At 40.0% G+C, this 288,358-nt stretch overlaps 1 protein-coding gene across 3 annotated transcripts; it reads left to right on the forward strand.

Moving 5' to 3' along the window:
* Positions 1 to 53,608: 53,608 nt before the first annotated feature.
* On the forward strand, positions 53,609 to 201,944 carry CHRM2 (cholinergic receptor muscarinic 2). 3 transcript variants are annotated; one of them, XM_080666663.1, is made up of 3 exons: positions 53,609 to 53,934; positions 54,248 to 54,408; positions 196,329 to 201,419. In XM_080666663.1, the coding sequence occupies exon 3, from the start codon at positions 196,376 to 196,378 to the stop codon at positions 197,774 to 197,776; it is 1,401 nt and encodes a 466-aa protein (XP_080522789.1). In that variant the 5' UTR covers positions 53,609 to 53,934; positions 54,248 to 54,408; positions 196,329 to 196,375; the 3' UTR covers positions 197,777 to 201,419. The 3 variants fall into 3 exon arrangements, with proteins under 3 accessions (XP_080522789.1, XP_080522790.1, XP_080522788.1); XM_080666664.1 differs by having other exon boundaries at positions 53,609 to 53,983; positions 196,329 to 201,412; XM_080666662.1 differs by lacking the exons at positions 53,609 to 53,934; positions 54,248 to 54,408 and adding an exon at positions 56,669 to 56,831 and having other exon boundaries at positions 196,329 to 201,944.
* Positions 201,945 to 288,358: the final 86,414 nt, after the last annotated feature.

The raw sequence follows: 288,358 nt of genomic DNA on the forward strand, positions 1-288,358 counted from the left end.
TAATAAAAAATGTACTCAATTTTTATAACTTTATAAAATGTAGAATTTGTATTAATTTTAAAACATAATTTAACAATGTATCATTATAATTACATAATCCTATATAATAAAAGCCTAATATGCTAAGTGTCTGGTCATCTGGTTGGCCATTCAACCAGTCAAAGCGTAATATGCTAATGATATGCTAAGGCTGTTCAACCGCTTGCTATGACATGCACTGACTACCATGGGGCAGACACTCCAACTGGTAGGTTAGCTTCCTGCTGGGGTCCAGCTGATCGGGACTGAGCGAGACTGGCCGGACATGCCCTGGAGCCCTCCCGCAGTCCCTCCTCAGCTGACCAAACTTCCGCGTCCCTCCCTGGCCCAGCAATCGTGCACCAGTGGGGTCCCTCGGCCTGGCCTACACCCTCTTGCAATCCGGGACCCCTCGAGGGATGTCAGAGAGCCTGTTTCACCAGATTCCACTCAATGCAGGAGCTTCCCCCTGGTGGTCAGTGTGGTCCCACAGGGGGAGCACCACTCAGCCAAAAACCAGGCTCACAGCTGGTGAGCACAGCGGCAGTGGCGGGAGCCTCTCCTGCCTCGACGGCAGCGCTAAGGATCCGACTGATGGCTTAGGCCCACTCCCCACGAGGAGAGCCCGATGTCAGTCAGACATTCCCTGAGGGCTCCTGGACTGTGAGAGGGCACAGGCCAGGCTGAGGGACACCCCACTCTCCCCTGAGTGCACAAATTCCGTGCACCAGGCCTCTAGTTATAAAATAATTATACTGCTCCATTAAATTATACATTTAATTATAAATGATTAATAAATTTCAAGTGTTCATTTTTATTTATGTATTATACTACATATGTGTATATATTTTTAGAACACTGTAACTTAAAATATTAAAAACCTTGAGAATTAAAGTGTTTTATTTCTTTGTAAAAAAATTTATCAAGAGTAATTTGAATGGTGCTTGCTTTTTTCTTTTCATCATATAACTTACAATTTAGAGAGAGTATCTTTTTTTAATGCCTTGGCAAATTGTCATACTCCATTCTAAGTTTGTATCAACATCTAATATTTTATCCCTTATGCTTTCAATGTGATAAAATATGTCTGCGAGATATTTTAATGTGAAGTTTTTCACTGATCTCACTTCCTCTGGGACATCATCATCCTTTTGGTCGCAACCACTTTCCTCCTTCATGACTAGAAGTTGCCCTTCACTGAGTCCCCCCCAATGGCTGCACAGTCAACATTCCCACAGTCAGCTATTTCTTCTATAACCTGGTTTATATAGGATTCTAGCACCACTTCTAGCATCGTTCCTGTTCACTTCTTTGCTGAACTTTTACCTTTGTTGACTTATTCCTTCTTTCAATTACCCATTTTTGTATAATGTCATATGGGTTTATTGCAGGGGGACAAGAAGACAACACAGCCGCATGCTTTGTTGTCTGTATGTGAATTGAATTACAATTGTGCAGTGACCAGTCAGTAACAGATTTTGAAGACAATGACATGACTGGTCATGGATGATAATGTACATTTGTGATTTACACAGTGATTTCTGGACTAAAGAGCTAGCAGGGTGGTTAGTATTTTATACAACCACTTACAGTTGATATACTGTGTGACTTAAATTTGAATCATGCTGTTGGGAGGCTAGTGTTTAAACCATGAAAACAGCTACATAAATATCCTGGTTGTGTACCTTCTATATCTCTGTTCAAAGTAAACACATTTGCAGCTGTTTCAGGCTTCAATGGGTTTCCCTTCCTTTTAAGTGACGTTTCTTCTCTAATTCATTTCTTTTGTGGAGAAATGATTGAGGAGACACAAAGGAGGGAAGCTATTTTCTTCAATATTTACAAAATGAATGAAGTTCCCATGCTGGGTCAAAGAAGAATTTCTGGTAGAAAATGTTCTCTCCTAGAGTTTAGTTGGAGTTCATGCTCCATGGTTGTACATGCTATTAAATAGTAGTTTTCTGGAAGAAAAAAAAATCCCTCTCCCTAAACTCAATTAAATCTTTCTGATAATGGGAATATCAGGTCAGGTGTCAAAAGGATGTTGGGATAAGGGAGTAGTAGTGGGTAGCCTTTGGGAGTGGTGGATCCTAGAATTAACTTTCAAAATCATGCATCTACCTCTTACAGAGACTGACAGAATAATACTTATACTGAGAACATGCTAATGTTGACCGTGTATGTCTAATATAATGTCTCATGCTCCACATAAAACTGATTTTTCTTATTGTCTATGTAGATTTCTCATACTTTGATTTATATTCCCTCTCTCTCTCTCTCTCTCTCTCTCTCTCTCTTTCTCTCTTTTGTAAGCTCAGCAGCAAATATTTGCACTTTGGTATTTCTTTAATTTCCAAAGAGCTATTTGTGTGAAAATGGGCTGGATCTATGATTCTGGTCTCTAATATGACAACAATGTGTCATTTCCTGATTCAACTTAGAGGGGACATAAGAATGGAGCACATAAACAATAATATGAACTTCAGAATCTATTTCACCTCTAGATCCACTTACACATTTTGAACAAGCAGATTAAAAACGGCAGAGTATACTGCAGGTGAAAAGAAGTGTAGCAGTTCTCTTGTTCAGTTCTCTCATTTTACTGATGAGAAAAATGTATTCACAGCAATTATGAACTTTGCTTAAAATTAGAAGATTAGGCAGGACTGCAACCCTAGTCATTTGATATCAAGACATTATCTTTCTGCCACAATGTGCTTCTATAGGCTTGCAATAATATAAATAAGTCCAAAGATTGTTTTAAAATATAAGGCACAGTAGTACAGTATTAAAAAAAAAAAATCTCCAAATTGATTTCCTCTAACAAGAGACAATTCATGCCAAATAGGACCACAGTAACTTACAAGCTCTTAAAATATGCCTTGTGCAGCTTCCAGACATTTCAGATTATTTACTTAGTTAAAACACATCAAATTGAAATCCAGTTGAACTGGTCCCTTGGCTAACTACAATTACTGCACAGTTTAGTTTGCCTGGTCAGTTGAGTGAAGATGAATTGCTGAAGAGATCCAGATAATTTGTTTGGAAAATAGGTTCACTTGTAGATGTTATCATGATGAAAAGACAGTAGCTTTTAAAAGTATATTGTGAGTTACCAGAAACTGAAATCAAGGCCAATCATCTATAATAATCTATAATAGTAAAAGCATAATATGCTAATTAGACTGGACAGCTAAACGACCTTCCTTATGTCATCCCAGACATCCTTCAGGACGACCTTACGGATGAAGCCATGGGAGCCAAGGCAGAGGCAGCCACCACAGCAGGTGGGGGCTGAGGCAGAGGTGATTAAGGGCAATCAGGCAGGCAGGCAGAGGCAGTTAGGGGCGATTAGGCAAGCAGGTGAGTGGTTAGGGGCGATGAGGCAGGGAGGCAGAGGGGTTAGGAGTGATCAGGCAGGCTGGTGAGTGGTTAGGGATGATCAGGCAGGCAGGCAGGCGAGCAGTTAGGAGACAGTGGTCCCAGATTGCGAGAGGGATGTCCGACTGCCAGTTCAGGCCCAATCCCACAGGGATTCCTGTGGGATTGGGCCTAAACTGGCAGTCCGACATCCCCAAGGGGTCCTGAATTGCAAGAGTGTGCAGGCCGGGCTGAGTGACCCTCTGAATTTCATGCACTGGGCCTCTAGTCCTATCTAATAAAAGAGTAATATGCAAATTGACTGTACCTCTACTACACCTACAAGCCATGCCCACAAGCCATGCCCACCAGCCAATCAGGAGCAAATATGCAAATAAACCCAACCAAGATGGCTACAGCCATACAGAGCAGGAGGGAGACTTGGGTTTCCCCAGCAATGGAGGAAGCCAAGCTTTCCACCTGCCCTTGCCAGCTTAGGCCTCCACTCAAGGCTACAAAGTTTCAATGATAGAAGATACATAAATCCAAACAGAAATGGCGGCGCCACGGAGCTGGAAAGAGCAGGAGGCTAGGGTTGCCTGCGGCAATGGAGGAAGCCAAGCTTCTGCAGCCCTGGCCGGCCCAGGCCTCTGCTTAAGGCTACAAAGTTTCAGTTATAGAAGATAGATAAGTCCCAACAGAAATGACTTCTGCCTCGGAGCAAGCAGAAGGCTTGGCTCCGCTCCAGGCTACAAAGTTTCAATTGTAGAAGATAAATAAACCCCAGATACCAGGGCCTCCGCTTGGGTAGCCAGGGGGCATGGCCGGCCTGCAAACCACCACAGGCCCCTCACCCAGGCCGCCCCACGCCCCAAGGGAACCCCCACCCTGATCTGGGACACCCTTCAGGGCAAACCAGCTGGCCCCCACCTGTGCACCAGGCCTCTAGCCTATCTAATAAAAGAGTAATATGCAGATTGACCATCATTCCAACACACAAGATGGCTGCCCCAATGTGGTCAAAGATCCTGCCCCCATGTGGACACAGATGGCCGCCACAAGATGGCCAGCAGGGGAGGGCATTTGGGAGGGACCAGGCCTGCAAGGGAGGGCAGTTGTGGGCGATCAGGCCAGGAGGGGAGGGTAGCTGAGAGGGATCAGGCCTGCAAGGGAGGGCAGTTGGGGGCAATCAAGCCTGCAGGGGAGGGCAGTTAGGGGTGACCAAGCCGGCAGAGGAGGGAAGTTGGGGGCAACCAGGCCTGCAGGGAAAGGCAGTTGGGAGGGACTCAGGCCTGCAGGGGAGTTGCAGTTGGGGGGGACCAGGCCTGCAGGGGAGGGCAGTTAGGGGTGACCAGGCCTGCAGGGGAGGGCAGTTGGGGGGGACCCAGGCCTGCAGGGGAGGGCAGTTAGGGGAAAACAGGCTGGCAGGGAGCAGTTAGGCATCAATCAGGCTGGCAGGGGAGTGGTAGGGGGTGATCAGGCTGGCAGGCAGAAGCGGTTAGGGGCAATCAGGAAGGCAGGCAGGCGAGCAGTTGGGAGCCAGCAGTCCTGGATTGTGAGAGGGATGTCTGACTGCCCGTTTAGGCCCACCGGGATCCCACCGGGATTGGGCCTAAATGGGCAGTTGGACATCCCTCGAGGGGTCCCATATTGGAGAGGGTGCAGGCTGGGCTGAGGGACAACCCCCCCCCCCCGTGCACGAATTTTGTGCACCAGGCCTCTAGTTTATATATATTATCCTAACTCCTTTGGAAAATGAAGATTATATCATGATTGATTGCCAATTTATAATTAATCTCATACATTTTCTCATGACTTATTTGTGTTTGGGAGTGGTGAAGTCATAAGGCCAGACAAATACACATTCTGTACATTTTTTTTTATCTTATACTTAAAATAAGATAGAATCTTAGCAAGTTAGAGCCAGAAAGAATTTTGTTCTTTCTAAGCCCAGACTATAACTCATCTCTTCATTCACAAATAAGTACTCTTTCCACTTCTTTCTACAAATTGTTGGTTGTTTTATGATTATCCTCATTGATCAGACAAGAAAACAATTAATCTATTGGTCTGTCTCAACATGGTGTTTTATTCAGAAGAAATTGCAATCTAAAATGCAAGAATGACTGAACAGCTATTTAAGTTTTAAATGGAGTTTAAATGAAAATCCTCTCCAGAGTTCCATTCACACACAGTGCAATACTTCTTAATTCTTCTTTTTATCCATCTATCTCCCCAAAGCTCCCCTCATTAGAGCTTAATTGCCAATTGCTCCATCTCTCACTTAAACCACCCCCCACTTTAAATCCAGCACTCAAAGACTTTTGAGTTTCTCGTCACTTCCCTCTGACTTTATGGTCCTTTCTTTTACAAAGAGCTACCATGTCCTTCCCAATGTAAATCTGTCTACTCTTGTGTCACTTTGCACCGGTTTGGGAACCAGGCACAGTGACAGAGGCCCTTTTTGTGCTGTTTTGCTTTTGCAAAAGGCAGAGATAAGACTGTTAAGTGTTCAACATTGATGCCTTTTCCTTTCACATATCTTTTGACCATTCAAGGCCTTTTCTTGGAATGAGGCAATGTATACATCCACATGTGTGGATATATACATTTTTTGTATCTCTATGTCTCTTCTTTCACCTGTTTATTCATCTGTATCTACACCTACATTCAGAACCTTGTGTAAAGGAAGATTTGAATGAGTTCTATAGAACAGGAGGGACATAAATTCATACATAAATAAATACAGTTGAATAGTTGAGTTTTTGTATCTTTTTTCTCAGTTCTGTTTATCCCAGTGTATCTAATTCTGTGCTCAGAAAACCTGATTGATAAATGTAACAGGGTAGATGAAGACTGTAAAAATATGCACATGTTTATTTATACAAATGACAATACTAAAGTCAGTTTGTGATACTGCTGAGTATAGCAAAGACAAATATAATTTTTTCAACAAGTACATGAAAAGCTGCTCAACATTATTAGTCATTAAAGAATGCAAATCAAATGAGTTACACTTCACAATCTACTAAGATGCTTATAAGTAGAAACAAAATAACAAGCATTGAGGGGGATATGGAAAAACGGAAACATTTGTACATTACTGGTGGGAATGTAAAATGGTACACTATTGTGGAAGACAGTTTGACAGCTTTTCAGGAAGCTAAACATGACCATGCAGTTCTAATCCTTGATATATACCCAAAGGAATTAAAATAGAAACTCAGACACTTGTACATTAATGTTCATTGCAGCATTACTTATAATAGAAAAAATAGTGGAAATAATGCAAGTGTCTATCAATAGAGGGATGGATATACTAAATGTGATATATACACATCCTATCTAATAAAAGGGTAATATGCAAATTGACCATCACTCCAACACACAAGATGGCTGCCCCCATGTGGACACAAGATGGCTGCCACAAGATGGCCAGCAGGGGAGGGCAGTTGTGGGCGATCAGGCCTGAAGGGGAGGGCAGTTGGGGGGACCAGGCCTGCAGGGGAGGGCAATTAGGGGCAATCAGGCCTGCAGGGAAGGGCAGTTAGTGGTGACCAGGCTGGCAGAGGAAGGCAGTTGGGGTGACCAGGCTTCCAGGGGAGAACAGTTGGGGGGGACCAGGCCTGCAGGGGAGGACAGTTGGGGGGGACCAGGCCTGCAGGGGAGGACAGTTGGGGGGGACCAGGCCTGCAGGGGAGGACAGTTGGGGGGGACCAGGCCTGCAGGGGAGGGTAGTTGGGTGGGGACCAGGCTTCCAGGCAAGGGCAGTTGGGAGTGACCATGCCTGCAGGGGAGTACCATTGGGGGTTACCAGGCCAGCAGGGGAGGGCAGTTAGGGGAAATAGGGCCAGCAGGGGAGCAGTTAGGCATTGATCAGGCTGGCAGGGAAGTGGTTAGGGGGTGATCAGGCTGGCAGGCAGAAGCAGTTAGGGGCAATCAGGCAGGCAGGCAGGCGAGAGGTTGGGAGCCAGCAGTCCTGGATTGTGAGAGGGATGTCTGACTGCCCATTTATTTATCTAGGGGTCCCAGATTGGAGAGGGTGCAGGCTGGGCTGAGGGACACCCCCCACCCCCTGCCATGCACTATTTTCATGCACCGGGCCTCTAGTAATAAAATAAAAAGGAGAGGAGTTCTGATACATGCTACAACATGGATGAATCTTGAAAAAATTATAAGTATATAAGTTAGCTCAAAAGGACAGATATATGGTTTCACTTATATGAATAATCTAGAATAGGTAAGTTCATAGAGACAAAATGTAGATTAGAAATTACCAGGGATTGGGTAGGATGGGAATGGAGAATTTTTCTTAATGAGCACAAAGTTTCTGTTTGAGAAGAGCTTTAGAAATAGATAGTGGTAATGGTTGTCCAACATTTGGACTGTAATTAATGCCACTGAATCATACAATAAAAATGGTTAAAATAGCTTATTTTATGTTATATATATTTTACCACAGTAAAATGAAAAAAAGTTTAATTATATGTGGAATGTGGTTAGCATAGCCTCCTCTACACTAGAAAATAGTAGTAATTCTTCTTTTCCCTTACAGGTTATCAGGATAGTGGTGAAAATTTTTTCATAATAAAAAGCATATTTACACATAAAAATCAAGGTGCTTGGAGAAAATTAAATATGCAAGAAAGTAGACAAAACGGTCACAGAAGAATAAGGTGAGACAAGAATCAAAGTGAATTCCTTCACCTTTACCCAAAAAGATGAACATCTCCTTGAGTCAAAAGTAAGGACTGAGAAATTGGGAAGAAATATGGAGTAATTACCAAAGGATAGAAAAGAGAAGTTGCCTGAAATTCTTTGATGCACCAAGAAAAGTACAAACTAGAGCCATTTCTAAAGTCTGATGAATAGATTGAGTGATTGAATTGAATGGAAAGTTTGGAACAATGGGAAGTCAATGAGCAATAAATATAATTGGTGAGCGTCAGTAAGAGTCCAGTTAAGGTTGGATAACATGACTTGTGACCCGTATTTAATTGACAAATTAATTTTTAAAAATGCTAGGATTCTCTATCAGAAAACTAAGCACACAGTATTCAGTTAAATACGATAATCTTTACCTTTAAGGTGAAGAGAGATGAGGAGCTATTTATGGATTTCTCTACACCAGTGTTTATCAAAATTTAATGAGCATTGGAAATTACCTAGAAGCCTTATTAGACATGAATAGCTAGGTCTCACCCTCAGAGTTCCTGATTCTTGGTCTGTAGAATAACCCAAGAATTTGCATTTCTAACAAAGACCCCAATGTTATTGCTTGGAACCACACTTTGAGAACCATTGCTCTCCAAAAACTGAGAGATGCTCAGACTCTTCTTCCCTCTATATTCTCTGTTATGTTCCTATGCTATTCATTACTCTCCCCTACTCTACCATCACTTGTCTTACCTGCTTGAGATATAGCATCAGCTCCTCCTCACCAAATACCTCCACGTGGACTTAATTGCAACTGCTTGAAGCAGGAAAGGCAAGTGCTTTACTCACTGAGCGTTGACCTATGAACCAGGAGGTCATGGTTCGATTCCCAGTCAGGGCACATTCCCAGGTTTCCAGCTTGATCCCCAGTAGGAGGCATGTAGGAGGCAGCGGATCAATGGTTCTCTCTCATCATTGATGTTTCTATCTCTCTCCCCCTGTCCTTTCCTCTCTTAAATCAATTAAAATATATGTATTTTTTAAAAAAGGAAAGACTGAAAGTAAAAGACATTACTGATAGGATCTGAGAGGATTTAATTTATGGTTGATATTGACAACAATGCTGCTCAGAAATAATCTTCTGAGCGGCATCAAGGTCTGCATGGAGATACTGTTTTCACACATATAAGGTATTCCATCTAGATTAGAAGTCATGCCAACCAAAAGTCCCAACAGTGACCCTGATCCTGCTATTGCCTTATTTGCTTACTAAGTTAATTTCCCCCCCCCCATACACACACCATATATGCTCCCATCATTCTCTCTTCCCACATGCATTCTATTATGAAAACTTCCAGTATTGGAACACAGATGAGTGTCAACATGAGCAAGTGTTGCCTTGCATGAAAACATTGAAGTCAGCATCAAAAGGGCAAAAAGGGAATGAACTAGAGAAACTGAGCAAGCAATGTCCCTTTGGAGGTTGTGACAAAACAATAGTTTCTAGAAAGTGAAAAGCCACAAATAGCTTTAGATAATTATGGGTAAATTCTTTTCTTTACAATAACATGTGCCATGTGATGCTTCATTTTATTTGTCAACTTGATTGGAATAAGTGATGCCCAGATAGCTAGTAAAACATTATTTCTGGGGGTTATTGTGAGGGTGTGTTTTGGAAGAGATAAGCATTTCAATCAGAAGACTAAATCGGAAAGAAAAAAAAAAATCCCCCATCCCCCAATGCAGGAGGGCATCATCCAATCCACTGAGGGGCCAAATAGAAAAATAAAAAAGGTGAAGGAAGGGTGACTAATTATTTCTCTCTTCTTGAGATATCCATCTTCTCCTGGCCTGGGACATTGGAGCTCCTGGTTCCTGGGCCTTTGGACTCTGGAACTTAAGCCATTGCCACCCCTTCTTTTCGTTTTCAGGCCTCAGACTGGAAGTTACCCCATAGGCTCACCTGGTTTTTAACTCTTTGGACTTGCACTGAATTATACCACTGGCTTTCCTGGTTCTCAAGATTGCAAATGACATGTCAGCAGGTAGTGGGACTTCTCAGCCTCCATAATCATGTGAGCCGATTCCCATAATGAATCTCCTATGGGAAACTCTAAGAGACACCAGGTCCAGGGTATTCTCTTTCTGATAATGTTCACCCCAGTAAATTCTGACCAGGCAGTATATTTATCATCTACTAGTGCTCTAGTTGAATATCTGCCGAGAGGATTCTACGTAGCAATAATGGAAGTACAGTGATAAGAATAAGCTTTATCTTTATCTTCATCTTTATCTCTCTCAGAAAACATTATGCTTTGCTAGAACATAGCTCTTATTTCTAGAATTCTAATAAGTGGATAACTATGATAATATCTGCAGCATAAGAGGAAAATAGTATGCAGGCATAAGATACCTTTGAGAAAGTATTTCAAGAAACAGACATAAAATTTAGAATGCATCAGTAATGGGGTTCTCTATAAAATTTAAGAAAATGTGACCTCTAAGAAATGATAAATGAATAATGAATTGATAAGACTAGAGTCTGAGAAAAAAGCTATGAGAGGCAGATATAAATTAAAAATCTGATTAAAAATAACATACTAGCTCATAATAAAATTAAAAATAAAAGGGCAGAAGTAAAATATGTATGAGAACAAATAAGGACAGGGAAGCACTACAGAAAATTAGATTAGTGATGAGCAAGATGAAATTGAGATACTCCTTAAGGAAATGGAGGAGATGAAACATATTATATAAAAGTTGAAATACTTTCATCTTTGACAGTCTGACCAACTAGGTACTCACAGAACCTCTCTCCATGGCTTCCCCCCAAAATAATTACATTTTGGATAGGACACATTTAAAAAACTATTTCTGGGTTCACAATTCTACTCAGCTCTTCAAAAAAGTAAGGGAATTCTGTTGGGAATGATAAGTAACAGAAAGTGCAAGAGTCAGGTTTGAGCTGGTATCCTCTCCTGCAGCTGCATTACCGTTGGGATGCTGAGCCCTGAGCCAGCTGAAATGCACAGGTAGGAGCCATCAGTCCTATTCTAAGCCCAAACTTATCATGTGGTAGCCTCTGGCTCCTGACAGAAACCAAAGCTAACTTTCCCTAGGGGAAAAGCATCCTGAATATAGACCCTCAGGAATCCCACCGATTAGAATCAAACAGTGATATCCAATCAATGATCTAAAACACTCAGAGATAGCAAAACCAAGAAACAATGCCAAGAACTGAAGATACTGTAATTGTCAGATATAAATTATAGGTTAGTGATATATGAAACATTTCAAGAAATAAAGGGCAAAAAACAAAAATGCAGAAGTAACAAGAGACTAAGAAGGCAGCTCTTTAAGAAAATGGCACTTTAGAACATGAACTGTAATTATGAAATCTAAAACTCAATTGATGGTTTGAACATCAGATACATACACAAAACATGCACATGAACACACACCTGAGAGGTTAAATATATTTTAATCTTTTATATATCATGATAAAATAAATAGCAGTAAAGGCAGGGAGAAGATCTTTAAAGCAGGCAAAGATAAATAATAGACTTAAAAGAATGCCGTTACACAAACAGCAGACTCAAAAGCAGCAACAGATGCCAGGTGACAGTGAATTAATAGGTTCATAGTGTTTAAAGAAAATGACTGTCAAGTATAATTGCGTACCTAGCAAAACAACTTTTCAAGAACAAAGGAGAAAGAAAGGCATTTTAAGTGAAACAAAATGAGAATGTTTGCTAAGTAATAAAACTTCTGCAAAAGAACTACATATTGATAAGAAAACAATCCAACAGAAAAATGGGCCCAAACACAAGCAGACCTTTTACAGACAAGGACACACAAATAATACATAAACATGCAAAAATGTACTCAAAATTACTATCAGAGATGTATATACATTCAGAGCATGAGGAGATATAATTTTAAACCAATTAAGTTGACAAAAATGACAACCTCTGAAAATGTTAAAAGAGGCTTAGATCAGCTTGAATTTTTATAAACTGATAGCAGGAATATAAATCTGCTATTACTTTGTAAACATGAGTATTCACATTACTCTGACACAGATATTACACTCTCAGACAAAACTCTAGAGAAGCACTTGAAAGTGCACCAGAATACATACACAAATGTTCATTGAAACCCTAGTTTTAAAAACAAGACTGGAGCCCCAGCGGGGTGGCTCAGTAGGTTGGGCATTGTCCTGTGCACAAAAGGTTTCAAGTTTGATTCCTGGTCAGGGCACATACCTAGACTGAGGTTTCGATCCCTAGGCAGGGCAACTGATTGATATTTCTTTCTCACATTAATGTTTCTTTCTCTCTCAAAAAAATCAATAAACATATCCTTGGGTGAGGATAAAAAACAAAACAAAACTGGAAGCAATACACTTTTTCCATTGTCACAATGGATAAATAAAAATAAAAATAGTATACCACACAATGGGTTCGTATAATGCAATTAAAACAACTGAACTTGAGCTACAATTAACATGAAGAATAAAAACATTATATTAGATGGTTAGGGAAAAATAAAGATTCCAGAAATCTATATGCAGCTTGATACCATTTTTGTAAACCTTAAAATTAAGCAAAAATAATCAATGAACATGAATGTATATACATATATGTATATATTTTTTGAAAATCTATTTTAAAATGCAGAGGAATGACAAAGAGAAAATGAGACTGGCTCCTCCTGGGAGAGAGATACAGAATGGGATAAGGGGGAGCACACAAGGAGAGCCATTGGGATGGAAGCTTTCATAATGTTCTAATTGTGGAGTCGCAGGATTTTGCATTATATTTTCTACATGTTCTCTATGTTTTTCACATTTCAACTTTTACCTTAAAATGTAACAAAAATAAATATTTTTAAAAAACAACAGTTGACAAATCTGTTAAAGTCAGAGAGAAGAGAGAGAAAAAAATAGAAAACTTGCCTCTCTAGCAGAGCCAGTCAGAATAAAAGATGCCTTCCAGGCACATAAGGAAATTAGTGAAAACAAATTTGCATTTAAAAAAAAAGTTGACAAATCTGTTTCATTTTGGATATAAATTACTAATAGTTTGACTTTCTAAAGAACAGAAAATAACAAATGGGAGCAAAGTAATAACCACAATAGAAAAGGGGGAAAAAATCAGAGCTGAAGAAAACTTGAGTCAGTTAAAATCATTGAAACTAAAAGATAGTATTTTTTTCTCTTAAAATGTGAACCAGTAAACTATCAAAGAAATACTGAGACCAAAAAAAGTAAAACGTAACAGAAAAAGACAAAACAAAAGTAATAAGTTGCTTACAAAGAAAGAAGAATTAGATTCTGGGTAGAATTTAATTTTTATTTCTGAGTTCACATAAAGTGAGGGAGAGAGGGTTCCATGTCTAGCCTAACACTCCAAGGCAGGAAAATGAGTGAGTAAGGAGTGTAACAGGTTACTAACAGAAAGAGCAGGCTGACTTCAGAAATATCCTCTGTAATAATAAAATCAGAAAGAAAATGAAACATTTTAAAAAATAGAATTAAAATTTTAATAGTGAAAAATGGAAGCAATTCAAACAATCAATAACAGGAGAATTGTTAGATTTGGCTATATCCATAACAGAAAAAATAAGATTGCAACCTAACCAATAACTCCTCAAAACTGTCAGGGTGTTCAAGAACAAAGAATGTTGGAGAAACTGATATGGTAAAAAGAAAGAGCCTTAATCCCAAGCAATAATTTAAAAATCGTGAAAAGAGATCTTCAAACACTATTATTTATTCCATACTGGTGAGACTAAGAAAGCAATCTAAATATTTAGTAATAAGAAAATAGTTTTAAAAATTCTAATACTTGCATGCTTGAGGCACTATTCAGCCATCATTAATCCAGTTTTGAATATGAAACTTGACATTATGAATTAAATGATATAATTTTATATGAAATAAATGACATTATGAATTAAATGAGATAATCATATATCAATCTAAAAGCCACATTCCCGAATAACACACAGTGTAACTTCTGTACCAGTATGGCCTCAGAATAGCTGACACATGTATTTAAAGGCTTTCCCCCCAAGTTCCCATAATGACCTGGGTATAGCAGATAAGACTGTAGTGGTCATTTAATCTAACCAAGCTCTATGCTACCCTGTGGCCTAGAGTACAAATTTTGGCCACTTACGGATGCTGGAGACTATTTGGAACAATTGGATTTACTCTGTTAGGTAGCTCGAATTTTTAAATAGAGAGAGTTGAACAGTTTTAAATAGGCATGTCAGTAAACAATAACAAAAAGAACACAAACAAAAACACCTGGAAAACATCTTAGAGGTGGAAAACACCCAAGTCATAGTAGTGATAAGCTCTAGATCATGAAGCCACAATATTTTTTTACTGAAACCTGCTAAGTAGACTAGGATGACTTTGTCTGGGTTCCTGTCCCCATAAAGACAAATTGCATGAATATTCCTGAGTACCTGCAAGCTGTTGCTTTTTCCATATATATCCTTATGCTAAATCCTGCATTACCAAAATCATTCTGTTCTTTGTAACTACAAAGCCCAACAGATGCAGTACTATCCTGCCCCAATTTTGTAATTGCCTATTTATGGATGACAAGTCTATGTACACATATCCACTCACACACTGAAGATAAATTAGAATGAGATATACCCAAATTTTAACACGTGTTTATTCAAGTATGTATGGAGAGCTTGCTATGTACCACACACTGTCCCAAGCACGGGAACACAGCTATGTGGACCACACACCCACCTTCCTAGTGCTTACATTATGGTTGGATTCTGATAGTAATTGTACTCTAAATGTTGTGATTTGGGGAGACTTTTGTTTATACTTTTTTATATATTTCCAAATTTTCTGCAATACACATTTTCTTTTTTTACCATAAATCAGTGTTAATATAAGAAATAAGTCTCTGATTTCTACCTCTTAATGAAAATGCACTAAGTGACTAAGGAGCAACAAAAACCAGAGAACTAAAGTTTTTTTCTTGGATGAATCCAACAGAGAGAATAGCATCCTGTGAAGAAAAGGCCATGGAAATAGTTGAAGAACGACAGCATGGCTTCCGAACTGTACGCCACACTCAAGTCCTGTGATCCTCACTGGAACGCTATACAGTTAGAGAACGTCATTGTCTTTCAAAGCATCTTCTTCTCCCCTTCTCCCCACCACTCTGGGAGGCGGGCAGGGCAAATGTCACTATTTCTAGTTGGCAGAGACATCCTAGGTTAAGAGAAGTTAGGTTACTCTCCCCCAGTCGCACACTTTAAAAATGGCACAGCCCAGATTTGAGCCTTTGTTTCTCCCTACGGTTCTCTTTCCACCACACAGCATGTGCCTTATAGTGCAACTGGCCTTTGTTATCACTCATTGTGATTATGCTACTTTGGGGAAAATTACAGGTACAGTGTTAGGAATTATATTCTAATGGGCTTTTAGACTTCAAACGGGCTCTCAGAATCACTGGTGGGATAGAACTGCTAGTCCATTGAAAGACCAGGTTATAACAGGGTGAAGCAAAATATAACTTTGTTCTTCTAAACCCACTACTTGGGCTCAGGTTTTTGTTTTGGCTGCCCCTAGGCAGATCTAGCAATTCTTTGCTCCCTCTCTTGGATATTCCCAACAGTCCTCGAGTCCCATAAATCACAAGAAAAGTCTCTATTATCACAATTAAAGAGAGCAGCCCAAGAGACCCACTTGAATGTGTGTTGTTTTTTGTTTTTCTTTTCTGAAAAGATGTAAATGTCAGCAGGGCCTTGGACAAAGCTCTTGTAACCAGCCCTACAGCCCAGAAGATGCAGGTGGACACATGGGACAATGTGGCCATGATGCTCTCCTTCTTGCTTGTACTAATGACCGCTGGAAACAGGTGGGAGAATTTCCCTGCGAGCTGGTGTTTCCCATCAGTGGCTCCATGTTTCACTGCACTTCGTTAAGAGACGGGAGGGCTGACATGACTGGATATTGGTGCCCACGTAAGGCAGGCACCAGGAGCACTGTCCTTTCCATCGAAGGGTGTTTAGGTCTTGTGACGAAAGGTTGGTTGATGACTCCCTGTCTGTATGTCATAGACGCCAATTAAAATTGGGATACACTGAAGTCCACAAGGGAAGATCCCCTCACAGGGAATATCATGTTAACAGAACCTTTATATACTGATAAGTTGTCTAACTCCTGACTGGAGGTACAAGCGGGACAGTACAAAGTAAAATGGGGACAGAAAATAGCTTAATGTGTCAAGCTATGGTCTGCTGTGGTGTTCTCTGGGTTTAGTGAGTTTTTAAAGCTGACTTTCCTGCCCAGCCAGTGTGGCTCAGTGGTTGAGTGTTGACCTATGAACCAGGAGATCAGGGTTTGATTCCCAGTCAGGGCACATGCCCGGGTTGTGGGCCCAATCCTCAGTGTGGGACTGGGGCATGCAGGAGGCAGCTGATCAATGATTCGTTCTCATCATTGATGTTTCTATCTTTCCCTCCCCTTTCGTCTCTGAAATCAATAAAAATGTATTTAAAGCTGACTTTCCTGCATGGTACATCATGAATACCTTAGAGATTCTCTATTAGAAATATCTTATTTATCTCTCAATATGGGCTATCCCCTTCTGCAGCATACACTGACATGGCCACCGAGACAGCCTCCTTGCCTCTCTGCCTGTGACTCTCTTCAGCTGCTTTCTGCTGGGATAGCTTCTCCCCAGAAGGAAGCCCTCTTGGATGAGGTCCCTTTAAAATGACCTGCAGACCAGGTCCCCCTGCAAGGCTCTTACCTTATCCAAAGCAAAGACATGTTCTGTCTTAATGCTAGTGGAAGCTTTGCTGACACCCATGGAGACTTCTCTTTGCCTCTCCCATCAGCTCCAGCTGTAATTTTTGCCTTTAAAGTTATGAAATGTAGGTCAAAAAATCTGTCCTTTGTGTTTCTCCAAGTTGCAAGGGATATATCTCAAGGTATCCATGTGTATCCCTTAGAACCCCTCTCACTTGACGTGAAGTGAGAATGAAATAACCCTTACCCTTTTTCCATGGGGGCAGGGATGTGGGGAAATACCACAACTCTCTCAAAGTTTGACACCTAAAAACTATCCCTGAGAAGAATCATAGGCAGCCTAACACTTTGGAATGGCGTAATTAATTGGTTTTTATTGATTTCTTTCTGACTTTGGGGTCATCATAAAACATAGAAAAAGTCCTGGTTATATCTATCTATATCTATATCTATATCTATATCTATATCTATATCTATATCTATCATCTATCATCTATCTATCATCTAACTAGAAGTTCAAGTGAAAACTTAAAGATGTAGCACCTCTGGGGTTCTAACGCAGAGTTTTTAGAAACTGTTCCAAGAAAAGCAAATCAACTCAAAGTCTACTCTCAACAAAACTGAAATATGTTAACCTGGTTAATTTTACATCAATTTGACAAAATGAGCCTATTTAATTTTAGTATGTGTTTCAATAAAATAATGTGAATAACTTCTTATATCATAAATATACATCTTCAACCATTCACACATCACCAACTGCTTCTCCACACATTTGCTTCAGCTCATTACCATCTATCGAGAAACAACTATAAACAACCTCTAAACCAGTGGTTCTCAAACCTGGGTGTATTACCTGGGGAGCACTGAAAATATGCCAGTGCCCAGGCCCCGCGCTAGACCAATTAGAGCGGGCTCTCTGGGGACTGCAGTGTGAAAGCTCCCTGGCTGATTCTAACTTGCATTCAGGGGTGAGAGCCACTGCTGTAAGCTCTCCAAGCTGGGATGCCACTTAGGGCTGGTCTGCATTCAATCACTTTACATCCATCCATATAGAAGGAAGGATAAACTACTTCTTTCTTAAGTGACTCTGGTTCTTCTCTTGACCTCCCCAACTCAGATGGGGTCATGGTTCAGTAAAATACATAAATGTGGACTGATAAAGAAGGAAGGAGCCTAGCTACCTGGCTCCGGGTGCGTCTCTTTTCTCCTGGAGACTTTGCTTTTGAGAAAGGGTGGAAACTAGATTAATCTTTCACAGTTTTTGCTAATGGAATACAAATGCCCTTCAAGACTGAGCCATAAAAAGCAGACATATGCTGGATCCAGGTCATAACAGCTCAAGAGAGGCAACTGTTAACTTTTCAGGAATTTGGGGAGACAGTTGATGTCACATTGAAATTAGCCGTGATGGGAATATTTACACCATAGGAACCAACAGAAGCTAAAATCAGGGCTCCTTACTTTTCCCCCAGGGAACCAGCTGTCAGACAGTTACCAGCAAAACACTGGATGGATGTCAATACTCAAAAGTTGCTTCTCAAGCATGTCCTTCCTTTTGAAGTTTGAAGCAAAGACTAGAGAGCTTTGCTACTGAATGTTCCTTTCCTCAACAATCTTGATAGAAATGACTTTACAGAAGCGGGGAAGAGGGAGACATGAACCAAAGTTCATCCTAATAAACTGTATGCTTGCTCATGGAAGTCTACTGAAGTGTATTCATCATGATGAAGATAAAAAATGTCAGGCAGGTGTTTCTCCAGTTATTAGAGTTAATTGGGGCCCTGGTAACAGTTCACCTTTGCTAATTAGCATTCAGCGTCTATGTTTTTCCAACCTATGAGTGCAGAAGCGGTGTTTTGTTTTGTTTTGCTTTCAGTTGTTGATGTGGATGTTTAGGTAATTTAAAAAATCGTTTCAGTAAATTATAGATAAATGCCATCTGTCTTCCTGTGTAGAGTCGAGATTCATTTTCAGAGGAAACTACTTTATGCTGGATTGTATTCCTTTGCAAGAATGTATCACTGTTACGAACAAAAGCTGATAGACAATGAAGACTGTGGTGGCAGCATCCTGAGGTAGCTGATCTTTGTTACCATCTCATTCAGTGTTTTCCCTTCCATCACATAAATGAACAATTATCTTCAACATGAAAATTTATCTTAAATAATACAAATATTCACTAAGATGAAAGAGCAAGGTAGTGTCGGCTGCTTAATATGTAAGTAATGATAATTTTGATATGCATGAGTGGCAAATAAATAAACAGGTAGATAAATATTCTGACCTTGACTTTATTAAACTTCCTAACTCCTATGGTTTTCCACGCCCAGCAAACTTCAAGCAGCTGCTACCTCCAAATTTTCCTGCCTACATCTTCCTCTCTGCATGACGTACCTACTCCTCTCTCATATGTTCAGTTTCCAAAGGGCTATGGGGTGACCACCACTTCGTTGGTGCCCACTTTGTGGCGAGGGCTCAGTGATTCAGAACTCCATTATGCACTGTAGCTCCACATCTGTTACTCCACCTTCCCTTCCCCATAGAAATGGGTCATTCCTTCCCTTCAAGGACTTAGGCTGTGCTACTGACATTCATTACAAGGAAGTCCAGGAACAGTCACTGTCTAATCCAAAACATCCATGTAAAGACTGGGAATCTCAAACAAAATTGTAGGAAAATGTTAGAGCAATTTGAGGGCAAACATTCACTTGGCAGCGCCCATAAAATCACATCCAAAGTGGAGAAAGGCCTCTTCACCTTTCTCTAAAAGAAATTCTTGGTGAAGCCACAGCTGGAATGGCGGAATCTTTGGTAAGATTAACTCTTGACCATAGATATTTTTGCCAGTTTATATAAGCTGCACTGATGGCAATATATTCAGCTCTTGAGCTTGGCATATGATATGAGACACCTCATCCACTCTCTACTCAGCATATGTTTTAGACTGTGCTTAGAGATCTCCTAGAACTTTGAGTCTTGTGTTTTTTTGTTGGTGGTGTTTTTCTTTTTTCTTTTTTTGGTATATTCTGCTGATTTAGAAGACATTTATTATATGAGAAATTTAAGAATTAAATAAATGAATTAATAAAGCATAGTGCGGATAATTGTTCTTTGTGATTATAACTTAAAAATGATGCAGGGGGAGCAGGCATTATGTCTGGATAGTGTGATTATGGGTGAGTGATGATCATTCTCCTTACTTTTTTTCTAAACATTAACAGAGAATGCATGCATCAACATATTTTTTTTTGTTTAAAAATATGTTTATTGCAGAGAAATCCCTAATCATGGGCTTTTCATAATCTATTTTACTAACAGGACTTATAAAATGAGCCAAAATTAGTCATACAAGGAATACGTTGAACTTTACAATTCAGGGGAACACTTGGATCTGAAATTCTTCCTATTAGCTCATTAAAACAAGATAGTCTTTTAAAAAAAACACACAGTTATTTTGTTCTCTATTTAGAGCAGCTAGTGTGTAGTAACAATTCCATAGAGAATCAAGTAATAAGTACCTCATGAATATGGAGGTCTACAGGGTCTATTCCAAGTGCCAGAAGGAATTGAGTTCCTCTTCTTCCTCCCCAGTCCCCCAAAAGGAATGTGAGATAGTACAAGAAATTAAGTCACCATAGCGGATTCCCATTCCATCACAAGCAGTACTTCAAAAACCGTCAAGAAAGAGTTAACATTCTCTTCTCTCACATTCCCCCATCTCCCAGTTCCCTGGATGCCGGTTTAGTTCCAAACAGCAATCCTTCTCATTTCTTGTATTTTATTATTTATTTATTTTTGCCGGTGCAACTGCTGCCTTGCTATCTTTGTGGAACTCATTTCATTGTCTCTCTTTTAAAAATGTTAACTATGATGTTCCATCTGCTGTCACTGAACTGGAATGCCCACAACAATGTAAAAAGCGAGTCCCACTGGGCATGCCTTAAAGAATCCTTTACCTGATGAACAGCAACTCACTGGCAAAATGGGTTTTAACTTCTTTCAATTAACAACAAAGAAGAAGAAAACAAAGACATACGGTGTTCAGCTTGCAGTAGGCCTGTCTGAATCCCCTATTCTTGATCCATTGAGGGAAAGTAGCTGTCGGGGGAGCCCTAGATTTCATAGTAGAGGAGCTTAAAGTTTTTCTGGGGTGAGGACTGAACAGAGAGGAACATAGGGGAGCTGTCACATTTCTGCTTATTTATGAAGGATCTCTGAGGACTTAAAAGCTCTCCCCTTCAAAGTATGTCTTCATACAATATGTATAACTAGGTTGTCTTACCTCCTGACATGCTTGATGGAAAGAGAAGCATTCCCTCCCCCTTTTGTGGGAAAGCAGTAGTACAATTTTGGATGCTTCAAATATGTAAGAGACTAGATCATTTATTCCATGAGTATATGCTGAGTACCTACTATGTGCCTATGCTAAGCACTGGGTAAATTAAAGTACTTATACTTTACTGACAATGACAATTAAGCTTACTGTGTGGGGGAAGGCATAAATATGTATTAATAAATAATTGTACAGATGAACACACAGTTACAGCTGTGGATAGGGCTGTGAAGAAGTGGCAGGTGATATATGAGAGCCTGTAAAAGGATTTGTTCATGTGAGGGGTGCCAAAGTGAGGCAAAGATGTTCGATCTGAGATCTGAAAGGTGAGGACTGATCACTACACTCAAAGGGGAGGTAAGACCTTTAATGAAAGTCAGAGGAGAACCTTCCGTGCCCTGTGCAAACACCTGTCCTGGGAGGGAGCACCAGGGATTGGGGCTGAGGCAGGAGGAGTAAGGTAACAGGTCTAGGTGGAGGTCCACATTTTGCTCCATAGACAAATATTAAAAATTTTTGTTTTGGCATTTTTTTATTTTGAAATAATTGTAGATTTATAAAAGAGTTTTAAAGATACTAAAGAGTCCCCATATTCCTTTGCCTTAGGCTCCCATAATATTACCATCTTCATTTGGCATGGTATATTTATCAAAACTAAGAAATTAACATACATACAATAGAATTAAGTAAACAACAGACTGGATTCAGATTTTACCAATTTTTCCACTAATGCCCTCTGTCTGTTTTAGGACCCAAATCAAGAGCCATGTTGCTTTTAATCTTCATGGATTCTTAGTATTGTCCAGTCTGTGACAGTTTCTTAGTTTTTTCCTTTTCTTTCATGATCTTGACACCTTTAAAGAGTGCAGTCAGGTATGTTGTAATGTGTTCCCTCCATTTAGTTCTGTCCGATGTTTTCTTATAATTGGAATTAGGTTATGGATTTGGGGGAAGCACCCCACAGAGCTGTAGTGTCCTTATCATCATAGCAGGAGGTACATAATACATATAATTTTTAATCCTCACCCAAGGGGTTTTTTTCCATCGATTTTCAGAGTGGGAAGGAGGAGGGAGAGGAGAGAGAAAAGAAAATGAGAAAGAGAGAGAGAGAAAGATCAATGTGAGAGAGACTGGTTGCCACCCAGACACATAGAACCTGCAACCCAGATGTGCGCCCTTGACCAGAATCAAACACAAGACCTTTTGGTATGCAGGCTGATGCTCTAACCATTGAGAATACTGGCCAGGGCAAAGTACAGGATATTAACAGGACTTAATATTGATGGTATTAACTTGGATCATTTTCTTAAGGTAGTATTGGTGAGGTTTCTCCTCTGCAAAGTTACTACTTTTCCCTTTCATACTCTACTCATTAGAAATCAGTAACCAAATCCAGCCAAAAAGAAAAAAATTAACCTCTCTCTATCTCTTGGAGACAGGTATATCAAATAACTGTGGACATTGGTTGTTAAAACCACCCCAGCAATTAATATATACAGGGTGTCCCAAAAAAAATGTATAGACACAACAGTTCAATTGATGTTTCTTTCTTTTCAGATTTAACCCACTGGAATTAATACTTACTCAAAGTGTGTATACATTTTGGGGGATATCCTATATTTGGGGGAGATACTTTGAAGCTGTCCAACTATGCTGCTCCAACTTGAAGCTTTTCACCCATAAATTTTAGCATGCATTAATGGATCATGCCAGTAGCAATTATTACTGATGTTAACTTTTATTTCCCTCATTCTTTCTATATTTAATATTTGGAATTCTTTTGGAAGGAAGATCTGTCTCTCTTACATTTATTTACTTTTCAATCATTTACTTATATCAGTATGGACTCATGGGTATTATTTATGCTGTCTGGGGATTATAACCCAATAATATCATTACTTACTTTATTATTCAAATTGTTCTAGCTCTTAACCATAGAGAGCTCTTTCAGATAGATTCCTATGCCTGTGGACATGCTCTCCCATTGTTTTTGAGTAATTCCTTGCTGTATTGCACCAGAAAATTGAACCAATTTTGCATTTCTGAAAGGAACTCTACTTGTTTGTGACACATTAGCCTTCTTATATATTGCTGGTTTTGACTTGCTAATATGATGTGGGAGGTGGGTGTAGCTATGAAAGGCCAACATGGGGTATCCTTGTGGTGATAAATTGTTCTGACCTTTAACTGTGTCAACATTAATGATGTGGAGGTGATATTGTACTAACTATACTGTTGCAAGACATTGCCATTTGGGAGAACTGGGTAAATTTTACACAGGATCTCTGTAGTATTTCTTATAATGACATATAAATTCATAGGTAACAAAATAAAACTTTATATATATATATTGTGCAATTGTACAATGACAGATGAAAGAGCAATAGAAATATACTATTGTAGGATCTTTGCACTATACCTGAGGTGGTACTATAACCTTAAAAGATCCACTAACATTTATATAGCATATAAATATTTATAAAAATATAAAGCCAGTAAAAGCTATGGAATGAAATAAAAGAATATAAAAAAGAGAGCATGAAAAGAGAAAAATGAAATGGAAATAGGAACAGATGGCAAAATAGAAATCAACTATCAAGTTGGTAGAATTGAACCTTAAAAAATACATTAATATGAATTATCTAAACTCACCAATCAAAAGTCAAAGATTTTCAGACTGGACAAATAAGCTGCACTTCACCATAATCTATAAACAGTCTACTTAAGTATGTATGTATAAAATACAATTTTAAATAAATGTAAATATAATATTCTATTAAAAATAAAAGGAAGAAAATATATGTTATGCTAATATTAACTTCAGAACAGTTAGTCTAGTTATGTAAATTTCAAAAAAAGTAACTTAGAGCAAGGAATGTTACCAGTGATAAAGGATATCATTTCATAATAATAAAACCATTAATTTATCAGGAGGAATAACAATTTCAATGTTTGTTCACCTGACAACAAACTTTCAAAACACACAAAGCAAAATGAGCAGATGTGTTGAAGAAATGGACATATCCATATCTATATTTGGAGATTTCAACAGCTCTCTCTCAAAAAATGACAATCAAGAAAATAGACAATTATTAAAGATAAAGTTATGGGGAACAATAATAGAGTATTGTATTCAAGTACATTGTAAAATAGTACACCAATATTACTGAAAAGACTTGTTGCATACCAGAGATATGTTCAAAGTTGTCCACTCCTAACATCAAATATGCCACTAAGATATGTTATATTCTCATTTATCTGGCTACTTTTGCTCAGAAATGTATTTGGGAGATTCAATAAGTTAATTTTTTCTTATTAATGACTGGGAGTCCATTGTTGATTATTTCCACAATTTTCTATCTTCCATTTAATATTTTAATAAACATATTGAAAAATGAAGAGGAAGGTGGAAGAAAAGTCATTGCTATTCATTGGGCATTCATTTGTCAAGCAAATGAATAGCTATTTATATTCATTATGTAAATTAATTATCACAAGGAACCTATGAAAAGGCACTATTGCTATCTCATATTTACAAGTAAAAGAAATGAGGCACAGAACATATAAAATACCTAGACAACTTCATATTGCTAATAAGTGACTAATCCTGGATTTGAACATTTACTGTATTTATTCAATACCCTAAATCTTGACAACCATGAAATATTGCTTCTTCACTCACCTCATTCCTTCTTCACTCATTCCTTCTTCACTATATTAACCATCACTGTAGAAACAAATGATTTTAAATATTTTAACTACTATATTTGTGATATCAAAGGTTATGTTGATAGCAAAAATCATAATTTCATTCTATAAAGTAAAGACACATTTTTTTGGTATATTCAGAAACCATTTTAAAATTATTGGTGTAATTTCCATAATATTTTAGTCTCCCTTCTCTTTTCCTTTTCTCTTTTAAATGTTTGTATAGGAGCTCCCTGATTCTTATAGCGTTGGACTTCTATAAAATTTCAGAGGAAAAATAATCCACATTTGATTTAATACTGATATCTAAAAAGGGGTTGCCAGAGCTAGTGAATACAAATACAAGGACACCCAATTAAATTGGAGCTTCAGATAAACAACGAAGTCTTATTTAAAATGTTCTTATGCCTCTGTGAAAATTTAAAGACAATTTATACTTAAAAATTACATGTTGCTTTTTTTTAATTCAAATTTAACTGGTGTTCTGCATTTTATTTGGCAATCTACTCTAAACTAAAGCAATATAGTTTCTGAGATTTCCTCCAATGAGAGATCACCTTGTGTGTCCCAGACAAATAAAAAATATACATTTTCACAAATGTTGCTTACTGAATTTTTATAAAAAGAGCATCTAATATCTACAGTTTAAAATGCTTCCTTCTTTTCCCCAGAAACCTTCTATACTAAACCCAAATATTTTGAGGGGACAGAAAAACAAGGCACCAAGTTACCTTAAATTAACAGGGTCTACTTTTTGTCTAAGGAAGGTACCCTCGTGGAAGTAAGCAGTCATAACTATGGGCCAACATTTCTGAAATGGATGTAATTAGTTGTGATGGCATGCCCCCTTCCCACTCTTTTGAAATCTTGAAAGAAATCTGAAAACAGAAGCTTTGCAAGTCCAATGAAACTGCTTGCAAGCAGCTATCATGAACTACCCAGAGCAGCAAGTACTTCTCCTCTTTTCAAGCATAACACTGGAAAAGATATTAAATGAAGGCAATTCTTCCTCTTTGGTTGAGTTGGTCATCAGCTCCATTCTGGCATTGGCCACAATCCCTTGTCTGCCAGAATGACGATGAGGCTCTCCTGGATGGCACAGTTATTCAAAGTTAGTATGCCATTCCATGCAGTCTATTTAAAACTTCATTAGGAGCTTGGATTTTTCCTCCCCTATAATTTAGAAGGCAGAACAGAGAGGCAGTTTGCTCTTAAAACAATGCAATTGTGAGCTCCTGAGCTGTTGTCAGAGTGACTTCCCTTCCATGGAAAGTAACTCCCTTGACGTGCACGAGATCTGTGTACCCCTAGATTAATGAGAGAGGATTCGCATCGTTTGTGTTTAATGCTGGACCTTGAAAAATAGTTAAGTGACTATAATGGAAGTAATTGAGGAAGGGACCTAAGTGGCAAGCAGGAAAATTTGGGTCTAGTTACTTTTTTTTCTCAGTTCAGCCACCCCATTAGTAGTGTGATATTAGGTAAGTTACTTATAGTCTTTGAGCTGCAGTATCTTCTTATAAAAAATACTGAGGCTTGACTAGATTACTGTAAATATCCTTTTGAAATCAGAGGTTTATGTTATTTTATACTCGCTTCTTGTTTCCCTTGAGATTCTTGTGTTGTGTTCAGTTTCCCAGCTATGTGACTGCTTGAGCAATAGTCATAAATCACAGAGCTTACTGGCTCTCTAACAACTCTTTTAGAGACCTTTACATAACAAACCAGCAGAGGAAATATTAAGGGCTGCCACCTAAAGGGCCTCTGGGAAGAAAGGGAAAGATATATAAATTCTTAAGAAAAAACAACTGAAGCACTGAAGTATAAGTGAGAAACAAGAGGAGAATTATATCAGAGGGGAATATTTAGATAATTGGATGAGTAGGAAGAAAACAGGGAAGGAAATAAACTGATGAGCAAAAATAGATCCAGAGACATAGAAGCATGGAACGGACTGTCAAACCTCAGTGGGAAGGCAGAGGAGAGTGGGTGGGTGGGAAGAGATCAACCAATGAACTTGCATGCATATATGCATAACCCAGGGACACAAACGATAGGGCCATCAAGGCCTGGGGTGTGGGTCAGGGGCAGGCTATAAGAGGTCAATGGGGAGAAAAGGGGGTATAAGTAATACTTTCAAAAGTAAAGATTTTTAAAAAAGGAAACACAGAAGAGCGTTAGAGTAATACATGGTTAGAATGAGTTGCTATTGTGTCAAGGGGGTGGTCAAGATGTTACAACGGAAAAGAGTGAAAAAGATTATAACACAAAGGAAGGAGTTCAGCTGCAGAAGTAGCATTGTGTTTATTCTTCTGATGAGCAGAAGTGCTGTAAACCTTTTCTAAATATTCTTGAGAAATAAATAAACATGTGGAATCACAGATGCAACTACCAATGTCTATCCTTGGGTTGTCGGCCTATATGACAGAAAGGAGACAGAGAGTCAAGACCATGAGTGGGGCGGGGTAACTGGGGAGCAGTTGGAATCATGGAATGGAAGGAATTAGTCATGTGGGAATGGGGATGCAGAGGAAATGATGGGGAAGAAGAGCAGTAATGTGTGTCTGTGCTCCCGGGAACACTGAGAAACGGCAACCCACTCAGGAACTCTTGACAGTGTCAGAGACAGAGCTCTGGATATGGAACATTAAGGAAAGATAGGCATTTCTCAAAATTGTTCCTATACTTTTCATTGAAAACTGTGTAATTCAGTGACAGAATAGAAAGAACATTCAATTTGACAGACACTTGAGTTCGATTTCCAGGATTTCTTTCCTTGGGCAGCTGATGGCTCGCTACTTCATCAAGTGATATAAAGAAGTAGGTTTGCGGGGGAGATAGGGAAAGAAAGAGACTTTACTGTGGGCAATGGGCGCACGATGCTGTGCAGATCGTGTCTTATTGAGTTGGACACTTGAAACCTGCATGATTTTGTGAACCAATGTCACCCCTGTAATTCAATTACAAACAAATAAACAAAAAGAAGTAGGTTTGCTCTGAGCTGCACAGGCTCAATGAGCCTGTCTTTTCCTTTCTTTCTTTCTTTTTTTTTTTTTTTTTGGTAAAGACTAGTTTATTGATTTTTAGAGAGGAAGGGAAAGGAAGAGAGAGAGAGAGATCTGTGTGAGAGCCTTACATCAATTGACTGCCTCCTACATGCTCCTACTGGGGATGGAGCTGCAACCCTGGCATGTGTCCTGATGGGGAACCAAGCTGGCAACTTTTCAGTGCACAGGACGATGCTCCAACCAACTGAGCCACACTGGCCAGGGCCTAAGTCTTTTCTTGAGATATACACAAGTGTCACAGCAAAAGGATGAAGATTTTATTTTCCCCTATTTTCCCACCCATTATGCCTATTTATTTTATTCAACTGCATTAAAAGAACAGGGTATTTTATCATCTGACTAAGAGAAAGGAAATGGATCATACGTATGTCTTTTACTCATGATTTCAAGTGTGGTTTGTTTCTCCAAAAACATAATATGAATTTAAAACATTAAGGCAAAGAAGAGGAAGGAGCTTTAAATTGTGCATGATTACGTGTGGAGAGGGATATAGGCAGTGGAATAAATAATGAAGAAGGTGATTGTTGTTTTCTAAGCAGCATGGTCTGATAGGTCAGTAAAGGAGGTGAATGTCCCTAACTCCATTGTTTATACAAACTTAGTATCTGGTCAGTAGGCTCTGAAAACCTGGTGGTCAATGCTCTCAACCCCACAATTTGCAGTTATCTCTTACTAGAGGCCCGGTGCATGAAATTCATGCACGGGGGCGGGGGGAGACCCTCAGCCCAACCTGCACCCTCTCCAATCCGGGACCCCTCGGGGGATGTCCGACTGTCCCCAGGATCAGGCCTAAACCGGCAGTCAGACATCCTTTCACAATCCTGGACCACTGGCTCCTAATCGCTCACTGCCTGCCTGCCTAGTTGCCCCCCGCTGCCAGCCAGGTTTCCCCCAACTGCCCCCTCCTGCCAGCCTTGTCACTCCTAACTGCCCTCCTCCCCACCAGCCTGTTCACCCCTAACTGCTCCCCTCTGCTGGCCTGGTTGCCCCCAACTGCCCCCCCTGACAGCCTAGTCACCCCTCACTGTGCCCCCTGCCAGCCTAATTGCCCCTAACTTTCCCCCCTGCCAGCCTGATCATCCCCAACTGCACCCCACCACTGGCCTGGTCACCCCCAACTGCCTTCCTTGTTGGCCTGGTCGCCCCTCACGGCCCCCCACCAGCCTGGTCACCCCATGCAGCCTGCTGTTCAGTCATTTGGTCGTCCCTCACTACCCCCCCTGCCATCCTGGTCATAGGCAGCCATCTTGTGAGGGTGTGAGGGTTAATTTGCATATTACTTCTTTATTATATAGGATTTCTGACTAACTCAGCTTTCAAAATTGACAGTCTGTCAAAAAAAGGTGAATGGGGAACATTTACTGAATACCTACTGTATGCAAGTTCAGTATGAAAAACTCCAGAGAAAACAAAGGTGGAAAGAAAATCTCTACCTGAAGTTCTCATTCTAACTATAATAAGGAAAAATCATTTTAACAAAGCCAATTCATAGCAAAATATGTAAAAAGAAAACTCCAGGGGAAAATGAAAGAAATGTTGAAAATGAGGGAAAGATAGGAACTATACACAGAAAAAAATGTTTAAAAACAGCTGAAAAGATCAGTAAATACTAGTAAATACATCAGGAAATACTAGTAAATGCATATTACAATAACATGTTAGCTTTTTTGTCAGTTTAGTAAAAACTGGAAATATCAAATTGGTGAGTATAAGGAAAAAATGAATCCTCCTATGTGCTGATGATGAATTTTTTGCTGAGGGATCCCACCGGTACATGAATCTATGCACCAGGCTTCTAGTTCTATATATAATGTGATCATTTGATTGTTAAATGATCACATTAAATGTGTGCTTGTGAGTACACATGTGCATATGTGCTCTTGGGAGAGAGAATCAAAGAGAGCTAATGCAAGCATAAGATTAAATGTGAGCTCTGTAAAGAACAGACTGGCTCTTTTCCTAGGTACCTAACTACATACATTGGTAGATGCATAGAAAAATAATGCTAAACAATAATACATTCTTAGTAATTATTACTGTGGGTGGAGAACTTATAGGGTAGTAGTTAGTCACCTTCCCATTTGTTCTTTGTACATCTCCATGCAGTTTCAATATATTATAGCAAGTGGTTAGTACTTTTGTAATATAAAAATCAATAGGAAAAATGAAGAGATATCACAAAGCACCACAGTGGTTAATATTCATGTGAATTATAGAGACAGTAAAAGTGATATAGGGATTCAGAAAAGATAGAGCAAATTCCCAACTGGCTTAATCATGAAGGATTGATGACAGGGTCACATTTAAATTGGTTCTCAGAGAATACTGCATTAGAACCCACAGGATCTGGGTATTAGCCTCATTTAAGTTGCCAACTCACTGCAAGCTATTGGGCGCAGTCATCAGGGTCTGCCTAATCTTTCTGTATCTTGGTTTAAGGTGAAGGGCTTTAGATATCTCTCAAGGCTGTTCAAATAGTGATATTTGAGGGAGAATGAGCATTTGGGGTGGGGGAAGAAACATGAAGGTGGAAAAATACAACCTTGGTTCTGAAATTCGTGAGTTAACTCCCCCCGCTCCCCCCACACACACACAGAGAGAGAGGGAGAGAGAGAGAGAGAGAGAGAGAGAGAGAGAGAGAGAGAGAGAGAGAGAGAGAGAGAGAGGACAAAATGAATAGAGAAGTATAATGACAAATATTGCTGAAAAGCTTTGAATCAGATTGTAGATGGCTTTGAATGTCAGGCTAAACAGTATGGCCTTTATCTAATAGGAAGTCACTGATTTCAGAGTAAGAGACCTACACTTCTAAGCTAATGCATTAAGAGCTGTAATTTGCAGTGAAATGAAGGAATAAGGAACTAGAAATATGGGGAGGATTCCTTGGAGGTCCTGTCAATACACAAAGGTGATATAAGAATACTTGCATTGCATATTGCCCACGGGTAAAGAAAAAAGGAGACATTTTGGACCTGATGTTAGAATTTATAATGGAGGCCTGGGGTTGGAAGATGTAATTTTGTTGCTGATATTTTAATTGGAAGAATAAAATATGAAACAGAAATGTAAATGTCACTACAGGATGCTACTGTGGGAGAAAGAAAAGTAATTCAAATTTAAACTCCAGGTCTTATTTATTAGTGCTTTGGTCACTGGTTTATAAATTATAGGGGATACATTTAAAAATCTATATTCTTGCCTGTAGAAGGAAGTGAGATGATCTACCCAGCATTAGCCAACACAAACACAGTGCATTAAGAGCTGAAAACCACAAAGGACATGTGCAACATACAGGAAAGGTCACAATAACAACCCCCCCCCCAATATTCAAATTGTGCAATTTTTGTTCTAAAAAGTGAAACAATGGGAGGTTTAAATTTTGCTAATTTTATGGCATAGAGTTTTTTTGTGAAGAGAAAAATTTTATTATTCTTGTCCAACCTTTCTAATTTATATAACCCTTGTAAAAACTTCACCTCCATTGACTATGCATAATGTTTTAAGCTAAGGATCCTGGGTATTAAAACATGTGAGGACTTGAACTCAGAGAGCCTATGATGATTTACTCAAAGGTGGGTGGCTGATTGCTGGTGGAGCTGATATAAGTGCCCATGTCTTTTTCAATGTACTTACTCTGATAATGTTATGTCCCAAGATGCAATGACTATCAATGAGTATTCCCTCATACATCTTTTTTTAAATTTTTAAATGTATTGGTTTCATAGAGGAAATGAGAGGGGGATAAAGATAGAAACATCAATGATGAGAGAGAATTATTGATTGGCTGCCTCCTGCATACCCCACACTGGAGATCGTGCTACAACCCGGGCATATGCCCTGACCAGGAATCGAACCATGACCTCCTGGTTCATAGGTCAATGCTCAACCACTGAGCCATGCTGATAGGGCTCTCATACATCTTTATATAGGACATCAGAATAAACACAAATGCTTTCCAGAAAAAAAAATTGGTTTATTTACGATTGCATCATAAGGTTTATAGTGTAACTAGCTATATATCAAGGAATAAAACAGTTGCCATGAGTCCATCCCTGCTGATGAAGATTGTCACTCAGAAGAAACTTTCCACCCTCCTTTAAGGGCAACAGGGACAGTTGCCTGGCCTTGTGACAGTTCTTGTATCTTCTTTTACTTATCTAGAGCTCCATATCGTGTATCCCTCTTAAGCTGAGAAAGATGTTATCGCGTTTCTCCATTTGAACCTATAACATGCAACAATTTCTAAAAATCTCAGCCATGGTTGTTTTTTCAATCATAACCACCCCCAAAATTAACCATGATGAACTGCAACGTTAAGAAAAATATCCTTTTTGCACATTCTTGGGTTGTGGCTTGTGAAATTCCACTAGACTAGAGTGATTTCTGCATGTCTCGTGGACACTTAATGATGAATAGTCAAAAGTTGGGTTATTTTAAATAATGCTGCAAGGAACATAGGGATGCATATACCATTTTGAAGTAATGTTTTGGACTATTATGTGGTCATAAAAAGAATGAAATCGTATCATTTGTGACAGTATGCATGGACCTAGAGTGTATTATGCTAAGTGAAATAGCTCAGATAGAGAAAGACAAATACTATACGATTTCACTTATATGTTGAATCTAAAAAAAAAAACACAAAATAAACACACAAACAAAACAGAAACAAACTCATAGACCCAGAAAACAAACTGAGGGTTGCCAGATGGGAGGGGTTTTGGGAGGCTGGTTGAATGAGGTATTGGAATTAAGTAGTACCAATTGGCAATTATAAAATAGTCACGGGCTGTAAATTACAGCATAGGCAATATAGTCAATAATATTGTAATAACCATATATAGTGCCAGGTGAGTACTGGAACAATCAGGGGAATCACTTCATAAGTTATATAAATATCTAACCATTCTGCTGTGCACCTGAATCTAATATTTAACGTCAACTGTAACTGAAAGAAAAACTTGGGTTACTTTGAATGTTATGTTGAATCTTGCGTGTGAGTATAAGTGTGAAGGTGGAGGTGGAGGTGGGACACTCTGTCCTACATGAAGTCTTTATCGTTTGCATTTATTAGGATCCACCGAGAAGCAGATGCTGATGTGGGTTTAGGTGTGCATGCAAGAGATGTATCCATGGGGGGAAGAAGCAGGAGAGCCTTTAGACAGCAATACATATCTAACATTTCTGGAAGGTGAGAGGCAAGGAAGGAGGATTGGTTGAAAATAATCTTAGACTATAGCACAATTCTAAAAAAGATGCAGCCACGTCAATGACTAGCCCTTGAGCCAAAGCCATTAGCTGGAGTAGTCCCACTTCTCACCATCTTGGCCTGCCTGGCACCTCTGGCAGGTTTACCTGCGCTCACTGGAGCAGGAGAGCTGAGCAATGCCTTCTCATGGCTGCTACATGTTGGCATGGCTCATTCCTCTAATGTTTCTCTAAAACAGCTTTGGTGTCTTCATATTGTTCAGATGTTCTCGGTGATTTTCCATGAGATTCAAATGGCCTATTATGAGGTCAAAAATACGGATGTAATTACATACTACTTAGCTAGAATTATTATACATGTCTTGATTACATTTATTTCTTGTTTTGTGTGTACACATGAGTGTATAAAGACAGATTTCTGTATCAATATAAGATATGTCCTTTGTAAGTTAAATACTTCGTGCATATCTTCTATTCAAACTTAGACTTTATGTAAGAACGTTATATTGACAGGCCTAATAGGTGGCTCTTGGAAGAAAGACTTGTGAAGATCAATGGCATAATGATTACTATTCCCTGCAGTATGTATTAAGAACTTCACAAATGAATCTTAAAAGCAATAGAATCTCTTTGTTTAATTTTCAAGTTGTTTCAACTCTACAGAGGAATTTGAGAATCTTAATCAAAGAGGGATGCCTGGTTACTTAAACAAGGATATTAAGTTTTAAATAAAGCTTGAGCAAGTCAGATGTGTGTGTGCATTGTGGAGGGGTGGTTGCAAGTATTTATATGAAATCAACACAGTCATTAATAGATGGGTTTATCCTTAACAAAATAATACAAAGGAACATGGCACAAAAATTCAGAAGACTAGAGTTTCAGTATTAGTCCTGGAATGTGCTAATCACAAATGGCTTTAGATGAGTCAATTTAAACTTTCTAATCTTCTGTTTCATCACTTAAAAAAAATAGAGATAACTGCTCATATGTCTTCTTCATTTAGTTTCTAGGAAGGTCAAATGAGCTATAAGATCACATTAGAGTGACTCTGGATGTTTTGGTGGAAGCACTAAAAACTGGAATTGTGATATGCAAGATAAATGATCCAGAGGGGTTTTCATAGTGTGTCAGCATTCTTTCTTCAAAGGAGTTGAACACATCTCTTGAAAGCAGCTGTGCATTGTCTCCCAGTAAAAACATGTAGAATCCAGCCAAGTCCATAAATTCCTTTTTGGGAGGAGAGGTACTGTTTTTTCATTCGCTTCTTTGTTCAACAGATATTAATCCAGCACCTTGTGTTCTAGACACTGGGTGATGCAACGGTGAATAAGAGTGAATCAGACAGACAAAGACATGTTCTCATGCAGCTTATACTCCAGGTAAGAACTATCTTCTGTTTCCGGGAAAACAGTCTCTGTAATGGAGATTTGTTAACAGGAAGTTTAATAGGGATCAATACATGTCAGAGAGAGAAGGAAGCAAGTTTGAACAGAGGGAAAAGCTAAACTGAGACTTAGTTTAACAAGGACCTCAGAAAACCCCAGAGATGGCCTGGAGTCGGAATGGCATTTTCACTGACCATACACTTGATATTGTTGCCCCTAAGGAAGGACAGAATCTTGAGTGAGGCAGATTCTTTTAGCCAAAGACAATGTCAAAGGGGAGTGGGTTTATTGCCTGTGATTTGTGAGCAGACAACATGCTCAGTAGCAAAGGCAACAGGATATATTGAGAAGAGACCTAAAAGAAGTGAGAGCATGAAGCATGTGGATTTTGGTGGTCAGAACTTTCCAACTCAAGGGGAAGGTAATGCAAAGGCTTTGAGACAGGAAGTGGTGTTTGTGGTATTTGAAAAATAGCAAGAAAACCACTGTAGCTCCAGTGGTATGAATAGCAGGGGGGATTGGTAAGACATGAGTCAGAGAACTGGTCTAGGGGAGAACAGAGGGGGTTCTAGAGTCACATTGGTCAAATCTTGCGTGTCGACCATAGTTGGGCCTGATGAGCAAGATATCAATAAGCAAGAATGAAGGGAGCATAGAACAATAGATAGTAAACAAAAATGTAAAAGATTATATTCAATAGTGGTCAGCACACTAAAAGGAAATTCCTAAATGTATAAAGTGGTAGGAAATGAATGAAGTAGAGAAGTATCTTTAGATCAGGAGGGTAATGTTAGAACTGAGACCTGAATCACTTAAAATGACATCAGAACCTATATGTAAATTAGTGAACAGTGTAGAGACTATGTACAATTTACATGTATTTAACCTTTTTCTTTCATTTCAATTAATCGCATATGGCCTTTGAGGAAATTCTATCAGGTATGGTTAACCTTAATTGTTCCAACCTCCCTAGCCAGGTACAAGATGCTATTGAACTACTCTTGAAGGCAGTACAACCACCAATCCTTGGGTTCATTGTTTTAGGGATGTGATCAGAGTCCTGATTCATTTCAACCCATTGGTGAATGAGACTAAGGCCATCTCCTCTGTGAGTCAGTTAACTTTGTATAGCCACTTAGCAAATTTATTTATTTATTTTATTGATTTTTTTTTACAGAGAGGAAGGGAGAGAGATAGAAAGTTAGAAACATCCATGAGAGAGAAACATCGATCAGCTGCCTCCTACACAACCCCTACTGGGGATGTGCCCATAACCAAGGTACATGCCCTTGACCAGAATTGAACCTGGGAACCTTCAGTCTGCAGGCCGATGCTCTACCCACTAAGCCAAACCGGTTAGGGCGCAAATTTATTATCTCAACTAACATTTCAATTCAATCCGCCTCAAAAATAAGCTTGTTAATGACTAATTGTGTACAAAGCACAATCCTAAATGCAACAAATATACTTAGATGATCTATATATGTTCCATATCCCAAAGATTACAAGAGAACTAGAGGAGGTTATATTTATGGAAGAATAGAACACCAGACTGATTGTGATAAATAAAATGGAAGAATAGTGGCTATCATTAATTATTCAACATTGTTTTTGATCATGAAGCACATAAGGCAAGTGAATTTAAGGCAACCCATCAGCAGTACTAAAATAAAATTTAAAGCCCTAGCTGGTTTGGTTCAATGGGTAGAGCGTCAGCCTGAGAACTGAGGGGTCCCAGGTTCGATTCCGGTCAAGGGCACATGCCTGTAGAGGGTGTGCAGGAGGCAGTCAATCAATGATTCTCTCTTATCATTGATGTTTCTATCTCTCTCTCCCTCTCCCTTCTTCTCTAAAATCAATAAAATATATTTTAAAAAAATAAAATAAAATACACTTTAAAGATCATGCCTTTGACTGACATTAACAGCAGGTACAAAATATATTATTTATTAATTTACTCACATTCATTTTGCACAGTTGTCAAGTTCTATGGATTATATTGTGTCTCCCCAAAATTCATGATGTTGAAACCCTTACCCCAGTACATCAAACTGTGACCTTTTTTAGAGAGAGGCTCTTTACAAGTTAAAATTAGGTCATTGGGGTGAGCCCGAACTCAATATGACTGGTGTCCTTACAGAAAGGGTGAATTTGGAGAGAGTCTGTCCAAATTTGGAGAATGCTGTGTGAACATGAAGATAGCTTTTTACAAGCCAAGGAGAGAAGCCTGGAACAGATCCTTCTCTTGTAACCTTCAGAGGAAATGAACCCTGCCGACACCTTGATTTCAGACTTCTAGCCTCCAGAACCATGACACAATATTTTCTGTTGTATAAGCCACCCAGTTCATGGCACTTTGTTTTGGCAGCCCTAGCAAACTAAGTTAAGACACTAAACTTAATACACTAAGTTTGAATATGCTCCCAGCTAATGTCTAAAGTCAAGAAAGACTATGATCGCCAAAACCGGTTTGGCTCAGTGGATAGAGCGTCGGCCTGCGGACTGAAGGGTCCAGGGTTCGATTCCGGTCAAGGGCATGTACCTTGGCTGCGGGCACATCCCCAGTGGGGGGTGTGCAGGAGGCAGCTGATCGATGTTTCTCTCTCATCGATGTTTCTAGCTTTCTATCCCTCTCCCTTCCTCTCTGTAAAAATATCAATAAAATATATATATATAAAAAAAGAAAGACTATGATCTAATGCACTGATTAATCCATCTACACTAATAAAAGAGAAACATGCAAATTGACCGTACTTCCCCTATGCCCACAAGCCACGCCCACCGGCCAATCAGGAGCAAGTATGCCAATTAACCCAACCAAGATGGCTGCAGCCACGGAGCAAGCAGGAGGCTTGGGATTCCCCAGCAATAGAGGAAGCCAAGCTTCCTGCCCGCTCTGGCCAGCCCTGGCCTCCATTTGAGGCTACAAAGTTTCAATTATAGAAGATAAATAAATCCCAGATACCAGGGCCTCTGCTTGGGTCGCCGGGGGGCATGGCTGGCCTGCAAACCACCACAGGCCCCTCGCCCAGGCCACCCCACGCCCCAAGGAAACCCGCACCCTGATCCAGGACACCCTTCAGGGCAAACCAGCTTGCCCCCACCCGTGCACCAGGCCTCTATCCTAACTAATAAAAGAGTAATATGCAAATTGACTGTCACTCCAACACACAAGATGGCTGCCCCCATGTGGTCAAAGATGGCTTCCCCCATGTGGACACAAGATGGCCACCACAAGATGGCCAGCAGGGGAGGGCAGTTGGGAGGGATCAAGCCTGCAAGGGAGGGCAGTTGGGGGTGATCAAGCCTGCAGGGGAGGGCAGTTAGGGGTGACCAGGCCATCAGAGGAGGGAAGTTGGGGGCGACTGGGCCTGCAGGGAAGGGCAGTTGGGGGGGACCCAGGCCTGCAGGGGAGGGCAGTTAGGGGTGACCAGGACTGCAGGGGAGGGCGGTTAGGGGCAATCAGGCTGGCAGGGGAGCAGTTAGGCATCAATCAGGCTGGCAGGGGAGTGGTTAGGGGGTGATCAGGCTGGCAGGCAGAAGCAGTTAGGGGCAATCAGGAAGGCAGGCAGGTGAGCAGTTGGGAGCCAGCAGTCCTGGATTGTGAGAGGGATCCCAGATTGGAGAGGGTGCAGGCTGGGCTGAGGGACACACACACACACACACACCCGTGCACGAATTTTGTGCACCGGGCCTCTAGTACTTTATATATTTATCTAGTTCACATGTTAATGAGAAGTTTGGAAAAGTTTAACTTTCAAGTTTACTTCATCAAGAGATATCATTTGTTTTTTCTTTAAAGAAGTTAATCTAAGATATCTATGGGCCTGTCTGCCATTTTAAAGAATAGAGTTAATACAGTTCAACCAAAGGGTCATCAGGATGACTCAAAAGTATTTAGCCAACTTGTAATACAGAAAATATGTCAAGGGACATTGGGGTGAGAGAGGTTGTGTGTTCTGGCTGTGGCTCCAGAGAGTACTGCTTTTTGAGGCTTTGGGACAATCTTTTCTTGCCCCCCTCCCTTTACTGGTTTCTAGTTATCACTGTTCTTAGTGTCTGTATGCCTATTCCTTAATTTTTATAATTGGGTGCAGTGAATCCTCTATTGGTTGGGAAATCAGAAAAGAGAGTCTATGAGAGTTCCATATATTTTTTAGAATGGAACTGTGTAAGTATCCAAGAAATCTCCCCACAAAACAAATCTTATTGTCTTTTTTTAACATTATTTTTTAAAGCAAAGGAGATGTCTGTATGCTTGGAACATAGGTGTGTTTCAAGTACTGCATTTGGTAGACTGCACTGGGAAAAACAGAAGTAGCCCATTTTGAAGACAAGAACTGTCTTTAATCTCTAACACAAATAATATGAATGATTAATTTGTGAAGCAAATTCTGTTATGAAGAATTTGTCCTTTAAAGCCTTATCCCTGGATCATGGAAGACAGAACCCAGGGTGTCTGATATTTGTCCTGGTCCAGCTCTAATCCCAGCTCCACATCTTCTGCTCCTTCTCTGCTTGCTCTAATAACCTCCCATTAGTCCCCCAGCTTCCCGCCCTTACTCTTCCTCATTCTACAATCTCAACCTCGCCCATGGCTTCAGTTACCACCTAGGAGCAAATAGCTCACAAGGTTATGTGTCTAACTTAGACCTTTGAGTTCCAGATCTGCATTTTCAACTCTTTGTCACCTGCTCTTGTTTGTCTGGAACATTCTTCAGATTCAATATGTCCAACATGAAACCTCCCCTTTGTTCCGTTCCAGTGTTTCCAGTTCCAGTCAATGTCATCACCACCTCGGATTACATGGTATAATTCTCATTATCTCCCTCATCTTCCTCCCTATCCACACTTCACCAAATTTCATAAAATTTACCTCATATAACACGTTGGAATTCATCACTTTTCTGGATTCCCCCCATAATTTCCCAATTAAAGATGCCATCATCTGTTCCTTGGTCTTAGGCAATGGCCATGTCAACCTATCCACAGTTGCTCTTAACTTCCTCCAACCTATTCTCCTCACTGTAGCTGGAACATTTGTTTTAAACATATTTGATTGTAGTCATCTTTCCCCATGCCCACTAAAATCTGCCAATGGCTTCCCAGTACTTTGATTATAAAGATAGTGTTCCTAATGGCAATATTTCCATGCAGCGTTTCCCTCCTCCATGCCCGCCTGACCCATCTCCTCTCATCCTTACTATACCTTGTTTAGGTTTTTCTACCTTCCAAAAAAGATTTGACCTATGGCTCCCTTTTCCTAGCAAATATTTCCTTCTACTCTTCACCTGATTAATTTGTCCTTATCTATAAGTTGTCACCTTGGGCTTCACTTCCTTATGCAACCCTTCTCTGACCTCCCTGGCAGATTTAAATCCTCCTATGATGTATTCTCAGAGCAACATGACCTTTTCTTTCATTACATTTATCATAGTTGTCATTTTCATTGAATTTGTGCAATTGTTGGGAGAAAATGTGGCTTTAGCTCCAACTGGCTTTGTCAAAACTCAGGTGATGGAATATGATAGCGAGACCAGAGCTACCCCAAAATGAGGTGCCTTTGTGTTTCCTTTTTAGGTTATGATAATCTCAATCACTCTCCAAATTTCAGAGATCTTGACAGAGAATGACACCACAGAATAATTGACCATATTTGCCTCTCTTGATACTCTTCTATGAAAGAATAGGCCCTGTTCTCTCTCCAAGGTACTGATTCAAAACTGGTAAATATTGCTGAACTGTCCTAAGTGCTGAACATTTAGTATCAATAAGCTGCTTCCTTGACCCACCCCCACCCTAGGAATATTATTATAGCCATTCTACTTGACTGAGACTTTTAGGCACAATACTTGGCACAATTATATTGCAACTAACATAAGCCTGGAAATTTTGACAAGCTAAATTAATGTTAAGCCTACATCACTTTCTATGACACTAGTGAAATTTGGTATATTAGTTTCCTAAGACTGCTCTAGCAAGTTAACACAAACTTGGTATGCTTAAAACAATTCAAGTCTATTATCTCAAAATTCAACAGTTCAGAAGTCCAATATGAATTTCACTGGGCTCAAATTCCTCCTGGAGGATCTGGGAGAGACGCTGTTCTCTAACATTTTCCAGGTTCTACAGACTGCCTACATCTTAGCCCATGGCCCTTGCAAACTACAAAGCCATCACTGGCAAGTAAAGTGATTTTCTCATCACATTACTCTCACATAAGTCTTCTGCTCAGTCGTCCATTTTTAAGGACCCTGGTGTTGCATTGGGCCCAACTGAATAATACAGGATAGATAATCCCCTTATTATATGGTCAGCTGGTTAGCAACTTTAATTCCATTTGCTAAGTTCTTTTTTGCCATGTTTGGTAACATATTCAGAAGTTACAGTTGGACATCTTTGGAGGGGGGGCATTGTTCTGCCTATCATCCTTAGTATATATTTATTGATTTGGGGGTGGGTTTTTGTTTGTTTTGTTTTTAGCAGGATGCAAAGGTGCAAGGGTGATTTCTTCCCCAGGTTCCTGTCCAGACAGATTCAAAGAATTAAGCCATGAACAAAAGGTGGTAAGTGAGAAGTACAGAAACTTTATTACAAGCAGATACTATCTCCAAAACTCTAATTCTAATTCTAAGGCTCTGTCTCTCCTGGCACAGAGAGACAGAGGGGTTCCCTAAAGAGGGTGGCCACTGCTCTTTTGTCTTGAGGTATTATATATTCTAGAGACCACCCTTTTCCTTATTGTGCCTTTCTTACTGTGGGACTTCAGCCTTGTAATCTGTTTCTATGGCCCCTAAATCCACACTTCTCCTTTTTGGTCATCCTATCTCTTCAGGTTGAAGTTGCTTTTTATCTTCCCATATGGCTTTCCTAGTTGCTTAGGTCAGGGCTGCTTTTGATCTAACTTATGGTCAATTTAATTGCTTAGACCATAGATACCTCTGTCTCTGTCCTTGGTTTATGGCTGTTTTAATAGCTCAGGCCAGAGATACCTCTATCCTCTTTGGACCCTCCCTTCCTGTCTGCCTAATTAAGCTAGCTAGCTAACCCTTATCAATATTAACATTGAAGATTATAAAAATCATCATAAAATTGACTAGCTGAATTTCTCAAAACATAATACATTTTGAGATACCAAAATGTTTTTAAAGTAATCACTTAGGATCGACACATTGACAATTTTTAGATAAAGAGAGTAAAGCATGGATGAATTAAATTACATATCCAAGGCCATATGAATTGGAAGAATTGGGATTAAGATTCAGGGCACTTTCTACTAAGATATCACTGTTGAATTCCATTTAGGAAGCCAAGCTATTTTGCAGTTTATTTCAGAACAAATTTATCAAGTGGTTAACATTTGTTTTAAACTAATGAAGCCTAATGTCATAAATTTGCAATACTAGGGTAGTTCAGAAATATAAAATGAGTTCAAAGTATAAAATGGCCAAAGTGATCATTCCTCAGAGCACATGATTTTAATGCTTCAAGTGACCTAGTTACAAGAGGCTGATATTTCCAGATGTGGCGAGGTGCATATTCACCCAATTCATCCCACTTCAATAAGATGATATTGTGTATAAGGTACATTCTTTCTCCAAGAAGCTGAACTTGATCACTTACTGATTTCATCACACAGAAGTGTGCACAAAAAAAGACAAATGTTTGGCAAATTATTTTTAAGTAAGTCAAGATGGTCACTATTAAGGAAAAATATAAACATTAACAATGATGGGAGCAGACTTAAGAGAAGGTGGATGGAGACTTGAGATCTGCTCCAAAAGAACCATTCATATATAAATTTATGTTGTTTGGAATTGTATTATGAAGTATTATCTATACTAAAAAGTCACTCTTATTTGTCAGGACTAGCTGAAAGCAAAATAAATTACTCTGCATATTTACACATTCACATATAAATGCTTAAAAAATGCTGTCTCCCTAGCACTGCTGTGCTTTGTAACACTGGCAATGAAGATGCTATTTATGTATTTAATAAAACATTTAAATTAAATTTTCTGGTTCACCATGGATCCATTCTGAGAAACACTGTGGCATGCTGGTTTGGGGTATTAGACTCTGACCCTTATCCTTAGCAACTAGATTGCTACCCATTTCAATTCTCTCCTCCTACCTGTCATCACACTCCCCCTCCCCACCCACCCCCACCTCCCGCCCCAGTCTCTCTTGAATAAGTTCTTTTTGTCTCTGCCACCAGGTTTCTAAAGAGGCTCACAGAGAGAACTGTTACCACACAAGGGAGAATGCGAGCAAAATGAAAAAAAAATGGAAGCTTCTTTATAACTATTTTTGTTTTTACCACTTATTTACCCCTAAGAAGATCTCCATGGAATGGGTTTATAAGTTGCATTGGAGGCACTCATGTCTTTAGCATCAGGGCCATACTGTAACAGTTTTGCAAAGGAGCACAAACAATGTCCTTGCCTTGTCCTGACTGTGCTTGTTTTAGTGTTCATCCTCCCATGGACGTATTTTGTGGTGGACACGGGGAGCTGGTTCCCAGTTGACTCTGTTAAGATCATGAGAACTGGCTCCACTAAGACATCAAATTTCGTTTGGTAAGTGCCTTAGTTCTTTTAAATTAAATGTATTGGAGTGACATTGGTTAATACGATTACATGGGTCTTGGCCCTTGATGGGTAGTTTGGTACGTTAGGGCATCTCCCTGATATGCCAAGGTTGTGGGTTCAATTCCTGGTCAGGGCACATATGACCAATGAATGCATAAATAAGTGGAACAACAAATCTCTCTTTCTCCCTCTCTCTCTTTCTAAAATGAATCAATAAATAAAAATTTTTAAAAGATTTTATACATATCTATGATATATCATCTGTATATTGCATTGTGTGCCCACCACCCAAAGTCAAATCTCCATCTGTCATCATACATTCGACCTCCTTCACCCTTCTCTATTGTCCCACCCCTTCCCTATGCTAATCACCATACTGTTATCTGTGTCTGAGTTTTTGTTTGTTTGTCTTTGTCATTTTCAGTTTTATATCCCACATATGAGTGAAATTATATGGTTCTTGACTTTTTTGCCTGACTTATTTTGCTTAGCATGATATTCCCAAGATCCATCCATGTTGTCCCAAATGGCAGTATTTTATATTTTCTTATGGCTGAGTAGTATTTCTATCCAAGGACACTTTAGTTGTTTTCGTGTCTTGGCCCTGGTGAATAAGGCTGCAATGAACATAGCAGGGCATATATCTTTGCAAATAAATGTTTTTTTAATTTTTTGTGTTGATACCCAGAAGATAGATTGCTGGGTCATATGGTTGCTCTAGTCATAATTTTTTAAGGAACCTCCAGACTGTTTCCCATAGTGGCTGTACCAGTTTACATTCCCACCAGCAGTGAATAGAAGGTTCATTTTTCTCCATCACCTCTCCAACACTTATTACCTGACTTACTGATGATAGCCCCTCTAACAGGTGTGAGTTGGTATCACATTGGAGTTTTGATTTGCATTTCTCCAATAGCTAGTGAAGTTAGCATCTTTTCAAATCTCTCTTGGCCACTTATATATCTTCTTGGGAGAAGTGTCTGTTCAGATCCTCTGCTAATTCTTTAATTGGATTGTTTTTTGTTGAGTTGTATGAATTCTTTATATACTTTGGATATTAACCCCTTATTGGAGCTGTTGATTGCAAATATCTTCTTCTATTCAGTTAGTTGCCCTTTTGTTTCATTGACAGTTTCTTTTGCTGTGCAGAGCTTGTTGTTTGATATAGTCCCATTCATTTTTGCTTTTACTTCCCTTATCTTTGGGGTCAAATTTATAAAATCCCTCTAAGGCCAAGGCCTATAAGTTTAGTACCTATGTTTTCTTCTATGTAATTTATTGTTTCATGTTATATATTTAAGCCTTTGATCCATTTTGAGTTAATTTTTTGTACAGTTTTATTCATTTGCATGCACCTTTCCAATTTTCTCCATTGTATGTTTTTGGCTCCTTTGTCAAAATGTATTTGCCCATATACATGTGGATTTATTTCTGGGCTCTCAATTCTGTTCTTTTGGTCTGTGTGTCTCTTCCCACATTCCCTTTCTCTACCCTGATATCTTTCCATCCACTGCAATGATGTTTAGAGTTTAGTCCTATTTTTCTGTCTTCATTAGTCTGTTGCTTCAATACTTCCCTTTTAGGTCACAAATTAAATTTAGTGATATCTTCAGATGAGAGCCAAAAACAAGAATCAAAAATTCTGGAAGAGAGAGAATAAAATAAGAAATTTTGCCCATTGTAACACTGCTAAATAAGTCATTGTCACTAAGTAGCCATAGTAAAAATGTTTTTAACGTGTTGGGATTATTTTGAATGATATACAAATAATGCATTTATGTTAATATGTGTATTAGTGTTCTGGCCAAGGTAACAAGCCCAGAGCCAAAGACAACTCAGATTGGGATATGAGTTTAAAAATCCTTTATGAGGATTATCATCATCTTCATATAATAGTATCCTAAGTAATGTTCTCTATGGTTGTTCAAGTTGTGAGCAATTAACTGCATCAAACTAAATTTGAGATTGAATATACTTAAACAAAACTGACTTGGTGATTGAGGAAAGGGTTTACTATGCTTACAGTCCAGCTACAGTGATCATACCCAGATATATAAGAAATGCTGTTAGGTTAAAAGAGACAACAGGAGCTTGGTTCAGCCCAGAAAAAACAATATTTAATTTAAGAAGGAGTCCAAGTCTAAACTTTCACAGAAGCACTAGGAAGGGGAGAGTTGAGGTCAATATTATCTCAAGAATCTCAAGCCAGTTGGTAGGATGCATAATGACAGAGTAGCAATTGGGCCTGAGAGAATGTTTAAGAGCTAAAAGACTGGAAGGAGGGAACATTTGTAAATTTACCTGGTTCAGAAAGAAAATATGAGTTTCTTGTATAAATGTGTAGATTCACTTCTATATAATTTTACTATCAGAGAGCACTTATGTTCTGAGGATAGATGCTGTTTCCTATAGTTAAGAGGTATCACTGCTCATAGTTTTAGAAACCAGAGCAAAGCAACTGTTAGGAGTCCTATGTTTGACACAGGGAAGAACAGGCATCTTTGTTTTAGAGGAGAAATTTCACCTTTCTTTATTGACAGCCATATAAGGACAAGGGTACCTGGATCTGATATTCCGTACCAGGAGCATATGAGATTAAGAAAGTAAAGGAGACATCAATGATTCCTTCATCTTTCTGCTAAGAATACACACATATTTTTTCTGGTGTGATCTGAATGAATAAGATTAACACTCTGACTCAAACTTTCCCTGTCCCCAGCCATATATTGCCTAATATTCTATTTAATATATTATTAGATATTTTATTTAATCATCATAGCGACTCTGGGGCAGAATCTGCATATTATTTTACATGAGGGAACTAAGTTGTAAAGAGATGAGGCATTTTCCAAGGTCATATGTCTAATAAGTGGCAAAGTTTGAATGTGAACCTTGTTTTGAGAGTTTTAGATCCCATCTTTCTCAAGTATTGGCCCTACAAGCAAGTCTACTATTCATACCTTAGCAATTTTCCTTCTTCTTGACTCTCCTACTATTGTCCATGTAGTCCTGCTTCAGAGATGATGGTAAAGAAGCTTTCTACAAAGACTTGTTCTTCTTAGATGCTGAGTGGCATAGCCCCACTTTTATCTAGAAAATTTACATCTTTCCCCCATTTTCATTCTCTCACTCATCACTCTGGGCCAGCTCTATGGCAAGACATATAAGAACAATCCCAGAGATAAGCCCAGTATTATCCTGCAAACTGAAACAGGTTTTCATTCCTTTAAGTCCATTCCATGAACAAGGACTGCATTCCAGTTCTTAATAACATTATCCTTATCCCCACTGCCATTATATAATTAGAATGAGCTGTAAACGCCTTGACCAAGAGTTTTTTTCTCAAGAAATTATGTAAGTGTCCATGTACCAGAGATACTGTTTTGTTCTGGGAGGCAAAATTATGCTCAGAGACTGAGATTGTCTTTGTCAATAATTTATTTAACACAGGTTCACTGCGGGAAGTATACTAACTTCATAAGCAAATAGCATACAGGATAATGCCTCTTAAGAAGCCAAAAAGAAATAACAAACTCCAAAGCAATGAACGATTAATTACACTATTGGTCCAGGCAAGGGAAATGAAAGGAATAGAGTCCACACTTTATTGTGGTGAACTTTTCTAAGAGTTGGTACTAGGGAGAGACTGCTAAATTAGCTGAAAGCTGAAGTCTTAGCTGAAAGCTGAAGTCCAGCTTCAAGCGCAAAGTAAAAGTCTCTTGTTGCCAGAGCCTGTTGCTATGGAACTACGGAGTCTGTGTTGCCAAGCAAGTTGTTCTCCTTCATGGGACTCCTGCATGATTTTCACCACTGCTGGCCAAAGAGTCACTTTTAATGCAGCAAAAGCTAATGCCCCTAACTGTTTTTGGTTCAGTGGATAGAGCGTCGGCCTGCGGACTCAAGGGTCCCAGGTTCGATTCTGGTCAAGGGCATGTACCTTGGTTGCGGACACATCCCCAGTAGGGGGTGTGCGGGAGGCAGCTGATCGATGTTTCTAACTCTCTATACCTCTCCCTTCTTCTCTGTAAAAAATCAATAAAATATGTTTAAAAAAAAAAAAAAAAAAAAGCTAATGCCCCCAAAGGTCTTGGGAGAGCTATTTAGATCAGCAAAGGGTAGTTTTGCCCAGACCAAAAAGATAACTTCTGCTTCCTTTTCAGAACTTCTCCTGTATCTGCTGTTTCTTTAAAATAACCAGCTCAAAATAATCCCTATGCCAAAGAGGCATATTATGGGATGGTACATTCTGCTTCTCTTCCATGGTCATTAATATATCTTCAGTTTTAACAGTGCCTTTCTGGTGATTGCTTTAAATATTTTAAGTATTATTTCATCATCCAGAGTATCTTACTCCTAAGATCTAACTTATAGCTTCCAAATCCCAGGTAGAGTATACCTTAGGTGGAATCCACTTCTGGAATCTCCACCCTGATAGAGAAGTGTCAAGGCTGTTTCCTGTGCGTCCCCTTGGTAATGACATCAAAGGTTTTATCACAGGTGCCTAAGAACAACAACTCTGTTCATGTTATTCTCTCCAACTGGGTTAAGCTGTTGGAGGGCAGGAATCTCCTCTCATTCCTTGTTGTTATTGCCATGATATCTAAGAGAATATTGAATGATATATAGATATGTGTTGACTCAATAGCAATAGTTCAATTCAGCTTATGGTAGCCTTCTGAGAAACACTCAATTCTCACAGATGCAATGTGGCATTGTCAGAAGTGTCCCTGCAGAAGGAAGCAAGGCAATGGCAGCGTGTTTACTTGAGACTTACTCCAGAAGAAACATTTCCAGGGGGTTCTCATCAAGCAGGCGAATCTGTACTCCATATCCTGACATCAATAAAAGGAGAAGACATCGTGTGGGCTGTGGCACTCTATGTATAGGTTTTGAGTGGTTGTTATTGAAGACCTTCAATAATTACCAATACATGCTCACTGGGCATTCTTGCAAATAACTCACTTTCTAGGAACATGTTTGTCAATAAAAACCTTGCAGGAATGCAGCAGGTACATTGATTTGCCTGGGGCCTGGCCTCATTCCTTTCTGCAGGGATTTATAGAAGACTGCCCATGAGGTCTTGTAAATGAGGTCCTTAAGCCAAAACCAGTCACCTTGCTGAGTAAATGAGGAAGAAAGGACAAAGTCTCCAGGAGCCATCTTATTAGGCACAGTAACATAAGGAATGCTTTAGGAAATGCTTCTTTGGGCTCACTAGTTGAAGGAAGGATTTGTTTTTAAAGTGAAAAGGTCTATACGGAGTGATATTATCAGACTTGCTCAGCTGAGTCTTGTTTGGCAAAAACACTGCTTTCTGCATCACAATGATCTCAGTCACTCTCAGACAACAGTGTGGTGATTGCAGGGTGGGGGAAGGTAGAGGAGGGTATAGGGGGGATAGATGCTGATGGAAGGAGACTTGACTTGGGGTGGTGGACACACAATACAATGTTCAGATGGTGTATTGTGGAACTGTGCACCTGAAACCTGTATAATTTTGTTAACCAGTGTTACCCCAATAAATTCAATACAAAGGATAAAAAGAAATAAAGGGTAGATCAAATTTAATGAGGAGGCTGTCCTATGTTGTGGTGTCTCCCAGTATGTTTTCCTGAAGTGTGTTAGAATTTCCACCTTGAAGGGCAAGTTTTAGTTAGCTTCAGAACTAAGTAAATTCAGGATCTGAGAAATTATGTGAATTCCCATGAGCAGCTACTGAGTTCACTCTAAAATCTAAGAAATTAGGCTTCCTTACAGACTAAAAATATTTTGAGTATTCCTAGAAACTACACCTTCCTTCATGAAGAGCTATTGATTCAAATAATTTGGGGTTCTATCCACCGGGAAGAGTCTGATAAGACCTTCACTTTGAAGGTGCTACAATCGCATCTCCATCTGAGAGTCCAGCATCTGACTTAAGCTGTGAAAATGGGAAGTTTAAGCTGTACCTCAAAGTCTAAGGTGAGGTGGATGTGGCTGACTTTGTCAGTTCCCCTGTCTTTGAAGAGGAACTCAGCACTACCTTCAGTCTGAGGAATACACACACACACACACACACACACACACACACACACACACACACACTACTTCTCTAAGTCAACTCACTCCCAAAAGGCTTTTTTCTTCGTTCTTAACATGGATTTACCACCCTTGCAGCTGCTTAACATTTTGCAGGGTGGTGTTTCACTTTATCCCCCTCCTTCCCATTCCCGGTTTGAAAAATAACTCTGTATTTTAAATATTTTAGACTCGGCAGCAGTAAATGTTTTCAGGCTTTGGATCACACTGCCACTGCTAGGAGAGAAAGAGTTGAAGACAGCTGTGATGCCAAATTTCAAGAAAAAAGGAAAAGAAAAAAAAATAGCAAATCCTTGTTTGTTAGGCTGTCACCAAACATCACTGGGAATCCGTCCCATTTGTACATGGAAACTCCTATTGTGGAGTCTGAAAAAGGAAAGCTTAGGATTTTCTAGGAGAAAAAGAGATCTTATTTTCTAGCTAGAGCATAGAAGCATTTAAATTTCTTTCTGAGAAGGTTTGTAGGGGGAAATAAATAACTCCAAGAAGAAAGGTGTGTTTATTATGCTGTTATTAACAAGATTTCAGAACAGGCCTGGCTCGAGTTGCTCAGTTGGTTGGGTGCCGTCCCATGCACCAAAAGGTTGCTGGTTCAATTCCTGATCAGGGCACATGCCCAGGTTTGGGGGCTCAGTCCCCAGTAGGGGTTGTGCAGGAGGCAGCTGATTGGATTGATATTTCTCTCTCAAATCAATGTTTCTCTCTCTCCCACTTCTCTCTCTCTAAAAGTCATTAAAACATCTTTAAAAAAGATTTCAAAACAGTGAGGGAGACTGAAGAACTCATTTTAGGCAGCAATTGTCATTTAGTGGATGTTTACTTTAAACCCAGAATTGTTATTTTTCAAACCGAGATCAAAGAAGAGAAAGGTGCCCCTGGTATATGTTGGGGAGGAAATTTTTCCTATGCCTCACAGAGGTTCTTTGTCTGGTCTAATCAAATAGACATGAGGCAAACTAACAGGGGAAAATTCAATTTAATTTCATACATACAAGAACCACCCCCCAGACACACACACACACACACACACACACACACACACACACACACACACGAGAGGTTACAAGACAGAACGTTAAAATAAGGTACACTTGCTATCATCTTGAGCCAAGGAATGGGATAGGGGCCTAGAGCTGCAGGGCGTAGAGGGGTAGGATAATTTACAGGATGGTAAGGAAAGCAGATGTTCAGTAATTAGGTATTCTCCCTGCCATACAGATAGGACATAAAATTTTATTTCTGATAATAGCTCCTTATGGACAAGGCTCACAATTTAAATTCTTTAAGGGAAATGTAAAAGCAGTTTCTTGAGCCTGTATGGTCTTCATTGCCTTTAGTTTGAATAATCCACATGTCAAAGCGATACATCTTGGGGAGGCCTGTTCTGAGCCCCTTCATATACATGAGATAAGTCAGCCTGTCTTCCCCAAACCTCCTACTGGCAAATGTTGTGCTTCCCTCACTCAACTCTTAAACAGGTTGTGAGAGTGGGAAATGAAGAACAAGGTAAGATCTCCGCCTGTTTTCGGCTCATTTTCCCTGAATAGGCAAAATTCTTACCTTCATTTTCTTGGTTCTTTGAAAGCACAAAATTAAGAAAATGTTATGGCCACCATACCTAGTGGGAAATCACTCGAGTTGAACTTGTCACCCTCTTATCCACTTATAATGATAGAGCGCTGATTTGTACATGTAATTACTAAAGCCTAATTATTGCTGCACTGAAATCAACGTGGCACCTTCAAATATGCACCACCTTCCCAGGAATGAGACCCGCCAGTCATGCCCCCTTGCCTGACCTTAGTGCTGAGCTCATTTCCAGTCTTACCCAGAAGTGAGCTCTGTCAAAGATTCAAAGCCATCCTTTCAGGCACCTGCACTTTTCAGCGCATGCCTAAAACCAGCTCTGTGAGGCTGTAGGTAATGAAGCTTGGCTTCACAAGTGGAAATTACTAATTTATTCATGTTCTTTGAGGTGGAAAACAGGCATGTGGATAAAGGGAAACCCATAGATGCATTCTACGAAGTCTTTACAAAAAGCACTTTTGAAAATGTTCCACACCATGGGTCACTAATAAACGTAAAATCTGTATTCTTGGGAGGGGGAGTACTCTTTAATCTGAGAAAATGAACTGGCTTAAGAGATAAAAAATAAAATGCTCAGAATTTATATGATTTTTGTTTGTATAGAAAAAAACTAGAAGGGGAAAATAATTGGGTTTCTTGGGATTAGTATTATGATGGGTAATGTTTAACATGCTTATTGCATGATATTGATCATTTTGACTCTTAAATGTTTGACCCAGTAGGTCAGACACATGATCCAGAAATCTGTGCTTTAAATTCCTGACTCACAGTCTTATAATTATGGCTAATTTGCTATATGCCATACACTACTGCAAACTTTTCATGAAGTAACCTTATTAATCCTAATAACAACCCCAGGAAATATTACAATTTCCCTTTTACAGAGTAAGAAACTGAGGCATAGAAAAGTTGAATGATTTCTCTAACATCACAGTGAGTGGCTCAGCTACAAGTATAGATAAAAAGGTGTTTTCATTGATGACCTAGAAGAAGAAAATGGACATCATTGTTGATAGTTTGCTAAAAATGCTGCTTCTAGTTGCAGCTCCTCTTCAAAAGGACATAAGTATAGTGACTCCTATTGGACATAATAGTTCACTTACTCACAGACTTAGTTTTATTCTAGTTTAAGAAAGTATTTCTTAGCTTTCATTGACTTTTTGCTTTATTTCTCTTTTTGGAATGTATAGTCCTATAGGTAAGAAGGCATTAATGGTATGAAAGGACAAAATAGCAACAGATCACTGAGTTTTCCTCTTCTCTATTCCTGGTCAGAGATCTGTGCCCCTTTTCTTTTCGGCTTTTTGTGTGTGTGTTCAAAGAGAGCCAAGCAACTCCATGGATTTATAAAGGCTTAACAGACAGAAATAATGGAGTATGGACAGAAAATGTGGATTCATTTTTTTTAAAGAGCACCTAAAGGAGAAGAAATGCCAAAATCAGATATTTAATGCAAGGGACCAAACTCTGGGGGAGGCTGAGATCAAGACTAAACAGAGCTGTCTTGATTTTCTAACAAGTATCTTAACATCTCCCAGTGAAGGCGGGATGCGAGAGTGGAGGCTGAAGGTAGAGCCACAGCATTATAATGCATGATTTCAGGGTGACTTCAATCGAGCAAAATCAAATTTGTGCTAAGTCCTGCTTGTTGTTGGCTGTGAGTTATCAGAACGGGCAGAAACTCTGAACTACAAGATTTCCATTTATTAATGAATTTATATTGCTGGGTAATTAATTGTCTTGATTGTCAACTGTTATATAGGTATTTCATATGAGTGTCTTTCCTTAGCAGTAAGATTGGAAGCTTATAAAAACAAAGAGTAACATTTGCTATTCTCTATGCTGTTTTGACACTTAGCAAAGGACTGGGCATTGAGAATTTAATTTAATTAACTATATTAAACCAATGCATCTTCAAGCTGCTCCTTGTTTGTCTTTGTGATCAAAAAGGGATGCATCTAATATTGTGTTATTCAATTTAAGGTTTCAACTTTTTTTTCATTTGCTTGACTAAGTTAGGAGAGAAAATGCATCCTGTATAACATATCATACGTTGATGGTGTCTTCACATACACATTCACTTTCATAAAAGCAAGTCTTGTACTTCAGAACTGTCATTATGCCTTTATTAAATGGGTTAATACCTAAAACAATAAATACTCTTTGAAAGAATTTCTCATTAAAGTAAACAAATAAAAACCTAAGGCTGATGTGAGCACAAAAAGCTTGCATCATAATTTTTTATGGAGATCCCAAATTCCATGAATACTTTGTAACCGAATGCCTATTAGTTGAAAACATGGGCATTGATCTGTGTTTAAAACAAGAAAAAATATCTCTAGAGAAAAAATATCTCTAGCGTCTAGCACATTTATCAATGTCCCAAAGAAATAAACAATCCGTGAATAGTTTAGCACTATTATGTGTCTATATAGCATAGCGGACTTATTCTAACATTTTCCCACCTGGAAAAACTGGGTTCAAGTGTCTTCGGCAATCACAAAGCAACATTTCATCTTCGCAGACAATGCCACTCTCAGAGCAAGCCTATACTTGTAGGAATGGGGCTGGGTGGTGGTGGTGGTGGTGGTAGTGATTGCAAAGGTTCTGGTGTAGAAACTGCAGATGGAGAGCAGGGCTCTGTGCATGGTAGTGGAGAGGAGCGGAAAGGAGCCTGGAGAAAAGGCTGTCATATTTGCTCAGAAGAACCGCCAAATCAGAGAGCAGAGAAGATTTCATTGGAGGAACGCTTTCACCAGCAATTAATCCTGTCATAGTGCAAGAAAATTGTAAATGTTCTCTCCAGAAACTGTCCGCCCATTGCAGCTAATGGAACACACACGCACGAAGGGCCCCGCTCTTCTGCTCTATACCAAAGGCGCCTGGTGCAGAGACCCGCTCCAGCGAGCGCGCGCGCGCACACACACACACACACACACACACACACACAGACACACACACGCGCGCACACACACACACGCACACGCACACGCGCCAGCCTGAGGGTTGGCCAGAGTCTTGCAACCGCAGATCCCGCTAGGAAATAGCCACAGGCACCCTGAAGTAGGTGTCGCTACTCTGATTACTACTTTCCAAAGCACTTTGGCGAAGAAATGCATCCCGCCCAGCTCGCAGGTCCATGCAGGTCTCGGTTCTATTTTATTCTCCAGACTCGTCTTCTCCCTGAAAGCCAGGTTCCAAAGTCCTTTTTGCTTCTCCTTGGGTGGTTTGGTGTGGAGGGCGGGGGCAGCGTCAGTTTCACTTCAAGCTAAGCCGCCAAGGGGTTCCTGACTGGCCGAGGGAGCGGGACCCCTGTGATGTGCGTCGGGACTCTGGGGGCACGCGCCGGAGTCCCGCAGCTCTCGCCTGAACCACTGGGTCCGCTCTCTCCCCGCCTCCCCCGCCCCACCCCTCCGGGTGTCGCGGCACCAACTAATCTTTTTCTTTTCTCTCCTAAGATCAAGGGAGAAAGCGAGCGGGCTGCTGGCTTAGGAATCTGAGCCCTGCGCAGCTCGCGCCAGAGCCGGTCCGCCGGAACCCGCGAAGGGCTCATCGCTCCTGCCAGCTGCACCGAGGAAGTCGCACTCCGGGGAGGTAGCTGGAGCCAAAGCCGCAGCAGGTAAGAGCGCCACGCCGCCCTGCTCCCAGCCTGCCTGCGCCCGGGGCCCTGGCACAGCGGGGTCCCTCCCGATCTCCAGAACCAGATGTGGAGGGGTTGGGGTTGGGAAACTGGACGAGGGTCCCCCACAAGTGCACATTCTCAAACGGAAACTTTGGCGCCTGGGGCTTGGAGGGCTGAAGGGAGCGATGGCGGGTCTGGCAGGCAGGGACAGACGAGGCACCTCGCGGGGCAGGGCTGTGATTCCGCGGGTCACTGAGTCCCGCAGAAGGTAGAAGGCAGCCTGGGAGCCGCGCCTGCCAGGGCACCGCTCCCTCTTCCAGCCCGACACCCCTCCACTGTCACCCGACTCCCTCCCGCTCCCCGAGATGCCATCACTGAAAAGACAGGGAGATCTTCGCCCTCTCCTACCCCTCAGGGTCCTTCCTGCCTGGATTGCCAAGTCTTCCAGGCGTTTGGGGTGGAGGCCCCGCTCGCCAAGGCTATGCACCGTACCCAGGTTCCGCCCTTTGGTGCCGCGGTTCGTGGACCATGGCCAAGGGGCAGGAGGATAAACATGAGCGAATGGTCCCAGGACCGAGGAGGGGGAAGCCTTGTGCAACCCCGTCCCATTTCAGCTCCGCATAGGACTTAGGCTTTCCGCCCAGGCTTGGGGACAGGGTCTCAGCCCAGAGCTCCAGAGCTCCAAGACCCTGCTGGGCATCACCAACAGCCCCCTCACCATGGGCCCTTGGCACCCAGGCGGGGCTGGGGTCCTAAATAGGGGTTACTCCACCCCTGATGTCCCTGGCGGTCCGCTCCTGCGGACCTGAGCGGTCGGGTGTATCTTATAGCTCTCGGAACTCGCCAGGTGCGGTCCGAGCCCTCGCGGGGTGGATCGCGCACAAATTCCACCTGTGAGCCCGGCCCGCAGCCCCTGGGGCGCCGGGGGAGGGGGAAGCTCGCCTAGGGGAGCTCTCAAGACGTGACGATCCCCCTGAATTAAGGACACAGAGACAGAGAGCGGCACACACCCACACACCCCTGCCTCGGTTCCCCTCCAGTGTCCCCATCTCTCTCTCTCTCCCCTCCTGCCGTCGCCAGTCCTCCGGGCTGTCTTGAGCCACAAAATCGCCCAACCGAACTCACCAACCCCAGGTCTTGAGACCAGGCTGTTGCCTGTATGGAAATAGAGAAATAGAGGTAGACGCCTAGAGCAAGAAGACCTGCCTGCAGACATCTCACCCGAGCTGCCCTCAGGTGTCCTTAAGTTAGTTCACCGCCCGGCACCTCTGTGACTGAGGCCGCCTGGGGTTACACGTCTGCCCGCCCAGGCGTAGCCAGCCCAGCAAAAGCACGGTGCTTCCCAGTCCTCCAGCTCCGGAATCTCCCACACTGACTTTCTAGTTCCCGTTCATCTTCTCTCTGCGTCCGTTTGGTTTGTTTTGCTTTCTTGCTCTTTTTCTTAGCGCTGGGTGGCGGTGGGTACCTGGCAGCCAGCCTTGTGGTGTGTCCGTCCCCTGGCACACGCAGCCACCAACACAGACACACGTCCCCACGCTCTACCGCACACCGCCCGCGCTCCAGCGGGCAGCGCAGTCTGGGCTCCACAGACCCTCGCGCCAGTGTCCAGGGCCAAGGTCAGGGTCATGGCCACGACCTCAGTTCCGCAGAGGACGGGGCCGGAGGAGAACCGAGACAACTCAGACTCCAAAACAAACAAACAAACAAACAAAAAACCGTAGGACCAAAGGAAAGGCCTGAGAAAAACTCGAATTTGGGTTGGCCGTGGGATGGGGGGAGGTTCTAGGGGAGAAAGGCCAGCCCCCAGCTGCATGGAGCAGCTTTAAGAGACTGGGGCTGTGGTGCCCTGCCTCTGCCCCTGCTCCCCTTACACCAGGCCTCAGACCAGAGCCCACCCTTGGTGGGCAGCCTCTCTCCAGCCACTCAGGGGAGTCCAGATGGCTAGTTCCTAGGGCGGACCAGCAGCTCACTTCATTCCTGGCCATTCTGCTTTACCTGAATGGAGAGTTTCTGAAGGTGAGGAAGTTCTAAACTCTCTCAACCTGGCAAAGGCCATGCATTGTTATTTTGTTGGCAATCTGGTTGTATGTATACATAGTACTGAGAAGCATGGTACATTTTCATTGATAAGCAAATAATAAGGGTGATGATACAGTTTGAAACTACAGTTAGGAGTGTGTGTGTGTGTGTGTGTGTGTGTGTGTGTGTGTGTGTTTGATCTGTGGGGCCTTAGCAACAAGGGCACTGATAATCATATAAGTAAACCAGTTGTTTTGGCCAGTGACGGTTTCACATTGGGAACTGCATTCGGCTGCAATTCAGAGAGTGGACTTTGAGACTCTTGTCAAATGAGTGGAAGAATTTTATGCTGAATGTGTCACAGCTCTGCAGGCTTTGGCAGCTAAGAACCTCAAGAAGCAGTAAGTTCATACCAGATGAATTTTTATTGTTATTGCTATTATTAGTAATGTGTTCAGGTTGTGGCAGAGATAAGGAAATTCTATGGACTCTACACGCTTTACTGGGTTAAACAATTATGACCGTGAAAACTGAAAAATGAAACTTGACCCTGAAAAGGCATAACAATTTTAGCCAAGTCCACTTACCGTTTTAAAACTCTGAATGAGGTGGGAGTGGGGAGAGTCCTAGGACCCCCAAATTCAGAGTGTGCTTCCTGACAGATGCTTGGTTTTCTTTCAAATGTAATAGATGCATGGTTATGTAAGTGTGCCTGGGGGTGTCTGGAGGGGGTTTGGAGTGAGGAAATAGGTGGATTGTTATATCCCTGTCATAGTTCAAGAGAACCCAAAGGGCCTGCTTGTAGTTCTCAAGTGACTTCAGGGGTGGAGGTGGAAGAGACTGGCAGTCACACATAGGTACAGGTCCCTTTGGCATGGTCCCCACAGTCTCTCAACTTGGGGGGCCAGCTATTGCTATTTTCACATTAAAAAATTACATTGCTTTGAATGTGACTCTATGCCCTTCTTTGCCCAGATAACCCCCAACTGCAAGCAGGTATATGTAAATTTAGTGGGAATTTTCTAATTTCAGTTCCAGGGTAGCCAACTCTCAGGTTCAAGGACACAGAAGGGAGAGGGGCGGCTCCAGAGGTGAGAAGAAAACGGCAGTCTGCAGCCTGCTGGCGGGCAGGGGAGGCCTGGAGGGCAGGTCAGGGGAGGAGGAGAGGTGGACTGATCAGGGAGCACATGCCTTTCTGACTCACAGCCCCGAAAAAGGTAAAATCAAGTAGAAAAGATGAAGAGAGGACAGTAGAATAAAAGGAAATGAAGAGGAAATGGAGAAAGAAAGAAAAAAATAAAGAAGGGTAGGAACCTGTGGGTATACTATTAACAGCCACAAGTGTTGAGTTCAGCCTCCATCACCGGAGTTAGTCCTTGTTTGGGGTATGCCTGGGAGAAAATGTCTATAATTGTCTAAACCTGACCACTCTAGCCCCACTCTTAATCTTACCTTCATCTTTCTTCCCTTTACTCCATAGGATCAAGAGCCTGAGAGAAACATTTTGTTATCCAGTTCCTCTAAAGAACTGGTTTTCTTTACTTAAACTGATATTGGAAGTGGTTGCCCATTTTATGATGTGGACTCCTTGTGTGATTTTCCTCAGTGGACACCCATATATCAAACACTGTCAGTATCCTCTTTGTGGCTGTCAACATCTGGCTGTCAGTCCCTATCACCTGCCCCCACTTTACCTATCTTTGGTTCATGGAGCAAGTGTTGGGACTGCTTTCATTAGAGGGCATTGGGGCAAGGCCACTGATTATATACACCGAAGCTCAGCTGGGTCACGTGGTGGTGATGGCGGTGGTAATTTTAGGAGTTTGTGTTTTGTGTGGTGCAAAGGAAACAGGTCATTCCCCTTAGAAATGCATTTTCAAAGAGTGTGTTCGAAGTCCCCGGCGCTGTCCTAAGTACCTTACATGTATTATGTTAATCTCTTCTGTCCCCATCCTTTACAACAGTATCTGGCACACCTTAGGTTAAGTATTTATTTGTTCAATGTGTGAATGGGTGAATTTTATCATCTCAACAAACTATGAAATAGATGTTATTTTTCCCATTTTACAAATGAGGAAACCAGAGTTCAGAGGTAATGACCCCAAATCATACAGCTAGTAACTTGCAGCCCCTGGATGCAAACACAAGTGGGTTGGACTTTACGCTTTCTCCTGCTGTGCTGCTTGGCTCCATGAATTCTTGTAGCACTGTTTGCCCTGCGTTTGGGAAATCAAAACTGCTCAGAGTTCGACAATGTTCTCTCCCTCCTTTTAATTCAATTGTGCATATTTGTGTTGAATCCCCTCCACCCTGAGAAAGATTCAGAGCCAACTAGATTCTTCGTTGGCATAATATGCTTGTTCGGATTAAACAGTGTTTGAGAGGAAAATGAGGGCATCAAAATTGCCTTAAATTTTGGCAGATGCTATTTCTACCTATAGCCATACTGAGATTTTTTTGTCTGGTGCAAAAGGATGAAAGAGAATTTTTATATCTTCCAGTTGTTAACGTATAAACATCCAAACCTGTAAAGAATTTTTGTGAATTTATTTGAGCCAAACTGTAGACAATTGCCAGGAAGCAGAATCTCAACGGATTGAGATAATGCTCCAGAGAATGGCAGTTCTTCACCTTGTTTTATACATTACCATCAAAGGAGGAGACTTAAGTGGGTTACATGAAATCCACTGGTGATAGATTAGGGAGGCAGAAGAAAGCAAAGGCGGGGGTGGGGGTGGGGCTCTGGGATTGGGTAAAAAGTAAAATGATAGATACAAGCTCCTTTACTTAGGTGGGTGCAGGATAGTTAACAGTCAACAATGAACTTGATAACAATCACAATGAAGGAGTTTATGGTATTTGGTTGTGCCCCAAGGGGTCCAGAAAAAGGGAAGTTGCAAGTTACCCTGACATTTCATGAGGATGTTATCTTAGGTGCAAAAAGACAATAGGCTCAGTTAAGGTAAATATTGACCTTTATCAGGGAAGATGCTGGCCTAGGACATGACTACCCACTATAACCTGCTTTTAGTTAAAGCTTTAATTTTAGACCATCCTTTGTAGTTACTTTAGGTCTTTGAGTTTGTAAAACTGCCACGCAGGCCTTCCCTGAGCTAGTCAGGTTAGCGTGTGGCCTTTTTTGCAGTCCACGCAGTTTAACTCATAATTTGTGTTGTTGAAGTGGATGGAGAAGCTTTTCAACGTGATGGCTAACCAAGAACTGCATACTCCCAACCTCCAGTCTAGCCCTGTATTCATTTTGCCTTGCTGAAGGAGTGCTTCTTTCTTAATTCAGATTGCTGGTACTTAAGGGTCTGAACTTCAAGGGCAGCTTTTCGTTTTAGTTAGAGTTTTTATCTACCTTTGCTTTGAAAGACATAATGTGACTTTGGGAAACTGCTATTAGCAAAGGTTGAGATAGGTTCTGGCTGATTTGCCTGCTTCCACACTTTATATATTCTTGTCTTACTTTACTTCGTTTCCAGTCTCCCTCCCTCTCCCCTACATGTACAAGATCCTTCATTAATACTGTGACCTAAATATACAATCATCTTAACTGGTGCTGTTACCATGGTAATGTTTTATGGTAGATAAGGGTACACACTAAAAAGTCCGTTTCTTTCAGTAGCAATGGAATTCCTTCGCTCTTTCCCTCTCCCAAATCCAGGCTTTCACGAAATGATGCCCTCTGGTGTTCAGTAACAGGAAGCACATAACTTTGGATAGGGCAAGACCTGTTTTTAAAACTGTGAATTTAAATTAAAATTTGAAACAGACAAAAGCAAGAAGACTTTTAATTAGTATATTTTAAACAGAGAGCTTAGTAGAAGACATTCCTTGCCTGGGCATATTAAGAGTGGTTTTCTGTGTAGAATTCTAGAAAGTTATGGGAAAGGAGAGACTTTTATACCCTTAGGTATTTAACATTGTTGTGAAAATATTTCTATAGCAGACAAAGATATTCTATTGAGATATTTCTGGAAGAAGACACTTATAAAAATTTTTTATGTTTAAATATTTAAAACTTTAAGGTGGAAGTATTTTGTCTTAAAATGGGAATGTTTTTTTCCTGTCTCCTACCAGTATATATTATATATTTTATGTATAATATAATTTTATATTATGTAGCATATATATAATTTGTTGCTGCTTTGTTATAGAAGAAACTTGTGAGTTTACTTTATATTATTGAGTGAACAGTAATATCAATTTGTACATTATTATTGATCACAAATTACATGACAAATTGGAAGTGAGGTTGACCCACTATAAACATGTCTTCCTTCTTCCTCACTCCAAGTCTACTGTCTCTGTCTGAGATATCACTGATGCAAACCTGTCTCTGAGACTCCATCTAGAATTCATTCCCATCTCCATCCGCACACCTTTTTCAGACGGTAGCATCTCTCACATGAACTGCCACCAGTACCTTGTAGCGTCTTTCACATGAACTGCCATCAGAACCTTGTGTTTTGAACTGGTCTCCCTTCCAAAATGCAAATCTGAACACACCATTCTCTCATTAAAAGTTCTTCACTTTTTCTCAACTGTCTAAGATAAACTCTAAATTCAAGCCCACATGAGATCTTCCATGACGGACCAAAGCCTTTTTGCCAAGCCATATCTTCACCCCCCTACTGCATAAGGAGATAATACACATAAATAGCTTAGGGCAGTGGTCGGCAAACTCATTAGTCAACAGAGCCAAATATCAACAGTACAACGATTGAAATTTCTTTTGAGAGCTGAAAGCTGACTTCTGCGCATGGGCCACGAAGTTTCAATTGCACTGTACATGCACGCCCGCAAGTGGTATTTTGTGGAAGAGCCACACTCAAGGAGCCAAAGAGCCGCATGTGGCTCGCGAGCCACAGTTTGCTGACCATTGGCTTAGGGGAATCACTGGCACAGAGTAAATGCTAAATAAATATTGGCCAATAAATTTCTTTTTTATCTTTATTCTTCTCCTCTTCCTCACCCTGCTCGTCATCTAACTTATTGCTAGTATAATACTAATAAGCAATGATAAACATCACACTTGTACTAGCCATCCCCCTGATATATTTCTGGGAAACTATCAGCATGATTACGAAGTTCCCTGTGTTCTCTCCTATCTAGTGTTCTGTCTAGGACCTAGGTTCTCATTACTAATCTAGCTGGACCAAGCACCTGACACTCTTCCTCTTTCTCTTTCCCAGCCCTGGTGGAGGGCTTTGTGAGAGTGAGGGAACTGTCTGAAATGTGAATGGGGATATATTTTGCTGTTATTGTTGCAAAATGTTGGTGCTCTGTGATGATCCCCAGTACCTGATATAGCATAATATCTCCTCTAGGAATGGGAAAGTGATAATGATGTTTCCCGATGTTATTGCTCACTCTTGGTCATGAAGATAACCCTTCCCCTTTAATAAAGCAAAGAAGCTTTCCCTTGCCTCCCCAGCCATGCCAAGCCAATAAACAAGACAGACTAATCTAGGAAGACGTGCCCATTATTTCTTGATTATTTAATTAACTACTAGGAGCTCTTTAGGAAGAGTGAGATGGGGAGTTAAAGAATCACCTTTACACTAATTTCCCCACTCTTTATAAAAGCTAAGCATGACATACTTTGATGGCTGGAGGGAAGAACATATATTTCACACACAATTTCATATTGTTGAACCCGATGATGGTTTTCTAATATTTGGTGCCTTCCTTGGCACTGCTCCACAGGGAAGAGGCTTGGACCATATAAACATCATGGAAGTGGAAAATGATAGGGAAACTCTACTTAAAGGTGTTCTTTGGAGAGCTTCAGGGCATTTGCTTTCATAGGGGCTTAATCACAAGGAACAACAACAGCCTGTAATTATTGGAATCCAGAGGGGAGAAGATAAAGGGTAGCCCCAGACCTGCCTGCAGTTTCTTGTTTCATCCTCAAAATTAGTTTTCCACCAGATTTTATCAGAGGAGTGGGCATATATATCTTCGTGTGTAAACCTAATATCACAGAATCTTTTTCCCTTTGCTTTGTGTGCTGGGGGTACCAAAGTCAGGGAGCGGTGGGTGGCATAGGGTTAATTTCTGTTGTCTCTGGACAATGGGTGTCATTCACAGGTAAACAAGGAGTCACAGTTGTGCTTTTATTTTAAAGTGAGTATGGCTGGACTTTGTCCATGACTGGATATTTCCACGTTAGGGAAGATTTCAGAATTTTGGATGAAATCCTCTGTGACAATAATGACAACAAAAGCAATGAAATGGCCACCGCTCTTTCTTGAGTGTCTACCAAAGTTTAGGATCTGTGTCATTTCTTTATATATATATATATATATATATATATATATATATATATATATATATATATATATTAGTCCTATACCTCAAGCCAGCCCTACGTGGTAGATGTTTGTTCTTCCTACTCATAAGTGTAGAAATTGGTGCTTGTTGACACTAAATGGCTTGTTCTGGGTCTAAGAGTGAGTTTGATGCTTTGGGCATCAGCCTCAAGTCTAACCTCAAAGGTATCTTTAAAAAAATGGGGGTTTTGTTAGTTTTGTTTTACTATTCCATAAGCAGTTTCTTTAAAAGAATTTCCGATCATATTATTTGACATCTAATTCTGATAAAGTCAGGGAAAAAGAGAGAGGGAAGAAAGAGAAATAGAAGCACGTCACGCTTTGAGTCCGTGTTCTGAAAATGAAATCATGAAAACAGAGTTTATGGTCGAGGAGTCAGTCTCAGGTGAGACGGAGAATCTGTCTGTATTACTCACCTCCTGGCTTAGTCTAATTATAGTCTTCACATTGGAAGATGTTTGCTCCTTGTAAAACCTGGGGAGCTCTTTCTAGGCACAGAGGAGGAAAGAGTCTGAGTAAGGCTTCCAGCTATGGGAAATCTAAGGCCTAAAGTAAGGTTTTACAGAACGTATATATGCTGCAACATTTCTATTAACTATAAAAAACACTATGTGTTAGTACAAATATTTATTTGCTATCCTCTATTTTATATTGTCCTAGCTATTCCCTGCAAAAGAGTTGCTATTACTTAACATTAACTTCTTCATTGAAGATATAAAACAAAAGGCCAAAGGAGCGAATCATTCTGAGGGATGAACCATCAGTGGATTAATTCCATTCCTGTTTACATGTCCTCTGTCAACTCTGTTTGTGTCCCAAGTCACCCAAGAATCATTAGTGTCTATTGGTAAATGATAATACCAGCTAATTTTTTTTACCACTAATTGAAATTTCACACTCTTACATTTCAATATCAGTCAATATTTTTACATTCTGGCACTTTTAATCAGGACTATTTTTCACAAGGGAGTTACAATGAGGCCCTAATTAATTAAGCTGGTAATTGCTCCTCTCCCTCGCAGTTTGCTAGTTACATAACACATTCTTTAGAAAATTTGCATCCTTAGCATTCCTCTTTAAAATCTCCCCCTTTATAAGGAGATTCCTTGGCTTCTATCTCTGTAAGAATTTACTGAAAATTCAAATTGTTTTCATTTTCAAGCAGGGGTATGGAAAGGAGGTCATGTTTATTTCCCAGCAAGCTTCCATATTCAGACAAAATAACATGACACCTCTCTATCATTGAGATGTTCAGAGAGAATCCCTGGGGTCCTCTTCATGGAAGAGAGGTTGTCAAATGCCTCTCCTTTGATGTTCACTGGCTTATTTCAGCTTCTTGATCACAATGCAAGTTTTCATGGTCCCTTCCTCTTGTATCTTTCTCCCATTTCTCAATCCTCAGCTACTTAATTGCTCCTGCCTCTCTGTGGCTGTTTCAGTGCCTATGGTTTGTTATATTTCCACCCTGTTTAGTCCTATTATTGTAGTAGACATTGAATTTAGAGAGTTGGCTATAATTGGCAGCCCTGCTCTCTTCTCCCTTAATCGACATTGCCCTAATTCCTATATTTCAGCACCTCTTGGTGTAAGATGCATTTTCAGAAAAAAAAAAAAATTGATAGTGACTAAATCTACTTGCTGATTTCCGTTAGATTTAGGAATTCCAGATTATTGAAATCACTACACCACATATTGGTCAGATTTTCTAAAGGTTGTTATTGTTGTTTGCCTTTTTACATGGATATGTGTGACTTATTTATTCCATTTGCAGCAAATATTTGACTACTTTTAAAAATTATTTTTTTCCAACTCCCATGTGCTCTTCTTCTGCTTTTCCAAATATAATTGAAAATGAAGCCATATCAATTGCTTAATTATCTAAAATTCAAAATGCCTTTTTCATTATATGTATAATTATTGAATGATAACTTTTTTTGCAGCATTCTTCTTTTTTTTAATAGATCAGTCTTCAGAGCAGTTTATGTTCACAGCAAAATTGTGTAGAAAGAACAGAAAATTTCCATATACTAACAACCCTCTTCCCCCCTCAAGATCCTGCACCACAGTGGAACATTTGTTACAATGAATGAACCTACATTGACCCATCATGATCCTCTGAAGTTCACAGTTGACATTAGTGTTCACTCTTTGTGTTGTATGTCCTATGGGTTTTGACAAATGTGTAGACATGTATCCACCATTATAATATCACAAAGAATAGTTTCTTTGCTCTAAATATTCTCTGTGCTATCCTATTTATCTCCCCTTCCCTCTTTTCTAACATTTGGCAACAACTCATCTTTTTTCTGTCTTCACAATTTTGCATTTTCCAGAACGTCATATAGTTGGAATCATACTTTATTCAGCCTTTTCAGATTGGCTTCTTTCACTTAACAATATGCATTTAAGTTTCCTCCATGTATTTTCATGGCTTGAGAGCTCGTCTCTTTTTAGTGCTGAATAATATTTCACGGCATTAGTTTTTCTTTGGTATTTTCATTAAGTCAGCAAATGGTTTTTTTTCTTGAAGATAAATTTTAGCTATTCATTAGAGAAATACTTTTTTGTTTCATCATGTATACCATATCATTTTATTCTTGTACAGTATTTGATTTTCTCTAATCTTAATTTCCATTTTCTTAAGTTTTAGCACTTTCCAAAAATAGCCACAGAATTTGTTATTATTCTGAATATTTTAATTCTATCTCTTTTCTTTTAACCCACCCTGCCCCTATTTCAACACTTAGTGAGATGATAACATTGTTACTTGGCATTTTGTGTGTTTTATTTCACTGTTTTTATTTTCTCACTAGAGGCCCAGTTCACGAAACTCATGCACTGGGTGTGTGTGTGTATGGGGGGGTGTCCCTCAGCCCAGCCTGCACCCTCTCCAATATGGGACATCCCTCTCACAATCTGGGACTGCTGGCTCCCACTGCTTGACTGCCTGCCAGCCTGATCACCCCCTAACCGCTCCCCTGCTGGCCTGATTAACACCTAACTGCTCCCCTGCTGGCCCAATTGCCCCCAACTGCCCTCCCCTGCCAGCCTGATCTCATCCCCAATTGCTCTCCCCTGCCTGCCTGATCTCGCCCCCAACTGCCTTCCCCTGCCAGCCTGATCTCGCCCCCAACTGCCCTCCCCTGCAGGCCTGGTCCCCCCCACCTGCCCTCCCCTACTAGTCTGATCTCGCCCCAACTGCCCTCCTCTGCCAGCCACTTTGGTTCTGATTGGGTCGGTTTCTATGCCAGTCAGCGTCAAAAGCTCCACCTCCTAGGCAGCCATTGGCTCCTCACAGTTGACCCAGATTTGGTTCTGATTGGTCGGTTTCTATGCCAGTCAGCATCTCTGGGCCTATCAACGGGGCCTGATCAGAAAGGTGGGGATGATCAGCAGCCCCGGTGGAGGCCTGGAGAGAAATGGAGGCCCAGCTGCTGGCCAGGAGAGAAAGAGAGAGGCAAGTGCTGATCAACAGCTGCCACAGAGGCTACAGATCAGACCCTGCTTCTCTCTTCAGACCTCTCTCCGGGCCTGATTCACAGCCCCCTCAGCAGTCAGTGCTGGGTCACTGGGCCTGCTGCCGTAGCAGTCAGCGCTGACTGCAGGGCCTGCTGTTGTGGCAACCCAGCGCTGACTGCAGGACTGACTTCTATTTGGTTGAGCCTCTGGTCCTGACAGACCCAGGGTTTTTATATATTAGGATTACTGTATTTTTCACAAGATGGATTGATTGATTTTTGGAATTCAGGTAATAAAAATCACCTCTCTGCTGAAAGACTTAAATGGATAGTTTATCAGTTTTGGCAACTCTTCTGCTCCCTTGAGTGTGTAAATACAAGAAAAGGGAAGAAAGGACAGCACAGAGCTGTTTCTTTTCCATTTCTCTTTCCCAATTGAGCTTCCAAGCCCCAGCAGTCATGCTCATGATGAAGCCAAAAACTTACCCAAGGTACTTCTGACCTCTAAATGGAGCAACATAAATCTTACTCTGTTTTACCAACAGCAGACAGAGTATTCTTGATTGTATATGAGAGGTAAGAGACGTCGTAAGATGTCGTTCAGGACTTCTCTGAATTGTGCCCTGTCCTCTGTTCTCTGCCTTTAGGAAGACTGATGCTGTTTGATATATTGGTCTAATCATTCCAGCTATTTAGACATAGCCTTTGCACTGGGCATTTAATGATATCTGCTTTTGAAATTGACTTTCAATATCTTTGCTTGGGCCCATTCTTCAACTTAGGTACTTTATCGTATTCAATTCCTTTATACAATGATATCATTGTTGATATCCTCTTATTTCATTATAAGAAACTTGCTCTATATGGGCAAGATTTATATACTTAATTTTATTTTATTGATGAGAGAGAGAGAAAGAGAGAGACATCCATTTGTTGTTTCACTTATTTATGCCTTCATTGTTTGATTCTTGTATGTGCCCTGTCTGGCTATCTATTGACCCTGCAACCTTGGTGTATGCGGGATGACACTCTAACCAACTGAGCTACCTGGCCAGGGCCAAGATGTGTATTTTAAAAATTCTTCTTGCCCTGGCTGGTTTTGCTCAGTGGATAGAGCATTGGCCTGTGGACTGAAGGGTCCTGGGTTCGAATCTGGCCAAGAGCACATGCCTAGGTTGTGGGCTCGATCCCCAGTGGGGTGTGTGCAGAAGGCAGCAGATCAGTGATTCTCTCTCATCATTGATGTTTCTATCTCTCTCTCCCTCTCTCTTCCTCTCTGAAATCAATAAAGAAATATATTTATAAAAAAATTCTTCTCAACATTGAATCTGTGCCTGGCTCTATTCTTGACACATTGCAGATAAATGTGTTTTTTTAAATGATGGTTTTATGCCACTAGTCTGCTAGAAGTTTGAAGTTTCTTGCTATCCTAATCTGCTCTTCTATTAGTTTCATAATAGCAAGTCATCATTTTCTGAAATAGCTCAAAGAAATTATCTTTCCAGGTAAACTTTTCCTTTCAGAATAAATCTGCCCTTCTGACAAATTTTTGTTTCATCTAACTCTGGCCAAAATTTTCTGTGGGCTACCTTTATAGGTATATAACAATGTTTTTACTTTGTTTAAGTTGAATTAAATTAATATCTAGGACATAAACTTTTAAACTTGTTTGTTTTTATGTGTAACACATCTTGAAACAAAAGTTTAGCTAGCTCAGATCACAGACGACTTTTTCCCCACACTAGGACGAAGTCACAGTACCACTGACTCTTCTTACTTGATTCCACCTACAGTGACCAAAGATGAGGAACCTAAGTGCCATTCTGGATAATGGGCCATACTCTAGCTTTGGTCTTATGCATAGAATCCGAGTATTCATTTATTTGTTCTTTTGTTTACTTATCCAATAGATATTTACTGAACATTTATTTTGTGCACAACACTGCGTTTGTGCCCCCATTTTCACCCTTTCTTACACAGGCGGCTTAACACGCCCTCACCACAGTGCTGCTGCAACATGGGCAGTTGGAGTGGAACTGTGTTCTCTGGTGCTGTCACCTCCTGAGAGCTTACAAAGACAAGGCTTTGACCTCTTTTCCTGACTTGAGGGTCTGTAGAAAGTAGTGGGAAAAGGTGGGAGGATTAAGCTATACAAACTGGTAGTTGCAGAATAAACACAGAGATGCAGTTTCCTGTATAGGGAATATAGTCAATAATAGCGAGATAAATATATATGGGACAAAATGGGTACTGGAAGCAGTGGGGGGACCACTCTGTCAAGTACATAATTTTCTAATCACTTTGAGGTACCTCTGAAACTACTACAGAATAATATTAGATGTGAAGTTTAATTGAAAAATTTATTTATTATTATTATTATTTTAATCTTTATTGTTAAAAGTATTACATATGTCCCCCTCTCCCTCCCTCCCCACTGACCTTTTCTAGCTGAAAACTTTAAAAAAATAATATGTACTTTGGAGATAAGGAGACTGTGACCAAGAAATAGTAGTGAGTTGTCTTATGAGCGACAATGCCTTCAGGTGATATAGCCAGGAAATGGGGATGAACATCCTGACACCACTGTTAATTTTATAATCCCAATATGACTGCCATTCTGAAATGTTCCACATGATTATTGTTAATCTTAGCTTAATTCCTTCTAAGAAAGATCTGAGCTAAAAAAAACTAATAAACAAAAATAAGAAACAGGCAAACATTCCTATTCTTTCTTCCCTATTTGTGTAGGAAGATTCTTTTTCCATCTCCCCTCTCCTATTTCCCGGTTGTTTCTCCATGGGGTCTCATGGTTTAGTGGTAAGACTTGGTTGGAAATGCTGAGGTCCAAACATGGGTGATGGTCAGAACATGCATCACCATTATGTCATTCTTCTGGGTCCCTGCTAAGAATCCACCCGGGTTCAACGAGCTACTCCAATCATGAGAGTATCTACTTCCCAGAAGTTTTGGAGACCTCATCCATTCATTTTTTGCTGAATTGCATATAAATAATTAGGGTTTATATTCATCCTTGCAGTTCCTATTTAGACCAATTTTTTAAAAAATAATGTTGATACTTATGAAAAGATATCAACTCAGTCTTTTAACTTGACATAATAAAAGAGTAATGGAAAACAAATTACACAACGTCTTTTTCCCTGAAGATGTATTACAATTTTTTAAAAAAGCTGAGTGAAGTATGATGGATGCAGCCTTTTAGAAAACAACATTAAAGTCCACTTCTTTCTTCTGCTCCCCTAACTCATGAGGTCATTAAGACACTGTTGTCAAATATCCTGCCAAATTGCCAAAAGTTGTCCATGCAGTATCTTTAAGAAAAAGGGACAAGTTGGAAAGCTGTAGTTTGATGTCATCTTTCCCAATATTGCCAATGTACTTTTCTCCCAAATAGCAGATGACTTCATCTTGAAGTCCTAAAAACCATAAATGTAATCAGCCTTGCCACAAATATTTTCAAAATGAAATGCCCATTTTTTTAGTTGTCTTTTTGCTTTGTTTTATATCAGAAGAAAGTGAACAGGAGAGGCAATCAGTAGTGAGTTGATGAATTGGTGTTGTCTGGGACCCTGGGCACTTCATGGTCCAGAGAAAGTCACAGTGAGGTGACAGAATGCTCCCTCAGACCACTGTCACTCACACGGGAACGTGATGTGCTCTGGGGGAATGCTGGGAAGGCATTTGCAAAGCTATTTTAAGAGGTGTTTGTAACTGTGAGAGGACAAGGAAGCATAGGAGAACATGCCAGAAGCCTTGTTTGTAAATACTGTATTCTCTTTAGGGTCTATTCAGTTGCAGAATCAAAGGGTGTTTTGCCAGGAAATAAAGCTGCTTATCTTGCCTCACTAGAGGAGAATTTCACACTAAATGAAAACCCCAAATTAAAATGGAATCATTTCACCCTAAAATCGCAGCAGGTTGTTTTGTTTGTTTTGTGTTTCTCCAACACTAGCTCCCCAAGCCATCAAGAAGCTGGTGCCTTTAGTTGGTACCAGTAAGCAGTTATCAGAGGACAGATGGGACTTGGTGTCCAGAGAAACTGTGTTTGAGGAGACTAGAGAGAAGTTGCCACCACACTCATCCTCACATAAGCGCAAAAAAAAAAATATTTGGAGGAGAGTGACAATCCTTCTGTGAAAGATTGTATCCTTAAGGATGGAGAAAACAGAGAAAGAAATCCTACTCCAGTGTTTCTTAATTTTTGTCTATGGGACCTTCTTAGAGATTCCCAAGGGAGCTGGAGCAGTCTTGCTCACAAGATGAGCAGGACTGGGAACTCCCTTCAACTTCATCCTGTCTGAAAAAGAACCCACATTCTAGAGGTATCAGCATATATACATGTGAAGGGGACATTGTTCATATTGAAAACTGAGGAAAAACACACAGTACTCATGGCAGCATCATTCTCACCTTACCATTCTGTCTTCCCGCAGCATTCAGTCAGCTTGTATGGGAAGCACATGTAAGCGCTTCAGAAGGGAGGGATACAGATACTGATACTTGTTTACTTATTTACTCATCAACATTTATTGCTGCAAAATTAGGTACAGCCAGGGACTCTGCTGGACAAAGGTGCTGATGTTAATTAATTGTAATCCCAGCCCTTACCGTCTGTTCTGGGAGATAAGGTGAGGAATAAACAATGATGCATGATGTATAGGTGCTGTGATAGAAGTACTTGGGACTCCTGCAACCACAGAGGAGAAGGAGGCTAACTCAGCTGAACCCTGGTTTATAGAGCATTTAGAGAGTAAGTCAGGTTTCACTGGACAGATGGGAATGTCTTAGTCAGCTTGGGGTCCTCTAGCAAATATACCATAGACTAGATGGCTTCAACAACAAACTAATTGTGTGTTGGATATGAAGAGAATAACTACTATAATGTATCAAGCAGTGACTATCCCAAAAGAGTAAAGACAAAGTATCAAAATATGTAGAGTGCACACTGGGAGATCAGAAATAGAGTAGCGTGGGTTTGAGCAAATAATCCTTTATATTTGCATGTGGCTTTAAAATTCCCAAAGCTCATCACTGCATTGTTGTAGAGCAGGGTTTGAGGCCAAGTACATAAAGCTTTGACCTGTTTCTATATAGCCTCTAGCCAAGAATGTTTTTTGCACTATTAAAAAGTTGTTAAAAAAATTAAAAGGCCCAGGGTAATGTGCTGGTAGAACAGACTAGAAAACCCACCTGCTTATTCTTATAGGTTCTGACTCTGGTTTTGCATTCCTCTGGTTTCCTAGATTTATGTATTTTTTTTCTTTTTTATTACATATCATATAAGCCATCTCAACCTCTTGAGACACAGATGTATTAATACTGAAAATGAAAAAAAAAATAGAAAAAGAATGAACAACAGAGACTAAATGTGGCTTTCACTGTCAATAATATTTACTATCTGCCCTGGCTCAGTAGATAGAGTGTCAGCCTGCAGACCCAAGGGTCCCAGGTTCAATTCCGGTCAAGGGCACATGCCTGGGTTGCAGGCTTGGTCCAATGTGCAGGAGGCAGCCAATCAATGGTTCCCTCTCATCATTGATGTTTCTATCTCTCTCTTCCTCTCCCTTCCACTCTGAAATAAATAAAATATATTTTAAAAATAATAATAATATTTACTTTCTGGTGCTTTATAGACAAGTTATCTGACCCCTCTTTTAGAAGAAGCTTCATCGAGGCTTGCAGTTCTTCTGCAAGTGTAACTAGTTCTACTTAGTTCTGAATGAAACTAAGGCAAGATGGGAGAAGCACTGTGGCCTGATCACTTGTGGTTTGGGTTAGGGTAACTTGATTTGTTGAGGTGTCTCTGACAAGTTCTGTATTCCATTATCCATACATGTATAATGCCAGACGTTGGGCGCCATTTAATACCGGGGGTCTTGATCCGGCATCTAGAAGGGCTCTGGAAACCTGAGGAAGGGGCTGTGCATAAATTAAATAAGAGTTCAGAGACAAAACATAATTTTGAAAGGCATATGCGGGGTTGGGGGGGGGGGGGCAGGTGGCGCAGAGGAGCTTGGCTGAAGAAACCAAGTTCTCCTTGTCTCAGGGCCCCTTGCTTTTTATTAACACAATTTGTCCTACGGCAAGGTGGAGATATACACTTCAAAGGCCAGGGTTTCGTGCACAAATCCATTGTCAGATTGGAAGAGTTACTTCTGGCTGTTCAGGTGTTTGGCCAGGAGGAGGCAATAGCATCAATAGCATGTAGATTAAGATGCCCTGAGCTATCTAGCAGCAAGCAATCATCCTTTTCAGGTTTGGGGAAATGCCTTTCAGCCATCCCAGATGATCCAGCCCTGCTGACATGCTGGAATTGGCTTCCGGCACATGTACCTAGTGGATCAGGAGTCTCAGTTTGGATTTCAGAACACAGCTCCAGCTCTTCATTTGTGCTTGATTACCACTTTCTTGAAGTCATATTTGTGGGTTGGCTAATAATGACTTAAAATAAACAATACTTTGTTAAAGAAAAAAACCTTTACAATTTTTAATATATTATCAGATCCATCACCTCATTTTATTTTAACAAAAACCCCAAAGCTTGATAATAACAAGTTGAGGACATTCAGGATTAGTAGTCTCAGGTGCCTTGCCTAGGTGATACAGCTTGAATGAGAACTCAGAATGCCCAACTCCTATCCCGTTGTGTTTTCCACCCTTCCTCATAAGAAAACCCACTGTGTGCTTGCCAGAAGTGCCTTTGAGTGTGTAACAAAAGTCAACTGCAAACTCATCTGTAATAAATCCTCTAGGTGGTTACAGAGAAGTCAATTAAAAAATGATGGGTCCACATTTTTCTTTTGAATCAACTCACCCTCAAAGAACAGGGACTTCACTGTAGAACTCAAAACCTCACTGACCCATAGGAAGAAGCCTGTCTCCCTCCCAGGGAAACCCCATATTCACTCAGGGGAGGCAAAGAAGAAGTCTCCAATGCTTGTTCTCTGTGAAGCCCCCTCTTCGCCCCTCCCCCCCCCCGACACACAGACACTTAGTGGGACACATATCCTATATAATAAAGAGGTAATATGCAAATTGACCATCACTCCAACACATAAGATGGCTGCCCCCATGTGGACACAAGATGGCCACCACAAGATGGCCAGCAGGGGAGGGCAGCTGTGGGCAATCAGGCCAGCAGGGGAGGGCAGTTGGGGGGGACCAGCCCTGCAGGGGAGGGCAGTTGGGGGGGACCAGCCCTGCAGGGGAGAGCAGTTAGGGGTGACCAGTCTGGCAGGGGAGGGCAGTTAGGGGCAATTGGGCCAGCAGGGGAGGGCAGTTGGGGGTGACCAGGACAGCAGGGAAGGGCAGTTAGGGGCAATTGGGCCGGCATGGGAGAGCAGTTGGGGGGGACCAGTCCTTCAGGGGAGGTAGTTGGGGGCAACCAGACCAGCAGGGGAGGGCAGTTAGGGGCAATTGGGCTGGCAAGGGAGGGCAGTTAGGGGCAATCAGGCCAGCAGGGGAGCAGTTAGGCATCAGTCAGGCTGGCAGGGGAGTGGTTAGGGGATGATCAGACTGGCAGGCAGAAGTGGTTAGGGGCAATCAGGCAGGCAGGCGAGTGGTTGGGAGCCAGGAATCCTGGATTGTGAGAGGAGAGGGATGTCTGACTGCCCGTTTAGGCCCGATCCCCTAAATGGGCAGTCAGACATCCCTCGAGGGGTCCCAGATTGGAGAGGGTGCAGGCTGAGCTGAGGGACACAATCCCCCCTCCTGTGCACGAATTTCCTGCACCGGGCCTCTAGTATTTTAAATAATTGTTTATTGTTAAAAGTATTACATATGTCTCCTCCCCCCCTCCCATTGACCCCCTCTGGCCCGCCCCCAGCCCCAGGCCCTCACCACCCCATTGTGTGTGGCCATGGGCCATGCATAGATGCATATAAGGTCCTTGGTTGATTACCTCCCACCCATCTACCCTCCCCCACCTTCCCTCCAAGATTCCCCACTCTGTTCCATGCTTCTGTGTTTCTGGATTCACTCCATTCATCAGTTTATTTTGTTACTTAGATTCCACAAGAGTGAAATCATGTGATAAGGATATATACTTTTAATTTTACTTGGAGCTATCTTGTGATCTGACTGTGGCCCCATTTTACATTTGAAGAAGCAGAGTGGAGAGGAAAATGCCCTGCTTTGATGTTTGGGGGGAAGTAGATCTGCAGGACAGTTATCTATAGGATTTGAACATCCTCTGGGGGGAGGGGGAGCATAAAGTATCCCCGGGGAGCTTTGAGGAGAGCTCTCTGGGACTGATAGCTGCCATTCCCTCCGGGCTGCATTAAGAGGATCTCCATTCCCCTTTCTTCCTTGCTTTGGCTCTGCCAGTCATACTGCTTTGTTCTGTTGTCTTTAAACAGTTGAACTTGACCCTTGTGCTGCCATCCCCCACAGAGGACTAGAGCATCAAGTCATAGCTTAGTCCGTGGGTCCCTAGTACGGAACCTCTCTTAAAATGGATAGGAACTGAATGCCCCACTTCCCTGTGATGTCCTATGAATGTGCACAGTCCTGCTTATGCCTGCACTGGGGAGAGCAGAGATGTGAAACCTCTGAGAACCTTCCTGATTTAATCCTTGCTTCAGCCTAAAGTGAAATGTTGACTTGTGGTGTTGGAAGGTATGGGAATTCAGTGCAAAATATTTTAGCAGGTTTTCAGAAAGGAATTACATACATGAATAGGAATAATATTTTTCAAGTCACACCAATCATCAGTTCTCAATCTCCAGGGCCAAAGCTCTCTGCTAGGGAATACAATTTGAGATAAAAGGGGTAAGAATTTTCTCTTCAGACTGTTTGTTGATGAGTCCTGTGCTCACAGTTTCTCTTAATTTAAAGTGGGGCTATGATGTGTTTTATTTCCTCCAATGGGAAAATTGTAAGAAGTTATTCTGGTTAATAAAGTGACTTGGGAGTTTCAAAAAATGTTGATGTGATTATTCCAATAAAAACTGATCATCTATCCAAGAAAAGGACTTCTTTGTCTCACAGCCCAATTTGTGTCGTCCTCATTTCCTTAAGAATTAATTGTTGCTCTTGTTACGATACTCAAAACTGATGGGTAGATGATGTTCTGAGGAGAAAGGGTGGCAATATGCTCAGTTATTATGGAATTCTAGCCCTTTGCAGGTAGCTTTGCTTCTTGAGCTAAGGAAGACAATGACCATTTTATACCCACTGAATATTTATTGCTTTCACGCTTATTTTTTCATCTATTGCTCCCTGTGCAATCCTGTGAGGTAGGTGTTATTACTGATGTCCAGGTGGGGAATATGAGTATTTAAGAGTTTGTCCAATATCAGCTGTACGTGTATGACTGAATTAGGAAACAAGTCAGTTTTTACATTCAAGTGCACTGCACCTTTCTCCAAAAGGCGGCCCTCAGGACCTCACCTAACCCGGTAGCTTCTTCCTTTCTATAATAGATGTTACCAATAGCTATACTCTAACTTCATAAACTTATTCAAGAATCAAGAGAAATACATTTGGAAACATTTTGGAAACACTTAAAATGCTATGCAAATGAGTATGCTAAAATTATGATTACCATTCATAAAAACTTAGATTCAGATAAAACCTCCAACTCTTTAATTGGTTTGTTTAGCTATATAATACTGTTACAGGGATGCTATTTTTTTGTAAGTTGACTGGATCTTTTTGTTTGTTTGCTTTGTTATCCTCACCTGAGGACATTTTCTCCATTACTTTTCTAAGAGAGTGGGTGGGGAGCTAACTTGAAATCCAGATACCTGCCCTAGGTCAGGAATCAAGGATAAGACCTTTCTGTGCTCAGTCTGATACTCTAAGGGCAACCCTGGTCAGGGCTGTTGACTGTATCTTTAAATTATGTTGCTTGTTATGTTTATTGTTAGACTGACTGACTTATTCCTGTTGGGCCCAGTCATCTTTCACAAACAAGAAGCAGACATGGCACTTTGGCCACCTCCTCGGTTGGCTAGGATCACCCGTGAGGAATAAGGAATTCTCTCTGTCCAACACACCCTTATATCCAGATGTTCCTAATTGTTTTCCTCCAAACTCCAGCATGAACCTTACAATTAATATTCCTGCAGGTATATTTTTCTAACCTGAGCTCATAGGTTAAAGTTATTGCCAAATTTTCAAGGAAATTCCTTTAAAACTGAGATGATATAGTACTAATCTTGGGAAGAATTAAGAAATGTCTAGTTTGCACTTAAATATAATTTCTGGAAGCTCTGATGTGTATCTTGCTGAGATGGTCGGGGAAGAAGGTGACAGAAATGTAATCTAAGGAAAGATACAGGCCCGTGGAATCAGAACCGTGATGTCACCTCTGCTCTTCATGTCGCTGCCTCTGACACCAGGCAAGGTACTGCTGTGTGTGCACAACTAAGAATAACTAACGGAGATTGAGCAGACTATTCTGAGAAAAAAGAAGGTTCTGAACAGCATATTTTGTGAGCATTAGCTACCTTTCAAATTAAGCAATTTTTCTTTGCAGAATCCCCGGAGGATGTCCAGTCTCAAAAAAAGAAATTGCCATGTTGTGCAGTAGTGAGAACTTGTGACTCAGAAGCAGAAGGAAACACTGTTGACCAGGGTGCTCTAGGGAGAAGCCCAGAGGACCGCCTTCTTCCTGATAGCCAGAAACCACAGGTGTGGCTCTATTGAGTAACAATGGAACCTTCCAGCTACAGAGGTTGCAGGTGCAGGCTTTTCACCTCTGCCTTCACTCACCTGGAGAGCCAATGGCAGATGTCTCCATCCAAAGACACTGTTTATGGTAATTAAAGCTGCCCTTCATTGAGTATATCTTAAGGCCCAACTGTTCTATGTATAATTTACCTTAATCAGTCTTCACCAAACCTGCAAGATAAATATTATCTCCATTTTAAAGATAAGGAAAACAGTCACAGAAAGGTTGAGTAAAGTGAATAAGATCACAGAGCCAGTAAGAGCTGGAGCCAAGATTCAAATGCAAGTTAGTGTCTTTGTCTCTCTGCTGCATTGTCATCCTTGGGAGTAATCATAGAAGGCATCAGGGGTGTTTAAAGAAAAGACATTCTGGGAAATGACACTTAGAAAAAGTCAAGCAACTGCAAGTCATTACTTCAGGGAGACATTCATTGTAGACCAGCTGTCCCTCTCGACCTTCATTGTTCTCTTCGGCACTTCTCGTGTGTGTGTGTGTGTGTGTGTGTGTGTGTGTGTGTGTGTGTGTGGACTTTGTTATTACATTTATGATACTGAAAGGGATACTAGAAAATGAGTGCATGTGTTCCAGCTACCCAGAACTATTCACTCTTTTTACTGAAGTGAAAAATACGTAACCTAGAATGTACTATTTTAAAATGCACAGTTCAGTGGCATTAGATACATCCACATTGCTGTGTAACCATTATCATCATCCATCTCCCACACTTCCATCATCTCAAACTGAAACTCTGTACCCATTAATCAGTAACACCCCATTTCTCCTTCACCAGCTCCTGCAATCACCATTCTACTTTCTTGTTGTTTATTTATTTATTTTGTAAAATTTTGCTTTATTTATTTTTCAATTACAGTTGAAATTCAATATTATATTAGTTTCAGGTGTACAGCATAGTAGTTTGACAAGTATATAATTTATGAAGTGATTCCCCCTGATAATTCTTTTTTTTAATATATTTTATTGATTTTTTTACAGAGAGGAGGGGAGAGGGATAGAGAGTTAGAAACATCGATAAGAGAGGAACATCGATCAGCTGCCTCCTGCACACTCCCTACTGGGGATGTGCCCGCAACCAAGGTACATGCCCTTGACCGGAATCGAACCAAGGACCCTTCAGTCCACAGGCCATCGCTTTATCCACTGAGCCAAACCGGCCAGGGCCCCCCTGATAATTCTGATACCCACCTGGCACCATACATAATTGTTACAACATTATTGACTATATTCTGTATATTGTAACTTGACATCACCGGGACTATTTTGTAACTACCAATTTGTATTTCTTAATCCCTTCACCTTTTACATCTAAGCCCCAAACCCCCTCCCATCTGACAATCTACCATTTGTTCTCTGTATCTATGAATCTGTTTCTGTTTTGTTTATTTTGTTCTTTTCAACATAGAGGTGAAATCATATGGCATTTGTCTTTCTCTGTCTGACTTATTTCACTTAGCCTATTACCATCTAGGTCCGTCCATGTTGTAGTAATGGTGAGAATTTTTTTTTGTTTGTAGCCAAGTAATACTCCATTGTATATATGTACCACGTCTTCGTTACCCAGTCATCTATTGAGCACTTGGGTTGCTTTTATATCTTGGCTGTGGTAAATAATGGTGCAGTGCCATTCCTCCCTGTCTGGCTTCCCTCTTTGGATGTTTCACCATATCTCTGACGTAAAGTGGTCTGGAGTAAAATTTTGCTGCCTCTTGAAACCTGTTTCCTCGCATTATGTATCCATCCCTCCTCTGTTTCCTTGCCTTTCTCATTTCAGGAAATGGCACCACTATAAGTCTGGAAACTTTAGGACTCATTTTTTGAAATAAATGTTTTAATTTTAGCATAATTTTCGAGTTCACAGAAAAGTTACAGAGATAGTATAGAGAGTTCCCATATACCCCTCACCTAGTTTCTCTGTTGTTAAATACATTAGTGTGATACATTTGACACAACTAATGAACCAATATTGATACATTATTATTAACAAAAGCCCATACTCTATTGGGGTTTCCTTCGTTTTTACCCAATATCTTTTTTCTGAGATTCCTTCCAGATACCACAGTAAATGTACATGTGATTTCTTTCTCTGTAGGCTCCTGATACTGTGACAGTTTCTCAGACTTTCCTTGTTTTTAAATGACTTTAACAGCTTTGAGGAGTCCTGGTCAGGTATTTTGTAGAATACTCCTCAATTTTGATTTGTCTGATGTCTCATGGTTAGACTAAGGCTATGGTTTTCTGGGAAGGAAGATCACAGAAGATTAGGGTAAAGGCTATTGGTGGAAAGGGGGACACTCACCCCTCTACCCCTCCTGACTTCTTATGATGGACTAATAAAATCAAAACAAGACCAAATTAATGGGAGAAAAACCAGTTTGAGATATGCACACAGGAGATCATAAATGATGCTCAAAGAAAGGATGGAAGCAGAAAGCTATTTATAACTTAGACAAAGAAACAAGAAATTCATGAAGAACTGACAGAAGAAAAAACTTATGTTTGAGTGCTCATTAGTGAGTAATATAAACAGAATGAGTTTGGGGTAGTAAATTAGTAAGAAGTAACAAGTTTGTTTATGCGGGCTTTGGCCCTGAATTCCTTAACTCATGGTAAGAATGCCTCTCTCAGCCCCCTTGCAGCAAAAAGGGCACCTTGCACAGGGGAAATTTACTTCCTGCTCCAAGGAGACAATGGAAGATCAACCAGCCCTTCCATCACTGGTTACTTTTCAAGAACTTTCATTCAAAATAATCAATATGCCATGTAGGATGTTTGGGGGCAGCCTGCCTTGGACTCCAACACTGTCAACATGACTTATTGATGATGGTAATTAAAGCTTGATCACCAGGCTGAGGGAGTGTTTGTGATGACAAATTTTTATTCTCCCCTTTCTTTCTTTATTAAACTCCTATCATGGCTGTCAGTGCATGATCTGATTCTAGAACTTCCCACCTCTCTTCTCTTGTCTTGAGCTGCTTCAATCAGGTTCTAGCCCACACTTATTTGCTTTTCAGTGTTTGTTGTTGTTGTTGTTTAACATATGCCCTTTTCTGGCTTGAGGCTTCTGCATGGAGAGTATGCCATATACTACTGTTCCCTGCAGAAAACCTTCTCATGCTCAGCATGGAAAGCACCTTCCTGTTATTCAGTCTGATTATCTGCCACTTCACAAAAAGCCTTTCGGGGTGAATCCAGTCTAAAAGAATGGCTTGGCTTATAAGCCATTTTACCACCTTGTCTATTGCCTTCCTATAATTTAATGCAGTCGTTCATGTAACTTTTACTTTATGTTTTTAATATCCCACTAGAAGGTAGGGACAAGAGCTCCCTAATTTACCACTGAATCACGGGTGTCTAAAATGGTATCTGGTATACAGTAGAGCTTAACTCTTGTTGAATGAATGAATAAATCAGATTGTCTTAGATAAACGCCAAGCTTAATTGTGAAAGATGAGGGGAAAGGCGCATGCATTGAACAGTCCTTTTGTTTTTAGAGAATTCCTTTTTCTTAAATTATTGGTAGTTGGTAAGTTGTGCTTCATTTAATTTAGTTAATGTCAATTCTCTTCCTTTCTTTGTTATATGAATCAGGAATATACTTTAAGAAGATAGAATGAACAAGATTTATTTTCTGTGACTAATAAAGGGAAACTATCATCTAACTCTTCAGTGAGATGATATTGGTCTTATGAGACCCTACCCGGGGTATCATACTTGATGGTCTCTGAATATTAAGATGGTGCAAACCAATATACAAATCTCAAGAGAAACAAAAAAAGATCCACAGCATGAGCAGAATAAAAAATTATGGCCTAAACGTTAAAGCAAGCAAGCAAACAAATGGGTGTCAGTAAGTTAATCTGGGCCCCAAAATGAAAAGGGCTAAATGGAGAAAATTTGCAAATATTTGAAGATGTCTAAGGAACGTTATTCTTACTAAAGTTCCTTTACAGTGAAATTAAACCAAGGGGTCATGTCTCTTCTATCCTCTGTCCTAGGAAACAAAGAAAAGCCCTTTTATCCCACTCTTCTCTCTTTTTAAGGCTGCCATTCACCTGACCTCCTTGACATTGACATCAGACTTCCGGGAACAGTCCTCCACTCTGCTCACCCCCCCTTATTATCCAACCTCTATCTTCCTACACTTTACTGACAGTGGCACCCATGTTTTTCTTAATCCTGTGGTGAACTTTTACTTTATATATTTTGGAGTTCTATTTTAATTTTTATAGTATACTAGAGGCTTGGTGCACAAAATTTATGCATGGGTTTTGGGGGGGGTCCCTCAGCCCAACCTGCACCCTCTTCAATTCAGGATCCCTCGGGGGATGTCTGACTACTGGTTTAGACCAGATCTCACAGGGATCTGGCCTAAACCGGCAGTCGGACATTCCTCTCATAAACCGGGACAGCTAGCTCCTAACCACTCACCTGCCTGCCTGCCCTAACCACTCTGCCTGCCTGCCTGATCCCCCTAACTGCTCTCCCCTGCAGGCCTTATCGCCCTAACTGCTCTCCCCTGATGGCCCCTAACTGCCTCTGCCTCAGCCACGCCCCGCCACCATGGCTTTGTCCGGAAGGACGTCCAGAAGACGTCTGGTCTAATTAGCATATAACCCTTTTATTAGTATAGATATGCATTTACTTTTCAATCAGAAAAATATTCTTAATGTTTTAAAACTATAAACAATATGTAAGCTATTATCCTATATATTAAAAGCCTAATATGCAAATGGACCAAACGGGGAAATAACTGGTGGAACGACCGGTTGCTATGATGCACACTGACCACCAGGAGGCAGACACTTAATGCAGGAGCTTCCCCCAGCCCGCAGGCCCCAAGCCAGCCAAGGCGGGTGCCAGCAGGGCCCCCAGATTGCCCTGATGGTCACCCCACATAGGGAGATGACCGGCAACTGTGGCAGGGGCCAGGACTGGCTAGCGGGTGGCGCCAAGCTGGCCAAGGCAGGTGCCAGTGGGGGGCCCTCCTGATCTCCCTGCCGGCTGCCCCACAGATCGGCCCTGATCACTGGCCAGGCCTAGGGACCCTACCCATGCATGAATTTTGTGCACCAGGCCTCTTGTGTTTTATAAGCATCCAACACTTCACTCTGACCATCCATTAATCCCCAGGAATTCTTCAGAAAGGACAGTATTTCTTCAACAGGACCTGGTTGTCTTTGCTGTCAATTATGGACATAAGGAAACTAACAAACTGAAGTCTATCATTGAATGAGCTTTACATTTGTACTGCATCTTGATTCCATTATTTTTTTTCCTGATTCAGGATTAACTCACAGTACTTTGGAATATCTAGGCATCACTTTGCATCCTAGAGTTGGAAACTTTTTCTAGAATCAGCAAAGGAAATTAGAGCAGACTTTTATCAGTAAGGATTCAAATATTCCTAGAAATAATAATAGTATAGTTTCACAAGGTTATTTAATTATATAAAATTATTTTCACAATATTATTCTTTATTTGATCTTCAATTTGGGGCTATGGGTAGAAATATAAAACTGTGTGCTTACAATTGGTCTCGTTTCCAGTTTGATAAAGTTTACATGTCCTATAATGAATAATGAATATTTTGAACATGTATAATGAGAATCTTCATCCTACCAACTTTGCAGAAGCCTCTTAAAATAAAATGTAATTTGTAAGCCTCCAGATTTTAGCAGTTTAATCCTCCAATTTTTCTTCTTGATGTGAGCTTGGAGCTACTGCTCTTCTTTCCTCATTCCATTCCCATCCCTCCATTAGTGCAGGAGTGATATTTAAAATGCAGATCTGATAGTTGGGTTCTGTGAATCTTTTCTGATGTTTCTGTTCTTCTGGCCATGTTGCTTCTATCTATGACTCAGTTTATTCTTCTTAGATGGATTCTCAAATTAAATTTAATAGCTCCATTAGTAAACAATTGTGAGTTTAGGTCTTAATTTGTCCATTACCCTGTATCTTCTTTGGCTGCAAGACTGACTCAGTTTAAATTTTTCTGTTACTATACCCTCCTCACCTTACCCCCAAGCCCCTAAAATGATATCACTTTGGTAAATCACTTTTCCATTTTATGGCAGAGGGCTCAAATGCCAAATTATGTTGGATGGATTGATAGGCCCTTTTGCTAATACATACTATTATTGACAAGATTCTGGTTTGTTGCAGTTTTGCTTTGCTTATTGAAACACACTTGTAAAACCACTTTTGCACCTTTAAAAAGTACAGAATCCAGTGGGATGCTCAAGCACCCGTAAGCAGTATTCTCAATCAAATTGATGTTCAATTAAATAAGTAAATGAAAAAAAAGGCACAGTCACCATCATGTAAAACATGGATTGGATTCCAATAATTTTAGGAATATAAAGTTTTGCTTCTGGCCATGAAAATCTTGAAGCTACAGATCATGAGTGAGAACAATTAATTTGATACAACTTCCAGGGGGCTAGGGAATGGGTGGTTTGTGTCTGGTTGAGGGAACTTCTTGGGTTGACTGTTTCCTTGATCATAAAATTTCTGTTACCTTTTCATGCTTCATATAATCTAGGGCTTCAAAAGATAAGTCCAGGACTTATCTTTCTATCTCTTCACAGATAATGCAAAAGGGAAATGAAAACATTTGAGCTATGGGGAAATAACCTCTAAGATATTTTGAAAGAAAATTAAAACAATAATAGTAGATATGTTCAGAGAGAATGTCCCGTTCATCTGGGCTTCAGTCTCCTCACATTGAAATTAGAGGATTGAACTACACGACCTCTAGATCTATGAGATGATATTTGTTGAAAGCAGTTGGAAAGTCAGCCTCAGTTTTCTATTACAAAGAAAAGCCCTGTGTCACAATTCTCTCAGAGATAGAACATGATTTCCCCATGCTGATGAAAGGTTAAAGTAAATGTTGATTTTCTGAATTCTCAGGAATTCCCTGAATTCCCTAATCTAAACAAGAGGTAGGAAAACATTATAATGAAATCTTCCAGAGCCTCTAAAGGCAATGTTAATTTTCTCATTAGGATGGGTTATTTTTCTAGGTAGAATGTGGTACTCCCCAGGCTAGATGATTATTCAGTGAATAGTAAGTCCATACAACCCAGAAAGATATAAGGCTGAATGCTTTTAGCGTTAGTATTTCTGCCTTTTGTGTGCAGGTACACTCATATTTGTGAATTTAGAGTGGTTCTGGCTAAAAATAAAAACTACACAAGGATATCTTTATTGTTATAAAATATCAGATGAGGCTGAAGAATTGCCAGAGAGGAGAACATGACATGTGCTAAATGAAAGTATTTCAGAACAACTCAACTAAATTGATGGGGGAGATGTAGCTTCATAAGCTAGCAATGACAGACATCAAGGTTCACATTGCCTTAACAAGGTTGAGTTTAGGAAAGTGAAATATCTTTAAAGGGTTAATCAAGGAGTAGAAATGATTGATTTGTGTTTAAAAGAAATGACTATGATTGAAGAATACAAAATGATTTTAGCAAGAAGATTGAAAAGATGAAGGCCAGATAAATAAATGAGATAAGAGAGGAAGATGGTTTCTAAATGAAGTCAATATTGAGGCTGGAGGTGACGGACTGGAAAACTATTAAAGAGATAGGGTAAAGAAGTCAAAATATACTTATTCCAAGATGCATCAATATACATACATAGAAAAACAGCAAGATAAGAAATAAGGAATCTGTGAAACAACTAGAAATTTTTTTTTAAATTTTCAATAATAAATGATTATGTGTCAATAATTACTTTAAATGTAAATGGATTAAATTCTTCAGTTAAAAAAAAAAAGTAAAATAAAGAGACAGGATAGATTGACCTGAGTGATGGGGTAAGTGTGGTGGTGGTGATGGCAGTGATGATAGGTTAGCCAAAATATATGAGACCAGAATGTTTCTGGGTTACCCAACTGGACTATGAGGATGGGGCCAGTCTCCTAAACTTAGTTCAGTTTTGAACATTTGAGTTTGAGAAACACAGTGCAGGTTAGAGGAGCATTAGGGTATGCTATTGGGTCTACAAGTCTTAGTAGAGAGATCTAGACTGCAGAATTTACCAGCATATTCATGGTAAAACTGCTATTGCATTTATATATTCATATAAAACCATATTATTTTAACTCATATTTGCTTCCAGCTCAATAGCCTTCATGCTGTATCCCTTTAGGAAGTAAAATTGCCAAATGGTGCCAAAAAAAGAGAGCAGATTTGTAATAAATGAGTGCCTGAGCTGAAAAGCAGTGCTAGGGCATTTTTCTTAATTGAAAACAGTTTATCTTTTATTCATTTCCCTGCTTTTGTTTCCTGTGTTTGCCTGCTGAATATCTAGGTGCAACTCAGAGTATAATGAAAGAGTTGGGGTGGCACCACTGTTAGAGCCATTTTTAGCATTCATTAATACTAGTCATGAAAAGTAAAAGCAGGTATAGCTTTTGTGATATTTTATAAGGGAGAGCTGTTTGCTTATCTGCATGTCATCATTTTGACTTTCCTATAAATCTAATCATAATTTCTCCCCTTTTTGTCCTTCATTTATATCTCTCCTCAATGTGTTCTTAGTAGTTTGTTTGTTTCTTTTTAAATAAGAACGCTGGACAAAAGAAAATAAAATTCTGAATGTCACCTCTATCCAAATCAACATCCTAACTTATTTTGTGCTCCCTTCTATAGTGGAAAGACAAAGGCCGGCTTATACTGGGATATATGGTCTTCTCTTAAATACCTCGGGATTGTTAATGATGTCAGCAATGGTTACATTGTGATGACAGTAAATAAATTCCACGTGATCTTATTTCTGGTCATTAGATATTTCCCCAAAGAGTTGAAAATGAATTTAGCAGAAACAGAATGTTAGAATTAACATTGAAGAGTGTGAAATATTTTTCTCAAGGTTTATGTATTTCTCATAATCCATACAAATGGTGGGGGTTTTTTTGTTTGTTTGTTTTTGGAATACTAATTTGAGAATCTCACCTTAGCTTCATGCACTTGTAGAATTAAAAATAAAAATTCATTAGTTGTTAAATGTTCTAAGCACAGTGTTAAATTTAGAAAATACTCTTGAATTGATGACAAGAACTATCTCCACTGACCAGCAGAAGAGATTGTTTAGTTCATATCAATAACCATTTTTTTTGGTATATTCATTTTATCATTCATGAAGTTAGTTATTTCACTAAGACTATGTGTTGGTGTGTGTGTTAATATATTATGTGAAGGCCTTTCTGTGATTCTGATAGAGAAAGGATCAGTTCCAGTGACTAATTTACTTTCAAGGTTAGAGAAAGAAGTAACTGACCAGAAAGGACAAGACATAGCTTGACACATAATAAAGAGAAAGAAAGATAAAGGATTTATTCAGTGTATATTGAATGCAGTAGATTCTAAACTTAGACAAATTGATGGTATGACATGGGTACACAAAGTGGTATATTAATCTGTTTTTATTTGTTAAAGAAACAGCACTATTAACTATCTAGATGGACACAGTAGTGAAAGATTTCAAAGAGCTTTTAAATCTGGTTGCTAACATAAGAATACATAAAACAGTTATGGAAGAATAGAATATTCTAAAAAGTTACATAGAGAGAAAATTTTAGGTGATGAAGTGGTGTTGGCTGATTTATGGTTTATTGTGAATTTGTTGTGCTACACCAATTAAAAACATCACAATTACTATTTTCATGAACATTACCAAGGAACATTATGCGATTCTGAATTTCAATATTTCTATTATATTCTTAGTAATCTCTCATACTTTATAATTTGTGTAATTTTAATACTAGGCTTGAGGGCATAGGCCATTGCTCTCAAAAGATGAACAATTTCAAGGGGCTCTACACAAATGTTGGTATTTATTACTTAAAAAGAAAAGGTGATTCTGTTTTGAAATTCCATCATTTGGCAAACTGCAAAGTCAGCATATGAAAGTCAGCAGCAGGACACTGGAAGACATGAGTGTCGCGGGTGGGTATGGAGAATGTCCGTTACACCTGAGAGAACTTTGTGCCAAATGACCACTCATTGACTTTTTAATGTGAATGAGCAGCTTTACTCCAAGAGGAATCTTAAGCACTGATTCTAAACTCAGTGGGTTTTGTAGTGGGGCTATCAGAGGATTCTTACTAACCTGTCTGATCTGCACCTATTACAGACGTAAGATAAACAATATGAAAAATTTTCTAAGATATGTCACATCTTTGCATACTGTTGGTTAAGAAGTGTAACTTATATGCATCTAATTCATGTCACTGAGAGCCAGAATATGTGTCCTTCAAATTAAGCAATTAAGAAGGCATTAATTTAAAATAGTTGAGAAGTATTCCACTACTCCCTTTAGAAACAACGCAGCAAATGTATGTAGAGAATATACAGTTTTTCATCCTTCTTCCTAATGTGTTCATGTGCGTTATAAATATAAAGTGTAGGGCTCCATCTCCCATATTACAGTTCCTTGAACTCAAAAGCCTATTTTTAAGGACATCATAACCTTCTTCAGAGTTAATATTTGGAAGGAAAGATTCAAAGACAGTACATTGGAATAGGTGATAAATATTAGAATTGGATGCACTCTTGCAAATTCCCAAGGGAAGATACATACTGAAAAGTATCTGATTCAAGGAGAATCATCTCTCATCGGGAGTGCTTAGTTTTTATTATAGTCACTATTTTTCCTTTCATTTTCCAGGAAGCATTGAAGTCTGTTTAAATAAACAAAATAAACACAGCAACCTGGCGAGCCACGATTTTGTTTGCATGAATTAATGGGAGAAAAAACAATTCCAGCAAAACAAAAGCAGGGTTATTTCTGATACTATCATCACCACCATGTCCTTCTACACAGAACCTAAGAGCAGCCCAGGGTGGACTTTAGAGACACCGGTGAAAGGGGAAAAAAGGACCCTTAAACCAGTCTGGGGACAGGCCTAAAGTTTTTCTGCCAAGTTTTCTTGCCTGTTTCTTTGCTATTCTACCACACTGCAACTACACTGTGCCATAGAGACGTAAAACTGGGCTGGTTTTGCTTGGTCAGTGATTGTGAGCACATTGTCTTGATCATCAATAAAACAGGGCCGTGTTTGGAGCAGTTGCATCTGAACGGTTGTGACTTCACACCTGTTTTGGTTTGGAGTTCCCTCAGAAAAAAGACCCTACTTCTGCTTGGGAAGTAAGTGCCAGGAACTATATAGAGACAAGGAGACATGAAACAGGGAAGGAGAGGCAGCAAATGAAAGGTTTTCTATTAAGCTGGGCACCTCAGAGGGTGACTGGAGCTCAAACATGTAGAAAATTCTGTGAAATGGTGCAATATCACAAGCCTCGTAATTATCTTGCCTGAGGATTGCAGGAGGTGGGGTATTTATATACCATTGGCTGAAATATTCATCATTTGAAGCTGTTTCTAGGGGCTAGAGATTCCTAGGGTATTTCTAGCTTTCACAAGAGGTGGGAAGAGCAGACTTCCAAGGTTCCTGAAATAGCTCTCAAACACAGAGAAGCCAAGTAGGCATATGACAGTCAGCAGGAGGATGCTGGAAGACATGAGTGTCACTGGTGGGTATGGAGAATGTCCATTACGTACCTCTAATCACAATAATATTTTGAGCCCTGATCAATAAATGTATATTTATTTATAAATTATATAGGTGGTTGGGATATCATTTGATTAAGTATATAATAGTCTATATGCACATTTTTTAAAAGGACATGATAATAATAAATTCTTCCTGCAAACCATTAGGTTATCTTTCATCACCCCTGGACTGTAGGAACCCCAATACGGAGACCACTGCATTGGGAAAGTAAAAACATCTTTTCAAGACCCAAACCATTCTGAATTGCATATAGGACATAGAGCAATGGCCTCTGGTTCTTGGAAAAGTGGCAAGGTACAGTGAGCTTGCATCTGTATTCAGGTGAAATGTAGTGAGGCAATTCAGTTGCTTGAATGGCAGGTTTCCAATGTCACTGTGGTTTTGCTTTCTAGGCAGATATGAAAATAGACACCCTGATTACTGACCAACAGGGAAGAAAAGCCTGTATTTCTTCACCCATCAGATATTTATGTAGCATCTATCACGGGCTGTGCTTGAGTGAAGCAAGCAAACCAGTAGCAGCTGCTCACATGAGCCTGTAGGGTAAGGACACAAATGTCAATGATCTTTGGATGTTAATGAACCCACTGTGGGCTTTCCCACCTGTCACTCTTCCTCCTTTCCATTACTATTGTTAGAAACATACAGATGCTGTTCAATCCTATTTGTGGTAAGGACACAACCCTTTGGCTTCTTGATCAGTTGCATTTATTAAAACAACAATATTAAAAATTTCTTAAATGTGTAAGCTTTACAAAGAACTTGCATGCACATTCTCTTATTCACAAAACTCTTATTATTTTCAAACTAGTGACCTGGTGCACAAAATTCGTGCACATTAAAAGGGGATTAATTAGAGGAAATAATTTAATATTGCTATTTGCCCTTTCTCTATAATAGAAGTGTCAGAGATTAAAGAAAATTAGTAAAATGTATATGAAAACCTTCCTCCTGTCAGAATCTGGGGCTCACCACGGGATGCAGAGTCAAGTCCACGCCCACCCACATGCACCTCAAAATCACATGAGACCCAGACCCAGCCACCCTCCCCCCCCCCCCATTGAGCTAGATCCAGACCCAGCCAGTCCCACCCTTGTCAAGCCCTGCCAGGCAGGGGGCGTAGCTTCAGGTCCCCTGGCCCGGCACCAGGACGGGAGGGGGGTGGCCTGAGGTCCCTCAGCCCAGACCGGGGCGGGGGCCATGCCTTGAGGTCCTCTGTCAAGCCCTGCCAGGTGGGAGACATGGCCTGAGATCCCCTGTCAAGCCCCGCTGGGTGGGGGGCATGGCCTGAGGTCCCCCTTAAAGCACCACCAGGCAGGGGGGGGGGGGGCACAGCCTCAGGTCCCCCGGCCCAGCACCAGGAGCGTAGTGCAGCCTCAGGTCCCTCATCAAGCCCCGCTGGGCGGGGGCGCAGCCTGAGTTCCCCCGACCCAGCACTGGGGGTGCACCTTGAGGTCCCACGTCAAGCCCCGCTGGGTGGGGGGCATGGCCTGAGGTCCCCTGTCAAGCCCAGCCAGGCAGGGGGGCACAGCCTCAGGTCCCCTGGCCTGTTGCTGGGGTAGGGGGAGTAGCCTGAGGTCCCCTAGTCCAGCACCAGGACAGAAAGCGCACCTTGAGTTCCCCTGTCAAGCCCTGCTGGGTGGGGGGGGGGGGGGGGCACGGCCTGAGGTCCCCTGTCAAGCCCTGCTGGTGGGGGGCATGGCCTGAGGCCCCCGGCCTGGTGCTGGGGCGGGGAGAGCAGCCTGAGGCCCCCTAGCCCAGCACCAAGACAGGAAGCGCACCTTGAGGTCCCCCGTCAAGCCCCGCTGGGTGGGGGGCATGGCCTCAGGTCCCCTGGCCTGGCACTGGGGTGGGGAGTGCAGCCTGTGGTTTCCCAGCCTGACACCAGGGTCGGGGGCGGGGGGGGGGGAGGGGGCGCGCGCACCCTGAGGTCCCCTGTCAAGCCCCACAGGGGCGGGGGAGGGTGGAGCCTCAGGTCCCTGCTGATTGCTTGTTAAGGCTCCTTATGGGAACTTGGCCTCAGCTGTGGGTTCAGCCATCTTTGTGATGGAGTGATGGTCAATTAGCATATTCCCTCTTTATTAGATAGGATATTACAGAGAAGCATGAACCCAGGGGCTAAGTGACTTGCCAAGATGCTGCTGCTTATAAATTGTTAGAGTCCCATGGTGAGAGTGAAATCCAGGTTTTCTTACACAAGAGTGTGTGTGCCTTCCTCTGAATATGCTAATCTAATGCATGGCCAGATAGGAAGAACTGTCAGTACATAATGGAATGGGATTCTTAAGTTAAACTAGATTAGATAAAGGAAGAGCTGTCTTTAACACTTCAGCCTCCTCTTACCAGATCATTGTTCTTTCCACCTTCAACAGGCTCCCGGGTCATTATTGCACAATCAAAGCCTACTCTGGGATCAAAATATGAAAATAATTATTTACTATTAACACTCATAGTATGATCTTTTTTTAAAAACTCAACTGTCTATTTATCTATCTGTTTTTGCAGTCAGCAGCTAGTAATTGATAATTAGGATTATTTTGAGAATTAATAATTGGTATACATTTCAGAGGAGTGTGGATTTAGCTAGTAACTTCATAAAAAGTGATCAGTTAGCCTATTGTGTCTTCCAAAGGTATATACGTTTTAATTTTTATCTCTCTCTCATTGAAAAATAATACACATAGCCCCAGTTAACATCTAAAAATCGGAAGCAGATGGGTTACACTTATTTGTTTATTTACTTACTTAGTTATTTGGTATAGTTATTATACCATATTATCTTGGTTATATTAGTTTCATGTATACAATATGGTGATTCAACATTTTTACACCTTACAATGTGATCATCCCAATAATCCTAATAAACCTCTGTCACCATGCAAACTAATCACAATTTTATTGGCTGATTCCCCTTCACCTTTTCAGTCCTCCTTATGATAGTCATCCCTTTGGTCTCTGTTTCTGTGAACCTGTTTTTGTTTTGTTTGTTTTGTTTTTAGGTTCCACATGTAAGTGAAACCATACAGTGTTTATCTTTCTCTGACTTTTTGCACTTAGCATAATACCCTGTAGTCCATCATGTTGCCCCAAATGGTAAGATTTCATTTTCTTTTCATTGTGTGTGTGTGTGTGTGTGTGTGTGTGTGTATGTGTTTATGTGTCTGCATAATTGTAAATAATGCTATAATAATTATGTGGGTGCATATATCTTTTTTAATTCATGTTTTTATTTTTGTTGGATAAATACACAGAAGTGGAATTTCTGGGTCATATGGTGGATTTATTTTTAGTTTTCTGAGGAATCTTTACACTGTTTTTCATAGTAGTTACACCAGTTTGCAGTCCCACCAATAGTGCACAAGGGTTCCCATTTCTCCACATCCTTACCAACACGTTATTTGTTGACTTCAATAATAGCTATTCTGACAGTTGTCAGGTGATATCTCCTTGAGTCTTTGATTTGCAATTGCCTCATGATTAGTAATGCTGAGCATCTTTTCATATGTCTGTTGGCCATCTTTGGAGAAATGTCTTTTTCGTGTCCTCTGCCCATATATTTTTTATTTGTTGTTGTTCAATAGTGCCTTTTGACTTTTTTTCCTCTTTATTGTTGAAAGTATTACATAAGTCCCCCATTTTCTCCCATTGACCTTTTCCAACTTACCCCTGCCCCTCCCCGACAGGCCCTCACCACTCCAATGTCTGTGTCCATGGGTTATGCATATATGCATACAAGTTCATTGATTGATCTCTTCCCACCCACTCTCCCCTGCCTTCCCTCTGAGGTTCCACAGTCTGTTCATTCTTCTATGTTTCTGGGTCTATTTTTGTACATCAATTTATTTTGTTCTTTAGATTCCACATATGAGTGAGATCATGGATACTTTCTCTGACTGGCTTATTTCACTTAATACTCTGCCCATTTTTTGATCAGATTGTTCATTTTTTTATTGAGTTTCTTATGTATTTTGGATAGCAACACCTTATCGAATATCTTCTCCAATTCAGTAGGTTGTCTTTTGTTTTCTTGATGGTTACCTTTGCTAAGAAGCTTTTTAGTTTTAGGAAGTGCCATTTGTTTACTTTTGTTTCCATTGCTTAAAGGGACTATCCAAAAATATATTACTTAGATTGATAATCAAATAGTTTACTGACTATGTTTTCTTCTTGGAGTTTCATGGTTTCAGGTCAAATCCATTTTGAGTTTATTTTTGTGTATGGTGTAAGAAAGTGGTCCAGAGTACCCCCTTTTTTAGCACGTATCTGCAGTTTTCCTAACACTATATGTTGCAGAGACTTATTTCTTCATTATATGTTCTTGCTTTCTTTGTATTAGATTAATTGACCAAGCGAGGGTCTATTTCTGGGCTCTCTATCTGTTCCATTGACTTATGGGTCTGCTTTTGTGCTAGTACCTTAGTGTTTTGATTATTGTAACTTCATAGTATACTTTGAATCAGAGATGATGATGCCTCCAACCTTGTTTTTCTTTCTCAAGGTTGCTTTGCCTATTGGTGATCTTTTGTTGTGACATTTATTTAAACACACTACTTTCTTGGTCCTTGGAACTCATGCCCTATATGCAGGCACTTTGTCTCCCTACACCTTAGTCCAGCCAAGGGACAGTGGCATTGTTTGTGGGAGATATAACTGCAGGGCTCTGGGGCAGCTGGTGTGCCCATCTGTGAGGAGCAGAGGAACACAGCAGGAGCAAGCAGAGCAAAAATAGATTCCACAAATCCCAGGAAATGCAGCTCCAGGGGCACCAGGAACAGACTACAGCAAGGATGGAACAGCTTTAAGACAACCCTGAACATAAAAGGGCAAATCGTAAGCAAGCAGGTCTTTAAAAGTTGGTTGCAGTTCCAGCCCTAGGTCAGTTTTTACACAGGACAGTTAGCAGGTCATCCTTTCTTCGCTGTGTAAATAGAAACCCGCTATAATCAAAGATAGTAGTTGAACTTTGAAATTCCAAAGCAAGATGTAAATAGTTGGTCACCAAGTACAGTTCACCATATTTGTTATACCACAGCCACACTTTGGTACTTTCTGGATCTTCATGATAAGGTAGACACAACCTGTAATTTCTTGCTAGTTTCCTTGTTCATTTTTCTTTATCAGAGGTAAAAATTTCAGGCCTAGGATTAATCTGGAGTCTGGGAAACATACATCAGAGCCAGGAGCTTAAAAATGGGCCAGAAATAGAGAATGGATGGAGGAAATTCTAACAGAGAAGATAAAGGACAGAAACTGATTTGGGGTAGTGTAGACATAGGTTGTGTGTTCTCCAACCAACGATGGTGAAGAGGAGCTCCCCTCACTTTATGGAGACCTTGCTGGTTTGGAAAGTTCATTGTTCGACACCATGGATCTCCAGGTGGGTCACGTTTTGAGATACACCAACCTGGAGGACTCCATGCTGTTGAGCTGTTCACAATCAGCAGACACTTCTAATCCCATCTTCCCAGGAATTAAATTGGTGTCTTTCATAATGTATATGCAAATATTATTCTTAAAAAAAATCTTACTCATTTTTTTCTTTCAAAAATAAGGACAAATTTCTCATTTTTGCATCAAAATATATGTATTTTTGTGAATATTATTAAAGCTGGTGTCACATTCTATTAGGATGGAAATACTATAAAATGATTTATCTTTATAAAAGCTAATTAAAAATGATAAGGGTATAACTAAAATATTTATTTGTGGATTTTCGTTATGTATAGCAGGAGTTCTACTAATAGGTGAGTCTGTCATATAAAGCAATGCATTTTTTTCTAAAATTTGAATTTATTTGCCTTAGTTGATATAAAAGTATATAATTCATAACTAATGAAACAATGTTCCTTGCTTTGCAATACATACCTTGTTTTTATTTAACATTTTTTGAATTGGGCAGATGTTTATATTGCTATAAAACTGTTAATATAGCTATATTATTGTTATAAAATAATAATAATGTTGAAACAATCATTCTTATAGTTTAACAAGAAATCTATTAGTTTTTGTGTGTGTGTGTTTTTTTTACTACTAAGATGGACTGGGGGTTGATCTAAGGTAGGTGTTATATATGATATTAAAAATTGACTTTTATAAAATATTTTGTTTTTAGTTGCATTGGGATTTGTATATGTAATACTCTTATTGGAACTGTTACATGATGTATCAAATTTTAGTTTCCTTCTATTAACACATTTCCAAATTCAATGGCTTTAATTGTCATGATATGTTACTCTAGTAAATATATTGTTGAATTCCATTTGCTAGTATTTTACTAAAGTTGTGTGCATTTACATTCATAACTGAGATTAATTTTAAGTTTAAAATATTTTTTGAGTTTTATTTGGCTCATGTTTATATCAATAACTGATTATATGAAATTAATTAGTGGTTTCCTCTTTTTCCTTATGCTCTTGAAGAGTTTATAGAGCATGAGAATTATCAGTTCTTTAAATGTTTAAATGACCCAACACTTTTGGTAAAAAGCTCAAATTCTTTTCTATAAAGTTTTTATAAGTATAACATTTTTCTAAGCCATTTGCTTATTCATATCTTATATACCGTCATTCATGAATTTTGGTAAATTATGAATTCCCTATTGATTTTTTATTTAATGAAAATGCTTACAATTTTATCACATAATTGTACATATGATTCTGTTAAATTTAATTATTCTACAAATCTGTTACTATTTTTCTTTTTCTAATTTTAGTTACATTTTTATCATGCATTTTTGGTTAGCCTTACCAGAATTATGTGAATTTTAATAATTCTATTGCTTTTGATTTTATAATTTATTACTTATTTTTTGTAGTTACTTCTTCCTAATTTAATGGGATTTTTGTTTCCTTTCTTTTTGTAATTTCTTGAGTTAAATGCTAAGCTCCTTCTTTTTAAAAAATCCTTCTTGTTTGATATTGAGAACATTTGTAACTATGAATTTGTCTCTAATAACTGCTTTGGTCTCATCTAAAAATTTAAAATATAGCATGATTAATAAGAACCTGGGTCTAGAATGAAGCAGGCTTAGGTTTGATTTCTGCACATATTGTGAAAGGAACGCCAACTCATAATATTCACTTGTAATTTATAGTAAAATTACTTACCTTATATGCTTTGCAAAATTAAATGAGATAGTATACTTGTAAGACTATAGTACAATGACAGAAAAATCAAATGTTCAACAAATAGTAGTATTTGTTGAAAATTATAGTTTGGTTTTCCTCTTAACTCAATGATCACTTTACTTTTTAAGATCTAAAGTGCTGAATATTTGTTGGTTTTGTTCTTGTTTAAAATTTTCTTATAAATTTCAAATTTTATTGCATTTTGGCCAGAAATGTGGCCTTGTAGTTATATTTTTTAAAATTGTCTCACTTTTTTTTAGTTTTTGAATTATTTGGGTAATTGAGAAAAAGATTCTATTCTTTATTGAAGAGGGCCAGTTACACACACAAACACACACACACACACACACACACATAAACATACACACACGTTTCATTTATATTCATTCCCCATATTGATTATATTATCATTTCCTTTTATTTATTTATTTTTTTTTTTTACTACCTGATCTGTTGCTGTATTTGCATGTTTGTTTGTTTTTTGTTTGTTTTGTTTTGTTTTGTTTTTCACCAATTTTGTTTTGGACAAATTCTAACAGTTTTTTAAAAACACATTTTGAATTTTATACATAATTAATTATTAATATACTAGAGGCCCAGTGCATGAAATTCGTGTGTGTGGGGGGGTGTCCCTCAGCCCAGTTTGCACCCTCTCCAATCTGGAACCCCTCAAGGGATGTCTGACTGCCCATTTAGGCCCAATCCCGGTGGGCAGTCAGACATCCCTCTCACAATCCAGGACTGCTGACTCCCAACCGCTCGCCTGCCTGCCTGCCTGCCTGCCTGATTGTCCCTAACCACTTCTGCCTGCCAGCCTGATCACCCCCTAACTACTCCCTTGCCAGCCTGATTGATGCCTAACTGCTCCCCTGCTGGCCTGATTGCCCCTAACTGCCCTCCCCTGCCAGCCTGGTCACCCCTAACTGTGCTCCCCTGCCAGGCTGGTCGCCCCTACCTGTCCTCCCCTACAGGCCTGGTCGCCCCCAACTGCCCTCTTTTGCCAGCCCAGTCACCCCTAACTGCCCTCCCCTGCAGGCCCAGACACCCCTAACTGCCCTCCCCTGCTGGCCTGGTCACCCCCAACTGCTCTCCCCTGCAGGCCTGGTTCTCCCCAACTGCCCTCCCCTGCAGGCCTGGGTCCCCCCCAAACTTCCCTCCTCTGCCAGCCTGGTAACCCCTAATAGCCCTCCCTTGCAGGCCTGGTCCCTCACAACTGCCCTCTGCTGCTGGTCTGGTAACCCCCAACTGCCCTCCTCTGCTGGTCTGGTCACCCCTAACTGCCCTCCCCTGCAGGCTTGATTGCCCCTAACTGCCCTCCCCTGAAGGCCTGGTCTATCCCAACTGCCCGCCCACTTCTGCCTGCCAGCCTGATCACCCCTAACCACTCCCCTGCTGGTCCAATTGCCCTTAACTGCCCTGCCCTGCCAGCCTGGTCCCCCCCCAACTGCCCTCCCCTGAAGGCCTGGTCCCTCCCAACTGCCCTCCCCTGCTGGCCCGGTAGCCCCCAACTGCCCTCCCCTGCAGGCCTGGTCACCCTAACTGCCCTCCCCTGCTGGCCTGGTCGCCACCAAATGCCCTCCCCTGCAGGCCTGGTCCCCCCCAACTGCCCTCCTGTGCTGGCCTGGTCACCCTTAACTGCCCTCCCCTGCCCGCTATCTTGTGGCGGCTATCTTGTGTCCACATGGAGGCAGAATCTTTGACCACATGGGGGCGGCCATCTTGTGTGTTGGAGTGACAGTCAATTTGCATATCACTCTTTTATTAGATAGGATTCTCTATTCCGTTTAAAATGTTTTGCTTGTAATTCTAATTTTTATGAAATTCATGATGCTCCTATTTCTTCTCTTTTACTTTGTCTGAGAGTTGTTTGCTACACTTTTATTTTTAATTATTTTGTGCCATTTGTTCAGTCAGTTTTTTAAAATATATAATTGGATTTTATTTATTTATTTTTTGATTCTTGAGTATTCACTTTTATTTAATTTTTTGTTTTCCTTTTGTCTATTTATTTATTTATTTATTTATTTTTAAAATTTAATAAATCTTTATTGTTCAGATTATTACAATTGTTCCTCTTTTTTCCCCCATAGCTCCCCTCCACCCAGTTCCCATGCCACCCTCTGCCCTTACCCACCCCCCTGTCCTCATCCATAGGTGTATGATTTTTGTCCAGTCTCTTCCCGCACCCCCACACACCTTTCCCCCTGAGAATTGTCAGTCCACTCCCTTTCTATGACCCTGATTCTATTATATTCACCAGTTTATTCTGTTCATCAGATTTTTTTATTCACTTCATTTTTAGATTCACTTGTTGATAGATATGTATTTGTTGTTCGTAATTTTTATCTTTACCTTTTTCTTCTTCCTCCTCTTCTTAAAGAATACCTTTCAGTATTTCATATAATACTGGTTTGGTGGTGATGAACTCCTTTAGCTTTTTCTTATCTATGAAGCTCTTTATCTGCCCTTCAATTCTGAATGATAGCTTTGCTGGGTAGAGTAATCTTGGTTGTAGGTTCTTGCTATTCAACACTTTGAATATTTCTTGCCACTCCCATCTGGCCTGCATAGTTTCTGTTGAGAAATCAGCTGACAATCGTATGGGTGCTCCCTTGTAGGTAACTAACTGTTTTTCTCTTGCTGCTTTTAATATTCTCTCTTTGTCTTTTGCTCTTGGCATTTTAATTATGATGTGTCTTGGTGTGGTCCTCTTTGGATTCCTTTTGTTTGGGGTTCTGTGTGCTTCCTGGACTTGTAAGTCTATTTCTTTCACCAGGTAGGGGAAGTTTTCTGTCATTATTTCTTCAAATAGGTTTTCAGTATCTTGCTCTCTCTCTTCTTCTGGCACCCCGATAATTCTGATGTTGGTATGCTTGAAGTTGTCCCAGAGGCTCCTTACATGATATTCATATTTTTGGATTCTTTTTTCTTTTTGCTTTTCTGGTTGAGTGTTTTTTGCTTCTTGGTATTTCAAATCTTTGACTTGATTCTTGCGATCCTCTAGTCTGCTGTTAGATCTCTGTATAATATTTTTTATTTCAGTCAGTGTATGCTTAATTTCTAGTTGGTCCTTTTTCATATCCTCGAGGGTCTCGCTAAATTTATTGGCCATTTCTAGAAAATTCTTGAAAAACCTTATAACCGTGGTTTTGAACTCTATATCCAGTCGTTTGCTTTCCTCCATTTCTTTCATTTGTGATCTGTTTCTTTGTCTCTGCATTTTGGCTGCTTCCCTGAGTTGATAGAGTGGCTTTGTGTGCTAGGTGTCCTGTAGGGCCCAGTGGCTCAGCCTCCCCAGTTACCTGAGGTGGATACTCTTGGTGCACCCCTTTGTGGGCTGTGTGCACAGTTTTGTTGTAGTTAAGCCTTGATTGTTGTTGGTATCACTGGGAGGAATTGACCTCCAGACCAATTGGCTATAAGGATCAGCTGTGTCTACACTGGGAGAACTTCTGTGCTGGAGACATCTTATGAGACAAGACTTGCAAAAAGCCTCTGTGCTCAGCTTGAATGGGGTGGAGTCTCAGGGTGGAGCAGACAGCATTGGTTTCCCGTCAGCCCTGCCCTAATAGGCCCCTGTGTCTCGGCGTCCCATGGTAATTGCTGCAAGCACCTCTGAAAGAAAGCCACCCTCGAGTTCCACCCACTGCCAGACTGTCCAGTTTCTCCCCGAATGAGTCTGGGTCCCCAGAGTCTCACCCGGAACTGGAATTCAGTGCAGTCAGGAGCTTTTGTCTCCCTCCCATTTGAGAAAGCCAGCTGCGAACTCAGTTGCCAGTCCTCTCCGAGCATGTGTCTCAGTACCTCTGCCTCCTGCAGCTCCTCTGAGTCTCAGTGTGCTTTTCTCTTTCCTTCTAGTTGTAGAATTTCTACTCAGCCAGCCTTCCTGTGGTTCTGGATGATGTCCATTTTGTCTTTTAGTTGTAGTTTTGAAATTGTTGTACGAGACAGCAGTTTAGGTGTTTACCTATGCCGCCATCTTGGTTTCTCCTTGAGTATTCACTTTTAAATGTGAGGCTTAAACATCTCATATTTTCTTTTCTCTCAATTTTCTATTTTCATTTTATACTTTTTTATTTTTTCTTCATCTTTAACTTAATGAGCTATCTCTCTCAAATAGTGATTTGGAGAATATATATGTTTTCAAATTTAAATTTGCTTTTAGTTTTACTTTGAAAAACTATATTTTATCATTATTTTATAGTAATTATCAAAGCTAAGAATAAAGATGTACTACTTTTTTGAATTAGCATTTGCTTATTTAACACTCAGTTTCAGATCTTTTTTGATGTAACATGAGGATTAGAGTGAAATTATTGCTATTAAATTTTGTATTTTCATCATGTATGCCTATATATTTGTACCTGTTTTATTCCATTTCAATATTCTCAGTTGCCTTGTACTGTATAACATTCATTTGCTACCTCTTATTTCACTGGTTTCTCTGATTACAAGGCCTTGTATAGCAGGATCTCGCCATTTCAAAATTCTTTGTTCTGATTCATTCTCTTGCAAATGATTTAAATACTTAATTTTGTTTTAATGAACTTATATTTCTTGAGCCAATACACAGGCATGCTTCCAACTATTCTATTTTCACTTCATTTAATGATACAGAAGGTGCCAACATTTATGGGGAGAGAAAGAAGAACATCATAAATACACGCATGCCATAGACAGTGTTGCTCTCTGACACATATACAGTAAGCACAATTCTATTTCTTAGAGCATGTATCCTTTCTTTTCGGTAGAGATAATAATAACAAACATTTACTGATTACTATGCACCAGGGCTATGCCTTTTAAAAGGTTCCTTTATTTAGTCTTTATTACAATTCCAAAAGGTAGATAAAAATCTTATGATTACTTTATAGATGAGAAAACTCTGGCAAAGAGTGTGCACATAACTTACTCAAGGTCACACAGCTTATAAATGTTGGTCCTAGAATTTGAATACAAAAAATTAAGCTGTAGAGTTCAGGTTTATCATTATGCTAAATTGCATCCTAAGAAGAACTATATGTATATCTATGCACGTACATACATGTAGGAAAAACACATTCTTGAAACCCATGCTCTTCAAGCATTGTCTATATCTCATTCACAAACCTACCTGAGTGTACAGCTTTAGGTACACTCTCTTCTTCAATTCACACACATTTATACCTGTTTATTGCATAGCTGTCCTTCCTTTATATAAATATGCATGGATAAGCAACCGTTTGTTTTTTTCAGAGAAGCACTGACTTTAAATTTAAAAAATATATATGTTTTTATTGATTTTTAGAGAGAGAGGAAAGGAGAGGGATATAGAGATAGAAAGATCGATGAGAGAGAAACATCATCGCTCAGCTGCTCCTGCACAACTCCTACTGGGGAATTGAGCCTGAAATCTGGGAACTGAACCTTTGACCTCTTGGTTCATTGGTTGATGCTCAACCAATGAGTCATACCAGTCGGGCAAAGAAGCACTGGCTTTAATATTGTGAAATCATCTTGTACTAGGTCATTTGCAGAGTATAACTAACAATGGGTAAAAGAAGTGTTATTGGTAGAATAAAATTTTCCTCCAAGATAAAATTGCACACACACACACACACACACACACACACCAAGAACCATTTATATAGTTGGGTGAGTAATGGTAAGTGTGATTTTTAGCCAAGTTAAGGGGTTGGGTTAAGGCTAGGGGAGAAGGTATGTAAGAAAGAGCAAAGACAACATTGCATTCAGATTATTTAGGTAATTCAAGCTGACAAAGAGCTACATCTCTAATCATTTTGTTCTCACTATTTAAAGTACTGCTCAATTCTCCATACAGTGTCATAACTTTATAAATACTGAGCAGCTATTAATTAGCTATGATTTTGATTAGTATAGCAAACAAATACATATTGATTCTTTCAGTAACATTCTATGTCCCTATGACTTTAACGCTGCCTTATTTCCAGGGAGTTTGAATTGAAGCCAAGTAATTATCTATAATAATAAAAGGGTAATATGCTAATTAGACCAGACGTCATTTCTGACCTCATTCCAGACGTCCTTTCAGACGAAGCTGGGGCCAGAGGGAAGCCAGGTCCTGGGTGACTGCTGGCGGCTGGAGCAAAGCAATAGTACATAATTACTATTATGTACAAAAGAAGCTCCCGGGTGCCAGAGGGAAGCTGGTGCCGACAGCCAGGGGAAGGAAGGTCTACTCTTGCACGAATTTTGTGTATCGGGCTTCTAGTTGTTGCAATAAAATAGATCCTCCGACAGGATTTTGATTCCTCTTCTAGAATTTAAGGTCCTTATATGAAAGCACCAAATGATCTATTGGCTTCGCTACTACACCTGTCACCTTTGTGAATATGTAAAGTCTGCAAATCTCTTTTAATCCCTGAGATTTCCAGAATAAAGCCTTCTGTGTTTACTAAGGAAGAACATGAAAAGGAATGTGATTGAAAGTGTGCTGGTACTTCTGCACAGCTAGACCTGCCATCACCCCTTCTCTCTCACTTCTCAACGGCAGGTTGCCATCTTCAAAAACTTGAATCCTTGACTCTGGCTTTTGATTTTTGTTACTATTTTTCAGTGTTACTGATGTTTTGTTAGTGATGAGTAGTTCATAACTCCTGGCTGTCGGTATAATTCTTAGGTTTTGTTATTTAAAATTAAGTGGTGTGTGTGTGTGTGTGTGTGTGTGTGTGTGTGTGTGTGTGTGTTTGAGAGATAGAGAGGATGCTCAATTAAATCATTCAAATTATAGTCACTAAGTTGTCATTCCAAATTGTGTGTTTTTAATTTAGTTTTTGCTTAGTCATTTAGTTGTTTCAATAAACAGATTCTATACCTGATTAGTGGGGCTGATCATGGTTTCTGTAACTTCCAGAGAAAACTAACCATTTCTGGCCAATCTCATTCAAATAGCTTTAGTTTAAGAAAACTAAGTGATGCTAAATTATTCATTTGCAAAGAAAATGGTTTTATTCAGCAAACAAAATGTTGGGTTCCAGCAATGATATGGATTAAAAATTTAACATTTTGTCACTTCATATAACTAGCATAATAGTTAAACATGCAATACCTAATAATATATCTAATATACATCTTAAGTTGATAACTTCCTAAATATAACAACAGCAAAGTTAACAACAAAAAAGGCAAAGGTAGCATTTATTTAGTGTTTACCGTACATTAAGTATTTGCCCAAGTATTCTACATTTACAACCACTCTGTAAATTAGATGCCATTATTTTCCCCCAATTTACATTTAGGGAAGCTAAGGATCACAATACTTACTAAGTAACTTGCCCAATGTCATACAACTAGTTTCTGGCAGGGCTGGCTGGGACCCAAAACCATTTTTCCTCCCCACCGTACTGTGCTGAGGCTCATTTTTTTGGATCCTCAGGCTGTATCTAGTTTGAAGGAAGGAGGGAGGGAGTGGAACAATTGTATTTGGTTACAAATAACACAGCAACTAATTACAACTCAGCTATAAAATGTCTCAGTTCAATCAATTTCCATTTCATAACCCAGTTCATATACTGAGTTTTATTATCCTCTTTATGCAATATTTATGATTCAAGTGAATCTGATATATATACACATATATATTATCCTCTGTACATATGACATTCTTATAAATATGAATTAGAACAAGTCTGAAACAGCTTTTTAGATATTTTCTGAAAAGGGGGTCTGCTTTTTCAGTAGATTCCACTGAAATCTCAAATGGCCACCCATAAAATTCTTCATATCTTTTTCACACATTACAGCCATATTAAATATCTTTCCCTATAGACAACAGTTTTAAAAAATAAAATAAGTGGAGAATAATGGGCTAATGATGATTTCCCATTTTCTTTATATTAATTACTTTGTTACAATTTTGTCTTTGCAATAAAAATGTGATTAAAATCTAGATCTTAATTTTTATAATTTCCTATCAGAAGCTTTTTATAGGAAGAGGAATTTTTTAATGTCAGAAAAAAGATAATTAAATGTTTCTGACTCCTCCTCCCTCAGTAACATTATGGTGGTGTTGTTTTTTTAACCGAAATATGCTTAAATATTTATTTCTTTAATATTGGATGCTGTCAAATAATAAAATAGTTATTTGACTTCTTTCCTCCTTTTAAATATATTTAATTGAACAAATATCTATTGAACACACACTATAAGTTATCTTAGATTCCTTGTTGTGTTTCCATCAATTTTTGGCAGGTTTTACAAGTAATTTATTGACAATTATATTTAAGGGGCAAAAGTATGTAAATGGTTTCCTTCCTTAGCAAATTAGAGCAGATCACTTGCAATTGAATGCACTCTGTTGATTGAAAGAAAAGAACTGGAATTATATTTATTGCTTGTAAATTTGTGAGTATGCCCAAGGGAATGTCTCTTCCGGGATGCAGGCGTATCATGGTAGGAAAAACAGTATTGCTTTGAGAGCTACAAAGTAATAAATCCAGCTTTTTGTCATGACAGAACACAGACACCATGGTCTCTTCCCATCCTTCCAATGCATTCTCTTAGCCACATGTAGCCGTGCCCTCATTCTCTGTGGGCAGGAAGAACTCTTAAGTATAGATAGGTAGAAGGTCTCTGCTTTCTCATCAATGAGCAGCAAAGCCAAGACTTGAGCCCAGAACCTCTGACTCTTGGAATAGCTAATTACGTGGTAAAAACTTTACCATCTAAAGTATTGTTATTTTAAATGATAAAGAGCACTAGAGTCTACATTATCCCATGGAAATATCATGTTACTGTGCTTCTAAAAGGATAAAAGGTAAAGATTTGTCATTGTACCAGGAAACTGCTAATTGACTTTAAATAAATTTAATACCAGCACACATAACATTAATTTATCTATGCCTGAGTTGTATCCTCTGTAAAATTTGGTAATAAGGATATCTATTGCATAGGATGGCTGGGCAGGATACGTGAGAAAGTCTGCCAAATAGCTTGCTGTGATGTTTGACACACAGTGAGCATCAATAAGCATGTTATTGCTATTATTCTTTTATTTATCTTATTACTATTATGTACAAAAGAAGCTGAAAGTGAGCAGTTAACTGTAATGGGAAAAGAAAGGCATTTGCAGTCAGAATCCCAGAACCTACAATGCATGTGAACAACCAATTTAAAATATTAATTCATAATAAATAAATTTATAATTAATACATTTTAATACATTAAGCTCATGATAAAATATTTAACTTCATGAGTATTCAGTAACCATCCAAATACTTTCATGACATAAAACAGACTATTGTTAATTTACATGATACATGTTTTTGAGCATCTTCTTCATGACTGACATTTTCTTATTGAAAGATCTAGAATGAAAATAAGATAAATTATGGATTAGTTTATTTATTATTCAAGATGGGAGAATATGTTTTCTATTTTTACCAGGGATTCTTTAAAGGAGTTATTTTTCAGAAGCAAAAAAATATTTGGATATCTTTTGGAAGTAATGTCAGTTCCTCAAGGAGGTCTCTAGAGCACATTTGTCTATTTTTGAGGAGATGTTTCTTCTTAGCTTCTGCCCACAGCAAGTAGAGCTGACCTGTCTCTGCCCTCCGAGACTGGAGGCCTAGGACCCAACTACTGGTTCTGATGCATAGTAAGTACCCATCACTTCAGTGACATTTAATTTTCAAAACAATACTATGAGATGGTATTATTTTTTAAAGATAATGAAGCTGAAAAACAGAGAAATGACAAGACATGTAGATGGCAGATCTGGGATTCTGATTGCAAATGCCTTTCTTTTCCCGTTACAGTTAACTGCCCACTTTCAGCTTATTTTCCAAAACTCATTTCCGAATGCAGGAACTTTATCTATCTGGATTGGTAGCATGTTGTGCCAAGAACAGTGCTATTACCATCTGGTCAATCATTTACATCATTTTAATATATTGAATGAAAAGTCTGGATCATATAGCTGGACAATACTGGTAAAACCTGACTGTAACTCCTTTTCTCTCATGACTGACGCAATCTACTATCTTACATCAGAATTCCAAAAATTCACATGCAATTGCTTATCCCTCCTTCCTTTTAGTTCATTATTGTTCCAATTATTCATCTCTTTTTCTGGTTCATGCAATTTTTCTCAATTGATTATGCAATCATTGAATTAGCAACCTCAGACTGAGCTACCCTCCAGTGATTGCAAAGGATTCGCACAAAGAAAGGATAAAACAAGTGGAAGAAAACAATTAGAGCTTTCATTTGTTATTGCATATTGTAGTGGTTGGTAAAAGAATAAACACTGTCACCCTGATTCTTTCAGAAAGACAGAATTTGGAAGGTGCTGCAGGGCATTCTCAATGCGTCCCCATTCAAATAACTCCACCTCTTCCACTTCTGAAAGGAGGAGCATGTAGGAGCAGCCCATGAGAGGTATTAGAATAAGCCCCTTTAAAACACATAAGGAAAACAAGGCAGAATTATACAGAAGAAACACGCTGTTGGCTGCTTCAACTGCTATCTTAATGGTATGTTGAATAGCTCTAATAAGCAGTGGGATTTTGAGCCTCCATTTCCTCATCTGTAAAATACAAATATTAATAAAGTCTATCTTATCTCTCATATAGAACTATTATAAGGGAACAAATGAGATAATGCAAATGTTAGGTTTGGGGAAGTGGCAAGTTACGTCTGAATGTTTGTTAGTATAATGACGTTGACTGTGCTGAGTAAAGCACAAATTAAGTCCTTGGGTACCTTTAGGGCTTTTAGATGATTGTTTGTATCTTTCTCTAATAGAAGGGATTGAGATCCTAAGTGATACTCTAGTGGATTAGAGGGGTGGATTAATGTACCCACCAACGTGTCCACTCTATATTCAGAGTAAGACTTGTGACCTTTTAAGAGTTAGCATCATTAACTTACAGACTACTACCATAATGCTCAAGTCATCCCTGTAAGAAATGTACATTGGGAGAAAAGAGTTGTATCTGGGAAGAGAGATGTATAGCTACTGCCAGGCTCATTTTGATGGTTCAGGGAAAGCAAAATACAAGGAGAAATTCCTCAGTAAAGTTATACTACTTGCTTAAAGTCACAGAGTACATCCATGCATCATCTGTCGCAGGTTCAGCAGGATTAATTAATTAAGGCTGTGCATGCACACCGTAAGATTAATTTACTGAATAATTCACTAAGAAGAGTCTGTTCAATTCTAAAGCGTGAAGACTATAATGAATCATCGACGTGACTAATTTACCTTCCCTGAATTGAGTGATAGGTTTTAAATTGAAGTGATCAGTAATTTGGGCATATTGATCCAACTCCTGGTCCCCTATATTATTAAGAAATTCCAGGAATTTTGAAAGACTGGAAAATGTTTTTCTTTAAGGGAGATTGAGGCATCTCATAATTTTCAACTGGAATTTCTTCTTTAAATCCACATACATTAACAAGTTCCAACTCCTGGTCATAATTGATGAATTAAGAGAGAGGATTATGTTGGTAGTGATATGCAAAATTCTCAGGAACGCAGGGAGAAAGGCTGACAGAGAAATGCCTACTATTATTCTTTGTGACAGAATTCTCTTGCACACTGCCAATGACCAGCCCCGGTGAATTCAGTACAGCATGACACCAAACAGTAAAAAACATGGCAACACAATTATGTTTTCCAACTTGGAAGGCATTTGGAAAGAAGAATCTCTCTCTCTCTCTCTCTCTCTCTCTCTCTCTCTCTCTCTCTCTCTCTCTCTCCCTCTCTCTCTCCCTCTCTCTCTCTCTTCCTTGCTCTCTCTCTCTCTCTCCCTGTGGGGTTCCTGCGATTAGTCTAAAATGCATTGGAAAATCACACTTTTCAGGAGGAATTAGATATATCTTAATGACTGTGCCACATTCTTCTTTATATAATCTGTCTCCAAGCCTGGCCCATTGTAGGTGCTTATACTGTATATTGTTGTTGAATTAATAGAGTAATGATTTAAAAAAAAGTAGAGTAGTGGTGATCTAACTCAATGGACTCAATGGTAGGGCCTATTTACAGGAAGCAGTACTGCATAATTCTCACTACTTCATCCAGACTAGGGACCTTTCATTAGTACCTATGTTGTTCTAACTTTCCTTTTACACCCTCGCTACTGCTGCCATCTTGGTTTCATATTAGAATTCTTATTATTGGGAGCTGTGTAAACATGTAAGTTAAATCTGCTCTACCTTTGTTAGTATCACAAATTGAGAAATAGCTGCATCACTTTAAAATCAAATTTTTTCTTAGAGAGAAAATAACACATTTTACCAGGCTTCTGCTTGTATTTCTTCATCTGTTTCCTTTTTTTTTTCCAGAGACAAAGGACTTTATTTATTTTTAATTTCTTTATTGATTAAGGTATTACCTATGTGTCCTTATCCTCCCATTGCTCCCCCCCACAACCCGCTTATGCCCTCACCCTGATAGAGTCTATGTCCATTGGTTATGCTTATATGCATGCATACAAGTCCTTTGGTTGATCTCTCCCCATCCCCCCCCCCCCCCCCCCGCCTTCCCTCTGAGGTTTGATGGTCTGATCGATGCTTCTCTGTCTCTGGTTTTCTAATCCTCACTTTAGAGACTATACTATTCTCTACAGATAAGTATTCATCCTTTAACCAGTCTGCCTTGGAGTTCATAGATGGAAGTCTTTTTTCTTAAGTATTTAAATGATCTCATCATAGCTATAAGGTGCACTCATTGTGTGGATTCTGAGGACCATATTACTTAGTTCAACTGAAGATTTATTTTATGCCTCTTCTCTGTTCTTTTCTTTGAGTGGGGATTGTTAGATTTTCATGTTTTACACAATATGTTTTTTCATATTTTTCTATATATTTCTCTATTCACATTTGACTTTAAAGTTTATCTTTTCCTCCCATTTTGCTTTTCATTTACTTATCCCTTTCTCCTTAACTGCTCATTCTTTAAAACCCTTCCTTATCCTATATAATAAAGAGGTAATATGCAAATTTACCATCATGCCCTCACACAAGATGGCCGCCCCATGTGGTCACAAGATAGCCTCCACAAGATGGCCTGCAGGGGAGGGCAGTTGTGGGCGATCAGGCCAGCAGGGGAGGGCAGTTAGGGGCCACCAGGCCAGCAAGGGAGTGCAGTTGGGGGCAACCAGGCCTACAAGGGAGGGCAGTTGGGGGCGACCAGACCTGCAGGGGAGGGAGGGCAATTGGGGGTACCAGGCCTGCAGGGGAGGGCAGTTGGGGGCAATCGGGCTGGCAGGGGAGAGTAGTTGGGGGCAATCGGGCTGGCAGGGGAGAAGTTAGGCGTTGATCAGGCTGGCAGGGGAGTGGTTAGGGGTAGATCTGGCTGGAAGGCAGAAGCGGTTCGGGGCAATCAGGCAGGCAGGCAGGCGAGCGGTTAGGAGCCAGCAGTCCTGAGGTGTCCCAGATTGGAGAGGGTACAGGCTGGGCTGAAGGACACCCCTCCCACCCAGTGCATGAATTTTGTGCACCAGGCCTCTAGTATTTAATATTACAGCATATAATGTACCTGTGTTTTTGAAAACAACCATTGAAAATACTCTTTACTATTTATATGAATATCTCCATATAAAGACAGAAAAGCTTAATTCCCTTTACAATTCAGGATTAAGGGAAATTGACAATTTTATTGTGTTCTCTCTCTCTGTCTCTCTCTCTCAGTAGATGTATACATGTGTACAGTTCTTTAGCTATTAGGAAGTTCAAGGTTAGAGCCTATTTTGATTTTCATTTTAGAGTTTCCTTTGTTAGATATTTCTCTTTCTTACTTTTTTATGATGCTTATTCCCTTAATCCTTGTATTGATGGTTATCGAACATGCTTTTATTTTATTATAAAATCTCACCAAGTTCTTTTCAGAATAGTTTTATTACCAATTTAAAAATAAGGCATGATAGCATCTGCATACAACTCAATCACATTCACAATTTTTAACTTTCCTCATTTTTCTTTGTTCTCTTTAATATTTTTTTAGGCTTGTACACTTACTATCTGCTTGTCTTCCTCTTTCCTTACATCCCTTTTCTCCTCTCTTCCTTCCTTGGATGTTCAAATATTTTCTCCGTTCAAAATTAGTCACCATATACTTAATTTCCTTATCCTTTCGCATGACCTGACATAGGGAATAATGTATGAATAATAAACTTTGTATCTCTTCGCCTCCTTGTGGGTTCATAATGTGAGAATGTATTACTGCCTGACCCTTTGAAAAAGGGAAGGCTGGCTGCTGGCTGTGCATAGGCTCAGAATCATGAAGGGGTCAGGAGAGATTAGTTGGCTGTGTCTTCCGTGGTTACTACACTCTCAGAGCTGTTCTACACACATTTACTGCTTTTCAAGGAGAGAATGAGGTAATCAGGCATGGGTGGGAGATTGCTGATAGCTTTCACCAGACCTTAAGCATAAACCCCAATCTATGAATCAATGTCGCATTTTTCCTAAAAATACAGGACCAGTTTAGGAAAAGCTATGATGCTGGATTTTAAAAAAAAAAAAATTATAGCCCATCTTTCCATTTCGAACCTTTCTCTTTTCTAAATAACTTAGCGAATAAGATCATGGTTTTTAGTCTTAAGGAGTAGTAGGTAAGATGGAGCCTTAAAAAGGTAGGTAGAGTCTTATTGGATATGGAAGTTTTGGATGGTTTTCCTGGGGCCTTAAACGTGAGCCTAATCTACCTAATGGATAATCCATCATGGAGCAGAAGTAATCAACTTGAAAACCCACTAAAAGTAGACATATAACACATGAGGCCTTTGTTCTAGAATAGCTGTGATTTCTGCTGAGAAAGAAGAAAGCTTTTAAGAAGTGGGGAAAATGAATGAAGATAGCAGGAAACAGAAAGATTGACATGTGCATGTGGAACAAAATGTCTTGTCTTTCCAACCGGGATATAAACCACTGAAGCTGGTCACTGTTCACCTGAAAGCTTTATGTCCTTCAGTGCCTCCTAAGGGTTTATCAAGCAAATGCATTAGACAATAATACTAACACCTCAGGAGAGACAGGAAGTTGAAATTCACTACTTCACTTCATGCATTATGCCCTCTATTGGACATATAGATATTGGATGATATGTTTACCTATACATTGCTGGCTATTAACAACTAGTAATTTATTTTATTCTTTTTAATATTAAAACAGTAAAAATTTAGATTATAGAATTTTAAATTTATACTGAAATTCTAAGATTTGACATATACCTATTTTTGCTTTTTAAAAATGTTATCTTTATTGTTGAAAGTATTACAGATGTCCCCTTGTTTCCCCCATTGACCCCCTTCACCCTCCTCCTCTTCTCCCCAAGCCTTTACCGCACTATTATCTGTGTCCATGGGTTATGCATATATGCATACATACTACCTTTTTAGGATTCATACCCCTGTTGTTATCCTCAAACTTTCACTGTTGTTATCCTCAAACTGCCATGCTCAGAAAGTAGGTTTATAATAACTTGAAATGACATTTTCAATGTTGTCAGCAAGATTGTTGATTCTCAAGGCTTGTGTCATAGAGACCTTTCCAGCAGCTCAGTGGTATATCTTTCTGTGGGACCTTCATGAGCCTGCGCTTCATTCCTGGCCAGTGGGAAACTCACAGCTGAAAGGAGATGCCCATGGGAAAGGTATCCTAGGCAACACTCGCAGCCCACGTCATTGCCGCTTTCTCTCAATGTTGGATAGTTTCTGTTGGTGGTTCCTCTTGGGGAGAACCACACGCTGAGGTCCTCTCATGTCATTGCATAATGAGATATGAATATGAGAAACTTATGCTGAATGACTTCTTAACGAAGTGGAACTCTGGGTGTATCTGGAGAAATAGCTATTACTGATGGTCCAAATACTTTCTCAGGCAATTAACATTTATAACTTCTGTGTAGCTAGCTATTTTTAAAGTGCAATGTGGCAGAAAACAGTTGGCCATTTCCTCTATATTATGCTGAATGCACAACCTTTTGAAGACCCCCAGGACATGCCGTAACAATTTATTTTGCCTGTTCTTACTTTAAAGCACTGTATGAAAACAGTAACTTGTCCAGCATTACTGGGGGAGATGTTTATGTAAGTGCATTTCCACAAAATGGTAGTGTACTCCCTTAAACTTAAAGTTTTTAAATTAGTTTATATTAGGATCAAGATGCTTTTATTAAAACTTGCAATTGGATAGAAGTATTATTTAAATGCTATACATCTCCATATATCCTAAGGCTCTAATGGGTATGGTTTATCTTAATTAAAAATCATTACTAGAAATATCAAGTATTCCTGCTTAGAATCCTTCAGTAATCTCCAGTACCTATCGGCTAAGTCCATATTCTAATAAGTTCTTCAAATTCATGTCTCTTCTTGCCTCTTCAGTTTGTTCTTTCTCTCTCCTCACCCTTAATTCTGTAACCTTATGAAACTATATACAATTGCCCCAATGGGCCACAGTGTTGCACAGCCTGTACCTGCTGCTTCACTTTTCCAGAAAGCTCTTTCTCTCTGTTTCTAGCTGGACTAAGAGTTTCTTGACCTATTGCCCACTTCCATTCTTACTATTTTGGTCATTCTAGCTCTATTGTGTCCTACTTCAGTCACAGTTGTCATCAGTATTTGAATTGCTTGTTTGTCTAGATAGTTAACTCAGGAGTGTTCCTCAATAACTGGCTTTTCTAATGCTTCTTACATACTTGTAGGTCAGTGAATGCAATGTAGGTAAGCACCAGGGATTCAGACACATGTGGGACCCTCTCCTGAAAATAAAAGACCTCAGCTATTCCGATGGCTGCATATTTTGTGACTGATTATTCCCCATCTCTTCATACTGAATCAGGCCCTTGTCAGTTGCTGTCAACGTGTACTCTTAGCCAAGTAACTCTGTACCCATAGCTAAGATACTGAAACCTTCTGCACCTCAGTTTCTTCCTTTTATAGCTATTAGTGAAATAAATTGGGCCGATTGATGAAGTGATGAAATGGTTGACCACCCATGTGGCACGTGATTCAAACTTTGAATGAGACCTACATCCATTTGCAGAGCTTGAGAATACAGTGTGTTCATAATTACGATGGTGAGTGGAGCTCATCAGCTCCACATAGTAAGTTCATACTGACCCCTCTGTGAGATTCTACAGCATTTTGAAACTTCAGCTTGCAACGTTTTTGGGGGGATGTGTTGAGGAATCTTTTGCTCTTATAGAATAAGACACACTCCCTTCATGCCCTAAACCTGGAGCATATGTAAACTAGATTTGCATATTAATCATTTTGGGAGAAAAATTGCAGTCACCTTCAACCCATCATACCTTAGATCCCTATCATTATTTCTCAAAGCCCACACTGGAATGTCTTTTCCTGACTCAGCTTTCCCTGTGCTCTCAAACACACGGCATTCCATGTTACCGCTTCTTCAGCACCTCATCCACCCACTCATGCCAAACTTTCCTGAATACCTCCTGATCTCAACTGGCACCCTACTGTCCCTTGAGAGCACCACTTTCCTACAATCAACTCAAATTAAGTATGCTTGCTTTTTCATAGCCCAAGGACCTCAGGATCTAGATGTGGATGTTGGAATCCTCCAATCTCCTGGTAAATGATTCCAGAATTACTCCTACACAGTGGTGTATAAAAGCCTGCTCCCCTGGAGCTCATGCTGCTACTACACCAACTCTCCCTCTTCTCATTTCCTTATCTACCAACCTTGAGGTTACCCTGTGTCCTTCATGGAAGCTTCAGTATCTGGCCCATACTTTTTATCTGCACTTCAAGTCTCCTGGTCAACCTGGATGGCTTTAATGTCCACTCATCTAGTAACTTATTTTCTCAGTCCCTTCTCCCCATTGTTTTCAATGAGGTTTGCCTTCTCCCATTCCAGTTACCCAAAACTACAAGACTGTTATCATCTGGAGCAGTTCCATAGCCCCTTAAAATCCTAAACTCAAACATTCCATTCTGTCTACAACTTCTTATTTTTACAGCTCTCTTATTCCAATTATGTGCACTTGTCAATATGATAGGGACCTTTAGCAATGCTGCCCCTCTAACTTAACTGTATTGTCAGCTTCTTTCTCTCCTCCCTTCGTTCTCTAAATTGTTTAAATTCCACAACCTGTCACTTTAATACTCTTGTCATTAATTCAAATCAGTCACACTCATGCAGAAAATCCTCTTTTCTAAAAAAAATAAAATCCGCCTTCTCTAATGCTGTATCCTGCCCCCCAAGTGGTACTATAGAAATGTCACCTCCATGCAGGTTGGGGCCACTACAAAGTCATGGTTTCCAGCCTCAATTGGGTCCTGAGATTTGCTCAGGGCCTTGTTTCGATAGGCAGCATTGTTACCTGTTCTATAATCTCCTAAATCTTATTTGCTCAAGCAGAAACTTTGGTGTCACCCTCGACTCTTTGCTTTCTTTCATATAACACATCTCATCAATCAGAAATCCTGTGAATTAAACACAATTTTACTTCTCAAATATCTCTGTATTTTCACTGCCATGACCTTCAGTCTCACATCCTATTTCTTCTAGATTATTGTAAGAATATTTTTTTACCAGGCTACCTGCTCTTCTCCACAAAGTAACCAGTATGATCACTTGACAATAAAAATATGTCTACTGGATTAATGATGTTCTTTTTGTACTTTTTAGTAAAAAGCCAAAGTTCCTTTATATAATATTCAACTTCCTGTGGGATAGTCTGCCTTGGCTTATTATCCCAGTTTATGTCTTTTCACCCTTTCTACATCTAAACACTCTTCATCTACAGTTTCTTCACACTCCTGCCCTTGAACTCTACACAGTCATGTTCAGCTTTCCTCTGTATCCTGGCTACTCCTCGTTACTCCTTTTGACAGGCTTGGATAATGGCAATTTGTCTTTTAATTGTTGAGTTTGATGTCATTTCTCTGGATTGCAGTTCTTGACTCCTTCCTCAGCAACTGGGAGGAATTAAAGAGTTTTACTGGCACTCTGCTTTTATTAGCAAAGACCTGTACATTGAGTGGCTATTTTTTTCTTTCCTTGTATTTTATGCTGAGGTATCGCCTGAGAGAAGACTGCTTTGTTTTGTTTTGTTTTGTTTTCAGAGAAAAATACACTTTACAAAGAGATGAGATAAAGTGACTCTCCCATACTTGCGAAATCCTGAGCCTCACTTTACTTATCTATTGACTTTGGATTATAATTGGATGTGCATATGAGTGCTGTTATGAGCAAGTGACTAAATGAACTATTACATGTTAAATGCCTGGAAAATATTAAGTATTAAATAAATTTTAATTACAATACCATTTTGTAGGTTTAGTGTTGCAAAGGGTTTTTAGATCATTATTGCAAATCTTTTATATAAGACTTTATGTAAGACTAGAGGCCCAGTGCACAAAATTCGTGCATTTGGGAGGTGGGGTCCCCTCAGCCCAGCCCACACCCTCTTGCAGTCCAGGAGCCCTCGGTGGAGGTCTGACTGCCAGCAGTTGTTCATCCATAGCTCTGCTGTGGAGGCAGGAGAGGCTCCCGCCACAACTGCTGCGCTAGCCGCGCTCCCCCTGTGGGAGTGCACTGACCACCAGGGGGCAGCTCCTGTATTGAGTGTCTGCCCCCTGGTGGTCAGTGCGCATCATAGTGACCTGTCATTCCACCGTTCGGTCAATTTGCATATTAGCCTTTTATTATATAAGATGTTTCCTTTAAGGGATCTATCCACACACCTGGCAACCACAGGGAAAATACTAATGCTTCTTATAAACAAAGAGGTCATGAATGATAAAATAATAGTAATAATAACACTCAAGCAAGTTACTATTTTTTCTACTATGATCAGAAATTTTCAAGGCAGATTTTGAATAATGGAGATCCCAATAGGCATGGCATGGACCGTGTAAGGCATGGACATTGTCCCAGGAATGTTCTCCTTGCTCTGTTTATACAAACTAGATTAGTCAGATGCAAAAATTCCTTCTCAGTCAAGCAATTGATGAGTTGTTTCAGTCTAACCAGTTATTTAACCTTATTCAGCCAATGGTGGGCACTGAGAGATGACTGGTTTCTTAGGAAGAATTGTTCATGAATGTAGACTCAGCACAAGGAGACATGCATTGCATTAAGGAACTCCCAAAGCTATATGGTAAGACCTTTGTGACAATATATCAAAGAGCATATACCATGGACACTAATGATATTTTCACTTGTGTTGCAAATGACTTCTACATGTTGGGATCAGTTATCATAACATCACCAACTTATTAAGGGAATTAACACAAATAGTTATGTTGGCAGACTCCCTACAAGGTGTGGAAATTCCCTCTGCCCCCTGTGACCTGTAGATGTTCACATTATGCTTGACACCTCCAATATAGTTTCACCTTTGCCCTCTTTCCAACCCAGACAGTGCTAGTTATTATGAAGCCCCTTTTTATTGGCAAGCCAAATTTTGTTTTTTAAAGCTTTCATCATTTGTCATAGTTAAGTCTTCCAGACTAGTAGAGTACTTGAGAAAATATTAATATTTCACTTATTCAGGATGTAAAGTACAGCATAGGGAATATAGTCAATAATATTATAACTATGCATGGTGCCAGATGGGTACTGGAAATATCAGGGGGAACACATTGTAAAATGTATGATTGTCTAACCCAGTGATTCTCAACCTTTTTAATGCCAAGACCCTTTAATACAGTTCCTCATGTTGTGGTGACCCCCAACCATAAAATTATTTGCGTTGCTACTTCATAACTGTAATTTTGCTACTGTTAATGAATCATAATGTAAATATCTGTGTTTTCCGATGGTCTTAGGCTCTACAGCAGCAGTTCTCAACCTGTGGGTTGCGACCCACAGGTTGAGAACCGTTAGCAGGGTTGCCTAAGACCATCGGAAAATAATATTGAATATAATTGAAATATAAAGTTTAAATTTAAAAAATTTCATTTATTCTTCTCCAAAACCACCTTCTGTACTCATACCTACTGTCTCATGGTTTTATAATCATCCATTCAGCAAGCATTTATCAAGCTTTTACTAAATATAGGGTATTGTGGCTCTACAAGTGATAGAAAGATACATAAGACATGGTCCTTTCCTTCAAGTAGCTAATTCACAGCAATTTGTTAATGTCCCTCTTAAAATGTGGCACGTGGAATGGAGCATAACCCTCCACATGTGTTCTGAGCAATGAAGATTACAAGAGACTACTATTTCTCATTATCTGAACCCCATAGTTCTATTAATGAAGTCTGTGTTTATGTTAATCTTATCATAGCTGTATCAGATATTGGGTTTCTGGTCAAATACAAATTCAAGTCTTTTTTTCTTTTATATCTTAGCTAATTGATCTAGGTGCTATTCATAAATTATGTATAACTACTCAGGTGTTATTAACCCCATATTCTTTAGAGGAATATAAGGCTCAGTAAAGTTGTATAACATTCTCAGGGTCACAGAACAATTAAGTGACAAGTAAAGGGAGGTTTAACTTCCCAATGAGTATGTTAGTGGGTGACTGTTTTATTTTTTCCTTCAAAGTAGAATAATCTGAAAGCTTCAAGAGTTTACTGTTAGTAGATCCATAATAGAAAGTGGGGTGTTTTTATGTATAACCTTTCATGACCCTGTAACATCTATAAGTATGGCAGGATCCCTCCATTGACTGAGTGTTTGGAAGCTAATCACTTCCTGTATCTTCAAAAACACTGGAGACTTTTTATCTAAGTAATCTCTTGCTTCACTTTCTTTGCATCCTTTTCTTTGGCTCATTGCATCTCCTTTTCTTCTCTCTCTCTCTCTCTCTCTCTCTCTCTCTCTCTCTCTCTCTGTATGTGTGTGTGTATTTTTGTTGTTGTTATTAATCCTCACCCTAGGATATTTTTCCATTGATTTTTAGAGAGAGTGGGAGGGGGAGAGATAGAGAGAGAGAAACATTGATTTGTTGCCTCCCACAAGAGCTCCAACCAGGGCCAGGAATTGAGCCTGCAACCAAGGTACATGCCCTTGACTGGAATCGAATCTGGGACCCTTCAGTCTGTGGGCCAATGCTCTATCCACTGAGCCAAACCAGCTAGGGCTCCTTTTTCTCTCTTGATTGTATTCCTGACATTGACTATTTCATTATTGTGACCTAATACCTTTCCTGATGTCCTGCCAGATCCAGATTCACCTTCTATTTGCCTCCTGGTGAGAACTTGCCTGCAATTTTTAGATTCTAATTCCAGGCTTTGATCTGATTCTTCTAGCCCTTCTTATAATTCAACTCAAATTAATCTATTCAAGACTTATTTATGAGCACCTACTATGTGTCAGGCAGGAATAGATTCATGCTCTTAAACCTGTAAAGTCGTATACACTTTAGTGCCAATATATGGAATAGAATATTGAGCACTCTCTTTCCCAGTGTGGAGATTTGTGCTTTCTATCCATCATATCAATTTAAAACTTTGTGAATTTGGGTCCTTCTAACCAGATATTGAGGTAAATAGGTTGAATAAGGAGCCCATTATTTCATGCCTCTTAAATGAGGCAGTGGAGTTCAAATCACTTATGAAAGTTGTAGCATGAAATATTTCAAAGGAGATGATTGGAATGGGTGGTATGAAAGAAATGAGCTATTTGTAGAAGAGAATGAAGTCCAGGGAGCATGTTGTATGTATCTCTATTCCTCTGTAGACTTTAGTCTGTACTCTGCTGTGAGCATCCAGGAACAAGGCAGTTATTGCGTTTGCAATGCCTCCTCATGGTGTTTCTGCTGCAGCTGTCAGATGGATGGAGACATAATTAATGAAATTCTATTTATACCCAGGGATAAACTTAGAAAACCAAGCCGTGCCGCCTAAACTAGCATATTTAGTGGGTCCCCATGCTACAGTCTCTACCATCCAAGTGACAACAATATACATTTCCTGTTGGCCTTAAAATCACTGACTGCTTCACACCTTTGACTATGCTAATAGAGTAACAGGAGTGCAGCTTCTAATGTCAGAAGGCCTGAATCTATTCAGGCATATAATCTTGAGCAAGTTTATCAACTAATTCGTTAGTAAAACAAAAATAATAAAGCATCCAATTTACAGTGTTGTAGTGAGGAGTAAATAAGATACAATATCTTAAGCTCTTAAAACAGTACCTACATACACAGTAAGCACACAAACTTGTTATTTGTACACATAAGACAAAGTTGTTATACGTATTCTCATTATTGTTTTTTTACTTCTAGTGGAGACAGAGTAAAGGGTGATGGGCAGAAGGTGCTTTGGACCAGGAGCTAAAGCACCGGGGTTACAATCTCAGGGGTGCTTGCTACTAGCAAAGTGTGTGTGTGTGTGACTGTCTGACCTTGAACAAGTCATTGTTAATATTTCTTTTAGCTCCAAAAGTAGCACCATCAGTTGATAGATCTGAGATAACACAGCTTTAAAAAGGAAACTAAATATTATTGAGGGCAATATATTCTTTAAAAACTCCTTAAGGAAACATTAAGACCTATAGGAAACACTACTTATGCCAGTACATACAAATTATAGTGTAATAAATAAGTATAGAATATAAATAAATTACAGTATAGAATTATAGTATAATAAACAAGTATAGAATATAAATAAATTATAGTATAGAATAAATAAGCCCACAATGCCACATCTGTGGGCAACATTTCCAAAATAATGCTTTTACTCAAGTGACAAACCCTTTGGGCTCCATGTGGAATAGGATCAATAGAGTTCTGTTCCTCAGAGAAATCAGGCACACCCTCATTATCATTCTCATCATTAGTAGACATTTAAATAGAGGTGTAAGAGTAGAAATTCTTCAATTCTGTGCAGAGCGTTAAATCTTACTTTAAGTTGGTTACTCCTAGAAAGTAGGATAGACCCTGAAAAGAGAATTATAAATTTGGGAGCTTTCTCTGATAGGCCTAGAGTGTCTGTAGTACAAAGGGTTGTCATTACTCTGAGTAGAAATCAGGCTTTACATTTCACATCCCCAAGCTTTCCCCAGAAACGAACTGTTTCTTGTTCTATGGTATTGCTGGACAGAACTTTGCACAGAGTGGACCAGGAAAGGGAAAAGCAAATGTAGGAGAACAAGAAAATCTTAGTCAAAAGAAGGAGATGGAACAGGAGGAGGAGAAAGAAAAAGTTGCTCTAAGTTGTTATAATGGTTAAACCTGGAATCAAATTCCAACTTGCTGACTGTGTGACCTTGGGCAATTTAATTAACCTCTCTGAACCTTATGGTTCCCATGAGGTTGAAAAATAATAATATTTTAATAGAAAAATAATATTTTAGTAGAAAGAAAACAATGTTTTCTTTGTTGTATGTTAAAGCAAATAAAATATGTAATATATCTAGCATAGAGACTGGAAAGTGGTAGATACTCAATAGCTTGTAGTGATTATTTTCTGGGTGGCGAGGGGGAGGTTTGCACATGTTATACTATGTTGATCCTAGAGCAAAGTCACATGCTTCAAAATGCTTCAAAACATCAGAGGAAACAATGTTTTTGATATTCACTCACTTTACTTGTACTCATTGTAAATAATAGAACTGATTGACTGAGTTAGCAGTGTGGCTATTCCAGCTGCTACTTCTTTCTAAATGAGATTATCTGGTAAATATTCTGCAGAGAAGAATTCACTCATGATTTTAAGACTGTAGAGCAAAGGGGCTGCAGCTCTACCATTCTTGACAAGGTTATATATTGGAAAGAGACCAGGATTTTGAATCAGATATTTTGTTTTAATGCCAACTAAGCCACTTATTGGCTTCTGTTTCAGGGGTAAAGCATTTAACCTTTGAGAATAAGATTATGTAACTTGAAATGGAAATGGAAAAAAAAATAGCACCTAACTCAAAGGGCTGCTGTGAAGACAAAATACAGATGTATGTGGATGTATTTATTGATGGAGTAAAGCACAGTAAATGTTGATATTGATTATTAGTTGTGTCTGAACCACGAGAAAAAGAGCTTTCCCTCCTCTTAGATCCTATTATGTGCATGAAACACAGCATGGGGTGAAGAACACCTCTTTCTCCTTTATGACCTGGTTTTACCCCCAACACTTCTGGTACCAAATACATGTGGGTTATTCCCATGCCAATCGATTCTCCAACTCTCCGGATAGCAACTGGGTGTCCTACAATTCAATTCAGTTCTGACACTACTACCCAGAGTTAGTGCAGACCCCACAGGTTAAGGGCTCAGTCTCACAGGACTTTTTCCCACTTTAGATGCCAATCCCAAGTTCTGGGCCTCCTGTACTTCTGACCAGCTGGCTAAAGTGATTTGAGAGTCTAGATTAAGGATGGGGAATGTCCAGCCCGCAGGACCTGTAAGGCCCGAGAAATCCTTTGGTTTGGCCAAGCCAAGGCATTTTATTTTATATAGTCCTCGACTGATGTTATAAATATCCAAATGGGCCATGGCAGAAGAAAGGTTCCCTACCCCTGTTCTAGATTGACAAAGTTCTCAGTTAGCTACCCACCATATACAGTGTTGTCACTGAATGGAAGGGGTTCCCATGACCCCTTTTCAGGTTCAGTAATTTACTATAGTGACTCACAGAACTCAGGGAAACACTATTACTGGTTTATTATACACCATATTATAAAGGATTCAAAGGAATAGTCAGATGAAGAGCTCCACAGGCCGGGATCCACGGGGATCCCAACCACAGGAGCTTCTGTCCCTGAAGAGCTGAGGTATGCCACACCCCTAGCATGTGGATGCCTTCATCAACCCAAAAGCTCCCCAGTATCTGTCATTTAGCATTGTTTCATGGAGGTTTCATCACAGTCATGATTGCTTATTAACTCAATCCCCAGGCCTCCTCTTCTCCCTGGAGGTTGGGGTAAGTTTGAAAGGTCTAAGCTTCTAATCAACATTTGGGTTTTCTGGGTCCCAGCCCCCTGCCTGAAGCTATTTTTTCCAGCGTTAATAGGCAGAGGTATAGAACCTTTCATCAATTTACATTTTCCCCCGTCAACTTGTACTGTGGGATCTTCAAATTTACAAATTGAATTAAGACAACTTAACTTTTTCAGCTTTATTGAGATGAAAAGCAAAACCACAATGAGATATCACCTGTTAGAATGGCTGTAATCACAAAGACAAGAGAAAACAAGTGTTGGTGAGCATGTGGAGAAAATGGAAGCCTTGTGCACTTCTGGTGGGAATGTAAATTGGTACAGCTAACATGGAAAATAGTATGGAGGTTCCAAACTTACTTTGAACCAAATCAAAACTTGGGAATGCCTTCTTTGCCTCCAAAGGCACAATAAATTTTTCTGAATAGAGCAAGAAGAAATATATATCTTGTCTCTCAGTGTTTATAGACATAGCTATTCAGCTGAGGAGGTTATATATTCTGCCTAGACCCACTCATGTTTTTCCTGCCAACCAAGGAAGCTGGGGGAGATAAAGATATATAGTAGCCACCACCTCACCTCTACCAGGTTCCAGGGTAGCCTCCTTCAAGAAGTCCAGGCCCTGGAAACAAGAGGGATTCCTGCTTTTGACCACTTCTGCTATTTCTAGTCCCCTTATTTCCTCCCTCCTTTTTGCCACTCTGAGTCTTATCCCTCCCAGACCAGAGCTTTCAACTGGATGGGGCATGATAAACTTGGGGTTAATTGAATAAGGAAACTCTGAATCATATAGGAAAGAAATTATTTATGTGGACAATGAAAGCAATTGTGGAACTAGAAACACAGCAAATTGTAGGAAGAGTGTAATACTTGGTATTCTGTTTTCAAACAATAGTGGAAAAACATATGTCTGTTTATTGAGCAAAAAGTTTATTAGAGTGATATAATGAACCTCCAAGTTAACAAGGACATAAATATAATAAATAAAATATTTCTCAAACCAGCAGAAATAAGAAAAGAGAAAAGGGCACAAAGAAGACACAAAGGAGAATAAATAATCATATTAAATGGGAGGATTAATTTTAAGTCTGTTAATCATTATATATATACTAGTGGCCCGGTGCATGAAATTCATGCACAGGGGGTGGGGGTGTTCCTCAGCCCAGCCTGCACCCTCTCCAATCTGGAACCCCTCTAAGGATATCCTACTGCCAGTTTACAGGGATCGGGCCTAAACCGGCAGTTGGACATCCCTCTCACAATCTGGGACTGCTGGCTCCAGCTGCTCACCTGCCTGCCTGCCTGATTGCCCCTAACCACCCTGCCTGCCAGCCTGCTCTCCCCCAACTGCCCCCCATGCCAGCCTGCTCACCCCCAACTGCCCCCCTGCTGGGGCTTGCTCACTCCAAACTGCCCCCTCACTGTCCTGATCACCTCCAACTGCCCGTGCCCCTCCCTCCCCCCTCTGCTGGCCTGCTCACCCACAACTGGCCCTCCTGCTGGTCTGCTTACTCCCAACGGCCCCTGCTATCCCATCCTGGCCTGATCACCACCCGGCTACCCAAAGTCCCAGCCCCTCCTTTTTTTCTTTTTCTTTCAGTGCCTCCTTGAGCAGAGGCCAGGGCTGGCTGGAAGCAAGTATCTAGGATTTATTTATCTTCTATAATGGAAACTTTGTAGCCTTGAGCGGAAGCCAGGGCCATCCAGGGCGGGAAGCTTGGCTCCCTTCATTGCTGGGGCAACCCTAGCCTCCTGCTTGCAACTGCTCCGTGGCCACCGCCATCTTGGTTGGGTTAATTTGCATACTTGCTCCTGATTGGATGGTGGGCGTGGCTTGTGGGTATAGCAGAGTGATGGTTAATTTGCATGTTTCTCTTTTATTAGTGTAGATATAAAAGCCTACATGACTGAACGACCAGTTGCTATGATGTGCACTGACCACCAGGGAGCAGACACTCAACGCAGGAGCTGCCCCCTGGTGCTGAGTGCGCTCCAACAGCCCACCTCCTGTGGCCAGCCAACCTCCCGTGGCCCCTCCTCCCGGCCGGCTTTGCCCTCCCCCCCCCCCCCCCAGATCGGCTCGGCTCCAATGGTCAGCCTGGCCAAGGGACCTCACCCATGCACAATTTCGTGCACTGGGCCTCTAGTACTAAATCTAAATGGACTGACTGTTACATTAAATGACATAGATTGACAGGTTGCATTTTAAAAAGAAGGCTTAATATATGTTATGTCTGAGAAACAATTAGAACAAAGAAATAAAGATTGGTGATAAAGAATGGGCACCAATGGTAGTGATAATCTAGCTAAGTTTAATTTCTTAAAAGTTATTTCTGTTCGCATGACATAGATTTAAAGGAATACAATACTAGAGTATCTGATCTATAGATTTTCTGAACTATATGTTTCATATTTTGCCTTGACATATTTATTATTTTATTCAACAAATAGTGACTCCTTCCATTGTCACAAAACTTCATATGCTAGCTAATTGAGAATTTTGTCAATCTAGAAAATACTTAAATTGGTTTAATCTCTCAAATTACACTGTACTTTTCTTTTCATCTACTACTCTGGCTGATAGGTAGAGCTGTAACTTATTTGTGTGAGGTTATATGTTTAAGTGGCATTTCTATTGTCTATTCTTTTTTGTACTAGCCATACCAGGAAATCTTATATTAAATGTATGTGAAGTGTCTTAAATCCATTTTGAGTGAAAAGGGGCATTATTAATTCAGTAATTAAAAATCCAAATTATTTGCTAGTTGCTTTCTTTTTGTCATCTTTAACTTTAGGATTATAATTTTCTTTTTCTATTTAAACATTTTTTGCTGTTGTCCTTTGCTGAATTGCCATATGGCTGTGCCAGCAGTAAAGGTTTCAAAAGGATCTTACTGTGCATTCAGCTTCATCTGGGATCTGGTTGGAAATACAGATGCTCAGGCCCTGAATCTTTAGAAAAAAATAATATGCATTTTAATAGGATTTTCACCTGCTTTGTTTGAACATTAAAATTTAAGAAATATTTCTCTGTGAGATCTTTTTGGCTGCTATTTGAATGCTGCAATTAAAAATTTTATTGGTTACTTAGTAAAAAGTAATGGCCAGAAAGGTTTTCTTCCCATATTCCCAATTTGCTTTATCTGAAGGAGTCTTGGGATTTAATGGGGTGTTCAGGCACAGGCATTATCTTATCATAAGTTTTCTTATACAATTAGTTCTTTATTTACATTGCTAGGATCATTTCAATTCATTCTTAGTTTCAGTGGTTTAGGTATGTGTGTGCTTAATATTTATAAACATCTTCAGAACCTATTTGGCAGTGAGTATAGATAACTGAAAAACATTAAAAAATGTGTCTTTTCTGATAAGAGAATTGGAGTATGTGGAGAAGTGATGGCACTTTAGCCTTCTATTCAGTTGAAACACTTTGGACACAAAGACAGAAAGGGATTTTTGTTCCAGCAAATGCACAGCAGGAACAGCTGAAACCCAGGGAGAGATAATGCACTAAGTATAACAGTTAAGTGATAAAGACTTTGAATCCTAAAGTGGCAAGCTCCACACATCAAAGCAGCAGGAGCAGCTTAAGGCAGCAAATAGAAATGGTGAAAATCTCCTGGAGCTATGAAGATGCATTTTGGTCCTGTGAGTGAGGAGGCCAAGTGAGGCGCATCCTAAAGGGACAGATAATTATGATTGGTGACAGTGCATTGTAAATCATACAAACCACCACATTGCACTAAGATCTTTTGGAAATTATTTCCTGTTTCTCTATAATGTTGTACCCTCCTAGACACTCCCGTGTCTCCCCTTTGACTTGGCAAACCTGACTTACACTGTCCAGACTTGCCTCCTTGACCTGATCCTTTGACAACTGCATTTCTTTTCTGAACCACTTAGATGTCTTGCTTCAATTTTCACTTCCAGAGAAGTGACTGAAAAATACATTTCGAGTCCAGACATCTAGATCCCAAAACAGAATATCCTGGGTACACCTAAATTTCAGTTGGCTGACCAGAAACAAACAAAAAGCAAACTTATAATGCTTAACCCTACATACCAGACTTTCAAAGTGTGTTCTGTAGCATCAGAGGGTTTTACTAAGGCTGCCTGGGAGCCCGCACAGAGGACTAGGGGACCAAGCTGCTGAGGTTTTTGGAGGAGCTTCTTCTTAAAATCAGTTTTATACGTTGGTAATCTATATAGATTGCATTTGATAAAATAATAACGAGTTGCTTTAAATTTACATTATTGATGTTACAGAAATAAAAAAAGGACTATAAAGGAATACTATGAACAATTGTATGTTAATAAGTTAGATATCATAGATAAAAAGGACAAAATCCTAGAAACACACAAACTAGTGAAACTGACTCAAAGTTTTTGAATAGACATCCTGTATAACAAATAAAGAGATTGTATTAGTCATTTTAAAACTCCCTGCAGAGAAAGTCCAGGCCCAGGCCTCAGTATTATCCTGACACAAAACCAGGAAAACACATCACAAGAAAACTATAGAGCAATATCTCTTATAAAAAAATATATAAAAAATTCTTCACAAAATACTAACAGTGGAATCCAATAACATTAAAAATGATCACACATAATAATCAAGTGAGATTTATTGATTTAACATCTGAATGATCAAGACATCAAAATGATAAAATACACTAAAAACACACAATCATCTCAATAAACAGAAAAAAAATTTTTTGACAAAATCCCACATGTCATCAAGATTAAAAAGAAAACAAAACACTTAACAAAGTAGGAATTCTGGGCAATACCCTTAACCCAATAAAAGGCATCCATGAAAAAAACACAGTAACATTAAATTTAATTGTGAAAGACTAAATGTTTTCCCCTAAGATCAGTAATAAGACAAGGATGTTCACTTCTATTCAATATTGTATGGGAAGTTTTGGCAAAGGCAATTAGGCAAGGGATAAAAAGGTATTCAATTGTAAAAGAAGTAAAATGACCTTAATTTAGGAATGATATAATCCTTATATAGAAAAGCTTAAAGAATCCCTGAAAAAACTATTATCCTATATAATAAAGAGCTAATATGCAAATGGTCATCACACCATCACACTGTAAGGCTCAGACACTCAACACTGGAGAGAGAGGAATGGAGATTAGCCAGGCACAAATGAGCTTATGAGAGAGGAATGGGGACCAGCCAGGCACAAATGAGCTTGTGAGAGAGGAATGGGGACCAGCCAGGCTGCAGCCCGGGAGAGGGAGAAGCCACCCGCCCCACAGTCCCTGGCGCCAGTGGCTGTGCCTGTGCCTGTGCCTGTGGCCCGGGAGAGGGACAAGCCGCCTGCCCCGCAGTCCCGGGCACCAGTGGCTGTGCCTGTACTTGTGGCCCGGGAGGTGGACAAGCCACCCGCCCTGCAGTCCTGGGCACCAGCACCTGTGGCTGTGGCCCGGGAGAGGGACAAGCCACCCACCCCATGGTCCCAGGTGCCAGTACCTGCAGTTGCGGCCCAGGCAAAGCTGCCTGCCAACAGTCCCCTGCAGCTGTGGCCAGCCCGGGAGAAGCTGGCCTGAGTCCTGGGTGCCTGCGGCCAGCCAGAGGGAGAGAAGCCCAGGTCCCGGATGCCTGCAACTGGCCGGAGGAGGGAATCCTGGGTCCTGGGTGCAGAGTGAGGCAGAGGTGGTTAGGAGCAATCTGGCCAGCAGGGGAGCAGTTAGGGGTGATCAGGCTGGCAGGCAAGCAGTTAGGAGCCAGCGGTCCCAGATTGCAAGAGGCAGTCGGACATCCCCCAAGAGGTCCCGGATTGGAGAGGGTGCAGGCCAGGCTAAGGGTCCCCCTGCCCTGTGCACGAATTTCATGCACCGGCCTCTAGTATTTAATAATTGGCTTCAGCAAGGTGGCAGGATATAAGATCAATACACACCAAAAAAAAACCAAAAAAACCCAAAAACAAAAAACCATACTTCTATACCCTAGCAATGAAAAATCTGAAATAAAATTAAGAAAATAATTTATTCATAATAACATCAAAAGTAAAAAAAGAACACTCAGAAATAAAAGTCCAAAATTTGTACTATGAAAACTAGAAAACATATTCTCCTGAATCCCTTAATAGGAAGACCTGAAAAGCCATTGTTGGGTCAACACTGGAGTCACCACTGACATTAGTTACCCACAATTCTGATTGGAGACATCATCATTGTCACTGGCTTAGTGATTATGCGTTTTTCCTCTGTGCTATGTAACTTAGGAATTAGGGACCAAGATTAACAAATTGACTGTCTTGAACTCTGAATTGTCCTCTTAGGGAACAGCTGTGCCCATTGAATCTGAAGTCCTTTTGGGAGGTGTTCCACAATGTACTGGCTGCTTAGAAGACCCTATCCTGCTATTCTCACTTATTTTTATTAGCTTAGGTTACATTAGAGGCAGAGAGCCATCTTTGAGCTCACAGCATCGATTATTATTTTTATCAAAAAGTGTTCATATCCTTGGAGAATATGAGAGTCTTGACTAGATTAGGACAGGGAATAGCTAACTTCCTCCTCACCTAAACATTAGACCAGGCGTCCTCAAACTACGGCCCGCGGGCCACATGCGGCCCTCCGAGGACATTTATCCGGCCCGCAGGGTGCCGCTGCCTGTCCTGCTTAGCAGCCAACTTGTCCCGGGCCCGCTGTGTGCATAGGAATTTGTTCATAGTTTTTTTTTGTTTTTTTTTAAACTATAGTCCGGCCCTCCAACGGTCTGAGGGACAGTGAACTGGCCCCCTGTTTAAAAAGTTTGAGGACCCCTGCTAGACCTCTGGAAACACCTTCCCCGAGAAAACAGAATGGAACTAACCCAAGACCAGAGCCTCCACTGTTAACCCTCAGTGATATTTACCTTAAACATACTTACACTACGGTTGCTCCCTCTGTTGGTGCATTACCAATGACACTCCCTCTATTACCACCGGGAGGGTGGTGTTTAAGTGTATATTGTACCTTCATACTGGTGTCTCATTCTGAACTCTTGACAAAAAACTTGTTCTCAAGATTCAAATCTATGTTTGAATTGGGTGAGGATTTTTCATCTCAATGTAGCCACATGATACAAATGATTATTGTCCAAAATACCAACATATGTGAAGTAATGTCCCTTTCCAATGCCATGTAAGTGCTGAAATGCTATTGTTGATGAGCTGAATGGTGTCTTTGCTTATGACATACTTTAGGCAAATATACTTATGCACTTTAATGGAGACAACTAGAGAAAAGGGAACATTTTAAATGTCACTCAATCTCTGAATTTCTCATAGTCAGGAACAAAGGTGGAAGCTGCAAATGTTACAATACATTGTACTGTGGCTGGAAGTTATAGGTGATTAATAGACACCTACTAATAGGTTTGCTGAATATTAATGTAGAAATTGCTTTAAAATGAATTACATAATTTAAACTATAAATCAGCCATTGCAGAGTATAGATCAGTTATAGATAAATCATTTATGAATCTTTTCTGTGTGTGTGTGTGTTACTTCAGTTCTTTACATCAAAAGAAAGAACTGAAGTAATATAGACAACCTTAAGTACAATTATCATTCTCTTTGTGTGCATGTTTCTAAATTTTCTACAGTTACCTTGTGCTACCTTGCAATCAGGAACAAAATCAACTATTATTCTCAAAAATTTCAAATACCTACAACATTTTACATAGGTTTACATGATAGTACGTTTAGCATTTTCTTTCATATTACCTGTTATGTCTCTATTTGCTTTTATTATAAGTTGAAAAGACTCTAACTTGAGGAGTCTGGATATAACTGGAGACTTTATGTAACTTCTCTCTTATAATCTACTCTATTTCAAACAGATTGTGGTCACACATGCCTTCAAGTCCCAAGATCAAACAACTTCCAGCAACCCAGTCAACATGAATAGAGTTTCTCATAAGCCCAGTGATTTAAACTAGGAAAACACTGCACCTTACTACATTCTGAATACTAATATTCTTCAGCTTTTCTGTCTGGCCCAAAGACAGGGGTTTTGACTGGAAAAACACAGGTAGATTTTTCATTTTTTTTTTTCTGATTTATTCGGGGATCTAAAGAATGATCCGTTTTTAATTGCCACATAAATGAAATTATTCTCATTGATTTAAACATACAGGCTCAGGATAGTTAGAATAACTTTAGAGTTAGGGAGAATTTTGGCTCTTATAAAAATTCCTTTTTCTTTTTTAATTCTTAGAAATGAACAAGAAGCCAAACTGAATGTAAAAATTAATTTCAGAATTTAGTGAAACTATTTTTTCTCAATAACTTTTTAAAATATCAATAATTTTTCTAAGCTCTAGCTTGCCTGCAGATTCACTATATTATAGTACGTTCACCCCCGAGTCACCCTTTCTACCTAATAAGCTAAAAATAAGAGACAAGGCGATGATTGTGATTGCATTAGACTCCAGATCTATGGGTAGAGTCTGAGCAGTTTGAATTGACATTTGTGTTATTGTCAAAAACCAACTGCTTGCCACATCTATTGGTGTTAAATACAACATCTGGTTGAGTCTAATTAGGTTTTCAAGTAAGTTGATGAGAAAATGAGCCTTATGCACTTATCTAAATGGAGAAGCATGGAGACGTTTCTTTTGATTGTTGTAAATACATGAGTTGAATTAAAAAAAAATAGAAAATCAGGTCTTGAAATCACACTTCTGACATCAAACATAGCCATTGCATATTACTTAGGAAGGGGAAATAGAGTCCAAGTTGTCTTCCATCACCAAACACATGGTCAATAATGGTACTTCTTGCATGAAGCACAATGGGCGAGGGTCTTCTGTGGTTGTTCTTTAATTGAGAGTTTGTCCCCAAAATAAAGAGGAGTGGAGCCTGCTGGCTTCATGATGGTGCATGCAAAAGCATCAACATTGCCATGGGCAGGGCCATGAATGCAGCTGGATCACTGGACTTCACTCTTTTTTTTTTTTTTTTTTTGTATTTTATAAATTTCAGGGAGGCAGTGGGAGGGAGAGAGAGAGATAGAAACATCAATGATGAGAGAGAATCATCTATCAGCTGCCTTACACGTCCCACACTGGGAATCGAGCCCGCAATCCAGGCATGTACCCTTACTGGGAATGGAACCGTGACCTCCTGGTTCATAGGTTGATGCTCAGCCACTGAACCACACAGGCCAGCTGGACTTCACTCTTGATGAAAGGGGAATGGAAGGCATTTTGGGAGTTGGGAAATGGCCAGCGGGATGGAGTTAGGTGAACTGGCCCTTGCTTCCTCTTCTGTCAGGATCTGAATACTATCTCCGCACACTATTCTGGAATAGTCCATGGCTTGGAAGGTGGCTTCTCCCTCCGAGTAGCCTTGTTATCGGGCCTTGGGCTCATGCCTCAGAAAGTTTAAAAGAAGAGTTCTCTTGAAGCAGTTTAATGTTTAAATAATCCCACTTCTAAGAGGCAGGGTCACTGGAGATGATCATTTTAGTCTAGGGAAACTTCTTTGCTGGTCTCTTTTCACATGCCTAATTTCGCCTCCACTTAGCCACCCCCAACATCAACCTACTTGTCCCCATGAGGGAGCAGCAGCAGAAAGGATAAGTGACCCAGGTCCTCTTCCTGAGCAATACAAACTCCAGGACTCTTTCCCTCTGAGAGAAATAGTTTTGTTTCCTTTTAGAAAAAAAAAATGACCATTTTAACTCTCCTTTTATGGACTTACTCTGGTGTAGAGCCTGTTTAACTTACCATTTTAATCAGGGCTTTACTGGTTTTAATAACAATAGTAGGTACTTGAGTTAAACAGACGTGAGGTCAGGTTCAAGTTGTGCCCATTTCAAGTTCTGTACAATTGGGAGATCAACCTCTTAAGCTTTGATTTCTTTTTTACATTTGTAAAGTAAGTGTAATATTTCCTCTATCTGACTAAGGTTGCTGTGAAGAGTAAGTGAAAAATAAATATGCAAAAGGACTTTTTATATGTTAGTATTCTATGTAAATGTTATGCTATTTTTCTCTTTAAAGTAAAATTATGGGATTGAAAGATCAAATAAATAATGTTAGTTGTTCTTTAATTTGATTCTAACAAAAATAATTAAAATAAGTACAGCAGGACTTACCACCTATATTTCTCAAGTGAGGAGATAGAGCATCATTTAAATGAAATGATTTAAGGAAAGGTCACATAACTGATGCAGTGAAAAAACATAAAACTCACATTTTAGTGTATTTTAAATTGACATTTGATGAAGTTTCACAGGAGAAACTGTACTTGCAATAAAAATGAAACATTGTGAAATGTAAGACTTATTTAAATGAGTTCATGTCCAGTTATACAGCTCTATCTGGTGACTGGTGACTGAGATCAATGTTTGTCTGAGAACGGGTCATCAGTGGGGTTTTGTTCTGTTCTTAGTTATTATGCTTTGTAATATGTTTATTAATAGCTCAAATAAAGCCCAGAAAAAACATTTATTATATTGTAGATAATAATAGCTGAACAGGATTGCTTTACTATTTAGAATCAGAAATTGAAGCAACGTTGTTGGCAGGTTCAAATAATGAACCAAAACTAATGAGATGATATTTAAGATAATAAGGTCAATGATATACATTAAGGTTTGAAAAATAAACCAATCAGGAAGCAGACACTAGTTTTTTTGTGTTTTTTTTTTAAAGATTCCGTTAATTTTATGGCAAAATCAATACAGCTGTAGTGTGGTTCAGATGCTATAAAGCCATGAACACAATCATAAGCAGTGACCTGAGCAAGAAGCAGTTAACAGCACCCCTCATTCGACAGACCACCCCTTGCAAGGAATTCGTACGTAGTGGTTAAGGGCATAGACTCTGGATTTGGATTGCTTGGTTAAATGCTGCCTTGGTGACTGCCTTCTGGTGTGTGACTTTGGGAAAGTTACTTAATCGTCTTGTGTCTAAGTTTCTTCAACTGTGAAATGAAGTGAACAACAGTACATGCCTATAGAGTAATTATGAGGCTTAATAACATAGCCCAGGTGCTCAAAAGGGAACCTGGCACAGGTCACCCTGAAGATTATTACCATTGCCCTGACCGGTGTGGCTCAGTGCATAGACCGTCAGGCCGTGGACTGAAGGGTCCCGGGTTCGATTCCGGTCGAGGACATGTACTTTAGTTGCAGGCTCAGTCCCCAGTGCGGGGAGTGCAGGAGGCAGCTGATCGATGTTTCTCTCTCATTGATGTTTCTGGATCTCTATCCCTCTCCCTTCCTCTCTGTAAAAAGTTAATAAAAATATATTTTTAAAAAGATTATTACTATTAATTCTGCATCACAAACTAACAAACGCACTTACAAGCTGGAATATTTCCAGAGGAAGCAAGTAGGATGGCATAAAGATAGACACACTTCACTATTTATTGAACATTTATTAACTCCAAACCATGAACTGGAGCATTTTTATGTAACCCTTTCCAAAACCCTGGGAGTTAGGTACTATTATGTTCATATTGCATATGAAAAATCTATGAATTAGAAAGGTTATATGATACAACCAATAAGTAATAAATGATATTTATTTACTTTGAAATACCTTTACCTGTTAAGTAATGTTCATTTGAGGACCAGATGACACCACTGAGGAAGTTTAACCTGGACAAGCAGGCACCAAGTAGAAACATAGTGTCCGCTAACATTTGAAGGACCGTCAAGTACAACAGGGGCTTGACCTTGCTCTGCTAATTGTATTCTCTTACATAAAGATTCTAGGACCGGGCTCTAGTTCATCTGAGTATCTGTTCAGGCCTGAGGTTTCTTCACTAACCTCTCATCTTCATAGCACTAAGCTTTTCTTAGTACAATTTATTTTGCATATTGTTATGAGATTAAATCTTCCAAAAATACTACCACTATTATATCAGCCTCCATCTTAAAACCCTTTGGTGTTTCTTCCATGCTAAACTGGATAAAGTCCAGATGCCCTAACTTGACCTTCAATATCATTTATGATCCAGTTGCAACCAACTCCAGAATCATTTACTTTTAAGACCAAAAGGTACCTCAGACATACGGTAGTTCTGCCCCATCATTACTGTAAGACTAAAATGAACTACTGAGAAGTCACATGACTTCTCAAGAACCTACAGCTAAGTAAGAGTAGAGGGTGCATGAATATCCAGGTCTCTCTCCTAGTATTGCAAATAAGGTATTCAAAACAGCCCAGCCAGTGTGGCTCAGTTGGTTGAGTGTTGTCCCATGCACCAGGAGGTTGCTGGTTCCTGGTCAGGGCACATGCTGAGATTTCAGGCTTGATCCCCAGTAAGCCGCATGCAGCAGGCGGCTGATCAGTGTTTCTATCTCTCTCTCCCTCTCCCTTCCTCTCTCTGAAATTAATAATTTTTTAAAAAAGATAATCAAAACAATGATGATAACTGCAGCAAAACAAAGTGTCCTGTCCTGGACAATATGGTAGGTTTTCCACATATATTTCTTCCACTCAACCCAGAGAGGTTTATCTTTTTTCCCCCCAATTTTAAAGACTTGACTTTTTATAGAGGAGTTTAATGTTCTCAGCAAAATTGGGAGGAAGATACAGAGATTGCCCATATTCCTCCTACCCTTTTACATACAGTGTTTTGCGCACATGATCAACATCCCCCTAAAGAGTGGTACATGAGCTACAATTGAACCTACACTGACACATCATGATCACCCAAAAGTCCATAGTTTACATTAGAGTTCACTCTTGTATATTCTATGGGTTTGGATTAACAAATAACGACATGTATCCATCATTACAGTATCATCTAGATCAGTGGTTCTCAACCTTTCTAATGCCGTGACCCTTTAATACAGTTCCTCATGTGTGGTGACCCCCAACCATAAAATTATTTGCGTTGCTACTTCATAACTGTAATTTTGCTACTGTTATGAATTGTAATGTAAATATCTGTGTTTGCCGTTAGGCGACCCTGCTAGTGGTTCTCAACCTGTGGGTCATGAACCACAGGTTGAGAACCGCTGCTGTAGAGCCTAAGACCATCGGAAAACACAGATATTTACATTACAATTCATAACAGTAGCAAAATTACAGTTATGAAGTAGCAACGCAAATAATTTTATGGTTGGGGGTCACCACACATGAGGAACTGTATTAAAGGGTCGCGGCATTAGAAAGGTTGAGAACCACTGATCTAGAGTGTTCTCACTGCCCTACTCTGCCTATCCATCCATCCCTCTGCCGCCACCCCTGAAACCCCCACACTCCTATGTCCACAGTTTTGCCTTTTCTAGAATGCTGTGTAGTTGGAATCACACAGCAGGTAGTCTTTCCAGGTTGGCTTCTCTCAGGTAGTAATATGCATTTATGTTTCCCCTATGTTTTTTTCATGGCTTGAAATGTTTATCTTTTTAATAACCTGTTACAAGTATCTTCAGATAGTTCTCTTTGAACCTATAAATATGTCTAGCCTGATTTGCTGAAAACATATAAATGTAACTCCAAGCAAAGTCAAGTGAAGGTCCTGTCATGTTACTGTCACTAAGATTTTTGTGGGTTTTGTTTTTGTTTTAATGGTTTGTCATTGTTAACTCTGAGCCCTGTGTAAGAACGAAGAGGTGTCCTGGTAGGGGAGAATGCTTCTGCATAGTTGCCAAAATACATTCCTAGATTCCAGAGGAGAGTTTGCCACCAGTTCCGGAGACAAACAGCCAGGGTTAACACCTTGGCCTCCCTATTTCTAGCTGCGTGGCCTTGAGCTACTAAGGACACCTCTTTGAGCCTGAGTTTTCTAGGCCTAATTAGGGACTGTTGTAATTTTATTTTTTGACTAGAGTCCTGGTGCATGAAAATTTGAGCACTCAGCAGGGGGAGGGTCCCTCAGCCCAGCCTGCACCCTCTAGAAGACTGAGACCCCTCAGGGGATGTCCATCTGCCAGCTGGCAGTCAGACATCCCTCTGGTAGCCCGGGATCCCTTGGGGGATGTCCGATTGACGGCTTAGACCTGCTCCCAGGAGTGGACCTAAGCCGTCAGTTGGACATCCTTAGCACTACCGAGGAGCCATCAGTCTGGCTTGTGGCGGAGCTCCTCCTGTGGGAGCACACTGACCACCAGGGGACAGCTCCTGCATTGAGCGTGTGCCCCCTGGTGGTCAGTGTGTGTCATAGCGACCAGTCGTTCTGCCATTAGGGTCAGTTTGCATATTACCCTTTTATTATATAGGATACTTGTAGAGGTTTCATTGAAATACTGAATTGAAAATACCTGTTCAGCTTTGAGGTTGAACCCTGTCTATAGAGGAGGTGGGAGCACAAGGGGTTCAGCTAGTCTTAGTAACAGTCTTTCTCTTGAACACCTCGTGTACGTCTTCACACTTTAATGTAATAGAATAATGACATTTTGAGAAGGCAGTGTTTATGGTCTGCTGTATTTCTCTCATCAAGACCCTCAGTCATCTCACGGACTTCCGATGGAGCTGGAAACTTCCATGAGAAGACCCCCATCCATGCACACCACGCAAGCATTTCTTAACTCTGGCTTCGTCCGATGGGAAAAGCAGGCTTTTGTGCCCAGGCAGCTTCCAGGAGCTCACCGCCCCCCACCCTTGGGAAGAGCTCCTAGTCAGGCGTCCCAGAGGACCAGTGTCAGCCCTATTATAAAACTCAGTGAGACAGGGCAGCCCTGCAGGACTCAACTTTCCAGGTGTCTATTTTGAAAGGTAAATCACATATTTTGTTGGGAGGCCCACAATGCGGCTGCCTCCTCCTTTCAGAACTCACCTCTGTTCTCTGTGACGGCTGGCACTTTTCGTTCTCATGTCCCTTTACCCTTTCCTTTGACTCCTCACTCCTGGACAAAGGCTCACCTTCCCTGATGGGGAAGAATGACCCCAGGGCAGGCCGTCTGCACTTCATCCTCAGTGCTGAAGAGGAATGCAGAGAAATAATTTTGTCCTTTCCCAAATCTCTTCATCTCTTTGATTTTTCTCATGCTTTGCTGGTTTGCCGGCACTCACCAGGGTAGCCACAGACAATGCAATGGAGAATTTTTTTATTATTATTCAGTTCTTTTTTTTTTTAATTTCTCCCTTCAAAATCTCTTTGCCTTTCACATCATTGTCTAACCTCTTGCTGTCAGAGTCTTCACTCCCTGCTAGGGGTGTGATGTATTCACTTTTCCGTTTTAATCATAGCCTTTGAGGGTTGGAAGGGAACTTAGAGGTCACTGGGCCCAGCTCACACAGGGGCTCTGTCTGCAGCTCCTGGGACAGACAGCCATGAAGCTCCCTGTTCTGCAGTGCGGCCCATCCCATTTCGGGGACACACCCATCATCAGGGATCTTTCTTATTTTTAGCTGTCCTCTGGTTCCTGGTGACATCTAGCTATTACCGAGTTTGTTTCTGAAGCCAGAGGGAATAAAACTTTCACCCCTAGACTTATCTCTTCTCATGTGCTCCTTCTATTCTATCTGTGCCTGCAACCATCTGTGCAGCTGCCTGATTTGTTTCCTTGACTTCTGGTGGAAACAATTTAGCTTACAACTGCTGTTTTCTCCCCAAAACTGAAAAGAAAAAGCACAATAGCAACCTAACTTTCTGTCACTGGAATAACATTTCTGTTTCTTTTGCTAATGCAACCTAAGATGCTTTGTGTTACAATATGCATTCTTCAGTTCTGTTAGTTTATGCATCTGTGAAGCATGCTGTTCCTATTAGGTAATAAACGTCAAACTAATAATTCATTCATGAAAAGTCTGTTCCTGAATGGGTGAGTCTTTAATTGGTGTTATCATCTGGAAACATTTGAGAGCGAGAAAAAGAGGTTCTTGCAAACACCCAGGAATGGAGGCATTTGAAGGTAGGATCGTTTCACATTGATACAGTGTCAGATGATCTCCTCGGAACTCAGCAGGAGGATGGAACAGAGATTAAGATGATCCATAAACTCAGAAAGAACACAAAGTTTCTCAAACTAAACGCCACAAAGGAGGGAATGTGCTTACTCATACACACACACAAAACACTGGCTAATAGACTTCTTTCAGAGAGTTTAATACAGTTAGACACCACTTTCCCATATACACAAGAGGGGATATCTGGCCACATGCAAACATAAATGCAGAATCAAATAGAAAATAAAGCATAGCTCTGTGGCAGCAATAAGGACTCTCAGATATGTCTATGTGCACTTCCCTGCATGGCTACAATAATGGGACCAACATGGACCTCCATAGAAACAGGACCTCTGTCAGTAGGGAAAGAAGAAAGCTGGTAGAGAAGCAGCTACATCTTCCAGGCCTCTAAGTGGGCTATGTATGCATTGAGAGTTACCTATAGATCTGGTTATCCAGGTGCAGATAAGCATACAGAGAGAAGCCTTAAGAGAAAGATGCGTAAGATAGAAAGTGCAAGAAATGGAGTGTGAATGGCTATGGAAGGCTGGGTGAGAGAGAGGTCAACTAATAGAAAGGGGAGAATGGGGGGCCAGGGATCATACCTTGACCATGTTATCAGTCACATGTATAGTATGGAAAATATCTTGGGAGACTTTCTCAGCTCAATGCCTGAGATTGAGATTGTGTTTCCTTATTTTTTCTAATCTTAACTACTACATTTCAGCAATCATTTATCGGATATTTACTATGTGTGTGCCTAAATGCTAAGCATTTCTTGCAACTTGATAAGGTAGATACTGTTATTCTTTGTTATTCTTTTGTTACTAAAGAAGAAAACAAAAATCAGAAAGGTTAAATAACTGTCGAAGATTATGCTCCCAGTAATACAAGATTCAACTAGATAGAAGATCAAAGGATTTGAGCACCATGACAGGATGGTGTATGGTTATTGATCCGAATGACCTTCAAGAGTCAACTTAATTCTTCTGATCCTGTATAGATTGCATTCTATGGGATGAAAAATAGCAGTATGTTGAAATGGAGAGAACTAGACTGGGAACTTTGAGGCAGAGATTCTTGTCCCAGCTTTGCTCTTAGCTAAATCTACATTATGCAAATTATTTAATTCTTAAAATCATTTGCTTTCATCTGGTAAATGGGAATAGCAACCTATCTCAAGGATTATTCTATAAATCAATAATGCTTATAAAATATTCTGAAAATAAAATGAAATGTATCAATGCAAAGTATTGAGATCATATATAATCAAAAGAACTTCAGGGATTTTGACATTGGAAAAACATCAAAAATTCATGATACAAATAGATTAAATTATATTAAATCATTTGTGTATTAATTTGAAAAGCACTTATGGAGTGCCTACAAATCAGGCATTGTGCAGCAGTAGGAGATGCAAAGATATATAAGACATAGCTCTTCTCCCAAAAAGTTCTTACTAGTATTAGTTGCTATGTTTCAGAAAATATAATTTTATTTTCAGCACATGCTCATTTATGTGATAATAAACTCTACTACTATGTGTAGTACAGTTATTGGATTTCTCGTGACTGAAAGCACAGAGGAGAAAACTGAAATTTTTTATTTTGTTTTGTTTTGTTTTGTTTTTATCTATGCCCATATCAGAGTATATGTTTTAGCTTGGACCTCTATTTTCTGTGCTGTATTATATTCAAACTTATTACAAGTAGAATCATGCCACACATTTGTAAATATATTTATAGACCACTTGAATCTGTAGAGGTATAGCAATTTAAAATATTCACATTACCCTGGCCAGTGTGGCTCAGCTTGTTGGGCATCATCCTGTGATTGAAACTTTTCCAGTTTGAGTCTCGGTCAGGGCACATGCCAGGGTTGTGGGCTAGATCCCCAGTAGGGGCCGTGCAAGAGGCAGCTGATGGATGTTTCCCTCTCACAATGATGTTTCTCTCTCTCTCTCTCTCTCTCTCTCTCTCTCTCTCTCTCTCTCTCTTTGTCTCTTTCTACACACACACACACACACACACACACACACACACACACACAGTTATCTGTTATTAAAGGCAAAAAGGTATGAAGATCTTTGTGGAGGAAGCATTTTTTCTCCAAGAAGGAAGGTAAGACCCCTCCAGGGCCACTTGTTGACTATGTAGAGCCCATGTGGTTCACTCTACCAGCTTATGGGTTCTCAGTTACAGACACAAAGGATGGCAATTGATAGAATCATTATGGTTATAATCCAAAGTGGACTGTTTGTCCTTTTAGTAGGTTTAATTGCTGAATTCATTCTACTGAAATTTCTGCCCAAAGAAAATCCTCCATTTTATACTAAAAGCAACAAATGAATGAATAAGACAAACAAACAAAAACTCATAGACACAGACAACAGTAGGAAGAAGGGGTTCAGTAGTAAAGGGTAAAATGGGGTCAAATATATGGTGATGGAAGGACATTCAACTTGGGGTGTGGAACACACAATGCAATACATAAATGATGTATTATAGAACTGAGCACCTGAAACTTTTAACCAACGTTACCCCAATAAATTTAATTTTTAAAAATCCTTTATTTTTTGCTGGCCAAATGTTTTCTTTTTTTCATCCCCAATGATGAACTCAACCAGATCATTATTGCCTCAACAGATTAAGGAAGGATTTTGCCTGTCTTATTCTAAGGCCAATAAGTATCTGAACAACTATAAAGGCATTTTAGAATGAGGGGTTGTTGTTTGTGTGTGTGTGCTTTTTGGTGTGTTTTTTCAAATACAGAGGTGGCTGAGAAAGAAAAACATAAAAAGAGATAGATTAAGCCCACACAAAAATGTGTGCTCCTATTATTTAAATTCTCCCACTTTCTAAAGATGTAGGGATGGGGAGTATTAGAACAGTAGAAATAATGTCACAAGTAGACATAATGTAAAACTGAGAAAAAAATGATATAGTAATTGAGGTATTTGGGGGGGTTTCTACTCTGATTATGATAAAGGTTAGTGTAGACATTCAGTATAGTGATTATTATGGATTTTTATTAACTTAAGTAACAGCACAGTTTTCTCTATGAAAATTCATTATAGCTCTTTCATAATTGCTGGTTTGGGCATCTGCCCAGAAGGTGTTTTCAGTTATGTCATGAACTTGTAAACCAGATAGGGGTTCTTCCCGTCTTGGATTGCTGCTAAGAAGCTTTGCTTCTTTAAAGAAAATAATTTCCCCAATAATATTATTATAATTTACAATTACAGATCAAGAAACAGAGATCAAGGATCTTGGGGAAGCTGGAGTTGATGGGACCTGGCGGCGAGGTTAAATGCAGCTGAGCGAGGTTGTGTTTCACAGAGTGAGGAAAAATATTAGGTATGCAACTGGAGAAAAGCCAATAGGTGGCAGAGTGGATGGTTATGGCTTTTTCTCTTGATAGCCTTAATTTCTAAAGGAGATGAGGCAATTGTGAGAGTTGGGGCAACTTGAAAAGAGTAGTGAAGGTTTGAAATAGCTGTTGAGGGAGCTTGGAGAGATGACTAAGAGGCACCCTGATGAAGCTGGGATCTTGTGTTAATCATGGTTCCAGTCCTCATGGCTGGGCAATTTTCTGCAGTACTAGGCAATCGACGAGGTCATTGAAGCAATGAAACAGTTCATAAGAATGATTTCACAGAAGCACAATGAGCAAGTGATCCAGGTCAACCAACAGGTAAAGTAATTGACCATGACATATTGTCTGGATGGGATGGAAAGTAGAAAAGGAGGTTAGGACAAAAATGATTAACTAGAAGGAAAATAGAGTACCTAGTAAAGGGGTCTTTATGCAGTTACTAAGAAGATAGTACATGGGAGGTGAAAAAAGTAGCAAGCAAGAATATGAACGTGGAGTCAGATAATAGAATATTAAAATTTAAAATGTCAAAAATGGAATAATTCTGAGTTATAACAAGGTCAGACTTGTGCCAGTGGGAGGGGATCACTGAAATTGAATGGAAGTGAGGGCAAATGGAGTTGAAGAGGTCAAGAAAATGTTAGTCTAGGATATTCAATGGCTTTACTTTGTGGACAGTGGAATCACCCATGCAGTTAGTGGGTTAAGAAATACAGAAAAGTAGTATGAGTCAAGAGCCAAATTCTTCTGGAAAAGTAATTGGTTGAGCATGGATTTTGGCTAAGTGGCAGAGGAGATGGGACTAAATGGCAAGAATGACAAGTTTTTACTTGCTTAAAAGGAGAAAGCTTGAACAACTAAAAGAAGTGAAAAGAGCCTGGCTGGTTTGGCTCAGTGGACAGAGTGTTGACCTGCAGACTGAAAGGTCCAGGGTTCGATTTCAGTCAAGGGCACTTACTTTGATTGCAGGCTCCTCCCCAGCCCAGGTCCTGGTCAGGGCTCATGCAGGAGACAACCAATTGATGTGTTTCTCTCACATCGATATTCCTCTCTATCTTTCCCTCTTTCTAAAAATCAGTGGAAAAATATCCTCAAGTGAGGATTAAAAAAAAAAGTGAAAAGGCTCTCCATCCACAGGCCCTGTGGTGCACAGACAGTGAGAAAATGAGCAGTCTCCAATGGGTAACTCAGGGAAGCAGCATTCCTGGGGACTGGAAGGAAAGGCATATCAGTTTACAGTGGATTTATAGAGATTGTAGAGCAGGGAAGGGAGGGCAGACATTGAAGGCAATGAAGATGGGATGGAAGAGGACAGTGACCCCAGGGGCTATGATTTGGGGCAATGATGAAGGACATCAAGAACATGTGGCAGGGTAGAATTAGCCAACAGGAACAATGATTTGAAGATGTGTCTGTGGTTAGTCACAAAGAGACTCTGGGTGGTGTCCTCAGCAGAATGGCATTTATGGTCTATAGCTCATTGCAAAACAGCCTGTATTAGAGAAAGTAAAGAAGTCAGAAACTAATTCTTATTGCACTCCAGATAAATCATCTCATTTAATCTTCATAAAATCTCCAGAATGTAGACATAATGGTCCTCATTTTTTAAGAGCTAAAGACACAGAACCTCAGAGCGATGAAATAATTCTCCCAAGGTTATTAATGCTAGCAAGTGCTTAGTAGAAAAATATAAACCCAAGTCTGTCAGAATATTCTTTCTCTAGTACCAATTTAGAAAAGCAGATAGCCAGCTCTGGATCCACCCTTGCTCTTTGTAAGTCAGTTAATTTCTAAGTCTGATTCTTCATCTCAAAAATTAGCAATAATATCAACTTTGTCTAACACTAGTTGACTTTTTAAATGATCAAGTGAGATGTTCATCAAACCAGTCTGAAATAAACATATAAAACTACACATACATATATTAACTTATTCATTTCTGAGTCTTTTCTCATTTATAACCTTAAATTCCTACAAACAGATTACTCATTTATTTATTAACTTTAAATATAATCATGTTTCTATAAATGGATTACTCATTTCTTCATTAACTTTAAAAGTAATCATGTTTCTATAGTATCAACTATACTATGAGGAATGACTGGATGCAGAAAATAGAAATATTCACCTTTATAAGGGAAGACTGAATTATCTATATATATAAAAGGCTAATATGCTAAGTGTCCCTCCCACTGTCCAACCGGTTGCTATGACGTGCACTGATCACCAGGGGGCAAAAGCTCAATGCAAGAGTTGCTGAGCTGCAGTAACTTGGCAGCTGCAGTTCTCAGGTGATGCACCCCAAAACCAGAGAGGAGGGAGCCCAATTCCTCATGGGGCCACGTGATTCCACCTTTGGCCGTGGGTTATGTTGTTGCTGGGGCACTATCAGCCCAGAAACTGGTTTACTGCACAGTTGTGTTTGTGTTCCACACCCTGTATGACAGCAACTTTGCAGAGTGCCCTCTTGCACTCCGGGACCCTTCAGGGGATGTAGGAGAGCTGGTTTTGGCCTGATCTTCGCAGGCCAGGCCGAGGGACCCCACCTGCCAGAGGGACCCCGCTCACTCTGCAGATGCCTGGGAGGGACCTTGGGAGGTTAGTTTCAGAGCCTGTCCAGCCCATCTTGCCCAGTCCCACCCCGCTGGCCACCTTCTAATTAATTTCCGTTCAATGTGCACAAATCTGTGCACCAGGTTACTAGTTTTCCATAAGGGAAAATTTCTCCAGTGATGTGGAAAGGATCATGCTGATCACATTCTTTCCATCACTTGTTATTGTGATACTAGTGACCCAGTGCGCAAAATCGAGCAAGACCTAGCCTAGCCCACCCCCGCATGCCTCGCTGCGCATGCAGCCCAGACCCACCATGCTGGAAGAACCCCAGACCCGTCCTGTGCTAGCCCCAGGACCCCAGACCCGCCCTGCGCAATTCCCGGGACCCAAAACCCTCCCTGCTTAAGCCACGGGCCCCGCCTCCACCACACCAGCCCCATCAGCCTCGTGTGAGCCCTGCCAGCTGCGCACGAGTCCCACCTCGTCACATGAGCCGTGAGTTCTGGCCCGCGAGAGGTGCTCCATGCACCTCCTGGTGACTGGTTGTTTGGTTGTTCCACTATTATGGCATGATGACCACAGGACTTTTATGATATAGATTTATTTGTTGTTGCCAATCTAGTGCAAGTGAAATGATATCTCACACCGGCTGTGACTTGCATTTCTCTGATTACTAATGAGGCTGAGAATCTCTTTATATGTTTACTAGAGGCCCGGTGCACGAAATTCGTGCATGGGGAGTGTGTGTCCCTCAGCACAGCCTGCACCCTCTCTAATTTGAGACCCCTAAACAGGCAGTCAGACATCCCTCTCACAATCTAGGAAGGCTGGCTCCCCACTGCTCGCCTGCCTGCCTTCCTGATTGCACCTAACCGCTTCTACCTGCCAGCCTGATCACGCCCTAACCACTCCCCTGCCAGCCTGATTGATGCCTAACTGCTCCCCTGCCAACCTGTTTGCCCCCAACTACCCTCCCCTGCAGGCCTGGTCACCCCTAACTGCCCTCCCCTGTAAGCCTGGTCCCTCCCAAATGCCTTCCCCTGCTGGCCTGATCACCCACAACTGCCCTCCCTTGCAGACCTGGTCCCTCCCAACTGCCCTTCCCTGCTGGCCATCTTGTGGTGGCCATCTTGTGTCCATATGGGGGCAGTCATCTTTGACCACATGGGGGCAGCCATCTTGTGTTGGAGTGATGGTCAATTTGCATATTATTTTTTTTATTAGATAGGATTAGATAGGATAGAGGCCTGATGCACAGGTGGGAGCTTGCTGGTTTGCCCTGAAAGGTGTCCCAGATCAGGGTGGGGGTTCCCTTAGGGCAGTGGTTCTCAACCTTTCTAATGCCGAGAAAATATCTGTATTTTCCAATGGTCTTAGGCTCTACAGCAGTGGTTCTCAACCTGTGGGTGGTCACCCACAGGTTGAGAACCGATAGCAGGGTCACCAAAGACCATCGGATAACACAGATATTTACATTACGATTCATAACAGTAGCAAAATTACAGTTATGAAGTAGCAAGAAAAATAATTTTATGGTTGGGGGTCACCACAACATGAGGAACTGTATTAAAGGGTCGCAGCATTAGAAAGGTTGAGAACCACTGCCTTAGGGTGTGGGGTGGCCTGGGCGAGGGGCCTATGGGTTTGCAGGCTGGCCACGCCCCCCCGGCAACCCAAGCGGAGGCTCTGGTATCTGGGATTTATTTATCTTCTATAATTGAACTTTGTAGCCTTAAGCGGAGGCCAACTCAGGCCAGGGCAGGCGGAAAGCTTGGCTTTCTCCATTGCTGGGAAACCCCAAGCCTCCTGCTCTCTCCGTGGCTGCAGCCATCTTGGTTGGGTTAATTTGCATACTTGCTCCTGATTGGCTTGTGGGTGTAGCGGAGGTACGGTCGATTTGCATATTACTCTTTTATTAGATAGGATTGGTCATTAATATTTCCTCGTCTTTTAAATATCTCCAAATCATTTTGCTCTTTTTTAAAAAATTGGATTTATTGCCCTTTGCTATTGAGAACCTTTTATTTTATAGAAATGTTGAGTTTGCATCAAGAAGATGAAGCAAGGTACACAAAGTCACAGAGTAAGTTGGTAGAAAAGCCTGGACTAAGACTAAATTAGTCCAGTGCTTTATACTATGCCATTTGCAGGGACCTGTGTGCAATATCTGGCTCGGATGGTTCTTGTTACTTCAGCTTTATTCATCCAACAGAAGTGAAACAAAATGTGCCAGACACATCAATTGCAAGGGAACTCTGTCAATTTTGATGATACATGGAATCTGTGGTAAAGCAACCAGTAGCACAGCATCCTCAGTCTGGAGAAAGTAGGGGTCAATGTAGATACAGTTTGAATCCTTGTGTAAGATAGATTATAGACATTAGAGTAGTGACAGTTGGTGCTGAAATAATAAAATGGGACTTGTTCAAGAGGCTGGCTGGCTGGTCTTATTTGGGAGGTTTTTATTACTGCAGCTTACGTCCCCTTTGTTTCTGGTATTTATAACACACTTGATAGTTCATCATTCTTCCCCCCTCAGATTGCATATGAGGTAACAGGGAGTGCGGACTGCCATATGAGCAGACAGAGGAAAGTGATTTTCTGTCATTTCCAAATGATATCTTCAAATAATAACTTAAGATCTGAAATGGAAGAATACTGTACAAGTGCAATAATTCAGTGAATTTACTCATTTATTGATTCATTCATTCTCTTGATTCTTCTCACTCTGGATTCATCATTTTAAACAGTGAATCACTTTCTTTAAACAATGTACTGACTTGAACTGGAGGGAACCAGACTTTTCTACTGAAAGGTCTCCCTGCATTCTTTGCCTTTCCTTCAGCTGTCAGTTCCCCAGGTTCTGCCTCCACATCTTTTCTTCTTGCTCTTTTATTTCTCCTCCTTTTTCAATGACTCTCAGATTGAGGAGAAAACCATATCCCTGGATCTGTTTGTATGCAGCTCAGATTACTCCCCTGTCAGTTGCACAGGATCTGGTTCCTTAGCCCCTTAAACACTGGATGGAATCCATTGATCTTTAGGGTGGGTGAGAGCAGAAACTGATCATTGGTTGGTCCCACCCTGTGTTCTGTGAGATAAACCCTATGGCTGGGGACTGATTGCCGTACAAAGGCATAAGTAGATGGGAGGGCTTGTGAGGATGTGAGAAGGGTGAACAATTCTAGTGAACTTTTGAATACATTCAACAAGACAAGTAGTTCTTTGTTTCTAATACAACAATATAAATATAACTAGGGAGCCAGTGCACAAATTTGTGCACCTTGACAGGAACTGTGGGCCATGAGGCTGTGGTGGGCGCAGGGGCGGGTCTCTGCCCATTCTTCACACCCCCACCTGGCCCCTCCCACCATGGACCCTGATCCCCTCTCTGCCGGCAGCCCCGCTCCTGCCACTGCCACTCCCAAGGGCGGACAGCGCCAGCCTGGCTTGCACCCGCTGATGGTGCGGAGCTATTGGGGCTGGTGCCAGCAGCGGGTGCCAGCAGGGCTGGCACCGTCAGCAGGTGTGAGCAGTGGCTGCTGGCTCTGATTGCCCTTCAGGAGCAGGGGAGGTGGAGAAGCCCTCAGGAGTGATCAGGGCTGAGTGGGTGCGAGCAGTGGCTTTGGCACTGGCTGCAGGTGCGAGTGGGGCCGGTGTCAGCAGTGGGTGCGAGTGCCGGGCGGGACTGTGGCACACCGGAGCAAAGAATTTTGAGTAACCACCAGAGGCTCGCCCTGATGACAGCAACCGGCACCCCGCCTTGGTCTAGTGCTCCCACTCACCTGCTCCACCATCCCACTGCAGCCGATGCCCACCATGTTCTGTGCTCTGCCACATGCTGCCGATGCCCGCCATGTTCTGCATGCAGCCCCTGGTGGTCAGTGCACATTATAGCAACCAGTTGTTCAGCTGTTCTGCCATTCAGTCTATTTGCATATTAGGGTTTTATATAGATAGATATTTTAATTCTAACATGTTCTAGCACTACAGAGTGCAAAATATTCTTATGAAAGCAATATTTTAAGTTAGTTGTTCAGAAGGGTCCAAGGTTTGATTCCCAGGGCAGGTAGCTGGGTTGCAGGTTTGATCCTTGGCCCAGGTAGGGGTGAGTGTGGGAGGCAAACAATCAATGTGTCTCTCTCACATCAATGTTTCTCTCTCTCATTCTCCCCCCCTTGCTCCCTTCCAATCTCTCTAAAAATCAATGGAAAAAATATCCTTGGATGAGGATTGCAAAACAAAACAGAACAAAATTTTAATTCCCCTCCTAGTTTAGTTATGAATATCAATGCCACTGACTTTGTGGAATTAACAAATGAACCTTGCAGAGACCTCCTAGAGTGGTTATTCTCTATGGCAGCTTACCAAAATGCTATTCAACAGAGAGGTAGCTTTGCTGGTGCCCATGTTTTCTGGGATTCTCCAAGATCACAAATATCTTGAGTAGTTTATTTTACCTATCCTTACGAACCCATATTTGGTAAAATCTCACATCATAAAGGACATTTAATTGTGCCCCAGGAACAATAATTTATTCAACATTCATTGAATACCTATCATATGCATTCATTCAACTGACAGGTAGTGAAAATATAGAGGACAGATATGATTTTGACTCTCAGAGAGCTCATAGGCAGTTTCAGAAACAGACATACAAGCCATAATGTTTCAATTCTATGACAGAGCAGGCATTGTATGCCTTAAAGAATGAGCCAATTTTTCAGGCAGACAAAGCAAGCCAGGGGAAGGCACACAGCGTCAAAGAGGAAATGCCTGTTGGCTCAGCATTGTACCCTATTTTTCCCTCTGCATAGGTCCATCAACACTGCCAACTGATAGTGGAGGCAGGAAGACTTATCTAAGCAACAGGATACTGACTCAGAAAGGCACGTGCATTGTGTCATTTTCCTGTCCAATGTCACTCACTTCCATCCTCTCACTATGATGAGGAGAGGAGAGCTTGGGCCAAAGCTGAACTAGTCAACTATGTAACAGGAAGTGCATCTTGGTTGAGCAATGACCTATTGAAGGTGGGAAGAGCCTCCAGAGTTCAGCTACTTATGTCAGTCAAAACTCTGTGTTCTTTCTTTATAGTTAACACAGACTGTGGGTGGCACCTGGATAAGCTACCAAAATGGAGGAGGAAATGATCCAAGGCCAACCAATTTGTCCCTCCTAGTCTTTATTACACACACACACACATATATATATATATTAACCCCACAATGTCATTGTTAAAAGTTGGTAATCTATTGTCTGAGCAAATAACCAGGTACACATGGTTGGCTTTGTGTGAAATTGAAAACTTTCACCATCCTCTCTTTTGTTTATTGTTCATCTTACTTCTAAAGTCAAAAAAATGTAAATCAACCCACAATTCTGCCAACGTCTGCCTCCATATTACCTGTCTTTCCATAAGGTCCCTTGGATTTGTATATTATCTTCTATATTTATTATTTCAACTTATTTTATTTCTTTTGACTAGCTCTCACACATTTTCCTCTTCATTTTCAATGGATTCCCTTTTTGGTTATTTTTTACCCCATGAACAATGAATTCATGGAACTACATTATTTTTTACCCTGTGAACAATGAATTCATGGAACTACCAATAACATAGAAAGACCAGAATATAGAAAAAAACAGAAAATACTTTTGAAAAGGTAATTGTGCTGGATATATTGTATTCTCCTCTCTTTCATTATGCTTAGTGCCCAGGAAGCTGACCCATATGGATGATGTTTATGGATTCTCTTCTCCTTTAGCTGCCAGTTGGATTCAACCAATGAGAGGCACCAGAATATGATCTACAATAATCTATAATAATAAAAGTATAATATGCTAATTAGGCCAGACGTCTTTCCAGCCGAAGCCAAAGCTGCAAGGGAAGCTGGGTCCCAGGTGCCAGAGGGAAGCTGGTGCAGGCAGGAAGACCTTGTGCATCGGGCCTCTAGTCAGAAGATAAGAGGAGAGTTAGATTAGGGTATTTATTACTTCATCTCTCTTTGGCCAAGTCACCACAGTTTGCTGTGTCCCTCTACTGAAGACTAAAGGTCTGTTAGGCATCCTTCATCACAGCACTGCATCCTGGCTCCAGGAATCTCTTACTTCTCTTCCACTTTAGGCCTAAGGATATTAATGCCCCTGCTGGTACTGCATTTCAGGAACTGCATTTTGCTTTCTTAGTTCCTTTAAACTAAGCTTTCTTTTTTTTCTTTTAATCTTTATTGTTGAAAGTATTACATAGATCCTCCTTTTTCTCCCATTAACCTCTTCCAGCCCTCTCCCCTCCTCCTCTCCCAACCCTACCCCCCAGGCCCTCCCCCTCCCCCATTGTCTGTGTCCATGGGTTATGCATATATGCATATAAGTTCATTGGTTGATCTCTTCCCACCCACCCCTCCCTTTGCTCTAAGGTTCAACAGTCTGTTCATAGTTCCATGTCGTAGGTAGTTGGATATGGAGCCTGTGGCTCAGAATAGAAGGTCTAGGAATAAAGCATAGAAGGGTAGTTGAAGTTAGAGATATTGTGTAGAACAAGAAAGAAAAGTGGCTGAGGAGAGAAGCAGAGAGAGTGCTCATAGGGGCCTTAAGGACTTTTCTCTTGGTGTCCTTGCCATTTTATCTCCTCCCCGTCTCTTTACCCATGAGCATTTCCTCCAGTCAAGAATATAAAATGGTTAAGTTACTAGTATAGCCATGAAAGACATAGGAGTGCTTTCATAATAGGCAAAATTATAAGTAAAAATTTATTTTTAAAAATTCTACTATGTAAGTCATAACATATTTGAATCTGTAATATAACAACTTTTATTGTAAACTAGAGGCCCGATGCATGAAATTCGTACAAGAGTAGTACTTCCTTCCCCCAGCTTCAGGCACCGGCTTCCCTCCAGCTGCCAGCTTCGTCTGGAAGGATGTCCAGTCTAATTAGCATATTACGCTTTTATTATTATAGATTCTTTAACATGTGCTATGTATTTGTAGAAAGAGGCACTTTAGCAAGACTCCCTTCTCACTAATAACATTTCTCACCAGGGGCTTCAATGGTTTGGTCCTCTTTATAGCACGTTGATTTGAATGGAGCAAATATTGATCTCTATTATACTTTTCATTTACTTGGATGTTAATTATTCTTACAGATAGAGGAACCCCAGGATAAACCATTTTCCAGTTTCCCTTATTGCTCCAGTAGTCCCACTTTCCATTTAGCCTTAAAAGAGTTTTAAACATGTGTGTGTGTGTGTGTGTGTGTGTGTGTGTGTGTGTGTGTGTGTGTTTAACATTGGGCAACTCCTTTTTGAGGAAAAAAAAACAAACATTCATCTTTCCTCTCAATTTCTCATGACTGAATTCTAAAATGTGTCCTGACTGTTTCCTTCACTAGCTATTTGACATTCCAGTCATAACAATGCATTGATTAATTCAGTTTTTATAAATTATGTTGCCATTCAAATAATAATGAATGAAAGTGGCACTTTTAGTAACTATCCCTTTGATGTTTCAACTTGATACATATGTACTTCTTTGGGAATATTTCTGTCCTCAGACTCTTACCTCCTTGACTCCTTAATATTCCCCAATAGCAACATCAATTTCAGTAGCAGAATTCATTCATCAAATTCCACCTGTGAGTTGTATCTCCACAGCAATCACGGAGCACTGTTTGGTTTTACACTTTCATTCCCAGGAGGAGTGTCTTGGCCTTCTCCTTTTCTTTTTTATCTTTGTTGTTGAGAGTATTACAGATATCCCCTCGTTTTCCTTGTTTCCCCCAACGCTTGGCCTTTTTTTCCTGTGTTCTTAAGAGGCACATTTGGCCCGGTCAAGCTGTTGGAGTCCTAGAAAGCGTGGTCTTTGATGTGAGCAGTTAGTTTTGCGTAATTTTGAATAAACTACTCTTAAAACAGTGATATTTGGGGAATTGTCTATGCCACTGGATGCTAGTTGTTGTTTTTAATGCTATCATAAAAACAAGTTGTAACAATTAATGAAGACCTGTTCTCTTGATTCCTGGATTTCAACTTGGCACTTTCAACATATGTTGCTATGCAAAGTGTTATAAATCACCATCTGAACACTAACTACATGTGGTCTGCATGGCTAATGAGTTTTTATTTTAGTTTCCTTGTTCTATATTTTCTTTTACTTGAAGAAATGGGGATAATGCATCAACTGATATTTATTTAAGCACCTTCTCCCATCTTTATTCCACTAGAAAAAAATGTTTAGATTCTCAGTCCCCCTTTGGTGGGGAAAAAGAAAGATACTATAACTGTCATCATAGAGAGTAGAAGTTAAAAAGAATTTTGAACAGGGAGGGTGAGCTCATGAAAGGATGGCGTCTATTTCAGGATTCTGGGCTGGCAGACTGTAGCATATGGCCTTTACGAGAGAAGAAGGAGAAAGCGTTGTTAGTCAGTGGCCTTTTTGTTTTGATTCTTTATTGGTTTGTATGAGTTTTTTTATGTGCTATTTATTTTTTGTTTGAACTGTTTTCTAGATGATCCTTAATATAAATGTACTGTTTAAGGGAAATGCCAACTCTTAGTCATCTGCAAAAACTGTTTGCTCTATTCTGACCTAAGATTAATGGGTATAGATAGTAACAGGAAGCCCAGAATGGAAATAGATCTGGTTTCTGAATCCTTCATTACAGGACACAATATATAAAATGATATACGTGGCCCTGGCCTGATGACTCAGTTGGTTGGAGTGCCATCCCGTACACCAAACGGTTTCAGGTTTGATGCCCAGTCAGGGCACATAACTAGGTTGTGGGTTTGATCCCTGTTTAGGGCAAGAATGGAAGGCAACCCATCATTGTTCCTCTCTCTCCTCCTTTCTCTCTCTCTCTAAAATCAATAAGAACATATCCTTGGGTGAATATTTTAAAAAATAAAAGATCTATGAGGAGCTTATTCGTTGCAAAAGGAGATAGGAAGCCTCTACCCACATTTCAACTTCCCCTCTGCCCAGAGGGTTTGAAAATTACTAGTAGACTTCTTTTTGTCCATTGTTAGAGCCTCTTCATATTATACCTCATTATTAAATAAATACACACGAGTCTCAACTCCTGTCCCTTTGCTTGTGGCTAAGTAGTCAGTTGCCAGGAGGGTTGTTTAATGTAAACTGAAGTAACAAATCAATGCTGACAGGGAACAGAGAGAGGGAATGGAGCCACAGGAAGGTTTTTTCTTTTGTTTTTGTTGTTATTACACCCACTTTACTAGAGGATGTTTGCAAGCTGTAGAACGATGACCTCTCTCCCACTGGCCCCTCACTCAGCCAAGACTTGGAGGCTGCATTGCAGATGAGGTGAGGTTAGTCCTGGGACCCAGTGTTCAGGCAAGCCAGAAAGCTCTCCTTCTTCCAAGTCTCCTCAGGAGCACCTAATGGAAGAACTAGGTAACTTGTACTGGCTGGCAACCATCTTGGCAGATCAAGTGCCAAAATTCCACTTCAAGTTGTGCTGGGTTGGCAGAACCATAGGTCAGGAACTCAACTTGGCAGGAAGCCAGGGCCTTGATTGGCTATTTATGTGTCTTGTCCAGCATGTCTTTTGGAGGCAGTCCACCGCTATCAATACAAAACCTGTCATTGTGGTTTTTTCTATAAAATAGCTCTATTATTTAAGGAACCAGGTAGTTTCATTATTGGCAAAATACTCATTGGGTTCTGATTTCCAAGTCATTGACAGATTACTGTTCTACTGATTTGAAACTCCTGCAAAAGAACCAAAAGTATTAGAGTTCAGCAAGCTGACAAAAACATAAGTTAGAGAAAGAAAGTGAGTATATTTCTTTGCTGTGCAAGGACCTCCTTAATATTATGAAAATGGAAAAAGCTGTGCAAAAGAATCTCTTCCCTTCCTCTTTCCTTCTCCCTACTCCTAACATCAGAGGAGAAAGACTCTGGTCAAGGAGGAAGAGGATGTCCCATGACCGGAATACTCCACTCACTCATTCCAAGGTGCTGGAGTAGGAGGAGGTGTCAAATAGAAAAGGATCTGGCCCCTCACAGGAACCAGAGGATTAATCCCTGCTGGTGATGGGGAACATCTTAAAGTGGAGTTGACTGTTATAGTAAATAAAAATGCTGGGGTTTCCCTAAGATAGCAATAAAGAGCCATGTGACCAAGCCTGGTTGAAGCCAGTGGTTAAGAAAATATTTACAAGTTCATGTTTATTGCTCACTGTGTTAGACTCAATAAATCAATCTCACAAGTATAGAAATATACTGAGCTTAGAACCAAACCTTCAAGTTATTGTATTTTAACATATTACCCCAAGATACTTTTAAAATAATGTGTCTCCAGCCAAGTTGCTCCCACTAAAAATATTTTAATTGTATTTTTTAATCTTCACCTGAGGATATTTTCCATTGATTTTTAGAGAGAATGAGAGAGGGAGAAACATAGATGTGAGAGAATGAGTGAGACACATCGATTAGTTGCCTCCTGCACATGCCCCAACCAGGACCCAGGCCAGGGAAGAGCCTGCAATTGAGGTCATGCCCCGGACTGGAATCGAACCTGGGACCCTTCAGTCCACAGGCCAATACTCTATCCACTGAGCCAAACCAGCTAGGCTTAATTGTACATTTTTAATGAAAGCAAAAAAAGTTTCTGTTTCATTAACAAATAAAAATGTAATATTTTAAGATACATTCTTCTAAATTTCTACCCTGGGGTATATTTTAATGTAAAAAATAAGATAGTAGTATATGTATGCCTATCTATATACATAAAAGCCTAATATGCAAAGTGTCCCCTAGGGAGTTTGACCGACCGGGAGTTCAATTGCTCTCTATGATGTGTGCTGACCACCAGGGGGTGGCACAGGACAAAGGAAGGCCCTGGCCTGCAGCTGGCAGCCGCTAGAGACCCTACCTGTATATGAATTTCATGCACTGTGCCTCTAGTCTATATATATAAAAGCCTAAGCGACTGTTATGACAGGACAACCAACTGGTAGCTATGATGCACACTGACCACCAGGGGGCAACACTCAATGCAGGAGCTGCCCCCTGGTGGACAGTGTGCTCCCACAGCTAACCTCCTGTGGCCTGCCAACCTCCTGTGGTCCCTCCCCGCTGCTGGCCCTGATCACCCTGATCAGGACTGGGTGAGATGGCCCTGATTGGCCCCAAGCAGCTGGGAGGGACCCCACTTGTGCACAAATTCGTGCACCAGGCCTCTAGTTTATTTATAAGTTACATAAATGTATTGTTGAATAAATTCTCAAACTTTTCTTTTTAACTCAGATATCTAGATACACTTTGCTAGAGAAAAGAGGTAGCAGAAGGCATCCAGTAAAGAAAGATGAAGGGAAGGAATATAAAGAGAAGTAAATGGAAAGGAACACAGAGAAGAAGGGCTGGCCACTTACATGTGGAGGGGAGAGGCAAGGAGAGGACAGCTGCAAAGAGGAAGGGAATGAGGCAAAGACAAGCACCAAGACTTGGGTCATCATTGTCCACGAGACACATGAGCCTGTCCCAGGAGAGGTTCAGGGTCCAGGGCAAGAACATAAAAATAGTTTCTTAGCAACCTTTTCCAGATATCTATAAAAGGTAATGGACCAATTGGAGGGCCTCAAATAGTCTACACTGAGGGGCACAGAGCCAAATTTTTACAACTCTGGAGTAACAATGTGGTTGTCCACTAAATGGGTGATAGAGCATAGAGGGATAGGGGGAGGGAAGAAGAGAAAAATATGAAGTAAACTCTAAATGGTCTCTGAGATCATCTGTTAGGCTTTCAGATTCAAACATGAAAACGTCCTTTCAATTCAAAGTTAATGGAGAAATATGATTTTTAGAAAGAGTGAGAATATTACTTATTTAGAATTGGTTTGCAAAAAACAGTACACACTTAAAAAAATATGCTTCCCCTGCTAGAGAATGGCATTGTATTGGGCGTAAATGGCAGCATCCCCATTATAAGAGCCTGTAAAGGTCTAATGAAAATATACATTTGTGGAAAGTACTCTCTGTACTACTGGGAAACCGCCTCAAAGTGACTCAGAGTTCACCCACATAAAAATAACTAAACCCCGGAAAGCCAACAAATATTTGTTAAGGGCTTAAAATGTGCTCTATCGTGTAGTAAGAATGGTGGATAAAAGGTATAGTCCTTGCTTACAAGGAATGTATCTACTTGCAGGTAAATTGAAGATAGAAACTGCAATATAGGTTTGATACAGTTATGACTGAGCACTTACTATAATATTTACAAAAAGAAAGTGCTGTCCAAACTTAATACAACTGGATTTGTGATGTTATATAAAAGAATGAGTGATGGGAGCAGAAGTTGGCAGAGAGAATGACTTTTAAGGCAAAACATTGTCCCATAGTTCAAGAGGAACAAAACAAAAATTAAACAGAAGGAAAGACTGTAGGAAGTTTAGACCAGAAGAAAAAATAAATAAAAGATGAAATAAGAATAGCCAGAATAATGAAGATGCCATTTTCTCAATACTTACTCATTCCTTTATATTTTCCATTGACTAATACATTTATTGAACAAGCATTTATAATACAAGCACCAGGCAAGTTGACCAGCTATGAGGAAACAGTTAAAGGAAGACATGCTCCCTACCCTGAAGAACTGATGTTTTGGTGGAGCAATGCAATAAAGTATTGGTTGTCTGGCAGGAGGTTATGGGTACATTGCCAGAAAAAGAAGGTGCCCATGGGAACTCAGGAGGAAGTAAATCTACTTACAAGATCTGCAGGCTCTAGCATCTCAGATGCCTTGTTTTCGAGGATAGAAGTTGAAGAAAGTAGTATGCTTCCTTCAACTTTCTAAATATATGGCATTACATGTCTACATTTTCATGTATGGCATTGGTTTTTCTTTATTCAAGGCACACTTTTCCACTAATCTGGCTTAGACAGATAAGCTATGCTTCATCAGTTCCCACCTGGGGCATGATTTAGCCAACCAAGGATCTCGGCCCTGACTTCACATTAGAATCACTCCCCCTAGGATTCCAGTTTGCTTCTGGAGTTGAGAACCACCAGCCTATAAATAGGCCTGGACAGACTCCTGCTACAGCAGAAATTTATCAGAGTTTCTGGCTTGGCTCCCGATGTTATAACAGAAACAGCCTCTTCCTTGGGTGGCACTTCTCTCTTCTCTTTGTACTTTCCATTTACATGCCGCACCATTTGGTTGAGTCCAGATGACATTTGGTCTTGATGAAATAGAAATAGATTTTTTTGTGCAGAACATTCTTTTTTTTTTTTTTTGAGAACTGAAGTAGTTTAATTTTTAGTAAAGGTATGATACAACAAATAGTACCCACCCTCATGTGATAAATATTAGACAATATCTCAATGTGCATGTTTCTATTGTCTTAATTATACAGTTTATGATTTATCAGGAACCATGTTCTGGGTTACAAATAGCACCTCATCAACTATGCATTTCATCTGCCATTCCCCCCTTATTTTTTGGTGGCAGCACAATATATACCTATGGTAAATGCATGCTGGTAATTTATTTTTAATATCAATCAACTTGTTTGGCTGGATTTTTAAAATAGATCATAGCAACATCGAGTCTTACAACAATGTGATTTTTTTCCTCTTTATTAAGTACAAAACAACTAACTTTTGTGAAAGAAAAAGCAAAAAGAATTTTCTAAGAAAAAGACTTTTAACAAATCATTAGATTTTGAATATAAAATCTGTCATTCAATATTTTTATGAATGCATATCTTATTATTTCATCCTTCTACTAGTGAGTAGAATCAGTGTAGTCTCTTTTACAGTAAATAAAGTATTAAATAACATTAATTTTCTAGAAAACTAAATTCAACCAATTTTAACTCTTATATGTCTCTTATTTTAAGGATTTGGTTATCTTTTAATATATAATGGCTAGTGCTACTCAGAAAGAAACCATAGTAAAATGTTAGGTTAAACTATTAAGTGTGTTTATAAGAGGCATTCAGGATATGACACTTTATTTGGGGATCTTTTATGTGTACCATTAACAAAAGTGAAACATAGTAAATCAGAACAATATAGATCAGCTAGGTGAATGGGAACTAGGCAAAATATAAAGTGATTCCAGTGCTTCTATGACTATAGAATAAAACAAGCAATGAACATAATAGAAACTGAGCTGAGAATTGACCGGGCATCACCTTGAACACCTCGATTGTAAACAAGTTTTTATCTCTTGATCCTTAAATTTATGTCTTTAGTCAAGACCCTTTTATGATCTCCAGCATGCTTATATAATTGCCTGCTGACATCTCTACTTAATGTGACAGAGGTACCTCAAATTTGTTCTGAAAGTTTGGTTATTTACTGCTGAGCTATATGTTGGTCAAAATGTAGCTAACCAAATAATTTTTCCCCAAGAGTATCTAGTGAAAAACAAAGTAAATTTGCCCAGCTGGTGTGGCTTAGTTGGTTGAGTGTCAGGGTTCCATTCCCAGTCAGGGTACATGGCCAGGTTGTGGGCTCTGTCCCCAGTAAGGGGTGTGCAGAAGGCAACTGATCAATGATTCTCTCATCATTGATGTTTTGATCTTTCTCTCCCTCTTCCTTCCTCTCTAGGATAATATATATTACTAGAGGCCTGGTGCACGAAATTTGTGCACGGGGGTGTGTGTGTGTGTCCTTCAGCCCAGCCTGCAACCTCTCCAATCTGGGACCACTCGAGGGATATCCGACTCACAATCCAGGCCTGCTGGCTCCCAACCACTTGCCTGCCTGCATGCCTGAGTGCCCCTAACAGCTTCTGCCTGCCAGCCTGATCACCCCCTAACCACTCCCCTACCAGCCTGATTGATGCCTAAATGCTCCCCTGCTGGCCCGATTGCCCCTAACTGCACTCCCTTGCTAGCCTGGTCACCCCCAACTGCCCTCCCCTGCTGGACCGGTAACCCCTAACTGCCCTTCCTTGCCAGCCTGGTCATCCCCAACTGCCCTCCCCTGCAGGCCTGGTCCCCCCCCAACTGCCCTCCCCTACTGACCTGATCACCCACAACTGCCCTCCCCTGCCTGCTATCTTGTGTTGGCCATCTTGTATCCACATGGGGGCAGCCATCATTGACCACACGGGGGCGCCATCTTGTGTGTTGGAGTGATGGTCAATTTGCATATTACTCTTTTATTAGGTAGGATAATGTATGTGTGTGTGTGTGTGTGTGTAAAGTAAATTTTTGTGGCCAAGTAGCTCAGTTGGTTAGAGCATTGTCCTGATACACCAAGGTTATGGGTTCGATCCCCAGTCAGAGCACATACAAAAAGCAACCAATGATACAAGAAGCATAAATAAGTGGAGCAACAAATTATTGTTTCTCTCCCTACTTCTCTCTCTCTAAAAATCAATCAGTAAATAAAATTCTTTCAGCATAAAATTTTTGTTAGAATATAATATTCAGATAATGTATTACAAATAGTCAATTGCAATCTCTAAGAAATGGGTAAAAAATATACCAATACATATTTTTAAAGAGAATTAAGTACAAATTAAGAACTTTTATAAGAAATACATTTATATGTTATCCCTATTAAGCAGAAAACTTCAACTTCTGCTAGTTCTAATGCAGATTTTAACTCTTGATCTCCTGTAGATTTTGTAGGAAATGAAGCCCAACCCAAATCTTGACACTCTGTGACCTCTGTAAGCCTTTGGGAAGCTGTGGGCATAACAAAAGACTAGAAAGACACGTAATAAAAATGTTATGAGTGCTATGGATAGTTCCCCCTGGGTAGTGTGATGTATATGTCATCTTTATTATATCCTTTGTGTTTTCTCTGTTTTCCAAGTTCTTTGCAGTGAACATATAATATTACTTTTGTACTTAAAATACATGTTACAAAATCACCCAGCCTTCATAGACTCTAAATCAGAGTACGCTCTCCATAGAAGCCTATAGCACAGGCAGCAATATACATGGTCTCTCTTCTCCCTGGGACATCTATTCAGTTTACCTCCCCTTTCTGAGCAGTGGGCCCAAACTACCTGCAACTCTCTACTGACCTGAAAAGAACCTGAGCTCCTTTTCCTTCTGAAATTTTTAAACATAATTTGAACAAATTATTTTCTGGGAAATATAGAGTCTTATAGATATTGGAAAACTTGCTGAATAGGACTCATGGCTGACACAATGCCACAGAAGTTATACTTTGTTTAAATACAATGGGTATACTATAAATGGCAGAAATTCTACGTCAAGAATTATATCAAAATAGCCCAGCCAGTGTAGCTCAGTGGTTCAGCATCAACCTATGAACCAGGAAGTTATGGTTTGATTGCCTGTCGGGGCCTATGCCTGGGTTGTGGGCTGGATCCCCAGAATGGGGTGTGTGGGAGGCAGCCGATCAGTGATTCTCTATCATCTTTGATGTTTCTATCTCTCTCTCCCTTCCTATCTGAAATCAATTAAAAAATATTTTTAAAAAAATATGTCAAAATATATACAAATATTGAATTACTATACTGTACACCTGAAACTAATATGTTTTATGACAATTATATCTCCAAAACATTATTAAAATTTAGAAATCTTTAAATTAATTCAGAGAAGCATTGTGATGAGCTTTTAAATCCTAACAAATTAATAGAGAAACAGAAGCAATGGAGTTTAGAGTGATTTATACAGATTGCCTCATCAAATTGCTTTCTTAATCCAAGTATCCAACCTGGTACAGAAATAATGTATATCAAAGGTGAGGAAATTAAAACATCTACATATTGGTTAGGAGTAAATTTTTTGCCAAAGAGAAACGATCTAAAAAGAAATGTCTTGTTTTATTGTCAATTCTATAATTTATTTTCCTCATATTTGCATTATTCATAAATTTGTTAATTACTCCCACTTTGTCATCAGTGCTTGATGAGGAAAGAGTGAAAGGAATTGCTTCTATGCATTTGTTTTCTCATTGACAATATCAAATTGATAGGTGAAATAAAAGCAAAAAGAAATTGTTCGACAGAATGGCCATGTCATTTTCTTGTGCATAATAATAATTACAGTTTGAAAAGAAAATCTCAAAGCAAAAGAGGAGACATAAATAAAAATGGCAGTTACTCTAAAAGAAAAAAATAGCTCAAAAAAAGATAGAAGGGTCCAAAAAATAAAATGAGAACAATATAATTAAAACAGTCAGGTTGAAGAAGAAAGAGAAGCTCCTAAAGATACAAAAATGAATTAAAATGAGTTTCCTTCTGAGTTGATATCACAGTGCGGTCTGCTGAAACTGGTCAGCTATGGAGGCCATTATTACAATGAGTTTATGTATTGAAGCATTCCATATATAAGTTGGAATGTGAAGCACATAGAGAAAAACCACACAAAATAATAACATTTGCAATGTAGGAATAATATTTGGAGAAAAAATGCCTTAATAAGTTAAGATTGAATAGTTTTATTCAGAGAAAATTAATGAATTACTTCCTGAAGGGACTTTAAAGGTTAATTTACCCAGTTAGAATGTTGTACGGTTTTGCCTGTTAGCATAATCATTGCAATGATGACAAATTAGACTTGATTAGCAGATTTATAAATAATGTCAATATGGAAGGAAAATAGAATTGGTATCATATTGGAGTCAGAGTTCAAAAAGATCTTGACATTGTGGAACAATAAACAAATTAAACCAAACAAATTTTAAAAGGGTTCAAAATACTGCCTATCCAAGTAGAGGAAAGTAATTCTGGCTTAATAATTCATGTAAACAAAAACCAGGCATTTTATAAGTTAACTGCAAATACGTCATTCTTAACACACATTACGCCCTTCCAACTTGAAGATTGGAACTTTATTTAGATCTAGAAATCTTTTTTCTTTTATTATTTTCTCCCTTATAATATTTCTGTTCTCTAATTCTATAATTTCTATTAAATTCTTATCTCTCACCACCTCACCTGCTGTTCCTTGGTGCCTTTTTAATTCCTGTGTCCATGCTATAAGCCTAGAGACCCTACAACTACACATATGCTCTAAGTAGTCTTATCCCAGGGGTTCTCTTCTTTCATGATATGATTTAAGAATTTTGTAAAATGTTGGAACTACTGATAGCTTTGTAGCTCTACTATGGATTTTCTTCACCCCCTTCCCCCCTCACACACACACCGCACACACTTTTGTCACACCATTGGAGTTTGGGGGGTAAGAAGGGTAAACATTCTGTTCACTGTTCTATCTTGATCGAATATCCACTAACATAAACCAGTAACATCAATTGTGTTATGTGATCATATGAGCATTAATAAAAATACTGTGTCCAGGGAAAGAGCACTCATAATTCCACTCATCAGAGCCTATTGTAATATTATATTCAGTTCTACGAATAATAATAGAGAAACTAAGTTATACTAGGAATGTTTGAAGGAAATTATTTTGCTTAGAAAAAGGCAGGGGTAGTGATCTTTAATTATTTGAGGGGATGTTATGTAGAAGTTAATATATTTTAAATACTGTGGAAAACAGACCTAAGATCAATTATTTAAATTATGAGGTGGTGGACTTCATTTTAGAATAAACACTAATTTATTAATAATTACATGTGCACCAAACTAGCATGAGTTTTCATAGTTGCAAGTTTCCCAGCACTAGAAATATTAAAGCAAAGACTGAGGCATAAGACATTTATTTACCTAGTAGTAACTCCTAAATCTTTAATCCTAAATTGTCTGTTTCTTTGGGTTCCATATTTTCCATCTAGTCCTAGATTAAAGTCTGTTTTGCTTATCTGGATCCCTCTGACTCCTAGTGATCTGTCTGGTTACTTCCTTGCCTTGAACTCTGATATCATTGTGCTTTCAAATTCTAGACCCACTGCTTAACCAGTTTTCACCCTGTGCCTTGCTCACTGCTAGACCCAGAAAGCATCTCACCTCAGATTTCCCAGTTGATTTCAAAACTTCCTCCCCAAACCACCTTCCAGGTTTGATGTATTCTTTTGACTGGGCCTTGTCCACATGCTTATCCTCTGCTCAGTGCTTTCTTTCAGTTCCTGGTACCCATGAATATCACAGCATGACACTTCATTCTTCCAAGAGCCTTCTAACTGGGTGCTGCCTCTGCTACCTTCCTTTTACTTCCTGGTTTCCCATAAATTAGCATGCACCCTTCCAGCACTTTAATCTTTTAAAATGCTACTTTAATTCTTGCTTATTTTCCCCAAACCACTGTCTTAAAACCAAAGTTTCCCACTAAATACTGGATGAAGTATATACATTAGTCAACTTGAGCTGCCATAACAAAATCCTATAGACTGAGTGGTTTAAACAATAGAAATTTATTTTTTCTCACAGTCCTGGGGGCTGAGAGACCTAAGATCATGGTGCCAGCGGATTCGGTTACTGATGAGCTTGCAGACAGCTGCCTTCTCCTTTCTCACTGTGTCCTCACATGGTAGGGAGAAAGAGAGAGCAAGATATCTGCTGGTGTCTCTTCTTATAAGGGCACTAATCCCATCATGAGGGATCCACCCTCTGACCTAATCTAACCCAATTACCTCCAAAGTCCCCATCTTACATACCATCACTTGGGGACAAGGGCTTCAACATGTATTTGGGAGGTGGGGCCACAAACATTCAGTCTATAACAAACTGTGTCTTTATAGTCTTGTCCTCAATCATATTTCTAGCTTTATTTTTGTATTCCTTTACATGACTCCAACTAAATTTGTTTATTAGCTTGTCAGAACACTATTTCTGCTCTCATGGCTCCCTTACAGGATATACACCCTTTATTTTTTAAATCCTACCCATCTTTGGCTTATTATATTTCTTCTATTATTCTCTTAAAATATTTCAATTCTATATTTTATTTAACTTTCAAATGACTACATGGCAGGGGGTTGAAATTATTCTACAACCACATCGTAATTCTTGTTGAATGCAGAGATCATGACTTAGACTTCTTTATACTGAGCATATAGGTCTCTAAAATATTTTTTTTGTTTGATTCAACTTCAGTCCTGCATTTATTCAACAACATTTAATGACGAGCTAAATATAATTCTCTACCAAGTGACCTGATTCTGAAAATGTTTTAGTCTCCCTTAAACTTCCATGTCAATACCTCTGAGGAAAAAAGGCCCTTCCTTTTTTCACCTTTTTAAAAAATAACTTTATACAATTAGACTGCCTCACTTATCAGCCTCACTGGTGACTCTCAGAGATTTTGCTTGTGCCATAATCTCAAAATCACCATTTTCCTACCAGGTTTCATTACAAAACAAAGAGAGAAGGTAAAGACAATGTCCTTTGAATTTCCTCAAATTTCAAAGCATCTTAGGAAAATAATTGGAAAACTTGGGTGAAAGAAATTAATTACTCTTCTCCATCCCCTTGGTTAATACTAAATATAGTCCGGTGTCTGCCAATCTCAAGCACTGAAAAAAAAAATAGGTTGAATCTTGAATGAAATAATTTTCAAGACAATTGCTGAAATCTGCCAACATAGAAAGTGAAAACATCCTAATTAGGACCGGATCTCAGATCATGGAAGTCCACAGAAGCTAAATGTTTGCCCCAAAGTCACACAAAGAGTAGCCAACCTAGAGGAGAACTTAGACTGACCCGGTCCCATTCCAGAACTCTCTTAATATGCCATAGTTTAGACCACATTACTTCAGTGATTTTGGTGGAGAACTCCAGTAGATGCTGAAGGACTGTGGGGAAAATATTATTTAAAGATAGTTATAAAAAGACCAGGAAATAAAACATATAAGGGAAGAGGACAGATTTATTTATTTTTTATAAATTGGTGATTCCTATTTTTTGTTCATAACTTTGGTCAAGATCCTCATTAGAAGCAAAGGACAAACTAAAAGAATTTTGTGTTCTTTACAAACTACAGGATAGCTTTTCCTTTTTTTTTGTATTCACTACTTACATTCGTATCGTTGAAATTAATCTCCAAAAGGAGGAGATAGTGGTAAAATCCCTGAACTTTCTGTTTAACTACCTGAAAACTGTTGCTTTTGTTTACATGATTCTAAAAAGGGCAAAATGGTTTGACTGTCTTGTTTCTGATTGATCTGGTATTTGGGCATTATGCATACTGAGCTTGGAGGAACAGAAATGCAGGCACTTGGTGGAATGTCAGCATGACTCTTTTTTTCATCCTGGCTTCTCTCTTAAAGTTCAGTAAAGGCCATCTTTCAGAAGCACAGAAATCCACTTACAGATAAAACAAAACCAGATGATTTATTTTCTTTATGTGAGAGTAAAACCCTTATTTATTTCTTAAACACCTCTTCTATCTTCCACCTGTGTTCATTTTAAGCCTGTCTCATCTGTCCTCCATCTTTGAATCTCTGCTTTGTGTTGCCCAACTTGGAGAATAACATTGTCTATGACTTTATATATCTTGTTTCCAGAAACAATAGCCTGGAGCACTTCCATTATTTATTCTATCCCCTTCTGTCAGTGACATAACTGTCTGCTGATTGCCAAGAAGTCTCCCTTTCCAGGTCAGTGATTCTATTTCCTCTAGCATTTTCTCAGATTTTTCTTGTGAAAGAAAAAAGAAAAAAAATATATCACTGATAATTCTGCTCAATGAAAGCTCAGCTTTGAATGAATTAGGCTGGACTTTAACATATGCTTGTGACCATCATTTGAATTGTTGATGAAAATGCAGTGGTCATGATGGTGGTAGGTAATGATGGTTGTGATGGTGATGGTGGTGGTGGTGGTGGTGATGATAGTTATGATGGCGGTGTTGGCATTATTGGTAATGTTAGTGATGATGGTGATAATGATGGTGATACCTATTTAATGGTCTGTCTTTTCTTCTGAAGAGCCAGGTGGTTTTGAGGATTGATTCTACTGTAGATGATAGAGAAAAAAACATGACAATAATTGAATAGTCTAACATGAAACACATAATTTATAATCAGTATTAAACTACTTTCTGATTCTCAGAATGGAAAATAGTTGACTACTTTCCTTGCTATATATTGTCGCTCTTGCTGTCTGTGGCTGCAGTCTCATGTTTTTATTAATATTTTGTATAGGAGATCCCATGATAAAAATAAGAAACAGAATGAAATTAATAATTGGTAACACAGTGCTTAGTATACATTATGTTTATATTACCTGAATAAATGAGTCTAATTACCAGAATGTACTTAATAAGCTTCTCAACACTGCTTTTGGCACTGAGGTTATCATGGTTTTTGTTTTCAGGTCAATAGATTTTAAGACAGAAGATATTATATTAATTGATCCTATAAATAATTATGGAATCACACCTTCTGTGTCCTTGACCCTATGCTAAGAAGAAAAAATACAACGCTTGACCCCATGTTCTAATTGAGAACATAGAATTGCAAACACTGTTGCACAGCAAGAATTATGTTAGAATGGAAATGCATAAAGTGTACTGTAGAACAGAGGAAAAAACATCTAAGTTTCATGGAAAGGTCAGGAAAGACTCAATTTGAGGAGGGAACATTTTAGCCAAGAGTTGGAGGGAAAATGTAAGCAGTGAGACATTCAATAAAGGAACAGAATCCATAAAAAACACACTGGCTTGAGTGCATCTGTCTTATTATAACTGCAATGAATTCCGTGTTCTGTAGAATGTTATTCAGGTGAGTGTGTAGTGTGAGGGACTACAGCACCCGCTTGAGATGAGGCTTGGCAAATCAGACAGAAGCCATCGCATGAAAGGTCTTGTAGGCCCTTCCATGTTGGGATTTTATTCTCCATTGAGTAATTTTCAACAGCAGATTGGCATATTTAAGTTTGTAAGTAGAAAGACCATTGAGAGGTCAGAGTAGAGAATATATTTGAATGAATAAGCCTGAAGTCAGGATGGCTTTTAAGGATGAGAATTGATGAGACTCTCGACTAAGATATAGTGATGGTAAAAATGCAAAGGGGATGAATAATACACAGGTTCTAAAATAAATAGTACCTCAGGCAGTTAAATATTTAAATATGGCAAGATTTAAGGATGGTTTCCAGGTTTCTGGCTTACAACACGGGACTCAACAATGTAAGACAATGTATAATTAGCTGCTAAACTATGCAGTTTCAAAAATAAGTACTTGAAAGCTCATAGGAGTGAGGAGTAATTGAAGATTACTGTGCAGAAGCTGTCAGGATATAAGTTGAGATACCAAAGAAGTGGTACATATAGCAGTCTATAAGAAAGCAGTTTTCCTAAAGGACTTAGAACTCAATTTCTTGTTCCCTGTTTGTGAGAGTCATTTGACTCCCACATAAACAAAACTCCTCCTATTCCTTTACTCTGAAAAAGAAGGCAAATGGGTTTTGACATAGTCCACAGCCCTTTCCCCAAATAAAATATTTCTAATTGGAGAAATACATAAATTCTTTACCACAGATTCCTGTAGAAAAGGATGAAGAGAGGGAAAGGACGAAGAAATTAGCTAATTAGTAATTATGTGCACAGAAGATGGGGAAGGAACCAGTAAGAAAGATTTTATTTCTTAGGTTGGGAAAAACTAATCTGCAGTGTTCCCATGAAACAAAATAAATCTAACAAGAAGATAATCACATTGGCATTCCCAAATATTAAGGTGCCATTGTTCACTGCTATCAAACAAGGTCTGTAACATCAAAGGGCATATATTTTCTACTTTATTAGGAGTGCTATGATATTTCCACTTATTTTACCTCTTCCTATTGGCTACACTTTTGCAAATTGGTACAGTGTTTGGGAAAAAGCATGTAAGATTGGTGTCCATAATATAAGAGCCAGCTAATAGAAACAAGACAAGAAAATAGAGGAGGGCAGTTTAGTGGATAGATCAGAAAATTCTAGCACTCTTCAGAATAATGGCTTTCCTGTTCATGTTTTCAAGATGAATGTATTGAGATATTTCTATATGAAATAAACATCAGTACCTGTGGGTGACACAGTGTTCTTTTGTCTGCTTCAGAAAATAAAGTGTCATGTTTATAGAGACAGGAGAATGATATTTCCAATGAAGTTGCATTGGAACTAGACCCAATGGTTAGAAATTGGCTAGCTAAAAAGAAGAAAATAGGTATTATGAAAAGAGAAGCATATATACAACACCTCAAGATCAACTAAGGACTAAGTATGTTTTGGGTATACTAGGAAATCTCCAGGCTGAACTGTAGACTGCGTATCAAAGAATAGTGGGATAAAAAGTATTATATGAGATAGAATATTTCAAGGTTAACAGTTTAGATTTGAGAATACCTCAGAAGTTTTTGAATAGAAGAGGGAGCAACAGACATTCCTGCTCTGTGAATGGTAAAATATTAACATTATTAACACTAAGGAAATTAATAATAGCTAACACTTAGTGAGTACTTATTGTTATAAGCACTAGACACTTAATAACTAGTTTGATCCTGATCACACCTGATGATGTAGATGTGTTATTATCATCCCTATTTTTCAGATTTGTAAACTGAGGAAGTGACCAGGCAATTTGCACAAGAAACACAGGCAATTAGCACATGAGCAAGCAGGTTTGTGAACCGGGCACAGTCTGGCCTCTTATTCTCTGCATCAAGTTTTTTATTTTTAAGACAAAATGAAATGGGGAAGAAAAGCTGAGTAACTACTTAGGGCTCTATTGTCCTGTTCAGTCTGAGATTTTGAGGTGCTGAACATTAGTGATGACAGACGAGGTCCATATGCGAGCCACTGGTTTTCCTTTTACTCAGAGCATGAAGCCTGCTCAGGTGCAACTTAAGCTCATTTAAAGAGAGAAACTCTTGTTCCTGCTGCAGAGATGGATCTCAAAACCCAGCCTGAATCAACCTGGTCCCTGGAACAATGCCCCTAATTCTCTCAGTGCAGCCACTAGCAATAGTCTCTCTCCCTCAAGGACCGTCTTTTTCTTAATTCCGTTCCTCGAGTTTTGTTTCTGGAAACGTTGCAGTCTATTGACTATGTATATGGTGCAGTTGCTTTTCTATGAAAATGCATAAAATTCCTATTGTACTATGTGTATGACTATTGGCTCTTACGTTTCAAAAAAAAATGTTAAGTAGCTCAGCCTCATTGTGGGAGACAGAACATCTGCTTGCTTTGGAATCCAGCGATGCTCGCCACATGGCTTCCCTCTGAGGCAGATTAGTAAGCAATTCATGAGGAAATCATCCCAAGGGCTTTCTTGTCCACATGACTAAGAGTCTAATGTCCCTTGAACCAATTTTATTAGTTTAATGGTTACATGATATCCATTCTTTCTGGGATAGATCCCTATTGGTAAAGGGAAGCTTTGGTTTCCTCTGATTCTGTAAATGTTTCTCATTAGGATCTTGTTACGTGTTTTTTTCTGATTAGCCAAACCTCCCTGGAGATATGCTTCCCTGAGCCTGTTTGTTTGTTTGTTTTTCCCACTCACTCATTTAGCAAACATTTGTTTACCATTTCCCATATACTGGGTCTTATGAGAGGCACTAGCTTTACAATAGGGAACAAGGCACGGCCAATTTCTTCAAATAAAAATAAGTAAAATAGTTGTAAGTGCTAATATAGAGCTGGTTCACAGTATTGAAGAATATCAGGGGAGGGACACCTCGTGCAGTCTTGAGGTATCAGCAAAGGCTTCTCACAAGAAATTACTTTTAAGCTGGGGCTCGAAAGGTTTCATCCAACATGAGGACAGGGAAGGCAGTGGGTGGGCTGCTAATGACAGACTGTGATCCCAGGGAAAAGGAACGGTAGAGACCCCTGCAAGGGGGTAAAATAATTATCGGGCTATCTAGGACTTCAATTATTTCAACTCAAATGTCCATCCATTTATTGATCCATGTAGCACGGTATTCCCAAAGAGTGTTACATGGGACTTTTTTTTTTTTTTTACAATATATTAATATATATGCTGTGAGAAGAAATGTTCTCTGCTCAAATAGTTTTGAGAAATATTGAAATAATCTAAGTTAATGGTTTCTTTACTGCAGCAGTTTTTATGTACCAGTGTAAACAGTGACTCAGCAAAAGAACTGAGGCTACAATGTTTTCCAACCTTATTTAACAATGAAATGCTTTATTGCACACAACATCTCTTAAGAACTCGTGGGACTAGCATTGTATAGAACAACTTTGTAAAGGCTGGTCTAGCATCATGGCAGTGCTGGAAACCCTGATTTCAGATTTGCAACAGGCAGCACTGAGAAGGAATCTGCAGGTGTTAGAACGTGTGTATTTCAACCATTTTATTTTTGATGAGCTACTAGGACTTTAGAGATTGCTAGATTTAAGTTGGAAAGGCTCTTCTAATACTGCAATGTCCTGAGTCATGACATTGAAGAAACCAATGGAGTTTGTACTATCCTTACATTTCAGTCTGCCAAGAATGTTTTCAAGAAAGGACCTAGATCAGCATCTTAGAGACAGTTCCAATGAAGCCTAATTTTGTTTATTTTATATTCAGGACATACTGTAATGAAAGTATTTTCTTAAGTTCCCAATGTAGTATTCCTCTGGGAGGGCCAATATTAGGTAGATTTGCTAAGTTATATGGAACTCAGTTTCTCTGCAAACTCTCTGGATGAAGGACATGTATGGTTGCATTGATGTTTTCCATATTCATTTGACAAAGACTGGCTTTCACACGGAGGTAATTTTTTAACCAGTGAGTAAGGCAAAGAAAATATTCTAATAGTTTTTCTATTGCTATTACATAGGATTACATAACATACATATCACATAGGTATTATATAACATAAGATTAGAGGGGGATGGGATCTTGAGAATAGATGACATCTCTTTTTCTTTTTTATATAAATGGATGAATCCTTAATAACTATATCAAGTGGCCCATCCCCCTCCCACCATTCAAGAAGTACATGGAAATATAATCAACTGATTTATGAGTCATAATTAGAGAGTGATGAATATGGAGAGGGATCATCCTTTTCAGCAGGCTCTGAACTGACTGCATAAGTATTAAGTTGAAGCTATGTTTGTGGAAGTACCAAACACTTCCCCATTTTGGCAGTTTCCTTTTAAATAACTATTAAATATCCTACCCATTAAATTTTTCTAGGTAATCCATTTTCCCCTCAAAGACTAACTTATTTATATTGAGACTTTTATATCCTCTAATTCCATAAAAATGTGCATATAGGCTCAATCCTATTGTCAATAGATTCTAAGCTACAAGCTCTCACTATAATATATAAGGAAAGCACAGTCTATTTACCCATTTGCAAAGTCCTTATGACAGGCTAGCTCAATTTATTATAAACTGTTCAACTCCAGCCAGACAGAGGACTCCTTTTTCCTCATGTCTTTGGTTCATCCATTAATATATGTTTAGCCAAGTAGAATCAGCTATTTTTGCCCTTCCATGATTTGCCTGATTATAATCTTGACAATGTTTATCTTGTTAAAAATGTGGTGTGAATGTCCAGGGATATTCAGCTCAGAAAATGACAAATAATGTAATGTTTCCCTTAATCCCTAGGGCAGGTCTGTTCTTGAGCAGTTTCAATCAGGAAAACTTGCGTAACAACATAAAATGTATCTGGGCCACCCTTGTCCATAGGAACCTTTGCAATTATAAGATGAATAGAAGTTTTATGTCTGTTTAAAATCACTCTCTTTGTATATGAAATATACCATCCTATATTGAACTCAGTTTGTCTATTAGTACATTCATTACTTTATTCATTTATTAACTTAGTTCTACCCATAATATTATGTGAAATTGAGCAAATATTACGTGTATTGAGCAAAACAAAAAAAAAATACACAAAACCAGAATAAACCCAACAAAAATGGTTTGCCCTTTTACTTGAGAAAATGTACCTTCAATGTCTTTGACACAATTTCTTACTGTCTACAGGTATTTGCTTTTATTTGTTGTTGTTTTTCTGTTTCCTTTTCTTCTTTCACCTTTCCCTAAAGACCAGGTTCACAGTCCCCTCTCTAGCGTGGCTTCAGGGGCTTGTGTTAGAACAGCAGCAGCCCACACTAAGAACTTCTTTCATTTGCTGTAGACAGCCATTCAGAGGGGTCCCCTCTTGCTGCTTTCTTCACCTTTGGCGGTTGCACTGTGGCTTCCCCATTGTGCCCATTGCACATTCTGAAACCAGGGACTTCCCCTTGCCATTCAGAACTCAAGGACAGAAGGTTAGTCTGGAGACAATTTCTCTCAAAGCAGTGGCCAGTCCCCCTTTTATTCATTTTAGTAACTTCACACCATTTATTGCACATCTGAAGTTTACCTAGCACGGTCCTGGCCTTTGACGATGCAAACCCTCTAAGCCTCTCACGGGGGTACATTTGCCACTGCACTCACAGTGACCACACAGCCCTGCCAGGGAACTGGGGGTTGGGCAAATGAATGAACTGCACAAAGCCAAGGGCACATCAGTTAGTGCTGTGATGACTATTTCCAGATCGCCTCTTAAATTTGCATTCCTTCTTGTTATTCATAACCAAATTGCTCTCTCTGGGGCCACTTAAGTATTCTCTTCAACACATTCAGACTTCAATTAAGTTCTTCTCTCCTTCAGGCACTGTGTATAACGGTCTATTGATCCCAAGAGTTCAAATATTTTTATTTTATTGCCTTTTTTTTTTTTTACAAGCAAATAGGTAGGGAAAAAAATAAGGGTGCATAGGTTAGTATTGTATTAGTATTTTTTTCTTCTAGAACGAGAAGGATTATTGTATATGTAAATTATACTTACAAAAATAAAGACACAGATCTCTCCCCCCATAATACAATGTATCATCTTCCAGGAAGGGTTCTTTGATAAACAGATCTATGCAAAAAAAAAAAAAAAAAAAAAAAATTTCAGATGTAGTCAGTCAAAGCGATTTCTCATTGAAGAAGAAAGGAAATTAAAGGGAAGGGGAAAAGGGGAAAGAGACAGAAGAAAAGGAAGGTGAGGTCAGGGAAGGTAGAGGAGGGAAGGGAAGGCAAGGCAATAAGTCGCATGACAATATATAACGTGATCATCCGTGGAAAATGGAATTTAAGTGAATAATTAACAATTTGTGTACTAGTAGTTAACATTTTTTTGAGTGCTCACCATCTGCTAGGCTATATTCTATATATTCTACATGCATTAGCTCATTTAACATATAACAATTTTATAGTGTCTTCATTTTGTAAAGGAGGTAATTGAGATTTAGAGAGGTCGTCCAAGGTTACATAGGCGTAAGAACCCAATGGTAATGTCTGCCTCAAATCAACTCTGTCCTGAAGCCTTTGCTTGCCTGAGCAGACCAGCAAAAGAGAGATAATAAAGTAACTTAGTATCTATAATAATAAAAGTGTAATATGCTAATTAGACCAGACAGCTGAACAAACTTCCAGACGTCCTTCTGGACGTCATTCCTGATGAACCCACGGCAGCGGGGGCCGAGGCAGAGGTGGTTAGGCAGGCAGGCGAGGGGTTAGGGGCAATGAGGCAGGCAGGCAAGTGGTTAGGGGCAATGAGGCAGACAGGCAGAGGGGTTAGGGGCGATGAGGCAGGCAGGCAGAGGGGTTAGGGGTGATCAGGCAGGCAGGCAGGTGAGTGATTAGGAGGCAGATGTCCCAGATTGCGAGGGGGATGTCCGACTGCCGGTTTATCAAGCCTAAACTGGCAGTCGGATATCCCCTGAGGGGTCCCAGATTGTGAGGGTGCAGGGCGGACTGAGGGACATTCCCCTCTCCATGCACGAATTTCATGCACCGAGCCTCTAGTACATATATATAATCAATCTATGTGTCATTGTCAATTGCTCTCTAAATATGGTTGAATATTGGCAATTTTGTATGGTTCAGCTAAATATATATCTATATACGTACATGTTTTACATATGGAAAGAGATACACACTTATATATTCATAATAATAAACACTTAATCAGTGCATCTTAAGTTTAAGGGACTTAAACCTATGAGTTTGATACCATTTTCCCACTTGATAGAAGAGACAATTAAGACATGGAGAGGTTATGTAACTTATTGGAAGTCACACAGGTAGGAAGTTATAGAGTCAGCATCTGAACTTCATTAATCTTATTTGAGACCTGATTCTCTTGACCACTATACTGACTCTATATTTTACGTGTTTAGTTATAGTCACCTGACATATATGTTCCCAGGTTAAACAAGATGATGCTCTGCCTTCTTGTGTCCTTTTTGTGGTCCATTTAATGCCATGTTTTTCACATTGGGTGCTTTTTTTTGGTGTTTTTTGGTGTTTAAAATGGTCCCCAAGCCTAGTACTTGTCTACTATTCCTAAGCTCAAGAAAGCTGTGATGTGCCCTAGAGAGAAAATATGTGTGTGAGTTAAGCATCATTCATTCAGGCCTGAGCTATAGTGATGTTGGCTGTGAGTTCAATGTTAATGAATCAATAATATATGTTAAATAAGATGTCTTTAAACAGAAACCCACATACATAAAATAAAGTTATATATTGGTTAGTGGACAAAAGAGGTTTCCAGGAACCAGACATTGTATGTCAACTAGGAACAGTGGTTCAGTATCCACTAATTTAGTGTTTTCCTGGACTTTACAGAACATACGTACCACAATTAATAAAGTTTGACTGGATGCCTATCATTCTATCTATCTATCTATCTATCTATCTATCTATCATCTATCATCATCTATCTATCCATCCTTTTATCTAAAGAGATTAACTTTAAAGAATTGACTCCTGCAGTTGTGGGCATTAGCCAGTCTGAAGTCTGTAGAGCAGGCTAGCAGGTTAAAAACTCAGGCAGAAGTTAATGCAGGCATTTTGAATTTCTTCTTCTTCAGGAAACCTCAGGTTTTACTCCTATCGCTTCAACTATTTGGGTGAGGCCCACCTGCATTTTTAAGACAAATCTCCTTTACTTAAGGATCATAGCTGTTAATCATGTCTACGAAATAGCATCTTAGCAACATCTACATTTGTATTTGAATAAGTAACTGGGTACTATTGCCTAATCCAGTAGATACAAAAAATTAACCATCACAGTTATGAGTGATATTGATGAGCTTACCATGAGTGTAGCTTACTGTGTGGTGTTTTCATTTATAGATGTGAGTTATAATTGTATCAAGAGACAGAGTAGAGAGAGAGAGACAGACAGATAGGGAGACAGACAGGGAAACAGACAGAGAGCGAGCACACACACAGGAGAGAGAAGGAGATAGAGAGAAAGGCACACCATGCTCCTACAAGTGAGAAGGTTACATAATCAGGAGCAAGAGCTTTGCTATTAGATTCCCTTGGCTTCCAATTTGAGCACCACCAGCTGGCACTGGAAAACCTGCTTAACCTTTATGTGCCTTAGTTTTCTTATCTCTGAAAGGAGGGATAACAATAGCACCACCTGACACCCAGCCTATTCTTTGTATATATTTTTTAGAATGTTACCTCTTCTCAGCACTAGCTCCTTGAAGAGAGTAGAGTGTAATGTAAGGCCGTGAATGTGCACAGACTCCCTTGAAGATGTAGCCACAGTCCTTGGCAGGCACATGGAGAATGCTTGGGATGACCATCCATGGGAAAGCAGCTAATGCTAGCTCAGTAGCTTTTTGTCTGTCACCTAAATAAACCCACTCGAAGAAGAACATGGGAATGGGGTGGCCAGGTTTTGATCCTATTTCATCAATAAGGAAATGTTTTCAGATACGTCAGCCATAGCATTCTTATTTCAAATTTCAGTGATCAAGAAAATACAACCCAAATCAGAGAGCAATAAGTATAATGGAGGAAATTGCAGATCCCAGATGCTTTTCATACCTGATTTCTTTTTCCAAAAGAAGAAAGCACTCACAAAATCAATCTGCATAGACGTCACAACCACCAATTGAAAAGTGAAAAATTCATTCAATCACACCCTGGCCAGTGTGATTCAGTGGATGGGCATCGTCCCATGCACCACAAGATCACTAGTTTGATTCCCAGTCAGGGCACATGCCCGGGTTGCAGGCTCAATCTCTGATCAATAGATGTCATGCTCTCACATTAATGTTTCTCTCTTCTCCCTTCTTCTCTCTAAAAAGTAATAAACTATTTTTTTTTAAAAATCACTCAATCAGCACATATACTCAGTGCTGAAATACAGTGTGACCACGTTTCCACTGTTTTGTTTGAAGGTTGCTTCCATGAGGCTGTAGTGATGCCATGTCAATGCAGGATACTCAGTAATGAAAGGTGAAATCAGGACCTTGCTATTCCAAATGCTCTTTGTCTCCCTGAGTGTACCTGCTGCGGGCACCAACCCTTCCCTGACCTCCCCATCACAGAGTGACAGGCCTTGGGGAGAAGGTGGGGACATTCAAAAACAAAAATAAACCTGCCATTTTTATAGTCAAAAGTGTCAGAGCTCAAACATCAGTGGTGATGCAGAAGAGTCAGTAATGTATTTTGTGTCTGTGCTTACTGACCTTTAGTGGTTATTTTATGTATCAAAGTTATTTTCAAGTTGTTTTTGCATTTTAATCTAATTAATATTATATGTTTGACTTAATAATACTATTTCAACCTTGCTGAGCCACACCAAATAAGCTACATCAATTCCTTATTCAATACAAAGGTATTTATTTGGTTATACAATATTCACCAAAGTGCCTTTGCTCCTTTCCAAGAACAACACACATTTAGCTTTATTGTCTTTATTCAAATATTTGCCATAATTATTAGGTTATTTTATTAAGTTTATGTGATTAAAGAAATATATTAAATATTTTGGATATGATGTTTTTTATTTATAAGTATCTTAAATTATGTGATAAAAACCAACTTATGAGTGGGGTCAGATCCTGTATTATCTCAGCTAATTTATAGAGTGAAATAGTTCTTTTAATTGGGAAGAGGCATTTTGCAGACGTATAAGCTGATTTTATTATTTTGGAAAACTCTCAGTTCTACACAGAATAAATTCAGGGCATAATTTAGAGTAAATTAATAAGCACAATCTTTAACTAAAATATCAATAATTTGTACATGGAAAGTGGCCAGATGTTAAATAATAGCTTTCATATATGAATACATCCTATATACATTATGTACTACTAGAGGTGGCCAAATTCAGATTAATAGTTTTATTTTATTAATATAGCCTCTTTAGTCCATATGAAGTATGGACATATGTATATAACACAATTATACATATAGTGAAAGATTATATTCGCTGGGCAACTAGAAATAAGTCAGGTCAATCTTAGCAAACTATATAGAAATATCTACCTAATAAAAGAGTAACATGCTAATTGACCATACCTTCAAGACGCCCACCAGCCAATCAGGAGTGAGTATGCAAATTAACCCAACAAAGATGGTGGGTTAATTTGCATACACAGGCACCAAGCGACTGGGGGTGAGGTGGGACTCAGGTGTTCTGCACCACCCCAGCCACTCCAGGCCTCTGGGCAGCATGGGAAGGCAGAAAGGCAGCTCAGGCCGGAACAGAAATGTGGCTCTGGCCAGAGCGAAGGTGCTGCCAGCAGCCAGGGGAAGGAAAGCCCATTCTTGCATGAATCTTCATGCATCGGGCCTCTAGTATACATATAAACACAGTTCTATAAAAATTTCATGTTAGATATATATGAAGAAAACTACAAGGCATCATAGAGATACAAAAGAAAACACTCGAGGGAGTAGAAAATTTTTCTGTAGGGGAAGACTTACTACTAAGCAGTTGTTCATTTTTTCCCAAGTTAATTTATAACAGTTCAAGAAAAATTTCATACAAATAAAGGGATTCACAAAAGTCTGATGTTTATATTAAAATGTGATGAAAACATATTAAAGATAATTGAAAACAGTACACTAATAAGTGGGGAAGTGCATAATTAGAGGCTCTGAAAATATTATAAAATTACAATAGGGAAAAGAATCTTACTAGTACAAAGATAAAACCAGGAAATAGAATGAAAAGCCCCCAAATGTTTGTGGAAATATTTAATAGATGATAGATTTAGATTTTCAAATTTCTGAAGAAAGTGTAAATTGTTTTATATATTATTTGGAACAAATAAATATTAAATTTATTTATACATTATCCTAAAACATAGTCCATATACATTATAGTTTCACATATGAAAGGATGTTCATTGCACCATTGTTTGTTAAAGTGAAAAATTGGAAGTGACCTGTGTCACAAATCAGGATTGTTTAATTAAATTATAATATGGCCACAAAACTAAATCTAAAGTACCTATTAAAATGACACATTAGAAGATTATCTAATGTCATAGAAAAATGTCCATATTTTTCTTTATTTTGAAATGTTTTAAGACAGTAAATGCCAAAGGTCATAAAAGTGGGGGTCTACAGGCCAAGTCTGTCAATACACAGATGGGTTTTGCTCACTTTTCAGTATTTTATGATATTGAGCCAACATTTAAAAATTGAGGGAATACACACAAAAACTGGATTTCCAGTGCATCTTTACACTTCTGCATATCTGACAACTCTGTCCACATTCCCACCGCAGTTGGAGCTGCATAGTGAAGTAGCACCTGTCCAAGGCCTACCAGCCATGCAGCTTGCACACATGTTCACTTACACCCAACCTGCTTCTCTTACCTGTCCAATCCTCTGTCTGGCTCCAGGAGACAATGGATTGATGTCTTCTTTGCATGCATATATAGGTGAGTGTATTTATTGCATGCTAACATATGTATGTAGGAAGATATGCAATGAAATTTCAATGCCAATAAAAGTTCACAGGTATCTCCAACTATATTGTAAGGGTTTTGAAAATAGGGAACAAGTCAATATTGTTCATTACTTTATCCCCTGAAGGTAACTAAAAGAGAATTATCTGTTGAATGGCCAAATAAAGAGATAATAGTTCTTGTTGTGTTGGTCAGGTAGAAACAAAATCTTTTTCTTGGAGGGTAGGTTTACTTTTTCTAATGCTCAGATTTGAAAATCAGAAAGAAAATTCACAATACATTTTACTTTTCTGATGTCCACAGGCAGAGAAAACTTTGTAAGCAGAGTAAACTATATCATAAATAAATCTTATGAGGTTTTTAAATAATAATTTTTAAAAAACACCGTGTTTAACTGAGACTTTAGGCAGAAATTCCAGGCACTGAATTCTGCTCTATAACACAGAGCCTAATACAAGAGCTGATTTATTTGTGTCTGCTTTTGTAATTTTGTTTTAGATTCTGGGCCTCCAATGGAAAGCATCAAAATACCCTTCCTTACCCTTTGCAAATTGTTATACATCTCCAACACACCCGCTCCAGAGATCCCTTCTTGCAGGAATACTCAGGCAGCAATTAAAGTGATGCTATACAACCAGCATGTAAGTCACCGGATGACTATTTCTAGCCTGTCCACTAAATAAGTCCAGGATGAAATCACCAGCACAGAAGTTTCAGTTAATTGAGGAATCAGACAGCCAGAGAGACCAGACTGGGCAAGAAAACGCCCTTATCCCAAGGACAGACCTTTGCTCTGACATTGGAGAAAATGCCCAAATGAACTTGCAAGTAAATTGTTTTCCTTCTCTAATAAATGAGCTCTTGGCTTTAGCGCTAAAGCTGCTTTTTAATGAGTTGGTAGGTAGATATGGAGCTAGTTTGGGGGAATTAGTTCATGCCTGTATGTTTTCAAGATTGCGAATGAAATGGAGATGTAGATAGCAATTTGAATCCAATTTTCAAGCTTGCATGGATGAAGAGTCACAGAGGGAAGCTGAGACAGACTAGGATATTGGGGGTGAGCAGCATGGTGATAGTGACAGAGAAAGCCAGCTGACACAAAGTCCAGATAATATACTCTCAAAAGAGATGGAGCAGTTGGGAAAACACTGACGTCAGGTAGAAGTCAGTGAGGCCATCTCAACCTCCCAATCGGCATTCTATAGATCCTAAGAGAAATAAAATTAGAATCCTAGCCATGTTTAGAGCTGAAAGACTTTTGAGTCACACTGCTGGAGGACAGTAATCAAACTCAGGGGGGCCAAACCCTCTCCTGGATGAGGATACAGATAAGTTAACCTCAGAGACCCTGGCTTTGCAGGACTTCAGACCAACATGGTGGTTTCAATACGAACAGGTCTGCTTGGGAAATGGAGTAGGTGCAGTGGGGATGTGTCTGCTGTTCAGACGCCAGAAATCCCGAGGAAGATACCATCTTGCATCATTAAACATGTTGTTTTGGGCATGAAACAAATTAAAAATAAAAACCTTTCCCAGATAACGCCCCTAAGTTCCTACATTTAAAAAGAAAACACACACACAGTGACTCAGGAGGAAAAAACAATAGGATCAGCCACTGGCAGCTAAAAGCTATTAAAGTAGGTGGTCTGTGTGATTCATTCAGCTGCCCAGCTCACTCAGTGTCAAATCCTAATTTGAGCGCGAACCCCTCACTTAGATAAATTGATAATTTGGGGGCTGAGGCTTATTTCACATGGTAGGTTTGTTTAATTTAGTCATTAAATTGTCCCATGAACATTATTTTAGGTTCATAATCCTCCCTTTTCCCATTTATTTGTTTTTCATCATATAACCTGGAAATGCAGAGCATTTGAGTCATCATTCATAAGACCCTTTACTATTTCTCATACTTCAAAAATGTATCAGTAGTTAATGAGAACTCATACATGACACATGTTTGCTCTGGATACCAGTATTTATAGTCCAATGCTATTTGTTCAGTGTAACAGGATATGTAAACAGAACACATAATACATAGCACATGCCTCCTTCCCAATATGTACACTGCCACTGTCTGGCAACTTGGGATTCATTTCTGATTAATGTTAGTGAACAGGAAACAATTATTACCAAAAGTATTATAAACTTGTACAGAGTAAAGAGTGGTGATTATTTGAATGTAAGCTTTTGACTTCATGATTTGTTGTCGTATGGAATAAGTAGAGAAAATCTATGTGATTGCTGTGAGCTTAAGAAATTCAAGAATGTACTTTCTAAGTAACAGAATGTAGTCAAACAACAGTTCAAACAGAGCTATTGTACCTTCAACAACTTTACAAACTGTGAAAGTAATTCCCTTTCCACTCCTCCTCGCACCCTAGCCAAAGACAATTTTATGCTTTTACTTATGTTCATGAGTAAACGCTGAAGAGCATGAACTGGGAGTCTTGGTTTAAATCCCTTTGTATTATTTCATTTAATTATTGAAATTTATCTGCTGAGCAGGTGTTTTTAATACGATGGGAAAACTTACTCTTGGAGAATTTAGAAACTTACTAAAAATTTGAAGTGGGTTTATGAACCCACACTGGGGCTTGGGGTTGTCAAAGGAAAGATACTTAAAACAACTCATGGTTGGAAGATTGGGTCAAGCCTGGACTGAATCCAGAGAGAGAAGATGATTCAGACAATGAGGATGGTTGACTTGAAATTGAAATCCAATTAAAGATTTTGGTCTATGAGATGATTCAATGCCTGCTCAGTTGAAGCTGTTGATAGTTTATTACAGTTTCTGACTGTAAGTGATCTTCCCTGATATGGAGTTCCTAATCTCCATCATTCCTGGAGTCCTTTGCCATACCCTGCCTTCCTCAGACTCAATAGATAGCCTTTAGGAGGTTTCCTAAGCACCCTGTTCCTTGCACTCTCCAAAACTAATTGAATCTTCTCTCATCCTTAACCCCTTCCCTTCCATTTGCAAGATTAACTCTGTGGCCATTTGCACCCTCGTGTTCTTCAGATATCATTCTTTTTCTGCTTCCTTAAGCACGTGCCTCACCAATACTATTTATTGCTCTTAAATATTTAGGTCACTCATCAGGTTTTCTCCTCTTCAACTTAAGCAGTTTTTGTTTTTTTTAAAGAGATTTAGTCACATATTTTAAAGGCTTTCTATAACCTACTTTTCCTTCAAATTACCTTTCCTTTCCTACTTAGTTTTACCCTCAAGTTACAAAATAAGAGACTGTCTGTCCATTCATCCCATCCCTGAGCATGTACAAAACTCATTTCATGATTTCTTGTTTACTGGCTTTTATATTAGAAAATGTCCATTTTATTGAAAGTAATTAATAAGTTTCTAATTCATTTAACCTCAATGTGTGTAAATACTTTTTGGCTTCTGTAAATCCACTGAGTCTTTTTAGCCATTTAAAGGTTTGTTTTTGTGTGAGAAGGAATGTGCAGGTCATACTACAGATAAAGGAGCTAGCTATAGGTTGGGTTATAAAACTTGGATTTATAGCTAAACAGAAATTAAACTTTATTCGAGTGGCTCCCAATCTTTATTTCTAAATCACAGTTTGGAAACTTGAGGATGTAGTGGGCATTGTACAAAACATAATGAAAAACCTCTCCACCCCACTTCAACATCCCTGCCCCCACCATGCCTGACTTTGGTATTTCTGGAGTCTAGCTGTTTTCTCCTTAGGGCTGCACCGCTGTGACTTACTACTTCGTGCCTAACGTCATTTGTTATTTTAATAACAATACCAAAAAGAAAAAGAAAACATGGAGCAAAGCGAGGCAAGCTGTCACCTTCGAGCTTTATAGTAGGCTTTGAAAGCAGCCAAACAAGGGAAGAGCCAGAAGCAGGCAGCTCCCAAGTTACATTCCTAAATGCAGACACAGAGCTGAGGATGTTTTATCAAGAACAGGGACTCAGAGGCGGTCTACAAATGAGTCTGTCCTTGGAACACTTTGGCTAAGTGTTCACATCCCGATAGCTACCCATAAACCAGAGTGAAGAGTGATTGAGAGATGAACAGACCTCATATCCAGGTTTAGGATGAGAATTGGCTCATAGCGCACTGGAGAGGGCCTGCTCAGCAGGCTGTGGTGGGCCATCTGATCCCCAAAGGACTATCAATACAGTAGGTGCTGTTGGAAGTCAGCTCCAGCCAGGTCATGACCCCGGGATTCTCAGATGATGAGGCTATGCCTGCTGTCTATGGAATGGTATTTCCAGGTAAATATTTTGTAATAATATATCATAAAGTTAAGTTTCTTCTAGCCAGTCATGGCAAAAGAATACATGACATTAGAGATTGAGAAATTGGCCTTGTGTGGTGGTTCCTTAGACAACTTAAGTTGTCTCCTACACGCTACACTCACTGAAAATAGGATGGGTGAAGAAGACAGTGAATAAATATAGAGAAGATAAGAATTTGCATAAAGAGATTGGAAAATTCAAGAGAAATAAGCATGGTTAAGCAAGAAAAAGCCTAAAATAACTCACTCAAGAAATCAGTGACAAATTTGGCATGACAAATACTCTATATTTTTGTTGTTATAAGATATTTACTTTCAATGAGCAAACTGCTAAGATGAAATTTTAAAAATAGTTGTTTCTTTGAAAACTTCACTTAAAGTGATTTGGTAAAAGTAAATCACATTAATTGCATGCATATTCATAGACTGTGTGGCCACATTGCTCTGAGCATTCACAGTTTGACATGGAATGGAATTTTGCTGTTTTTGTATTTGTTAATATTAAGTCTCAGCTAACATATAAGTATAGATTTGCTAAATAATCGTTCTTGGATGCACAGTAAAAATGTTAAATGGGGAAGTTTACTTGTCTGTAACCTTCTGACCTTTTGGTTAAGAAGAACATTAGTTACTAATTTTTAGATTGAAGTTTTTTTTTAAAGTTTAGATTGACGTTTATTACCATCTCAGCTTAAGAATCAGAATAACGTAGGATGATCATGGGATTTTCCAAATCCTTAAGATGAATGGAAGCAAATAATAAAAGTGACATAGAATAGACCCAAACAAAATAAAAATTGCTTCAAGTTACTTCCTTATTTTCTTGGGAGGAATACAGAATGCATATTTCATTCCCTCTTCTTTTTTATTTTTTATTTTTAATGTTCTATTTGTTGGTTAAAACCATTTTTTAAATGATAATGAAGTTAATAATAATGACTACTTAATGAGCATCTGCTGGGAGCCTTGTGTATTGTGTATATTTAAAAAAAAAAAAAAAGAAAAAAAGCACACCAAATGATAAATTTTATTCTCCTCAATTTTTTAGATGTAGAAAGTGGGTCAAAAAATTTAAGTTCACACAACCGGTAGCTAGCAGAGATAGGTTTGAGTCTCAAGTTTAACTACAAAGCTTTATCTGTTACATCCAGAGACCCATCATATTATCTATACATAAAAAAGCCTAAACGACCTTTCAACTGTTCGACCATTCGACCGGTAGCTATGACATGCACTAACCACCAGGGGGCAGATGCTCAACACACAGGCATGGAAACATGGAACAGACTGATGAATCTCAGAGGGAAACGGGGAGTGGGGAGGGCGGGAATCAGGATGAAACCAGCAGTCCGACATTCCCTGAGAGGTCCCAGATTGTGAGAGGGCACAAGCCAGGCTGAGGGACCCCACTGGTGCATGAATCCATGCACTGGGCCTCTAGTCTGTGTATAAAGGTCACAGAAAGTAGACCTAGACCATCCTTATGAAAGAAGGAGGCTAATCGTGCTAATATGTCTTACAGAAAATACCAAGCCTTTTGGGCCTTTACTGCTCTCCCCTTCAAGAGGAAATGACATTTCATGAGAAATTTTCCTTAGACTATTACCTTCATAAGAGCAGAGACATTCTTTATTCTCTTCTTCAGTGTGTTATCATTCCTTCTTCATGAGCCAACAGGCTTGGCACATATTGCACACACTAATGGTCAGTTGAAGGAATCCAGGGCAAATTCGCTTCTTTCCTATTTCTTTTCATTTTTCATTGTTTTGGAGATTACTTAATTACTTATATAATCCTACCCTAATGAGTTCTCTTAGAGAACTAGCTACTAGTATGTATATTTTTGTCCAGTAGATAATATAAACTAAAACTGCTTCGCTGACGATACAACTGTGTTTGAAGGAAAACACATCCTGCCTAACAGATTTGTGCTCAAGTCCTAATCCATTCACAGTTTATCTGTTTGAATATCTTCCCTTATCATGCATTATTTAAGTAAAGACATTGCATTTAAATATATCTATAATGTGAACTGCTCAAAGTTTAGCTACTTTGTACTAGATGACTGGTGGAGTATATAAACTGTATTGGGGATAGTCACATGATACAAGTCAAGAAGAGAAGTGTCATTTTTGTCTTAGCTTTTATATTGGGCTCAGTCAATGTGGAACCTCCTTCATGATGAAAGATTGAGATCAGGGGTTGTAATTCTACTTCAGTCTGAATGAGAAATCTGATTTTTCAAAATGTTTGGAGAGTTTGAAGGTGAGAGGAGATAGAGTATTTAAATAGGTTTGAACTAATAATGTTGGAATAGGAAAAGGGAGGGAAGTGGAGAAAAAGAGGTTAGGGTGGCATTTGATGGTATATATTACATATATTAAATTACATTGTGAGAGAAACCAAGATGGCGGCATAGGTAAGCACCTAAACTGCTGCCTCGCACAACAATTTCAAAACTACAACTAAAAGACAGAACGGACACCATCCAGAACCACAGGAAAGCTGGCTGAGTGAAAATTCTACAACTAGAAGGAAAGAGAAAAGCTCACAGAGAATTGGAGGTACGGCAAAGGGTCTTTGTGCGCGCAGAGAGGAAGGGCGGCTGAGAGCCTGGCTGACTTTCTCTGGCGGAAGGGGGAAGGAAGCCCCCGACTGCACTGAACGCCAGTTCTGACTGCATTGAACCCCAGTTCTGACTGCACTGAACCCCAGTTCTGGGCGAGCCTCTGGGGACCCAGGCTCTTACGGGGGGAGTCTGGACTCTTGGGTGGAGACTCTGGAGCCGGGGAAGGCAGAGGTCTGAAGGTGCACGCGTGCCAGTGCGCACAAAGGCTGCGGAGGTTGCCACAGGCTTTCCCTAGTGGAAGGGAGTCAGAGGCTCCTGACTGCACTGAGCCCCAGTTCTGACTGCACTGAACCCCAGTTCCAGGCAAGCCCCTGAGGACCCACACTCTTGTGGGGGGAGTCTGGACTCTCGGGCGGAGACTCGAAAGCCGGGGAAGGCAGAGGTCTGAAGGCGCGTTCACGCAAGGGCAAGGCTGACGGGAAGCCAAGACTGTCTGCTCCGCCCTGAGACTCCACCCCATCCAAGCTGAGCACAGAGGCTATTGCAATTTGGCAAGTCTAATCCTATAAGGCTGTCTCCAGCACCGAACTTCTCCCAGCATAGACCCAGCTGATCCTCACAGCCAACTGGCCTGGAGGTCAAATCCTCCCAGTGATACCAACAACAATCAAGACTTAATTACAACAAGGCTGTACACACAGTCCACAAAGGGGTGCACCAAGAGTGTCCACCTCAGGTTAATTCGGGAGGCCGACCCACTGGGTCATATAGGAAACCTAGCACACAAATCTACCCTACCAACTCAGGGAAGCAGTGAAAATGCGGCGTGAAAGAAACAGAACACAAACGAAAGAAATGGAGGAAAACAAATGACTGGATATAGAATTGAAAACCACGGTTATAAGGCTTTTCAAGAACATCCTAGAAAAGGCCGATAAATATAACAAGACCCTCGAAGATATGAAAAAGGACCAACTAGAAGTTAAATATACACTGACTGAAATAAAAAATATTATACAGAGACCCAAAAACAGACAAGAGGAACACAAGAATCAAGTCAAAGAATTGAAATACAAAGAAGCAAAAAACACTCAACCGAAAAAGCAAAAAGCAAAAAAAACAATCCAAAAAGTTGAAGATAGTGTAAGAAGACTCTGGGACAACTTCAAGCGTACCAACATCAGAATTATGGGGGTGCCAGAAGAAGAGAGAGAGCAAGATACTGAAAACCTATTTGAAGAAATAATGACTGAAAACTTCCCCCACCTGGTGAAAGAAATAGACTTACAAGTCCAGGAAGCCCACAGAACCCCAAACAAAAGGAATCCAAAGAGGACCACACCAAGACACATCATAATTAAAATGCCAAGAGCAAAAGACAAAGAGAGAATATTAAAAGCAGCAAGAGAAAAACAGTTAATTACCTACAAGGGAGCACCCATACGATTGTCAGCTGATTTCTCAACAGAAACTATGCAGGCCAGACGGGAGTGGCAAGAAATTTTCAATGTGATGAATAGCAAGAACCTACAACCAAGATTACTCTACCCAGCAAAGCTATCATTCAGAATTGAAGGGCAGACAAAGAGCTTCACAGATAAGAAAAAGCTAAAGGAGTTCATCACCACCAAACCAGTATTATATGAAATGCTGAAAGATATTCTTAAAGAAGAGGAAGAAGAAAAAAGTAAAGATAAAAATTATGAACAACAAATACATATCTATCAACAAGTGAACCTAAAAATCAAATGAATTAAAAACCTGAGGAAAAGAATAATCTGGTGAATATAATAGAATCAGGGGCATAGAAAGGGAGTGGACTGATAATTCTCAGGGGGAGAGGGGTTTGGGGGGTTCAGGAAGAGACTGGGCAAAAATCGTACACCTATGGATGAGGACAGTGGCGGGGAGGTAAGGGCAGAAGGTGGGGTGGGAACCGGGTGGAGGGGAGCTATGGGGGGAAAAAGGAGAAACAATTGTAATAATCTGAATAAAGATTTATTAAAAAAAATAAAAAATAAATAAAAATAAAAATAAATTACATTGTGATTTCCCTGTGGTTATCATCAAGAAAATCATTATATTTCCAGCAGGTAAGAGAACTGACTTTCCAAATTTACCACATAAAGTTTATCATTCTCTCCAACCAACTTGCTTTATTTTAACTCTAAATTAGTGCTTTAGATACAAAAATCTTTGCTGAGTTGATGCAGCTTTTTATGTTCCATCATCTCAATTGCCATTAGATCATTTGGTAAAGGCTTTAATCTTCTTCAGGCTCTCGTTTTTGAAGTTTTAGTGGGCTAACACTGTGGTCATTTTGCTCAGTTCTAGAAATAGGCTGCAATCAGACACTGAGGAAACAATCATTTTGTCTTTCGATTGGAAACAATAAAAATAGTTGCTGCCTATTACTCTCTACACTTCATTACTATTTTATTTTTATATCCTCATTGAATCTGGTATGAATCATAAGTATATGAGGCCTGTGTCATTTCTGTCATTGAAAAGTCAAAGGACCCAAGATTTAGCCTTATGGAGGTGAATCCCTTTCTTAGTACTCTATTCCTACATTCTAGGAATTGTTACCAGAAGAATGATGGTGTCTATTACACTTATACTTATGGGTGCATTAGTTTTAAGGAGTGATAACCAAGAATATTATGTCTACAAACACAATTCACTTACCTTTGCTTTTCATATATGTATTTTTATGAAGAGCAACACATGCATTGATTCATTTTTCCTTTCTCTCCATAAGCCGTGAAACTTTCAGTAGAGACATGCTTAAAATAAATATAGATTCTTAAATACAACTAAGTTTTCTTTTCTTCACTTAACTGTTATAAATGTGTTATCTAAATGTGTATTTTCTTTATACTCAGAAGAAGGAATTTCACTTCTATGTGCACCTCCTAATCATTTCACAACTTCTGATCCTATATATTCTGAACCACTCCAGTCTATTCTTCAGAGGGAAACATATTAACTTAATCTTTTTAGCTTATCTTTGGGCCTAAATTGATTTTCATTCCTCTTTTCAAAACTGTCCTGGATCTACTACTCAAAGTTCCACGTGGCCTTGTACTCTGTCTCAGCATCCAATGGAAGGCACCTGCACCATTGAAAAGGATCCCTAAAGGGATGCATTGTTTGGAATTGCTCAGCTCCTCTAGAACAACGGCTTTTATTCTAGAATTTTTTTTTTATCAGAGTCATAACAAGCCTCAATCCCTCTGCAAATTTGATAATTTGATTCACATGTTTAATTCAAAGCAATGAATTAACTAATTTAGAGTTATTAAATCAGCAGCCTGCCGACTTGAGAAAGAAACAAAACAAAATTTAAAAAGCCGACTATACAAATTTCCAACTTCTCAAGACGGTAAGAAAGACACAGACATCGACTCAAATACAGCTGCCAAATCACATATAAGTTTCAGCAGCTCTCCAAGGATGGCTTCCGTTTCCTTTTCATGCCTCTTCCTTGCGAGGATGTAACAACCTTTTAGACAGAGGGCGGCTTGCTCTCCTGCTGCTCCGTTTGGCCAGATTGCCCTAGTTAGTTAGCACCATTGACTAGATATGTGCACCATCAATATTGGAGATCTGTCAGATCCCTGATACTGAAAAGGAAGGGTCCTGTAATGCATAATCGAATGAATTTCATTTTTAAACATCAAAAGAATGGTTTCTTTCAGATGGTGCTTTGTTTATAATTGCCCAGACCTCTTTTCCTTTTGCGCAGGAGATCTATTGTGTGCGAAAGTAACTAAAATGGGCCACAGACAAGGACACAAGGACACGGCTACTAGTTAAATCATTTTTAGGTCTCTTTCCTCTTTTTCTAGAGTAAGTAATGTTTAGGATGTGTTTTGAAAAAGGAAAGAGATAGTTCGGCAAATGTGGAGTGGAAGTTTGTCTAGTGTCATGAAGAATAACCTTATGTTGGACAGGAAACCAATGTTGTGAATATATTTACAATAAAAAGGGAATTCATTACGGTTTTCACATTGAAAAAAATGCACAAATTCTCTTGTATTAGTACTAACATGGGGAGCAAATTGCTACTTCAGTGACTTCCACTCTTATTTATCATTTACTTTTACATTTTTCCTTTTTTACAAAAAGTGTAACTTACATACAGTGAAGTGCATAAGCCTTACATATACAGCTTGATAAATGTGATGGGTTTTTATTGTGGCTTTCTTTGCTCAAATACTTTACTTAGTGCATATCTGGTAAAGCCTGTGATTGTGCTGCAATTTCCTAAGTAAGAAAAACTGCCCATTGCTTCCAGAATACTTTCACCACATCGTTTTAGATATAAACACTCAGTGGAGGTGAGTCAATGACTAAGTCTCATTCTATGTTTCTGAACCTACAGGTTGTCAGCTCCATGCACTAGAGTAGATGCTTACCATCAGTCTATGGCACTCTCCTGAGAACAAACTATAGTACAAAACCTTGAAAACAGAGTTTAAAAATTATATATAGACACACAAATATGTCACACACAAGCAAATGTTGAGAGGAAGGAGAAAAAGAAAGGAGAGAAGAATATATTTAGGAAGCCTTCTATATTTACTTCACTCTAATTTGACCAGACTTGTTCCATGGATTCTTATCCTTGGCACTTGTCATCATATTGATCCAGAGTTGTTTGGGGTACCTGGGAATCTCCTCAGCAACATGGGTCTCCCCTAGATTATAAGCTCCTTCTGGACAAGAATGTGCTCTATTTTATGTGGTCATCCATTCCTCCTTTGCTTCCATCCTCCTCAGCCCTTGAAGGCATATAAAAATCAGAAGGATGTCTTAGAATGAAGAAAGTAACGGAGAAAGCTCTGATTTCCTAGCAATATCTCTACTGCTCCCTGTGGCCACCATGCCCACCCACACAGCTGCTCTTTGACTGAGATTCAAGAGCTCATGAAAAAGCTCTCGATATGTACAGTATCTCATAATGTGTTGCTTGGCTCGAAGGAAAACCTGATTTTTTTAAAGTGTAAATTTACTTCATTTCTGCCTGATGTTGTCAAAATATCAGCGTGGACTATCACTAATGTCAGCTATCAGAGCTGCAAGGTGTCATGAGCCCCAGTACAGAACTCTGTTTTTTTTGTTTGTTTGTTTGTTTTTAAATATATTTTATTGACATTTTACAGAGAGGAAGGGAGAGGGATAGAGAGCTAGAAACAGCCCTAACTGGTTTGGCTCAGTGGATAGAGCGTCAGCCTGCGGACTGAAAGGTCCCAGGTTCGATTCCAGTCAAGGGCATGTACCTTGGTTGCGGGCACATCCCCAGTAGGTGGTGTGCAGGAGGCAGCTGATGGATGTTTCTCTCTCATCGATGTTTCTAACTCTCTATGCCTCTCTCTTTCTATCTGTAAAAAATCAATAAAATATATTTTTTAAAAAAAAGAGAGCTAGAAACATCAATGAGAGAGAAACATCGATCAGCGGCCTCCTGCACACCTCCCACTGGGGATGCGCCCGCAACCAAGGTACATGCCCCTGACCAGAATCGAACCCGGGACCCTTCAGTCCGCAGGCCGACGCTCTATCCACTGAGCCAAACCGGTTTCGGCGAACTCTGTTATTTTTAAGTAAAATTGAAAGTCACTCATATGTGTCATCCTAATATAAGCAAACTGTGTTACCTTCTTCTGCATCAATATCACAACTGTGTGATGAAACTTTCCTTCAGAAAAGGGGACTTGGATCCCCAAGACTTCCTTAAAATGTCTCTCCCCAAGTCTCTTTTCTTCCTCTTTCTCTAACATCATTGATGTAAGAACAACTTCAAAGCCTATTAAATACCAACACCAAAGCTGTTTATAAATTAGTGGAATTAACTGAAAGTTTAGGATATCTAAAACAGAATATAGACTATATACCTCAGTGGTTATCTCTTCCATTGTATAAAATTAAAAATAAATGAACTTCATTTGCTGCCTACTTGGTGATAATGCCATGCAAAATTACCACATCTCACTCTTTGGGCAGAGGAGAGATGATGGGTAAGACTCCTAGACTATCACACCTAGTTCCTCAGTAGGTATAGTCTCACTTCCAATGGCAGTCAGCTCTTTTAATTTATCACCTTTTTTTTCATGGTTTCTCTAACAGTGGCATTTTGTATTGAAAGCTCGATATCTAGGCATAATATTGTTGAAGTAAACTTTTAATTATCTCAGGACAGAGTGTGCTTTTTAGCCCTTAAATACACAGTTTAAAAAGCTATTATGGCCCTTATTTATTCTATCAGTTAGAATTTCAGGCAACACTGGTGAGGCTGATAATTTTTATCTCTAGTGTCTGCTCAACAAGTAGGCTGCTTCTTAGAGATCAATGTCTGAAAGAGATAGACAGAGAACACCCAAAACACCCTGCCATTTTTGGTAATGTATTCGAGTAGCAGCAGAAATCAGAACACTATACAAAGTATATACACCAAGATTACATTTTAAAAACAAAAATTAAATAAACATAAGTAATCATAAATTCAACCTCATGGGAATTCCTCTTGATTTTTTTGTTCTGAAATTTTGTTATACAATTACATATATTCTCTCTCTCTGGATTCCAATTGTTATCAATCATGAATTCCTTTTGTCCCAATTTTTCTTATTCTTCAAAAAACTTTAAAAACAATGAATCAAGTTTTGTGTCATGGTCTGGTATAGTGGAAGGACTGTGGCCCTAAAAATCAGATACTACCAGGTGCTTGCCAGTTATTTGATTACTAGAAGCCCAGTGAACGAAATTCCTGCATGGGGGGTGTCCCTCAGCCCAGCCTGCACCCTCTCCAATCTGGGACCCTTCGAGGGATGTCCAACTGCCCGTTTAGGCCCGATCCTAGTGGGATCGGGCTTAAACAGGATCGGGCCTAAATGGGCAGTCGGACATCCCTCTCACAATCTAGGACTGCTGGCTCCCAACTGCTCGCCTGCCTGCCTTCCTGATTGCCCCTAACCGCTTCTGCCTGCCTGCCTGATCACCCCCTAACCACTCCCCTGCCAGCCTGATTGCCCCTAACTGCCCTCTCCTGCAGGCCTGGTCACCCCTAACTGCCCTCCCCTGCAGGCCTGGTCCCCCCCAACTGCCCTTCCCTGCAGGCCCAGTCGCCCCCAACTTTCCTCCTCTGCTGGCCTAGTCACCCTTAACTGCCCTTCCCAGCAGGCTTGATCGCCCCCAACTGCCTCCCTTGCAGGCCTAGTCCCTCCCAACTGCCCTCCCTTGCTGGCCATCTTGTGGTGGCCATCTTGTGTCCACATGGGGGCAGCCATCTTTGACCACATTGGAGCAGCCATCTTGTGTGTTGGAGTGACGGTCAATTTGCATATTACTCTTTTATTAGATAGGCTAGAGGCCTGCTGCATGGGTGGGGGCCAGCTGGTTTGCCCTGAAGGGTGTCCCAGATCAGGGTGGGGGTTCCCTTCAGGCGTGGGGTGGCCTGGACGAGGGGCCTGTGGTGGTTTGCAGGCTGACCCCGCCCCCAGGCAACCCAAGTGGAGGCCCTGGTATCTGGGATTTATTTATCTTCTATAATTGAAACTTTGTAGCCTTGAGCGGAGGCCTGGGCCGGCCAGGGTGTGCACGAAGCTTGGCTTCCTCCATTGCCCGGGAAACCCAAGCCCCCTGCTCACTCCGTGGCAGCAGCCATTTTTGTTGGGATTTATTTATCTTCTATAGTTGAAACTTTGTAGCCTTTAGTGGAGGCCTGGGCTGGCCAGGGTGTGCAGGAAGCTTGGATTCCTCCATTGCCAGGGAAACCCAAGCCTCCTGTTCGCTCTGTGGCCGCAGCCATCTTGGTTGGATTAATTTGCATACTTGCTCCTGATTGGCTGGTGGGCGTGGCTTGTGATGTAGCGGATGTATGGTCAATTTGCATATTACTCTTTTATTAGCTAGGATTGTCATCTGTAAAACTGAAAAAGATACTTCTTTTCAGGGTTGATGTGAGAACTCAATATATTAAAGTGCAAAAAATTCTATCACTTAAGTTATCATATATTGATAAATTTTTATTAGCATATTACATTGTGGGTACATCTATTAAGTGATCATTATGTATCAGGCATCCTGCATGACTTAGGCAGAGTGTGGAGAAAATTTGCATTGTTTAACTTAATTTCCACTGTGTATCTAAATACATATCCAAATTTTTTAAATCATTTTAATGAGGATTCTCTCTGTAACTTCATAAGATGTTACTGTAAATGTTTAGAATGTTTATGTGATTGATTTGAATATTTTTGTTAGAGGTTACATATTAATTCACAAGGTGACATATTTTTATGATGATTGCTTTTAGAAAAATGTTTATATTAAATGTCATATATTACCAAAACCGGTTTGGCTCAGTGGATAGAGCATCAGCCTGCAGACCGAAAGGTCCCAGGTTCGATTCCGGTCAAGGGCACTTAACTTGGTTGCGGGCACATCCCCAGTAGGAGGTGTGCAAGAGGCAGCTGATTGATGTTTCTCTCTCATTGATGTTTTAACTCTCTATCCCTCTTCCTTCCTCTCTGCAAAAAATCAATAAAATATATTTTAAAAAAAATAAAAATAAATAAATAAATGTCATATATTTTAATGTGCAGAACACCACTTACTAACCCTGTATCTTATTGTGAATATTTGCTGTCCAAAATCACAATTTTAGCCTAGACACAAAGATCCTGTGTTGCCTAAACCAAAGACCCAACTTAAAGTTGGGGCAGAGGGCTTAATTATGGCAAGTCAGAGGGGGGAATACTTGGGGCACACATTTGCTGCTGGGTAAGACTGTCCCTCAGACAAGCAATAAATATTTATAGCAGCATCTGGAGTTAGGCACAGGGGTTTTGAATCTCAGATAACTTAATTATTTTATTTTTAGTTTAATGCTTATAAAAAAAAGAATCTAATAATAATACAAATCACCTCAGGAGTTTCTGTGAAGAGTAACCATGCTCAGTATATGTTCATAATTATCAATATTATTGTCATTTACAATTCAAAATTACTGATAATTTAATATCATTGATAATGATAATTTAGTATTGCCTCTATCACTACACCCTAAACTGAATCTATTTCATAAACACACATACACAATTTTTTCTTTACTGTTAAAAAAGGTAATTAACTTGTACACATTTAACAACTATGAATATTAAGAACATATATTTAATGCTTAACATTTATAGATCATGGTTCAGAAACATTATCTCACTTTGATCCTTACCTTTAGAAGAAAAATCATTATTATTATCCCTGTTTGAGAAAGAAATAAAATTAAAGTCCATGGAAGTTAAGTGACATGATCAGATTCACACAGCTAGTCATTAAGAATAGATATTAGCACCCACAACTTTGTAAGAATAAATACAGGAATTCAAGTAGTGAAAGCTAAGGGCAGGGATTTTTTTTTTTTTCTCATAAGTTTCTATAGTACTTTCGGGACTTAGTCATAAACTAACATCATAAAATACCAAACCGATTATTACATACTTGCCATAGTAAGATGTTAAGTCTTCTGAAGGTCATCTTCATTGTTTAGTCTGTTGTGACTATGTTATTTCATAAATGATGTAACTATTATTGTTTTAATAAGGCCCTATGATGCCACACCAGAAGTAAAACTTCTTTAGAAATGTAAACAGCAGAGGTGGCAAGAGCTTGACAAGAGGTTGACAAAAGGAAACTTTTTTTTCTAGAACAGTCTTCACATAGCTTGTGTATCACATGGGGGGAAGGAATGCCATCCTTCTAACACTGTGCTTGCTTCTAAGTGAAATGTTTTTCATTTTTACAGATAGCATTAATAGAAACAAGTAAATATTATAACCAAAAATTTTAGAGGATCTGATAACAACTAAGTATGTTAACATTTACTATGTTCTACCAGAGTAAGAATTCCACATCCCTCAAAAGGAACCTGCTTCTCTAGTAATCAGAAAAATACAAATTAAAACCAAAAGCTATACTTTACTTCTCTCAGGTTGGCAAACATTAGGAAGATGCATAACAATTGTTTGAAGGTTATTGAGAAACAGGATTGACCTGATCAGGGTAGGATCTGCTGCCACCATCCAGGGGAACAATATAGGGGTCCTCAGAGGAAAGCTTATACCCAGCCCTGATCCAGTGCTCTAAATCCTGGGCATGTACAATAGGGACATTCATATGCAAGCCCATGACATGTTGTGAAAATTTTCATTTCAACACCATTTCAAGCAGTTTGAAGCAATCTTCATGCCATTTACTAGAGAAATGTATAAGGAAAGAATGCCATGATTTGCTCACTATGGAATTAGGAGCAATACATTTGAAATAGCAATACATTTGAAATAGCAATACATTTGAAATAGCTAGAACAACATATTGAGAGTAATTTGAAAAATAAAACATTCAAAAAATTGATACAATAGTATCAATATATCTATAATAATAAAAACATAATATGCTAATTAGACTGTACGTCTTTCCGGACAAAGCCGGATCCCAGGTGCCTGCAGGCAGCCGGAGGGAAGCCCAGGTCCCGAGTGCCAGAGGGAAGTCGGTGCCGGCAGCTGGGGAAAGGAAGGCCTACTCTTGCACGAATTTCATGCATCGGGCCTCTAGTATTTTAATAAATAAGTTCCTTTGCAATATGTGGAATATTAGAAATGCTAATATGTGATACTGACCGCAAGTGTAAAACAGAAGTCAAGAAAATAATACTCACTGGGTGAAGGGTATTGGTTAATAAAGTGTTATTATATTATCTTTATTATCATTATTAGTCTTATAAAAAAGTCATAGAGCTACCAGGTGTAAAGCAGTTATTGACTATAAAAGTCACAACTCGATATTATAAGTTTTATGCTTTCTTCCATAATTTTGTCCTCTCATTGGTTTATATATTTTGTCCATACCAGAAACTTCTTGATGCTTTGTAAAGTTTTCTATAAATTTTGGTTTATTTAGTTCAGTTCATGAACATTATGCTCAGTTTACTTGATTGATGATAGAGATAAATAGATAGATGACAGACATATTCTTATCTAGATATGATCACATTCAAAACATTATCAGACTTTAAATAAATTGCCAGCCTGAAAGTATCTTTTGAATCATCCTTTTATTTTTTTTTATTTTTTTATTAAGGTATTATATGTGTACATATCTTACCATTGCCCCCGCACCCCACTCCCATACATGCTCTCACCCCCCCCCCTCAATGTTTTGCATCCGTTGGTTACTCTTATATGCATGCATATAAGTCCTTCAGTTGATCTCTTATTTCCCCCACCTCTCCCTAACCTTACCGCTGTAATTTGACAGTCTGTTTGATGCTTTACTGCCTCTGTATCTATCTTTTTGTTCATCAGTTTATAATGTTTTTCATTATCCCCAAATGAGTGAGATCATGTGGTATTTTTCTTTCATTGACTGGCTTATTTCACTTAGCATAATGTTCTCTAATTCCATCCAGGTGCCTACAAATGGTAATAATTCCTTCTTTTTTATGGCAGCATAGTTGAATTATCCTTTTAATTGGGGCAGGTAGGTGTAATAAACAGGTAGGAAAAAGAAGGATTTTGGTAAATGTGGTTCAAAATGAAGAAATCTGATATATTTTAAAGTAATGTTTATATTATATTTGTTAATTTTATTCTATTTCCTTACAGGTTTAAGTGTTTATTTGGCTACTTGGCTACTGATTAGAGAACACAAAATGAACAACTCAACAAACTCCTCTAACAGTGGCCTGGCTCTGACCAGTCCTTATAAGACATTTGAAGTGGTGTTTATTGTCCTTGTGGCTGGATCCCTCAGTTTGGTGACCATTATTGGGAACATACTGGTCATGGTCTCCATTAAAGTCAACCGCCACCTCCAGACCGTCAACAATTACTTTTTGTTCAGCTTGGCCTGTGCTGACCTCATCATTGGTGTTTTCTCCATGAACTTGTATACCCTCTACACTGTGATTGGCTACTGGCCTTTGGGACCTGTGGTGTGTGACCTTTGGCTAGCCCTGGACTATGTGGTCAGCAATGCTTCAGTGATGAATCTGCTCATTATCAGCTTTGACAGGTACTTCTGTGTCACAAAACCGCTCACCTACCCTGTCAAGCGGACCACAAAAATGGCAGGTATGATGATTGCAGCTGCCTGGGTCCTCTCCTTCATCCTCTGGGCTCCAGCGATTCTCTTCTGGCAGTTCATTGTAGGGGTGAGAACTGTGAAGGATGGGGAATGCTACATTCAGTTTTTTTCCAATGCTGCTGTCACCTTTGGTACTGCCATTGCAGCCTTCTACTTGCCAGTGATCATCATGACTGTGTTATACTGGCACATATCCCGAGCCAGTAAGAGCAGGATAAAGAAGGACAAGAAGGAGCCTGCGGCCAATCAAGATCCAGTGTCTCCAAGTCTGGTCCAAGGACGGATAGTGAAGCCAAACAACAACAACATGCCTGGCAGTGATGATGGCCTGGAGCACAACAAAATGCAGAATGGCAAAGCCCCCAGAGATGCTGTGACTGAAAACTGTGTCCAGGCAGAGGAGAAAGAAAGCTCCAATGATTCCACCTCTGTCAGTGCTGTCGCCTCTAACATGAGAGATGATGAAATAACCCAGGATGAAAACACAGTTTCAACTTCCCTGGGCTATTCCAAAGGTGAGAACTCTAAGCAAACATGTATCAAAATCGTCACCAAGACCCAAAAAGGTGACTCGTGTGCCCCGACTAATACCACCGTGGAGCTAGTTGGTTCTTCAGGTCAGAATGGAGATGAAAAACAAAACACAGTAGCTCGCAAGATTGTGAAGATGACTAAGCAGCCTGCAAAAAAGAAGCCTCCTCCTTCCCGGGAAAAGAAAGTGACCAGGACAATCTTGGCTATTCTGCTGGCTTTCATCATCACTTGGGCCCCATACAACGTCATGGTGCTTATTAACACCTTCTGTGCACCATGCATCCCCAACACAGTGTGGACAATTGGTTACTGGCTTTGCTACATCAACAGCACTATCAACCCTGCCTGCTATGCACTTTGCAATGCCACCTTCAAGAAGACCTTTAAACACCTTCTCATGTGTCATTACAAGAACATAGGCGCAACGAGGTAAAACATCTTTGGGACAAAGGAAGGTGGTCAAGGGGAACTTGGGAAGAAGAAGAGGGGTAAAAGAGCTAGTTTTAAAATCTCTGCCATTGCACTTTACAGTCTTATTATGGATGTGCAATTAAGGAGCTCAAAAGTGACACTCTTTTGTGCCTATGCTCCAGTTTGAGAAACTCTCACTTCATAAGCCCTGCCAATGTAGGAGCAATGAGACCAAGAAAGCCACATGTTGGGAATGTGGATTTAATGATGCTCTACATTTTCTCAGTCTCTTGAAGAAGGGCTTCTGAATCTACAGTTTTATCAGTTTCTGCACAAGAAGGAGAATAACCTTGCTCCTTTTTTGTTGTTCCCACGTGTCTTTATAAGTCAATGAAAGGCTACAGTTACAAGCTAACATGGAGACTTAAACATAAAGAAATAGACATTATGCCATAGAGCAGTAAAGAAATAAAACCAAAAAGAGTGTAGAAACAACCTCAGAGTGCTAAGCATATATTACTCTTTTCTTATGGTTTTACCTAGAGGGTTGCAATATTATAAATGCTTATTTTTTACCTTTGCTTTTCCTAACATCAAAAGAAAACAAACAAAAACAAACAAAAAGGCCAATGAGATCACATCATTATTTTTCTCGCTCTGGCACTTGTTTTTGTACTGTTCTGCACTGTGTAAGGGCAAATTATAGAGGACTTTCACTAAACCAGAGACAGCCATGAAAAAGGGGCATTTCACCCCTGATCACTGTGTCCTTTGCCTTTTTTGGTGGTATAAAAGCCTATAAGGATATAGTTCAGTTATGATCCTTTATGGGAAATGGTTTCACCAATCTGGTTTTCTCCCAAACTAACCTCTTATTTTAATAGAATAGTCTCCCTAATATATAAACATGTTTGAGAAGCCAAAGTTATTTTTTTTTAAATTGAGGTTTATCAAGTTAAATAATTGTCATTACAGTTGGAGAAAGTTTACTGAGGCCAGACAAATTTTGAGATAAGAAAATGGGTGGTTGAAAGGACATTCTGTTTCAACCTGAATGTGCCTGACCTGCATATGAAATGTTAACTTGTAAAACATGAACTTCTGGCCTTTGTCAGCAAGAAGAAGATGTTGCTTTTTTCATTTTGAATTCTGAATAGAATTAATATACTCCTGTAGCACCAGTGACCTCTGGGTCAGTCCCAAGAAATTAAGACCTTCCCCTCAATACTTTCTGAAAGCCATTATTCAGCTCATAAGGCTGTTTATAACCATCTTATGATCCAATAGAGAGAAAAAAATAAACAATTTAAAAACATTTACCGAAACCATATATTCCACATTCCTTAATTGTCAATTCTCCCTAAAAATGTTTAACTTCAAAATTCCATCAATAGAAGTATAGTAAACTTTGTGACAGACATGTAGTGGATAACTTAAACAGAGGCCAGGTGAGCTCAGCAGAATCTAAAACAATAATGTAGTGGTTGTACCTGGGTCATTCTCACATTTCCCTAATACTAGGCCATAAGAACGTCATGTCAGGAACTAATACCCAAACAGTGGCTTTAAAGAATCTTGTCCATTTAGATATTTTTATATGGTACCTCAAATAAATATATGATTATATTATTCATGATTTAACTAGTTATTTTCATTTATCCTTTGTTTTACTATGTTTTCTGTAGTCTTCCAATTAGATTTTCTAAAGATGATCCAATCAATAGAAATAAAAGTTATAAAACTTTTTTTCAAATTTCATATTCTGCCTTTAGGTTTATGTCTTCATCTTGACCAGTTAAATATCTATGTGAGCTGCATGATGACTTAATCAGTATTAGACATTAGCAATTTAGTTACTTTCTGTGACTTGCCTCATTGATGGCATCTCAACAATTTTGAGAGTTAACCAAAAGCACAACACAAACAACAACAAAAAGAACAGCCAGGAAGAAGCAAATTGCCAACAATGTTTTAACCTAACTTTATCAAAATAACCTCCTAGTTGAATAACTTCAGTCACACACCCCCCCCCAAAAAAAAAATCTTCCATGTATAAACACACAGCATCATTTCAGACAGATTCCTTCATACTACAATGATGTCAATGTAAACATTTACATTTTAAATTGATATTTATTTGTATTTTATTTATTCAAATCCAGGAATAAATTGTGTGGGATGAGCATCAAGCCAATAGAGTGTTTGGTTCCCTGTAAACAAAACAATTGACTGGCTGAATGTTTCACTTATTAACTTGCACTATTATGATGTAGATTCAGCTTTAGTGGAATGAACTCTTTGGATCCAAGGACTGAGGATTCCAGATTCTGGTCTCTTGTATGCAACAATCCAACTCACTTTGAGTCAAATTGCCTGTTACTCCCTTTGTTCCTTTTATTTTTGGTCTTCGCCACCTGTTATTGAAAGAGAAATCATCAACGATTAAAGAAAGGAATTGAAGATAGACTGAAACATCTTGGAAGTTTTGTCAACCAGAATAAAAAAATGGAAAGAATACTGAAAATGGTAGATTATTAGACAGATATAGAGACTGTATTCAAAGGTTTGCATTAACTACTGCCGGATTTGTCTATTTCAGTGGCTTTCGACTGGGGATGCTTTTGCCCCCCTCCCAGGGGACATTTAATAATGTGTGGAGACATTTTTGGTTGTCACAACTTAGGGAAGGGCTATTGGCAACTAGTGGATAAAGGCCAGGGATGCCGCTAAACAGCTTACACAGGATAGCCCCACCCACCCATCCCAACTAAAAATTATTTGGCTCAAAATGTCAATGGTGCAGAAGTTGAGGAACCCAGGTCCGTTTCAAGGGATTCTAGAGCTTGCTTTATATAAGTGGGAAAATAATCCTGTATCACTATTAGAATATCAATGCAAATTGCTCACCTGTTTGAAAAAGGTAATGCTCACCAATCATGTATCAGACACACTATCATCCACTGAGTCTGGTGTATTTGTAATTCATAGACTGGGAACACAGGCCACATCTATATATCCAGAATCACCAGACCAGGCACATAGCACATTGTTTCCAACATCTTAGTGCCTGATTAGATTGCCACAGAATCCAGTCAATTGAGGTTTCAGTAGCTGGCCATTAAAATGGTTGCATTGATGTAGTCAGTTTCTATTGGAGCTAACATTTGTCTTTTCAAAAACATTAAGAGCCTCTTTCAGAAACAGTATGATTCATCTCCTTTGTTTTTACTGGAAAGGTGAATATCGGTCAAGAATTTCTTCTTGTAGCAATAATGTAAATATCACAGAGTGATCTTATAAGAAGAGGAGATTAAATATGTGAAAAAGCCAGGTCATTTCTTGAAAGAAAAAAAAAGAAATGATTGCCCTTTTACCAGTTCATCATTAATTTAATGGCAGATCCCAAGTGTTAAGATAAAATACAGTAAGTCATTTTACATTTGTCCAAACCATAGAATGTGCAACACCAAGAAGGAACCCTAATGTTAAATATGGATGTTGGGTGAAAAAATTATGTGCCAATGTAGATTCAGCCATTATAACAAATGTACCACTCTGATGCAGATGTTGAGAGTGGGGGAGGCTGTGCTTGTGTGGGGACCAGAGGGAATATAGACACTCTCTGTACCTTTCGCTCAATTTTGCTGTGAACCTAAAACTGCTCTAAAAAATAAAAGTAAAAGTAAAATCTAAAAATAAAAAAAAAGTCACATGAGATTAGCTTTCCAGCATGGATGTGGAAGCTGGAGGTCCCACATACTCCTACTCTTTGTCCATTCACTGCTTTTTTTATCCTGAAGATCTGATATTGGGGGAAATGGGAGTTCAAACTGATGACAACATACACGTAGAGATGCAATCTACTTTTGTTTTCTCCTACTTAGTTGATACTTGCCTTTTCCCCAGTGATAATATCCCTTTCAACAACCACAGCACTGGTGTTGCAAATAGATTAGGGAAGCATCCAAAGCCAGATGACGTGCAAAGTGTATTTTCAGCATGTATATACAATACCATGCCTCTCCAATATGCTTCTCTTACAAGGGTGCACGCTGCAGCATGAACTGTGTGCATATTTAATGTATCTTCCTGGGATATGCTGTATGCTTAATATACATATTCTATAAATAAAGCAATGAAATGTATAATAGAAATACATATTTCTGTATGCAAATAAATATATTATCCACAAAATCTTAATATGCAATATGGTATATGTTGATTCAGAGTCACAAGATAAGCTTTTATATGCCCACTTTTCGAAGAAAGTAGTATTTGCTTTTGAAGGAAAAGGTGTAAGAACAGCCAAAATCCTACCCATATTAAGACTAAAATGTTTTATACTCTTTGAAAGCATGGCACTGATTTTAAATATCTCTTGAAAGAATATATTAATAAAACTTTGCTGGTGTCACCCATGTGACAACAGTGCTTTTTGCTCCTCTCTTCTGCCTGGCCACTGACTAGAACCTTCCTGGCTGTTACGGTTCCAACAGCTGTGTTGATCTCACGTCTGATTGCCTGATGAGATTGCAACCAATTCATTGACATACAGCTTCACTCAACTCCAAAGTAACTGATTTTTGTCAAATAAAAACTAATCATCCCGGGAAGAAAGGATGACCTTCAGAATGTTTTGCATTCTGAAAACCAAGGTAAAGGTTGTGCAAGCACTGTATTTTATAAGCCGCTCTTTCCAATACCAAATCTCATACAATAACTCTTGGTGTAATATTATGATGCAAGTTTCTCCAAGAAATTGCAAAAGAAATGGTTTGTCTCTGTGTGTTCAACATTTTCTGCACAGCAATTGTCTTCCAGTCTTTGTTGCCCATTCAACTATCCACATTCCCCAGAACATTTTCCTTGGCTCATTAATAGCATGAGTTTTAAGCAAATATTGTTATGATGTTGGGTGTGCAATCCTAAGAGATGCTTACATTTTAATAGAAAAATTATAAACATTGAACATTTGAAAGACATATTAATCTTTAGATACAACACATGCAGTGGGAGAAATATTTTTTTCCATGAACTCCCGTTTTTGTTCCAAATTTTATAACTTATTTCAATGCCTATTCGTGTCCTAAATTTCTCCTTTCAAGCCACGATTCACCCTTGTGAATTTCTGTCCTTTCTCTAAACCAAAATCATTTCTGGAAAAAAAATGAAGGAAAAAAACTGAGTTTTCTATCAATTCTCATTAGTTTCTTATTGTTCCAGTGAAATGTTCTCATTTCATCTTTTAGAGTTTGAATTGAATCGTGTTCTGATGAATTGTCAAATGCTACTTCTAACTAGATGGTTGCAAATACTGAGACAAGAAAAAGAAAAAAAATTCTGCCCATCATAAACTTTCACTTTATAACATGTATCAACCTTTCTCAACTAAAAAATGGAAGAAGCAGAATGTGGTAAGTTGTGACTGTAGATATTTCTTAAGTAGGTGACATTGTAGAAAATCGGTTCTTTGGCTTCCTAAACACACACTCACACCATAAGTCGTGGAAAACTGCAAAGAAAAATGGCACCTATCTTCTGTATTTGAACAGTACACCCAGTGGTTCACCTGAATCTTTAAACTATATCTTTACTGGACATATGGGTATCTTGGGAGGTTTTGTCAAATGAAAAATGAGTATCCTATTATTAATTTTTTGAGGACCATCCATATTATTTCCCATAGTGGCTACACCAATCTGCATTCCCACCAACAGTGCATGAGGGTTTCCTTCTCTCCACATCTTCACCAACACTTGTTGATTTATTGATGATAGAGCCATTTTGAGAAGTGTGAGGTGATATCTCATTGTGGTTTTGATTTGCATTTTCCTGTGATTCATGATGTTGAGCAGCTTTTCATATGTCTATTGGCCTTCTGTGTGTCCTCTTTGGTGAAGTGTCCATTGAAGTCCTCTGCCCATTTTTTAATCAGTTGCCTTTTTGCTGTTAAGCTGTATAAGTACCTTTTATTTTGGATATTAACCCCTTAGATAGTGTCATTGGTGAATATCTTCTCCCATTCAATTCCACTGCTATCTATGACCTTTCTATTACTTGGAGCTCTGTTGGAGAAGACATTTCAATCTTGGGTCAGATAAGTGGTATTGAAAAAAATTCTACTGCATGACAGTGATTGTATGGAGTCCTGGTATGCAAACATGCCTACATCAGAGAAAGCCATCATACACATAGAAAACACATCTACAAATATATACCTTAATTATGAGTACCCCCAAATATTATACAACTGTATAATATTGTTCTTTTAATATCAATACCACTATCTAGAAAGCTGAGGAGAAGATATAAGTGATGATTTCTCAGTACATTCCTTTGAAATCCCTCTCAGACATTCTTTTTAGGTTGATACCTTTTTTTTTTTAACCTATGGATGATGTATAAATGCAGGAGTGATGTTTACTCTGAATATGCAACAGATGATCAAATAGTCAAAATGTCTGGGATTGTGAATTAATAAACAAGAAGTCAGGCATGCATGTTCCATTTTTCAGAACAAGTAAGATTACAAACCAGATTATTTTTGTTTTTCTTGGGATTTTCACTATTTCACCTTACTAAAGAAAAAGTACACAGGGTCATTTAAAGGCTAGATATTAAATGGCTAAATAAAACCATTTTATTTTTTCTCAACTCTGTTAGGTAACTTGGCCTATATAAAAATATAATCTGAACAACTTTGTATTTAAGCAGAAAAATGACTAAAAAGAATAAAATTAAAAGTGAAACAGGAGCAATTAACCCTTGTTATGACATTCCGGTGAGGGAAAATAATAAACAACTTATGTATAAGCTCTCTCAAAGGAATAACAATAAATATTTAATGGAACTTATTTTTTTCCAAGTTTTTGTATTTTATTTTTGGTATGTTTACTTCATCTCTTTTTAGTGTTTTTGCCAAAGTCCTTACTAATGTTGTTTAAAAGTAATTTGTATGAATGTTTTGAGAGGCAAACATAAAAATTGCTATTTTGCTAGAGCTTGTTGTTTCCATTTTAGTTGATGCTGCTACTCCAGAAAGAAAAAAAAAACTAATTTAAATATCAAAACAAAATACCACCACAAAAAAATATGGACAAAGGACAGAATTACAGCTTTAAATGAAAAAATAATTCTGTGTAATGATGGTTTTCATATGTAATCATTTCTGAACATGGCATCGATTTCCTCTGTGGTCACACAGCTGTGAACCGTGTGATGGACTCAGGCCCTCAGTCACCCTGAGAAGAGCTCTAAACATATCAACATGCTGTTTAGTGGGCACGATCACCAAAAAGTATAAGGAGTCACTTAAAGACTAGATATAAAAGGGGCTCTCTCATGATTAACTATTAGGCCCATTTCAGGAAGTTAAAGCCTGCCAAGCCCTTTGTTGAACACAGAGTTTGTGAAAAAGTCATTATCACAAGCTTGGGAGAATTGAAGAAAAAATAAAATTATTGGAAGTTTCAGAAATAATGAAAAAGAGAGCCAAAGTTTGTGCTCATTGTACACCTATCTATTAGGAAGCAAATACAATAGTATTCTTTGCACATGTACAGCTTAAATATTTTATGTAACTGACAAATTGGAATTAGGTTACATTAGCTATACTTTTTACAAACCTGTCATGATAAAGGAATCTGGTATTTTTCTTGTTTCCATTCTTTTGCTTTTTATTTAAGAGTGAGAAATAGAACTTTCATTAGAGAGAAACACATACATAGTGTAGAGTACTAGTCTTTTTTAAATTCTTTATTAAAAGACAATTACTTCAATGTATTTGAATTACAAAACATATAGTGAGATTATTTAATAAAGAAAATGTACACACTACTGAAGACTATATTCTTAAACAAAACATTTTATATTCTATAAATTGTATGAGTGTACTTTTTGATAGCGTCTTTAAAGATAATTCAATTTCTATATAAACTTGATTAGATATATTATTCCTATAAATTAAATATAGTTATACAAGTCTGTATAATTTATCCACATTTTATTTAGAAAAGGAATTTAATGGAAAGTGATTCACAAATATAAGGAGTGAGGTATGTGCCAATGGAAAATAGTCCACATACCAAAGGAGTGTTGGCTTAGGTGTTGATGATACATGTGTGCAAAGACATTCCAACTTCCATATTCAGCAGGGAGGAAATGGTGCCAAATCCCAGAAATAGTTGGAAGATGATAGCAATTACATGCCATGACCTTGGATGTCTTTCTGCCAAGCTGTATCCCTAAGTGAAGTATTATACCAGGCAGAGAGTTCAACAATAAAATGCTTTTTTATATGATTTATCGCGTTTAGAACACATTTGTAAACATCTTGGAAGTCAGACTCTGGGCACTCCTGAGTCCTCTTTAAGATAGAATACCACCTAGTACAAGTTCCTCATATGATAAAGTACTAATTTCAATGCAAACTAGAGGGAGCTCTGACTTTACCCTCAAAACTTTCATTTCATTTTCTCTACCTACCACATGAAAACAGTTCCAGAGGACCCTCTCTAACTTCTGCTCTCCCTTTTTCTATATCTAAAGTATTGGACAGAGGGATTCCATATTTGCTCAGGTTTCTAGAAGTGAGTGGTGGGTGACCTGTGTAGGGAAGATTTCCCCTTTTTTATGTGCTTTCCCCAAATAATTAACATTGAGATATTGATCTGGGATCCATTTTTTTTTTCCAAACAAGGAGAAGCAAATCAAAAACCACACAAGCTAATACCAAATGTTCTCAAGTCTACAAAGGCCAAGAATTACCATGGCTTAGAGAATATTACATTCTTGACAATGAGGTGATGTCAACTCCAGCTCTAGGAAAGGAGTCATTCAGACATATTCATCCACTCAAGTTTACGGTAAACTGACTCTCTGGATTGATCAAAATATTATTTTCCAACTAGTCTCATCTTTGCCTGGAAAGCTTTTTTCACCCTTCTTTATCTGCTTAATTTCTAAAAATCCTTTATTTTTTATTTTAAAAAAAATTTTGTATTGATTTTTAAAGATAGAGGAAGGGAGAGAGAAGCATCCATGTGAGAGATTGAAACACTAATTGGCTGCCTCCTGCAACCCAGACCAGGAATGGAACCAGCAACCTTTCAGGGCACAAAGATGATGCCCAACCAACTGAGCTACACTGGCCAGGGCCCCAACAATCCTTTAAGGATGACAATTTCAGGACTGTCTCCCCTGAGTTTTCTGACTACATCAGATCCTCCACTAAGTTCCCATACCATTTTTCAAAATTGCAATTTTATTTACGTTTGTGGGATTTGTATACCTTTTTGTCTCTGCCTGTAGACTGTAAGCCTTGTAAATACAAAGACAATGTCTGCATTTGGCCACCTGAGACCATGTCTGAACCATGATCACTATTGTCTCTCTAACATTTTTTCTCCACTTACTAGTTGTTTGACCTTGAGAAAGTCATTTAATTTCTTCATATGTAAAGATAATCCATATTTATATATACATGGTACTGCTATAAACTATATATATATACACTGAGTGGCCAGATTATTATGATCTCTGAACTCATAATAATCTGGCCACTCAGTATATATATATATATATATATATATATATATATATATATATATATATATGAGAGGCCCAGTGCATGAATTCGTGCATGGGTGGGGTCCGGCCAGCCTGGCCAGGGGGAGGGGACATGGGTGGTTGGCCGGCCTGCCTGCTGGTTGAACTCTTGGTTGAGGGAACAATTTGCATATTAGCCTTTTATTATATAGGATACTAGAGGCCCGGTGCATGAAATTCATGCAAGGGTGGGTGTCCCTCAGCCCAGCCTGCACCCTCTCCAATATGGGACCCCTCGAGGGATGTCCAAATGCCCGTTTAAGCCCAATCCCAGTGGGATCGGGCCTAAACGGGCAGTCATACATCCCTCTCACAATCCAGGACTGCTGGCTCCCAACTGCTCACCTGCCTGCCTGCCTGATTGCCCCTAACCGCTTCTGCCTGCCAGCCTGATCACCCCCTAACGACTCCCCTGCCAGTCTGATTGATGCCTAACTGCTCCCCTGCCAGCCTGTTTGCCCCTAACTGCCCTCCCCTGTAGGCCTGGTCACCCCTAAATGCCCTCCCCTGGAGGCCTGGTATCCCCCAACTGCTCTCCCCTGCAGGCCTGGGTCCCCCCCCAACTGCCCTTCCCTGCAGGCCCAGTCGCCCCCAACTTCCCTCCTCTGCTGGCCGGGTCACCCCTAACTGCCCTTCCCAGCAGGCTTGATCGCCCCCAACTGCCCTCCCTTGCAAGCCTGGTCCCTTCCAAATGCCTTCCCCTGCTGGCCATCTTGTGGTGGCCATCTTGTGTCCACATGCGGGCAGGATCTTTGACCACATGGGGGTAGCCATCTTGTGTGTTGGAGTGATGGTCAATCTGCATATTACTCTTTTATTAGATAGGATAGAGGCCTGGTGCATGGGTGGGGGCCAGCTGGTTTGCCCTGAAGGGTGTCCCGGATCAGGGTGGGGGTTCCCTTGGGGCGTGGGGAGGCCTTGGCAAGGGGCCTATGGTGGTTTGCAGGCTGGCCACGCCCCCTGGTGACCCAAGCAGAGGCCCTGGGATCTGGGATTTATTTATCTTCTACAATTGAAACTTTGTAGCTGGAGTGGAGCCAAGCCTTCCATTTCTGTCGGGATTTATGTATCTTCTATAATTGAAACTTTGTAGCCTTAAGCGGAGGCCAAAGCAGGCCAGGGCTGCAGAAGCTTGGCTTCCTCCATCTCTGCGGGCAACCCCAGCCTCCTGCTCTCTCCAGCTCCATGGCTGCCGCCATTTCTGTTGGGATTTATTTATCTCCTATAATTGAAACTTTGTAGCATTGAGTGGAGGCCTGGGCCAGCAAGGGCAGGCGGAAAGCTTGGCTTCCTCCATTGCCAGGGAAACCCAAGCCTCCCTTCTGCTCTCTGTGGCCGCAGCCATCTTGGTTGGGTTTATTTGCATATCCCCTCCTGATTGGCTGGTGGGTGTGGCTGGTGGGCATGGCTGGTGGGTGTAGCAGATGTATGGTCAATTTGCATATTACTCTTTTATTAGATAGGATACAATGAGAGGCCAGATTATTATGTGTTCAGAGATCATAATAATCTGGTCACTCAGTATATATATATATGCAATATTTTGAGGATTAGAAGTAACTATCTATTCTGAAAAGTTCCTAGCAGAAGGCCTGACAAAGAGGGTACTCAATAAAAGCTGTAAGTTTATAACACTTCTCATAATGGAAAACTGTAATAGAGAATAAAGGTTCCAGGGCTTTTCATGCTGCACTTTGTGGAGCCCTGAGTATCCTGTTAACCCAGCCAGTGCTTTACTGAAACAAGTGAGGCTTATGGACACTCAAGACCATGTCCTCAGAACCAAGAGTTAACTTTGAAACACCCGGAATGAGTCATCCTTTCCTTAAGTGGCACAGCTCAAATTCTTTTATTTAGCTTTTTGCTTAAATAATCACACATATCACAGTAATAAGATTCTTGGCATCTTACACAGATCTAACTCATTTTTTATGCCAGGCATTTAATTACTTAGATCTGACCACAATCATATGAAAAAATGTTGTTATACCCATTATATGACGAGGAATCGGTGCCTCTGTGAGACCAAGTAATTGCCTAAGATCACAGCTGGTAGGTATGTGTATAGCCAGGACACAAACCCTAAAATTGGTTATCACAGCAGTAAGCACATAGAAGCAGCTTGGCCTGGTTTCCTTGGTTCAGACTTGATTTACACTGGCTAACCTGATGTATTTAGTAGTGCTTCTCATACCATACCCCTGCCCCAGCTCTATATAGTAGTGCAGTTCTTAGGAGTTTGAAGCTTTTGATAAGGCAAAACAATGTTTCTTTTTCCTTAAACCCTCCAGGTTTCTTACAGTTATTGAAATGTTTGGAAGTTCTTTTAAGATTGTCATATACTCTGACATTAGTCTTCAAACAGAACAGTTTCTACTAACCTCAAACAAAACAGTGAAATCAGTGGAATAAAATGCCCCTGCGAAAAATGCCTACTGACTATTTCAGTGAACGAGACACATTTACTCAGCCTAATCCCTATACCTATTCTGAGAAGTGGCCACTATTATCTCCCTTTTCAGATGAAAAATATGTGATTTATGAAGTTAAATGATGTGGTCCTCACCAGTTTTATTGTCTGTGAATAAGAAAATAAATTGGTCTTTCACATTTAAAAAGAGCATAGTCAGGCTGTAGAAAATGAATAGAGGATAGATTTCATATGTGCTTATGGTAGATGATATTATATACTCCTTCCCTAATAAGTTCAAGTTTGTAAGGAAACTCTTAGGGGCTGCTCTCAGGTGAAGATTTCAGGGTATTATCACAGGTACACAGATGCTACTGGAGGTCATGTCAGTGCAGAACAGTTGGCTATGTTATCTTCAAATGGTGGTTGATGGGGCTGGCTATAGTATGTAATAATTTATTTTTTTCCTTAATCCTTACCTCAGGATATGTTTTTTGCCTTTGTTGTTGGTTTTGTTTTAACTGATTTTAGAAAAAGGGGAAGAGAGAGAGAGAGAGAGAGAGAGAGAGAGAGAGAGAGAGAGAGAGAGAGAGATGAGATGAGAGAAACATTGATTGAGCGGGAACTCCATGCCTGCTTTGCACTAGATACTAAGTAATGCACAGGGAAGAGTTACATGGGTCTCTCCATCATGGGACCTATATGGCTGAAGAAGAGGGAGAGGATGGAAATCTGGGAGTTGGTTATGGAGGGCCTTGTCTATGGAGATCTTGGTGAGACCATATTAAAGATTTTCAACTTTATGCTGAGCCATTATTGGTTTTTGAAGAGGATGGATATTACCAGATTTCGGATTTTTAAATACCTCTCTTGTATTGTGTACCCAGTGGGTAATGCTGGACACAGAGAGATCGGTGAGGAGTTCTTGCAGCAGCCAAGCTTTCTGCCTTGAATAAGGGAGGGATTGAACATGTTATTTGCTGACATAGGTAATGTTCTTTCTTATGAATGTTTCATTTTCAGAAACATCTAAAATGTAATCATTTAAACATGGTGGCCTCACCCTCTGGCTTGCACCAGAAATGTATTGCTTTTTTAAAAAAATTTCTTTATTGATTAAGGTATCACATATTTGTCCTCATCCCCCTATTCCCATCCCAAACCCCTCCCCATGCATGCCTCCACCCCCCTGTTAGGCTTATATTCATGCATACAAGTCCTTTGGTTAATCTCTCCCCCTTACCCCCACCCTCCCCTACCTTCCCTCTGAGGTTTGACAGTCTGATCGATGCTTCCTTGTCTCCAGGTCTGTTTTTGTTCATCAGTTTATGTTGTTCATTATTTCCCATAGATGAGTGAGATCATGTGATACTAGAAATACATTTACAAGAACCAAAAATGAGACAAGCAATAATGGTTATGCTGAGAGGCAAATGAATCAGTCTGTAGTGAGTTTCTTTCTGGGCCAACAGTTCTTTTGAGTCCCAATTTCAATGTCAAACAGTTCCTTATGTGTATATGTCAGCAATGATATTTCAGTTCTAGATGGTGGACAAATGGTGGTAATGCAGGTCTGACCCTTTCTGGTGTGGTCCTGGGCAACCTGCAGCGATGCACAGCTGCTGACTGCTAGTATGGCAAGGTGTTGTCAGCATCTTCCATCTCTGGACTGTTTCTCTTCTGTCTTCATGGCTGGAGCAGTCCTGTCAATTCCTCTCTGTTGCAGGAATCCACATGATCTTGGAGTTGTTTTCTGAAAATATACAAACATATTCTCAACCAAAAGTTAATAAAGAAATCTTTTCTATAAATTCAACTTGGGATCCTTTTTCATTTTTTGCCCAAATGATTTTCCTTTGGCTTGTTTTGACACCATGTGTGTTTTTCATGGGTGTCTTGCTGTTAGCATTACAAATGAAAGTTAATTTTCTAAAGTAAAAATTTTCTAGATGTAATTTACTTACAGGATATTTTTCCTTACGTGATATTCTTCTACTATCCCCCCTTTTTTGATTTAAATATTAGGAGGCTTTTGGAAATTTTATAAAGCGGTCTTGATAACTTTTAAATTTTAATTTTTACACTAAAATATGACTGCTTTAGGTTCATTGCATGTTATGCAATTTTACCCTGAGATGAACTACCAATAAAAATTTTAGTTAACACTTTAGGAACAGCTTTTTGTCCAGTACAATTAATTTTTCTAGAATATTCGCTTATTTCAATTAGCCAATTTAAATTAGTCTGAAAACTTGACTACTATTTTACTGTCTAATTTAATACTCTAACAACAATCTTATTTTACCCTGTAAATATTAGTGGAAAAGATTATTTGCATTCTTGGGTAGGCCCTGAGCATTCCTGGTGCTAGGCTGGATTTAGATATCAAAAACCCACTTCCCCACACCATGGGCACAAGACAACTCAAATAAGTCTTGTTGCAGTAAGAGGGCAGCTGCTGTTGGCCAAGTCTCTGTCTGTTACCTGGGTCCCGATTTGAGCTGGGCATGGGAAGCGAAGCAGCCATGGGGGTGGGAGACCTCCCTCAGAAGGTGTGAGGGTTCAGGCCCCTGCAAAGTTGGGGGGTGAGGGTCTGCGCCCCACCTCTGTTGACCTCCAAGTTCTCTCCTGATGGCCCCTCTGCGACTGTGCCTGTCTTAGGTTGTTCCTTCCCTGAGGAATCTTACCCGTCTCTGGCTAACCAGCCATCATCCGGGGACAAGCAGGGTGATTTGAGGTTCAGTTCTGTCTCCTTGGTAGCCTATGCCCCCATGGCCTCCACGCCCAGCACCTGCCTTGAGATCCCCTCGCCTGCTGGCGGGGCCCCGGCACTGATCACGTATCTTGGGGAACCCAGGTTTCTTCTCCAGGGAGGGCCCAGCTCACCCCACTGGGCAAGAGACAGATCCATGGTACCAGCCACCACGAGGCTTCAACCTCAGCATGAACAGAAAGCTCAGGCAACAGCTGAGGGCAATTGGATTGTCAGAAGAGGGTGCCTCTTGACCAAAAGGGCAAGAGGGGCCAATATAGAATGCTCAGGTGCCTTCCCAGGGGGCCCTCTACACAGTGGAAGGGATTAAATCCTTTCATGTCCTTTTTAAATTGCTGCCAGACATTCAAAGAATTAGTTTGTAAGTTTGTTTGGGATAATTGTACAATATGCTGTTTTAATTCTAAAATATCAAGAGATGTGTTACCTCTGTCTCCAAGCACCAAGAAGATGATTTTTTATTGATTCCCAAGGGTGCGAGGTACTATTATAGGTAATGGGGGTAACACAAATCTGGGAAAAATTATAATGACATTGTAGAATAATATCATGTAAGGATATTCTTTGCTCTAGGCCATGGCAATTCCATTTCAAACTGGTTGTCAATTTCTTTTTGTATAGACAAGGTCTTAGTAACATTTTCTGCACCTCTCCCAAGAGCAAGTAGTTATAGTCCCTTCCTTTGGTGTCCACGCAAGCCAGAAACCTCTCTTTAATTTTACACACAAGGGAGCAGTGGTTTGATTTTGTGTCATACAAAAGGGAAGCTGGGTGGCGCCACCTGTGTAATTATACTTCCTTGCCCCACCCATGGTCCTCCTGGATGACCAAGGTGTTTGGTATTATTGGTGACTACATTACGCGAGGGATCAGCCCATGTAAGGGCTCTTACCCATGAAGGGTCAGAAACATAAGTCCAAAATACTTCCCCATTTGCCCCAGGTAATATTACCGTATAGCTGATGACTGTTAGCATGGCAAGAAAGACGTTCTCAGGCGTACTTGGGGTTCTGGTGACCTCACAATTTCTTTTTTTTTTAAATTATTATTATTATTATTATTATTATTATTATTATTATTATTATTTTACATATGTGTCCTTATTCCGCCATTATTCCCCACCCCCAACTCATGCCCCACCCCTCTGTTGTCTGTGTCCATTGATTAGGCTCATATGCATGCACACAAGTCCCTTGGTCGATCTCTCCCAATTACTCCCACCGACCCCCTCCTTCCCTGAGGTTTGAGATTCTGATAGACGTTTCTCAGTCTCTGGATCTGTTCTTGTTCATCAGTCTATGACGTTCATTATATTCCACAAATGAGTGAGATCATATGATATTTATCTTTCTCTGCCTGGCTTATTTTACTTAGCATAATGCTCTCCATCTCCATCCATGTTGTTGCAAATGGTAGGAACTCCTTTTTTACCGCAGCGTAGTATTCCATTGTGTAGATGTACCAAAGTTTTCTGATCCACTCATCTGCTGATGTGCATTTAGGCTGTTTCCAAATCTTAGCTATGGTGAATTGTGCTGCTATGAACATAGGGGTGCATATATCCTTTCTGATTGGTGTTTCTAGTTTCTTGGGATATATTCCTAGAAGTGGGATCACTGGGTCAAATGGGAGTTCCATTTTTAGTTTTTTGAGGAAACTCCATACCGTTCTCCACATTGATTGCACCATTCTACATTCCCACCAGCAGTGCAAAAGACTTCCTTTTTCTCCACATCCTCGCCAATACTTGTCATTTGTTGATTTGTTGATGATAGCCATTCTGACAGGTGTGAGATGGTACCGCATTGTCATTTTGATTTGCATCTCTCTGATGATTAGTGACTTTAAGCAGGTTTTCATATGTCTCTTGGCCTTCCTTCTGTCTTCTTTCAAAAAGTGTCTATTTAGATCAGTTGCCCATTTTTTGATTGGGTTGTTTATCTTCTTTTTGTTAGGTTGTATGTGTTCTCTGTAAATGTTGGAGATTAAACCCTTATTGTTGATATCATTGGCAAATATATTCTCCCATGCAGTGGGCTTTCTTATTGTTTTATTGATGGTTTCCTTTGCTATGCAAAAGCTGTTTATTTTGATGTAGTCCCATTTGTTTATTTTCTCTTTAGCTTCCATTGCCCTAGGAGCAGTATCAGTGAAGAAGTTCCTTCGGCATATGTCTGAGATTTTGCTGCCTGTGGATTCCTCTAGTATTTTTATGGTTTCCCATCTTATGTTTAAGTCCTTTATCCATTTTGAGTTTATTTTTGTGTATGGTGAAAGTTGGTGATCTAGTTTCATTTTTTTGCATGTATCTGTCCAATTTTCCCAACACCATTTATTGAAGAGACTGTCTTAACTCCATTGTATGTTTATGCCTCCTTTGTCAAATATTAATTGGGCATAGTGGTTTGGGTCGATTTCTGGGTTTTCTATTCTATTCCATTGATCTATATGTCTGTTCTTGTGCCAGTACCAGGCTGTTTTAAGAACAGTGGCTTTGTAATATAGCTTGATATCTGGTATTGAGACCCCCCCCTACTTTGTTCTTCTTTCTCAGGATTGCTGCAGCTATCCGGGGTCTTTTTTTATTCCAGATGAATTTTTTGAAGGTTCGTTCTAGGTCTGTGAAATATGCCGCTGGTATTTTAATGGGAAGTGCATTGAATTTATAGATTGCTTTGGTTAGTATGGACATTTTAATGATGTTGATTCTACCAATCCATGAACATGGTATGTTCTTCCATCTGTTTACATCTTCCTCTATCTCCTTTTCCAGTGTCGTGTAGTTTTCCGTGTATAGGTCTTTTACCTCCTTAGTTAAGTTTATTCCTAGGTATCTTAATTTTTTTGGTGCGATGGTAAATGGGATTGCTTTTTTAGTCTCTCTTTCTGTAAGTTCATTATTGGTGTATAGAAATGCCATAGATTTCTTGGCATTAATTTTGTATCCTGCTACCTTGCCAAATTCATTTATTAAGTCTAATAATTTTTTGATGGAGTCTTTACGGTTTTCCATGTACAGTATCATGTCATCTGCGAATAAGGACAGTTTTACTTCTTTTCCAAATTGGATGCTTTTTATTTCTTCTTCTTGTCTGATAACAATGGCTAGTACTTCCAGCACTATGTTGAACAGGAGTGGTGAGAGTGGGCATCACTTTCTTGTTCCTGTTCTTAGGGGAAATGGTTTTAGTTTTTGCCATTTAGTATGATGTTGGCTGTAGGTTTGTCATATATGGCTTTTATTATGTTGAGGTATGATCCTTCTATTCCCACCTTGCTGAGAGTTTTTATCAAGAAAGGGTGTTAGATTTTGTCAAATGCTTTTTCTGCATCAATTGATATGACTATATGATTTTTATCTCTCAATTTGTTTATGTGATGTATCACGTTTATTGATTTGTGAATATTGTACCATCCTTGCATCCCCGGGATAAATTCTACTTGGTCATGGTGTATGATCTTTCTGATGTACTGCTGGATTCGATTTGCTAGAATTTTGTTGAGGATTTTGGCATCTATGTTCATGAGGGATATTGGCCTGTAATTCTCTTTCATTGTGTTATCTTTATCTGGTTTTGGTATTAGGGTGATGCTGGCTTCATAGAAGGAGCTTGGAAGTGTTCCTTCCTCTTGAATTTTCTGGAATAGTCTGAAGAGGATAGGTTTTAGTTCTTCCTTGAATGTTTGGTAAAACTCCCCTGTGAAGTCATCTGGCCCCGGGCTTTTGTTTGCTGGAAGCTTTTTGATGACTGCTTCAATTTATTCCATAATTATAAGCCTATTGAGATTTTTAGAATCTTCCTGAGTGAGTTCTGGAAGGCTGTATTTTTCTAGGAATGTGTCCATTTCCTCCGGGTTGTCTAGTTTGTTAGAATAGAGTTGTTCATAGTATTTTTTAACAATCCTTTGTATTTCTGTGGGGTCTGTTGTTATTTCACCTCTTTCATTTCTGATTTTGTTTATTTGGGTCCTCTCTCTTTGCTTCTTGGTGAGTCTGGCTAGAGGTTCATCAATCTTGTTTATCCTTTCGAAGAACCAGCTCTTGTTGGTTTTGTTGATCTTTTGTATTTTTTTTTTTTTTTTTTTTTTGGTCTCTATGTCATTCATTTCTGCTCTGATCTTTATTATTTCCTTCCTTCTGCTCACTGTGGGTTTTTCTTGTTGCTCTCTTTCTAATTCTTTGAGTTGTTGAGTTAGATGATTTATTACCATTTTTTCTTGTTTTTTTGAGTTAGGCCTATAAAGCTATAAACTTCCCTCTCAGGACTGCTTTCATTGTGTCCCATAGGATTTGCAATGTTGTATTTTTATTGTCATTAGTCTCCAAGATGTTTTTAATTTCTTCTTTGATCTCATTGATAACCCATTCATTGTTTAGTAGCATGCTATTCAGCTTCCAGGTGTTTGAATTTTTTGGAATGTTTTTATTGTAGTTTATTTATAATATTATACCATTGTGGTCTGAGAAAATGCTTGATATGATTTCAATCTTTTTGAATTTGGGGAGACTTTGCTTGTGACCCAATATGTGGTCTATTTTTGAAAATGTCCCATGTGCACTTGAGAAGGACATATATTCCGTGGCTTTGGGGTGAAATGCTCTGAAGACGTAAATTAGGTCCATCTGATCTAGTGTGTCATTTAGAATTGCTGTTTCTTTGCTGATTTTTTGTCTAGAGGATTTATCCAGTGATGTCAGTGGTGTATTAAAGTCCCCTACTATGACTGTATTGTTGTCGATCTCTCCCTTGATATCTTCCAGGAGATTTTTTATGTATTTGGGTGCTCCTGCATTGGGTACATATATGTTTAAGAGAGTTATATCTTCTTGTTGAATTGCTCCCTTTAGTATTATGTAGTGGCCTTCCTTATCTCTTATTATGGCCTTTACTTTGAGGTCTATTTTATCAGATATAAGTATCGCAACCCCAGCTTTTTTCTCATTTCCATTTGCCTGAAAAATGTTTTTCCATCCCTTCACTCTCAGTCTGTGTAAATCCTTTGCTCTGAGGTGGGTCTCTTGTAGACAGCAAATATATGGGTCATGTTTTCTTATCCATTCAGCTACCCTATGTCTTTTGATTGGTGCATTTAATCCATTTATGTTTAATGTTATTATTGACAAGTACATGTTTGTTGTTATATTTTTCCTTAGTGTTTGTGTTTCTTCTTGCCTTTCTCTTTCTTCTTTTTACAGCAGTCCCTTTAGCATTTCTTGCATTGCTGGCTTGGTAGTGATAAACTCTCTTAGCCCTTTTTTGTCTGTGAAGCTGCTGATGCCACCTTCAATTTTGAATGATAGCCTTGCCGGGTATAGTATTCTTGGATTCAGTCCCTTGCTTTGCATCACTTTGTATATTTCATTCCATTCCCTCTGGCCTGGTGTGTTTCTTTGAGAAATCAGTTGATATTCTAATAGGAATCTTGTAAGTAACTTTCTGTCTCTCTCTGGCAGCCTTTAAGATTCTTACTTTGTAGTTGGTGTTCACCAATTTAATTATGACGTGTCTTGGTGTCGGTCTTTTGGGGTTCAACTTGTTTGGGACTCTATGTACTTCTTGGACTTGCATAGTTTTTTTCTTGCCAATTTCAGGGAAGTTTTCTGTCATTATTTCTTCAAACAGGTTTTCTATTCCTTGCTTCTCTTCCTCTCCTTCTGGTATCCCTGTTATGCGAATGTTGTTTCGTTTTGTGTTGTCCCAAAGCTCCCATAGGCTCTCCTCTTGCTTTTTAAGTCTTCTTTCCAGTTGCTGCTGTGTTTGTGTGTTTTTTACTACCTTGTCTTATAATTCACTGATGCGGTCCTCAGCCTCTTCTAGTCTACTGTTTAAGCCTTCCATTGTGTTCTTTATTGCAGCTATGTCGTTCTTCATCTCCTCTTGTTTTTTTGTTTTTTGTTTTTTTTTTTTCCATGTTGGTGACATTCTCATTCAGCTTCTTATAGTTCTCATTGAGTTGTGTGTATTTGTCATCCAGCTGTTTAAACATCCTTATAACCATTACTCTGAATTCTATCTCTGATAAGCTGCTAGCATCGAATTCATTTAACTCCCTTTCTGGTGATTCCTCTTTTTCTTTCCTTTGGGGATTGCTTTTTTGTCTTCCCATGTTTTCCTGTGATGTTTTAATTGTAGATCCAATTGCTTTGCTACCCAGGTTCTTTTGGGGATGGTGCTACTGGTGTAATCTGTCAGTTCTCCTGGGCTTGTTAATCTAATGTAGCTCCCTACTTGAGCTATTTGGGTTCTCTTGATGTAGGCCTGTGAGCTTAAGAGGCACAACTGCGGTGTCTAGAAGTCAGCTGCCATGGAGGGGAGTGTCCCAATTTTTGTTGTCTTGCCCCCTTAATTGAAATCACATGTGCCCAGCAGGGACTCACAGTGGCACCCAGGAACTGTCTGTTGGGGTGATGAGGCTCAGGGGGCCTGCACTCTGGAAAGGTGTGACTTTGGTGCCCAAAGTTCTGTAGTTGTGGGGTGGGCAGACTCAGCTTTTGCTGTTGCACCTGTGGTGGATAGGCGCTTACTCCCAGTGGCGGCTCACAGGAGCACCCGTGGTAAGTTTGTCAGTGAGGCATACTGAAGGACTCTGAAGGGCCCTGGCAGTGTAGCCACATAATTGAGGTGCCTGTGGGCCAGTATCCAGGATGAGTGAATTCAAAATTTCTACTGCTGGGGGCGGGGCGGGGCGCCCCTGTTTGTTAAAGATCACACCCAGGGAGAGCTCACAGTGGCTCCCACGACGATCGCCCTGTGGGTAGATGGGCTCAGGGTGCCTGCCTGTTGGAACTTCACATCTGTGGAGGTGCATTTGCCGGGCGCAGAGCTCTGATGCACTCTGAGGGGTCCTGGCACTGAGGTTGAGCCACTGGGGTGAATGTGGGCAGTTATTTAGGAGGAGGGAATTCAGAATTTCAACTGCAGGGCCGCGCCCTTGTCTGTGCAGGATCACACCCTCGGGGGCTCTCAGAGACTCCCAGGCACTGCCTAAGGAGTGGAGTGCCCTGGCTGCTTGTGTGGCTGGAAACGTGCAAATCTGGAGTAGAGTGCTCTGGCTGCCTGCAGGGCTGGATACGGGCGAATCCAGAGTTCTGCCACTGGGGAGGGGGAGGTTGCACTTACTGCTGCCGAGCAGTGCACCTTTGGAGGTGGAGGTCCCAGAGTCCGCGGGTCTGCAGCTGGGGTAGCAAGATTTTGGCTGGAGTAGCTGCTGGGTCATGGGGCAGTTCCAAGGCCTGCCTGGGTGGTGGTGTTGATAAGTTCCTAAAAAAGGCAGTTCTCCCCTTCAAGATGGCGTGGGCTCCATGCTGGAGTCCCGCTGTCTGGGGAGTGCCCACAGTGGTGGTAGTCTCTCCTTGTCAAGGAGAGCTTGTCTGCCAGCCCCTGCTGCTCCTGTGAGTTTTAACTTTCCCTCACTCACTCACACACACACCACACACATCCACACACTCTCCTTTCATACCCTCACTCACTCACTTCCTCTCCCTCACCTCCCGGTTGAGGGGACAATATGCATATTACCCTGTTATTATATAGGATTATTTTATTGTTTAAGATATTATAAATAGTAGTAGATATGAATCCTTTTTTTCCCCCATTGACCTTACCCCGGCCTCCCCTACCCTCTGGCACTTGCCCTCACCTCCCCACCACCCAGTGTCTTGCTTCTATTGGTTGTGCTTATATGCATGCATACAAGTCCTTCGGTTGATCTCTCAGTATTTCACTGCCCCAACCCTCCTTCCCACTGTAGTTTGACAGTCTGTTAGATGCTTCTTTGCCTCTATCTATTTTTGTTCAACAGTTTATAATGTTCTTTATATTCCACAAATGAGTGGATTTTTTATCTTATTCCATTTAGTTATAAATGATCAAAGGTTAGAGGTTAAAATCACATTATAATGTCCATTCAATTTCAAGAAAAATTAAAGTTCTTTACAGACACTGTCAATTACAGAATACCCTGTGGAGTTGCTGGCTATTAGTATCTGCTTCCTTTTTTCATCTCACATATCTGAAAAAGATGCTTTATAATCTTAAGGCTTTAATATCCAAAGTACAAATCATAAAGGAAAAGGTTTTCATGATTGTATCTGAAAATTATTTAAAAATCTATGTTACATAAAACTTCTTAAACAAATCTAAAAATCAAACAAAATTGTTTGTAATATATATAAAAAAGAAAACAATTACTATCCTTAATATGTAAATAGTATTTTAAAATCAATAGCAATAAGTTGAGCCTTACAAAGGATTGGCAAAAGACATAAAAAGGCAGCTCTCCAAAAACATAAATGTAAATTAAATACCAATAAATATATAAATTTTTTCATTCCATTCTTAATGAAAAATCAACACGAGATTCTATTTTATATAAAAATGATTAGTTAAGAAAAACAAAAGTATTAATTATTTCCATGCTACTAGTGAGCATGTTAGTAAATTTTGGTTTTCATTGGAAATTTGACAATTTACAATAAAACATCACAAATGAGCATTTGTGCCACCCCCACTCCAATAGAGCAAACCATTGAAACAAATAGGTTGTATGAAAAAGTGGACCAATCTTTAGCAAGATGGAAAAAAGATACACAAAATACAAATACTAGAGATCCTGCAGACATTCAAAGGATAATTATGGAAGGCTATAAACAACACTACACATATAAAGTCAATAACTTAGATGAAATAATTACCTCCTTAAAACATAAATAACCACAACTCATCCAATATGAAAGCAATAATTTTAATATCTCCATACTGTTAAGTAAATTAAAGTCATAAATTAAAAATATCCAAAAAGAAATCTCCAGATGGTTTCACTGAAAAATTCTACCAAATCCTATATAATAAAGAGGTAATATGTAAATTGACCATCACTCCAACACACAAGATGGCTGCCCCCATGTGGACACAAGATGGCCAGCAGGGGAGGGCAGTTGTGGGCAATCAGGCCAGCAAGGGAGGGCAGTTGGGGGTGACCAGGCCTGCAGGGGAGAACAGTTAGGGGCAACCTGGCTGGCAGGGGAGAGCAGTTAGGGGTGACCAGGCCAGCAAGGGAGGGCAGTTAGGGTTGACCAGGCCTGCAGGGGAGGGCAGTTAGGGGCAATCGGGCTGGCAGGGGAGTGGTTAGGCATCAATCATGCTGGCAGGGGAGTGGTTCAGCGGTGATCAGGCTGGCAGGCAGAATCGGTTAGGGGCAATCAGGCAGGCAGGCAGGCGAGCAGTTGGGAGCCAGCAGTCCTGGATTGTGAGAGGGATGTATGACTGCCCGTTTAGTCCCGATCCCACCAGGATTGGGCCTAAAAGGGGTCCCAGATTGGAGAGGGTGCAGTCTGGGCTGAGGGACGCCCCCCGCCCCCCGTGCACAAATTTCGTGCACCGGGCCTGTAGTATTTAATAAGAATTAGCATCAATTATATGCAATCTCTACCAGAAACAAGAAGAGATGGAAACTCCAACACATTCTCTGACGTCTTATTTCTAAAACCAGACAAAGAAAAAAAACGGAGACTGTAGACCAATATCCATCATGAATATAGATGCAGAAATTCTTGATAAAATGAGTTAATAGAATTCATATAGAAAGAATTATTCACTGTGATTAATTGTGCTTTATTCCAAGGATGCAAGGTTGATTTGATATTTGAAAATCACTCAATATAATCCATCATATTAACAAGTTGAAGAAGTAGAAAAAATCACATGACTATGTGATGCAGGAAAAAAAAAAGCATTTGATAAAATTTAACACCGTATAACCTTTAGGACTGGATATTTTTAGCCTCTGGGGATTCACGCAGGTTTCTGTGTGCTCAAATCATTCATTCATTTATTGCTGAGTAGTATCCTGTAATATGCAAATACCACAGTTTAACCATTCACCTCTTAAAGAACATCTGGGTGTTTCCATCATGTAGTACAGGGTTTTTTTGTGAACTTAAGTCTTTATTTCTCTGGGGATAAATGCTCAGGAGTATATTTGCTGGGTTGGATGGTAAATAAATGATTGTTTGTTTAATTTCCAATCTTTTTGCTAGCATGGCTGTACCATTTTTCCATTTCCATCAGTAATGAGTAATCCAATTTCTTTCCACCTCCTCACCAGCATTTAATGTTTTCAACTTATTTCTTTTTCCTGTGATTTAGTTTCCCTCTAAATTATTCACTATAGGAACTAATCCACAAACATGGCAACTTAGCATTTAAGTTCTGAATCAAGGTGTTACAGATAGTTAGATAGGCATGAGCCGAGTAGGAATGATGGGCCAGGTACAGAGAATCATCAGGGCAGAGAGCCCTGGGTGTGTAGCAACAGGTAAAACTACAAGCCCTTGCAGAATCGTTCTCTTAAGCATTAATCCCTGGAGATGACATCTAGGCTTCAGCTAAGTTTTAACTCCAGGCCCAGAGAAGCAGTAAAATTAGATAGATCAATGCCATGGCTGATATCAGTACCAGCTGCATTGACTAATGACCCCCTGCCCTAGCGCCTACCAATCAGTGGAGACCACAACCCTGAGAGGGCACACCTGCAAAGCTGATGAATACTCTATTGAGATCCTCCTCTGAGACCCCCAAATAAAAACCTTAAGACAAGGATCCCAAGGACCCCGCATGTGCTCGCTCTCTCTCTCTCTCTCTCTCTCTCTCTCTCTCTCTCTCTCTTTCTCTCTCTCTCTCTTCTTTCTGGAGCATACCTGTGCCTTTTCTCCCTCTTTCATCTCTCAAGGCTCCTCTCTCTCTCTCTATCTCCCTCTCCCCACTTCCCCCTAAGTTCCAAGGGCGACTGTTTTCCTACTTTTGCTTCTGTAACTTGTTTTCTTTTCTGAGCCCATTTCTTCCACAGCTCATCTCTTCTACCTCTGTGACTTTCTAAATAAACTTTCTCTTACAGTTTGAATCTTGCCTCTGAATTCTTTCTTAGCCAGAATTCAAATGCCCAGGTTGCTGAACCGAGGTGCCATTTCACGGCTAACAAAGGGACTGTACCTACTTGTATTCTTGAAGTTCTTTCTTTTCTGGCTAAAACTCACGGCTAACAAAGGGACTGTACCTACTTGTATTCTTGAAGTTCTTTCTTTTCTGGCTAAAACTGAGGGTGGTCAAGTGTATCAGACCAAGGACATTTAGGAGACACCACCTGCATATGATGGCCCACTGACCACAGCTACTCAACTGCATTTTCAGGTGCTATCATGTATTTCACTGCTTCATGACTCTTGAAGTTTTTGCTTCATGAGTTAATTTTGACTTCAGCTAATCAGCTAGTTAGTTCACCATTTTCAGTAATGTTGCAGAATATGGGACACCATTCATGTCAGAATCTTCTCTACAAGTTTTGTAAGGAATATAATTTCAAGCAAATAACCTCAAACAACCAGTCTTTGCCAATAGTTCAGAAGCATAATCCCTTAGAAAAAATTACATAATTAAACATAAAAAATATGTTTGGATTTAATGACAGACAAGCCTCAAAATCTTTGAGTAGATTTGTTCTTCAAAGGCACTACAATGTCAACCTGAAAAAATCTACTTCAAACAGGAAAATAGCAGGTATTGTTAAATGCCTCTCAAAATTTTACTGTAAATATGGAAATAAGAAATATCTACTTCCCCTTTTCCTCCACACTCTAAAAGTGGATCTGAGTCTGTAAAATCCTTTTCCTACAAATCTGTGTTCTGTGGAGAAGAAATCTGCTCAGGTTCTTCAAATAAACACCATCAGCTATAATGGGATAACCTTTCATTTTAAGCATTTTATTTAGTCTGATAGTAAACTCTTTAGCTATAATTAAAAATGAATTGTAAACAGCTGTACAGTTTAAGGAACAAAACCAGAGCAATGATACTGTAATTTAAAATTATGTAAATGCCTGCTTTCCTTTACTCTCCATCAAAGGCGAAGACATTATTCCTCATCTTTAAATTCTAAAAAAAAATGGTAATCTCTTATAGTTCAGGGTATTTCATATTTTATTTCTGGGCATACATGTAAGAAATATTAATTTCAACTCAGATGAAAGGTGATTTTTAAATTAAATACCATAATAGTAGCAATAATAGCAATAAGCAAATCAAAATATCATAATATATTATTAGACTCATAATATAAAATTTATTTATTAAATTTCCGGTAAAATAATTTCAATGCTTCTTATCATTCACAGGATTGGGGCAAATTCCTTGGATGGGTTGTTTGGAGATACTACTGCAGAAAAAAATAATATAATTAAAGGGAAATATGATTACCCATAGGAGAGATGAGACCAAAAAAAAAAAAATCACATAAAAAAACAAACAAACAAAAATAATTAGCTAAGACAGGAAACCCATACATTTACTAGAGACCTGGGTCTGCCTTCAAATTTGTCAATCCAGCATTATCAAATATTCAGTCTGTTCATGAAAGAACATCCAAACCAATAGAAAAGTTTATTTGAGCCAAAATTTTGAGGACATACCCAGAAGCAAGATCTCAATGATTGAGAAAATGCTTCAGAGAATGGCAATTTTGTCATTTCTTTAATGCATTGAGTCATATAGACACAGACAACAGTGTGGTGATAGCCAGAGGGAAAGAAGGGTGGGGAAGCAGGTGGAAGTGGGCGATGGTGGGGAAAATGGGGATGGAAAGAGACTTTGCTTGGGTTGATGGCTGCACAATGCAGTGTGCAGATATTTTATTGAGTTGTACACTTGAAACCTCTATGGTTTTGCAAACTAATGTCACAGCAATAAATTCAGTAAAAGAAACCGAAATATTGGCCTTTGCTAGGGAAACCAGGGGCCTGGGATGTGACTACCAGCCATAACCTGCTCAATTAGGAATTTGTGATCAGATCACCCTGTGTGGTTACTTTGGGCCCCTGCCATGTGATCCCCCTGACCTTGTCAGGCTTATGGCATAGCCCCCTGTTTTGTTCACATGTCTCTTCACATTTACTCAGCATCTTGAAAAATATAGGGCACTGTGACATGCACTTGGATAGAAGGATAAATATAGCATACTCCAGGCTCTCACAAAGCTTTCATTCATCTGGTAGAAGCTCCATAAAAAATTGATGAATGCAAGTTATCCATGAAGGAATGAATGAATTAATGAATGAGTAAATTAATCAATATTCTATAAAAAATCCTTTATACAGAAAGAGATCATGGAAACAGTCATCCTGTTGTTATTGGTGGAAGTGGGGTGTCCTCTTCCCCACTGGGTGCTGGGGGAGGGGTCCTTATGATATCTCGAGAAAAATAATTTTCTGAGACTCACGCTGGAGGATAAGTAATTTTCATTTGCATAGAATTATACCCCTGGGTTTCCAAAGTCCCATTTCCCATCATGCAGTCCTGGAAGAAGTGTTGTTGGGAATTCAGTAGAGCTGGAAGCAAAGCCAGAGTCCAAGGTTTCCGTTCCACGTTGTAACTGGATCTGGTGCAGCATCAGGCCAGTTGCAGTCCATTAGTCCATTGTGTGGGGTCCACATGACTGTGAACCATGTGGATGAATGCAGGAACGTGAGAGCGTGCCCCCTACAATAAGAGTCCCAAGAGAGCCAGGAACCAAGAGAGCGAGCTTCTTTGTTTAGGGGATTAAATATTCCAAATCTTCCCACGCTTGCAGTGGCCATGCTTACTCTGGCCAATGCCTGTTCCGAGGTATGACTGTCAGGTAAGTACCTTCCCTATTTCTCTCAGACTTTACTGGGCATGCGCCTATCCTGCCCCTGTTCAGCTCTTCCCTCAACACCCTGAGGGGAATTGACTGGTGGCTTCCTGGGGAGTGTTAAACTGCAGCTTCTTGGCGAAGCTGCATAAATGATATGCCTATAATATTTGGCCTTCCCTTTGCTCCTTTCCTGTTATTAATAACTAGGTTAATTGTAATGGTATCATTATAGCAAAAAGTTTAGACAGTATATCTGAAATTATTGATAATCATTGTGTGAATTGAATATTCTCATTTTATTTTATTTGGTTTACAAATGTAAATAACTACTGATTACCAGAACCATGATAACAAACAATTTGTCTATTCGGTGCATTGCTGAACCCCATAAACTTAGAGTAGAGCCTAGCACTTAGCAAGTCCTCAAAAAATATTAGGTAGCTATCAAATGCATGCTGTACAGTAAATCAAAATATGTTTTTAAAAAAATACTCTATCAAAAAGCTCGAAGATCAAGTCATCAACTCAGTAGTAGAAACCAAAGTCCTTTATGAACTGTATGGATTTCCAGTCCCTATTAGCCAGTGAATAAATTCTGAATTGTAAAATGCAGGGAAAACAAAGTTGTCTTTCCCGTCCTTGGTATTCAGGATTGCCCTAATGTCAGCTGGAAATAGCAAGAACTCAAGTGCAAATTCTTTTTGACATTACTACTTTTCCATCACACTGAATTAGTATGCGTAGCAGCTAATATGCTCTGAAAGTCACTTACCAATAACAATGCAATCTTTGAATACTAATGGAAAGGACACAAGCCATAAGGAAAGACTGCTGCTTTGATTGGATGAGGCTAATGAGGGAGCCTTAGGCAAAGTAAATGACAGATTCTTGTTTTCCTGCATCTCCTCCACTTTGACTCACCTCTCCTGCTTTCTTTATAGTCAAATTAGAACATAGAGCATCCATTTATGAAGACAATTGTATATTCAATACTGATATTCCTGTTACTTCACATACCTTTCCTGCAATAGTGATATATGAATAATGAGTCTATTAGTAGGACAATCATATTTGGCTTTTTTTTTTCCTCCTAGAAATTAACCAATGGCTTTTTAGGGAATAAAGTATCATTTATCCTTTTTATTTATTCACTAGAGGCCTAGTGCATGAAAATTCATGCACTGGAGGGAGGGGTCCCTCAGCCTGGCCTGCCCCCTCTCACAGTCCAGGAGCCCTCAGGGGCAGGAGGCAACATGGTGATTAGGGGAAGGCGATGCCCCCATCACACCTCTGCTGCTGCCACTGCTGGCAGCGCAAGCCTCAGCCAGCCCTGGTATCTGAGCCTTGGGAGGCCCTGGGTAGCTGGGGGGCTGAGGGAACTGGGGGACTCTGGAGGCAGGAGCGCGGAGCAGCCGGACCCACCTGGGGGCAGGCCCAGTCATGCTGCGCACCTGCTGCCCCAGTGGGGCTAAGGGGATTGGGCGCCACCATCTTGTGGCTGTGGGTGCCACCATCTTTGTGAGGGCATAACAGTCAATTAGCATATTCCCTCTTTATTAGATAGGATCTTTTGGAGAACCCAGTTCCTACATGCTTCAATAGATTAGATACATTGGGTCTCAAGCTTGACTACATAATAAAGTCTCCTGTGAAGATCTTAAAATAATATTGATGACTTGATTTCACCTCAGAACAATGGAATCTGAATCTATAGATGTGGCCCCAGCCTCTGTAAATTTTTAATCATCCTGAATGCTTCATGAACAGCAAGAATTGAGAACCATTGGCTGTGGTTATTGGTTCATTTAGCCCCTGTTAACCTGATTATATTTGTGAACTTTTTAAAGACCATAAACATCAGTCTTGTCCTTGAAATACATGCCTTCCAGCACATGGGGAAAGTAGGAATAAAAATAACAGTATAGAGCAAATACTTTCCTACTTAACAGGAAAAGCACTTATCCTATATAATAAAAAGCTAATATGCAAATTGTCCCCTCGACCAGGAGTTTGACCAGGGGGCAGGGCTGGCTGGCCAACTACCCACAACCCGCCCCCCCAGCCAGCCAGGCCCAATCGGCCTCGATCGGGGTGGGCTGGCCAGACCCCACCCATGCATGAATTCATGCACCTAGCCTCTAGTTCCAATATAAAAAACAAAATATAACTGGTATAATAATACCATCTTAAACTTTTTTGGAATAATTTTAGATTAACAAAGTTACAAAGATAATGCAGAGAATTGTTATAGCTTTCACCCAGCTTATCTAATTGTTAACATCTGTCTAAACCAAAATCTTAACATTTTTCTAATACTATTAAACCACAGGATTAATTGGTGTTTCTCCAACTTTTCCACTAGTGTCCTCTTAATGTTCCAGGTTGGAATCTGGAAAACCACTTTGCACCTATTCAACATGTCTCTTCAGTCTCTGTGCAAATTTGTCTTCTCTTATTTTGTATAACTGTGATACTTTTGAAGAGTTCTCATAGCGTTTGGTAGAATATTCTCAATTTTTACTTGCTTCATGCACTCTCATAAGTAGACTAGGGTGATGGATTTGAAGGAAGAAAACTACAGGTTGTCCTCTCACTGCATAAAATCAGAGGGTGTGAGATATCAACATGCTTAATCACTGATTATATTAACTTGATTGTTTGGTGAAGGTGGCATCTGCCAGGTTTCTCCACTATACTATAAAATTACCATTTTTATTTCCTTTCATACTCTATTCTTTGTGAGTCACTAAGTCCAGTCTATACTCAAGAGAAGATAAATGAACTATTATTTAGAATTCTTCTGTAAGGATAATTGGTTCTTTCTTCACTATTTATTTGGTTATTCAATTGTTTATTTGTATCAGTATAGACTTGTGAATATTTATTTTATTCTTTGAGATAAAATACAGTGCTCATTAATTATTTTATTACATTGTTTTAGCTGGGGCCATTGGAAGCACTTTGAAGCTGGCTCCTGTGCCAATTTGAGATGCCCCATTCCTGTTTGTTCATTTTGTTCAAGCATTTTTGTACTTTCTGGTGTTACAAGAATCTCTAGGTTCATCTTGTATTTTCCATGCCCCAGTCCTAGAATCATCCATTTCTCTAAGGAACTCTGGTGTCTTTTATTGGAATATGTTCTTTAGAAGCCAAAATCTGAGCACAAAGGGTGTTCATTATTATTGGAGTGTCACCATAGGGAGTGTTTCTTTTTTAAATTGTTTTCTTTTTTATTCAGCATTCTTATCTAAAATCCTGCCTTTTGAGGGACTCTAAAAATCCTCAGGCTCTACACATTAAGGTAAAAATAAGATCCGCTGTAATTGTGAGACATAAATTCTGTTTCTTAAACTGATGCTAGGTACCTGGACATTTTTATAATCTTGGCTTTCTTTTCCTAGATATTGTCATTATTGGTTTACTAAAGATATTATGACCTCTGTGGGTTTTGCCGGACACATAATGATTGGTGCCTAATATCTTTGCTTGAAAGTGACAATCATATAGCTCAAGAAAAGTATTGTATATGTGAATAATCTTTGGTTCTTTTAATGGTTCTCAAAATTGAGCAACATCAAATTTCTGAAGCACCAACAGCTGACAGCTGAGTTACCCCTCTTGCATTAACTCTTAAGAGCACCACATTTTAGAGATTAGTTTTTGCTTTGTTTTTTAAATCATTTATTCTTTTTTTGTTTGTTTGTTTCAAAAGTCTAAAGTGTTGAGCAAACAGCAGCTGTTTCTAGTAAAGGCTTTCATAGGTGACTTGGCAGGTTTGGATATGGATTACTTTTAGTCACAGCTTAGACTCCAACAGTGAGTAGGACTCAATAGCAGAAATTGGTATTAAATCCTGATCATGAAATCCGACCACAGTAATAATAACAGAAGTATTTCAGAGAAAAATGAAACAAAATAAGGGAGAAGCATTCAGATCCAGTGCAATTGTGCTGTCAGGGAAGCTCATGAAGTTGTCATAGCAACACAAAGGTAAAAATTACACAAACAGAGAGTGATTAGACCTTGCTCTTGAGCCACCTTGCCCACTTCCCCTCTTCCAATGATACCGTGTGGAAAATCGATTGGGTAGGAATGTGATGCACAAACTTCTAGGATGACAAGATGTCTAAAGATAAATGCTCCTTTTCTTGGTGTGTGACATGTAGGAACTGTGGTGAACAGCTTAGAAGTTATTCAGTGATCTTGGTTTTAATTGTTCAGAGAAAGCCAAATCACTACAATATGATGTGAAATGCTCCATTGAAAGCATTTATAGATCTGTGTACCTGGGAGATGGAGATGCAGAAGTCTGCTTAGAAAATTCAAACAAGATTGCAAGTAACACAACTAAGTCTTCAAGAGTGAATGGACATGTAGAAAGGGCAAACAAAGGGAATGGAATAGAACTTCAATGTTCAATCATTTCCCATAGGAGGAGAACTTCAATCTTGGAAATCTAAAACTCTGAAAACAAGGAATAATTTTTTTAAATGTCAGATTTTTAAAAATTTAAATTTATTGGAGTAACATTGGTTAATAATATAAGCTTTAGATTTTTAATTCCACGTGATCTACAGTCTCTAGGTGCTCTGAAAATACTTGTTCCTTGAAGGGCAAACGTGGGCACTTTCTAATTATTTACTGGAATTGCTTTCAGGACTTTATTTTTTGTTTTAAAGTCTTTACTGTGGATTGACATCAGGAACAATTTATTCACACACACACACACACACACACACACACATAAAAGTAATTCATCTTCTCATGCTGAGAAGACAATTAGTGTCATAAATAATCTTTTAGTCCAGAATCAAACTGCCCTCATTTAAAACAAAACAAGAAAATCACTAATCTCATTATGCAATTACCAGAAAGAACAATCCATTTCTAGTCCTTGTTTTTTCCTTCCTATTGCTGTGAAAAGATGGGTTTTGCTTTAACAAACTCCTAAGAAACAAAAAGACAAAAAAAAACAGAAGGGCTTGGCTACTTTTCACAAGGGTTTTCTACTGAGTTGAATTCCTTAGTGCTCTTAGGATAGAATTTGATGTTCTAAATTAATTGACAGGAACCCTTTCAGGAACATTCCATTTAAAAACTACTTCCTTGGCCTGGCCAGCATGACTCAGTGATTGAACATGTACTGATGAATCAGGAGGTCAAGGTTCAATTTCTGGTCAGGGCACATGCCGTGGTTGCAGACTTGATCCTCAGTAGGGGGTATGCAGGAGGCAGACAGTCAATGATTCTCTCTCATCATTGATGTTTCTAACTCTCCCTTTCCTCTATGAAATCAATAAAAACATTTTTTAAAAACCCTATTTCCTTGGATCTTAAACCTTCCCAGTCCTGTGGTTCCCACTATGTGATCTCCTTTCTAAGAATGGAACCACTTATGATACTGGGTTCACTGCAATGTGAGGTCAGTTAATCAGTATGGCTGTGGTTTTTTTTTTTTTTTCAATCTGTGCTCTGAAAGACATAAAAGAAACAGGAAGTCTGTTTCCATATTCAAGAATGCCCCAGGTCTAATGGGAATATCAAGCACTTGAGATCTAATAGCCTGAAAAAAAAAATGGAACTCATAAGTTAAAAAAGGACAAAACACAAAATGAGAAGTGATTGAACTTTGCTCTGGCAGACAGACTCACAAAAGAAGTTTTGCAGGTGAGACTAGAATCCAGTAATCCTCAGTATAGGTATTCTATTACCTTCTTTTTTCTCTCAGTGAATCACAGGTGTAAGTCATAATGATGTCATAAAGGCACAGAACAACCCACCTTGGAAATCTAGAAATCTGGCATTTAAAGGTAGGCCTCCCACTGCTAGGAGAGTGGCAGGGGAACACAACTATACAAGTCAGGAGAAAGCACTAAAGACAAATTATATTATTTAAGAAGGTGGGTTTCCAAATACTGGAGATGTTTGAACCAAAGGGAACTTCTGAAATTTAAGTTACACTAATACTATCAGTGTTTTCCTTCAGACTCCTAAAGCCATTTCCCAAGGGGTATAGAATTCTACATTTTTAATAGTTTTCTCTAGATGATTCTGTTGAATCACTACCTAGGAAAAGCTGGAGCTGCTAGGGTCCACGGGAGCCTGGAGGGCACTTGACTCTAACTGGTCTAGCTCAACTGTGGTCAGTTTTAAGTATTAGAATCCTGGGTAATATTTCTTTGAAAATAATAGTGTTGTTGAAAGACCCCTGGAGGGAGACCCTCACTCTGTCCCATGGATCGACGGCGACCCCAATCAACCGCAGGAGGCGTCACTTGATGCAAACAGAAAGAGGCTTTATTCCAGCGCGCTGGGGCTCGACTCGTAGCTCACACAGGAGCAGAGAAGACGAGCCCCGAGCAGAAAATTTTACAGGCTTATAAAGGCAAAAATCACACATTGGGAGGGGTCACACATGTGAGGAGGGAAGAGAGGACAAAGCCGCCGGGAAATCCCAACAGGGCTCGTTAATAACATGTTTTATGACAGGGCTTAAGTTTTCAGTCAACAGTCCCATCTGGTAATCTCATATCCTGCTTTTCTTATCTGTCAGAGCACTATTTGCTCTGTCTGCTCTTTACTCGGGGCTGTTTCCTGGAACAGCTTTAAGGGTCTCGTTCCCATCACTGGGAGGGGGACCTTGGGCACTGGGAGGGGGACCTTGGGGAGTTGAGATAAAGCAGACAGCTTGAAAAAAAATGTTTTATTCTTTCATTCCTTCATTTGCTTTTTGGTAAGTTCTAATCATGGAACTTCTGTCTCTATGTACCCTTCTCCGAGGCTGTCTCCCTGGCGGAGGGACTGGTAGTGCTGTCTGAGCACTAGTACCTGTACAGCACTTATTCTTTCCCTGATGAAGGTGACTAGGCGATTTAAGATGCAGGGCCCCAAAGTGAGAATTAAAAGCAGTATAATAAGGGGACCCATCAGGGTGGATATGAGGGTGGTGAACCAAGGGGACCGGCTCTACCAACTTTCAAACCACCCTTGGCTCTCACAGCTTGCTGCCGTAAGATTGTTCTGTACCTTTATCAGATCCCACGAGGAGGTGGGATGCCAATAAGTATTTCCAGTAGTTTCACAGCCCCATTCTGCACAATAATAATGGTGTATTACTCCACACCTCCTTGCCTCACTCCTTGACCTCCCATCCCGGGGGCAGACATAGAAAGGAGTGTTCCTAAGCCGCCACCGAGCGTTGGGGTAACTACAGCCTGGGGCTCCCCAGGAGATCTGCCTTGTAGCCTGTGTGTAATCACTGTCTGGTGGCCGGACCCTGGTAGCCTCTTGGGAGGTTATATCAGGGATGTCCCAGCCTTCTGTCCCCGCTACTAGGGCGCAGATGTCTGGATTTAGGGACGGCCACCAGGCCCAAAGGGGGTCCTCCTTAGTGGTGCTCCATATTATATCTCCAGTCTGGGAGAGGACCTGCCATGTTAGTCGTTGGGGGGCATGAGGGTTAGGACTACTTATCGGCGAGAGGTGTGCCAACAGAAGCAGGAACACGGTGAATGCGGAGCTTGAGGGGATTGTCCATTTTTTCCACTTTCCACTCTGGGTTTGGTGGTGGCGCGGGCTTGACATGCGAAGCGTGGATCCAGGCTGCGATGCCATCGACCTTGACTACAGTCGGAGTTGTGAGCAGCACTATGTATGGTCCCTTCCACCTCGGTTCTAGGCTGGCCGCACGGTGGCGCCGAATGTACACCGAGTCTTCGACCTGGAACTGATGAGGTACTTGCAGGTCTCCAGGCTTGTATGCCTCAGCCAACCGATTCCACACTTCCCTCTGCACAGTCTCAAGGGCTTTTAATCTGGTGTACAGAGATTGAGAGGAGTAAGATTCTGGGGAAGGAAGGTGCTGTATGGTAAGGAGAGGGGGGTGAGTCCCATAAAGAATTTCAAAAGGAGTTAACTTGAGGGAACCAGGGGTATTGCGTACCCGACCAGAGCAAAGGGAAGGAGGACTGTCCAGTCTGTTATGCCAGTCTCTAAGGATAATTTAGTCATGACCTCTTTTAAAGTTCTATTCATTCTTTCTACTTGCCCTGAGCTTTGGGGCCTATAAGCACAATGTAATTTCCAATCAAGCCCCAGGATTTTGGCCAGTCCCTGACTTACCTGGGCAACAAACGCAGGGCCGTTGTCTGACCCGATTACCTTGGGTACCCCGAATCTCGGGAAGATGTCTTCTAGTATTGTCTTATCCACCACCTGAGCAGTCTCTTTTTTTTTGTAGGAAAGGCTTCAACCCATCCTGAAAATGTATCTATGAATACCAATAAGTATCTGTATCCATACTTGGCCGGCTTTACCTCAGTGAAGTCTACTTCCCAGTAACTCCCAGGGCGGTCTCCTCGGAGCCGTTTGCCCTGTGATAGCTTACTGGGCTGGGCATTCACCATCTGGCAAGGCTTGCATTCTTTTACAGTTGTATCTGCGAGCTCTCCTAATTTCATGATATAATATGGTGAAGACTGGACGATAGTTTTTAAATGTTTCGGGCCCAGATGAGTTAATTTATGAAGGTGTCTGAGAAAAATGATAGCCTGTTTTTCAGGGAGGATACTTTTCCCTTCTGAGGTTTCCCGGATTCCCTCTGGAGACTCTAGGCGAAAACCTAATCTGTCCATTCTCTCAAGGTCTGGTTCTGAATATTCAAAGTTCCTGACAGAGGGGTATACCGTATCCTCAGGGTGAGACCTCGGTTTTTCCCCAGACAAGGATAGGATGTTGAGTCCCTGAGCTGCCCGCTTGGCTTCTCTGTCAGCCCTTTGGTTCCCTTCTGCAACCCTGGACCCTCCTTTCTGATGTCTGGGGCAGTGAATAATTGCCACTCACTTAGGAAGGTGAACGGCCTCTAACAGGCTTAGAATTTCTTCTTTATTTTTGATTTCCTTCCCTGCCGAGGTCAGTAGCCCCCGTTGCCGGTAGATGGCCCCGTGGACATGGGCAGTAGCGAAGGCATACCTGCTATCAGTGTAGATGTTAATCTTCTTCCCTTCTGCCAACCGTAGAGCCTGAGTCAGAGCTAGTAACTCGGCCTTCTGAGCCGACGTCCCTTCAGGCAGGCTGCTTGCCCAGATAATTTGCTCATCGTCTACTACTGCCGCCCCTGCCACCCTTTTACCTTCTATCATGTAGCTGCTTCCATCAGTGAACCAGGTCAGCTGAGCGTCTGGCAAGGGCTGGTCTCGGAGGTCTCTTCGGGTCCCCGTTTCTTCTGCCAGTATCTCTTGACAGGTATGCAGCACACTCTCCTGGGTGGACGTGTCAGGTAGTAGGGTAGCTGGTTGAGGATGGCAGGCGGCCCGAACTGAATCCTGTCTCCATTCAGTAGGATACTCTGGTAATGCGTCATGCGGGCGTTGGACAGCCACTGATCAGGGGGCTGTCTGATGATGCTCTCCAAGGAGTGGGGGGCAATGATCATTAGCTTTTGTCCCTTAGTTAATTTGTCAGCATCTTTTACCAATACTGCCACTGCCGCCACAGACCTCAGACAGGCAGGCCAGCCACTAGCAACAGGATCTAGCTTCTTGGAGAGGTAGGCCATCGGCCTCTTCCACGGTCCTAGAGGCTGGGTCAGCACCCCTCGAGCTACTCCCCTTCTCTCGTCCACAAATAGGACGAAGGGCTTCGCTACGTCCGGTAATGCCAGGGCTGGGGCTGACAGTAATGCCTTCTTGATATTATCAAAGGCCTGCTGTTGGCTGTTACCCCACTCAAACGGGGCACCCTCTCTAGTCAGAGGATAGAGGGGAGCTGCCAGGGTAGTGAACCCGGGGATCCATAAGCGGCAAAACCCCGCAGTCCCTAAGAATTCTCACACCTGGCGGGGTGAGCGAGGAATGGGTATCTGAGTCACAGTTTGCTTCCTGTCCCCCGTTAGCCATCTCTGCCCCCCTTTGAGGGCATACCCCAGGTACGTTACCTCTCTTTGGCAGATCTGGGCCTTCTTGGCGGAGGCCCGATATCCTAAGCGGGCGAGTTCTCCTAGTAGTAGTCCCGTGCCTCGTTGGCACTCTTCCTCTGTGGCCCCGGCTAGCAGTAAGTCATCTACATACTGCAGAAGTGTTATCTGGGGATGGCTGGCACGGAAGTGGGCTAAATCTTGGTGGAGAGCTTCATCGAAGAGGGTTGGGGAATTCTTGAACCTCTGGGGTAACCGGGTCCAAGTCAGTTGCCCTGTAGTCCCAGAGTCAGGGTCCCTCCACTCGAATGCAAAGATGTTCTGGCTGGAAGGGTGCAGTCGCAGGCAGAAGAAAGCGTCCTTTAAATCTAAGACAGTATACCAAATATGATCCAGGGGGAGAGAGCTTAACAAGTTGTAAGGGTTAGGTACAGTGGGGTGGATATCCTGTACCCGCTTGTTCACTTCCCTTAAGTCCTGTACGAGCCCCCAGGTCCTGTACCGGGCGATAGTCTCCTGTGCCAGGCTTCTTAACAGGTAACAGAGGAGTGTTCCATGGCGACTGACACTTCACTAGGATGCCCTGCTGAAGGAGGCGCTGGATATGGGGCCTAATTCCTTTCCGGGCCTCCTTAGTCATGGGGGATTGGCGTACAGCCACAGGAGTAGAAGTGGCCTTAAGCTCTATGACTACGGGTGGCCTTTCTGCAGCTAGTCCTGTTCCAGCCGTCTCGGCCCACGCCCCCGGATACCTGTTCAACCAGTCATCTATGTGACTTATCTCTGCTCCCTCAAAAAGTCTATGTTCATCATCTAGGCGTATGGTCAGGGCGGTAGCCATTCTCTTGCTTTGGGTCACCTCCGGGCCATCAGGGGTGAAGGTAATCTGGGCTCCCATTTTGGTTAGGAGATCTCTCCCAAGTAGAGGCGCAGGGCACTCGGGGATAACTAGAAACGAGTGGGTTACCCGTCCCGTTCCTAAGTCTACTGTTCTTCGGGTAGTCCATGAGTACTGCTGGTGCCCTGTGGCTCCTATGACCCACGATTTCTTGTGGGAGACGGGTCCAGACGGTTTGAGTAGGACCGAGTGTTGAGCCCCAGTGTCTACTAGGAACTCAACTGGCTTCCCCTCCACCTCTAGTGTTACCCTAGGCTCGGGGAGGGGTTCCGAGCCCCGTCCCCGCTAATCCTCCTCTTCCTCCAAAGCTAATACTTTCTTGGAGGGCCCGTTCTTCTTCTTCTTAGGGCACTCTCTAGCCCAGTGACCTTTTTCCTTGCAGTAGGCACACTGATCTTTGTCTAATGGGGTGCGGTTGCCCAGGTTACCTGGCTTTTTAGCCCTGCCTTGGGTTTGTTCCTGGCCTCTCTCACCTACTACTGCGACCAAAATCCATGTCAGGTTCTTCTCCTGCTTGTGATCTCTCTTGTTTTCTCTCTCCTCTCTTTCCTTTTCTTTCCTTTGCTCTTTTTCCTCCTCAGTTTCCCTCTTATGATATACTTTTTCTGCCTCCTTAACTAAATCCTGTAGGGTATAATCTTGTAACCCTTCTATTCTCTGCAACTTTCTCTTAATATCTATTGCTGACTGCCCTATAAAAGCCATGGCCACGGAAGACCTTTGCCCCTCAGAGGTAGGGTCAAACGGGGTGTAGCGCCTGAAAGCTTCCATTAAGCGCTCAAGAAATACTGACGGGGGTTCCGTGGCCCCCTGGATAACCTCTCTTACCTTAGCCAAATTAGTGGGGCGTCTCGCTGCCCCGCGGAGGCCGGCCACTAGAGTCTGGCGATAGACTGTCAGTCGCTCCCTACCTTCTGCCGTGTTGAAATCCCAGTCAGGTCTGGAGAGGGGGAAGGCAGTCTCAATGATGTTGGGGAGCTGGGTGTGTCGTCCATCTGCTCCTGGTACATTCTTCCTTGCCTCCAATAAAATCCTCTCCCTCTCCTCAGTAGTGAAAAGGGTCTGTAGTAGCTGCTGGCAATCATCCCATGTGGGCTGATGAGAGAACATTAAAGACTCCACCAGCCCGGTTAAGCGCTGGGGGTCCTCTGAAAAGGGAGGGTGATTAGTCTTCCAGTTATACAAGTCTGCGGAGGAGAAAGGCCAGTACTGGAGGGGCTGAAGAGGAGCTGGTCCACCATCCGTTGCCACCGGCGGGGGCCCATAAGCCCTTAGAGGAAGGGCGACGGTGGTGACGGGAGTCATACCGCGGCGGCTCCTGGTGCCCTGCGCAGGCCCCGGCAGAGACTTGTTAGGGGGAGTGGAGGGGGCAACTGCAGGGGCCGGCGGTATTTCTGGCTCCTCCTGACCCCCTACGGGAACCAAGGCAGGAGGATATGGGGGAGGTGGGTCAAGGAGAAGGAGGTCAGCCTGGGTTTCTGGATAAATCTTCTTGGGGGGGTCCGAGTGACTGGATTCTCCCCCAGGACTGGGAGATTGGACTGTTAGAACTTGAGCGGCCGGCTGGGGCTTGGGTTTTGCAACCCAAGGTCGAACCCAGGGGGGTGGATTTTGCACCAGGTCCTGCCAGACCACGATGTAAGGCTGCTGATCCGGATGGGCTCCAGGTTCCTTCTGAAAAACAATCTCCTTAACAGCAAAAATAACAGATAGGTCAAAGGTTCCTTCTGTTGGCCATCCTACATTAAAAGTAGGCCACTCTGAGGAGCAGAAGGTCCGCCATGGACCTTTCTTGATCTCAACTGATAGGTCGCGACCTCTTCCCTTAACTTCAGTCCAATGGTCTAATGTCAGACTAAGAGGGGTTGTCACAGTCTGTCCCATAGTCAATTTGTACGTCGTTAGAAACACAAATAACAAAAATGCTATAGACACGAGGACCCACTTACCCCGCTTTGTCTGCCACAAACACGCAACAGAATCAGACGGGCGCGATCTTGACAATTTCTGATCCAGCAGTTGAGCCCGATCAGCGCCCTTACAGTAGGAGACTGCCAGGCGTCCCTGGCTCTCCTCCACCCTTGAGGCGTCCCCCAGGGCTGCAACCTGTGGCCCTCCAGGCACGTCTACCGACCACTGTTCGGCCACTCTCACGAGTCGCCGAACGGCTGCAAAACCGAAAGCGCGCACACAGAGCCAGACCAACTAACAATACACAAGACAAAGACAGACAACCTCGGGGTACCCCTTCTTACCTCCAAGGTCGACTCCGCGGATGAGGGGGGGCCGTCAGATCCCGGACGAGCCCCCAAATGAAAGACCCCCGGAGGGAGACCCTCACTCTGTCCCATGGATCGACGGGGACCCCAATCAACCGCAGGAGGCGTCACTTGATGCAAACAGAAAGAGGCTTTATTCCAGCGCGCTGGGGCTCGACTCGTAGCTCACACAGGAGCAGAGAAGACGAGCCCCGAGCAGAAAATTTTACAGGCTTATAAAGGCAAAAATCACACATTGGGAGGGGTCACACATGTGAGGGAGGAAGAGAGGACAAAGCCGCCGGGAAATTCCAACAGGGCTCGTTAATAACATGTTTTATGACAGGGCTTAAGTTTTCAGTCAACAGTCCCATCTGGTAATCTCATATCCTGCTTTTCTTATCTGTCAGAGCACTATTTGCTCTGTCTGCTCTTTACTCGGGGCTGTTTCCTGGAACAGCTTTAAGGGTCTTGTTCCCATCACTGGGAGGGGTCCTTGGGCACTGGGAGGGGGACCTTGGGGAGTTGAGATAAAGCAGACAGCTTGAAAAAAAATGTTTTATTCTTTCATTGTTGCTTAAAAACAAATGCATACATGAATGGACATTTTGATTTTAATTTCATTTCCAACTCTAGAGACTATCTTCTTATATTGACACTAGAATTGCCAGGATCTACACAAGCAAGAATGTTTTTCCAACCATCCTGTTCAATGCCCCATATCTCACTAGAGCACTTAGCAGTTTTTTTATTCAGAAATATTGTTGTTGTTGATATTTCTTCCATTGAGTTTTAGAGAGAGTAGGGAGGGAGGGTAGGAGAGAGAAAGAAACATTGATGTGAGAGAGACACATCAATTGGTTGCCTCCCAGATGTGCCCTACTGGGGCCAGAATTGAACCTACAATCCAGGTACATGCCCTTGACGGGGAATAGAATCCTCGACCCTTCAGTGCAGACTGTCCCTGCCAGGGCTATCCAGACACATTTTAGTGAAAGATGTCTATGATTTACAAAATGGAAAAGTTTTAGACAGTTATTTGACAGTGAAATGTTTATCTTCTAAATAATTTGCTTATATATTTTGGCAAGTAATTGTTTTCTTTTCAGGACTTTCAAATATTACTTAACTAGTGCACAGTTTTTACAATGATGAGAGTAAGGGCCTGAGTCACTAAGGGTCTGAGTACAAAAAGTTTTGGCTAAAGGCTTTGATCATTTTTCTCACATGATTTGACTATAACAGCATACATTTTGAACATTTCTTCCTAGCAAAAAATGTGCTATAATTAATAACTGTGCTCTCTTTCATAGTTACATAGATTTCTAGGATAGAATATGAATTTAGATCTGTATTTCCTAAAATATGTTCTATTTAATATTAGGGTCTTAAAACATTTTCATGGGTTTTAATGTGAAATGATTATATTGCAAACTATTTGGAAAAGAGTTTAAAAGTGATGCAAGTCTGTTTACTGACAACTTCTTGGAGTGTGTTGGTATGCACTGTGAGTATCCAGTAAATTGCTTAAGGAACTCTTTCTCTCAAGGATTATCTCTTGGGATTACTATTCTGCAAAATACTTTTGGAGAGTTACTTACCTAGATATTTCCTTCATTTAAAAAAATTTAACTGTATTAAACACACACACATATATATTGCAGAAAGTGTTGATGGAATAAAGGCAGAAAAATTCATTGGCTGATTTACTGGAAAATTAATTTCTTTTTCAAAATTAGTAAATTACAAATTGGTTAAGTACCTGATATTGTTTTAGGTTGGCAACTTAAAAATAACTTATTTTGCAGGGAAAAAAAATCATCCATTCCCACTAAAATTCAAATATCTTTCAAAAGAGAACAGATGTTTATCTTCTTAAAGTGCTGTAAGTATGGCATGGTTGGTGTGGCTCAGTGGTTGTTCATTGACCTATGAACCAGGAGGTCATGGTTCTATTCCTGGTCAGGGTACATGCCCAGGTTGAGGAATCAATCCTACGGATTGTGCAGGAAGCAGCTAATCAATGATTCTCTCTCATCATTGATGTTTCTATCTCTCTCTCTCTCTCCCTTCCTCTCTGAAATCAATATCATACATATATATATATATATATATATATATATATATATGTATAAAATGGTATAAGTATGAATCTACTTGAAAGTTAGAGGATGAAAAAAAATTATTCTGATAATCCATTCTAGTTTTGAGAGTCCCTGGTCTTTAACACCTCCATTTATCTGTTATCTGAGAGTCTAGCAAAAAGAATTTCCAGCTCTGCTAATCATTTAACTATTACATGACTGTCTTAGTCCAGTCAGGCAACTGTAACAAAAGACCACAGACAGCATGGCTTATAAACAACAGAAATTATTTCTTGCAGTTCTGGAGGCTGAAAGTACAAGATCAGGGTGCAGCCTGGCCCAGTTCTGGTGAAGACCTATTTCTGGGTTGCAGACTGCAGACTTCCCACTGTGCCCACATGACAGAAGAGGCATGGGAACTTTCTTGGGCCTCTTCTATAAGGGCACTAATCTCATTTACGAGGGCTATGTCCTCATGATGTAACCACCACTCAAAGGCCCCATTTCCTAACAGCGTCACATTGGGCATTAGGATTCCAATATGTGAATTTTGAGGGCACACAAACATTCAGACCACAGCACTGAATATTATCATCATGAGTCTGAAGTGCAGAAAGTCTTATGGACTTCTGCATCAATGAATGCAGATTAGAGGATGGGGTAGAGTGCAAAGAGCAGTATCTCTGTTGGAAAGCCCATGGTCAGTGTTGCATTGCCTCATTCTTGAACATGATTGGATGAACAAGAAATGTGAAATGTTGTAGTAAAGCCAGTAACATGGAATAAAAAGACTAAGCTAACAAACAAGAAAACTAAATATTTGGAGGAGTCAGAAATAATTTAGGGAACAAAGAGAACAAAAACACACACACACATTACTTCCTTCCAAGTAATTCAAGAAGATATTACTTTCCTATGCTATGAGGAATGCTGTGCTTCCAAATCTGATGTACAGCTCACAAATCTTTATTTCTTTGCATGTCTAGTAATTTTTGGTTGAAAGTGTGTTAATGTATATAATGCATTGCATTGACTCTTAAGTACTGTTTTGTTTTTCTGGGAGTTATTTTTTTTGTCATTGTGATAACAGGCCATTAACTTGACTTAATTCAATCTGTGAAATTTATCTCATGTGCAACTATTTATAGCTTGTTGTTTTCCCTTCCTAGAAGCCTGAAGCTATTTACAGAAACTATCTTTGCTGCCTGAGTAACGAATAGACTCAAAGACAAATAGTTTGTAAGATTTATTAGATTTTCAGGGATTTGGGGGGCTTTATGAGATTTCCTACATGAGTATATAATTTATAAGCTAGCCAGAAATGTGGAGTACACTTATCTGTTATCTCAGCTTCTAAAATATACCTATCCCCTTACATTAGCAGCTCCACTGCCATGTGTCATGAACTGAGTCTGCCACCTCCAGCTCCAGCTGGGAGTGAAGAGAACACCCCAAGGCAAGCAGATCACAAATTACATTTTACCTAATACACAGTATTTTGAGAAATTTTTAAAATATATTTTTATTGATTTCAGAGAGTAAGGGAGAAGGAGAGAGAAATAGAAACATCAATGATAAGAGAGAATTATTAATTGGCTACAGCTACTTGGGTATGTGCCTTTACCAGAATCCAACCCGGAACCCTTCAGTCTGCAGGCTGATGCTCTATCCACTGAGCCAAACCATCTAGGGCTAGTTTGCTAATGTTTAAAATGAGTGAATACTTTTCATATTGTTGCCTATCTTGAACCAATTTCCAGTGTTCTTCAATGGTGGTTTCAAGTAATAGTTTTTGGGTGTTTGCTTTTTCTCTGCAGAAGGGAATCACACAACTTTATCAAACTGCTAGAAGTAAGGTCACCTGTATTTTAATTCTCCTGACTACTATAGATTTAAATATCTCATTTTTATATTGACCTTGTATCTTGTGATCTTTCTAAATACTAGTACATTTGGGCCCTAAGCGATTTGGCTCAGTGGATAGAGTCTCGGCCTGTGGACTGAAGGGTCCCAGGTTTAATTCTGGTCAAGGGCATGTACCTTGGTTGTGGGCACATCCCCAGTGGGGGGTGTACAGGAGGCAGCTGATCGATGTTTCTCTCTCATCGATGTTTCTAACTCTCTATCACTCTCCTTCCTCTCTGTAAAAAATCAATAAAATATATTTTAAAAATACATTTGGGATTTTCTACATAGGCAAATCAAACAAATAGCCAAGTGGCAGAAATAAATAAAAATATAGCTATATTAATATTATGAATACTATTAAATGTAAAAGACCTGAAGGTTCTGATCAAAAAGAGATTGTTCAATTGAATAAATAAAAGCAAGAACCTTGCCCAGCTGGCATGGCTCAGTGTTTGAGCTTTGACCCAGGAACCAAGAAAACATTGATTTGATTCTTGGTCATGGCACATGCCCAGGTTTCAGGCTCCATTCCAAGTAGAGGGTATGCAGGAAGCAGCTGATTGATGATGTCTCTCTATCATCAATGTTTCTATCTTTCCCTCTCCCTTCCTTTCTCTCTAAAAATCAATAAAAACATTTTTTAAAAGCAAGAACCAACTATAAGACAGTATAGGTTGAAAGTACAAGAATGGAAAAAATAACTTGAGACTAAGCCATAGGGAATAGCTCATCTAGAAACTTAATTGAGTTGACGTCTCAAGGCTCTGCCTGGAGTACTTCTTCAGTAGGTTCAGCTTGTTGCCTACATCCTACTCCAAACTAAAGAGAGATTAAATAGAAATATCACTCTCTAAGATCTGAGTTATTCCGAAAGCTATGATAAGAAAAAAATCCCAGTTCAACAGCAATTGTTCCAGATTATTTGCATTAAGGAAAAAAATGCTTGTTTGCTTTCTTTTGAGATTATATATGAGGATTTACATGGAAAGTACAAAAAGGAACTAGGACTCTGGACTTGATCAGAAAGTCATTTTTATCAGTGGTTCAGTAAGCAAAACAGTTCTAGGTCTATGTTCAGAGCAGGAATCTAAGAGAGGATAACAAGTGGATAGAGTGATTTAAATCTTCAAGGCTTGCAAAGTATCCCATATAATAAAGAGCTAATAGGCAAATTGACCATCACTCCAACACACAAGATGGCCACCCCCATGTGGACACAAGATGGCTGCCACAAGATGGCTGGCAGGGGAGGGCAGTTGTGGGTGATCATGCCTGCAGGGGAGGGCAGTTGGGGGTGATCAGGCCAGCAGGGGAGGACAGTTAGGGGGTTATCAGGCTGGCAGGCAGAAGCAGTTAGGGGCAATCAGGCAGGCAGGCAGAGGAGCTGTTGGGAGCCAATAGTCCTGGATCGTGAGAGGGATGTCTGACTGCCTGTTTAGGCCCAATCCCACTGGGATTGGGCCTAAATGGGCAGTTGGACCCTCAAGGGGTCCCAGATTGGAGAGGGTACAGGCCGGGTTGAGGGACACCCCCCCCACACACCCCAGTGCACGAATTTCGTGCACCAGGCCTCCAGTGATAAAATATTAGTCTGGACTGGGAACTACAGTAAGAGAATGGAAACTAAAAGATTAGCAACCTTCTTTGGGGCAAGGAGTAGGCAAGTTCTGGCTAAGATGCTTCAGCAGAAAATTCAAGGCATCCATAGGAAAAATGGAAATCAATGTTAAGTTGAATAGTCTATGAGTCAATTTTCCTCCCTCATTCAAGGTCAGATTGTCTGAAAGTGGAGATTCAGAGGTACATTTGACCTTAAGTTTGAAGAGCAATGGGGTAATGAGCAAGGTAGTTCTTGCTACAGGTCTATACAATCGATGTTCCCGACAACTTCACATTTCAATTTTCTGGCACCCTTTCCTCTTGGAAACTTGCATTTCACCATGTGTCATATCATTATCAGATTTTGATGTAGATTTTAAATGATGAAATACAGTAGCCAGTTCTTGAAACTGCTTGTCCTGGCTGTCTGTCTGTATTAGAGAAAGGGCACATAAACATGACTTTCACAGCCCCCTGGGACTGGCCTCTTGTTGTCAAACCGTCAGAGAGCAGAACTGGGTGTCATTGAGCCCTCTGACAGCTTTTAAATAAAAGTCTTATGATCTCCTGCCTCCTTCCAAGTGTGTTGCTGAATTTGTTATGGATGGAGATATATTCAAAATCAGACTTTGCTATGCCTGATGGACTTGAGCTAACATTGCTCTCATCTCATCTACCTGGCAGCCATAGCTAGGAAGCTCTCGTTTGCATAAGACAAAAAGCTCATGGCCCAGGAAGGAACAGACAGCACTTTCTTTCCTAGAGAGACTAGACCTTTGAAATATTGTCAGGATTCTTTCTCAGGATGAAGTGATGGAGGTTCTCTACTGCAGTCATAGCATGCATCCCCTAGCAAGGAAGAAACTTGTCATTAAAAACAGCATATTAATAGTTAAAATTGGTAACATTATTTGGGATTCTATAAACTCCATTTTATATTTTTAGTAATTTTTTTTTAATTCTGGTCATCTACTAAAAAAAGGTCAAAATATGTGTGTTATTTTTTATATGTCGCTTTTGTGTGCAGTTGGGATTTAAAAAAATAACATTAGACACTACAAAAATGAGCAATATGTATAAGCAAGAGAAATAAAGTAAAAATTCACCTGAAGTTCTACCTAGGCTATTTTTATCCATATGATTTTGATATAGGTCCTTTCAGTACTTTTTGGTGCACATATAAGCTAACATTATAAAACTGGGATTACTGAATACACACTTTTAAAAATAAAAAGATATGTTGTTTTTCATGGCAACATGTCTTCAGTGCTTTTCTTTATCAATATATATACTAGTATTATTGGGAAAGTTGGTTACAAATAATAAGTTATACATGTATATATACCCAAGCATAACAACAAAATTCCACTAAGCTGAGATAAAAGGATAGGAAAAAAAGTCATCAGAAATCAAGAACAAATATAGCTGGAAAAGAGGCAAATGCAGCAAACATTTGGAAGATGAAAGCAGATGAGTGAGTGGTAACTGATTTTGCAAATATGAGAAAGTGGAATCCTAGGTGGGCAATGGAGAATCCCCAAGGACAGGCACAGGAATTGACAAAGCCACCTCAGAACAGAAATGAAGGTGAACTGAAGCAAGAGACTTGATCAAAGTCTGTTATATCCTCCCAATCCCCTCCCCTCCCCTCCCCCCACCCCACCCCCCTGCCCGCCCCCTCCTGCCACCACCACAACCACCACCACCACCACTTGCTTTATCTATGTTGACAGAAGATGGTCTGACTTTGGGTGGTGGGCAAACAGTGCAATATACAGATCTTGTATTATAGAAAAATACACTTGAAACCTATGATCTTATTAACTAATGTCACCCCAATAAATTTAATAATTAAAAAAATAATGTCAAACCTAAAGTAAGTTGAATAAATAATGCAATGAATATTTTACCACACTTGTGTTTTCCCTCTCTCTCTCATGCTGCATCATGAAATTTCACTCCTCAATAATTCATCATATATCTCCTAAAAATAAGGGCTTTCCCTATGAATTGTCATTTTCACATCTAAAAAAATAATATTTTTACCATTTACCTTCCATAATCTCACAGAGACTTTTATTGATGCCTCATTATTATTCCATGATGCAATCAGATTTCATGAATTACATTTCGTTTTTGCATATTTTTATACTTTTTACTATAGAATAGTCCCTCTATCCTTTGTTTTTTATGACATTTAGTGTTTTAAGTAGTCCAAGTCAATTATTTTGTACATAGAACATCTTATATTCTGAATTTGACTGTTTCCTAATGATATTTTTTGAGGTTATTTCCCTATTCTATTTTCTAAAAATAGCTCAGACTATTGATGATGTTATTTTGTGTTCATATTAGGAAAGCCTATACATTTAGATTGGTCCACCAACGAGAATAATTAATGATGCTAAATTCTACAAGTTGGATAAGGTGGTTAACCAGATCCAAGAGAAGAATTTTAAGGAAAGAAGCCAAGTTAACATCATGAGAGAGACAAAAGATTTTTCAACTAAGAAATAAGAAAATGTCTTTACAAACATTGAAGAATATTGAAAAAAATCAGATAATAGCTCTTTAAAAATAAAAGCATAATAACATATTCAAAGGTTAGTAGAAGGCATTGAAAATAAAATTGAGATGGCCACCTTTAAAGCAAATGGGGAAAAACATCTGAGTAGGAAAACAGAAGAAGGTTAGAGGAAGAGTCCAGGAGATCCAACATATGACTAAAAGCACTTCCAAATTGAGTAGGAAAAAAGTGATGATAAAATTATTAACAAAATAATTCAGAAAAATTTCCCTGAGTTGAAAGATATGTTTCCAGATGGAAAGTGTCACTAAGGACCCAGCATACGTAATGCACATTGACTTTTTACTCTATATTTGATCCATTAACCTATCTTTGACACCATGTGATTTTACTTGGTAGGGTATGTCTCTCTTCATTGTTCTTATTGTTCAATTTTTAAATTATTTTTTGTCACTTAAATGCCATCATATTTGGTATAATTTTGCAAAAAAAAAAAAAGCCCTCTCCCAAAACCTATGTATATTTTTATTAGAATTACATAAATGTATATATAAATCTGAATCTAAATTTTATCTTTATGATAGTAAAGTTTCCCCTTTAAAGTCATATATTTTATTACATGCCATCAAGTCATATTATATCCCCTCTGCTATTTTTGATTGACTGCTTTGTCCATAAGTCCTATAGTTTATTGCTAAATTAACTTCTAGGTACTTGGCATTTTTTTTTTACTATTATAAATGGTTACATGTTCTGTCTTGATACCTTGGATCTAGATTTATGAGAAAAACAAGGGTTTAACATGGGTAAAGCTAATACCATTGTAATAACCTGGTTATTAATTAATAGGAAAGGAGCAAAGGGAAGGCTAAATGATATTGGTATGCTATTGTGCCAGAAAGCTTCAGTTTAACACGCACCATGTCTGTTCCCTGCAGACCCTAGAGGAAGGGACTTGACAAAAAAAGAATAGACACCTACCCAGTAAGGTCTGAATGATGTAGGAAAGGTGATTATCTGTCAGTCACACATAGGAGCAAGCAGGTCATTGGCCAGAATAGGCTTGACCCCTGCAATGGTGCAAAATTTGAGGTACATAAGCTCTTGAACAGAGGAGCCCTCTCCCTTCTCTCTTGCTGCTCAAGTCTGACTCCTGGCTTGTGGTGCTCTCATGTCCTGCATTCCATCTGATGCTATGCCAGACTCAACTCCACCATGGAACAGAAACTTTGGACACTGGCTTTTCTTCGAGTCCTACTGAAACCCCAACTGTACCCTTTCCAGGACTAGATATAACTCCACCCAAATAAAGCTTTCTACCACATCTCATCATCCTGTGGGGGTCTTCAGAAATTCTCATTCCAGCAGTGCCCCCAGTACCCCACTTCCTCTAGCAATGGAGAAATTCTACCCAAGCAATTTTCCAGTAACAAAGCTAAAAACAGCTCTGCCGGGTGGGTACTCCCTGAGTAAACTAGCATTAAATTCTCACTGCCCAAACCAGAAGGCACATCTGTTCTAGGCTGTTATTGAGATCCCAGGTGGCTCAGTACCAGGGTGCTTCTGCAGGATATACAGGCAAAGATGATTTAGTAGCCTGATTGGAATCCTGTCAAGCACTTCATGATTGGCTTAAAGCTTGGACCACAAATGCAGCAACTGAGATCAGATTATTTCCCCATTAAAGGAGAATTAAAGTATGTCCTGGTCTTCTCTACCATGTACCTTCACCGAGCATAGCCTGGAAAATTATAGCTCTATTAATCCACATTCTCTATTTTGATAATCTTCTATGCAACTCCATATATATATATATATTATTGATTTCAGAGAGGAAGAGAAAGATAGAAACATCAATGATGAGAGAGAATCATTGATAGGCTGTCTCTGCATGCCCCCTACTGGGGATCGAGCCCGAAACCTGGGCATATGCCCTTGACCATAATCGAACCCAGGACCCTTCAGTCCACAGGCCAAACCAGCTAGGGCTTCTATGCAACTCTTTAAAGCAAAATGACATTGTTATGTCTTAAATAAATGACTACTTTGGGGAGTGTGCAAAATCCCCTTAAAATTTATTCTTTAATATTTATTAAAACACTTGAATTTAATATCATTTAGTTTAAAAATATCTAGAGAAAGCTCTTAAGTAACCATTTCTCACTAATTTCAAATTGTAAAAGCTCCTGGTTTGGTTTGGTTTTTTCCTTAAAAGTTTCAGAAAAAGAAAGACTTCATTTATTTTCTTACCTTTTTACTTAAATTAGGGGATTAAAAGACTTTGAACTTTAGCTATCACAATTGCTCTCTCTGCAATCAAATATTTTTGTGACTAATGCCCACAAATGAATATCAGGTTTCTGAAGTCCTGCGTGGGGTCCATTTCAAAGAGCATTTCTGTACACAAGTACTGAGCTTCACTGGCGCATGCTTCTGTATCAGAACTTTCGCATTGTATAAGGGGGAGATGGTCCTGGCAGGGGGTTTCTCTGGCATGGATTTCCTAACTGTAATCTCTTTCCCAGTCTTTTGTATGAAATTGACCTATTTAAGCCTCCTATTTCTACCTGGGTCAATGTTGCTAAATGATAATTTCCTAGGAAAGTATTTTCTTTAGGTTTTTCTTATGTGTTGCAGTAGAGGTGCATATTATATTATTACTAAAGGCCTGGTGCACAGATTCATGCACCAGTGGGGTCCCTTGGCATGGCCTGCAGGGATCAGCCAACACCAGCAGTCCAACATCCCCTGAGGCATGTAGTAGTGCACAAATCAGCAGGCAGCTGGGGAGGAGCCCAAGCCCAGGCCAGACGCTGCACTGCTCCCACTCATCCTGGCCCCACTGTGCCAGCTGCTGCTGCTGCTGCTCAGTAGGCTCGCTGCCACTCCGCTAGGGGGGCAGCCACAGCTGTGCTTGCCAGTCGTGAGCCTAGCATCTGGCACCTGTTGGTCAGCTGAGCAACACTCCCACTGTGGGAGCACACTGACCACCAGGGGGCAGCTCTTGCATTGAGTGTCTGCCCCTTGGTGGTCAATGCACATCATAGTGACTGGCCGATCTGTCGACTGGCCGAACGGTCGACCAGTCGCTTAGGCTTTTATATATATATAGATGTGCAACCAAACCAATAATTTCCTCTGCATCTGTGGCTGTCTTCTTTCTTATTCCTAATATTTTTGTGTCTTCTCTCTCTATTGTTCAACAAAGGCTAAACAGAGAAGGACTCTCTCAGCAGAGGAGCAATACCAGAGAGCTCTGAGTGAGGATAAGACCTTTCCTCCATAGCACTAGGTGGCAGAGGAAAATGAGCTGGAGTCTGCAGACTTGTCAGGGTGAACAAGAATACCCTACACTGCCAAGCTGTCATTCACATGGCACAGCCCAGCAAATGTTCACATATATGCCTACCTCCCTTATTGCTGTTTGTGGGAAATGTGGCCATGAGAAGGAGGGATGCAACCTATCAAATATTTAATGAAAATAAATAATAATGGAATGAGGAATTTGCTGTTGGGTATTACTATTCAAAAGTATAATTGAATCCTAACTTTTTAAAAAAGTATATTTTGTTGATTTCAGACAGGAAGGGAGAGGGAGAGATATAAACATCAATGATGAGAGAGAATAATTGATTGGCTGCCTCTTACAACACCCCCTACTGGGAACTGAGCCTGCAACCTGGGCATGTGCCCTGACCGAGAACTGATCCATGACCTTCTGGTTCACAGGTCAACACTCAACCACTGAGCCAAACCAGCCAGGTGAATTTTAACATTTATTATTAAATAAAATACTTTATGCTTATATATGGTCTTTAAAGTTAAGTGAAGTAAAATCGATATGAATAACGTTGGGCTAGACAGACTAAACATGTCTGTAATTTTGAGCATGTGCCCTTAGTGTAAAATGATATGCTCAACCACACACAGTCCTAGATGTGTCTGAGTTTAAAAACTAGGGGAAGGAACAATTCATCTCTAGGCCCCTTTGAACTCAGATAGGCTTCTTTCTAAATCACTATCACTATCCAAATCCAGAATATCTTAAGTAAGGAGGAGAGAGAAGGAGAAGAGGAAGGAAGAGAGAGGAAAGAGCAAGCAAGATCTAGACAACAAAAATATTAAAGATTTAATAAGAGAATGGAGACCTACATGAAATACAGAAGAAATAAAGAATTATAAAAAATATGATGTACAACTTGTTGGAACAAACAATTGTATTCTTTGAAATAGAAAATTCTAGCACAAAAAAAGTTTTTGCCTGTATTCTCTGGATACAGCAAAGGAGATTGAAGGGAATAAAGCTGCCCCATATTTACCAAGAAGCATGAGATGTAGCATGTAAATGCCTTAACTTAGTCATTCTTAGATTTCCTCACAACAAGCATGAGGTTGAGAGTGCAAGCGAGAATACTTATATATTCTTGTGACCTACTCAAAACTGTAGAATCAGAATCATTGTAAATTTATATTTCTTTAAGAAATACAATGAGCAATTGCTTTTAGGAGCAATCTGAATTAAAACAGAGAACCAGGAAGATTTGGTTAATTTTTATTTTCCTATTTCTGTATACCTGGGATTAATGAGAACTAACAGATGATGATTAAAGATATGTACCCTACAACTCAAAGAGAAACTCCCATGATTAAGAAAGACACACCCTAAACATACATACACACACGCACACACACACACATATACACACACACACAGAATTAGAATGACCTCTATTGCTTCAATCAACTTCCTTCATTACACATATGGACAACGGGCAAGAAGCAAAGGAGAGAGCATGAGTTCATGGTCCTCATGCACATTTTATAATTAGGAGTGACTATTGCTACCATGTCTGAATGAGAAACCAGTTCCAGATTCCCCAGTTACATAGAATTATTTGGAACACACAAAGATGATTCAAAATAAGGTATCTACAAACTTGGATACTTTATCTGTAGCTCAAAATTAAGCATTTTGGGGGGTAGGTTTACATACATTTCTGATAAATCTTATTAGATTGAGGATGCAATCTTTTCATTAGGATTTGGTAAAAAGAAACATACAGGACTAAAATGGGCTCAAACACATTTATATGGAAAGGTTTAGATATTTTAGAGAGTTTTTGCAGTTCTAATTCTCACAAAAGCAAATAATGTTGATGAAGCTATTAAAAAGCAATGCAGTCTTAGGCCAAATGAATGGAAATATTGTGTAACATAATCACAGGATGTCATGGTCCCACTGACACTGAATGGACCCATCCACACTGGAAAATTATATTTTAGGGAAAATATGCACAGGTTGGTTCTCTTCAGAGTGGAGGAGCCAGACTGATGAAAGTTCTGGAAACCATAGCACATGTGGAACATGAGGAAAGACACATGGGTATATCCTAGAATCACAGTAGCACAGTTGTTAAATCTCTTCCATTTATTGGAAGGATTGTCATGTAACAGAAAGAATATGCCTGTCCTTTGATGCTACAGAAAGCAAAAGCATGTGGAAGTGACAGGAATAAAAACTTTTATACATGTCAAAAAGAGGTTGTTGATGATAGTGTCGGGTAGAACAAGCCTCTATCTGCAAGGTGGTGGGGTTTTCCAGCGGAGACTCAATGACCATATGTGTCATAGGTACAGTCTGGGCCCAGTGTGTGTGGCTCAGTGGTTGAATGTTGACCCAGGAACCACAAGGTCACAGTTTGATTCCAGGTCAGGGCACATGCCTGGGCTTTAGGCTTTATCCCCAGTAGGGGTGTGCAGGAAGCAGACAGCAGCCGATCAACGATGTTCCTCTCTCATCGATGTTTCTATCTCTCTATCTCTCTCCCTGCCCCTTTCTCTAAAAAATCAATAAAAAACATATTTTTAAAAATAAAATAAATTATAGTTGATAAAAAAGAAAGAAAGAAGAGATGCAGCCCTGGGACTTTGTGGAGGTGCAAAAGATAATTTTCCTCCCACCTTTGAGTGCTTCCAGCTAGGTTAAATAATTACATTAACATAGTAAAGATTAATAGAAGAAAATGTTCATACTTTATTGCACATGTACATTCAGGAATCACATAAGAAGTGAGACCTGTAGAGGTATGGGGCCATTTGGAACTAAGGAGAAATGGGGGTTATGATTTGGGACTTTTAAAGGACAGGAAGGCAATTCAGATGGAGATGGAAAAGCAAATGTTTATTTGAGAAATGTTTGCTGGGCCAACTTCAACTATGTGACACAGAGGACTTTCAACAAGTGGGCCTATGTGTCCCCTAGTTGTTAGATTTCTGTGGGTCTATCCCACAACAGTTTGCATTAAACTATCTGTGATGGTATCTCCCTTCCTAGAATAGGTCCTCTAGTCTATGCAGACTCCTTTTAGGCACTTATGGGGAAGGTCAAAGGCTTTTCCTTAGTCTCTGTTCCTTAATAACCAGCTTAAAAACAGCATCCCAAAAGGCATATTTTGAGACGGCAAACTCTGCTTCTCTTTAATTCTCTAAATCAGGTGTAATGGTCCAGTAAATAATTCCCAGGTATCCTTCCAACTGTAAACTCTATGCCTCTAATTGGGTCATATATACGTGGACTCCATCTTTCTCTTTCAGCAATGTGAAAATAAAACTTTATGAAAAAAAGTACAATTTTTCCAAAGTTAAAACAAAAAGTGAAACTACAATAGAGTGATTCAAATGACATCTTTCACTTGGTGGTCTGGGCTCTTCTAGACTTTTCTCCTTCTCTCCCTTCCTTCCCTTCCCTTCCCTTCCTTCCTTCCTTCCTTCCTTCCTTCCTTCCTTCCTTCCTTCCTTCCTTCCTCCCTCCCTCCCTCCCTCCCTCCCTTCCTTCCTCCCTCCCTCCCTTCCTTCCTTCCTCCCTCCCTCACTCCCTCCTCCCCTCCCTTCCTTCCTTCCTTCCTTTCTTCCTTCCTTCCTTCCTTCTTTTCTTTCTTCCTTCCTTCTTCCCTTCCTTTCTTCCTTTCTTATGAAAGAGGAGAAAATTGATCAGGAAATTTTCAGGCTTCTGTAATTACATCTTCATAAATCACATTTTAGTGCACTGCAACATAGTGTCATTATTTCTCTTTGTACTTAAATATTTGGAGCAGAATTAGTACAATAGGATTTCTGACTTTTTAATGATTTTATATTTACTTGTACTTAGATGAATCTGCCTCTAAGGACAGGTCTAGACCACTTCCCAAGCCTGGAATCTAGGATTCCTCTGTGCAACAAGTTTGATGGAATATGTTTCAGATCAGCTTTGTTGATGTATGTTTTCTCTACTTAGTATGTAAAAGTTTACAGATGCCTCAAAACATTTCATTCATGCCTAAATTGGCAGGAATTTTTCTCCTTCCTTTTGGCAAATATCCTTCTCATTGGGGTTTGTGCAGAACCAATGCCAAACTTACTCAGTGTGCTTAGCTTGTGTTTGTGCAACAAGCTTATCATCTGCAATGAACACATGGCTTTTAGATGCAGGAATTAATCAGCGCTGGAGAGACATGCTCCTGGCATAGGTTGTGAGCTGCCTGCTTGCATAAGCCCACATTTGGTATCTATTACACAAAGTGGGATCCAGGGCTACGGACAGTTCCCAAACTTTGCAGAAAATGTCTGTTTGGGGGTGAAATATGGATGGATAGTTATAATTGGGTTAGTAAAATGCCTATTTTGCAGGGCTGGTGTGAGAATTAAATAGAACATTATATGTAAAAACACTTTAGTAATGTATGCCTTGCCTTTTAAAAATAGGATACAAAGTAGTTTATAGTGCCACCTAAAATATGACCAGATACCATAAATTTGAAAAAGTTGAGAAAGAAAAAGCACAGAGAAATGTAAGGTAACTGAGAATGAGGCCAATATAAGCCCTACGTCCTTTCTACTGGTTTTCAACAACATCCAATTTAATAATTTTGTCAGTTAGCACATCTGATCAGTGCCATAGCACACAAAGACCATATGATTAAACTGCTCAAGAGAAGCACAGTTATTCCCTTAGTTATGGTGGTAAGAAGTTTCTTCTGCGCATTTTCCAAAATAGAACACCGTTGGTTATATCAAACAGCATACCCTCCTCAACATTTTCATTTTCATAGCGTGATTGTGCCACATGGTGTTTCATCCAAAGCAGTTTTGGCCGGGCCAATGACACATCCCAGGTTTGCAGGTCTCTGCTGGTTTGTCTCCATACAGACTAGAAATGCCAGGAGAAAATGAGCTGAATGCTGCCAGAGAACACTTTGTAAAATTACAAACCAATATTTAAATGTAAAGTATAGTGACTTTCATGATCATTCTGGCTTTGAATCTAGGTGGTGAACTTGAGACTTAATGCAGTGAGAAATAGAAAATAAAAAATCCTGACAACTAAGAAAGCCATAGAAAATCTTATTTTCCTTTTGTTTGGCTGGGAAACAATTTTCTTCCCAAATAAGTATAACCCTTTTACAGTTGAATCTGAACTGGGAGAGCAGTCACTGCTTTACAAACAACCTGGAAGGTAATGACTCGGAACTTCTGGACTGTCGCTTATCATGGACAGGCAGATTCTCAGCAAAAGCAGAAACAGAAAATTTAAAATACTGAACACATTACGATGCTAGTTGTACATTTGAATGTGGGTATGCATGATATTTTAGAAATCAAGCCAAATACAGATATCACCTTCTAATAATCTGAAAACAGATCTCTGCCACCAGGGATCCTTATTATAAATTTTTATGATAATGGCCTTTATTGCAATGACATGTATGCAGGTACATCTATTTCACTTGAGTGTTTTCCCTCCGTAAAGATATTACCCATTTTACTCTCATGGGTACTAGGGTCAGAGGAAAGGGTGTTGTTGGTTTTTCTGTTATTAGTTTCCTTTTTGTAATTTAAAATTATTTTTCTCTTTGTTAATGAATAGGAGGAGAAAAAAGAAAGCCTTCTTATTCATCTACTACATTTTTTGGCCCTTTATTAAACTAGGCCCTAAATATAAAACACAATTTCTGTCATCATGGAAAATAATGATGATAATAATAAAAATAATAAAAATGTTTTAGAACTATTTGTTCAGCCAAGCACTGAACCAAGTTCTTTATATGCATTGTTCCTAGACAGGGACTGGCCCGGAAGGGGTCTGCCTCAGGCCGGCCTGTAATGTGTGGGTCCTTGACTTTGTGTAGGAAAGATTTCACAACATAAGTCCAGATGGGTTTGAGAATGTGTTTACTAAAGCTGGGGACCGTGAAACAAAGTTGGGGATTAGGGTAGAAGGAGCACAGGGGAGAGCATAGGTGAGGCTCTGTTTTAGCTCTTTAGAAATGTTATAGGAAAGAAGGGAGCAAGGCAGGGCTGCTTTAGCTTCCTGGGAAGTGAAAGAAAAAAGGGCATTTGGGGACAAAATCAAGGGGTGAGCCCTGGTCAAGCTGCCGCTGCCCACTGCTCCCCTGGTTGTAAGTCTAGTGGGGTCCTCTAAGGTTTAGGAGGAAGTAAACAGTTGATGCCAGGGAAGAGTCATAAGCGAGCTCTCATGAGTAAGCTGCTTTGAGTCAGCTTTGTATTCCTTTTTTTTTTCTGCAGGTGAGAACCTTTGGGGAGAGTTTCAGTAGAATATTCATCAGCTTTCCAGGTGTGTTTTTAATATGCAGATGCATTAAAATGAACGTATAGGGGAGTTTGGGATTATTGTTTCCTTTTACTGTTTTATTTGATCTTAGGTCTCTCTGGCTTTAATAGGGTTTTTGTTATTTCTTCCTCAGCTTCATCTGTCCTTGAGTTTAACTGGCCCAAATGGCATTAATTGGGTCCTTGTCCTCTATCTGCCTGACCAGGGTGATTTAAGCCATGTGTTCTCTGGTTAGGAAGGAGAGATATAAACCATTTGCTCTCAACTATCCTTGCTTAGAGAAGGGAAGGTCTTGCAATTCACAAGCTGTGGCAAGCTGCCCAAACTGCTTGGCCTTGTTTCATGTTCTTGTCTCAGTTTCCCCACTCCACTTGCCCAGGGATTTTCCTAGCTTCACACTATCCCACCACAGCATGGCCTCATTTTACCATCATGGTGGGCTTGTGAAACAGTCACCGTAATCATTTCCATTTAACAGGTGAAAACTTAATGCACAGAGAAATTAACTGACTTTTCCAAAGTCTCAGAGCTTGATATTTGCAAAGATGACAACAATGCAGGTATATTTTGACTCTGGAGTCCAGGCTTTTAACTGTAACAATACAATGACATAGCTTCCTGGAAAAGCTCAGAAATAAACAGAGGTACAGTTCATCAAGTGGTTAAAAAGAAACTTGGGCGTCATGGTCTTGGGAAGGAGGACAATTGGAGTATCATGAAAAAACTCTGTGGGGGAGATTTAAGTGGAGTCCCAAAGAACATGCAAGAAAGTCTGGTGGAGGAGCAGTGTGGCGGAAGGAAAGGGCATTCCAGGTAGAGCAAATGGCATATCTCTGCCATGTCTACAGACTAGATCTACATTCAGTTCACAAGATACAGTGGAAAAATGGTGATGCAAATAAGGAATAAGCTAAACAATTCACTCTCTGTAATGAAATGTAATGTATTGTCAACACAGTCATTGAAAACAAAACAGAATTCCATTAGTGAGAAAAATAAGATGACATTTGATTATATTGAGATCTGGGGGTATATATTTAATTACTCTCTTCTATGATGTATATTATACATTTCTTTGTTCTGCATAGAGCTTAAAGTGCCTTCAAGGACTTTCTCACCTCCAACAGCTTATCCTTCAGCTTTATTTAGTAGTCTTATCCACTGACACTTGAAATATTGTTCTAATTAAAGAGTTGGCACTTAGGGGTGCTGTGAAATTTCTCCTAGAAAAGTGCCCTCTTGTCTTTCTTATCTTGAAACCAGGGGAAAATATTAGGGACTCATCAAATTTCAAATCTTTTGAAAGCCTCTAGCAATTCGCACCGTAATCTTTCCCATGAATGATTGTCAGATATGGGGTTAGAAATCACCTAAAGGTCAGCTTTCTCAGCATTTGTATGCTTTTCAAAACTTCCATAAGAAAATGAATGCGGAAGGATCAGTAAGCTCAACAGCTTGGACACCCACTGCTGCCACACAGGCGTGTGAAATGGCTCCGTGTGACTCAGAATTAGAGATGTAAAATTGTCATCTAGCTCAGGATTAGTGCTTGGCATTCAAAGTATTTATAATGTGTGTTAGCAGAAACTGTGGGCTTGGAAAATCATTGCTCGAAAACTGGAATTCTTAAAAGAAATTCCAATGAGCTAAAAGGGTTCAGGGCAGAATATGTAAATACTAGAGGTCCAGTGCATGAAATTTGTGCACGGGGGTGTGTGTCCCTCAGCCCAGCCTGCACCCTCTCCAATCTGGGACCCCTCAAGGGATGTCCAACTGCCCATTTAGGCCTGATCCCAGTAGGATAGGGACTAAACGGGCAGTCAGACACCCCTCTCACGATCCAGGACTGCTGGCTCCCAACTGCTCGCCTGCCTGCCAGCCTGATCACCCCATAACCACTCCCCTGCCAGCCTGATTGATGCCTAACTGCTCCCCTGCCAGCCTGTTTGCCCCCAACTGCCCTCCCCTGCAGGCCTGGTCACCCCTAACTGCCCTCCCCTGCAGACCTGGTCACCCCTAACTGCCCTCCCCTGCAGGCCTGGTCACCCCTAACTGCCCTCCCCTGCAGGCCTGGTTCCCTCCCAACTGCCCTTCCCTGCAGTCCCAGTCACCCCCAACTTCCCTCCTCTGCCAGCCTGGTCACCCCTAACTGCCCTCCCCTGCAGGCTTGATCACCCCCAACTGCCCTCCCTTGCAGGCCTGGTCCCTCCCAAGTGCCCTCCCCTGCTGGCCTGATCACCCCCAACTTCCCTCCTCTGCCGGCTTGGTCACCCCCAAATGCCCTCCCTGCTGGCCATCTTGTGGTGGCCATCTTGTGTCCACATGGGGGCAGCCATCTTAGACCACATGGGGGCAGCCATCTTGTGTGTTGGAGTGACAGACAATTTGCATATTACTCTTTTATTAGATAGGATGGGAGAAATAGTTCATCTGCTGGATATCTTCAAATGATCTATGTACAGCAATAGCTATTTTAGTCAAGTAAATAAGGCCTTGTGTCTTTATTTACACAGGGAAATAGTCCTATAGTTTTATCTCTTCTTTTTTTTAAAATATATATTTTATTGATTTTTTACAGAGAGGAAGGGAGAGTGATAGAAAGTTAGAAACATTGATGAGAGAGAAAAACATTGATCAGCTGCCTCCTGCACACCTCCTACTGGGGATGTGCCCACAACCAAGGTACATGCCCTTGACAGGAATCGAACCTGGGACCTTTCAGTTCGCAGGCCAACGCTCTATCCACTGAGCCAAACCGGTTAGGGCAGTGGTCGGCAAATTCATTAGTCAACAGAGCCAAATATCAACAGTACAACGATTGAAATTTCTTTTGAGAGCCAAAAACTGACTTCTGCGCATGGGCCACGAAGTTTCAATCGCACTGTACATGTGCGCCTGCATGTGGTATTTTGTGGAAGAGCCACACTCAAGCGGCCAAAGAGCTACATGTGGCTCGCGAGCCGTGGTTTGCCAACCACTGGGTTAGGGCATCTCTTCCTTTTTTACACTGTTGAAATACAACCTTACTTTCCCTCTAATCAGTTGTCTAGCCTGTACATTGATGCATACCACAAATTCGTTTATTCATTTAAGAAACACATGCCTATTTATGAAACAGGCAAACTGCTGAAAATTGAGAAAACTGCTTTAAAAAGAAATGGTGCAAGCAAACTGAATGCACTATGCAGGCCCTGAAGTGGGGCAGATCTTGGTATATTCAAGAACACAAAAGGAGTCCTAGGCTGTTGTTGCTTCATGAAGATGGTGAAGATTGTCACTAAAGCCTGGCTGGCGTGGCTCAGTGGTTGAATGTCAACTTATGAACCAGGAGGTCACAGTTCGATTCCTAAAGATTGTCACTAAATAAGGCTGGTGAAGCGGCAGAACCAGAGTTTAACACCTGGATTCTGTGTGGTTCTCCCTACCTGTCACACATGTAACTAGTGAAACAAACCATAACTTCTTAATCAGATAGAGACTTTGCCCAGCTGATGTGGCTCAGTGGTTGAGTATTGACCTATGAACCGGGAGGTCATGGTTCCATTCCCGGTCAGGGCACATGCCCAGGTTGTGGGCTCGATCCCCAGTAGGGGGCATGTAGGAGGCAGCCTATCAATGATTCTCTCTCATCATTGACATCATTGATGTTTCTATCTCTCTCCCTCTCCCTTCTTCTCTGAAACCAATAGATAGATAGATAGATGATAGATAGATAGATAGATAGATAGATAGATAGATAGATAGATAGATAGAAACTTCTATAGAAATGTTTAAGCTAAAAAATGAGGTTTATAAAAATCCTGGTTGCTTTACATATACCTTTCTAATCAATTACATTTCAGACTTTGATTTATATTTAGAGTTAATTTGTATATTTGGAACAAAATACAGTCAATTTTAAAATATGCTGGGAGAAGTGCCTCTTTCTGTCACAGTGAGGTGGATCAGTTGTCATCAGGGCTACGAATTCAATATTTTAAAAACAATATATTGTGGCTAATTTATTTTTCTCTTTTGCCAGTTGAGTTTTTATTGGACCAAACAAGATAATTTCAAATAAAACAACTAACTACTAATTTTGTCATTTCATAAAAGGAAAATTTTACCAAAAACATTAGGAAAGATATTATTTTAAAATCTTTACATTGGATAAATTTAATTTGTTGGCAAACTAATTAAATGTCCTCATTTGTCTCACTTCCCTTCAAACCCAGATATACTTTCTATTGACCAAGGGGCCCAGATTTATTAGTCATCAACATAAAAGGCATTCCATAAGAATTCAGATGAATAACTTGAGGTTTATATTCTAAAATCTGACATATAACTCACAATATGAAGAGTTCACATAAAATTCTAGTAATGAGTCAAGGGGTCAGTTTCTGAAGATTTATTATCACATTCTCTGAGAATTGGAAGAGGGAAGGTTGGTGATGGTACTCCAAATAGCCTCAGGAAGAGACAAATTGGGGAGTCAGCCTGAAAAATACCACCTAATGTGAATACACTGCAAGGACACCAGAATAAAAACACAGGTGCATGCTGTGAATAAAATACACGGAGTTCAGCAGGTGCCAGGAATCCTAGACATGCTGAGGCTATTAAAGAGCAGTTGGTTCATAAGAATGCAATACTAAGATCAAAAGCAAAGGCTGATCAGAGAGGGTCCTAATTGGCTCACACAAGGGACCTGCATAGCTCTCAGCTGGAGACTGTCCATGTTTTCCCTATTTCGGTAGCTTGGTATCCTGTGCCTGGAACCACTCCTATTGTGACCCTGACATTTAAACTGGGTTGCTATCATGGTGTCTGTCTTCTTAAGGGGAATTCCATTCTCAGTGACATACCTTCTGACCTAAGTGAGAAACTGGCAAAAGGTGTGACCCTTTGGCCTTTCATGAGGTTAGATTAATTGGGAATATATTTTTTGTATTACTATGCTTTTTGTTTCAGATATTTTTATTCTCAAAGTGCCCTCTCTCTGCAGAGGAATTAAGGGTTTGACCATCAGTGCAGTCAATGCCTCCTCCTTGTCTGTCCACCCAAGGATTTCCTCTTCCAGTTTCCTCTCTCTATCAGAATCCAGTTATTTGGATATTTTAGTTTGATCCTATAAATATCTTATTTTTTTCTATCCCATTTTTCTTCTCTCTGTCCTATTGTTCCATTCTATTGTAACAGTATTTATAGATATTTATAAATATTCCATTGAATTATAAAAACTTGCCATGGTAGTTTTATTTTTCTAAAGTTTTAAAGAGTAAATTTTTTAATTTTTTTTACAACATTGTGTTTTATTTCATGAATCCAATGTCTGTCTGTCTGTCTGTCTGTTTGTATGTTTCTATCTCTCTGTCTGTGGTGGCTTCATACCGGCAGTTAATCTAAATTGAAACTGTTTCCCAGAATTCCCTTTCCTCTGTTGTCCCATCTTAGAGTTGATCAGTGAAGAGCCCTGAGTGCAGCTCACAACTATTGTCACTGATACACTAGCTACTTTCGGTAGCTGGGCAGAATTTCCAGCTTCTGCCAGATCTTTTTATTTAAACTCTCTAAGTCCTGGGCCAGCGACATCTTCGGTGCACGGCAAAAAGTCCCAGCTTTTCTGCAGAGGATGGATCACTGAGGCTGGAGGTAATTAGAGTCAGGTTAAACATTTTGCTCATGGGTTCTAGTTTGTCCTTGCTGCCTTCTTCTTCTCACTCAGCTTTTCTTCCCATCTGTAGCTCTGTGACCTACAACAGTCCAGCACTACCATCAGATGCGGAGGCAGCAGCCTTCCATAGACCCCTCCCCAGCTCCTGTAACTATTTCAGACGAACCTCTGTAATAAAGGCCGAGTGCCTGTCACTGGTGTGATTTTGCTGCCTTCTATAAACTCCGTGTCCTTTTGGAAGATAAAAATTAATATAAAAAAAGAAAAAATCTAAGACTGGCAACTGACACAGTTGACCAGAGTAAGCTGAAAGCTATATACTATTCAAATATAAAGAGCAAATATTAACTTAACCAAATGGTCCGTTAACTGTATTCTGAAGATAGGGAGCAGGAGTTTAAATTCTTATTTTTTCATATGAGGACATTAAGAGATAAAGCTAAACCTGAAAAATAGGAAATATTAGTGTAAGTGTTGGACAATTAAATGGTAAATTGGTAAAATTGTCCATAGAACAAATGAGGAGGGAAAGACTTGCACACACAAACACACAAGAAGCAGCAAAAAAATATATAAGGTCATTTAAAACCAACTGGTATCTATAGGACATCACCAATGATGCACAATTGGTTCCTTGAATAACTGGATTATAGAAGCATATTTTGGCTGCACAACCTTGGAAGAAAACCAATTAACACAAAACAAAACAAAAATCCCAATGAAATAATAATACAAGAAAGGGCATTAAGAACCTAATTTACTCATGAAAGTGGGCAGGATCAGGTAGTAGTGAAATTAAAGAAGAGTAGATGCAAGAAGATAAAGGAAAAAAAGGAAGCTTTTGTTATTGCTGCTGTTGCTATTAATAAAGATGAGGCTAAGCATGCAAATTTGATTATTTCTACCATGCTCCAGTCTGTTGCTTCTCTAGCTCTGTTTCTTCTGTGTTTAAATAAATGAGTATAGGCCTATTCTGTTACTTTGCCTCTTCTATTTTTAAAAAATATATATTTTTATTGATTTCAGAGAGGAAGGGAAAAGGAAAGAGAGAGAGAACATCAATGATGAGAGAGAATCATTGATTGGCTGCCTCCTGCACACCTACTACTGGGGATCGAGCCCACAACCCAGGCATGTGCCATTGACTGCAATCAAACCTGGGACCCTTCAGTTCTCAGGCCAACGCTCTAACCACTGAGCAAAACCAGCTAGGGCGTCTCTTCTAGTTCTTTACCAGCTAATACCTATGTAGAAACTCGTCCTTTAATTATGAGTTATTGAAGTCCACTCCCTTGGCCAGGGATGGCAGGGTTCTAGTGACTGTAGGGGTCCTAATTGACTGATTTTCATGGTCCCTATGAGCAAAAATTAGCCTGAGATCATCCAATGCAGAGAATTGTCTGTAGATACCACAAGAAACAACTAACAGACTTGAAAGTAGATGCCTGTGGAGAGTAGAGATTGGGTGGGTAGAGAACGAATGGAGTAGGGGAATACACTTTTTGATATGAGACTTGTAAAATTATATATTTTAAATTATTATGCACAGATAGTGCTTTGGTAAAAATAAAAATGGAATAAGAAATATAACAAAAATAAACATGCCAATTGACTACACCTGACAACAAATGGTAGGCCCATGTTTTTAAAATAGTTTTAAAACTACTTTCAATCTAGATTCCTATACCTAATCAAACTGTTAATCAACTGTAAGGACAAAATAAAGATTTTTTTAGGTATTTAGTGATTCATAAAACTATCTTCCCATAGATCTTTCCTAGAAGACACTGGAGGGTGCATGTACCAAACCAGAAGAGGCAGAGAAAAATGGATGCAGGAAAGAATAAATCCAATTCAAGAGGGTGGGGGAGAGATGACTGAAGATGGCAGCTATATGACAAGCCTAGAGAAAAGCCAGTCTACATAGGACCTGGAAGATAGAGGAAAATAATTGTGACTGTTGACAAAATGCAGACTGTAGATGTTCTAAATGAAACACTAAAGAAGCCTTTCCATAAATTTCCAGCCACGATACACATGGCATATTAAAAGCCAGACATACCCTGGAGAAGTTGGCACCATTAAAAAGCATATACATTATCGATCAGCCCAGAAATGTTGTCTGGAGAGAATAAATTTATCTGGCTCACTGCCCATGCTGCATCTATACCATGGAGAACTATGTGGCCATTTTAAAAAATGAGGTATATTTATATTTACTGATAAGAAATAATAACCTTGATAAACTAGGAATAACAGCAGCAATAATAAGCAGACCTGGGAAAACATACTTTGGATATAACTTGATTAGCTATTGGCTTCCAGCCAGCCCAAATGTGGGTGGACCAGAGTCCTTATATTAGGAAGATTTGAAAAGAGAGTGTAGGCACAGAAGTGGCAGGCAATTCCAATTTGGGAAGCTGAGGGTCAGTACCTACGGCTCTTAGGTTTGCTTGGCCAAACCCCTCTGGACCAGTTTGACAAAGTAAGAGATAAATAGATTGCTGGAATCCATGCCATTTTACTGAATAATTTACCCAGCAATAGGGGCCAGAATTTTCCCTTAGAGATTTAAGTAGAAATAGAACTGCCACCAGAACAGGGGCAAAACTTAACTGAGACCAGGAAAGATGAGGTCCTTGTTTCCCAAAGGCTAATCTGTATAATCTCACCCCAGTCATTTTATCTGATTGAATGCAATCTCCTCATTATGCTACATGAGGGCTTACACGTTTTTTAATGAAAAATGCAAGATGCCAAACATTACATATAGTATGTGATAATGTGTGTTATAAAGAGGACTATTTGTATTTACACACACAGTCCTGGTGGATACATGTTCCCAGCTTATTTGGGGGAAGACAGTAAGAAACTAATAACAGCAGATAGAATTGAAGCACAAGGTGGGAAGGACTTACATTTGTTGCACACATTTTAGTCCTGTTTGAATTTTAATTGTTTACAAATTATCCATAACACTTATTAAATATAATTTTACTTTAACAAGAAAAGGAAAAAAACAAAAGAATAAGTCATGATTATACATCTTTTCTTTTTTTAATCCTCACCCGAGGATATTTTTCCACTGATTTTTGGAGAGTGGAAGAGAGAGAGAAAGACAGAGAGAAATAGCCATGTGAGAGAAACACATCGATCTGTTGCCTCCTGCACAAGCCCAGACCAGGGCCAGGGCCAGAGAGGAGCCTGCAACCTAGGTACCTGCCCCTGGAATCAAACCCAGGAGCCTTTGGTCCCCAGGCTGGAGCTCTATCCACTGGCTAGGGCTACAATATCTATTTAAAAGACTCAGTATCAAGAAACCAAGATGGCGGCATAGGTAAACACCTAAACTGCTGCCTCGCACAACAATTTCAAAACTACAACTAAAAGACAAAACGGACATCATCCAGAACCACAGGAAGGCTGGCTGAGTGGAAATTTTACAACTAGAAGGAAAGAGAAAAGCACACTGAGACTCAGAGGAGCTGCGGAAGGCATAGGTACCGAGGCGCACGCGCAGAGAGGGTGGGCAACTGAGTACGCAGCTAGCTTTCTCAAGCGGGAGGGAGACAAAAACTCCCAACTGCACTGAACTCCAGTTCCAGGCGAGACTCTGGGGATCCAGACTCATTCAGGGAGAAACTGGACTGTCTGGCAGCGGGCAGAACTCGAGGGAGGCTTTCTCTCAGAAGTGCTTGCAGTGATTACCACAGGACACTGAAACAAGGGGGCCTATTAGGGCAGGGCTAACGGGAAACCAATACTGTCTTCTCCACCCTGAGGCTCTACCCCATTCAAGCTGAGCACAGACGCTTTTGCAAGTCTTCTCCCATAAGGGTGTCTCCAGCACAGAAGTTCTCCCAGCATAGTCATAGCTGATCCTCACAGCCAATTGGCCTGGAGGTCAATTCCTCCCAGTGATACCAACAACAATCAAGGCTTAACTACAAAAAGACTGTGCACACAGCCCACAAAGGGGTGCACCAAGAGTGTCCACCTCAGGTAACTGGGGAGGCTGAGCTGACTAGGCCTTATAGGACACCTAGCACACAAAGCCACTCTATCAACTCAGGGAAGCAGCCAAAATGCGGAGACAAAGAAACAGATCACAAATGAAAGAAATGGAGGAAAGCAAACTACTGGATATAGAGTTCAAAACCACGGTTATAAGGTTTCCCAAGAATTTTCTAGAAATGGCCAATAAATTTAGCGAGACCTTCGAGGATATGAAAAAGGACTAACTAGAAATTAAGCATACACTGACTGAAATAAAAAATATTATACAGAGATCTAACAGCAGACTAGAGGATCGCAAGAATCAAGTCAAAGATTTGAAATACAAAGAAGCAGAAAACACTGAACCGGAAAAGCAAAAAGAAAAAAGAATCCAAAAATATGAAGATAGTGTAAGGAGCCTCTGGGACAACTTCAAGCGTACCAACATCAGAATTATGAGGGTTCCAGAAGAAGAGAGAGAGCAAGATACTGAAAACCCATTTGAAGAAATAATGACAGAAAACTTCCCCCACCTGGTGAAAGAAATAGACTTACAAGTTCAGGAAGCGCACAGAACCCCAAACAAAAGGAATCCAAAGAGGACCACACCAAGACACATCATAATTAAAATGCCAAGAGCAAAAGACAAAGAGAAAATCATGAAAGCAGCAAGAGAAAAATAGTTAATTACCTACAAAGAAGTACCCATATGACTGTCAGCTGATTTCTCAACAGAAACTATGCAGGCCAGAAGGGAGTGGCAAGAAATATTCAAAGTGATGAATAGCAAGAACCTACAACCAAGATTACTCTACCCAGCAAAGCTATCATTCAGAATTGAAGGTCATATAAAGAGCTTCACATATAAGAAAAAGCTAAAGGAGTTCATCACCACCAAACCAGTATTATATGAAATGCTGAAAGGTATTCTTTAAGAAGAGGAAGAAGAAGAAAAAGGTAAAGATAAAAATTATGAACAACAAATACATATCTATCAACAAGTGAATCTAAAAATCAAGTGAATAAAAAAATCTGATGAACAGAATAAACTTGTGAATATAATAGAATCAGGGGCATAGGAAGGGAGTGGACTGACAATTCTCAGTGAATATAATACAATCAGGGGAATAGAAAGGGGTGTGGGGGTGCGGGAAGAGATGGAAAAAATCGTACACCTATGGATGAGGACAGTGGGGGGGGGGTAAGGGCAGAGGGTGGGGTGGGAACGGGGGGAGGGGAGCTATGGGGGAAAAAAGAGGAACAATTGTAATAATCTGAACAATAAAGATTTATTAAATTAAAAAAAAAAGAAATGCTCAACATAAAAATTTCTTATGGAAATGGATTTAAAACCAAACAAGTTAACACTGTACTGATTATTGGGCCTAAAATTTAAAAATATTAAACATCGTATGTGCTCACAGGGATAATAAATAAATAAATAAATAAATAAATAAATTAATAAATAAATGACTCAGTATCAAAGATAATGGGGAGGGTTGATTCGGAACCACCACAGACTGCTCCAAAGAAGTTTACAGGAGAAGGGGAAGAAGCTAAGAGGAAATTCCCACCACAGGAATTAAAGCATTGTGAATACTAAAGTCTGAAATGAACCTACCTGGAAATAATACAGATTTCACAGTAAAATTAACGATACTTTTTTTTTACCTGGATTAAAAAATACTGCTCTTGGGGAAGATCCAAGATGGCAGCATAGGTGAACACCTAAACTGCTGCCTCGCACAACAATTTCAAAACTACAACTAAAAGACAAAACGTCTATCACCCGGAACCATGGGAAAGCTGGCTGAGTGGAAGTTCTACAACTAGAAGGAAAGAGAAAACAGCATTGAGAGGTGCACAAGCGCTGAAAAGCTGAGGTACAGAGGTGCGCGAATCGGGCTGGCGACGGGTGACTGGGAGCGCTGCTTTCTTCAACCCGAAGGGAGACAAACTCCCGATTACTCCAAACTCCAGTTTCTGGGGAGACGCGGGGGACCCAAACTCCTACGGGGAGAAGCTGGACCATCTGCCATTGGGTCGGAAAGTGAGGGTGGCTTGCTTGATGGGCTGCGCTCAGGAATAATTGTTTACTGCGCTGGGGCGCGGGACACGGGGAGGCGGTCTTAGACGCAGAGCCGGCTTACTGGCAGCCATCGCTGTTTGACACACCCTAGCCTAGTAACGCCCTGAGACCCCGCCCCGCACAACCTACAAACCCACCCAAGCTCCAAGCAGCGGCTTTAGCATATGAATGACCTGCCCTATTGCAGCTTAACCTACCAAACTTGCAGCCCAGGTCAGACAGCTCCAAAACCTCCAAACTCCAAGCAAAGAGGAGAAAAACTGTAGTTCTCGCTGTAGCTCCTGCTGGGTGGCCTCAGACAGTAGCTGACCTGCATCCCATTGGAGATCCAGAAGCCAGTGTACCTAGTGGTCAGTGTGAGACATCAGATTTCAATTCCTCACATCCATAAGTGACACATTCAAGAGGCAGACTCAGTGAGCACCAAAGCCCCACTGAAACAAGTCCTGCACCATAAGCATGTCTCCAGCGCAGCAGTTCTCCCATTATAGACACAGCAGGTCCTCACAGCCAATTGGCCTGGAGGTCAATTCCTTCCAGTGTACCAACAGCAATCAAGGCTTAACTACACCAAGACTTTACACTCAGCCCACAAAGGGGTGTACCAAGAGCATTCACCTCAGGTGATTGGGGAGGCTGAGCTACTGGCCCCTATAGGTCACCTACTACACAAAGCCACTCCATCAACACAGGGAAGCAACAAAATGCGGAGACAAAGAAACATGTCACCAATGAAAGAAACGGAGGAAAGCAAACTACTGGACAACATAGAGCTCAGAACCACATTTATAAGGTTACTCAAGAATCTTCTAAAAACCGCTGAGAAACTTGATGAGACCGCCGAGGAGCTTAGTGAGACCTTCAAGGACCTTAATGAGAATGCCAAAAAAATGGAAAAGGACCAGTCAGAAATTAAGCATACACTGTCTAAAATAAAGAATATACAGAAACTCAACTGTAGATCAACGTACCCGAAGAATCAAACCAAAGATCTGAAATACGAGAAAACAAAAAACACCCAACCAGAAAAAAAAAAAAAAAAAAAAAAAAAGAATGCAAAACTATGAAGATAGTGTAAGGAGTCTCTGGGACAACTTTAAGCGTACCAACATCCGAATTTTTGGGGTGCCAGAAGAAGACAGAGAGCAAAATATTGAAAACCTGTTAGAAGAAATAATGACAGAAAACTTTCCCCACCTGGTGAAAGAAATAGACTTACAAGTTCAGGAAGCGCACAGAACCCCGTACAAGAGGAATCCAAAGAGGACCACACCAAGACACATCATAATTAAAATGCCAAGGGCAAAAGACAAAGAGAGAATCTTAAAAGCAGCAAGAGAAAAACAGTTAGTTACCTACAAGGGAGCACCCATACGACTGTCAGCTGATTTCTCAACAGAAACTATGCAGGCCAGAAGGGAGTGGCAAGAAATATTCAAAGTGATGAACAGCAAGAACCTACAACCAAGATTACTCTACCCAGCAAAGCTATCGTTCAGAGTTGAAGGTCAGATAAAGAGCTTCACAGACAAGAAAAAGCTAAAGGAGTTCATCACCACCAAACCAGGATTACATGAAATGCTGAAGGGTATTCTTTAAGAAGAGGAAGAAGAAAAAGGTAAAGATAAAAATTATGAACAACAAAATGACATCAAATACATACCTACCAACAAGTGAATCTAAAAATCAAGTGAATAAAAAATCTGAAGAACAGAATGGACTGGTGAATATAATAGAATCAGGGACAAAGAAAGGGAGTGGACTGACAATTCTCAGGGGGAAGGGGGTGTGAGGGGTGCGGGAAGAGATTGGACAAAAATCTTACACCTATGGATGAAGACAGTGGCAGGGGGTAAGGACATGGGGTGGGGTGGGGAATCAGGTGGAGGGGAGCTATGGGGGGGGGGGGAAGAAGAACATCTGTAATAATCTGAACAATAAAGATTTATTAAAAAAAAATACTGCTCTTTATTTGGAAATTTTCTCCAATCCTACCTCTAATCCTATTTCTGTAGTGAGCATGCTTTTTAACTTTGCAAGATTATTTTATGCCTTCCTTTTTGAACTTTTCATTTTGGTAAAATGTTACACTTAAGTGGAGCCTTAGAAAAAAAAATGAAAGATAATTTTTAGAATGAACAATAACAACAACAAAATGGGCTTTCTTTGATTGGTTAGAAGTATCCAAACAATAGAATCATTCCAAATTAAGGTCCCTTCAGGCATTTTAATAAGGCTACATGAAGGAGAGAATAGAAATTGATGTCATTGAAAATTAGTCAATCAAGTCAAAAAATTAGGGCTTTTAATAGCCATATAAATAAATTTTAACAGCTTTATTAAGTAATAATTGACTTATAATGAGCTGCACATATTTAAAGCTTACAATTAATGTTTTGAAATATGTAAACACCCATGAAAGCATCACCACAATCAAGGCAGTGAATATATCCATCACTCCTCAAAGTTTCCTTTATACCACTTTTTAAAAATATATATATTTTAATGATTTTTTTACAGAGAGGAAGGGAGAGGGGATAGAGAGCTAGAAACATTGATGAGAGAGAAACATCCATCAGCTGCCTCTTGCACACCCCCTACTGGGGATGTGCCGGCAGCCAAGGTACATGCCCTTGACCAGAATCGAACCCGGGACCCTTCAGTCTGCAGGCCGACACTCTATCCACTGAGCCAAACCGGTTAGGGCTTTTATACCACTTTTTAAAAACTTATTTTCAAAGCTTTACTCAGGCTGGAGTGAAGGGGCTATTTATCCACAGGCGCACTCCCACTGCTAACCAGCAGGGAAGTTTTGACCTCAATGTATTGAATGGCTTTTTCACCTGGTAAAAGGAGAACAGCCCAGTCGGTGCGGCTCAGTGGTGGAGCATCAACCTCCTGGTTCCTGAGTTGATGCTCAACCAGCACTGGCTGGGCTGTTCTCGTTTTCTAACCATTCCCGGATTCTCTGGTACTTTAACTGGGGAGGCAGTTCTTGAAGCTGGTCAGTTTTCTTTGTCTGACACCTGGTGCTGCTGTTGAGCACAGTTCATGCTTTATTGGCCAGCTGCTCTGTATGCTTCTAGAATTTGTGTTGTAAGACAATGAGCTCACCAAGCAGACCCTTTCTATAATGTTGTCACTTTCAGATCCATGATCTGTTTGCTTTAAATGCCGTTTTACCAGGTGAAAAAAATTCTGCAATAAGTTGAGGCTTTCAACAATCTTGGCAAGGTCGAGTGCCAACTTTGCAAGGTTCTCTGATTTAGGAAGGGCTTTCCTGTTTTTCTCTAAGTCGATATACTCATCAATCTCCCACACATCAAGCACAATCCAATTATAGTCACTAAGGCCAGGTATCACATATTTCCACCGATCAAGTTTTTGGACCGTGTAGCCACCCTCAATTATTTTAAGAGTCTTGGAGCAGATCTTTCTGATCCAAAAATTCTTGTGGGGCTGGAAGCTATATTCAATGTAGGTGAAAGAAGGTTAGTTGCAGGGAAGATCTGCTGAAGAGATACCTTTAACTGGGATCTTTGAAGCAGTATAATACAATGATGTGAATGATATAAAGACTTCGTGAAGCCAGATGCAGTTTTTGTAGTGGTCACTTCCTTTTACTCCAGAGCAATGTTTCACGAAGGATTGGCAGATCTCAGAGGCCATGGCAGCCTGGTGTAGTCGCCACATCCCTCCTGCGAGGAGGTCACACAGGTGTGGAGATAGCCACATGCGAGCCCATCTAACTCCTGTTCCAGCAATGACCCAAGAAGTGGCCCTTGGCAACAGGGATGCAGAGCAGCGGCCTAGGCCCTCCGACGGGACTCCTGTAGGAACACAACCAACAGCACACATACTCAGTCCCTCAGGAAACAACCACCTCCTCCTTCCAAGGCGGGTAGCCGAACATTCTGTGGATCACACCCAGAGCCTCTCCTCGGGCCACTTTTTAATCCTTCCTTCCACACCTTCCCATTCCCCTCACACCAGGCAGCCATTGGTCTGTTTTCTGTCATTGTAGATTAAGTTGCATTTTCTAAATTTCATAGAAATGGAAACTGTAGGGTATCTATTTCTTTCAAGCTTCTATAACTCCATAAAATTGTCTTAAGACTCGTCTATGTTGTAGTGTATATCAACAGCTCTTTTTTTTATTGTTGACAGTACTACAGATGTCTCCCATTTTCTTCCTTTTTGCCCCCCTCCACCCAATCCCTGTCCCACCCCAGGCCTTCCCCATACTAGGTCTATGGGGTTTGCATATTGCTCAGTGTATTCCACTGTATGAACACAAGACCATTTGTTCATGCACTCATGTGTCGAGAAACATTTGTAATTGTTTCCAATATTAGCTTATGCAAATAAAGCTGCTGGGGATATTTGTATTCAAATCTTTGAAAGCACATATGTTATCTTATTTGTCCAAAGTAGTTGTGCCATTTCATATTCCCATAAGCATTATGTGACCCAGACTCACAGGTTGTCTACTTGCCAACATTTGGTATGGTCAGTTTTTCATTTTAGACATTTTTATATGTATAAAATCTCCACTTAGTTTTCCTTTATAGCTTGCATTTCATTGCTGAGACTTCCTTTTTAAACATTTGTTTCAAACATGTTTATGATTGCTTGTTGAAACATTTTTATGATGGCTGCTATAAAAACCTTATTGTAAATCTAACATCTGCGTCATCTCAGTGTTTTTTCTCATTCAGTTTGAGATGGTCCTGGTTCTTGATGTAGCAAATGATTTTCCATTGATACCTGGACATGTGGGGTTCTATGTTATAAGACTCTGGATTGTATTGAAATCTTCTGTGTTGGCATGCTCCCTCTAACAGTGCTCCTGTGGCGGAAGGGAGGCACCACCTCATTGCTGCAGGTGAGGATGGGAGCCTACCTTTTCCCCGCAGCCTCTATTGGCACTTGAGGTAGAGGGTCTTCCTTGTTATTTCTGGGAGGGGGTAGGAGTTCAGACTCCACCCTAGGCTTCCATGGATATAAGCTGCCTAGGAGGGGATGCCTCATTCTCTTCTCCACCTGACCTCGACTAACACCATGGGGGTGTCCTTGTTACTGCAGAGCAGTGATGGAAGTCCTGATGTTCCTCTCGGTCTCTTCTGATACCCCTCCTGCAGAGAAGGAGGACACCACATTACCAGGGATGGAATGAAAGTACAGCCTCTCCACGTGGTCTCTGCTGACACTTCTTAGGGGATGTGGCCTTGTTCCCCCTGAACAGAGCGTATTTACCCTCCACTAGGTTTCTTACACCACACTGTCAAGGAAAGGGAGGAGGTGCCTTGTTATGACATAGTAAGTACAGGTGAAACTCCCACCATAGTCTCCACTAACACAGTGGGGTTGTAACCTCTCAATTATGTTCACTTTTCATTATCAATATAGTGGTTTTGTGTCTTCTGTCACAAAAACAGTGATTTAGAATACTTCGACCCTGATCACTCTCTGCTAATATTATGAGTATTCTTGTGTGTTATTGTTTAACACTTCAGATTAGTCATTATTATTTTTATATGTTGGTATACCTCCAACTTAAGGTACTCTCTCCCAAATGTTCCAGTTTTCACTGTATAGTCTGCTATCAGTAATTTAAAAAAAAAAAAAAAAGAGCTTAAGAATATCTTCTCAGCCTGTTCATCTTTTTTTAAATAAGGCCCTAAGTTTTATAGTCACTGTTTTTCTAAGATTCTTAACTCCAATCATTTACAAATGCATGATTACAAATTCTGTGCTGGCATGGATTGTAAAGTTAAGTAAATAATTACAACCCAGACAACATGTGCTGTACCTCCTAAGGTTTTAACACTCGGATCCTATGGATAATAATACTGAATTTGCAAGAAATTGATAGATACACTTTTTGATAGTAGTTGCTCAATAAGTATTAATTCATTTTCCTTCATTTCTAAATTTTATAGGTTTTACATTTTTCAAGATAAGAGAGAAGGCTGAAAATTCATGTTTAATTTGGAAATACCAGTATATAAATTGGTGGTTTAAACCCTATATTCAGTTGTCAGGCTTTTTTTATCTTCTCAATTATTTTGCTGAGGAAGCTCTTAATAAGCATGCTTGTGATATCACAAAAGTAAAACTGATGAAAACAATATGCCCTCAGTCCAATGCAATTCAACAAACATGCGCTGAGTGCCCATTAAGTCTAAGACACTCTTCTGAACTAAGTCCCGACACTTCTGATTAAGACCCAGCTTCTGCCCTTTAACAGCAAGAATGGAAAAGAAGTCTATTGCAGAGTTGTTGCAATAGAGGCTGCGGGGGAAAAGCACAGTGCTCTCACACAAGAGCACTAAAGGGATGTAGAGATGGAGCAGCACAGAGAAAAGGAAAATGTGGTGGGATGCTGGGAACCATGCACACGGGGTTTTCTAGGTTTCCATGGCAACTGTTAGACTTGCATGCATGGGTGCACATGGCAGTCTCACCAGGTGCCTGTTATTGGTTTGGAGGAGGGAAAAATTACATTTTCACGACAGTTACAGATTAGCTGAGCAAGTAGCTTTTCAAAGTGATGTAGTTGCAAGAAACAGATAAACGCTGTCCGGAGTGAAAATGTTTGTATTCTTCAGTGCCAGCTGGGTAATTAGATCTCCCCTTAGAAAGGACCAGATTGCAGTTTGTACTTTCTGACCATTTTACCCAAAATAGCAAGATCATCTACACAGAAGCAATTTTCTCTGGGAAAAAAATTCTCATAATATGTAGGTAGACAGTAGGAAAGAAAATTGAAAATTGGAGAAAAATTGCCCCAAAGAGAACCATGTAGACATTTTGGAGGTTACTAAAATAAGACAAGGAGTAGGAGTGTGTGTACACTGAGGAAGTTATGAAATATTTATAATGGCATGAAGATATTGAGGTATTTGGCGGTGAAGTGAAACAATACTTTCTGTTGTGAACTGGGATTTAAGGAAGCAACAACCAACCATCCATCACAGATCAAGAGGTGACAAAGAAAAACAAGAAAATTAGACAATGTGGCAAAAGAAATCACACTATCTGGGTATAGTCTGAGTTTAGCAAAACATACAATTTAATTTTACACATTTTCAGGGACATGGAAGACAAAATGTTCTACTTACATCTTCCAAACAAGATAGATAGATTAGGTAGATTGACAGATACATAGATAGATAGATAGGTAGGTAGATAGATAGATAGATAGATAGATAGATAGATAGATAATAGATAGATAGATAGATGATAGATAGATAGGTACATGGATAGATGCTATATCTCAATGATGACTTAGTTGCCTATTGAATCCTAACAGAATAGATAATAGAGACAGAACTCAACACAGCTTTCACAGAAATATAAAACATTGATATTGGTAGGCAAAAGCCTGTCAGAAAGTTACCACATAAATTAAGAATTATTTCTTAAATTCTAAGTCATGTGGAGTAAAGTATTCAGAAGAGAGAGGTTAGTTGAAACTATTTTTTTGGAAGGAGGTGAGTTTGGAGTCAGATTTAAAGATATAGTTGACGGTGGAGTGATCCTGTGAAGGCAAGTCAGCACAGGAAGCCATTGGTACTGGAATGTCACCATTCTCAGACACATTGTGACTGCTAAGCTACCTTTAAGTGGTGTTACTTCTCCTGGCTGGTATTGGTAGCAAATTCTCCTGGCTTGGGTTTTCCAACTCAAACTTCTATTATAGAACAGAGAAGTGTAGGTCCTGGAATAGATACAGGAAGAATCATGCTGAGATCGATGTTCCAGTCCTCAACCTTATGTTGCTGTTAAAAACAAATTATAGAAGTAATGTAGCAATATTGTTACAAGGGTATAAAATATAAAAACATATAAAATAACCTATGTATCCAGCATCCTTGTATAGTTAGGTTTTTGTATATTCTCCTTTCCTTTCTGATATTTCTTAAGATATTCAACAGTATCTTCTATTGAATAGATGTGTAGAAAAAAATAAGAGCGTAACAACATAGCGTGCTTCTTTAATGCATGTGCAAGGAAATAAGATGTAGATGCTTAATGTTAAGATTCAGAAGGCCAAGAAGATAGCAATTAACTAAAATTAGGCTCTCTGCAACCATACAGATATAGAACTGACTACTGCTCTTATGATTGCTAAGGGAACTTGGCCAAACTATTTAATATTGATGAGCCACAATTTCCTTAAGTGTAAATTGAGAATAATGGTACCAAACCCAAAATATTATTATGAGGACAAAATAAACCTATACAAGTCATTCAGCTCAGTATCTGATGAATATTAAACAATCAACAATTGTTAGTTATTATTTTTTAAAGTAGGTCTATAGTTACAAGTTATTTGTGACAGCAAGATAGAAAGTGCTAAATATTTTCTGCCTTAATAGTTTTATACTTCAACTAGAGGCCTGGTGCACGAAATTTGTGCACAGGGGTGGGTGTCCCTTAGCCCGGCCTGCACCCTCTCGCAAACCGGGACCCCTTGGGGGACCAGGCCTAAACTGGCAGTCGGACATCCCTCTCACAGTCCAGCACCACTGGCTCCTAACCATTCGCCTGCCTGCCTGCCTGCCTGATCACCCCTAACCACTTGCCTGCCTGCCTGATCACCCCTAACTGCCTTTGCCTCAGCCCCCGCTGCTGTGGCTTCATCTGGAAGGATTTCTGGAATGACATCCGGAAGGTCATTTGGCTGTCCAGTCTAATTAGCATATTGCACTTTTATTATTATAGATTATTTTAAAATCAAATGTACTGAGGTACCAAAAATTCTTGCTCTCTGTCCTCAACAACTGCCCAAGAAAACGACTAACCAGCTTCCTATCACTGTAAATTAGTTTTGTCTTTTCAATTATCTCATATGAATGGGAACAATTTGAACTTTTTGTGTCTACCTTCTTCAATTGATTATAATGTTTGAGACTCATCCAAATAATTTGTGTACTGATAAATTGTCATTTTTTTGGTTTCAATATTATCCATGATTGAATAATATTAGATTGTATGGATGTACTAAAGTTTATTTATTATTTACCTGTTCACAGAATGTAGGTTTGCTTTTAGTGTGGGTTGATTCATATTTAAGGTGCTATGAATATCTGTGTACAAGTCTTTGTTTGGCTATATGCTTTTATTTCAGTTAGACAAATATCTAGGAGTAGGATTCCTGGATTGTATGGTAAGTCTATGCTCTACTTTATGAGAAACTGTCAAACTGCTTTCTATTGAGTGTGCAATCATATTTTGTTGTGGTTGTAATTTGTATTTATCTAATTCTAAAGGTCTTAAGTATCTTTTGTGTGTTAGCTATTTATATCTTCCTTAGTAAAGCATTTGAGCAAATCTTTGTCCAGATTTTTGTTGTTGTGGGTATCTGTATTCTCCTTATTGAATTGTAAAAGTTCTTTACATATTCTGGATACAAGTCAGATATAACTATTATGAATATTTTCTCACAGTCTGTTAAATTTAATTGCTTAACAATTCTTTTGAAAATTTAGTGGTTTTAATCTTGTTGAAGTCAATCTTTTAATGATTTCTGCTTTTGGATTCAAGATAGCAAAGATTTCCTCTCTATGTTTACTTCTAGAAATGTGTCAGTTTTAGATTTTACATTTATGTTTATGATCTGTTTGAGTACATGTTCTGTATGGTGTATATCTATATATGTAAAAGCCTAAGTGACCAAACGACCAGTCGACCAGTCAACCAGTCACTATGATGTACACTGACCACCCAGGGGCAGACGCTCAACGCAGGAGCTGCTCCCTGGTGGTCAGTACACTCCCACAGCGGGAGTACCGCTCAGCTGATAGATAGATAGATAGATAGATAGATAGATAGATAGATAGACCTGTCCCAGCGGCCCACCAGCCCAGTGGCAGCCACTCACTCCCTCAGTAGTCCTGCAGGTCCAATATCCAGAGAACAGGCCAAGCACCCATGGACTGGTGCCACCAGCACAATCCTGACAACGCCACTGGCCTCCTGGAAGTCAGCTTCCTCACCACAGCCACTTCCCCTCCCTAGACACTCCTCAAGGAAGAAACAATATAAAAGCAGCTGCCAGGTGGCTCCCAACAACCAGCGTGAACTTCAGCGGGAGGGATCCAGATCCCAGGCCAGCAAGGGCATCCCACCACCTGCCCAGAGGGCCGATCACATCCTGTCCCCCCCCCCCACTCCCCTCAGGACGAACACCAGATGCAGGGCTCATGCCAGATGCAGGGATCACGGCTGGGAAGCACTACTGCAGCAGCGCAAGCCTCTCTCGATCAGGAATGACTGGGTGTGAGCCCATGGCAAGCACAGCGGGCCAGGATGAGCGGGAGTGGCAGGCAGGAGTGGCAGGCGGAGTTGGACTGCCTGTTTTGGCTGGATCCCCGCAGGCCACACTGAGGGACCCCATCTGTGCACAAATTCATGCACTGGGCCTCTAGTTTTATATAATGTTCTTATTACATTTTTTCTTTATGGGCATCCAGTACGTACAGCATGATCTGTTGAAAAGACCATTTTTCCCCATTGCAATCTTTGTGCAAAAACAATTGAAAATATATGAGAGAACTTACTCTTCAGATAGCAATTCTATTTGTTAATATGTATGCCTGTGTGTGTGTGTGTGTGTATACATATATATGTATATATACATATACATGTATATATACATATATATGTGTATATATATATATATATTGAATACTCTAATTTTATTGTAAATCTTGTATAAATTCTCCAGCTTTGTCCTTTTTAAGAATTATATTTTCAGAGGAGGAAAAAATGGCGGCAGAATAGACAGATGTGTCCTGAGCCTTGTCCCAGAACAGAAAGAAAGAACAGCAGAGGGTCGCACGGGGAGTGTTTGTTGGCGAGTTATGGGACAGCTATACTCCAGGAGAAGGTGGGGGACTGCTGGACGAAGTTCCCCTGACTGGGCAGCCCCCACTGTGGCTGGGTTCCCTCCCAGAGCCACCGGCTCGGACGCGGAGACTGTGCCATTTTGAAGGGGAAAGTGGATGTTATCAGAAGCCTGAAAATCTACAACTTCATCACCCACTGAACAGCTGCGAACCCCAGAACACTGGTCCCCAATTGGCCCAAACACACGGATTCAGAGGAGCTCTAAACTCCATCACGGAAAGGTCAGATTTTGCCTGGGATAAGGAGAGAGAGAACTACATAACCAGACATCCGGAGAAGAGAGACCATGGAGAGACAAAGAAACAGCCCGCATATGAAAGAAAAGCAGGCATCACCAGAAAAGGAAGTAAATGAAATGGAGGTAAGCAACCTGTCAGACAAAGAATTCAGAGAAATGGTCATAAGGTGGCTGAAAAGAATGGAAGACAAATTCAACAATATGAGTAAGAACCAAGAGGAAATGAAGAAGAACCAAAAAGAAATGAAAAATGACATCACTGCTGTAAAGAACTCAATAGAAAGCATCAAGAGTAGACTAGAAGAAGCAGAGAACCGCATCAGTGAGCTGGAAGACAAGGTGGGAAAAAATACACAAGTAGAGCAGCTTCTAGAAAAAAAAATTAAAAAGCAGGAGGAGAGCCTAAGGGAACTTTGGGACAACATGAAACAAAACAACATTTATCTGGGGTTCCAGAAGGAGAGGAAAAATTGAGCAAGGAATACAAAACCTGTTTGAAGAAATAATAACAGAAAACTTCCCTGATATAGGGAAGAAAAAAAACCACAGAAATCCAAGAAGCTCACAGAGTCCCAAGCAAAATGAACCCCAAAAGACTGATGCCAAGGCACATTATAATTAAATTGGCAAACATCAATGACAAAGTACGAATCTTAAACGCGGCCAGAGAGAGACAGAAAGTTACATACAAAGGAACCCCCATCAGACTAGCAACTGATTTCTCAACAGAAACTCATCAGGCCAGAAGGGAATGGAATGAAATATACAAAGTCATGCAAAGGAAGGGTCTGAATCCAAGAATACTGTACCCAGCAAGGCTATCAATCAAAATTGAAGGTGAAATCAGGAGCTTCACAGACAAAAAAAGACTAAGGGAATTTATTACCACCAAACCAGCGATGCAAAAAATGCTAAAGGGTCTGCTGTAAAAAAAAAGAAATAGGAAGTGAAGAAGAAACACAGGGGTAAAGAATAAAAATAGCAACAAGTAAGTACCTATCAATAATAACTTTAAATGTAAATGGATTAAATGCCCCAATCAAAAGACATAGAGTAATGGATTGGATAAGAAAACAAGACCCATATATCTGCTGTCTACAAGAAACCCACCTCAGAAAAAAAGATGCACACAGACTGAGGGTGAAGGGATGGAAAAAGGTTTTTCAGGTGAATGGAAATGAAAAAAAAAAGCTGGGGTAGCAATACTTATATCTGACAAATTAGATCTCAAAGTGAAGGACATAACAAGCAATAAGGAAGGCCACTTCATAATACTAAAGGGAGCAATCCAACAAGAAGAAATAACTCTGGTAAACATATACACACCCAATACAGGATCACCTAAATACATAAAAAAACTTCTGGAGGATATCAAGAGAGAGATTGACAGCAATACAATCATAGTAGGAGACTTTAATACTCCACTATCACCATTGGACAAATCCTCTAAACAAAAAATCATCAAAGAAACATCAATCCTAAATGACTCACTAGACCACATGGAATTAATTGACATCTTCAGAACATTTCACCCCAAAGCCACAGAATAATACATTCTTCTCAAGTGCACATGGGTCATTTTCAAAGATAGACCATATGTTGAGTCATTGGCAAAGTCTCTTCAAATTCAGGAAGATAGAAATCCTATCAAGCATCTTCTCAGACCACAGTGGCATAAAACTGGAAATCAACTTCAATAAAAACAATCCAAAAAAATCAAACACATAGAGACTAAACAGCATGCTATTAAACAATGACTGGGTTACCAGAGAGATCAAGAAAGAAATAAAAAACATCATGGCAACAAATGACAATGAAAACACAACAATCCAAAATCTACGGGACACAGAGAAAGCAGTCTTGAGAGGGAAGTTCATAGCTCTACAAGCCTACTGCAAAAAAAACAAGAAACAATGGTAATAAATTACCTAACCCTACAACTCAAAGAGTTAGAAAGAGAGCAACAAGAAAATCCCAGTGTAAGCAGAAGGAAGCAAATAATAAAGATCAGAGTGGAGATAAATGACATAGAGACCAAAGAAACAATACAAAAGATCAACAAAACCAACAGTTGGTTCTTTGAAAGGATAAACAAGATTGATGAACCTCTAGCCAGGCTCACCAAGAAGCAAAGAGAGAGGACCCAAATAAACAAAATCAGAAATGAAAGAGGTGAAATAACAACAGACACCTTCGAAATACAAAGGATTGTTAAAAAATACTATGAACAACTCTATTCCAACAAACTGGACAACCTGGAGGAAATGGACATATTCCTAGAAAAATATAACCTTCCAAAACTCAATCAGGAAAAATCTAAACATCTCAATAGGCCAATAACTATGGAAGAAATTGAAGCAGTCATCAAAAAGCTTCCAGCAAACAAAAGCCCAGGGCCAGGGGAGTTTTACCAAACATTCAAGGAAGAACTAAAACCTATCCTCCTCAGACTATTCCAAAAAATTCAAGAAGAGGGAACACTTCCAAGCTCCTTCTATGAAGCCAGCATCACCCTAATACCAAAACCAGATAAAGACAACACAATGAAAGAGAATTACAGGCCAATATCCCTCATGAACATAGATGCCAAAATCCTCAAAAAAATTCTAGCAAATTGGATCCAGCAGTACATCAGAAAGATCATACACCATGACCAAGTAGGATTTATCCCAGAAATGCAAGGATGGTACAATATCCGCAAATCAATAAACATGATACATCACATAAACAAATTGAGAGATAAAAATCATATAGTCATATCAACTGATGCAGAAAAAGCATTTGACAAAATCCAACACCCTCCTTGATAAAAACTCTCAACAAGGTGGGAATAGAAGGATCATACCTCAACATAATAAAAGCTATATATGATAAACCAACAGCTAACATCATACTCAATGGGCAAAAACTAAAACCATTTCCCCTAAGAACAGGAACAAGACAGGTATGCCCACTCTCACCACTCCTGTTTGACATAGTACTGGAAGTATTAGCCATTGCAATTAGACAAGAAGAAGAAATAAAAGGCATCCAAATTGGAAAAGAAGAAGTAAAGCTGTCCTTATTTGCAGATGACATGATATTGTACATAAAAAAAACGAAAAACTCCATCAAAAAACTAACAGACTTAATAAATGAATTTGGCAATGTAGCAGGATACAAAATTAATACCAAGAAATTATGGCATTTCTATACACCAATAGTGAAGTTACAGAAAGAGAGACTAAAAAAGCAATCCCATTTACCATCGCACCAAAAAAATTAAGATACTTAGGAATAAACTTAACTAAGGAGGTAAAAGACCTATACACGGAAAACTACAGGACACTGAAAAAAGAGATAGAGGAAGACGTAAACAGATGGAAGAACATACCATGTTCATGGATTGGTAGAATCAACATCATTAAAATGTCCATACTACCCAAAGCAATCTATAGATTCAATGCACTCCCCATTAAAATACCAATGGCATATTTCACAGACCTAGAAAGAATTCTCCAAAAATTCATCTGGAATAAAAAAAAAAAAAAAAAAAAAAAAAAAAAAAAAAAGACCCCGAATAGCCACAGCAATCCTGAGAAAGAAGAATAAAGTAGGTGGGATCTCAATACCAGATTTCAAGCTGTATTACAAAGCCATTGTTCTCAAAACAGCCTGGTACTGGCACAAGAACAGACATATAGACCAATGGAATAGAATAGAGAATCCAGATATCGACCCAAACCACTATGCTCAATTAATATTTGACAAAGGAGGCATGAACATACAATGGAACCAAGACAGTCTCTTCAACAAATGGTGTTGGGAAAATTGGACAGATACATGCAAAAAAATGAAACTAGACCACCAACTTACACCATACACAAAAATAAACTCAAAATGAATAAAGGAATTAAACATAAGATGGGAAACTATAAAAATACTAGAGGAATCCACAGGCAGCAAAATCTCAGACATATGCCGAAAGAACTTCTTCACTGATACTCCCCCTAGGGCATTGGAAGCTAAAGAGAAAATAAACAAATGGGACTACATCAAAATAAAAAGCTTTTTCACAGCAAAAGAAGCCATCAACAAAACAACAAGAAAGCCCACCGTATGGGAGAACATATTTGCAAATGTTATCACCGATAAAGTTTTAATCTCCAACATCTACAGGCAACTTATAGAACTTAATAAAAGGAAGATAAATGATCCAATAAAAAAAATTGGGAAACGTACCTAAATAGAATCTTTTCGAAGAAGACAGAAGGAAGGCCAATAGACACATGAAAACATGCTCAAAGTCACTAATTATCTGAGAGATGCAAATCAAAACAACAATGTGGTACCATCTCACACCTATCGGAATGGCTATCATCAAATCAACAAACGACAAGTGTTGGCGAGGATGCGGAGAAAAAGGAACCCTCGTGCATTGCTGGTGGGAATGCAGACTGATGCAGCCACTGTGAGAACAGTATGGGTCTCCCATTTGACCCAGTAATCCCACTCCTGGGAATATATCCTAAGAAACTAGAAACACCAATCAGAAAGGATATATGCACCCCTATGTTCATAGCAGCACAATTTACAATAGCTAAGATTTGGAAACAGCCTAGGTGCCCGTCAGCAGATGACTGGATCAGAAAACTATGGTACATCTACACAATGGAATACTATGCTGCCATAAAAAAGAAGGAACTCTTACCACTTGCAGCAACCTGGATTAAACTGGAGAGCATTATGCTAAGTGAAATAAGCCAGTCAATGAAAGAAAAATACCACATGATCGCACTCATTTGTTGATAATAAAGAACATTATAAACTGATGAGCAAAAAGATAGATACACAGGCAGTAAAGCATCAAACAGACTGCCAAAATATAGCGGGAAGGTTAGGGAGTGGTGGGGGAGATAAGAGATCAACCGAAGGACTTGTATGCATGCATATAAGCATAACCAATGGACACAAAACATTGGGGGGTGAGGGCATGTATGGGAGTAGGGTTGGGGGGGACAATGGTAAGATATGTACACATATAACACCTTAATAAAAAAATGGAAAAAAAAGAGAGAATTATATTTTCTTATCCTTTGAATTTACACAAAAATATTTGAATAATCATGTTGTTTCCTAAAAAAAAGTTCTATTGGGCTTTTAATTAAGATTGTGTTAAATTATGGTACATTTCCACATGTTCTCAGTCCCTGAAATTCCTGGGGGGGGAAAAAATGGCAATAGATACAGAGGTTTTCTCATTCTCATATTCAATCTCTTTGGCAAGATTATGCATTGCATTCTTGTGTTTTTTTTCATTAGGAAACACATAATGTCTGATTGTTCTGTTTTTATGGTATTAGCAACTATTGAGTTTCAATGCTTAGACCCAATAATTCATTGGAGCTATAAAATAATGACACTATAATTTAAGAATTAGTTTTATTTACTAATTGAAATACTTTTATAAAAAGACTAGTGGTCCAGTGCACAAAATTCGTGCACATTAAAAGGGGGACCCAGAGTCAAGTCCCCACCCACCCACATGTGCCTCAAAATCACGTGAGACTCAGACCCGGGCGCCCCCCCCCTCCCCCGGCCCACATTGGGCTAGATCTGGACCCGGCCAGTCCCACCCTTGTCAAGCCCCACTGGGCAGGGGGCGTAGCCTCAGGTCCCCTGGCCCAGTGCCCAGGTGGGGGGCATGTCCTGAGGTCCCCCAGATGGGTGGGGGGCATGCCTTGAGGTCCCCCGTCAAGCCCCACCAGGTGGGGGACACGGCCTGAGATCCCCTGTCAAGCCCCGCTGGGTGAGGGGCATGGCCTGAGGTCTCCCGTCAAGCCCCGCCAGGTGGGGGGGCGCAGTCTCAGGTCTCCCAGCCCGGCACTGGGAGGGGGATGCAGCCTCAGGTCCCCCGTCAAGCCCTGCTGAGTGGGAAGCATGGCCTGAGGTCCCCTGTCAAGCCCAGCCAGGCAGGGGGGCATGGCCTCAGGTCCTCTGGCCCAGTGCTGTGGTGGGGGGTGTGCCCTGAGGTCCCCCGGCCTGGTGCTGGGGTGGGGGGGCGCGGCCTGAAGTCCCCTGTCAAGCTCCACCTGGTGGGGGGCACGGCCTGAGGTTCCCCGGCCTGGCGCTGGGGTGGGGGGAGCAGCCTGAGGTCCCCTAGCCCAGCACCAGGATGGGAAGCGTACTTTGAGGTCCCCCATCAAGCTCTGCCAGGCAGGGGGCGTGGCCTCAGGTCCCCTGGCCTGGTGTTGGGGCAGGGGTCATGGCCTGAGATCCTCATCAAGCCCTGCTGGGTGGGGGGTGTAGCCTGAGGTCCCCCGGCCTGGTGCCAAGGCAGGAGGCATGGCCTGAGGTCCCCCAGCCTGACATCAGGGCGGGGGGCATGGCCTGAGGTCCCTTGTCAAGCCCCACAGGGGTAGGGGAGGGCGTAGCCTCAGGTCCCTGCTGATTGCTCTTTAAGGCTCCTTATGGGAACTTGGCTTCAGCTGTGGGTGCAGCCATCTTTGTGATGGAGTGATGGTCAATTAGCATATTCCCTCTTTATTAGATAGGATGTTTGCCCAAGTCTACTATTTGATTGCAAAATGAAGCAGTCATACAGAGAAAGCAAGAAAAATATTATTTTTGCTTCATCTATAGTTTTTAAGATAATTAATTGGTTCCCTATTATCTTCCAAATGTAATCAATTACATTTTTAAAAACTGTGTTATTAATTCATGTATTTGAATATACTTTATGGGTTTTAATAAATTAATTTTTAAAATCCTTTTTGAAAACCTAATATATTTGGGTAATAGAAACCTCTCCAAAGGAAAGTCATTTGGAATAATATTAATGTGTCTTTCACAATATAAATAGTTAAAGTGAATTACCCTGAAACACATAGTGAAGTCATCGGAGATGTGTGGTTATAGATGGAATCACTGAATTCACTAGTTTAAAATGTGATACATGGGTATGAGTTAGTGAACCAAATGCCATAAGTTAAATTTCTGTCAATGATGATGTTTTTCTAAATAGGAAACAAACTAAAGTTCTCCTATTTACAACAGTTTCTGTTGGCTAAGAGCAGATTTTTAAAATTATATGAATATTTACCTAGTGGCCTAATATTCTTGGCTCTCTTAAATGTCAATAACACCTAAATATTGTGACAACCAAAATAACTCCCACAACCAAAATATCCTCTAGGCATTGACATTTTCCCCACTGAAAACTGATATTTTATCTGAAGTGCACATATTAGTTTAATTTAAACAACTTCTAATTACAGTTGTAAAATTATTCTTGGTGAGAAGGTGTTATGACTCATAACATGGTGCGAGGTTCATTTCTGTCTCTCTGTCTCTTCCTAAAAGTGTTTCAGAAAGAGAGTGGTCTAGATACGTGAGGGCACCAATACTTCCTGAAAATTCTAATGCTGAATAAAGAAGTCACATATTAAAGTCAATTTCTCCTCAAATATTATGAATGAATAGACAAAGAAACACTTGTTATTGTGGGACTATGGGACAACACTGTAGACACAAGACTGACTCATCAGCGTGCATGTGTTTGTAAGCCAACTCATGCATGCTAGGAAAAATACCCAGATTTCAAATAATTACAGGTATTTTCTGTCAAGAGAGCACAAGGAGAGAGGAACAATATGCTGACACAAGTCAGTGAATATTCACTGTAAGTAACAATAATGAAACATGCTCTCTGGAGAATTCTGATTATTTCTACTTCAGATGAACCTCTGGTACTGAAAATTCACACTTCAGTTTTTCTAAATTGTACACTGTTTAGCTAATTCTTTTGAAGAAAATCCCAGTGCTGGGAAACACTATTCTGATATCAAATGTCATCCTCAAAGTGATGATTGTTATTTCACAACTACCCAGGTTGAGGGCGAGATGGGGGTGAGGGGTAGGGGAGAGTCACACATTTTTACAAGCTGCACAGAAGTAGAGAAAATGCAACAGATTAATATGTCTAGAGATTATGAAGATTATTTTGTACACAGAACTCTTCTAATTTCTGATGTTAATATCCTATCTAATAAAAGAGTAATATGCAAATTGACTATCACTCCAAGACACAAGATGGCCACCCCCATGTGGTCAAAGATGGCTGTGCCCATGTGGGCACAAGATGGCTGCCACAAGATGGCTGGCAGGGGAGGGCAGTTGGGGGGGACCAGGTCAGCAAGGGAGGGCAGTTGGGGGGGAACAGGACTGCAGGGGAGGGCAGTAGGGGGCACAGACCTGCAGGGGAGAGCAGTTGGGGGGGACCAGGCCTGCAGGGGAGGGCAGTTGGGGGAGACCAGGCCGACAGGGGAGGGAAGTTTGGGGGAACCAAGCCTGCAGGGGAAGACAGTTGGGGGGGACCCAGGCCTGCAGGGGAGGGCATTTGGGGGAGACCAGGCCAGCAGGGGAGGGCATTTGTGGGCAATCAGACAAGCAGGGAGGGCAGCTAGGGGTGACCGGGCT

The sequence above is a fragment of the Plecotus auritus genome (assembly GCF_963455305.1).
Source record: "Plecotus auritus genome assembly, chromosome: 4".
NCBI classification, from domain to species: Eukaryota; Metazoa; Chordata; class Mammalia; order Chiroptera; family Vespertilionidae; genus Plecotus; species Plecotus auritus.

Excerpts from the sequence above, each read along its gene's own strand:
- CHRM2 (XM_080666662.1), top strand. The coding sequence starts at position 56,777 with ATGCTGAATGTGTCACAGCTCTGCAGGCTTTGGCAGCTAAGAACCTCA. Across the intron at positions 56,832-196,328 it reads GCTAAGAACCTCAAGAAGCA|GTTTAAGTGTTTATTTGGCT; the intron begins GTAAGTTCATAC and ends ATTTCCTTACAG.